The following is a 288,358-nucleotide window of genomic DNA, read 5'->3' as shown; positions in this document are numbered from 1 at the left end:
GAACTAGATTTTCTGATGCCGGAATTTTTTTTACTTCATCTGGTTATTCCAGTGTTGCTCTTGCTCTTCTAGTACTACCAAATAAGAAGTATAAACTTTTGCTGCCGATTTTGATAGAAGATCCTTGCCTCAGAAATATGAAAAGAAATACTCTTAGTGTCCAGTTTCAGAGATGTGCATTACAGTTGCTTGCCTTGTGCCTTGCCCTTGATTCAGCACAGCAACTATAACGTGATTATTAATTAGACAGTAAGCCATGACTAAAAAAAGTGTCCCTGAAGCAGAGCTTATAGTAAACAACATACTTCTCCATTTCTTATTTACATAATAACAGTGCCTTGAGAGAGCACCAGTACTTTGCAGGCAGCACTTCAGCTTCCATCTGTTATGCAGGTACAACTAGAGTGAGTTTTAATGTTGTGTGGGCAGCCTGCTCCTTGTGGGCCACTGCTGTGGCAAAGTCTTCTCAGCCACCTTTGTCTCCCCATGGAGCTATCCTTGCTCTCCACTTTTGGGCTGGCCTCGCAGGTCTCTGGGATGAATGCTGGCTACAGTGGGGTTTTTGATAAATCAAGTAGATCAGCTGCTAATGACAGGAACTTAGAATCATAGAATGATTTGGGTTGGAAGGGACCTTGAAAGATCATCTTGTCCCACCCCGTGCCATGGGCAGGGACACCAGGATGCACAGCTGAAGTCAAGGTTGAAGCAAATGTCTGGGGACTACACTACTAACCTGCTTAAGTTCATAAATAAAGTGTGACTTTTTATGTCAGTCAGATCTATGGAGGCATTTGAAGGCCCTGGTAGCGTCACTGGGATGTCCTTTCACCATTTGGTTTCTGATATATTGTTTCTATTCCCTATTTGCAGCCCTGCAGCCTGCACTTTGGTTGCAGCTGGAGAATCCCACAAATTGAAATCTGTCTACTACTTCCTCAAACTCTGATGTAGCCACTCCTTCTACTCCTCAAAACACTGGTATATGAAGTGGTTTTTTTTTTCCCAAATGCCACTTTTAGTTTCTTTCCTACTTACTAGTGACTGAAATAGTGGGGAATACAATCATTGTCACCACCATTTTGCTGGGTTCTTATTTTTCTTTCTCTTGCTCATGTCTTTGCTTGTTTGTTTGTTTTTTTGTTTGTCAGACCTGGATGTGGAGGTCTCTTATCTAAAGAGAGAAAGAAATCACACCACAAAGTGATTAGGGCCTCAGATCCCCATGTAAACAACAGCTCATTCTAGTACTGTCTGGGGCCATTTATAACCTGAGGAGGTTTAAGTCTGTAGTTGCTCCTTTGGTGTCCTCCCTATACATTTCTGCAACAATGCTTGATGTTTTATTTTCCAATTTACACTTGAATTTCACTTTTTTATTGGTAATAGTACTTGTTTCAGAGGAAATGAAAATGTGACACTTATGTTTCTATTTTTAATTTACTTATAATGAGTAAATTATCTTAATTATTACTTAAACATAATTTTAATTTAAAATAGCATTTGGATAGAAAATTTGCTGTGTCATTTTCCAGAAATCGTTTAGGTATAGGCGTTTAAAAAAAGATGAATAGCTTTTATTGTGTCCTGGAAAAATAAAAGGAAAGCACAAGTCTTAATGTGTCTGAGTCACTCTGTCTTGTCTATCATATATAGAATATATGATATCATGTAAAAGGAATATCCTTTTAATTGAGAGGGAAAAATCAAATCTGAACTTCTATGAAGCAACTCTTTTTCTTTCAAGCTTCCTGTCTAGACTTGCAGTTGGAAAAAACTCTCCAGGAACCAGCTCTTCCGTTGCTGTCTCTGGCACGGTGCTCCCTTGGGCTGGGTGATAGGCAGCTCCACTCTGTCCATTCAGCAGCATCTCCTGCATCCCCATGAAGACTCCCAAGAAAACAGCACCGTTTGAAATCAGATGTCCACAGGATCCCTTGGGAAAGAGAGAGATGGTTTCCTATCTCTGGAGATGTCATTATAGTGTTTACATGGCTGAAGAAGAAAAGCATGAGACAGAACTTGGGCCTACCCAGGACATTGCAATGGTATGTGGTGTCTGATAGTCCCTAGGTGAAGATTCCCAAAGGGCCTCTCAGTATCTTGTCTGGTGGTTGGGGTTTTTTCATCTTATTTATATGGATTTTTTTTTTTCCTTAAAATATTGAGGGTAAAATCCTGGCATCCTGCTGCATTTGGTGGGAAGCTTGCCAGTGGGTTTAATGGAATTCTGTAAATGTAAAAACGTTTTTTTCTGTTGAATTTTATGTTTGTTTGTAAGAAGCCGTCCTGCTGGCAGAGCTTTGTTTGGAAGCTTGGGGTTTGGGGCTGCCCCTTGGCCGTCGGGGTGGCCCGAGGGGCTTTGCAGCCAGCCTGGTTCCTGAGCTGCTCAGCCCAGGTGGGCTGGGCTGGCTTCTGCACTATCCAGCTCTTGCCAGAGCTGGCAAGAGTTGCCTCATGATGCTTGCTAAAGAAAGCTGGATGGACTCTATGGCATGGTGAGAAGTTTGTAAGCAAACTCAGAGAAGCACTGGCATATGAATGTTGGGGCTGGGAAAGCCAAACAGGGTGTTAACTCCTTTATGGCACTTGCAGGTTGTTGGAATCCCCTCTTATCCAGTAATTGCTGCTTAAGCACTGAGAGTTAGAGCAGCATACTGGCTACACCCATCAAAACAGCAGGCCCTTACCTTGAGGAGAGCTCCTCCATTCATTTTCCATGTGAATTTGCTTTGTGCATGTGCTTTGGGAAATAGCAGCAAGTCCTGCTGTAATTCCCTGCACAGCAGACACCCTTCCTGTGACCTTGTCTAACCCCATGGATTACTTGTTTGAGCTCTGAGGCTGGTCTTCAGCTCCAGACCTAATTAGGAAATCCTGTTCTCTTCCCAGCTTCTGATGGAGGCTGCTCTCAAGGAGGTGTGGATGCTCCTTCAGCTCTCCCCTTGACAGCCTGAAGTGCACTGTTATCCCAAGGAGGGTACATTTGGATTTGCAGGCAACGCTAATGCTTAAGAAAACAGATAACAAGAGTATGAAAGTATTCCATGCCTGAACTTATCATCAAGGCAAACTGGAGAAGATAATTCTTCCAGATGTGTTCTAAATGCAAATTTGTTATTTTCCATAATAATGCTATTATATTGTGATCAGAGAAAATCAAAGCAAAGCTACAGTTCTTGCTAAAAAGGAATTTAAAACAGACTTCTAACAGAGAGAAACCAATTGCGTACACTCTGTAACCTTTGCACTCTGTAACCATTGCTGTTTCTTGCACAAGTCTTGCACACACTTATTTAGTTTTTTACTACTGTTTATTTCCCAAAAAAAATTCCCTTTGGCTCTTTTCACATCAGGCTTAGCTTCTGTCTGAAGGCTCTCACAGATTGTCCTTATAGCCTAATTCCTCTTGTCATCCTCTGTGCTATGGAGAAGTGTTTCTGGGAACTTGGAGAGCTTTTGCCTCCAGCATGCTGCAGGATACAGGGAAAACAAAGTGTTTAATCCACCCTAAAATGGTGGAAGTATATTGGAAACATCAATTTAGCACGCAGCATCCCATTTCACACAAAAATGTTCCTTTTTTTTTTACTCTTCCGAGAAGGAAGCCAGTGGGGTTGTCCCCTGGTGTTCCTGGCAGTGGGCCATATCAGGAGACAGGACTACAGCCAGGAGAGAGGCAGAAGGAGATACCCGCCTCAGATAAGCCTAGGAGACCCATGCAGTTCAATTTTTTAAACTATATATGTCAGAGAGAAGGGTAATAGGAAGGAAACCAGAAGGACTTTATAGGAAAAGGGCTAAATTGTAAACTGTTCCCCTTTTGAAAGTGGAAGGATATTGAGGTTGTGACCTGATACATGATCTCAGAGAAGACTCATCTCCAGATGTTGTTTTTTCCTCCTTAAATGCTTATTATGAAGAGGAAATGTAAATTTCTTCACTAAGAACTCATGCGATGATTCTGGGGCTTCTAAAGAAATTGGTCTAGTTATTACTTTGCGTCCTGTGTAGAGATGTTGTAAGCACTGTGCAGAAAGGATAAGAGCTCTTATAGCTGCAGAAAGGCTGTACATTTTGATCCAGACTGAAGTGGGATGAAGTTTAGCAATTATTTACTGCGTTCTCTTCCCTTCCTGAGTGAGAAGGGGGCTTGGAGTAGTGTCCTGGTTTTGCTGGATGTAGGAAGCCTTGTCTGCCTCCATGGTGGACATGTGGTGGTTTCTGCCCATCTTTCAGCAGTGTCTCTGCCCAAGGAGCAGGGGCATGTTCCCTGGGCATTAATGGTGCACTCGGAAATACTGGCAGTGTGCCTATGGCTGTACCATGCTGATGAGGTTTTGTATGGGGGATGTGATTTACACCCAGACTTCTGGATGAGGGACATTGGGCTGGTGCTGAGTTGCTGCACTGGAGCATGATGCCTGGGGACCCTGGGGAAACTGGTGCCCTGTGTTGCCAGCACAGATTTGCTGGTGAGAGGTGTGTGGTGCTGTGGGTGTTTTGCAGCAGGGTGGATGTGGTCAACACGGTGGTGGCTCCCAGAGGAACAGGCTGCATGGAGCTATTGATATATGGTCTGTGCTGCCCATCTCTGATGCTTCCTCCTTCCAGTCCACGGTATGCAAAATGTATCTGCAGCTGCTGAACGGTGCCCTGGTTGGCCTCAGCTCTGACTTCCTGCTTTTCAGACATGAAATGATGTTTTTCAAATGGTCACAGTATGTTTTGCTGTTTCCTCCCTTGTGCGGCTCCAGCTGCTCTCATGGCCTTCAGTAAAGGTGTGGGTTTCAGGCCACTCAGCAGAGTTCATAATTGCCCTTCTCCTATGGGTTTTCTTTCATTCCAGGCATTTTATCTTATAGGACACTGAAGCAGCATTAGTGCTAACTGAACATTTTCCAAGCTCTCATTTAATGCACCATCCAACTTAGACAGGTAAAGGATGTGCAATGAGGCCTCAATCAGGCCGTCATGAAAGACTGGATAAGTGGACAGTAGCTCAGTATAGTCAAACAGAATCACTTTAGGAACTTAGCAAATGGAAAATGCTGCCTCTCTTTGTGGATATATATCCAGATGATGTTTCAGAATGAGGATTTAATTCTTTAATGTGAGGACCAGGAGAATCCTGAGCTGAAATCTGCTCAAAATCTGTAAAAGTACATGCCTATACATGTTGTGAACTGGTCTCTGCTTTCAGCCTTCCATTCTGTTTATATTTTGTGATGATTTGTGGTCCAGCTGTCACTGTTCTGTATATATAAAAAACTAATGAAAGTTAATGGGCTTTCTCGTCAGAAACCCTTCAGAATGTGTTTTGTTATTCTTGCATGTGCCATCTGTTTTTAACGAGAAGGGCTTGGATTAATCAACTGTAACAACTGGTTTAATGGTTTTATATTTCCTAAATAGATCAGTTTCATAAGTATGATTATATTTGGCATAAAGAGCTGGTAGATCTTATTCCTGTATATGTAGTGCTTTTTTTCTTCAAAAGGAATAAACCCTTTTTTAGTCTGAAAAATGTCACTGTCATTGAAGAAATGTACAAAAGACATGGATTGTGTTTCATCAGGTATCCTGAAATTCTCTGACTCCCTATCAAGGCAATTCCTGAAAGTTTCTAGAGCAGAGATCATTAAAGTCCTTTATCATATAATGAATGTATGGGTAATCAATTATTATTTCCATATATTTAGAGATTATAGTCAGAAATTGCTCTTTTCCAGGATTTTATGTGTTAGGATTGTCCCCCTTAGCTTTCAAAGATGATGTTAATTTATTTATACTCTTCCTAAACTCAGCTTGAGGCAAATGAGACCCATGTGTGAGATAATCATTCTAGATACAAGGATGAGATCTGAACATTTGTTTCTCTTTTTCATTCTTGTACTGGCCTGTATTGAGTGTTTTTGCATAACTTATTGTATCAAATAACATAAACAATCCATTAAGAAGTAGTAAATTTGTGTCCGAGAGTTTGGTTGAACATGGAATAAAAATGATGTACACCTTCAGTGAATAACTTCAGCTGGAAAAACACAGAAACATATTACTGGAAAATTGAAGCTTTTGTCGTCTTAGAAACTAAATGTTTCCTTTGTTGTGTTGTGACAGAGCACTCGATACTGAATAGAAATACAATTTATTTAAAGGAAAGTAAAAAGTAGCCCCATACTTCCTAGAAGAAGGAATGGAAAAGAACGAGTTGAAGAACTTCTTGACTTAATTTATAGTGATATTGATTATGGGCAGTTGTTTCAGGAAGAAAACAGAAATGGCTTCTGTACAAGAAAATTGTATTTTCTTCAATTCTTCAGTTTTTACATTGATCAGAAAAATTAGTTTATAACATGAGCATAGCAGTGCATGTAGTGTCTCAATGCCATAAGATGTCAGAATCATGTTGGTTTTATCATTTTAAGTATATGTGTGTAATAAATAATACATATATAAACAGAAACTGGTAATATGTAGAATCATAGAATGGTTTGAATTGGAAGGGAACTTTAAGATCATCGACTTCCAACTCCTTTCCGTGGGCAGGAACAACTGCCCCTAGACCAAGTGGTTCAGAGCCCCATCCAACCTGGCCTTGAATATTCCAGGGTTGGGGCACCTGCAACCTCTCTGAGCACCCTGTTCCAGTGCCTCACCATCCTCACTCACAGTAAATAATTTCTTCTTTATATCTAGTCTAAATCTACCCTCTTTCAGTTTTAAACCATTACCCTTTCTGCTGTCACAACACGTTCTACAAAAAATGTCTGTATTCTTTCTTGCTCTAAAGTCTCCCTGGAATCTTCTTGAAACTGAACAACTCCAGCTCTCTTAGTCTTGTCCTCACAGTAGAAGTGCTCCAGCCCTCTCATCATGTCTGTGGTCCTCTTCTAGACTTGCTCCAGCAGGTCCCTGTTTTGCTGTGCTGAGGGGCCCAGACCTGGATGCCGAGCTCCAGGTGAGATCTCATAAACTGAGACATTTATGTCATTCTTACTGATAGCTGAAGAGTCTCATCAGATTGTTCTGACTTGATGAACAGCAGTGAAAGTTTAAATATAATATTGTAGCAGATACTGACACAAATTTGGAAACAAATGTGTTTAAGGTTGGATAAATACATCTCTTTAGAAGGATATTTCAATTTGACAGCACTGTGTATTTTTACAGCATTTTATTATTATGGCTTCTTATGGGATCATTTCAGATGTGAATTGTAGCATAAACACATAAGGTAAGTTGTTAATGATCTGGGATTTGAGGTTCTGTTTGGATTTAGTCCAGGTGTAGTAATTTTGCTGTACACATAAAATGAAAAGCACATGGCTTGAAACTTCAGTGCTCTGCATATAAATGGCTTATTGCAATCAGTATGGCTTCATGAACGTGCTATTTGCAGGATACCCTCTGTGCACTGAAATATGGAAGTACTGCGAAAAATGTGTTTACACAGGACAGAAATAGAAAAAGAGTGTATTCATAGCTTGTGCCAGAGAAAAAAACCCCAAACTGTTTATATACTGGTAAAACAATTATATAATATGATTCATATTTTGGAGGGGAACATTCATATAGCAAACAGTTATTTCTATTTTAAACCTCATTGCATTCAAAATGTACCTAGGTTAATTTTCTGTTCATTTCAACATCTAGTTTTAAAATGATAATTTCTTTGAAGCCTGAGAAAATGTGACTCTAATCTTACTATAGCAAATCAACATATCATATATACATATGTGCCCTCCATATACATAAATATATATATATATACATACATACATAGCCATGAAAAATATTGAACATCCTGTTGAAGTTAATGCTGAGTATTGAGGTAGGCTAGAAAAAGTGTTATTCTGATAGTTCATTACTTGAGGAGCTGTGGTCTTGTTCAAAGTCCATCCAGAGACTTGAACTGCATGTGAGAAAGGGAATACACTTCTCACTTTACCACTTCCATGTCACTGAGTACTTTGTTTTTCAACCTTAAATTGTTGACTCACTGTTCTCCCTCTAAAAGTCCAGCAGCAGCTGTGCAGAGTGGGGGACTGAACTGCAGGTCACCAGCCATGCTGCAGCACCACAGAAGCTGAGCTGCTCTCTGAAATGACAAGTTCACATTTAGGACAAGGCAACACAGCTGCTTCTCAGTTTTTTTGCTAGTGAAGGCTCCTCCCCGGGTGATGTGGTGAGCCAGGGCTGTTTCCATCCCAGCCTCAGGGCTGTGTACACCTGGGGCACTATTGCTTTTGGTTGGAAGAAGCAAAGATTTATGATGCTTGTTTCACTCTGGAAATCCTTATACTGTGGTCCCAAGAACTCATCTGGTTTGTCTCACTTCAGGTCCTGAGTGGTTACATGACTTTCAGATGTGTTTAAAGGTGAATCTTTGCTCCTGAACCTTTTGAATTCTTGCTCGTATTTCCTTAGAACCAGCTTTAGGTGAAGCTAATGCCCTTCTGTCCCTCTCAGTGGTGCTTGGGGCAGGGCAGAGTTGAGGTGAGTCCTGCCCTGCAAAGCTTGCAGGTGTGCACCAGGGGCTGCCCCACACAGTCCTCCTCGTGCTGGCCCAGATACAGCCTAGGGGCAGTCTGTGCCATAGGCTGCCTGCAGCTGCGTTTTGACTCCAAGCTTTTTAGAAGTTAAAGCAAGATTTTCTAAAGCCCAGATACTTTGACAATGCTTGTTTCTTGTTGCGTTCAGTTTCTCATCAATAAACAGAGTATAAAGTGAGACCACTTCTGCGTGTACAAGGGGAGGCTGCTGAAGAAACAAAAGTACCAGCTGTGTTTCTCCCGAGGAGCCAGCATGCTGACAGGAAAGGAGCATATATATCATAGTCTGCTTTGCACTCATTCCGTTTATATTCTGAACTCCTACTTTTATTAATTTGCATGTTAATTTTCTACTTTGCCACGGATTATGCTCTATTTTTGTGTCTGTTTCACTTCTTAATGTCAGTTCTTCCCTTAAACATGTTTGACACATGATTATCCCCTTTTAAAGAGAAGACCCTGTTGCTGTCCCGAAAGGAAATGTGTTGGTCATTTAGATCAAGAGGCTTCATGGGTAAATAATTGTGAAGATCAAAGATCCTCACATATCTAGTGATCTTTACAGCAAATTAAGTTTCTTGGAGAAGATGCTATTTTTGCTTAGTGTCAGGCATCAGCCTGTTAATATCATGCTCTATTTACAGTGACTGTGTTCTTTCCTTCTCTGTACAAAAGCAACTTCCTTTATGTCTCATCTGTTTCCACCATTGCTGGCTGCAAGATAGACATAAATTTCAGTGAGACTGAATAAAAAGGAGATGAGTAAGTAAACCACCCAGAGAGCAAACAGGGAGAAGAGTGCAAAGCAGCCTAATCCTTCTGCCCTGGGTGATGGAGGAGAAGGGCTGGGGAGAGGTGACAGCAGAAGCAGCTCTATGATATGCCACTGCTAATGGAGCAGCCCTTTCTGCCTCCACGGGTGCCCAGTTCAGCTGCTAATGGCACAGGGTTCAGTTCTCACTGTGCGGTTTATGGGCTGTAACAGGCAGTAACAGTAGTTAATGTATGGGTAGAGGCACAGTGTCCGTGGCTAGGGGATGTTCATGTGGGCAGCAGGCTCCCTGTACAAATGTAAAACATGACCCCAGGGCTCTCCAGCCCATGGTTAGCACTAGCAGGTCCCTTGTTGTCTTCCAAGGGCTTCCCCTCCCAGTGGGACATCTTTAGAGCAAAACAATGGAAAGATGCCTACTCTTGCACCTTTTGCAGTGAAATAGGTAAATCTCTTAAGTTGGTCTTCACATAAATTACAAAATGTTCAGTTAGAGGCTGTATGAGCTGGTCCTAGAGGCCATCTCATTGATTTATAAATTGCCATTTGAGAAAATGACCTTTTCCTGACCCAAACAGAATTGTCTGTTGCCCAGGAAGAGTGCAGCACAGAGAACACTTGCTCCTCTTCATGTGCCTCTCTCAGTTCTGTCTCGAAGAAGAGCCAGCACAGGCAGGGTCATCCTCTGCAACCTCTAAATGGCAATAATTTGCCCAGAATGAACGAGGCAAAAAATTTTTTTCTGAAAGTTGATAGAAATTTTGGAATCAGTGCTCACACAGGATGAGTTTTAAGTAATTATAGAGGTGGCACATAAAAAGTTTTAAATAGATATCAGTGTAGGTCTTTATGCTGTCATGAGATCTGTGAGCCTGACTTTTGGTCTCCCAGAGGCACAGACTCCCTGCCAGCCTAGGAGCTGTCAGGGAGGTAAGAGGCACTTGGGAAAACTGGATGATTTCTTCTGTAAGGATAGGGGTTTGACAATATCTGGTGAAATGTTTCAGGCTCAAAGGACTGTCATGTTCCAAAGGGAAAGCATTTTGCCCAAGGAGTTTTCAGGAATGATCACAGAGAGGTTTTATGGTTTGGAATTTTTTTGGTACTTTTTTTTTTTCTTCCTGCAAGTGGGTTAACAAAATGTAGGTGAAAAAAATAGCTAGAAATAGAAAGTATAATTGCTTTATTGCAATATTCCTCTTCTTCCTCTTTCTCTGACAGCATTGAAAGACTGTGACATATTTGGGATACAACATTTTAGTTCTTGCCCAGCAAAGTGAAAGAGTTGAATTTAGGACTTGGCTTTGTTTGTGGACTGTGCCAAGTGCCTGGATGCCCTTGTGAATGTGGCTGACAGACTAAAAGCTGCATTCATACCACAGTGACAGATTCACCAGGATAACCTGGGGAGATGTACATGTGTTCCAGCAGCACCTGCCCCTGCAGTGACAGTGTGTGGACACAAGCAGTTTGTTTTCTGGTGTGTTTATCCAGTTGCTTTTTCATCAGCTCAGACTGCTTTAATTTCAGCTTCAAAGTTTTAAAAACCACGATGAAGGTGGCAAGTTCGGAGAACAGAGCTTGATTCAGAGGAAAGGTATTGAACAGTTGATTGATATAATGGAACTGCAGCATTGCTTTTGCTTGCCTCATTGTCCTTTCTTGTCTTCAGATGGTAAGAAATTCGGAGAGATGGCACCATCCAGGCCTCTGTGGTATTTCAGTGTTGCTGTGATCCTGTGGCATTGGGTTATTTTTCAAACTTGTTTCAAGTCCTAGTTTCTATCAGTGTGTCCCTGCACACTCTTAATTTTTCTGCTGTTGTGCATAATGAAGAGTGACCTTCATGCTAAGTCATGCTTCATTTTCGTGAAGCAACAAAATGAAGCCATTTATTTTCACATTCAGGTTTCCTCGAACATGGTGTTTATGAGAGAAATAAGCACCTTTGCAACACATGGAAAAAGAGAATAAATTTTGCACACATTGAGCAAGAAAGTCCAATTATGTATTAACTCTATTTTTGTGGAACTTTTTTGTCTGCTGTCATAAAATTAACATAGTGAATGGCTGAGAAAACAGATCAATCAAAGTATTCTATCAATAAATCAGTCTATATTTATAGTTTCTAGGTTTGGCTGATAAACCTTTCAAATTGTTTGTACATTCTGTCACATAATGTATTGCAAATTACTTCCATGGTATCTATTATCTATCTTTAAATCTGTATATAGCTCATTTTTTCTTTCTTTCTCTTTGTGCAAACTTACAGTTTCTGAACTCATATAAAATCAGTTGCTCCATATGCCTTGGTGTCTTATGTGGGATTTTGCTGCTTATCACTATGCAGTAGAAATCTTTAGGACTTCAATTGATTCATAAATATTTCAAAGGTCTTTGCTCTCCTTGTTACCTGTTTGGTTTACATAGATAAAATGCCTACAATGAAACATATGGCAGCTGTGAGTATAGGGGCTCATTTATAAACTCTCCAGAGAGAGACTGACTTCCCATTGATGTAGAAATTCACTGAGGGCTCCTGCCAGCCGTCACTGCCATGAGCTGTCCAGTTGGGAACAGCTACCATTAAAACTCCTGATGTGCAGTGAAGTGAACACAGCGAAGAGGAAAGGAGGCTTTGGGTTGTCAAACAGTTTTCTCAGCCACAGAGGGGATCAGTTGCTGAGCAAGTGCTGCTTTGTGAGCAGGTATCTAGAAGGGTTTTGATTTGTAGGAAAAATAACACTTTCCAGAGTGGTGGCTTAGAAACTAAAATTGTAGCAGGGCAGTGTCTGCAGATAGGAGACAGGGCTTGGCAACTGGGTGGGGAACTTGTGGCACTGCAGCTGTGGAGGGGTCAGCAGATGCTTTACTTTAGTGACTGAATCCAGCCCACTGCCCTGGGCATCCATCTGTCTCTGGCTCACAGACACACCCTTTTACCACCTCACTTCTGGGGAGAAGGGACATTGCTGGTGCCAGCACCTTTCTCCTTGGGGGTGTATAGATATACCCACACCTGTGTGCTCTTTTAATAGCTGTGATTTTGTTTCTTGGTTAGCTATTCACAGCACGCTGAGCTGTGGGCCCAAAACCTAAAACAGCAGAGCTTTGCTCTATTTTACATCTCTATATAACTTGTATATAACAAAATAACAGGCTGTACCATGAGGGAAAGGACTAACAGAATATGTTCCTTCCTAAGTCTCATCCTTGACCTGGTAGCTGCTTGACTTGCTAGTTGCTGGTAGTCACTGATATTTCTGGTAGTCTTTCTCCCATCTGTGGGAAATAGTAAAGGTGAGAAAATTTTTAGAAACTCTGAAAGCAGGCTTTAGGAACAGACTTAACACAGGAGAAAAATATGCTTAGCAAGACAGTAGAAGGTTTTAAGTTTAATAATGGAGTATTGTGCATTGTTAATAGAAAGCATACAAGCAAGCGTTGTTTGAAGCAGGTGTGTGTGTGCTTTTAGTGATTGGCTAAAACAATTGTCTGTAAGCTTTAGCAGTGTGCTATTGCTGGAAAGTTTTTAAAATGCCCTGTAACAAAGAGATCTTTGGCTGCCTGTGGTAGACGAGAGCATGAACCATCTCCTGTATCTTGCCCTGTAGCTGAGACTGGTGCCTGAATAAAGCTCCTGATGCATCACCCAGTGGTCCCATCCCATTTGTGAAAAGTGCCAACACACTCATCCTTCCCTGTGCCAGTCCTTGGCCAGGGGGTGAACCGTCCCTGTCCCTCCCAGGTCCCTGTTTGGTGGCCTGGCTGGCACATTCAGTGACACAGCCCAGCCCAGCAGCCCAACTGACTTGTGCTGAGTTTGCTTTGTGGCTTTTCCCTCTGGGCTTCTGCTTGTCAACCAGGGATGTTGCAAAGTGTGTGGGGGTGCCACTCATCTCCTGCCAGACTGCTCTGCTCCTGGAGAATGTGGCTTGTGCTGTGCCAAAGTGCTGCTGTAGGAGGACTAACAGAGAGACAGGAAAAAGGGCATTAGCCTTGTAACCTTAGAAAACTGGACTCAAAATGGAAGAATATTTATCAAAATCCCTTTTCCAGTGTGGAGTCTTCCCTAAAAGCTCTTAATGCTTCAGGACCAAGAGCTCTGTTAAAGTGAAAAGCGTAGACGTGTCTGAGGCTTCTATGTTGTCACATCAACAGTGGTAGGGATAGTAACAGATGCATGAACAAGGTTGGCTCTTTGTATGACGATTTTAAAGTCAAATCTATAATAGAAGTATGATATTTTAAAAACTGATGTGATTTTGTTGAATTAAAACATTTAAAGTAGATTCTTTAGGAGGAAAGACCTAGCAGCACACATTGACTCACACAGTTCAGGTCACCACTGCACAGATACTGAGATTTCTTTTGAAGTTTTGTTACAGAATAACCCTGCCACTTTCTTTTTGGAAATCTTTAAAAATAATAGCACACCATGGTGCTTGCAAGTATATTGTTTTGATGAAACTCTACACAGAAAGATTTTTCTTCATTACTTTTAAATTTTTGGCACAGCCTCTGAAGGGGACTTAAAGTAACCATATTTACCTTATTTAGGGAGGGGGCAAAGGTGAAATAGAAAGCTCTGGGTCCTGAGTAGTATGTGTTGCCATGTTACCATTTAGGATTTTCATGCTTGAAAATAAGGCATCCTGTTGTTATTCTAAACATAATGTTTTCAGCATGCCCAGTGGTAGGGACAAAAGGATATATTTATGTCTGTCTATCAAACATGTATTATATGACCTCACTTCAGCAAAATATTTTGCTGCTTCTTTGTGCTGAAAGAAAATGAGATGGTTTGGAACTGAAGCCTAAAAATTGTCAAGTGCTGAAGCTCTGAATGCAATTCTGTGGTTTTGCTCACACAGCTTATTTTTAGATTAGCCTGTCTTCCCCTTGCTGGGGAGATAAATCAGAAATCATTTACAAACAGCAGATAAAGAATTGCAAAACTTCAGGCTGAAAACCCTTAGCACAGGCTGGTGGACTGATCCTCCTGAAAATATTAGATACCTTCCTGATTTTTGCTGAGCAGCGGAGAGTCTGGCTTTGCCTGCAAATGCATTCATCTTGCAATTTGTTGGATTCAGTATCAGATTTTTTCTCTTGCCTTTTCAATTGTTTCTTGAATTATTTTTTCCTCTTTTCAGGGCTCATACTTTCTAAATTCCATGCAGGTGCTTCTCTGAGTTTTTTTTTTGGGTGAAGAGGTTCATAAACCCCAGCCATTCCTACACATTCAGATATGGAGCTTTACAGTGCAGGCGTCCCTTCAGCTGGCTGCATCAGCCTTGTATTGGTGGTGATGGTCTACCACTTCTTCTCCTGTGGCCTTGCCCACACATTCACTCTCTGCCTGAACCTCTGCTGCTCGAAAAGATCCTTCCATGGTGTGATGCCCTCTCATCCACTCCCATTGCTGTCTGTCCTTAAGTCACACGTATGCTTGCCCTGTTCCTTGCATCTGTTAACCTTACACTCAGCGGAGGATGTACACATGTGATGAGTGCAGTTGTCATCCAAAATGAAAAAAATAGCTTGTTTGGACTTGCAGAAAATATCTTGGAAGATAAACACAAATAGAAACTACCCAATAGTAGTTTCAAGTTATTTTTAGGTTGTTTTGCTCTGCGAGTGAGTCTCACAAAACCACACTGTCCCCCATGAATAACTTGGATTTTGTGCAAGAGTTGGGAGACAGGGAAGAGCTTTGCCCAGGTTTATAGAAATCAGGCTCAGGTAGAAGAGTGGTGTGGATGAGCGTTGCCATGAGGGCAGCTCCTGGGGCAGCTTAGCAGGCAGCTGCTATTCCTCATGGACCTCTTCGCTCCACGTCAAGGTTTCAAGGACCTAAGTCACATTTTGGAGTGTGTTGGTTTTTTTGGTTTGGTTTTCTAAATGCAATCTGGTTTCCTGGAAGCGTCCCCAGGTCTGTGTCCCTGCCAGAAGTGCAAGGCATGAGGGATATGAGGGCCTCAGCCCAGCTGAGGGTGCACAAGGAGTGTCTCCCACCAGGCAGATGCTGCTTTTAGCAGCTGGGAGTTTATCAGAGACAGGACCTGACAGTTGTTTCTGCTTGGTCACGTCTCTTCCTGGATCCTGTTTTCAAACGGGTAGGAGTCATTAAATGATCAGTTTAATCTCAAAATTCAGTTATAATTATAGAACGAAAAAGCATTTCCCCTCGCTTCCCCATCTTCCTCCCCCTGCACTGATGGTCCTCATTAAGGGATGTCACTTTCCTGTAAGCCAAGGGACATTGAGGACAATCTCAGAGTGGATCCAGTTACTAAGCAGGCATTTGCCATGGCTGGTTTTTGCATGCTTTGCAAGTTTTACTGAATATATTTAGTAACTGCAATTGTTTCTGGTAGTGCTTTTTTGTTGGGAGTGCTTGTAAGTGTAGCTGCACTGTTTTCACTCCAACTCACACTGGCCATGAAAATCGATATTGCTGGATGTGAGCCTGGGGTGTTACTGGTTTGTCATCATATCCAGAAACACATACATTCCTTTGGGGTCAAGTCCTCAAAACTATTTAAGTAATCCTGGATGATAAATAACAAGCACATTTATTTCAGGCTGAATGAGAAGATCAATTTCAAGGAGTTTGGTGGATTTTTTGCCTTTCAAGTTTTTTTGCTGTTTATGCAAATAAAAATTTGAAACTAAAAGATTGCTTTGAAGAAGCACACCAGATAATTTTGAAAATTTTGGAGCACATCAGTTGTTTTGTAACTGCTTGTGCATTGATGAACTATTTCAGTGGTACAAAAATGGACAGGCAAAAGATTGTGATGCCATGACTGCATGTGTGACGTGCACTGGAAAGTCTTGAGGGAGCACTTTCATCTTGTACCCAAATCTGGCCCCTGTGGTTTGGAAGTCCAGCCTTACAGACCCCTGGGTGAGCAGCTGCTGCCTCTGGGGGTGACCATCACAGAGTGACAGAAGGATAGGTGGGTAGCCTGAACCTAAAAACATTAATGAATCCCTCAGCAGCAGCTGAAGAACAAGGTGGTCAAGCATTAATTCACTCCTGAAGTTGCACCCAGTGTTCCTGGTGCAGAGACCTCAACTAAAAAAGGGTGTTTGGTTGCTTTTGATGGCACAGGGCTGCTTCAGGCTTCCTGCAAGGACATCCCCTTGTGGACAGTGAGATTTCTTCTACCTGTGACTTTGATGAGCAGCAGGGATACCAGAATTAGGGCTAGTTTTTGCCTTTTTGAGAATGGAGTATTAGTCTTGCCTCATGCTGCTCTGTACCTTGTCAAGGATATGTCTATTAAGTGACTACAGTAAAAGATGCATCTGTTTAATGCAAAAGATGTTTACTAAGGGAAATGTCAAATTGTGGCTCCAGGAAATGGTGGCAAGAATTGCAGGATATACTCCACCTGTTAAAAAAGACAGCAGCATCAGCCTCTCCCCAGAATCACAGCATAGCCTGCCCCTCTTCCCCTCCCTCACCACCCAGGGAAGACATAAAACCAGAGGAAGCAAACACTAGTGTGGCAAATCAGTGCTGCACTCTGGAAATACTGACATGGAGAAAAGGTATGGTAGATTTCATCTACATCTTCCCACTTCACTTATTTTAAATTTTTCCTGTTCCTCAAATACTTCCTTTGAGGTATTAAAGCTTTGGAGAAGGCAATTTTGAACATTATTGAAGAAAATATTTTAATCTGACACAGGTCAGGACAGAGTAAATTAAATTTGTTTTAAACTGGCTGTTGGCACTGTTTCGTGTTAGCTTCATTTTATCCCTTGTGACTTACTATGAGAAAATACAGCATAGAATGCCCTTCTTAAAACATTCAATATTGCATTGGCTTTTTGTTAATGATAACATGCAGATCTTTAGCACTGCAGTCCACTTATCGATAAGTTCTACTCTCCACATTTGATTTCTTATTAGTGAGTTATCAGTGAACTGTGCATCACTGAGACTGGTGCACAACTCACACTTAAAATTGTAGTAACAATTGATCCCTGTAGTAACCATGACAGGCTGGTCAGTGCCAGGCACATGGTGTTGGATATGGGAAACTCCATTACAGCTAGGTATCCATAAAACTTAACTTGGATTTTAATTGTTAACAGCAGTATCAGCTTCCAGTCAATGCACTCAGAAGCTCACTCACTGTGGTGGGTACTGCCTTCCAGATGAGGCAGGAGCAACAGAGTCCTAATTTCTGCAAGACCCCTGTCCTTCAGGGTGTCACTGGAGTTTGCTTTTTTTGCCTCCATCTTATTGAATGGCTCCATAATTATTCTTCTTTGTAAACTTTAACTCATAAGGTACTTCTCTACCAGCTGCTGTTTGCTAAAAGGATGCAGGTTTAGACCTACCACAGGTAGATTTCTGTTTTTAAAATGCCCTTTCCAGCTTGGTAGACAAAAATGTGTATTCATCTTCTGAGAATCCAGATTTATTTCTTAGGTGGCCCTGGCACTGAGATGGGTATTTGGGGTTCACAACTGTTTGGAACAGTTGCAGTGACCTTCGCTGTCCCACCTGCTGTGAGTCCAGCAGAGGGCTCTTGTCACTCTGCTTGGTCCCCCAGAAGTCTTGTTTGCCCGGATGTGCATTTGAAGTGGCACTAGATGGCTGTGCTTAGGCCCCAGGGTGCCTCCCAAAAAATATGCCCACAGCTTGATGTCTTTAGTGATTGACACCCTGAGTGTTTTAATGCCTCTGATTCTGAGATCACCCTATTACTGAGGAAGAAGATTAAAATAAAATAGGGTTATTCTAGAAAATTTGGTTTCTTTTGATTACAGAAGCATGCTAACTGTACAGAAGAACATAATTCAGTTCTGGATAATATTTAACTGTAAAGCTCATCAGCTGTTGCTGTGATGCTTAGCTGGTGTAGATCTGGGACTGGCTCATCCCATCTCAGAGAGCTTTGTGAAACTATCATGTCTCTGTTCTTTCAGTACAGATGGAGATCCCAGCTGCTCTCCAGAGACATTGTACTCTCATTTTTATCAAGATGAAAGCTGCTCTCTCTTGCTTCTTATCACTCTGCTTTTCCTGCCTCTTTCCTGTGCTGTTCCCCCTGGATTCACTTCATCTGCTGTTCTGTGTTGCTTGGAGTGACATCTAAAGCCACAAGATAAGGACAGCTTCTAGGGTTTTGGTCTAAACTGAAGATGGCAGAAAAGAGAACACTTACATAAAACTGCCTCTTTTGTGGAGCAATTCTCTGTCTTTCAAGAGTGTCTGATGAAGACTCTACTATTTTGTATCATTCTAAAGCTGTACATTGAGCAGCAAGACACCACCTCTAAGCTGCATGCAGCCAGGAAGTTGTACACTCCCATAGAGAGCTTCATCTTGGCACTTATCACCTACAGGTTAGCAGAACTCTTGAGCCATTTGGTCCAGATTTGCACTGCTGCTGCTCCATGGATGGTTGGTCCAGTGGGCTCTGCATATATCCACCTTATGGCACTGTGTGGAGAGGCTTTTTTAGCACCCAAGATTAAACTGAAGGGTTTTAATACTGGGGATTTTTTAGGCTTGAACACAACAAACCATATGCAGGTCTGAGGCTGTGATTTCTGAGTGAAAAAATTCTTTGAAATTCTTGTATTGATATTACTGATACCAGTGTGTGCAAGGGTAATGAGGGCTTTTGCAGGTTGGGAGCTTCCTCAAAGCAAGAACGCGTGTCCAGGAGTAACCAAGCAACAGCTGTGTGTCCCATTGAGACACGGAGTGGGGAGACCCCACAGAGCCCCACAGGGACATGGGGTGGCACACAGAAAGCACACTGCCAGCTTATGTGCCTGCTTTGGCACAGCTGGGGGGGATGGACCCTCACCTGCCCCAGGAGGGTGAGTGGTGGGTTCTGTGGGGTGGATGAGACAGCTGGACCTCTCCCCATGGTGTGGGGAACTGCTGCCCATCTCCAGCCTGGCCCCCTGCAGCATCCTCCTGCTGGGCATGGGGGTTTTAGCTGCAGAGAGCTTCCTCTGTCTCTTGTGAGGAGCACTTGTAAGAAGGGTGGATCAAAGGACCTCAGTAGCTCCAGATGAATTCCCACACACCTCGTTAATCAGCTAATAAAATGCAATGAATACGCTGCACTTGGAAAGCCAAGTGAGAGGCCCCAAAGTCCCTTACACTGACTTTCCCACGGTGTCCTCATTTAACCTTGCTGTGCAGTGGCTTTCCTATTTTTCTTACATTATTTATAGAGTGAATATTAGTGCAAGCCTTTCTCCTTCAGCAGCTGGTAGCATCTTCAGAAGCAACAATGAAGTGCAAATGAAAAAACAGAGACCCATATATTTTCTGAGTATATTTTACAAACCTATTTGTAATGGCTAGAGAAGAAAACACAGTTAATAAGGAAGCAGGGAGTGGAAGCTGAATTCTTTTATCTGAATATTTGTTTTGGCAGTGATCTGGAGTTCTCTAAAACACTGGCTTAATTGTCTCTTAAGTTTGCCAACTGTAATTTTCCCTCCTATTATTAGAAATAAGGGCATTTTTTTGTTCGCTCAAAGAGATTTATTTTCATAGCAAATGCATTATATGTATCCTGTTAATGTAAAAATACAACTTTTTGTTAACATCTTGCATGAAGCTTATTTTATGGGTCCAAGCTCTGATATTTAACTCTAATGTATCCTGAGTCAGACCATGTGTGAGGAGCTGCTGGCTGCCAGCTGGTCCCCGCTGTACACTTACACACAGCCCCATCAGTGTGTAGGGCTGTAAGGGAAGGAAGCATAGTCAGAACCTTCTGACCCTTCTGAGCATGAGCATTGTCCTCTGGTGAAGCACAGACTATGTCTCCTTCATGGTAACCTCTGTATCCAATTATAAGTTCCTGGCTCAAAGTATGTGAGTGCTTGGGCTCGAGTTCAGAGCAGCCCCATGCACTTTGCAGTTGTTCATTAGACTTTTGAATATGAAATCTAAAAGCAAGGAAGAGCAGCATTTATTTCACTTTTTATATGGAAGCAATATCATTTTTCTTAATATATTTTCTCTGAAGTAGCTGATGGAGAACTTTTTCTGTAATGGAATATTCACATTTTTCTTGATATTAAAAGTACAACCAATTAACATTAAAACAATTGCTGCTTGAACATTGTTAAAATTATGAGAAAAGTATGATGAGTACGAGCCTTTACAAAAACATTTCCTCTGAGTAGTAACTCTGCTGCTTACATTTCATGTAGAATGTGGAATGAGAAATCTGCAATGCCTGCCAGAGGGGACAACTTTGCTGTAGAGTTTGGCCTCGGGGGAAGCTGAAGGAGCCATTATAACCAGCAAACTTGCAAAGTATTTATATCTGTGTACAAATATTCACAAATTAACAGTAACATCCATGTGTGCCATATCCATCCTGTTTTGAGGTCCTTCAAAGGAGAAGGCTTCCTCTGTTCCTCAACACCTGCTGTACTTTTGACTGCCGTGCTGCAGTTTATGTGACGGCTGTTTCTTATAAATGTTCCTTATCCGTCCAAAAAGAAAACACTCAATTTTGCAATGGAGTAGAGCATCCAGTCTTTAAAAAACATCTTTCAATTTATAGTTTTTGTTTTTTCTGGCAATTCCCTGTGACCATTGTGCTTTAATAATTTCAACATGTTCCCTTTTCTTTTTCCTTCCGTCATTTCCTATACTGTTAGAAGCAAAAATTGAACCTTCCTTAGTGGGTTTTTTTCCACATAGAGGTATTTGCAAGACTGAAGTAAGAGTAACTGGTATCTTACTGCACCACCAGTATTCTCCTTAAAAATAGGGTAGAAATAAAACTGTTATTTAGAAGGTTTTGTCAGGAGCTGGTTGGTATAAGTTTCAAGCAGCTCTTCGTAATGAGATTTCCTTCTTTTTAGCTATCTTGCTAATTGGCAATATTCTTATGTGCACTCTGTAACTATATACCTTGTAACATTAAATGCTCTTTCTGAATAGCAAAGGACAAGTTTTCTTAAACTCCAGTGAAATTTGGTAGTATATATTAGTAACGTTGTGAGGGAAGGGAAATGAATTACAGCACCATTATAGCTCTAAAATATTGCATTTGCAGTCTAAAAAAGCAATTAAAACTTAAACTATGACTTTGGGAGCACTCCAATAGATACATTGGGTGTCAGTTGCATAATGACATTGCTGCTGCTTCATAGTGTACTGTATTTTAGTGAAGAAGCTGTTTGTAGTAGTGTGTGCTCATGTTCCTTGCCCATGGCAATAACTAAGTAATGCTATTTAGCTTAGATTGCAGTGAAAGTACCAGAATTTAAGTTGTATTACTTGCATTTATCTAAGTCTAACCACGTGTAAGAAGAGGTAATGGCACAGCAGCTGGCACACAGGAACTTGTTGACTCCAGGGGAGAACCATGTGCTCAAGCCTTTAATTTTGCCTAGGAAGGAAATTTCCACAAAAAAAAGAAAAAACAAAACAAAACAAGCAAAAAACCCCAAACCAAACCAAACCACAACAACAACCCCAAAAAACCAACCAAAAAAACCACCAACCCCCCCCCAAAAAAAAACACCAAACAAACCAAAAAAACCCAAAAAACCCCAAACCAAACCAAAACAAACAAAAAACAAAACAAAAGAAACCCCAAAAAAACCCCAACTTTAACAATGTTTAATGTCTTGGTCATTTTTTTTCATTTTAGAAAGGAGTGGAATACCTTACATTTAACCTGGAAGTGAGGTTTATGGGAATTTTTTTGCAGTAGATCCACATAAACCATAAAAAACGTACTTTTGAGTTGAACATTATTTTTGAAAATAGTTTGCCCCAAAATAGAATGTGATTTCTCTCTGCAACTATTTGGAAATTCAGGATGATTGGCTGAATAGGTTTGGACAAAAAAAATGCTTCAGGCTAAAGTGGTAATTCCTCTTGATTAGGAAGTGATAATGAAGAATGGGTTCAAGACCAAAAGGACTTATCAATCATCTCTTAAGAAATTAATATGATCTCCAAAATAAATTATATTTGAGGGATGTCCTTATATCTTCTTTCAATCCTGTTCCTTTAAAAACAATAAAAGACTGACATATTTGGTGAGCCCTAGGAATTAAGGGTGAGGGTGCCAGTGCTCTGGTGGTTAGCTCATATCCAGACCTGGCCAAGGTGGTTATCTGTGTACTTACAACAGCTTGTAGTTTCCAACAGCTTGCCACCACCACAGCTGCTGTTCTCCCTTCCTTGTGGTGTTAGAAAACACGCCCAGGGAAGAGGCATTTCAGTGCAAATTTAAATATTTCCTTTCGCTTGCAGTTAAACCATGGGCTGCTTTTTAATTTCAATGAGAAAACTTTGAAGTTTTTTGTGGTGTGGTTTTTTTTTTTTTTTTTTTTGTTTGGTTTTTTTTTTTTTTTTTTTAATCAGCCTAGATTTTCTTTTTCTCTTGCTGAATCTGTAAAATAATAAAATAACAAGCAGATACTCAAACAGTTGCAATTCAAATCCATTTTGCCATCAAAACAGGTATCCCCAAATGAGTCCACTTCTCTATATCTTTGACCCAAGCAAGGTCGTCTCTCTCATCTGAAATGTGTGGTGATCCTTGCAAGTCTTGTATGACTCCACTTGCTGCTCACTCTGGACGTGTAACTATCAAAACTGCAACAGATGTTGCAAACCTGGTATTGCAACAGGGTTTGGAAACTTAATCATGAAAGTAAATTCCAGAGAGTTGGAGCAATAGAGGAAAATGTTGGTGGCAATACTGACACTCTGCTCTGTGTCCATTTAAAACCTCTCTCCACAGCACCTCCTTGTTTACTTGGTTACCCTGGCTAGTAAGAGACCATGTAAGTGGTTGGAGAGAAGAGCTCTGATACACCTTGACTTTTAACTTACCTGAAAAAAGAAGTATAATAAATTCACTTACTGGAAGCTGGTAAACCCTAAACAAGAGATAGGGAGCAAATTTGCAGTGAGGATGTACATGATTTTCTGTCCTATGAAGAAATACCGTGGGATGCCTATAACCCTGTTTAAACCAGGGCTTTCCACCTGCCAGAAATTTTTAATGTGCTTTCTGTGGCAATTCTGTCCTTTAATTGGCATGAAAAATTGAAAATTCAAAATTTCAAAACAAAATTTGATTTTAGCTTTGGAGTAGTTTTGGTAGTATTAAAATATTTTTATACAGTCAAATCAACAAATGTTTAGCTTTCACTTAATTACTGTATAGTTTTAGAACATTTTTGTTTTTCAGATAATTTCTTCCTAATAGGCAAATTTTCCAGAGAAAATGCATTATCTGTTAATAAGAACATGCTCCCATAGTACCTGTAGCCTAGAAACAGGGTAGATTAACATTACAAACCTATTAGAATTCAAAACCTCTGATGAAAATTTTTTTTCAAATAATTTACTTTTGCAAAACTAAATTTTCTAAGTATGAATTCCAGAAGGATAAAATGGTTTTCATTGTTCAGTGTTGGTGTATGGCATTAAAAGAATGCATGATATTTTAAAGAGAACAACAGGTTCCTTTTAAAAATAGTCTTTAATTCAGGAATAATGTTACCCAGTGAAAGATCATGAGTGGCAAAGCGTGTATGAATGCTTGCTTGAATTTATAGGCTGTGTATTTTACCCTTCTTCCTAATAAACTTGGACTGAGAAGAAATAATGCTTGTATTTTTTACATTCTTTACTCTGAGATTACAAGCCTCTGTAGAAAATACTGTGTTTTGGCTTTTTCAAAGAATATCCCACTAAAATCGGGGGATATTTGTAGCATAAGGCAAGCTGTCGTAACCCAAATCACTCTCATGAGTGTCAGACAGGCCTTTCTGAATAGCAAAGAGGACTTTAAAAAGAGCTCTTGGAGAAAGCCAGCCTCCTGCTCTCTTTTTAATTTCCCAGTTCTGGGGGGATGGCAAGTCCTGCACCGTTGAGTCAGAGGTGGTCACATCCTGGGAAATAAAAGAGGAATCTGTAAGTGTCTGTCAAAATGAAAACATTTTGGGAAAAAAATTTGAAGTACATGTTTTAAAATACTGTTCGGTTTAGAACCATCACCTTTTTCCTGGTCTCCAGGGTATCTGGACTGCCTTTAGTGTCTTTTGCTGGAGAAAAAAATGACCCTGCTGCTTACCATGGTGTTGTAGATGTGAAAGAGTGTTCTGTGTGGTGGAAGGGAAAAGGTCACCATTCCCAGCCATCCTCATGCTCTGAGATACCTCCCATGGAACGGAGTGTAGTGACATGGACCCTCATTGTTATCAAGAACCTGCTGCCAAATGCTGCAGGCATTGAGAAAATGGAGACATTTTAAAGGAAAAATTATATTTTTCTGACATTTTCCACTTACAAGACCTGTGCTTTTTGGGTTAGTGCAAATTGTATTTGAAAGTTTTGGTTTGGATTGTTTGTTTTTTTTCTATGTGGTGTGAATGCAACTTTGAGAGACCACGCCGCAGTCCCAGTAGAGAGGCCAGGTTCTAGCTTTCCCTCACACCTGGCTGTTTTCAGGTGTTTTTTTTTTTTTTTTTTTTTTTTTTTTTTTTTTTTCCTCTCTCTCTGCAGACTAAGGTATAGAAATGACAGCAGGGACAAGCCCTGGTTAGTTTGAGGCAGATAATTTTGGCAGGCATCGCAGAGGTGCTGTATATTCCAGAGGTGCTGAGTTGCACCGAGGTGCCGTGTGTTCCATCCCGAGTGCCTTGCTGCTGAGGGACATTCAGGTAGATCCTGAGAGGGGAGCAAATTGCTGTATTAATAGTAGAATCCTTACAAAAATCCCTTAGAGGGCATCAGTGACCATATCCAGTGTGATCCTAGAAAGCTAGAAAGCAAGGCAGTGACAAGTGTAAGTGGGATGAAAAACAGAGGCACGGCTCAGTTTTTACTGGGAGAGACAATTGCAGTGTGCTCTTGGGGAAGGTCTCTCCCCTTCTTTGTATTTATAACTTGCATATTTTGTGGCTTGACTCCTGTGAATTGGGCTTGACTCCACTGTGAAAGCCCAATGCTAAGAGCTCATGTGGTTTTAAAGAGGTGTCAGGCTTTGAGATGGCAGTGTGACAGAGAAGGGGACAGTGGACCGTGATGGGGACAGGAGAATCTCCCAGTATATGCTTAGGACCCAAAGAAAAAAGCACAGGGAACACCTCTGGCAGAAGCTGCTGCACCTGTGGTGTCCTTCTGCCCTCAACACTGACCACAAAATCCATCTGTGTGGTGAATGCTGAACCTCCCTCTTGACGATTTCTGTGCACAAGATGCTGCCTCTGTGGCTGTCCCAGGTGCAGACACAGCTTTTGCTGCTGGCAGCAGTGGAGATGCTGTCCCACAGTGAGTGAGCCCTGCCTGTGAGCACTGCTCTGCTGCAGCATCACACGCTGCCAGCCCAGCCTGGCTGCCCTGCAAGGTGCCCCTGCCACCAGCCTGAGGCTTGGAGCACTCACATCATCTTGCTGAGTGTTTAAAGCAGTTTAAAATGAACTTGCTGGGAAAAAAGAAATACACTTACAAAAGACCTCAATTACAAAGACATTCCCACTCCTCTGTGCTCTCCTGTTTAAGTACTGATGGGTTATCTGTTGGGTGGGGGGAGGAAAAAGAGGAGCAAGGGTGAGGAGTGGACAAAGCAAATGACTCCTGAGTTCAAGACTCAGAAAAAATCTAAGCTGCTCATACCATCTTCTTCTTACATTGTCTTTCCTCCCAGAAAAGCAATGTGATTGTGAAAAAAAAGGCGTTGTCAACAAGAGCTATGTTTCGTTAGAGGGACATGGAACAGAGCAACCTGAATTACTCACACTGCCCCTCTTGTAAATGCAGGCCAGCTGTAACAATTTGCTACAATTAAACACAGGTTAGATGTATTATGTCACATTTCTGCACCAATTCTTGATAACACCATACTTCAGCTTCTTATGCCATATGCACTTCCCTTCATTTGTGGCTATGGCAATAACTCCTGTACAGGAAAATAAAGTCGTTTTACTTTTTACTGTTCTGCACATTAAATAGCAGAAGGTACTGTGAAGGCTCAGAACTTGTTTAGCATTAAGCTTCCACCTTTTTCCTCTCCACAAGCTCTTGGTACCCAAGATGAGTCACTGGTTCTCATTTTATTACATTTGTGGGTTTTTTTCTTATATCCCATCTTTGGGTCTAATCAATGCTGATGGTGAACAGGAGGATAAACTGGATTACCATGCTAGAGCTTATAAATTTCAAATTGACTGTTACTATCTTTCTGAAGCAGGAAACAAAATAAAATATTTCTCATGTGTACTGCATTTTAATAACAAGACAGAGGAGCTTGATTTTAGCTGTCATGTATTTCTGAATGCTTTGCTCCAGCTACTTGCAACCACAGGTGGCCCTTCTGTTTCATTTTAAACTAACTGTGAAATGCTATGATTGGTGTGATGGGTTTCCTTCCCCAAAACAGAGGGAGACAGTTTTAGAAGCATTAAGATAATGCCTTTGAGTTTCTGTTTTCATTAGAATGTTGAACAGTCCTAGATTTACATCTCTCTTTGCAGATGGCAATTATCTCTTTCTAATTATTCTTTTGTATTAAAGAAAAATTATTAAAAACTTCCAGTACTGTTAAAATGCTTCTAATCTTCCTTAATTTCTACAGAGGCAGCAGAAATCAATGAAGGGTGAGAGGAAAGAAATAAGGCATCCACATAAGCTTTGCTGGCTAAAGAAATGCATAAACAAGTTTTCACCACCTGGATACAGAAAGGACCAGAGAATATTCATTCTTGGTAATAAGAGTGTAGCACACCAATAGTAGCAAATTTTTGGTCCTCAGAAAGAGCATGACGTCAAAAAGGCTTGCTTGGAAGTGATAGCTATTTAGGATCTGCCACATGAGAAGTGTGTTTTTTTCATTAGAGAGCTGAATTAATTGCTGCAGACAGAAAACCAAACTGTGGCTCACAGAATAGGTATGCCTTCTCACTTGCTATTTGTTTCATGTTGCTCAGGTTTTATTTTATTTATTTTACTAAGCCGTTGAGGGGGGAAGAGATTAGTTTTCTTTGATATTAGAAGTTTTTCCCTCTGGTGCTGCTATCCTGCAGAAGACAGTGTCCACTAAGGACAGGCTGACCATAGTTCCTCCCTGAATTCTTAAGAATCTTTCAGGAGTCCTAAATATTTAAATGCAGACTTTTTCAGTCAGCTTAAAGCCAAATATCACTTACTAAACAGGACAAACTTTCAGGAGAGGGGAGCTAGAAAGGGGAGGTTCGTTACTGCTGCTCAGTGAGATTGACAACAATCCCTTTTGGCATGCAAGTGGAGAACTGGATGGTAATCAGGAGAATATTTAATGGAAATGTTTGCAAGAAAGCAGCATGTCATATTTTGAAGCTGAATTAACTCTGTGCTTTGAACATTCTTAATCAATTCTGCAGAGGATATGCTGAAAATTCCTGTCCCCAACAGCCCAGTTTTATGCCTTGCATCCTCATGATTTCACCCCGTAGTGTTGTGCAGCTTTCTTTCCCATAAGAGCAGCATTTTTTGTTCCCAGCAGCGTTTAAGATCACTCTGTCTCCGGAAATGAATGGTGATTATGTTTTTTATTTCTAAATATAACTGCAAAGCCGCATCACCAGTACAGAGAGGTCCCAGTGCCTGCTGTACTGCTGAGGCAGGGCCAAAGGCAAAGCTGTGTGCCTGTGTCCAAAGTGATGTACGTATCCCTGCTGGGCTCAGCTCTCCTCACTCTTGCCTGCATTGCCATAAGGAGGGTCAAAGTAAGACAGCAGAGAGAGGTTTCATGTGCTTAATGATTTCTGCAGCAGTGGCCTGTCAGGAGGGTCTGCCCATGAGTGTGGCACAGATGATGGAGCTGGTGTGGGTCACTTATTAATGGATTATTTCCTTTGCCGCTTTCAGCAGCAAGGACTCCTCTCTGATGGCTTCCCCAGGGCAGCTCGAGGGATAAGAAAAGTTATCTGCCTTCCAAAATCCCGTATCATAGGTGGAAAGTATTTTGTTTCTTGAGTGTTTTACTTTGAGGTTCAACTCAATTTCACAGGTACTTCTTAATTTTAATTTCATTGGACTCTTTAATCATCTCCCCTGTCTCTGGTTCCCTCCCTTTCAATAAGAAATTCCTAAAAATCATCAAAATATTATTTTTGGGTTCTTCTATGTTAATCATGGTTTTGGCCAAAGATGATAATAAGTAGTCATTTGATTTAACTGAATTGCCTGCCAAAGTTGATAAGAACGATTGTGCTAAATTTTTTTATGTAAAATACACAGCTTGAAATTAGGAGCTAGCAGGAACATGATGCAAAAACTCTGATCCTCCACGAGAGATGCTGATATTGCATTTTATTATTCTGCATTCCTTTTTCTTCCACATCATGTGACAAACCCTGTTTGTTCTGAACTTCAGATCCTTTCTAGACTCCAACAGAAACTTAAAGCAATTGATTTGTTTGGCTTTCTCTTTTTAGAAAAAACAAATATTTGGACCCAGGCAATAAATCTAACACTTTGTTTATGAAACACTGTATTCAGAATTGGGTAACAGGGTAATTCTAAGACCTTCTGTAGGGTGAGGGTGATGTCAGCTTTTTTTTTAAACAGCATCTGCTAATATTCTGCCATAGCTACTTATAATTGTAAAAATGTGTCTTGTGCTTGTTTTAAATTTTGAGTAGTTCTCGTTATTGTCCAGAGAGCTGGGGATGCACTACAGGTTTCTGCATTGCATCAGAAGAGGTACTGGCATTTTCACAACTGAACTGAACTGCCCTGTAATGAGTTGTAGCAGTGTTGAGGAAGAAGGCAGGCTGCAGAGCTTGTCTCATCACCTTTTTTTTTGTGTGTGTGGTGGGGGGGGGGTGGGGTGTGTGTGTATTTTTGTTGTTGTTTTGTTGTGTTTTTCTTTGATTTTGTTTGTTTATTTTTGGTTTTTTGTTAGGTTTTGTTGTTGTTGTTGTTTGTTTTTTGTTTACTTTTTATTATGATTAAATGCCTGTAAAAATAAGCCAGTGATTGAATCCAATCCTTAATTTGAAAGGAATGAAATGGAACTAGCAGTAGGAAATGTCACGCCTCAATCCCTTAATCACTAAAAATCAAAGCTTTCGATGGTGTCCCTAGCTGAACCTTTTCTCCTCACTGGAGGCCTGTGTCTTTAAGATAAAGCTGTAGGGATGTATTTTCAGAGTAACCTGCTTAGAGGCTTGGAGGAAAAAATCTTTTGTTTCCATGGAAGAGGGCAAAGTGTTCTGCCACATGGGAGAGGACAGCCTATACTTGAGAATGAAATGCTGAATTTAGCACTGTCAAGCCAAACCAGTGCTGCTGTGATGCCATAGGCTGGAGGCACCCCTGTGCTGGTGTGTTGGATGCTCTGATTCCAGCTGGATGTACATTGTAGGAACAGCCACACCAACCTGTCCCTCTGAAAACAGCTCATCCCCAGGCTCAAGCTCCCCCTTTCTCATCCCAAGCCCTTCTTTCTTGCCTTCTCCTTGACCTTGGAGGATAGAGGTTTGTCTAGTCTAATTCTAGATGTTCTCAATGTAAATCTCTACATTGGTGTTTCCCCCCCCAGGGTCTCTCTGCAGTCAGTCCTGTGGAGAGAGCAACACCAGCACTTCTGGTACCTGTTAAACAAAAAGATGAATAGTATCCTGGAAGGGCTGCTCTTGCCTGTAAAAAGCCTCTTGAGGAGCAGCTTGGATTTGCAAGCTTGAATCCTATCCTGTCAGGATATGGATGCATGAAATCTGCCAGGAAGATTCCATGTTTTCTGTCACTGCTCAGGAAGGGTGGCCTAGAAACTAGTCTAAGAAAGCATTTGCTTTCAGGGTCTGTATTTAGATGCCTTATAGTCTAGGAAACAATCATAATCATGCTTTCCCTTCAGTCAAACATTATGACTCCTTTTTATTCTTTTACCCAGAAATCCTTTGCACCTTTCGTTTTAAAACTGAGTGCGCATTTCTTAAAATGAGACCTATACTGACACTTGTAGACATGACATTTCCTTGACTATTACAGACGTAATTACAGATCTGTGAGGGCTCTCTTGTTTTGGTTGTCAGCAGCCTGCATTCTTCTGTCACTTGCCACAGTGTCTGTGCTTCTGGCCACAACATGGGTTGTGCTGCTAGTGTGCTTTTCCCATGAAGGAATTTATTCTGTAGTCCTAGGTTTTTATAAAGGGAAATCATGTCATCTTGTATCCTCTGTTTTTCTCTGGAGCTGTGTGTCAGGAAGCTTCAGGACCCCTGGCAGGAGAGGAGTTAATGCACTGGAAAGGGATCACTGCAAACAGTGTAGGTTTGGGTCTTCCCCCTTCTTTGTTTTACAAAGACTGTTTCTCCTAGAATTAGAAACTAAGTTGGACCCCTGGCTTTGGGATGATAAAATAAATTCTACCTGGAGAGTGGCAAAAATAAATAAAGTGTGTCAGTTTCTTTTGAATATGTACAGGACAGTTGCTTTTCTTCAAGAAAATATCAACAAAGCCAGTCCACAGTCTGGCCAGGATTAGTACTAATAATCCATTTCATCTTTGTCAGGGTCAGGTTGTGCTTGGGCCTTTTAATTTCAGCCTGGTGCTTTGAGGCTTTTCTGTGCTGCTCCAGAGAGACACTGGCCTTTCTCCAGAAGGTTGTTGTGTTACATCATTGCTTTTGTGGATTTTTAGGACTTCCACTCTGAGGACAAATCTTACAGGCTGGGTCCCATTGGAAGCTGGTGCAAAGGCAAGGCAACAACATGTTTTGCCTTCTTTGAGAGAAAGATTAAACCCTAAGTCAATCTTGGTGTTTGGCAGTGGTATTCCAGCTCTAGAAACAACACTAAACGTGCACAGAATGAAGAAAGCATTAATGCCAAGATAATACTGTATCTTTGAGGATACAGCTCTGGGGAGCTTTCTTTGCTTTGAATTTTCTTAAGAAATGACTGAAAAAGGGGTATCACATCCTTTCCTTGAAGTTTTAGGAAGCAAAAAGTTGACTGGCTTAAGAACAGCTCTGTGGTACGCTTCAGTTCAGAACATTGTGATATACTTTAGTTCAGTCACTTACGAGAAGAACTTGTGTGTCATTAAAGAGATATTGATGTTAGTGATGGCAGAATGCTGGCAAGAAAATGACCGAATGTTAAATTAATGGTAGCTGGATCCATTAAAGAAGCCTCTTTTAGATTGCTGGTGAATACTTTTACTCATTAGTATAGAAGTAGACCTCCTGTAGGTATGTGTGGGTGTTTTTGTTAAATTGAAACACTGAAAGGATATGGGAGAGACACACTTGGGAATTTTCCAGACTTAGACTCATCCTCTTCTTTTCACAGGGATTACTCATGAGACTTAAAAGCACACATTTATCATGTAATCACAGCAGAAAATAATTGAAGACATTTTGCTATCACCCCTTTTCTTTCCCATGTTATCTCATAGAATTTAATCTGAGGAACCTCTGGGTCTAATTTAAACTCTTGAGTTCTGATGACAAAGCTACTGATAAAACTGTACCATTTGTAGCAGCTTTCTGATCATTCCTCATGTTTGCAGGTGAGCTATTGTGACAATCCTTGAGTTTCTGAATCAGATGAAAACATTTTCTTGTAGACAATTTATCCCATTTTAAAATAGGGCTGCTTTCCACAAAATGGGCTGCCATCAAGAAGAGAGAGTGAGGAAGCTTAAATGTAAACACTCATTTGGTCATGGAAAATACAAAAGCATTTAAGGTCATTTGGGAGAATTATCCACAAAATGTTCCCATATTAGAAGAACTCATCTGTTAAGTTCAAGCTTGGTCTCATGCTGGAAACATTGTGTAAGAAAGAGATGCAGTTTTTTAACAGATTATTTATAATAGTTTCCATAGTACCTATGATTCCATGGGGAATTGTGAACCTAATATCAAAGGATAACTTGCTCTACAAGTTTATTTCCCCAATAAATATTTTATAAACGTGGGATGTGTACCAAGCATCCTCAGCTCTTGAGGTGGTACTCATTTCTTACTGGTGTGAAGGTCCTGGTGTTCTGCTTTGTTGGTGGACTGTGCCTGTAAGGCTCAGCATGTGAGTGGCCTGTTGTGTTGGGAAAACCTTTCTTCAGAGAGCTGACAGGGCAGCTTGTACCCCATCACTGCAAGAATCAGGTGTGTGCTTTGAGGGAGCATGGTGTGTCTGCCAACATCTCATCTTCCCTTTAGCCTAACCACAGGCTGGCTTGTGTGTTGTATTTTCAGAGTATAGATGGGCTTTGCACACGAATGGGGAAGAGTTGAAAGGAGTTTTCTCCTCAACAAACTTTATGGACCAGGTAGCTCCTGGGTAAATCAGCATCAGTGGCATTTACTGCATTTCTTCCTTTCAGGAGGGAAGTGACCACCATGGCTAGTTGTGTTTGGTGGAAGGCACCTGGCCTGCAGTCTACATGAACTCTCAAGGTCTTGTTTTGTGACTTTTGCTGGATGTGAGAACTACTCTTTCAGATCAGCAAAATACTTTGTAAATTATTTTAACTGTGCCCCGATGTAGCTGTAGGAGAATTACTGTCCTAAGAAGGTGTGGTACTGTATTTCCCACCTATTGGAGGCAGTTGGGAACACAAAATATCTGTAATCCACAAGCTTGTATTTGTTCATGCCTCAGTTTCTGGTGTTGATCAGTGAAACATTTCATGGTTTGGTCTGGACTGCCTAGAAGTCCTTTCAGTTATTCACAGCTTCTAAGGGCAGCTGCACAGTAAAACATGAGTGCAGTAAAGCATGAATATGTGTATAGAGATAGTAAATATTAGATATTTAAGAAGAAAACTTACAATGATGCAAGGTCAAAAGGTGCAGTAAGGGAGTGTTCTGTAAATATCCTGCAGATAACATCTAGCAGTATTAGAAAAGCAATAATTTAGGAAAGTGCAGAGAGAAAAATCTTCCTTTGAAGGCCTGCAAAATCCATGTTTATAAAATGATAAGAAGAACTGGCCTCTGAGTAGGAAATGAGCATTTTCTTGAGACAGATACTATATAAGATAAATCCTTCACAAAAGGATCATTTAATATTGAAGGGTCACATCCCTGGGATATTCTTCCATGTTTTGATATCTCTTTCACAAAATGAAAAGATGAAGAGGTTAATATAAAGGCAAGGCAAAAGTCCTTTATTTCTTTATATCACTGATGGATAATTTCTGAAAGTGGTGTTGCAGAATAGTGCAATGGTATTTCAATTCAACAAGAAAGCCTGAGAAAAAAAAGATGATTCTTAACAAAATCAGTTGCAAACTCATCCCCTGTAGTGCTTGATTTCTTGAAAATGTACTTTACTGTAATATAAAAGTGTCCTATAATGTGTGCAAAGGCTGCTGCTGCTGAGGGGCGACTGTCATCATCCTCTGGGTCACTCCTTTGTAAATCAATAATCCCTAGCCTCTGTTTTTTAAATATAATTTTTCTTAGTGTTTAATGTGACTTTCTGTTTGTTTTCTGTCACACAAACTCTTGGTTCCTGTGGAAGCTGTTGGGGGGGAGTCCTTTAGAATGCATTTGATGCAATTTTCTTTTGATAGAGCTGTCTTTCAAAGCCTGTTCTGTGCTGACATCCCTTTTGGTGGAGAACCTGTTTGTATCTGGTAGGACACATCCTTTGGAGAGGTCACACTCTGAGCAGCCCCCAGAAGAGCAAACAGATTGTCCCAAAGCACACTTGGTGAATTTGTGGACAGTCATGTTCTGTTCCCTGCTGGTGTCCTGGCTGTGGGCTGGTGTGGGTGCTGGGTCAAGGTGATGGGAGCTTTTCCTGCAGGCTGGAGATGAAGGGATGGATACAAAGGAATGGTTACAGAAACTGCTTTAGCCTTTGCTTGAGATTCTGCTTCCTGACTTTTTACTTAGAAAATGAAGATGACATTACTAGAAAAGTTAGAGCAGTCAGATGTCTTGAAATAAATATTTCTTCTTTGTATTTTCTTACGGTGTAATTTTTTTGGGGGGAAAAAGACATTATGGGAACAAAAGAAATTATTTCAATACTAATTTCTTCTTTACTTTTGGCATTGGTGGTGGGCTGTTTGACTGTTTAATTAGGGCTAGAGAAAAAAACATTTTGAAGGAAAAATGTCAGTGTATTATCTGAAAGGCAGGGGAAAAGCCAGTAAGTGGCATAGAAAAAAGGACTCTTGGGTTTGCACAGCTTCATGGATACGAGCCCAGAGAAGCTCTTCACTCCCTCAGTCCCTGTGCCAGAAAGTCAGCATTATCAGACTGCTGGCACTTATCATCACAACAGGTGTGGAGGTAGGAACAAGTGATTTTTAGCTATTCCTAGATGTAAAAGGCTCTCGCCAAATAACCAATGAACCTATTAATACTGTTTTATGCGTGGTTTGGTGAACAGTGTTAATATTACAGAGGAACTGGAGGTGGTATTTCAAACTGAGGAGAAATGCCTGCAGAGCAGCCTCCTCAGCCCAGTCAAACAAAGAACTTTTTGAGGTGGTTACAGAAGCAAGTAGTGCATTTTCCACAAAGACTAGAAAAAAGGACAGAAGCCTCAATAAAGAAGTGTCTAAAAGTCAGAAACACAGACACACAATAAAAAAACCATGAATGCTGCTTGATGACCATAAAAGAAATGTGCCAATAGTAAAGTTCTTTTTTAGAAAATAAGGGGTTGCATTTGCTCTGCAGAGATGGCAGAGCAGAGAACCAAAATGATTAAATGAAAAATATGCTCCAGCTGCCAGTGTTCATTGAAAGAAAGAGGACTACTGGAAGTGAAGCTTGGAAGTGGAAAATAGCACAACCAAGAGGACTCAAGTGAGTGAATCAGAGACTGTTACTCTGATTATTGCCAAAATCTTGAAGTGAATGAAATAGTAGATCTGACAAGGATTTTAATGACTATCAAGTCAGCCACATCGGTGACTGTCCTTAAAGAAGCACAGAACATAGTACTCAAACTTAAGGACAGGTAGAAAAATGTGGTCTAGGCAATATGATTTCATTAACTGAGTTTCTCTATGAGCTGAGGGCTTTGAGCATGTGTTGAAGAAAAGACTAATTAAAAAAAAAAAAAAGGAAAATAGCCTAATGTTTTTCTTTAAAAAGAGCTAATTTTCAAGAAAAGAAGATGTACTAGACCTGATTTTTATGTTAATATTGTCTTGAAAATCCCAGGAATTGTGGGAGATTGGTGTTCTGTGTCTCCATAACCACAGTAAACTGTGCAAGTGTAATGGGAATTATATACTGAACAAGAGATCAATCCTGTGTACTGAGCCACACATCTGCCATCATCCAGTATGAATTAACCTTTTTTTATTAATGACTTGGAAAGTGAACTAGAAAGTAAGTTTATTCATTATGTAAGAGAGGAATTGCTCTACAAACAGTGAAGGATGGAATGAAAACTTTCTTGTTTTTGTCAGCTGGGTCTGAAATAAGATACAAGTCAAGTGCAAAATGCTGTGTTTGTTTATGAGCTGTCAAGAGCACATCCCCGTGTTAGGGAATGAATTGTTTGCTAGGCAAAAGGTCTGCAGAGGGAGATGCGGTGATCATTGTTGCCTTGCAATTAATCTGTGGTTCAGAGTGGCACATGTTGAACGCAGAACCATCCAGTGGGCATCAACAGGACTGCTGTACACAAGGCTGTATGCGAAGTTATCTGCCTACTTTACTTAGCTCTGCTGAAGCTTGGCTGAAAAAGTATCATGTCCATTTTTGGGCATCCTTCATCAAGAACTGTGTGGGCCATCTTGAGGTGGTTCTGATCTACCGAAAGTTTATAGACGGTTACATATTTTAAAAGTTTGAAAAGAATGCGTTTGTTTAATTTGCAAAAGAGATGTGGGAAAGACACTCCAAGTTTTTTGAATATAACCACAGGCAAAGAGGAAATATAATTCTCTGCTTCCACAGGAAATAAGATTCTTCAAAGCAGAATGAAAGGGAGACATGTAAACATCAGTATTTCTCTGATGATGAGGATAGTTAAGAATTGAAATAGATTGTCTAGCCTGTTCTTACCTTTTGTGTAGAGTGATTTCATGGCTTTGATAGGTAGCTGTGTCTTGGAGAACTCAGCTGATTGTGGCTGTCAGGATTTTCCAACTGTCTTCAGAGCCTTAATGTTTGTATACAGCTGAGCACAAGGGTTTACACAGTGATAAGAAGCAAGTAGAGAAGGTCACAATGTGTTGTTTTAGAAAGAGGAGATGCATGTAGATCTCCAATGCCTAGAATTTGTTGGTGAATTCTACTGTAAAGTGGGATAGATCTGCTGTATTTTTTAAATCAAAAAATGCATAACAGAATGTGCCATTAAGTGTCATGTAAAGGAATCAAAGACTGCATCAAGTCCTCTGTCAACAGGCTGGTTTTCAAAGAGGATATAGCAATTAATAGCAGTGCACATTCTCTGATGTGTGCGTAGCCTACATACCCAGACACCTGAGAGATCTGTAGGATTATTTGTAAATCCCTCACATGAGGAAAAAGACAACTCAGAACTACTGGCCTGAGTGTATTTTAAACCCAGCCTTTCTGGGATATGGCAAGATATTTCTTGGACACAGCAGTGCAGCTGCAGCTGCATGTGAGTTAGTCAGTCTAGCTGTTGTAGCACGACTTTTTTTCTTGCTAACTCGTACATGATGTGGCATATGGAGCTGAAAATTGCTCATTCTGTATACTCATTAAAATAGAGAGCAACTTCTTTGCAAGGATGGTGGGAACATCACTTGCCTCAGCATGACCAGAAATGCAGTTCTGGCACCCAGGGTATGTGCCAAAATACTGGCTCCATCTACTAAGAGCTCAGCCCCACAGCAGGGCACTAGCCCAAGATTTTGGGAATAAGGAGGAAAAAACCTTCTCTGCCTTTACTATAAAGGTATGGCCAAGTTCTCCAGGTGACTTTGCCTCTTTGGTGTGGTTGATATGGTAAAGGAGCAGGAAGATGTGTTTGTTGGCCAAACCCAAACCAATGCCCCAGTGCATGCATGACTGGAGATGAACTTACAGAACTCACCTTCATAAGGCCTCATTCAAAACTCATGTGAGTAGAAGAGGTTCTTCTCTTGGTGACAGATTTGGCTCATATGGTTGCTATTTTTATTTTCCCACTAGTGCTTTGCTTCCAAATATAAACTTGAAATAAACTTTTTTTTAATGGATGGCAAAAAGTGCATGTGTGTAGGACACCTGGTGTTACTTTATTTCTTTCCTTCTTGGCACTTTTTTTCCGAATTTGGATCATTGTGTTAGGCTAACACTGTACAAATAGTAAAAGTAGCAGAACTGAGATGGTAAATTTAGGCAGGAGGGTTATATGAACTATTGAAAACAGTAGGTAGATGTTGTGGTTTGAAAAACAAACCAAGTGAGAGGCTCTAAGTCAGAAATACAATTTAATGAGAAGAAAAGGAGAAAAATAAAACAAAATAAAATAAAATAAAATAAAAGCAACAATACAAAAAGAAAAAACACTGACAGGGTCAGAATACAACCTGATCAGGGTGATGGAAGCAGTCCAGACGAGGTGGTCTTCCTGAAGCAGTGATCTCGTAGAAAGGTCTGGTAGCTCCAGTCCTCTGGGAATCCAGTAGGTGAAGACTGCTTCTGTTGTCCCCAATCCCAGTTTATATCCAGGTGAGAATGCTTGGCTCCTCCCTGTGGGCAGAGCGTCTCACAATGGGATGATGAATCATCCAGGAGGTCCTTGATGGCCCATTAAAGAGAGATAACTCCCGGAGGGAGTTATCTATGAGTCATGCACAAGGCATTGATGGGCCATTAACTGAAGATGGTGATAGAATACATCCCAAACTACAACCCAGGACAGTCGATAAACTGGATTTAGCAATAATAAAGCATTGTATTCTTCTGGCCACTTTTTGTCATCATAGTAGAGGCGACCAAGGCACACAGAGTGACACAGTAAAATCTTCAGAAGGCTCTCTTAATTATAGTGGCATGCTGTCTTTTATACAGTTTTTACAAACCTCATGGGCAACTTTAATTGGTTAATAGCTTTCTTGTTAATTATTTTATTGGTTAGTAAAAGGTATTCTACTTGTCCATCAAATCTATCTATTCTTGGATTGTTTACATATTTTCTTTACTGATTCTCATGGGACAAATCCCTTGTTATTATAGGTGCATTTGTTTTTCCCCCTCAGAATAGATTGTTGTGTTAAAGGAACTTCTCATTCTCAAAATAGCTTCATATGGGAATTTGCAAATTACTTGTTAGCTGCACTAGAAAGAAATGACAGGCCAGCTATGGCTTTATCCACAACGTTTGAATAACAGTCACATTATAAAAATAACTTTGTCCTCGTGACATAAATAAAATCTCTGACGTGCTTTATTGGAAGGAGCAATAATTATTGAAAAAACTTCATTCGACCTATTTTAGCCTCCTGTGAGAGGAAAAAGGCCACAGTTTATTGAAGTTAGTCCAGAGATGAATAGAAACAAAAATCATGAAGTCTCAGGAAGCAACAAAATTGCATTAAATGTGAATTCTGAAAGGAATTGAAAGGAGGAAAAGAATTCCATCTGTGTTTTTGTGGGGAGGTTTTAAATACAAACCTTTCAGGGAAAGACAAATTTGGCTCTTTAATGAAGTTCTTACCCAAAATCTGCATGCTCTTAGAGAGAATACCAGAGCAAAGGAAGTAGTGGGTAGACCACTTCATATCACAAAGAGGTTTCTATTTTTCTAAATTACATTTACATTAATTCAGCAGGGTAGAAATGAGCTGCACATTGTGTCTTGAGCTTCCCTTTGCACATGCATGGGGATGAGTGTGGGCAGCCCTGTCCATTGTGCATGTAGAGGGATGGAAGGACAGGAATGCACAGCTCCCCTGCACTGTGTGGGAGCCAGCTTGGACATGCTCAGGCCTTTCAGTTTGGACTATAAATCCTTTCAAATGGATTTTTCTGGAATAAATACAAAAGAAGAAAGGTGCTGTGCAATGTAAAGTGCCCTTACCCTGGGAAGGTTTTATTCTCATTACTGAAGAGGGCACTACTGAAGACATGAGACAGTCTTTGGATTTTTTTATTTCGGGAGAGTTCAGGTTGAAATAGGCAGGTTTGGGTTTTGATTTTGTTTCCATAGAAGGGGGAGTCAGGACAGATTCCTCTGTGCTCCTCCTCCCAGCTGTGAAGATGTTCAAGCCTAGGGTTGGAACAAATCAGTAAGATGAGAACAAACCTCCACAATGAGGGAGCCATGATATACCAAAAGTGCTGGGTTCACTGTCCTGTCATAATTGTGTGCAAGACCTTCAAGGATGAAAGCCTGATGTACATTACGTGTGTGCACATGAAGACAGTCTATTTGAGAGGCAAACAGCAGTGTTTGTGGGGGAAAAGCAGTAGATAAAGAGGATAACCAAACAAACAGAACTCAGGGATCATGGTCTAAGACTTAGAGTCAAATCAGATTAAAATTAAATCCTTAACAACATCAGAAAAGCTTTTTAGGCTGTTATTCTGTAATCTAATGCTCTATCTGTTAATATTTATTTGTATGGATTCTTGAGTAACAACTGGATTGATCTTTTTACTACTGACCTCCTACTTCTTAATTTTGCAAAAGGCAGAGGAAAAGAGAGATTGTTGGGAAGTTTTCCTATTCTTCATGTATTTCCTGGTAGTGCTCTGTGGCTGTCTAAATAATGACCCCAGATATTTCCCAACCCAGCATTCGTGTGTACACACCAGTTACCTCCTTCATACCAACTGACACATAACTTGGATTTTAAGCTTCTTTCCTCATTCCCTACACTTCAGTTTTATGGGAAGCAAAATAGGCAGAATGATCATGACACATAGGTGGTGAGATTTATGGGATGCTTTGTAGAGCCCAGGTATCTTGTTCGTGTGCAGCACACAATAGCATCCACTCTCTTGCCTTTTTTTTCTGACACCCTCAGCACACTTCATCAAAGTGTACTTGTAAGCTTGTGGTGCACTTCATTAGGGGTGCTTAACTGCTTGGACACTCATACTTGCTAGAGCTCAAATGGTTTTTCAGACCTAGAAGTTGTGAGTTACTTCATATCCAAGTTTTCTTCTTGTATTTCTGTTTCACATCTAATGACAATGTTTGACTATATTAATCCATTTCTCTGAATTTATTCGTTGTAGAGATGATTCAACATTGGCAAACACAGTATAGTGAATTAAATTAAGCTGAAATGTCTGTTTTTTTTACAGCAATATTCATTCCCAAACTATCAGAAGAGACTATTTGGCTAAGAAGGGGTAGTTTTGCACATCAGCAGACTAGTTTACATGGTTATCTCAGGAAAAGTGTCTCAGGTTGTCTTAGGTGGTTTAATTATATAAATTCAGATCAATAAGGTGTGAGAGACATTTACTTCATTGTAGCAACTTCATGTAGTCCTCAGTTAAATCACTAGGTAGTCCTTTGCTTTACATTACTCTAGGTAGTAATGCCACCCAGTGGAGAAGAGGAATATGGTCTGCTTCTGACCAAAGAAAATGCAAATAAGAATTTCTTATGAGTAAAGATGCAAACCCACTAATTTTGAGAAGCAAGTAAGATTTTCTTTTCCTTTTTCAGATAAATTAATTATCTTGCTATTATCTTACTATGATATCTTAAATTTTTTTTTCCTGCCAATTTTGTTTTCCTCTTGTTAATGTAATCTGTATTTTTAAATTGTGTTGATATGAAGTTTATAGATTATATTAAATTCCATTATTCTATTATTTCAAACCTCTTTTTTTCATTGAATATGATGTTGTCTTATGTTGAAATGTTTTTATATACTTCATAATCCCTTCTATATAAAAGAGAAAATAAAACATGTTGAAAAGTCATAATTTAATTTTGCTGTCCATAATATATTTCTCCAATTCCTGCATCCTTGAACTCAAATCTGATTTTCTGGCAGAAAACTAGAAAAATACATGAGGTTTTTTTCCTTGAGATTCATAAATACTGGTTTTTGGTATCTTGAGATCTTATCAGGAACTAATTTGTTCTCAAATGACTGGTACACTATAATTAGTTACTTGTAGTCAAGTATGTTCCTTTAGGCGTAGTCACATAATGTGCCATCAGTCCGGGAATTCTCCAGAAAATTAGGGGCTGAAGACATTCTCAAAGGACAAAGCTTGGCAAGGTGCAGTTGACAGAAGTGGGAAGCTCTCTGCATGCTGCCTGCAGCTTTCCTTTTCCGAGCTGTGTGTGGTATTCCATGGTTTTCCATTGCTGTGTGTGGGATTCCATGGTTTTCCATCAGAAGGCTGCTGGGGCTCCTGCAGTGTCACTGCGATTGCTTGTGCTGCTTGCTGAAGGCAGCAAAGGCACCAGGGAAGGAGCACAGGCATGATGAAGGTGGCACTCATGTTCAATAACTTTGTTTCTTCCTCCACCACTGCCTTCACCTGGAACGATGGGATTTTAGCTGAACGGTTTGCTGCTGAATCCGCTCAGGCTGTAAGCCCTGGCTGAACCCAACCCACCCTGACATGGATGCTGCCCGTGTCCATTGTCTGCTCTAAGAGTTTGTCCAGGTCTGCTCATGAGCTGCTGCAAAACAAATTAGTTATTCAAGTAATTGATTGCTTGGCAGGTGAAAAGAGATAAAATTATTTTCACTCAATGTTTCTTGGCAATCCGACTGTTTCTGTTGTGTTGCGAGGGAGACACATCCATCGTGGCTCACAGCCGCGCTGTTAGTCATATGCTGGCCGGGATCAGTGCTTCCCAGATTATGGAAAAATGAATCCTCTCAGGGAAAATGCAGCCTTTGCCAACCCAGCAAATTGATGCTCAGGGGCCACTCAACTCTGTGTGTATCTGGCTTGTTTGTAGTTGTAGTTGCAGGCTCATGCAATGCCACCCCATTGTGCATGAACGTCTTGACAGCTTCACTGCATCAGGTTGGATTTTTCTGGTACTGTTTTTCCATGTCCTGGGTTTGATGTCTTCAGCCCCACTGCAACTCTGTGGTTCTTCCTGGTGTGGGCATGGGGACTGCAGGACTGGAATATGGAGTCAGCAGGAGCCAGGCATAGTCATGGCCAAAAGAAAGTAAGTGTGAACCTCAGAGAAACCTTTCATGCTTTGCTGCTAATGTTTCAGTTAGCAAAGTTCCTGAGCAAATTCTTTTACGGTCTTCACCTCAAAAAAAAAAAAAAAATCAGCCATTTTATTTATTTTTTTTTAATTTTTTTTTATTTTTTTTATTTTTCTTTATTTGCTATGGATTTTTTTTACTTATTTTTTTCATATTGCCCATGACATCACAGTCATGCCATAGCCATCAGTTTTGCCCTTAAAGCCGCTTCTGTAAAGGTAGTGGGTGTATGTGAGGCTTTTTAACAGAAAAAAGCTACAATTTGCCATGTGATATTTCTTTATATGTATGGTAATATGGAGACAAATGGTGATTGGGAGTTGGAACATTACACTTCTTTCCTCTGAAGGTTGTCGGTGACTGTTCTTTGTGATAGAATAATGACTAATTTTCCCAAAATGGTTAATTAAAAAGAACTCTGCTGAGCGATTTTCCTTACTTCCTGGGGGCTTGTACATGGCGTTTTGCAGTGACTCTATATGGAACAGCAAGACGTGGTTACAGTGTGTACCAGTGGAGATGTGTTAATGTCAACTGACCAGAAAGCTGAGGCCTGTGCGTCAGGACATGTCTTTTACAGCGTGTTTGCTGCAAACAGAGAGATCCTAGCTTGAAAATGTTTTGCTTAATCATTATTCAAGCTGTAGTTTTCAAGAAGGCTGATGATACAGACATAAACTTCACTGGACCCAGATTAGAGGAGTGTGTGTATGCAGCTTTGTGAAGTAAAAGGAAACGTCATTTCTTTTTTGTTTATGTACAAGCATACACAAGTTTATGCATCTTTAGCTGTCGTAGATACTGCGGGTGCTGCACGGGACATCTGTGATGCAATGAGTGTTCAGTGATTCACTGATACAGAACATGAGGATGCCTGGGATGACTCACTTTTCCCTCTCACGATTTCTTTTCCCATTAAGCAGAAACAAAGCTTAACAACTTTTACCAGAATTTAAGGAAAGGTTCACACAGCCTCTAATAATTTGAGTGTTAGATGTATTTGAATACAAGTTAAGTTTTCCTTGAGAATCCCTTAAGGGAAGAAAGAATCTCTTATTTGTTTAGATAAGGAAAAATGAACTGGACAAAACACTTGAAAAATGTTACAAGTATTAAGCTTGAAGCAATGCCGATTTCTAATACCTAGACTGCAGCAAGATGGGTAGTTCTTGGGAAAAAAAAGGATAAAATTATATGAAGAATGTTCTGTTCTTCCAAGCCCTAGCTTTTGTTCTCATTCACAGAAATAAACAGATGTTTCTGTTTGACCACTTCTAAGTTCTTCCACAACAGTAAATGAAAAAAAAGAATTTTTTTTTGAAGAAAAAAGTAAAAAACTTTGGAAGCCACTCCTGGGGAGGAAAAAGCTGGGCATCTGCTGTGTTGTTCAATGTTATTTGTTTTAGTAAAAGTTTATGACAGGGTAGTCTCTCTTGAAGGGTTTAGATTATTTTGTCATTGCTTTTCAATGCCCCTCGTTTGATGTCAGCGTTTGGTTGAAGACAGAGTTTTGCCTAGCCTGCTATTTGATGGCGATTCTGAGTGAGCTTTTCAGGAAGGAAGAACTCTTATTTCAGAGACCACACGAGGGAGTGTTGTTCTGCCTGTCTGACTGCAAGCAGCTCTCTTGCTAGCAAGGGCGCTTAAGCTCCGTGGTTTTCCACCCTGTTGAATGAAAACATTTTCTTCAGCAGTTCTTTAGTTTTTCCAGGCTGATCGAATGAGCCCAGACTTCTTTTTTCAGTGGACAGCGTTTGGATTTGTTGCTTCATGATGGCACACAATGGCACACCAGCTTCCCAGCCTGTGCACCAGCCGCGCTGGGAGTGTGTGTGTCGTGGGAGGGTGAGTCAGGGCAATGCAGGCAGGGTTTGCTTCGTGTGCTTTCTGCTTCCCTCTGTCCCTGCCTAAAGAAGCACAAATTCAGCTGGAGCTGACCTGCAAACCTTTTACCTCTAGTTCACTGGTTCGTGTTAGCTTCTGCTATATTGGAAATGTTTGGCCAACATAATTTATTTTGCTCTTTAAATTTCAGTATGTAATCTTCTCAAAGCATCAACCTTTCTGTGTCACAGAGCAGGGGTTTACTTTAAAGCTTTCACAGACAAATTCGTTGGTGCTGCGTTGTTGCCTCAAACTGGCATCTTACACAAATTAAATCTAGATGCTTGCTAGCTGCATACTTTTGAGTTGCTTGACTCTTTTTGCTTTGTGGCATGCAGGATGATGTTTTGCATTGAAGAAGCAAGCGATGCAGTCTTAAGCTCTGAGACATGAAGTTAGGACGGAAGCTGATATCCGTGTTTGTATGTCCCACAGGACAAGTGGCTGCTGGGTACTGCCAGGGCTTGTACCTGTTCAGGTGATAAAATGAGGTCTGTATGATAGATGCACCCAGAACAGGACTTTGGGCAATTCATCCAATACCTACCTTGCCATTGAAGAACTGGAACCTGTTTTTTGGACAAAGTTCTACCACACATGAAAGGAGAAACGTGAAAAGCCCTGCAGAGACCACTTGCTAAACAATTTGAAGAGGAACATTATCTGTGAGTTATCCTGATGCCCCAGGAGACTCCTGAGAGGACAGTCCCTTTGAAAACACTGTTTTATGAGTCTCTCCAGATGTGTGATTTCTCCCTGCAGTGTGATTTCAGCAGATGTATTTCAGCTAGTTTTTCTAGCTCCAGATGGCCTAACATTTTGTTGGTTAGAAGTACCTCTCTAATAATGTGTCAGCCTCCTACTGACAGATTCTCCCAAGTGGCCTCTGTTCTGGAGATTGAAATATTTTTTTTATTTCTTACGGCATCTTGTCCATGCATTCCTCTTTCATGAAACTTCAGAGGTCATGTTTCAAAGTAGGGGTGCACAGAGGTCAAAATGCTGATATAATTAAGGCACTGTCACGTGTGGTGGTCATACAGAAAACTGTCAGTTTGGGGATATACTTTAGCTTGGCTTGTGGGAGTATTCTGTTTGACAAGAGTAGTAAATGATCAAGTAATTCTCTCAGGACTCCCTAAATAGCTCCAAATTGTTCCAGGAAACATTTGGTTCATCACAGCGGAGAGATGCAAAATCAGACATGTGGATTTAGCTTCCTGGAGCAGTCTCAGTGGAGCAAATGGTAACACGTGGCTTTGTATACTGGTATGATTAAAACATACAGATGAACACAGATGTAGGCTGCACCTCTTCTTGTGAGCTCAAGTACTCCAGTGCCCTGCAAAATGGAGTAAACACTCCACACTGGAATATCCATTTCAATCAGCCAACTTGCAGATTGTTTCCACCATGCTCAGTCCCACAGGACATAAAATCTTCCTTGGTATGACTTAGTTCTCATCTTCCCAAGTTTAAAAATTTCCAGTTTTTATGGAACAAATGCTTCTGTTTTCTGAAACCAGCAAATACTTTTTTAACAATATGTCAAAAAAACTTTATATAACTCTGGTCAATCTGCAAATTAGAATATGCCAGCTTTCTGCATTCTTTGTGACTAACTTCTCCATTTTTTCTTCTTTCTTTCTTTCTTTTCTTTCTCTCTCTCTCTCTCTCCATAAATTTCTTATCTAGCAGAGCATTTTGTAACACAACTGCCCTTTTGATTGAAGTGGCAACACTAATGTATCTATGACTTATTCAGAGGTGCCCTCTGAAACTGTCCAAAATTTTCAAAAGTCTCTTCAGTTCCTGCTCTTGTATATAATTCAGGATATTGGGCAAACTGCTGCAAGCAGTTCCCCTCTGAGAAACAGAAAGTTGGGAAGCATGGCTATGCCATGTAACTGATGAGCTTTCAAAAGCACACAGTTGCACAACTTCTCTTTATTCAGCCACATCTCTTCTTGTTGTTGGCCAAGCTTTCAGCAAGAGTCCCCATAAGCCAGGAAAGCTAAGTATGTGCTAGGCCTCTTGTTATGAGAAGGATTTAAACCTTCTGCCCAGCTTCTTGGCAAGGTAGAACAAATACTGCCTTGAAACAGGTCAAATGTACCTGACAAAGCAGTGATAATGATAATGAATTTATAGCCCTGTCTATCCCAGCTGCTGGATGCAGGGATAGATCCCTTCCAGCTGAGGCTCACAACATCCTTTTTGCTGAGGGGTGCTCCCAGGTTATATTTCTGCCATGGAACTGGTGTGTTTTGAAAGTCCATGATTGAATTCCTTCAGGGTGTGAGGATGGCCAAGTGCATAGTTAAAATCCAGCATGCTTTGAATATAGCTTGTGGCAGTCTTTATACTTTGCATTGCTAGAGCTGAGGGGGAAGCCAGTCAGTGTAAGGATAACTTCATACATGCCCACTGCTGGTATGCTCTTGTTAAACGTGTAGATCCAGCCAACCTTTGCTCTGATACACCAGACCTCAGAGAGACCCACTCATAGGATAGAAAAGTTGGGGGTTTTTGTGCTGTGGTCTTCTTAAATGATGACCTTTAAGTCTTTAGACTTTCAGGTGTTGGTGTGTTTGCACAGCCTTCTCAATGCCACAGCTGCTCCAAAACCATCCTAGGTAGAAATTGTAGAGATTTATGGGGAGCACTTTGGAGGATTTATTGCTTTACTGTAGTGGAATTTGAAGAACTGGAAAATGGGTTAAAAATAGGAACTACTTTTAAATTTCACATTAAGTGCACAAGTACTTGCCTGTAGTATTTCTCTTCTCAGCATATTTGAGTCTCAGCAGATTGTTGTTTCATATCTCTACCCTTACGAGAAGGTTAGACATCAGTCTGAGCTGCTGGGCAGCTTTTGATACAGCCCAGCTCACAGTTGGCTTTCTGGGCTGCAAGAGCAGGTCATGTTGAGCTTCTTGTCAACCAACACCCCCCATGTCCTCCTCCTCGTGGGTGCTCTCAGTCCACTCTCCTCACAGGCTGTATTTGTAACTGGAGTTGCCTGTACCCAGGTGCAGGAACTTGCACTTGGCCTTGCTGAAAGTCAGGAGGTTCACACAGGCCTTCCTCTCCAGCCTGTCTGTGTCCCTCTGGATGGCATCCCTTCCCTCCAGTGTGCCAACAGCACTGCACAACTGAGTGTCATGGGCTAACTTGCCAGGGGTGCACTGGATCTCACCGTCCATGTCATCAGCAAAGATACTGAACACCACTGGTCCCAGTACCAGCCCCTAGGAGACAGCATTCATGGCATACACGATGATCTTTGTAAAACTACTGATTTGCATGTGTATATATAGTTTTATTTGAAAAAGTGTTACTCCATTGTACAAAGTATGACTAAGACCTCTTGTGCAATTTTGGTCTTTCCTATTGAAGTAAAATGAGCTAGGGCTGGAGTGGATCCACGTAAGTGCTGCTAAAATCAGGGAGGAGAAAGATCAAAAGATTTTAGATTGCTTAGGCTCACAAATGAAGGGCATTGGGAAGGCAATAGGATTATCCTTTCTTAGTAGGGACCAAATACTAGGGATGAAATGGAAGAGCTGTTTAAGCTAAAGATTTAAAGGGCTATAATGTGGCATTGAATAACCTTAAGACAGAAATTAGAAGATGGTTTCCGGCTAGTGAGACTCTGAGACTCTTCAGAATGAAAGTAATGGGAGTAAAGGCAGGTTTAGGAAAAGATCTGTCTCCTCAGGAAGCTGTGATTGTGGCTTGAGGAAATACTGTCATATTTGTCATACCCAGGGCTCTTTTCTCAGAGGTGTCTTCCAGTCCCTGAACTGCAGTTTCTGTAGCTATAGGCCAAGCCTAGTTTACTTCCAGGCGTACCTTCTAAACATACTTTCTATTTTCACATGTTAGCATGAATGGATATCCAGAAAAGCCACCAGGCACAGTCAGCACACATACCAGATGGATTCTTTAAGCAGGCTGTAAGGCTGGCCAAGTCTGTGGCTTGGCTTCAGATGCAGAAGCATTGTGGTAGTGTGCTCTGTAGCAGCATCTCCAGGTGTAAGACCCTGGTTCCTGACTATCTGTGCCAACTCCAGAGTGGACAGGGGCAGTCAGGAGGGAACAGGGGCAGGCAGGTGTGGGATGGACTTAGGGACAGGGTTTGTGAGTCACCAGGTAGGTAGTTACTGAAGCTCTGAACTCTGTTTTAGAATAGTGTTCTTTTGAAATGCTAACAGGGTAAGCATGCTTTGAGAGGCCTATGGAAGAGATGGCTTACCTAAAGGAAGGATTCAGTCTGGGCTGCCATCAGGTAGGAGACAAAAGAGGTCTGTGTCTACCTGGAATGTGTGTAAAAAGTGTAAAAAGTGGTGTAAAATCAACACACGGTGGTTCTGTTGAGTTGTTGAGTTTTCACTCTCCTATTTTTTTTTTAGCACTAATAAAATGTTCCTTTAAATATTCCTATTTCTTTTCTTAAAGCTTCCTCTTTCTGATTCTTGACTTTGGTTCTTGAAAAATATTGGTGTAGGAATTCAGTGGTTTGGTAGAAAGGTAAAGCATTATTGTGACTGATGTGAGCTTGTTTTTGGATAACTAGCTAGCACTGAACAAACAAGAGAGGCAAGTGAACAACAGATCAAATGTAGCCCTAGAGAGCATCAGAGATTGAAAAGAAGCTCTCATAAGCCAGTCTCCATGGTACACAGCATACATTTCCATGGTCTTGTTTATACAAAGAAATATTGAGTAGGCAGTTTAGCTGTTTTTCTTCCTTTCTCCAGGCAGTCTTACATTAGAGGATTTTAATAATGCAATTACCATTGTACTGCTTAGTACACCTACAAATTATCTTGCATTCTCCCACCTCTCCCCCAACACAGAAGCATACCACAGAGTGATGCTGGAGAAGAAGCTTTCAGAGATTTCCTCTCCTCCCTGCTTCTCACACCAGGAATAAGCTTGACTCCATTTTGAGGGAGAGAAGCCACTCAGAGGGCTGGAAAGGGAGTCAGGGGATGACAAAACTCTTTGAAGGATAGGTACAATATCACAGAAGAGACTGGGTGGAAGAGGGATTTGGAGAGAGAAAGCTGATGGCAGGGGAGCAGTAAGGACATCAGCTGTCCCTGGACAGACAGAGCAGGCAGGCAAGTGATGAAGCTGGACTTAGCCATCCTCTGCACAGCCTCATGGTTTTATTGCCTGCTTTAGGTGAACACAGTGCTCTGTGGCAGGCCAGAGAACTGACTGGCACACCACGGTTCAGTGCCTGGAGCCAAGGATCAAGCTGAGAATGTGCCAGATCTTCCCAGCAGGTCTGGGGTGCCCCTGATCCTTCACATGCTGTGATGCCCTGACACAGCAAGAAGCATTATGTACTAGTTAAAACCAAACTTGAATACAGCTTTTAAAATACATTACTGTTTGGGAAAGGGAAGAATTGTCTTAAAGGGCTGCCAAATGTACAAATCAAGTATGTCCCATATACTCAGCAGCAGTTCTGTGACTGGGGTCTCATGGAGCTGGTAGGACCAGGGTCAGATAGATGAGCTCTTTCTTCCCCAGATGTGAGGGAATATGCAACAAAAGGCTGTGCCAGGAATACAGATGCCTAATCTAAAGGCCTTGAAGTGTTTGTGAGAAGGGTCATGTGAATCTGAAAGTTGGTGGCAAGTATCCTGCCCATGGGACTTGCACTTGTTGAGACATGTTTATGTAGATGGAAGTTGTTTGTCCAGATGGCACTCAAATATCTTCACTCTCCATTTCCTTGTAGCAGTAAAAGAATTGCATGTGGATCACGTTCAGGAAGTTGGCCCTCTTTATTTTTCAAAAGCCTAAATATTTATAGTTTTCTTTCTGGGAGAAAGAAAACCAGGTGAAACTGCATAAAAGTCCATCTATCAAGAGGAATTAAATGAGTTGATTCATCCTGTTGACGGAGAGGAGAGTTCTGTGGTTACAACCCAAAGCTGAGGCCAGCGCTGTGCTCCAGACCTTTGCCAAGGCAGCTGGGTCACATATGGGGTGTGAAGCTATGAGAACCTTGATATCTGTGGTTTTTCCTGGCAGGAATGCCTTGTGTGCAGGTAGTCCCTCTGGCAAAGCTGCACACAGCCTGCTGGGTGTTTCTTTTGCGGGCTGGAGGTTTTCTGTACAGCAGAAAGTGGTGCTGCTGAAACAAGGGTATCCCAGCCAGAGGCAGGTTTAACAGATCAGCCTTCCCATGTGAGTAAAATGGTTGGGAGCCTTGGGATAGGGAGATCTAGAAAACTGACTTGGCGGGTTCCCTGTATATTTAACAGTAAGTTGTACTGGGGCACTTGGGGATGGGTAATACCTTTTCATCAGCTTGATCTTACACCTTTGTCCCTCTTGATATTCCATTGCTACATGATAGGGCTGCAGCACTCAAAAACTCAGTTTGTTGGTGAAATGCTGCATTTGTTTCCTGAAGATATTAAAGAATAGTCATGGGTGGTTTTGTTTGCTGAGCTTGAAACATCTTGAAAAAGGCATGGATTGCTGCATGCTTTTCAGAAAACATGGTCTGCATTTAAAATCCTTCCAGTTTTTCAAAAGGGACTAGCAATTTCAGATGTCTAATTTAGGCCAGCAAGCTTAAGATAGAAAGCACTAGGAAAATGCCAACACTTTTAATGTTGTCTGCCACTGGACAGGATACAGTAGGGTTTATATGCTGTGGCAGATGAAGCAGAATTAGCTTTTTATAGTGTTAAACCATGGCTCTTTTCAGTGAGGTTATTCTGTATGTTTCCTTCTTCTTGCCTCCAATAAAAACACTGTAAAGTGTGGGCTGTGAGGGCAGGGAATACTGAGAATGCCATGAATGCTTTTTCTCACTGCATGAAAGAGAATTGGCTGGAAAACTTAAGCCACAGGACGGTTTCTTGCTGAATGCTGGTTAAAGTGATGTAAGTTTAGTATTTGGGGAGCACATCTTTGAAATACTTCTGTGAGGTAAAGGATGATGGCAGAGACCATTGCAAGTTCAAATCCAGAGGGGCTGTGAAAAACAAATTTTGAATCCACAAATTACGTGTAAAGTCAAACATGTGGCAGAGAAATACCATGTATTAATCATGTACTGAAAAATAAGTACTTTCCCTGTGAATTTGAAACATAAGATGACCCTAAATATAAAACAGACTGTTTTAAAATAATTACTAAAATAATATTAGCTCTCCAAAACTAGAGTATTTTTTTCTAACTTCTGCTGTGTTTTGGTCTTATTTTCTAATTCCTCCTGGAAGCAGAGCATTTCATTGGTCTGCTCAACACTTAAGGAAATGCAAGATCTAAGAAACGGTCTTAAAATGGCTCCCCACTAGTCTCCATCCTCAGTTCCTTGCATCCCTTTCCTCACATTGCTTCTATTCCATCTCCTGTTACTGTCTTCACACAGTAGCACGTAGTTTTTGTGTTCCCGTTCCTGACTCCTGTCTCTCCCATCTCGTATTGCTCTGTTGTTGATGCTCCTGCACGGCTCCCTGTTCAGTGGAAATGTGAAGTGAAAGATAAGTCTTTCTTCTTAGAGCAATTTTCAGCTTAATTCACAACACTTTTTTGCTACTCACCTCCACTAGGATGAGAAGCCTATTGTATTTTGCTTCCTCTAGTGGGGAAGCAGAAACCTCCCAGAACATAAAGGTACAGGTGGAAATCAGTCCAGTTCCAGCTGCTCTGGTTCCCAGTAGGTTATTGGGGAATTCTGACTAGATTGAAATAATATATAGTCACAATTTTCTCATGTGGTTAACAGCCATGCACAAAATAATAGGCTTTATATGAATATAGTGAATATTATGTATTTTAATCCTACCATTAGAGCAAAATACCAGTGGCCAGTAAATACTGGGACACCAAATAAATGATATACTTTACATTCTAGTAAAGATCTGAAGTACTGGTAGAAAGGATTTTGAATGAGAAAAATTAAAAGTGTGTGGCAATATGAGTTTTAATTCACTCAGGAAGAATCCATGTTCTTTCAAAATCAGTGGGAGTCCCGTACTTATTTTGCATCTTTTATTATTGCTGTCTTTTATCATAGGTACTGCCTTTTTGGCTAAGGAAAACCATCCTCTAAGATCATGTGTATAACTCTTTCAACACAGGAGTTTTGAGACATATGAGAAAGGGGTAGAAAAAAAAGGAGCTAACGTAGGCAGTCATATGTTTTCAGAAGCAATTTAATTTTATTTTAATTCTATGACAGGCCAGCCTGATATTATGATCTCTCACTGCCCAAGCTCTGGATATTCTTCTATATTTCATTGCTCCATAAGCTTGCGTGGAAGAGTGGCATTAAAAGGTTCCTAGTGGAATTCAGTTTAAAAAAGCATGAATCCGAAGGAATTGGCACTGATATGATCTTTCCTAAGGGAACAAGTCCAGTAGCGAGTTGTGAAGGACAGACTGTTTAACTATAACCTTGTTTGCAGATTTAGAAAGATTAGACTGATTTTTGTTAGTTACTCACAGAGATGAACATCAATACCACTGGAAAGGAGACCCTTAAAACTGATGGTTTCTCCCACTTTAGACTGAACACACAGAGCACTGCCCAGGGACTGCATAGAAACAGTTGTCTGTTTTCACTGCTCTTTCTCTTTAAGGTTTGTATGGAAGTTAGGAATTTGCAATGTTTTATTTATCCACTTGCTCCTCCTCAGTCCCAAGTACTTCCAAAAGAGTTGCAACATGCTAGTTTAGGTCCCCATCTTTCAAATTTTTACATACCCATAAAATTTAGTACATATGGATAACTGCAGTGAGATGAACTAGTTCTGTATGTAGAAATCTGAAAGATGTATATTTCTTGAAGCCTTATGTTGCTAACTTTTCTGAATACAACAGTTATGCATGCCAGAGAGGTTTGTTGGTTTGAGATTTTTAATATATATACATACAATGGAAAGTGACAGATACACTAAAGCCTTCAACTGGGGTTTGTCGTGCTCCAGTAGTTTTGTGGTTGTTTTTCTCACATAGACTTAATGATAGCTTGAAAAGCACATTGCTATAAAAATGTCACTGAATTGTTTGTTCTTATCATAGTTATTTTCTGGAAATAGTTTTTTACAGTTTCTTGCCAAAGATTAGGATCGTAAGAGGAAAGGAGAATTATAACTGTGCTTGTCAAATTTGCACAGAAATGCATTTGCCATGATACAACAGTGAATCACCTTTTAAGCCTGGTGTAAGAGTTAAAACTAAAACTCAAGGAAAGCAGCATCTTAAATTGAGCATGTGTGGGACTGCAAAAATCCTTAACAAAGGACTAATCCTGGCTCACAGGATTCTTAAGTCACCTTATGAGTAGGTCAGACTGAGAGCTCACATCTGCCAGAAGGGACAGACTCACTCTTTCCTCGCTTGATCTTTCCCAATGTGTCTTACCCCTCCCATTAGGTCTTGGCATTATTTACAGTGAACCAGTTTATCTCTCAAAACCAGTCAAGGTTTTACAAAGCTAAGAGAAACAGTTATTTAACCCAAAGTGACTAACCTTAATTTGACTATCAGACTGTTAACTGCTACTGAGCCCTGAGGTATCATTTCAGTCACTTTTTACTCAGAATGATCTGGAAAACTCCAGTCTACCCCTTGGGCATTTAAAAAACTTCTGACTGTGTTTTCAATGCCTAGAAACTTCCAGTATAAGGGACAGGAACCCCTTTGAGAATCTAAATTACTGGAACCAAATTTAATTATCACAGAGAAGTAGGAAATTCAGCCTTCATGTGCCCTTGAGGCCCGGATATGAACCAGTCATATATAAACTTTGTTTTGTTGAGAATATGGGATTATCGTATTAGTCATCAAGGCTAAGATCATGGGGAAAGTGAAGAGCTAAACTGGCTCATTCCCAGTGGAGTTTTTGTGTTGCTTTTTCTCCTTGTGGCAAGGAGGACGCTGTGCTTGGCTAACCGCAGGCTTATGATCCGTGAGTTTTGTGTCCAGGTGGACAGGGGGAGGAGGGAACACTGTGCACAGCAGCGACTCTTCCATGTCCCCCACAGCAGGCTGACAGGTCATCTCTCATAGCCATGAGCTGGCCCACCCAGAGCTGCCATCCCAGTTAAAATGGACCCAGCACAAAACCAGGCTGACATTTTTAATCCAGGTCAGCATGTTAGCCTGCTTCACTACCCATCCTCATTCCTACCTTTACTTAGGAGAGGCTTTTGTGGGACTTTCCCCCAACAGAATGTTCCTGCTTCTTCCCTGGCATCAGTATGATGGTGGAGTGATTCAGATGAGCTCAGAGATTCAGAAAGGAGCTGCCTGCCCTCCGAGGCAGTGTGTGCAACCAGAAATCAAGCTCAGCATCAGGACAGGGGCACTGATAAGCCGTGAGGAATGCCTCCATTTCGTTAGTGAGAGGGACCCCAGAGGGTGCAGGAGGATGTCTATTGGAAGGGGCCAAAGAGTCCTGTGGGTGTGCTGAGGATCCCCATCCAGCTCCTGATGAGCACTCTGGCCAGAAGGAGTTGGCCCCTTTTGTGGGGGCTCTTTTCTGTGGCACATCTCAGCTGATGAACCCTCTCTTGCTAAGGTAACACTGTTTGCTCTTGACATTCCAGTTCAGCATGGAAGCATGAGACAATAGGAAAGACAAAGAAACCACATGCCCCAGTTTTATAGTCTGATAAGGACTGAAGGAGGGAGATTGCTCTCCTAGGCAGGCCTCCCAGTTTGTGTCACCATGTTATCCAGAGGCCAAAGATAAGGTTACTGTCAGCTGTCCTCCTTCCAGCATGGTTAACATCACCCTTGTGACTGCAGTGTGTTTAAAGGAGCCTGGGGAAAACAGGAGATGACATTCAGAGGGATTGTTACAATTAAAATCAGTGAGGAGCTGCACTCACACCTTTTCAATAGGTCCTTGTTACAATCTCATCTTCTAAAACTGAACTCACTGGAGTCCTAACTTGAGCTACTGTTAACCCAAATTATTTGGGTCACATTTTGGGGACCAAAGTGTGCAAAGATCTGGAGAACTGGCATTAACTCCACAGTTCACTGGTACAGGGATTATTTTGCCAGCAGGTGATACTGTGTCAGTGCCATGCCTTGTTGGTGCTTGGTGATATTTTCCTTTTACCACAGGATCTTCAAAAGTGTGAAATGGCTTACCATAAGACATTTCCAGGATGGGAAAAAATATTTTTATTGCAAGTTCTTGCTTTACTTTCCTTTCTTTGTGGTGGCTGCTGGACAGATCCGTGCTCACAAATGGGGTCCTTGCAAACCCCCAGCAGACCACGGCGAGGAGTGTCCAGCTGATGTGGAGCTGCCCCCAGGTGCTGCTGCTTTCCTCTTGAAGAAAGAAGCACCTTGCATTTGGCTTCTTCTGGAGGCAGCTTCTCCTTATCTTTGGCACAAGGCTGGAAACAGGTATGTCTCATAAATCAGTGTTTCTTTGAATTGGTTTCCTGGCAGGTGTTTGTAGCTCTGCTGCTGTTGACCTGTCATTCAATGTTGGCTAAATTAGACAAAAGCAAAATTTAACATCGAGGTGGAATTGTGTGGCTATATTTGATGCCAGAAATTTAAAGTTAGCATTTGTGTCAGCCATGCCCTACAGGATTAGGCATTTAATAAGGTGATAATGAACCTCACAGAAAACTGTTTCTGAATATACAAATCATAAAAACACAAAAGAAAGATGCAGAAGTGTCAGAGCCAACCGTTCTCTGAAATGAAAGTATGACAGTATCTGAGTAATTAATGCAAAATGTCTGCAAGAAGGTCTGGCTTCCTGTCTCCTCGCAGACCATCCCCTTGCTGGTTGTGGAGGGATATTTATATCATGACTTTCTGATAGCCATAACTGCTGCTTGTGCTCTTCTTTGCATAGCACTATTAACATTCTGTGACACAGACACCCCTAATTGTGTCACCCCTTAAGTGTGAGAGCCCTGTTTGCACTGCATCCATCAGACTGCTGAGGGGTGCCTGGGGTCCTGCAGGTGAAGATTTCCCTTTGGCACCACTCTCTTAACTGGACTCATACTCTGAGCTCTAGGGACCCACTTACAGAACTTCGAGCCACTGTTACCGTGTTTTGGTTAGGTTGCTATTTCATTATTTAAGGCAATTGGGTTTTTTTTGCTTCCTGTGTCAGCGCTCAGTAAAGACATGACTGCATAGCAAGTTGTTGGATCAGAGAGCTGGTCCAGCTGAAAACTCACCTTTTGCTGCTTTTTTTTCCCACTGGGTGAATTTATAGCAAGTCATTTCCTTTGTCATGCAGTCACTCAGTTTTTAGCATTGTGATGAGGAGGAGACTGGGAACATGAAGACAGAAATGATGGGAAGGTGTGACCATCACTTTAGGAAGCAGTTACACTAAAATCAGATTAAACAAATCAGGAAGACATCTTAATTTTTAGCTGGCATAAATATTTAGTGTCTCTCAGTGGGACATAGACAAACCTGTGCAAAGAAGTACTCTTTCCCATAGCCAAACAGACATGCAGTATAAACAACCTCTTGTGAAGAGATTAGAATTTAGTAGAGTGATCTCATACTGCTCTGGGAAGATAATTGAGAATTACTGCCTCCAAGTATGTAGCTGGAGAAGTGGAAGAAGAGTGGTCAGAGCACTCTGATATGTTTCTGGTGACTGCTTCTTTAGCAGCATTTGCCTGGTATAAATTTCTGTGCTAGGACTGACACAGGACTGACAGCAACATTTCACTTGTCAGGACAGTTTTGCAAAGGCTTAATCAAGCATCAAGGATTGTGTTTTAGGCAGCTGAGAGTGAAGCCTTTCTCTGCCACATCCCTTATGCCCTTCCTCTTTCCACTCCACCTCCAAGCATCAGTGTTGGCAAGGGAACCTAGGAACCTTTTTAGCAACAGGGAAAGATCTGTGAAGTGCTTAATTTGGAGTAAATTATAGTGCTGCAAACGTGCTTATCATGACCATCATCCTCTTGTACTGAAGAATGATGGAGTTTCACGGTCTCTGCTAGTTCTGCCTCCCTTTCTGCAGATGTCTGAGTTTTCTGTGATCTCTATTTCAGATCCATATTTTGTCATGTGGGATGAGAGGCATTCCTGGATGCTGGCATAAGGCAGGAACACACATGCAAGATGACAAAGCTAAAGTAATGGGGCTGGAAATCACAGGATAGAGGAGGGCAGGGAATCACAGGATCAATTAGGTTAGAAGAGACCTCTGAAATCAGCCAGCTCAGTATATGACTGAACACTCCCCCATCAATTGGACCATGGCACTAGAAAGCCACATCCAGTCTTTTCTTAAACACCCAAAATGATGGTGACTCCATCACCTCCCTGCAAAGACCATTCCAATGTCTAATCACCCTTTCTGAAAAAAAATCCTCCCTGTCCAACCTCCCCTGGCACAGCGTGGGGCTGTGTCCTCTCATCCTGTCACTAGTTTCCTGGGAGAAGAGGCTGACACCCACCTTGCTACAACATTAGTCTTAATTGCCACTGAATTCTTTTTTGTAAACTTTCTGTGATGGAGAAATTACATTAGAGAGGTAGAGCTGCTTAACAAAGAATGTGTGATTCAGGAATGACAGCACCATCTCAGTAGTTTTATGAGGTGGTGCTTTGATGTCTCTTCAGGTGTCAAGGTACTGTGCTGGCCAGCAGTAAGCTTTACTCACCTATGCACAGCTTAATCCCTTCCCTCCTATGATCTGCAGGTGGGCTTTGTCTTTAGAAATCTTTTGAATATTTGGAGACAAGTACATCTGGAGATTTAGGCTGGCAGTAGCCAAGCTGTAAAGGCCTGAAATTCCAGACAATATTCAGAGGCTGAAATGCTTGTGTTTTGTTGGTTTTTCTCTGTGCTTGTTTGTTTCTTTGCTTGTTTGTTTTTAATGAAAAACTTAGAATGAAAATTTCTGCCACTGAATAGGACTTGAAGATCCTACACTCTTTGAAAGTAAGCTGTCAGGAAAGAAAACTTATTTTGGGGTGCCTCGCTGATGAAGAAAGACTGAGAGTGTTGAGGTTGTTCAGCTTGGAGAAGAGAAGGCTCTGGGGAAACCCTACAGCAGCCTTCCAGTACCCAAAGGGGAGCCTACAAGAAAGCTGGACAGGGACTTTTTGCCAGGGCCTGTTGTGACAGGACAGGGGGGAGTGGCTTCAAACTGAAATAGAGTATGTGTAGATTAGGTATTAGGAAGGAATTCCCTACTATGAGGGTGGTGAGACACTGGAACAAATTTCCCACTAAACTTGTGTCTGCCCCATCCCTGGAAGCGTCCAAGGAACGTTGGATGGAGCGCTGAGCAACCTGGTCCAGTGAAAGGTGTCCCTGCCCATGCCAGGGGGCTTGGGTGTACAAGATCTTTAACATCTCTTCTAAGCCAAACCTTCCTGTGGTTCTGTGTTTCTGTGATTTCATTACACCCAAACAGTGTTGAGACACATAGAACCTAAGTAGCAAGCCTTACACAAAAAGGGAAATCTGTGAATCTTGAGTTCTCTTGACATTTTGTAAATGACTTAACTTTGCTTTAATTTCACGTTGTTGGTTTCTTTGCTACTGCTTGTTAGCTAGACTACTAAGCAATAATATTTTCTCTTAGCTTTGTTTATATTCCAGCTGAAGTGGAGTTCTTTTACCCTTTACTGTTATGAAGAAAGTGCTGAAATTTGAAGTTTCAGACTTGTGCTTCATGGTATCTAAAGTTACAAGTACGTCTCCCTACCAGGATATTTTCCAGATGAAGTAATTTTTGGCAAGGCTAAAAGGCCCAGAACATAAAAGATGGTATGTTGTTGTATGTTGTATAAAACAAAACCTGTTTCCATACAGTATCTTTTTTTTTTTTTTTTGAGTAGTCCATAGAACTAATATGAGAAACTTGACTGAGATCAGCTTTTATTTTGAAATCATTTGCCATAGTGAATTATAATATTTATACAGCAAATATTTTTAAAAGTTTAGAATTTGTAATATTTATATTATAAATATAAAGCCAGTGAACAAATAGGAAAAATTAACTTGCAGGAAAAAATAATTATAGCTAATCGAGAAAAATTCAGATATCAACAGATCAGCTTCTTGGGAAATACTTCTAGGTTTTCCACACTGGGATAAAGTTAGTAGAGAGCAAACTAGAAGTGGTATTTCTGAGGATTTCTGAATGTGGGAGGTGGAAACAGAATCCTCACCTTTTACATCGTCTTTTTCCTTCCAACTTTCTGCCCTTTCTAACCAGAGGAGTTCAGGAACAGATTATCTCTGTAAACTGTGCTTATACAGAGCTCTCTGATTAATATGCAAATGTGGGCCTTCCTCTGGCACTGGCCTTCTCTTCCCTACCCCTGTGCTCCAAATTGCCCCACTCTCTGCTCTGCTGGCAGAATGCCCCTGGTCTCAGGGCCACAGCCTGTTGGACAGTGCAATCCCATGGTGGCACTGTGGGCTGTGATGGTGCTCAGCCATGGGCAGAGAAGGGAATGAGACACCAGGGAGCTGAGGATGCCTCATGCCAGTGTTGCTGCCAGAGGATTGGTTTGGTAAAGGTTTGGCTGCACAAGTCTGCAGGTCAATCAATTTGGCAGCAAGTCTACTTTTGTCAGCCTTCCATGTTGCTTTAACTCAAGACAGGAAGAGAGACCTACCTCTGGCCAAGTATATGGGAAGTGGAAGGTGCCCTGTCTTCTGATTTGTATGGTGAGATTGACCTTCCAAAGCACAAGGTTCACACTGTGTGTTGTTGGAGAGAGAAATGCAAAGAGAAATAATAACAAAGTATATGGGATAAAGAGGTGGCTATGTCACAGCTCCACAGGGTATGGTTTTTAGCGTAAAATCAAGAATATATGGTGGATGAGAGCATGGGGGACAGCATGAGAGTGCAAAGCTTGTAGAGATACTGCTCAGGACTATGCTGGGTCCACCATGTGCTACATGTGCCAAATGTAGCAATTTGGTCTAGCAGTTTATATTGATACTTTTAATACTTCGATGAGATTTGGAATTTTAAATTTTCATTTTCATACATAGTTCTAGTTCTACCATGGTTGATAGCTGCTCAGCAAAACAATCCATGTGACTTTCTCTTATTTCAGAGGAACATGATTCATCTCAGATGATGGGATTACACGAGTGGGATTTACAGTATTGCATATTATTTGAAGATGGGTTTGGAAATATTTTAAAAAGAGTTTCCTGATTGTGCTTCAAGAATGTACCTAAGTATATAAACATGGACTTTTCCATCTTCACCCTTCTACATGAAAACAATACAGCCCTTAAACAATGGGAGATTACTGCACTCCTCGGGAAGCTCAAGTCTTTCACTCAGGCATGTAGAATAAGTGATATGGCAAAACTTCCTAATGTTGGTAACAGCACTCACAATTTTGTCAAGAGAAGTCTTTAAAAGGAAGCACATGAATTAAAAATGTTAGCATATCTCATTTGATATGCCATATTCTATGAGAATAACTTACTTTCATCTGCAAATTGACTGCTTAGAGTATTTGTGTGCTTTAAAGTTCTGCTGGGAAATGAGAAACATTTTCTTTCCTAATGTAGATTTTTCATTTTGAGGGTTCAATCTCCCAGACCATTGTAATATTTCTGGTGCAGTATTTGAGACAATTCAAAGCTATATGCTGCAAAAGTTAGCTTTTCGTATAGATTCTTTAGAAGTGGGTGTAAGAGTTAAATGGATGTAAAATTAGCATAGTCTAGGATTGATTTCCACTTATCTTTCTGAAGAAGTAATAGCTACATCTAGAGTTACCACAACCCAGATCTTTCAGTGGACATCCTTGCTGCATTTTGCTGGCATGACTTTAGATGTTCCCTGAAGTAGGGACAACAGACCTGGATGATGATGCTCCCACAGCACATCTGAGCACAGACACATCCATTTTTGTTGTCCTTGTTACAGGCAAAATATAGTCTGGCAAGGGGACAGCTGGGGATGGGAACACCCAACCATGAATCTGGGCTGCTCACAGGCTTCACTGGCACAGAAAAAAGAAAAAGAAAAAGAAAAAGAAAAAGAAAAAGAAAAAGAAAAAGAAAAAGAGAAGAGAAGAGAAGAGAAGAGAAGAGAAGAGAAGAGAAGAGAAGAGAAGAGAAGAGAAGAGAAGAGAAGAGAAGAGATAAAAAATTGCATTCCTTCTATTTAAGTCTGTTTATAAATTGTTTTTGCAGGCAGCACAACTGCCTGATGAGTACACTTATTCCAGTAAAGCTTTACACAGCTTCACTAGTGCTGGCATTGGTGTTTCTGGCAAACTGGTTGAGAGAGAGAGAAATAGCTTTCTAAAAAAAACCCTGAAGTGATAGGTTTTTTGCTGTCTGAATTTCTGGTATCAGCACACTGTAAGGTCAGGCAGGAGCTGGTGCAGCTGTGCTGCACCTTTTGGTGGCACTTCATCATAACCTGCAAGATGGAATTGCACCCCTGATTGGCTTTAATTCACTTCATCTTCTGATTTAGAGAGATTAGTTTAAAATGCTTTTTCTAGTGTGTTCTTGAAAACCCTACTTCAATTGGCTAAGAAGTTATTCCCTCCTTTCTCACTCCACCTTCCAACAGGACACAGGTGCCCTCACAGCAGCTGGGGCACAATGAAACAGGATTAAAGGAAACTGTCAAATCTTGGCATAAAACCACCATCAGGAGCAGCTTAACTGTTCAGCCAACATCCTTCCAAATCAGCTTTGGCACAAGTGCTCCTACAATGGAAATAACCAGAGCTGAGGTTAAAGCCAAGCCACACTCACTTTCTGTGCTAAGACTGGGTGAAGAGAAAGGGAGAAGGGGGCTGAGTACTCCCCACTGGAGGACACACCAGTTAGCAAATGCTTTTACTCTTTTATGGCTCTAGTGGTTCTGGAAGATGATTTCATGAAGTATTTGCTCGAGCTTTTTCCTTAATACGGTGGTTTTTTGATGTATAGTTCTTTAATTGACCAAAATGTTTTTAGTACATGGAGAATCATTATATATGATGAGTCAGATTAGTAGGAGAAAAATCTGAGATGAGTAAGGAATTGGCTAATGGGATATAACAACAATTAGTGCTGGAAGCTGAAATGTTGGAACTTACTAGAGAAATTCCTGTTGGTCTTGGGAGCAATTTAGAACAATAGACCTTTGCTATAAAATAACAGTACTAATGAAATATGCTGATGACTCAAAGCTTGGAGTTGTAATGAAGAGAAAGGAGGATTCACATATCCCCTTTTTAAGGGGAAGGAAGGAGCTGGATCTTACAAATCAGACAGATGAAGTGGTGTGACATGGGGAACAAAGTGACTTTTTTAAGAGATAGAGATGGAGAGTTTGGCTGTTTGAGTTAGAAAAGCAAAACCTTAGAGGATTTGATTGTGGCCTGTTACCTGTCTGGAAGATAAGAATCAGGGACTGCTTATAACTGGTTCAGTTATAGGTCTGTCCTACTGTATAAATAGATGCTCTGAAGAGGGACATGTGTAGGCTAGCATTTAGAAAATATTCTGAACCAGCAGAGGACCAAAATTCTGCAGCAACTTCCCAATGAGAGAAGTGGAGATGCTTACACACTTTTGCCTGAGTGCTTAGGTGATTTACAGAAAGTTTTGTCTGATGTGGATGTTTGTGAGAGGAGAAGATTTGACTTGAGGTGCAGAAATCAGTATTATTTTTCCTGGCTGGGAATATATATGAAAAAAATCCCCCACTGATGTTATTGTAAATTCTGTTTGTAAGCTATTCCAGCTGCTTGCTTTAGAGTGTGATCTTCCCTCTTACTTCTGGTAATTTCATTAGGTTGCTAACAACTCAAAGCTGACGTTGATTTATCACTGGCTTTCAAAATTAACAACCTGTGGCTCTGAACTGAGAAAGGTCACACCTCTCCCAGCTGTTGTTGCAGGCTGTCAGCAGAGCTTGTTCAAACACTGTGCCGCAGGTATGCAGTGAGTCACAGCTTTGTGAGTGCTCTTTGCAGCTCAGAGAGAAGGGGATTTACCCAAATTTCTATCAAGAATCTCATAGTTAGGAGATAAAAGATTGCCATTGCAGGAAAGTGTGCCAAGCATCTGAGTATTGTGAACTAAGCCCGTGTGGCCACCTGGGCTCAGCAGGAGGATGTTGGCACTGTCCTGCTCAAGAAGTGCTGACTTCCTGAAGGGTGGCACATCAAAGGTTTGTGAACTTCATGCAGAGGCTTTGGATGTAGCAAGGTACTGCCAATTGCAATGGTCAAAGAGAATAGCCAGTTAAAATAACACATGGATCAGCAGGTCAGGGAGAATATAGGGCAAACAGCATGTGTGACTGGGTGATTTCTAGGACTGCTCACCTCAGTCCCAAGTTCCTCTGTCTGTCTGCCTGTGAGTGCAATGGCTCAAAGTGGGCATAACAGAGCTTTGCTTATATGGGAGCAAATTCTATTGGTCTTAGCTTTGTTCCTGATTTGAATTTTCTAATTTATTGCCATCATAATCTTTGCCCTTTAGCTGTAGCTTGAACCATGTCTGTGGAAACTTTGGTGAGTACTGGCCCTTACCACACCTCCACTCTATATCTATAGGCCTCTTGTACAGGAAAAAGAAGTCTACAAGTGAGTTTTTTTCCAAGGTTTTTCCAGTCTTTTGAGTAGAAGATGTGCTTGATAGTATTCTCACCCTAAAGTTGATCCCACTGGCATTCCATTTTTATCATCATCTCTCGACACCTCGCACAGACAAACCCTCACAAGGGTTTTGCTTGGTCCAACACCTGTGCACTCTCACCTGGACCAAACAGTATCTGTATGTGAACACGTTGCTGGCCACAGTGTTTAAGAGCACTTTTGTTCAGAGAAGTCTTGTATGTTAGATTCAAAATATCCCTGGTGATGTATGCAATTCTGCTGCAATTCTTGATGGAGGTGAAGCCTGCTTTTTCCTCTTACCCATCCAGTGCAGTAGGTAGGCTATGAACAAGGCAGGCTGCTTGAAATGCTGAGTGACAGCCTTACAGGGAGGTGGTATGACAGCCTGTTATTTCTCAGAAGTATCTATTCAGTAGAATATGTCACATTTTCAGCCTTTCACCCCATTTTAAAACGGAAAAAAGACAGAAGTGCAATTTCTTTTTCATAAAATGGATGCTTATGATTCATGCACACCTTTAATTCATGAATTTTTTTTAAGAACTATACCATGAAAATTAAAGTATTAGAAAATATTTTATTGACTGAAGAAAATAAAACATTGTTAGCACTTAATGAGCCCTGTTACCTGCTACTTACACAGCTCCATATCTATACTCAGATGAATGGTGCTGCTGGAACTATACACAGCAATGGACTTCAACCAACCGTGAAATAAATGAAATACCTTACAAGTAGTTTAAGTAAATGGAAAGCTATTTTTCTTTTGTAATAATTGATTTGGACTCTAAATTAATGAACCATCTGTAAATTACATGTTTCCAGTATAAAATTGCTCATAGAATGAAAAGATGGCCACACTGAGAAATTTGTAAATTTTGTTTAAAACCTGTATTAAGGATTATTTGAGAGGTGAAATGGTGTTTAAAAAACCAATAATTTTCTGTCCAAGCCACCTGACTGAACACTCTGATGGTTCAGTTCTCCACTGGTTTCCTGCAGTACTGGGCAAGGCCTCACTCTGACTTTGCTACTTATGCCCAACATCATTCTGCTTCTGTGTTTCCCTAGGTGTACTGCTTCCTACATGCCTGGTAATTTTGTCAGGGTAGCTGTTGAGGATTTTTCTATGATTCTTTCAAGTGTCTTACATCCTAAACTGAACTGCCATGCATTTATGTAGCACCAGATTCAGGTAAATCCAGTGTTTTATATGAGCCTTGGTCTCAAGTGCCATACTTGTGGGTAACTGCAGATAAACTCTACAGAGTTGCTTGTCTGTCTACTGGTGACTTAATATACTGATGACTTTATTCATATGTTTTAATTTACCACTTCCAATCTTTCTGGGCAGTCCCAAATAGACCCAGTGGACTGCTTTCAGGAAATAATAGATTTATTGCATCTGCTCTAAGCAAGGGACTCTGAACATACACCCAGAAAGACCTGGCTTGTGCAATAAAGTTCTTCATAATTGTTCTCGGTACAAGTGCACTTGTTTGGGGTAAAACTCTGGTTTGCAATGGAATGTTCATGGAAATTATTAGCCTTCTGGGCACACTTCACCTGGTAGTTACTGAACAAGTTACATTATCAAGGTAAAACCAAATGATGTGTCCAGTCTGTTATGACTGCAGTCCTCAGCCAGGCTTCACATGAGCTTCCAGTTGCATAATCACCTTTACTATTGCTTCTTTTCCTGGGCTTTAGAGGAATTGAGGACTCATTGCCTCATCTGACATGTTAAGCAAATGAAACAACATAAAAGTGTTCACAGTGGGAATAACACAGCTTAGAAGACTTTAGCTTCAGCATTTTTGAAGGCATCCCTGACATCACTGCTGCTGTGTTCCTTGTACATGTGCATATATGATGTAGCAATCCTAGTGATTAGTGGGTTATTAGCAAAGAAGAATTTTGGTCCAAATGCTCCCTTGAGCATTGTCTGTTCTAAGGAAAGAAAGGAAAAAAGAGCCTGGTGAGGCAGACTGAGCTTTGCCGTGCAACATGAACTACTGTTTTATAGCCAGCAGTTTAATAAAAAAGTTGTTCTGAATTTTTCTAATTTTTCTCTGTCGCCTTTTTAAGTCTTTCTGATAACTGAAAGTTGGTGATGGCTCCGAATAACCAGTGTGATTTAGCTGTAGAAATACCCTTTATTGTTATGGGAGAGACAGAGATACTCTGTTTCAACAGAACTGGGTAGTGGATCCACAGGTACACCATGGCCTGGGTCCTGTTCAGCAGCATTCAGTGCAGCTGGCATGTGAGTGATGAATTAATGCTTAATAAGAAGCTAGTAAAGACCATGCATGACAAGAAACAACCCTAAAGTTGTCACAGTTTAACAAAGCAACCACAAGTGTGACGTTTATCATGTCACTCTGTGCAGTTTTGTTATTACAAAGCACTTATGTTAAAGGTGCATTAAGGATGAGATAGGACATTACAGTCCTTTTGCTGGGCAGATACAGATGCTGAAATGAAGGATGCAAAATCTTGATGCTGTGTTTTGTGTCAGCACAGTGGTGTGCAACCCTTAGGATACTCTAGCTCAAGATTTGATCGTACATTTCTCCTCAGATTTCTCATTATTCACCTTTCTGAGTGATCAGCATTCATTTCCTTAAAGTTGCTTAAAACACAATTCCAATTTTTCCGGTTTTCTGTATCTAGTGCCATTGTTTAGTTCCCATTAAACCTGCAGAAGTTGCTGTTGTGTTTCTGAAGTACACAGCAGCAGTTGTTCAGAGCACACAGCACTGGCTTTACTTAGGCAGCACAGGGAGCAGCGCATTCTGAGATCCTGTTGCACCTATCCTGTCCAGTGGCTGTTGTGCTATGTGAAATGAAATAGATTGGTTTTCCTCAAAAAAGGATTAAGTTGCCTTATACACAGCATGGCATCTGAAGGGCTTTTTCATAATACACAAAACAAAACTAACTTTGCTCTTACTTATAAAAGAGCCACACATTTACTTCATATTTGTATAACAGCACCTGGATGATGCTCAACAAAATCAAGGCCACAGCTTAGTAAAAGATGCAACCTTGCAGAAACAAAACCTAGCTACTGTAGTCGAGCTGTATGGGAGGGCGAAGTAGTTTCATTTTAAAATAAAATCAATTTCACACACTGTCACCTACTCTGTCATAGCCATGTATGTACACAAAAGCACCAAGACCTTATCTCAAAGTGATCTGTCTGGCATTCAATCACATATGAAAAAAATTGCAAATCTCAAGGGATGGGGGTGAGTAGTAGTAATGCCAGTGTATATCTGGTTACAGTGGGATTAGGAGCAAGACTTGGGAGAGCTGGCAGCATTGGCCAGGCTGTAGCTGTCGATGTTGGGACATGCAGTGGCTCCCAGGTAGTCTTTATTGCTCAGGAAAGAATGAGAAATATTCTTAATTAAAACAAAAGAAAGGGGAAAAAAGTTCCTTTATACACGTTCACTTGCCCTTGTGTTTCCTCAGATTTACTTGTAGAGCCAGGTTAATCAAACCCCAGGGATTGAGTTATCTTGAATCCTTTGGGCATGAGCTGGGAAGTCCTTGGCTAAGAAGGAGAGACTGAAGGGGCTCCACCTCCTGCAGAGGGGCTGTGAAGAATTTGGGAGGTATGAATGTCCTCCAGGGCTGCCCAAGCCACAGAGCCCTCCAGAAATCTGCTCACTGCCTTATCTCATCCCTGCTTGATCTGTGTTGCTAGAGGATCTTGATTTAGGAGGGTTGTTTTGACATATCAGGTGTAAACGCATGAACCTCTAAATTCTAGAAATAGTCATATCCAGCCAGAAACTGGGTGCATAGGTCAGGCCTCAAGCTTATCTTTCCACATCTAATATGAAGCACTTGTATGTCTGTGGACTCTATCAGTATTTTCAGTAAGTTTATTTCCAAGGATGGAGTGCACAGTGTATTTGAGGCAATTATGAGTGCAATATCTCTGTGGAAGTGTCAGAGTGATGCACTAACTGAAACATTTAGAAAGCAAAGGACCATTTTAATTTGCTAGTGATAAAGCTGTCACTTTTCTTGAATAGAATCAAGTCCTCTGTGGAAATGCAGGTGCTGGTTCCTGTGACCCCTTTCTATTGAGCATCCTTATTCCATCCTCTCCTGCCCACATATCCTCTGTCCCTGCACCCTCTGATAAATTCATTAATTGGATCCTGTGAGCAGCAGTTTTCCTTTGGGGCCAGTCGCCTCTGTGAGGCCACAGAAAAGGTTGTCAGGAATCATATTTGGGTTTCTTGGGAAAACAAGTTGCTGAGGCTGCTCCTGGACTAGCTCACAGCTGTATTTACTAGTGTACAATTTCTTTTGTTTGCTTGTTTGTTTTGGAAGTGCAATGTGCAGCAAAAAGCGTGTTTAACCTTAAACTTGCACAATATCTTTTACAACTATTGTTACACTCCCATCTTTTCAGAAATCTATGGTGCATCCTTTTGCTCTGTGCAGGGTCTTTCATTTCCATGCATGGAGCACTGCACAGGGATGTCACTGGGGTCCAATCTGTCCCCACTTTATGCTCTGTGCACCCCTGCTCCTCTAGGTCATAGTTTCTGAGCAGGGAAAAGAGCAGCATTACTTGCAAGGGCTGAAATGTTGTGTTCTCTTTGTTGGACATTGGCAAAGTACACATCAAGGTGGGAGTCCTTTGGAAAGACTGGAAGAATGTGTGTGTCCACTGACTGTTTCTAGTGGGATAAGTTAAATCTTCTTGACTTCTAAATAAGAGTTTCCATGGAAAGTTAAGTGTGATCTGCTTGATAGACTTGGCTTATATAACTTTAGCTTGTTAGCTTACATTTCTGAAACAAACATATATGGTATGTAGAGGCCAAAGTAACTAACACAGGTCTCATCCTGAACAAGCAAGTATATTGCAAATACATTTTGAAAAAAAACATTATGTATTCAGGTTTTCAAGACTGTGCTGTATTAGAAATCCTCTCCTACTTCCATTCCATTTCCATGTGTGTGTAATCTGTGTGAATTTAGAAGCCCTTTCAGGAGAGCTGATGGAAGAAGACACTGCTTGCTTGTGTGTCCAAATTACACTTCTCTGCTTAACTGATCTACTTTCTGTGTTTTGTGCTCACTGCTAATGATTTCATAGTAATTTTTTCTTGCTTACTTCAAGCTGTAAAGTATTTCCTTGCTGCTATTTCATCCACAGACCTAGCACAGTGCCTGGACCATGTGCTGTGCTGTCAGACATGTTCAGCCAGGCTCATTCTGTGAGTTTTATGCAAAGAGACTTTGGAGGATGCTCTCCTTGCAGTGACTATGCATTCCCAGAAGATGGAATGGCAGGAAAACATGACATGAAAAATAAAAAGCCTTTTCAGATCCCATGTTTAATTTGGGAGCTGGCAGTTAGTGAAAGCACCCATTAGCTTGGAAACTGTAAAAACGTGCTATGATAATTAGTAAAAACCAAAGAATATGGGACCCCTGAAAATCATTTTAATTAAAATAATTTTTCAGGGGAGAACAGCATTTTAAACACATACCATCTTAGCAGCCCTGAGAGGAATATTAGTAGCAATATGAACTAGAAACTGATAGTCACCCTTGGAGAAAGAACAGCTCAAATTGGTGGGCACAGTCAGATATGCCCTTTCCAGATCCATGTGGAGCTGTAAAAACTGACTGCCCTACTCCCAGAAGCTACTGATTTCACAGCTGAGTAATTGAAGATGTGAGCACTTACACTTTGCTGTCATAAAACAGGTTTGTTCAAATCCCTCAGCTGAGGGGGTGCTGATTTCTGACGACATGAGGTAGCTAACAGCTGTGGCCAGTAGCTTTTAAACAGCTCTCACTTGATTGCTTATAATTACCTAGTTATAATTTGAATAAATTAAAAAATGCACTTCTACTTAAACTGTCATTAATGCATGTTGGAGCTGGGACTGCTGCTTTTGAGATCAACTTTTCTAAATAACAACAATAAAAAAAATCATATTTCTTTTGCTGTTTCCATAAATTGCAATACGGTGTGTCAAGTCAGAGCAGAAAGAGCTGAAGCCTGGGAAATACTGGCATCCAGAACCAACATCCAAGGGCAGCTCGGATCTTTCATTTATTTCATGAGAAGTTGGCAACTCTGTTAAAAGAAATATTTATCTTTGTTGTTTGTGATTCTAGGGGCCCCCTTGTCTACTCTGGACTTTTTCTTATTTTTCCTGTCAGTCATCAAGGCTGTGGCCTTATGAGCCTTTACTGACTGAGTGGTTGCTGCTGATGCTTTATTCCTGCTTTCCCAGGGCCCCTGGCTCAGGAGCCCCCAGCTCTGAAGTGTCAGTGTTAGCAGGAAATCTAAACTTAAACGTCAGGTTGGTCATGTCCTTGTCCACAGGCAACCTGACAACTCAGGGGCTTCTCTGCTTGTTTCCTGTGTACTGACCTGCCCTAAAACCTAGATATTTGGGTTATATCACCACTGGTAAAATAAATCTATGCCTGTTTATCCAATACAATCTTGTTATACTTTAATAATAATGTCTGCTTTCCCAGTGTCCTCGAGTTTGTTGATACCGTGAAAAGTCACTGATAAAATGTGATGAGGTGGTAAGAATTCCACTGTGAGAAAAACCACATAAACAAATAAATCTGTCAGTTGTATATGAACACACACAGACTTCATATCCATTGACTTTTGTTAGCTGGAGGCTTGGGTTGTGCAGTTGTACTCCTCAAAGAATGTTTGTGTCATTGTTTGAAATACCCTATGAGTATACATATATATCTGTGTGTGTAAACCCACCCTTTTGACCTGGAGCATGCTTTGAGGTGACAACAGCTATGAAAGTTTAAAAACCACATAAGCTGCAGCATTCAGCTCTTTCATAATCATGAATTCAAGTCACATCTCAGAAATGCTGTTAGGTCATGGCTGCTGAGAGGTCTTGGATAAATCACTACTGTCAGCAGCTGAGCAGTCCATGTTGGGGAGGTTTTCTGTTTCTGCTGCCTCTGTGGAGGGAAAAAGAGTGAGAAAAAGCAGCTGTGAACCTCAGTGGCTTTCTCTGGAACTAGACAAAGCCTATGATGGGAGGAGGAGAGATCATACTAAGAAAGACTGGGGGTGTAAGGGGAGCAGTGGTGCCTGGAACACAAGAACTCATTTAGGTCAGTTTCCTGGCTCTCTGATAAAATGAGGAGGGTGGAGGTTGCTCCAGAGCTGGGCAAATCCCCTGAACCAAAGAGATATACATTACTGGACTGCGTCCCACAATGCATATCTTTGAAGCTGTGCATGTCAACCTGCAGTAGTTGAAGGAAAATTGCCATTTCCTGGGGATTTACCAAATGTGACATTTCTTAACATGAAAAGCTGACGCCACAGCAAATACAGATCCATGGAAAACTGAGTGAATCATTGCAGCTGTTAATGGGTTTCTGAGGAATCTCCTCTGTGCCTGGTAAGAACCGTTCTTTTATTAGTTTGAGACCACTAGAACAGTTTATCTGCCCTGTGGGGGTTATTAACATATGCCAAGAATATCAAGATAATCTCAGGAACACAAAATGAGATATAATAATTTAGGAACTGAAATGTAATGGACTTAGGGGAACATGTGGACTAGTGACTGAATAAAATGGGAAACCAAACATTACTGGGGGGTTTCTTTAAACTATGCCACATTTAACTTCCTGTGCATGAGTCTATAATGAAAGTACTCATGTTTACTTGTCTTCAATGTGTGCCAAACCTTTCTCAGTGAAAGGCTCTATGATATGACAGTTTAAAATATTGAAGATGTGCAAGGCTTATCATAGTATCTTAGCCACAAATATCTCCACACACAAAAAGTTAGTGTGGATTCACCCTGTTCCCTCAGTGAAGCAGTCCTTTGTTTTGTTAACATGTTGCCCTTTTTTCAGACAGGCTTTTCCTTACCAAAAGAGTGCTTTTGTGAAATGAATATTTATGAATGAGTGTTTTGAATTGTATTTATTCCATTCCACCAATCTCATAGTAAAATGAAGACCTGGCAAAAACCACGTCCTTATAGCTTTAGTCCATGTCATTCACTACAGGAATTTTGCAACAGGGAGTATCCCTTACTCTGTGCACACCAAATATCTTTCTTGAGCTCTTCCATGTTGCTTTAGTATGTTAACCACGTGGAGGATCAAAATGAAGGGATTACAGGAAAGGACTCATGTATATAAAATCTGCATTATTGCTAGATTATTTGGGCTGTTTTTACAGATAAATTATGTGCTATGTGCAGGCAAGTTTGCTGATAATACTTCTAACAAGAACAAAAAGTGAGTGTGACCACAGTTTTAACTGCAATGCATTCAGACACATTATTTTCTTTTATCATATAGCCAAAAAAATCTGTAGGAGCAGCTAAGAAAACAAAGTAATTTTAATACATGGGTATGAGGGGAAAAAATTATTCTCTTAACATTTGAAAGACATTGTTAAAAGTGACAATGGAAACACTAAGTGAAAGGACATATTATTAGTGACTGAGACAGGCTGGCATGGTTGTAACTAGTGTTTAAAACTTGTTCAGTTTTGCATTAGCTGTGAAAAAAACCAGTGAGGGGAAGCAAATTATGTCTGGACCTTATTCTCTAGGTGGGTGTCTGGATTTTCTTTCCATGCATGAAGCTGTTGAGAAAAGAGATTTCATAATTTCTGTGTCTTCTTATTCAAAGTTTGTTCTATTATAACTCAGTAATTTCACAGAGAACAACAACAAAAAGATATTAAAGATTGCATAAAAGAGTGAATATTCCTTTATTAGTTCAGAAATGCAAGATGTAAACTATATATTTTCCATTGAATTTTGGAAGCCACCACAAAAAAAGAACTAAATATAAATGATGCTATCCTGTGGAATATGTATGATCAAACTCCAACAGCCACCATACTGATGTAAAAAACAACCCAGTGTTTCAATAATAGGCCGTGACAATGTGAAACTGCTGTCATAGAGGCCAGATAGAGTTTTTGAGTAGAATTTAGAAGGCACACTGACTTCACTTGTTTGAAAGCTGAGTATTGATTTGCACTTACTCTGTGTCATAAGAACACATCAGACCTCTTATCTTACTAATCAGCTGAAAAATGAAAACATACCTATTGTCTAGATAAGCCTTTTAAATACCCTTTTCTGTTGTCACCTGACATTATAAGAGTGTTGCTATTTCTATCCTGATTTCTTGGGATGTGCTCTTAATAGCAACATGACAGAGACCAGCTGAGCACCTATGGATGGATACCTGATAGAAGTGAAGAGCTGAAGAATATTTATTTAATAACTATTATCTTTACAATTCTGATTATTTTCTGTGTAAGGGGCATACCGTTAGCCAAATTAAGTAAAATTGGCTGAAGTTAAGATGCCTCCAGGCTTCTTCTCCTGGTTCCTTACAGTGTCCACCTGCTGTTGAAAAGCACGACTTCTAGTTTCTGAGTGATATTTTTGCTCTTCTCTACTGTGGCAGTTTGGAAATATAATTTAAGGTAATGAGTCAGAGGCTCAGTTTCATCACATGAGGATCAGGTGAAAACAGCCATCAGTTATGCCTGGGGATTTTGTCCCACTCATCTCTTCATCTCCTTAGCAGGATAAATCACCTCACACCAGGTATCTGGAAGCAGCATTTGAGCACCACTAATGCCTGGGCTGTCTTCATAATAGGCCTGCTTGGTGCTTACAATTTAAAATACATGTGCAGATTTAGCCTCTGTTGCATCTCTTTGATGATACCTGCAAGGCAAAGGCTTGAGAGCATTCTAGAGCTGCAAACCCCTACAAAGGATCAGCCTCTGCTTTGGTGGAACTACTAATCTCTTGTTGGTAGAGAAGTGTGGTCCTGCTCACTCTCAAAGGGAGGATCATGGTGTTTTATTGCAGGTGGGCCCAGAGGAGAGGGGGGATTGGTGTAGTGTTGGAGTCAGCATGGCCAGAACAGGGAAGCAGGGGCATTACAGAATGCCTGCAGGGACCTGCGGGCATCTTGTTCTCATTGCACATTTCAGAAACACAAACTAATAACTGTTATTTTCTGCAGTGCTTAGAAGAGAAATTACACAACCTTATTGTGGAATTGTACATCTCCAAGTATGGCCTAAGTTATACAAGCTAAATGGCCTCCTTAAGATCTGTGTCCTTGACAGTGTACTTGCAGTGCTTGTTGTTGATTTATGCTCTTGTGTTTGTCCTATTTTGCAAATGCAAATATTTTCTCAGGTATTTAAAAAGCCACATCCCTTTTTTTTCTGTAAAATATAGTCATCCCTCACCCTTCTAGTTATACAGAGCAAAGCTTTTAAAAGAATTCATCTTGAGCAGAACGTCAAATAACAAATAAATCACATATTCAATAATATATCCAACAAAGAGCCTCTTAATTAAATAGATACATCCATAACATTTCTAAGAATCACTGCTGCATCAAACACCTCAAATGCCTCTTCTCTCTCCAGCCTCCCACAAAATTTAGTAAAATATCAATAGCCTTGACCTAAAGATGAGAATTCTTTGTGTTTGGGAAGTGACACTGACAAAATTAATGGACCTGAGAATATAATCATGACTGTATGCCAGTTTGATGTCAAGCCCCAGAACTGTCCTGATTTCTGGAAGCTGTCTAGCATGGGCTGGGTTCCTGAGCAGGGGTATGCCATAGATCTTCCCTGGCAGGCTAAGTGGTTAGTGCCAACAAGTGCTGTGTTGTCTGGATGCAATAATGAAGAAGGTATTCAAGTCACATAACAGATACTGGGGATGCTTTTCAATTGCTGCAATTAAGATGAACAGGCCAAATCAATGTACCATTGTATGGAGATGGCTGGCATGTTGCTCTGAAAATAGTGCCTGTAGCTTTTAAGTATCAATTATTCTGTGATGTGAATTACACATGTCAGGTCTTATTTAAAAGGCACAGCCTGAAAGCATAGCAGCAGGAAAGAAATGAGAATGTCCCCATTCATCTTAGCTTTAATGTCTAAACAGCAATTTAAATACCCATTATTGATTTGCTACAGAAACACAGGAACATCCAGCAAAAGGTTTTATTTCACTTTAGCTGGAAATGCTAATATTTGTTCAATTGCCTGATTGTTCCATGTGTGCATAAGTCCACGATAGTGATATGAATAAGATATAATAACAAAGACATAAAATCAATCTGGGCTGAGCACATTCTCTTTCACTTTCTGAGAATATTTGCAAGGAATTAATGATCTTAGAAACCAATCACTTAATGTTTAAAATTAGCTTTAAAAAAGTGAAAGATATATAATTTTTTCTAGGAAAAGAATTCATGCTTTAGTAATCTTACCCTCTAAAACCCTTGAATGTCAGCGCTGCCTGCACATAGCCTTAGAAAGTGAGATGTAGAGATGCTTCTTCCCGTGTTTCCTCCAGATGCTGCTTGGGTTCAGAACTTTGGGGTAAGATTGGGCCCTTTGGAGGCACAAGTTCAGACTTCCACCCCATGTGCCATTGTATCATACAAATGTCCCTGCTTGGATCTGTGCTGGCTTGGGTGCAAATGCTGCATTGTGTGGCTTTATGTGATGAAGCAAGCATTCTCTCTGTCTTACTCTCCACTCATCTCTTCTTCCCCTGGGGCCAGCCCTGCCACCCTGCAGAGCAGCACAGGTATGGTTGGAGCTTCACAGGGACAGTCCCCATGTTGCCTTCGTCTCCCACCCCTTCCCTGCTCTGCGTGTCCCTTTGAACACTGGACCAGTTGGACGCCTGTTCCCCTGGGTGCCCAGTGTCTGGGGTGAGGCTGGGTGCAGTAGGTGACAGCAGGGGACATTTTCCCTGGCCTTGGCTTTTACGGACTGAGCCTTGCTCCTTGTGCCTGCTGCCATAGGTGATGGAAAAGTGATGGTGGGGAAGAAGCATTTTTCCTCATCTTAACCTTTTTGTTGTGCTGTTTTTGCTTTGTGTAGTGGGAAGGCAGCCTGTGGCGTGCCGGGGGCTGCCAGGACACTTGACCTGCCAGTCTGCCAGTGCAAAACGTCTGCTCTGCTCAGTGCCTTGTCTAACCATGGTGCTTCAGGCCCCTTGTGTGGCAACCTGTTTGGAGAGGCTCTGTCACATTGAGGTATTGGTGTTGATGACACCTCTGGTGTCAGCATGATGCTGACATCCCACTCACTGCCAGGGACTTTCCAGAGGAGATGAAGAGGAGCAGCAGCTTTTGGGGTGGTACAGCCCAGGAGTGCAGCTGGCTCCATCCTCCCTGCACTGCCTGGGCTCTGCCTGCCACCAGCAGAGAGAAATGCCCATGTCTGTGTGCCTGTGTTTCTTTTTTCCCCAGTTTAATGAGGCCATGACCCCTTAATGGAGATGCTGCCCTTGTAAAGGATGCTTTCAGCCACGGTGTGTGTAGCTTTTGGCACCACCTGGCCAAGTAGAGCTGTGCTGATACAGACCATCAGACACATTTACTTTCTCTTGTAGTGCTACATTCAGATTTTAAAAACCCAAGGAGCACTATGGTAATCCTTATATGAAAAGCAGATACTTCAGATGATAGCTCATGATTCTAAATTTACTCTGTGGTCAGAGGGGATAGTTCCAAGAAGGGGTCTCGTGGAGGCAGATAGGGCTGGGTCCCTCGGCAGCTCTGTCAGGGCCTGGCTCTGTGACCCTGTGCCAGCATCAGCTGATAAAACACAGCAGCTTCTGGCAGGGGAGCAGCAGGGGGAACGTTTGAACCACAGATTAGTTCTAGCAAAAATGCATCTTTTCTTACTCCTACTCTTTGTATTCTTTGTACTGTGGTTTTGTCATTATATGGAATGGGATTTTTGACTCATGGAGTGATACACTTGCATGTCTATATTAAGTAAAAAGTGACAAATTAAGTGGCTGTAACCACAGCTTCTGTGCAGCTGAGGCCAACTGCAGCATGGCCATGGCTCTTACGTCCGTGGTGAAAGATTAAATTTAGCAAAACATTTTAAAGCATTAGCACAAATCTGCAGATATAGTAGAGCACTCTGCCAGTCAGACTTTTGAAAAATCAATAGCGAGGTATGCACTCAGTTTTTCTAAGAGAACGTTACGATTTTCTTACAGTGACAAAATTAGTGTTAAGAGCTGGCTTCATGCAGACATTTATATGCTGGCATGAGTCATGAACTTGAAAAGGAGTCTGCCTAGGTAATTAATTTTCTCTGTGTTATTGCAGATCTTGTCTTTGCTCATGGATTTTTTTTTTAAGGCCACATTTAAAAATTATTTTAACCCTAAGATTTTGGACCGAATTTAATTTTAATAGTACTCTTCAGCATGACCCAATACAGGACATGGTGGAAATTCAGTTTTAAATTCATGAGAATCTTGTGTTTTAAGTACTTGCCTGGAATTAAGTGGATCTGCCACAGAAGACCGACCCATGTTTGCAATCTTTTGCAAGTTTTTCCCTGGTTCTGTTGCCAGCTTTAAATTGGGGCTAATTACATTCATTGTAAGGATGTCCCAGGAGTTGAAAGTCTTTGTGAAAAAGCCGGATTTCATGATGGCAGAGATTCCCTGATCTATTGCATGTCACAAAGCTGGGATCTTCCAGGGCCAGTGGAAAGGCCTTAGGTGTGTAGAGAGCTGAGTAATTCACCTCATCCTTCTCAGGCTGTGGCAGAGCAGAAAACAAGCACAGGCTTGTACCAGCACTACTTTTTATAGCATCCATTTTTTTGTTTCAGACTGATATCCCTCTGGAAATCTCATCTAGGAACTCCTAGGTGCCAGGAGATGCCCTAAATCTCAGACAGCACTTTTCTCTCCACCATCATTATTGCTTCTCTTGCCAGTATGTTTCTAGATGAGAAGAAGTTTGAAATACAGGGCAGAATTAATGAGATCTCACAGGCACCATCTCATCAGGGAGCATCCAGCTGATGCTGAAGGTCACATGAATGCTGCTGACGGGCTGATATATAAACATAATCTGTACATATGAAGCAAATGAAAAGTTAGTTTGCATCCCTTAAAACCTCTCTAGATCCTCCTTTAATTGTGCTGGCACAAAGCTTCTGAAGGCTTTCAGTGGCAGATATTATTAAAATTGCAAAACAGCAGCAGATTACATCATCTGTGTTGTTGAGAACATCACTTGATGTCCTTACCATGCTGACCCTCAAAAGTACAATACTGAATTTCTGGCATATAAGAAACACAGCATGAAAGTTTTATGGATTCTCATGCAACTTGCAGCACCAATGGATACAAATAAAAATACATCTACAGCAAATATGCCTACATGAGCAAATACTTCCTTACAAAAATACATGCTTTAGGTCCTAAGAGTTGCTGGCTTGGAAAAGTACTTTCCATTAAATATATTTTTGTAATGTTTGGGTGCATATCTCAATTCCATATTTTGGACAGTAAGGATTTATCTCTGGATGAAAAAGAAGTGGTTTTTTTTAGCTCACTGAACTTTTAAAGTAATCAATTGGTTGCCATCCCCAGGTAAATGAATTCTAAAATTATGATTAATATGGTTTACAAGTGTTACTGTGAGAATCAATTTGAGATAGCTTGAATACCTAATGTGATAAGAAACTGTGGTCATTTGCACGATAATGAAATGTTTTTCTAAAATTTGTGCTGTCTAACTTTTTTTAGAACTTGCTTTCCTCCAGGAAGAAAGGTAGTTTTTGTCTGATACTGCTTTGACAACAAGAACTATTGAAATCCTTTGGATTATCATAGAATCATAGAATAATTGAATTGAAAGAGACATTTAAAGGACATCTAGAGCCAATCTCCTGCAGTGACCAGGACATCTTCAGCTAGATCAGGTTACCAGACTCCCATCCAACCTGACCTTGAATGTTTCCAGGGTTGGGACATATACTAGGTTGCTCCCTGGGCAACCTGTTCCAGTGTTTCACCACCCTCATTGTAAAGTTTCTTCTTTATATGTAATGTAAATTGACCTCCTTTTGTTTTAAAATCATTGCCCCTTGTCCTATTGCAACAGGCCCTTCTAAAAAGCAGATTTCTCCTGGATTTGTTAGTACCAAGCCTTTTTTTAAACATGGAAAGGAAAGTTTTTGTTCTGGGGGAGATTCCTGGAAAAAAAATAAGAGTCACAAGCAGCAAAGTTCAGCACCACTTGTGCTTCCTTGTGGGGTCTGTCTTTGTCCCACCTGCACTGGGTTTGTGGTAGAACAGAGAAGACGCACTCCATTTGATCATGTGCTGTGGACACCAAATGCACAGGAGTTAGCCAGAACCCTGATGTCCCACATGAGCATACCAAGTTATCATAAGCAAATTCACTTTTCAGATTTATTTGCCTTTGAAGGCATTGCTGCTAGAAAAGGCCTCTGGATGCGTGACTTGGGTTGTTAAAAGGACACCATCTTGGGAGCAATATGCTCAGAAAAATGCTTGGGAAGAAACTGTCCCAGCCAGTATATGGCTCAAATGCCAGAGTGTGCAGCAAAACCAAGTTAAATAAAGTGCAAAATCTATTTCTACTGCTGATTGATAACTGCTCACTGGGTCTTATGATTTTGTCCTTTTCCTTGGGTTTACTCTTTTCCATTTTTTTGAGAATCCCTTTTTCAAAATCTCTCTTCACTTTAAACCAAACAAGTATGAGAAGCGTGGTGTCCCTTTTTTCCCTGGGTTTTGAAAAAAGGCCAACTAGAGGAGTCATTCAGTCCATCTTCTTGGGCAAAAGGCAGATTTCTGTCCCTCTCACAGGCTTAGCATAAGAATATGGTCCTTATCTTCTCCATGTTAGCTCAAATACCTCATACGTGATGATCATTCAGGAAAACAGCAGGATGATAGGATGATTAGCTCTTTCCAGTAGTGTATTGTCAACGGGCTGCCTTCTGTGATTTCCACTGCTATTCCACCAGATTATCCATCCAGGAAAATATGCTAGTTTCAGAGGCTTAGTGCTGAACCTGCTTGCAATCTCAAAAGTAACTCAAAAGTCCTCTTTTGTCTTGGAAAATAAACCGATAGCATTTTTTCTAAGCCTGCTTCCTCTTTTTTTAAAAAAAAAAATTTCTCTCCAATGGTGGAGAGAAATAGGTTAGAACCTTTTGCTCCAAAGCCAAGAGTGAAAACAGCCGTGAACTGAAGGTTGAAAAAATTCCCACTGGTTCAAAGAATGCTTAAATGTTCCTTCTGGACAGAAGAAATGAATTGTGTTTTGTTAAAACATATTAAACCTGGTGGGAAATCATTCTGATTCCAGGCAACTGTGCTTCTCTCTCCAGATACCCTTTTGAGAGCTCACCTGTTTTCTGAAATACTTTCTAGATTGGACACTATTTTCTCTGCTGGCTTCTGTTTATCTATCTGTCTCACTTATTTATTTTCCCTTCCTTTGCTCTGAGGAAGGGAGTGTCCATTTCAGGTTCTGGTTGCTTTTGCAGTAAGCTGTGGATTTATGCTGTTTGTGCAGCACCTGGCAGAGAGAGGTCTCTGCTCACGCCCAGGACTCTGCTATCACAGCCCTGCTGAAGGAATCACACTGCTCTGGGAATATCACTGGAGCTGGGGAAGGCTGGTGGCTCCATGCCTCTCTGGCTTCCAGTCAGCATTGGTGAAGTGGTCCTGATTTACAGTTGTTGTCCATTGCAAGAGGGGAGAAAGAGATGCTAAGAGGGTGAGCCCCTCTCTGTGAGGACTGGGAGCAGTGGGAGCAGGCTGTAGGGAAGCACCACACATGGGTGCTGGCTTTGTGGGGGGAAGGCAGCAGCCACACAGACATCTCCCACCCAGTCTGGACCCAAGGGCCCTCCCAAGGTTAAACAAAATCAGTGTTCGGGAATTTGTGCATGTGACTGTAGTGTTGGTCTGCATGGTAAATATTTTTGCATAATTTGGACAAAAGAAGTAGGAAGAGAAGGTTGTTTTTTTTTTGGTTTTTTTTTTTGTTTTTTTTTTTTTTTTTTACTGGATTGTATTTTAAGGAAAGGTAGTTGGGTAGTTGCCAATAAAGAAAATTTTGCTCCCAGCTTTAAGGGAAAATTTGCATTATCCTGCTTCATTCTCTCTCTCTCTCTCTCTCTCTATGTGTGTGTGTATATGTATATATATGGAAAGTGTTTTGGTTTGTAATAAGAGTTTTGTTGTTCAGAACACTTTGATGTTTTACCAATAACTTTTTATTTTAACAATAGAATTCCTCTAAGATATGCTATGAAATTTTGATCATTTTTGATGGCTGCCTTCTTGACTACTGAATGCATTAAGAACCATTAATGACATCAGTCTGGCAAGAAGCAGTCTTTTCTGAGGAGCAGTTTTGAAATCTCTGAGCTTTCTTGTCTCCATGTGCAGCAGTTTAAACTGAAATTCTGCAGCACACCCATCCTGGGTACTAGAGGAGAGAGTGTAAAAATTTCAGTCTAATGCAGTTTTGTGGAGCAACCTTTGATGTATGAGCACACTGAACTGAGAGGACAAAAGCAAAATCTCCTGAATGATACTGAGATTTGGCTAAGATTTGGCTGAGATTTGGCTAAGTGTGAGCTGGATCCGAGGTTGTCTTAGTTCTCAACAGCATACTTCTCTACTTTCCAAGTTCTTTAAAAACTCCTCACCTTTCTGCACTTGCTTTTTCCTCTAAAGGGTATGTGAAGAACTCTCTGTGATGCCAAAAGCAATATTAGTTTTTGGAATCAGCTTTCAGGATGTGCTGAAAGTTGTGTAATCAGCACCTTACCTCTCAGAAAGACTGGGTGCTTTACTCTCCAGCACCTCACAGGCAAGCAGGGCCTGGGAAAGTTGTTTTCAGATACTCAAGAGACCTGAGTAGAGAATTAAATAATCTGGAAGTGTATCAAAAGTTTCTCCACCCTGGGTTCAAAGCTAGGCCCATCTTGACATCAGTCTCTTTCTCCAGGCTACAAAAATATTTGGGGGAAATGAAAAATGAGTCAAAAGAAACTTGAAAAATATCACAGTAACTGGAAGAATACAGTTAAAAATGCTAAATAAAGTTATAATTTTTGCTAAAACCTGAGGGCAAAGCAGTAATAACATTGTGAGAAGCACTGGAAAAGAAAGGAGCACAAGTAGGGGAGCGAGCTGTTGGCAGTACTGCCTAGTCCACAGGTGAGCTATGATCCAGCAGAAGGAATTCCAGGTGATCAGAAGCCATGGCCTGTGCTCTCAGCTTCAAAACCATGTTCCCTCTACAGACTACAGCATTGCTGCCCTAATATGAATGTGCATTCAGAAAGCTACTTAATACAATATAATCATGTTTTTACCTGCATTTGGTGATTTGAAATGGGACTTGGTTACTCTGATACCCTTCCTGAGACCATACAGTGATAGAATTTCAATTTACTTTGAAGTACTGGGCTGTAGGGCTCTAGAAATTGCTTCAGATGTCGTTCAGCATTCCTTGCTGTGGTCACTGCATCTGAGCAGCAAATGGTTGGTGGATGTCAGTACCCCCTTCATCGCCTTGGTGCATGTGAACCAGAGCTCTGACTTGCAGAGAAGAGGGTTGGGTTTTTTTTTAAGATGGTTTAAATAATATTTGGGTTTGGATGATATTTATGCAGCACCTTGAAGTCCACATAAGATAGGCCATTCAGGACTATGCATGTGTAAGCAACTTGTCTCTCCTTTTCAGCAGCTGCCTAAGCAAGCTTTGTGCTGAAACGCTGTGTGTTTTGGACTGTGGTTCCACAGCATGAGTGGTTTGGCAGCAGCACCAGGCGAACAAGTTCCTGCCCCTGGCACTGTGCTTAGGGCAGTGTAACTGGTGTAAAGGGCAGTTTTGCCTTTGATACTGCTGGGAGACAGACAATTCTTGGGCATCGAGGAATTCTGGGTCACCAGGCTTATGAATGGCTGAATTCATTTTACAGTGTGATGCGTAGTAGAATGGTAGAATACTAGTACACAGTAGAATGATTGCTAAGTGGTCAAATGGGGCTGACATGAGCTCACCTGGTTAGAGCATAGTGCTAATAATGCCAAGGTTGTGGACTTGATCCTTGTGGGTCCCTTCCAACTGAGAACATTCTGTGACGTGAAAGTAGACTTTTGTTCAGCGAAGAATGCTTCTCCTATTGCACAGTTGTTCATTCCCCAGGGAATGAGCTGAGGCTTGGTGGGACAAGCAGGAAAGCTGTGCCGGTGCTGAGAGAATCCAGCTGGAACCATACCCTGCTCCTGGCCTCCAGAGCTCACACCAAGCCAGGACTGGTGCACAGGTTCGATGAGGAAAAGCATTGTACTCTTCCTTACTCATAATAACAAACTCCTCAGTCTCAGATAAGTAGAACACTTCAGGATAAGCTAGACCTGGGGATTTGGACCAGGGAGCATCCTGGAGTGAGAAATAGAGCCATTCAGATGATATAATAAGGGGAATTACCAGCACTTACTTCTGCTGAGATCTCCTCTTTGTAAATGGCTAAGTAAACAACCCAGGGAGCTGCTGGCCAGTTTCTCTCACTTCATTATGTAGCATAGCAAAAAGCAAATAGAGAGATTCCTCTGTAAATGGTCAGATGGTAACAGGTTGATATACTGTGGGGAATATAGATGTTTAGAAAACAGAGAAAACTTTGCAATGCTTGTCTATTTTTGAAGGAATCACAAGCTTTTTAACAAGGTAGTTGATATGAAATTTAGAGCTGATATCATCACAGTGAAACTGAGTTTAGGAATTAAGGAACACCTTTAAATAATTTTGCTTTCATGAATGATCTGGAATTCTAAACTAGTTGATTATTGCAGTTCGTAGAAAGTTTTGAAGTATTGAAACTGCCTTGTAGAGTTATAGCAAAACCTGCAACTCTCAAGAGGAAATTCAACATCATAAAGTTATGTCAATGAGAGGAAAAATATCAAGACAAACTTTCATCAATCAAAACCCAGAGAAAAAAGGTTATATAGTAACAGTGAGAAAGAGGGTCTAGGCATTAATATATAACAAATTAAACAGACAACAGGATGCAGAAAGTCCAAATCTGTTCCAGGCAAGGCTCCTAATGTTTCAGGCGCATCTGATGCAGGATTACATTCAGTTCTTCCCTATAGCAAAACTGCACAGTTTAAAGAAGAAATGTGTTAAAGCAATGGCAGATTTTAGTTTCAGATTGTATACAGTGAGGGTTCTCAGTGTGTGTATGCTCTAGACATGTACTATTACAGATCATGGTAATGATTCTGAGTTCTATTTGTCCTTTCTCTTCCCTTTAAGTCCTTGGAGTGATTGTTCACTCTGAACAACACAGGAGACACTGGGAATGATCAGGGAACACTGGGAAGAACAGAAAGCAAATAACAAGTCACTTCAGTGAACAAGGGACACAGATAATTTCAAAAGTTACAAAAAATTAGGCTTAAGGCCACCTTTCATGAGAAGGCAGATAGAGCTGGAAATACACAGTCAAAGAGGAGGGCCATGAGCACTATTAAATTATTTTAAACCAAAATGTTGGTATTTTTAAAAGTATTAACAGAAAGGAAAGAATTACTGCAGGTGACCAAAGAAATGAGCCAGCAAAGAAAAAGTGAATCAAGCAAAACAATGTATTTGGGAAAATATGTAAAACTGGTTAAAAAAAAAAAAAAAGGAAGAATTTGCATCTCCTGTGAAGTTTGATGTGCTGAAAACCAGCTTAGTTCTTAGAGTGATTATAAAGAAACTTTATTTTCTATGGAAAAGCTGGGCTTCAATGTAACACAATATTACCTCAAGAAGTGCTCACCATGCTGAAAAAATAACTTCTTGTCAATAGATTCTCTAAATTAAAATCAAATTACTAAATGTTGAGATTTTCTACTGATAATTTTACTGATAATTTGCTGGAACAGAAGCAAAATTTTTTTGTGAAGGTAAAGTTTCTTCCAATCACCTCCCTGTCTGGCTTTGTTTTCATGAACAAGATGTGGCTGTTTGATGGCACCAAACCTTGGTGAAGTGGAGATCACATTCATGATTGGGCATCCAAGAGGGCAGAATACCTCACCCTCTGAGCTTCCTCTGCTGCAGAGATGCCTGAAGGCAGTGATGTTAAAGCTTCCCAGCACTGGCAGCAAGAGGAAGGAGGCCAACCAGGAGCTCCTTTCTTCCTTGCAGCCCTGAAATGTGTGGTGGGAGAACACATTTCTCCATCCCCTGTGGTTCTTTGAAAGTGTTTTCCTCACAGAAAAGAGAAACTTCTGCAATTTTCTGCCTTCCCTTTGCCTCAGTGCCCTAGGCTTTTGGAGTAGAAAAATGTGTCCGTGGAAAACACAGAGTAAAGCTTTGGTGCACATTGTGCTGCTGTTCTGAATCCTGAGCAAAAATAACTTCAAAGAGCAGCAGACACTCGTGAGTTCAGATCTGTGTCTTCTACAAATTATCTGACTTGCAAACTCTGCAGTGTGGAGGGTTAAGGAAATGTTCTTTGGCTTCTGGACAAGTCCAAATATTTGAAAAGTAGTGTCCAGTTAAAAAATTATCAAGCAATTGGGTTTCTTTCCTAGTCCATGTTCATAAGTGGCAGCAGCCAAGGCATGCATGTGTTTTGCATGTCTGAGCAGCAGTCAATGAGTGGGGCTCTCCAGGAGAGTGACCAGAGCCTTCTGTGACAAACCCGAGCACTTGGGAGGTGAGGGAGCAGAGAGGGTGATGACAGTGGGGGAATGCAGGGACACATGTGGCCTCTGCAGAAGAGCAGGGACAAGGCTGTTATTTTATGTTGATCTTTCAAAGCAGCAAGCATTTCTCAAGAGAGCCTATCTGCTATTTTTTTTCTAAATATAGGCCTGCCTTTCTCCTTCCTGGCCAGTTAGTGTGGTTGGCTGTGGGCACCACAGCTGTCTACAGACTATCCTTTCCCCTCCTGCTGTCCCACTCGTGCCTTCTGTGACTGGCTCTGTGACACAGGTATGAAAGCTTTGCTGCTCCCAATGTACCTGCTGTTCCCAGTGTGGACCTTGTGCTGGGGAAGGAGCAGGGCCCACCTGCCCTGCAGTGCCTTAAGGAGACAGGTGAGTGTCTGGCTGTGCACAGAACTCAGGTGGGATTTGGGGTTCTGGACAGTGTCTGTCAAATTATGCTCTGCTCTACCTAGGTCTCCCCATTGTTGATGAATTCAAAATAAAAGTCAGAAGAGCCATCCCACAGAGGGTCTTGTTCTCTGAATATGAGTCTGTATATCAAAGGACCGTGTTTCAATATCAAGCATTTATGCAGGCATATGTGAGCTGAGTCCACACCAATCCTCTTGCTCCAAGTTCAGGAAAGCATCCTTCTTCAAGAGTACTGTTGAGCAGCTGCTTTCATTTGTAGATCTGTTTTTATGGCATCTTGGTTTCTAGAGTGAAAGGCATGTCCTAATGTCCTGTGAAATGGGGACACCAGTGAACAGCAGTGCTGAATCTCTGAGTACATCCTCTCCAGCCTAGTGAGACCTAAAAGCCTCTTCTGCAGAGAAATTTGATCTGTCTAAACCTGAATCTTCATGCAAAAACTTAAGTTAATGCATCATATATGAAGTTTAAATCAAATATGAAATCTAAAATTAAGAAAGGTTTTCCTCTTAGTATTTGTTCTTATTGATCCATTTATTAAAAAAAAATCATCTTTACTGATATCACTTGGTCCAAAAGCAATTCACTTCGCAGCTATTTTGTTTTCCCTGCTCCATATTTCTTTTTGAAAACATTTGGCTTTATAGTTCTTTCTTTCCTTTTCAGGCTTTATTTTGCAAGCAACTCTTTATAGAGGAGTTCAGCATTTGTAAACTTTTGGTAGTGGCACGTCAAGAATGCTAGTGATAGCGCTGCATTTTCCTCTGAAGGACTCCACAGATGAGGTGCCAAACTCCTGTGAGGTGTTGGTACATTAACATAAGAACTGGAATACTGGTGGAGATGAAGAGAGGATCCCTAACACCCTCATGCTCTTTCCTGTGGGAGGCAGGAATGATGATTAAAGAAAGTGTAGTAGACAGTAGAACAAATATGAAGTGTAAGACGTAAGTTATGTTTTCTCCTTCCTTGTGGTTAGTGATTTAGGGTTTTCTGCACAACAGACAGTACTGTACACAATAATCTGAGTGATGTTGTTTAATAGCCACTGATGTCTGGGAACATCTTTATTCAGTTTTTAAACTCCTTAACCCATTTTTACTCCTGGTTCTCACTGTTGTTACGGTAAATTCCACAATGTAATTATTTCCTAATGCTGATAAAGGCTCTCCTTCTGTAGAAAAATCAACATGTAATGTCGTCTCTTTTTGGAATAATATGCCCTAAATACACAGGGTTTGGAAAAAGAGGATGTACAGTTGCACCAAATGTTTAATTACTCTGGTTTAAGGATTTAATTACTCCAGTTAAAAGCAGCCTGAAATCACCCATTCCTCCCACTTCCCCTGCAACACCTATAGCCAGTTGAGTGACCTCAGGGGGAATTGATGTGACAGACAATTAATCCACCATAAGACTATTAATTTCCCTTCGGAGTGGCAGCCTTGCCACAAACACACTGAACCTGGAGTGGATGGACATGAGAAGAGTATAGGGATGCAGGACCACTCCTCCAGTGGCAATCCAACCCTGGATGGATCAAACCCTTTGTGAGTCCACACAGAATCCCAACATTTGAAAAGTGTAGGGCAGCTGTTTGTTTAACATACTGCATAGATACCACACCTTTCCAGGGCTTTCTCAGTAAGTGAGAAACTTCTCTGGTTTTTTGCAGTCCACTAAGGCAGATTTCACCCTTAGTGGCAGCTGGAACAGAAGGTAGTTCAGTAGCCTCCAGGGGAATGACAGGCTAAAGTCCTGTTGTGCTTGACAAGGAGGAGCCCCATAAATGTAGTTCTCCAGTCTGTTTCCCTGACCTCACTTGGGGAAAAAAATCCTACCAGCTATGATAAAAACTGTAGCTCCAAGTTTTCCTTCTCTCTATTATTGCTCTTCAGATCTTAAATCGAGAGTTTCCATTACTGCACAAGGCACGAATGTACTGCTGTTTTGTGTAATGCACAGTGCTTATCCACACACTGGCAGCACCTTTATGTTCCAGTGCTGGAGGGAAAAAGTAAGAATTTACTTGCAGATAAAGTGACAGACACTGTCAAGTTCACTTACGTATTTGGATTTAACTTCTGAATTTAAATCAAAAGAAGAGTAATTCACCTAATTTCTTTTCATTTGGAGATACCTCATATTGTTCAATTACAATAATATCAATTTTGCCATAATGGGGTTGCTCATTTAATAATATTGAACTGAAAATAAATCTGATAGTTAAACCATTAAAAGATACTGAGTCAGCTAAAAAAAGTAATGAAGTTCAGACTTTAAAGGATTGGCAGATTCTAATAGAGATTTTTTTTTCCTATAACTATTTACAAAATAGAGCCTGATTTTTTAAAACTGAGGGAGGGGAATATCTGAGTCTCCCTTCCCACACTTAAAAAGTCTGCAAAGCTTTGTTAAGAAAATAAACAGAAAAACCTCTGAGAAATACATGAGCTCCAAAGGAATGCTACAGTCCAGCTGCAGCTGAGGCTGAGGCACATCGGTGGCTTCAGTTCACTGCAGACACGGCGAGCTCTCCTCCCTTCTGCTGAGAGCTGCCCTGCATTTGTTTTGGTTGGATTCCCACCAAAAATGGGAGAGTGTAGGTCTGTGTGTCATGCCAGCCCTTGAGCAGCAGAACTGCCACACTCTTTTTGGCCTCCATCAAGGGGCACCATGGTTCATGGGCTGGTACCTCCCACAGCATTTGTTGTGCTGCACCTCTGGCAGGATGACACACTTCAGAGTGCAAAGTGAAACACTCTGCCCCTTGGATGGTATGTTGTAGGTGAACGTGGAGGAACTGATAAAAGGGCATGACACAGAGTGCAATATTGAAACTTTCCTGTGTGGCTTTCTGTCCAGTTGAAGTGTCTGAGAGTTGGCTTCTCCATCTGAGACCCTTATCTGGACCTGAGGTCATCCCAGAGATAGCAGATCAAGCTTTGATATAGCAGATATCACAACCAGAGGTGTGTAGCTTCCTCTGCCTTTGGCTTAGAAAAAATTTTCCATGAGAATCCCATGGTTAAAATTTCCAGGGGTCACTGTGGAATTCACCACACTGCTCTAATGCTTTGTAAACAATCAAAGGCAAAAAAATAACCAAGTGAGATTTAGAATTTTAAAAGTATGAGCAGTCTTTGGGCTACAGACATACCCAAAGCTATGTGAGTTGTTAGCTGCTCCCTTGAAATACAGCCACTGTCAGCAGTCTGTGATTAAATAAAAGAGTAAGAGGGAGATGTGTATGAATGTGAATGTTTCACAATGTTTTTGAAGTGAAGCAACACAATACTGAGAACAGTCATTCACACATCAGCAGGGCAACCACAGTAGTCTAAAAATTATCGCATTTATTGGAATAGTCCAGATGGAGACAGAAATATACAAGCATTGTCTTCTGGGTCCCTCTAGGCCGATGGAACAGAGCACTGCACCCATCTGTTCATCACTGTACTGTGCTGATGGGTCTCAGAGGTACCAACAGACCAGGATGTATGCAAGCTGGATGTTTATGGGTCAAGCAAGAAATCAGTTAAGTCTTCAGTGTGGACCATTTAAGTAAGGCAAGATGCTTTTACTTAAAATTAAAAAAGGAGCAGCATATTTTATTTTCTCTGTGGACCCACGGGATCAGTAACTTCTGTTAGTACAGTGATGATTTACCCAGGATCACAAAAGAACTTCTTGTGCTGGTACAGCTGGGAGCAGACTGTACAGAGAAAGCAGAAGAGTATGTCATGGGTGATTTTCAGACATGGCTTTATTGTCTCATATCTCTTGTTGGAGTGTTCTGTAGAACACCACCAGGCCTGAGCACCATCCTCAGCAAAATACTGCTACCTGCCTTCTCATAAGTACCAACAAGTGACAATCTACCTTTTTTTCATCTCAGACAGTGTGCCTGGGTCTCTGTCATATGAACATTGCTCTTGTTTTGTTTGGAGTCTCTTATGGGTTGTAGCCAGTCTCTCCAGTCCTCACAGGGCATTTCAAGGGCTGTAATTTCATCATAAGGCAGCAGTGGCATTGTGCTGGCACAGTGGCTGATCCATATCCTTGGCTGTGAGTAGAACTAAGTCAACAGTGGTATCTTGGACAACCTTGCTGGGCTGACTGGGTTCCCAGTTTCAGGAATGTGGTGGTGTCTCAGAGAGGAGCAGTGGGAGCTTCTGGCCATCGTGTGTTCTCTGTGAACTGCTCCAGCAGGTCCAGGAGCCTGCTCCAACAGGCCTTCAAGGTTGAGCATTGGTCACATGAAGGTGTCCCTTCTCAGCTAAGGGGCGAGAATTTCGGTCATGCCTGTTCTATTGCCATATCAGTTTCTTCATTCTTTATCTGCTAATGCTACCTTTCCTCATATTATCTGTCATACCAAGATTTAGCATGTTTATTAACATTCCTTTACCTGTATGCCATATCATACTTTAGTTGAAAAAACCAAAACAACAAACTGCATTGATGTGCAAAGTTCAGCTTAGTAGCAATGCTGAATGGAGAGATGTTATAGATGAAACCTGGGGGAGGGATGTTTTCCTGTCTTGCCTGCAGGCCCATGTGATACCTAAAAGGGAAGCTGCAGATCCTTAGATCCTGAAAGTCTGTCTCTGGTGTACTTCTGACTCTAAATCTGGAGTTTATGGGTAAACTTTTACGTGATGCACCATTGGAAGAACAACATTAAACTGAAATCTTAAATAAGAGATACAGCTTTGGCTATGGAGTTTACAAATTGCAACTTACAATTGGTGGAGAATCGTGTTATTACAGAGTGATATTCTAAAGCTCCTTTTAGATGGCTTTAGATTTAGCAATTTTGAATTGCAATGGAAATAAAACATATCCATTTCATCCCTGTAACTGCATCCACATCAAGACTTCAGCTACATGAGTAACAACTTTCACTTCTAAATTGGTTTTGCAATACAGGTCAAACTTTTCTATGAAACGTGAGTTAAAGCAGACATGTAGGAAAGGGAAGGCATGAGAGTTTCTAGGTGCGAAGGAGAAGGAAATACCTGAAAACCCTTTCCTTTTCTCCAGTTGTGCCATCTAGCTGTTTCTAACTCAGAGACCAGAGCAGCAGTCTGAAAGAGAGTGGTAAAAGAAATGAGAGAGTTAAAGTGAGTTGGACAGAAGCAGGGACAGTTCAGATCTGTGGAAGGAAAATACTTCCCAAAATGGGTCAAAAATAACAAATACAAAATGTACTGAATGAACTTTTGTTTTTGCTTAAGATTAACTTAAATTTTTTAGACGAGAAAAAGCCACTTTCTCTAACAACGCGAACCCCGTGTATATTTACCTGAGGCTTATAGAAATAGCTCATATGACAAGTCTGGCTCCATAAACTCCGCCTAAGAAGCCTGGATCAGCAAAATTCAATCTGGAAGCTGTCTATAAATTTATTAAAACTGTCTGAGGTTTCTAAGTTAACTATTGAAGTAATCTTCTGTTTGTAAAAAGATGTAAGTTTTATAAGTTAGTACTGAAGTCCATGGAAATCGACTTTCAGTGCTTTAGTTAACTTTAGATTTAATTCTTCTGATAAAGAAATGCTAACTCAAAACCAGCCACATGAAGGGAGGTCTATTTGCAAACAAATTTAACTAATTTTAATATATTTTTGTCTTTTTTACTCACTGGAGATTTTCAGCAGTTTCATGCTTCAAATAAATCTTCGGGAAGAAGTCAAAGCAAGCAGTCAGCTGCTCTAACACCAATCAAATTGTGCTTTTCTGCATGTTTTACTAAGAGATGAACAGGCAATCCCATTTATAGAGCATACTACATGTTGACAGAGCGCATTACTTCATTTTGCAGTATTGGCAATTTGAGATCTTAGCAAAACAATGCTGAGGTCGCTCTCATTCTGTATTGCCATCCTTGGAATGTGGCTTGGGTTTTCATTAACTCTCTCGCTACAAGGTACTGCAGATGGAGACAGATTTTATAGCGGGGGTTGTAATAAACATCAGAGCAGAAAGTTGTAAACAGCTTAAATTCTTTGTCCTGTGTGGATGAATTCCTTTTCCTTAACACTTTGATGTTCTCAACATATTGTGGACAATTTTCTGATTGGAGGTGAATGGGTGGATAATGCACACGGACTTTGATACCTCCCAGCTGGTGTGTGGGGAGAAGTGGTCTCAAACTCCAGCGCCCAGTGAATATATCCCTCAATATAAACAGTAAAAGTTTGGATATTCAGCCTGGCGCTTGGCTCACAGCATTCTGGCTCTGCTTCGGAGCACAAATCGTGTACAGGATCATTTCCAAGATTTCTCCTCGACTGTTTAATCAAGGGAACAGGACAAAAACGGAGAATAAAGAGCACTGCTCTAGCACAGCTCTCTTTCACTGCTGCATTATTCCTACTTTTCCCTATGCCGGCTTCATTGAAATCACCAGTATTATCAAGTTAGTGTAAAACGGCAGTGAATCTTTCCAAGGCCTTTTCTGTACTTACATTTTTTCGAGCCTTACTAGGACAGTCGAAGCAATACAAGTCACTTGAGAAGAATTTAACTACAAAGGAACTGGGCGTCCTTACTGCAAAAGGAGAGCAGACTCGTGGGGGAATCTTTAGGAGCAGCTTCAGTGCTTTCAATTCATAGCTTACCTTTTTACAAAACAATTGCCTGAGAATAGGCCAACATTTTTATACAATTCAGCTTGTCCAGGGAGTTTTGCCCAGGGGTATCTTCCCCTCCCAGATTAGCATAAATCCTTGCTGAGCAGCACCGTGACTATACCACGTCTACATCCCTAGATCTGGAAGGCTGTGGGTTGTGCTTTGCCTTCACCTTCCTCCAGCCCCTGCAAAGGGAATAGCCACAGTATGGGGTACACTGGAATAATTGCACCCAAGCTATGAGGAATTCAGTATATTTCCATCAAGTAAAGGATCCTGCAGATTCAAACAATACAGCTCTGCAGTCAGAGAAACTGCCTGGATGATGGTGCATGTCTTATATGAATGGTGCTTTCATGTTCCTGTTGCTTTTTAAATCACTTTCTCTACAGTGCTTGCACTCAGAGCTCCAGTTTCCAGGTAACAGGGAGAACCAGACGCCCAGGTGGGTGATTTAACCTTTTTTTCTGAATACAGCTGGGAAGCCGTTTGAGCTCTAACATATTATAGCTCTTCAGTTAAACTCAGCTCTTTTGGCATTTAGACTAATTTGTGAGAGTGAGATGCCACATTTACATGCAGTCACATGTAGTACAACTGTCATGACTGCTGCAGGAATAAGAACAAAAGTACAATAAAGACACCTTTTCCCTTTTGTTTACTGGGCTGTGTTTTCAGCAATGTGTGCTGCTAAGTACTGAGTTAGTCCGTGGGTCGTGTTGGGTAAGGTATTAATCTATTTTGCCTGGACATATAAGACAGGCCTTCGTGCAGATCCCTTCCCCAAGCTCCAACTTGCATTGGTTTAGATTGCAGAAACACATGGCTGTTGAAACAGGCTATCCAGGCAGTTGGACCAAAAGTCTTTAACACAGTCATTCCTACCTTTGGATAGCACAGCTTGTTCTAGGGCTCTGTACATGGATGTGTCTGCAATGGCAGCTTCTCCAGGTGGGCACATACAGTGAGTGCACTCACCTGGGTCTGGAAATGTGTCCAGCAGATCAAACACAGAGTCTGCTTTAGACTGCCGTGTCTCAAACTCTTTCAGCTCTACTGTCTGTCTAGAGTAGGTCTTCAGTGACTAAATGGAGACCAAGATGCATAACTCATGCATAGACACTGATGGGTAACTTATCTGAATCTGAATCCGAGTCACACCTGGAATACTTGGACATGGTTGTTACTGTTTGTTCTTTTCCTAACTTCTTTACAATGCTTTTAGATTTAGGGTAAGAGTCATCCAGTGTGTTTAACATTCTGCAGTTCTCCATCTCCCCTTTGAGTCTGTTCCCTCATATTCTCTCTCACTTGTCATGACAGGTTAGGGAAACTTTTATGCCTGAATCATGAGGTGACTGAAGTTTCTTACTAGAAAACAAATATGTTTTGCAGCCTCAAGGTGAAAACAACAATAAACTTATGGCCAGGGAAAATGATGCTGAAATAAAATTCATTACTGCTTGAAACCCTCAGACTCCACACAGTGAAGTTGTAACCATTTCTGTTCTTCAGAGTAAAACCAGAAGGTGAATGTAAATTGCTAGAGCACACTGTAAAAATGCTCATGGTTAATTCAGTGGACAGTCATAGATACAAGTTCAAAATACCTCATAAGGAACTCAGTGTGTGAGGTTATTGGATATGATTCCTTTTCATAAATACAAAAGAAGAAACATTTCAAAAGCCATTAATCACACTAATGAATAGAAATCTACTATAGTGGAAAAAACTGATTTACTGGCTTTCAAATATTTCATTTGCAACTCCTGGAATTCACTTCTAATCAATCCAGGAAAACTCTCCCTGAGTTACAAGCAGGCTGTGTGGAGACTCTGGGTTTATGACTGAGAAAAAATCCTCCTGGGCTGTCGCACAGCTCAAGGCCTGGGATTGATTCAAGCGTGTCTGTCTGGTTAATGCCATGGAGCGATCCAAGCGCAGGTCCCGCGATGCTGGAAGTTCTCCGTTCCCATCAGCAGCGCTGCCTGGCAGAGCCGCTCTCAGCAGCCTCCCCACTCTAGGACAGGCTGTGTGCCAGCGCTTGGCACCGCCGGGGATGGCACGGCCCTGCAGCTCGTCAGCGCCAGGACCTCAGGGCTTCACAGGACTGTGGCAAATCCTAATTCCATAGTAATTCTCAGGCTGCCTTTCTGGCTTCCCAGGCTCCCTGCCCTGGAGCGGAGATGTGCTGGGATGCGTCCCAGGGACTGTCACTCCAAGGGCAGTTTGCATGAGCGCTCCCCCAGGGCTCCGAGGAAAGAGGAATTTTTGTCAGGCTCATTGCTAACCACCAGACTGCTTCATGATTTGTCTTTATCTGGCTCCAAAAAAAAAAAAAAAAAAAAAAAAAAAAAAGAATTCATAGTTCACAAAAACTTTGAAAATGTTGGCTTTAGACTCAATCAGATGAAAGTCAAATTTTGAAAAGCAAAGTTCCTTCTCATCGGGAGCACTAGCTTTTCAACCAGCCCCAGTGAATACTATGAATAATAATACCCTGACTCTTAATTTACAGTTGAAATCCAGAAGAACACAAGCTCCATCTGCTTACATGATCCCCAAATTATTGACAACTACAAAAACATGATGTTTGTAACCACTTCACATATAGTCTGAAATGTATTAAACAATGACTTCATTTGAAGAGGTTTGTTAACATTACGAATATTATTATTGTGGGTCACAAGAGCCTTGGTCTTGTTCCAGTCTTGAAATAATTAGTTTTACACTGCAAAACTGGTTTATGAATTACAACATTAAATCAAAATGTACAGTAGTCACGTTACTTCTTGGGTGGTTTATTGTGTAGTTATTATTCCGCAGACTAAATGGATTTTAACAATCCCATACTATTCCTGAAACAATTTTGAATAAACTTTTGGTTTGTGAAAAAGCCCTTCCTCCTCCTAAATTCTTGTCAAGTATTCAGATGGTAAATTTAGATAGGAGCCCATGCTTCTGTCTGTTGTTGATAAGCATTCTTCTTTCTAATCAGAGCAACCAGATCATGTATCTGTAAGTGACTTGTTTCAAGTTAGTGGTTTTAAATTTTTTTAATATAGCTGCAATTTCTGTAAAAGTCATATGTAATGAAAGAAAATTGTGTTTTTCTCCCTCTTCAGTTCTTGAAGAGATTTAAGGGAGAAGAATAATTGCTAGTGAGAGCACAGCCCAGTTTTACTTTACAGTGAGGGTGGGTTGCAAGGAGATAAACAAGGAGGGAAATACATGGAGATCTACCCACTCTCAGGAAATAGAAAAATCTTCTAGTGAATTGTTATTTTCCCAGATGTGTATAATTTAGAGATGAGACTTCACTGAGATTTTTGGCTTGCATGCTTAAGTCTCCCTAGCTGTTTTGATACTCTTAACCTGGAAGTTATGCTTACTTCTTTTTTTTTCTCCCTTTATTTCCCCCCTCCCCTCCCCGCCCCCCAACCCCAGCATTCTTCCCATTATTTTTATTTTGGTCTGTATCAGCAAAGAAAAACAAACATTAAAAAAAATAGGCTTGAAACCCTGTCATTTATCTTCACATGAAACAGTGAGTGGTCACATTTATTTAAACTGCAGCCTCTAAGGAGAGAGAAATATGGCAGGATAACCGGTAGTTTCTTCTGCAGCTTTAAAACCCAAATGAATTCTAGTGACCCACGCGGTTAATGCTATTTTTCGTGAAAAAGTATTTTATGCTATGTTTTAGGGTAAGTTTTTTGATCTACAAGCCAGTGGTTTGTAGTTTTAGTTTAAAATATTTCAGTGAATTTTCAGTGATACTCGAAATAGAGACCATTTTGCACATGTAAGGGATACAAAGTAATTTAACCCTTTTTAAAACCAAAAGTATTTTAGATGAAATTTCTTTGCCATGCTGCTGATAACTGATAGTGCAATAATATGCACTATCATATGCAGGACATCACTGACCTGCAGTCAATTATACAGTATGTATGTGTGTATATATATATGTGTATATATATGGACTTATAAATTAAAAAGTGTAGTGATTTCTCCTGTGTGAGGTTCTGGTAGCACACCAGTGCTAACAAACTCCTCGATGCTTGCTCACATCTTTCAAGTTATTGGAAAGGTTTCCCTCGCCATCGCTCTGTAAATTGTCCATTTCTTAAATCAAGTGCTTACCAGAATAGCTGGTTTTGGCTCCGGGGCATGTTGTCTTGATTCTCACCTTTCCCTGCAGCTACTTTTGTTACTGCTGCTCCTTCCCGGCTGATGCCCCATCAGGCAGCAGCAGCTCTGGCAGCCCTGGCGGACTGACCACCGGCAGAGGGCATGGAGAAGAGTCGAGGGTCCTCTAGATATGTACTGATTACATTCTTAAGAAAAGCTGCTCCTCCTGCCCCACTGCAGAGCATGCTTTGTAGCTTTGAATTATAACCTGCCCTCAAGGTCTTCTCAGCGTTGGACAGTGGGGAACATTTCGTGGGTGTGCACAAGATGCAGTTCCTCTCAGCTTGCACCACCTGGTGCAAGCACAAGGTAAATGTTTGCATCGAGGGAACACAGGATGCTTTGTACCTGCCCCCCAGGAATAAGGCACTCACTTCTCCACCAGTATGTGCAACACTTGGGCAGCTCCTTGAGAGCAGTAACAGGGTCACACTCTTCTCATGTATTAGATCTCATATAAAGAGCTTTCAGACATCTAGGAAATTACAGCGATCAAGTTCTTTCCAAATAGGATTTCTTTCTGTCTAAGAAGATTTGCGTCATTATTGTAAAGAAGCATCTCCAGGAGTGAGATGGCACTTCATTCTTCAAGGGCATTAAGTACTATTTCTCTAAGTTCTGTTACAAACTGGTGAGAAATTACCAACACATCAAAATGTAGCAAATAAAAGAAAAAAGTTCTGAACAAAAAATTTTTGTGGTGTCTTATCCCTAAATTTCAATTCCTTAGTTTCCACGTTTTGTTTATAGATTTTTATGCATTTCATATACTTGTCTGTCAACTTTTCTCTCTCTTCTTTTTGGGAAATAGACTTAAACCATTACTTGTATTGACCAAATAAGAAAAGGGCTAATTCCCCAAGGAAGAGGTGTGCTGCCAGTATCACTCTTGGCTCTGGTTCAGCAGCCACAGAGGCAAGTCTTTTCCAGATGTAGAGTTACCTCTGTATGGAAGCTGCATTCATGTACTACTAGAAAGGTCAATCAAAACAAGACCTTTATGCTTGCTTCAAGCTTTTTCACCTGAAGATACTGATTGTGTTTTCACATGATAAGTATGGTAGCCCCTGCTTGTCTGAATGCAAAGAACCAAGGCACTGAGACTGTTAAGAACTTTTCTGAAAGTCAGGTGAGTTTTAATAGCTGGCCTCCCAGCTGGGCTTCTCCTCACTTCACTGCAGATGCCTGAAGGGCAGCTGTCTGGACTAATTGTCACGGACTCTCACTGAAGTAGCACTTTAATTTATGTGCCCTACTTTAGATGTCTACTTGGAGTGACATACACTGTCCACTAGATGTGTGGGTTTCTTCCTGTGTTAGAGGGAAGCCTAGGGTGATAAGCTGAGATGGAGATTGTAGATGTTTACATTGAGGTTAGACAAATCCTTTAAGGACCATGCTGGCTGCCGTCCCAAAACAAGATGCATTTGGAAATTTTTTCCTACCTCATCTGATGAGACATCAGACAGCTTGGGTAACTAGCTCCAGGCAAAGTTCATGGCAGAGAAGTAGAGAAGGCACTTCTCCCCAGTTTCATTATTGTGTGCTGTCTGCAACTGGATAGCTGTTTTCCTTTGTTTATTAGCAGCTACTGTTGAGAAAGCACTCAGTTCCTACAGTAATATTGGAAAAACAAAACCTGGCTTCACTAATGATCAGGTAGGTAAGATTCAATTACTTGTTCATTTCCCAGCTGCTGTGTTATAAGCAACTAAATTTAGCTGAAACATTGTTCATTTTTCTTTTCTGTTGTGAATGACAAATGATAAACAGGAGAGGAGTGACGGCTTTACTAAAATCTATGTCTGCAGGTGTAAAGCCCCCATTACAGCTCCTCAAAGCTGTGTAAGGAACAACCACAGTGGCAATCATGGAAAGCAGGAATTGATTGAGTTGCCCTGGAACGAATATACAGGAAGTTAACTGTGATCCTTTGTATCATCTCTTAAGAGATGAAGGTTTAGACTTCCTAAAGTGAGCTGCATATATTCCTTGGGTACATATTATCAGGTAAATAAAGGAGGAAGGAAATTTGGAAGGAACAGCAGGGAGGAATTATAAATGCATCATAAGTGAGTAAGGATGGAATGTGAAAGGGTGAAAGGGTAAAAGGTAATCAGAATGGCCAGAAAGATCTGTCTGTAAATCCTAGTTGCTAAGAGGCTTAAGAGAGGAGCAGATGATTGCAGGCAACTGAGTAGTCCAGCTCAGTGGGTTCCTGTTCATTGCAGACCAGGGTGGGCTCCAAATCCTGTGCAGACTGAAATCAGAGACTCCTTGGCCACCATAAATACAGTGTAAGGGAGCTTTCTAATCATAGCCACAATAGTGTTCAAAATCCAGAAAGCTTTTGTTGAAGTCTGGCCTTTGAAAACACCTTCTGTAGTCAGCAATTAGTTTTAAATTCTGATACTAGGTACACAAAAATCTTGAACTTTGAAATTTCTGATAGCTGCAACTTAACAAATCATTTAAGATTATATACATGAAGACACAAGACTCTTTTTCTCCCTGTTTTTTATATTATGTGTACAGTATAAAACTGGAGCTAGTAAACCTGTGGGTTTTGGGTTGATACCCCCCAAACGGTAAGGTTTTGCTCATAACTCTTTCCTTGCCATCATAAAAAGTTCAACTGCAGTTTCCTTAACTTGTATTCTTTATTTTTAATCTTAGCTGCACCAATGTAACAACCTGTTATTATTGCAAAACACTTCCATGCATGCTCTTCGTCTGCCCCCAGCATCCTACTCCCAACTAGACAGTCTCCAGATTTCTTTTGTGCCAGCTCTGGCACTCATCTCCTCCCTCGGAGGGCTGATTCAGTCTGCTAAATGGAAAGAAAGGTGTGTGCTTCATTTGCTGTATTGGTTTGTGAGAAGCACGGAGGCAGAGGCAAGGGAGGCGGTGGCAGTGCGTGGCTGGAAGAGGGGGATGAAGGGGGTTAATGGGAGGCAGACTCTTCTTTTCAGTGCCAATGAGTTTCTAGGCCAAACAAGTTTGACCTGCAGCATTTCACCTTTAGTCCTTCCCCACTCTGGCTTCTCCCTCTAGGGCATTCTTGACCTTACTGGCTTTTTGGCTTTTTCTCTCTCCCTGAATTACTCTGTTTTCTCAAAGTTTCACATCTCTCCCTTTGCTGGTTTGCTTCTTCTCTAACTTCTCTACAATTGGGGGTTCTGCTCTCCTCCATACTATTCTTTTCACCTTGGGGTATTTATTAGAAACAACACCCCTCTTTTAATTCTGTTGCTATGTTTAGCATTTCCTTTTGCATTGACTGTGGTTATCAGAAGCTGGTGATGGTACAGAGCTCGAGCATAGAAATTCTGCAAGCCTCTTCCCATCTTGCTCACCTGCTTTCTGTGGTCAAACCTGCAGAGCAAACAAACAAACACTGGGAATCAGAGCATATAATATATGTAGAGTTTTCCAGTTGAAAACACCTCCTTGACATAAAAAAGCAGAAATTTAGAAGAGAAAATCAACCACTCAGGGTTGTTTTTTTTTTTTTACCCTTTTTTTCCCACATGCCTGCCTGGAGATTCTGATGATTTGAAGTTTCATATATAAAGTTTCTTTCTGTTGGGTGCTGCTTTCCAATACATGCTCTGCTACTGCTCAAGTATCTACTTTGCCTTGTTTTCCAGGAAGGGAAGTAGCACAGATTGTTCACCCGAGAGACAAAAATGGACTTTATTGGTAAATGCAGATACTGTGTTCTTTGTTCATGCCAAGTTGACTGTCCATGGGAACACTTAAAGATTATTTCCTCTGCAATAGCGATTAAGATCCATGGAAGATCCATAACTGGAAGCTTGTTGAGTACAGTACATCAGCATCAGAGCACATAAAAACTTTGGCTCAACTGATTTATCTTTCCAGGATGTATTTTGTGTTATTGTACACATTTCTCTTTTTTCTCAAAATACCTTTTCCTTTCTCCCTAAAGTACTGTGCTACCTCTGTTTTGAGATAATGCAATGGGCTAGTAGCATTTGCCTAGACTGTAGGTCAGAAACGGTAAAACTGATTCATTTCATGTACGTCATGCAGCACTAGAATAAGGCCATTTCTTCAGAGAATAAATGAGAGTAACTGGGGGTTGGGGGTTGCTGCCCGTACCAAGATTTGTACAGAGCACTGAGAAATGATTATAAAGGTGAAAGAGGGCTCAGGAAATCATGTAGCCTGGCCTAGGCTCTGCTTAGCTGTGGGAGGTTTATACATTTTTAAACACTTCCATTGATGGAATAATCTCCCCAGGCAAGTCACACAGAAATCACTACTAATTATATAACGCAGCAGAATGCAATTTTCCTTCAGAATTTGTTTGATCTTCTACAGTTTGTGTAAAGACACATTCATAAAATAACGAACAGGCCGTGACATAGCATTTTGCTTTTCAAAGTCTGCGTGTTAAAGACTCACGAGCCAGGCCACCCAAAGCACGCACTGTAAAACCATGAACAGGAAAGCTATTTTTATTTGTCCCTCTCTCCTTCACCCTTAGGTCCTTGCCTGCAGGACCAGGTTGCTCGCCCCCAGGTGCTGCCGGCCCGGTGTTTGCCCCGGGGCTGCGGGACGGGACGGCTGGAGCCAACGCTGCCGGCCGCCGGGGCTCGGGCAGCGCCTCCACGGGGCGCCTCGGCCGGCGGGCCCCAGCCGGCGTCGGGGTCCGCCCGGGACGGCCGGGGCCGGGAACGGAGCCGGGAACGGAGCCGCCCCCCGGGGAAAGCTCGCAGGTGCGCCGGGCTGGGCGCCGCGGGGAGGCAGCGGCGCTGGGCGGGAGAAGCGAAACCGCCGCCCCTCCGGCGGCGCCGGGAGCCGCCTCCCGCCGCTGCCGCCCCGCTCTGCCGAGGGGCTGCCGGCTCCCGCGGCGGGGTGGGGACAGCCGGGGGCGGGCTGCGGGCGGGAGGTACGAGCAGGGGCGCCGCGGGCCGGAGGCTGCCGGGCGGGAGCCCAGCGCTGCGGCGGCCGCCGGACGGCAGGTCGGGGTCAGCGCCCAGCGCCGAGCGGAGGGAGCGGCGCCTCCGGCCGCCCGTTCGCGCCCATGGGGGACTCGGTGTTCGGCGAGAGGCCGGCGCTGCGCTACGCGGTGAGTGCCGGGCCGGGAAGGGGCTGCGCGGCGCCGGGGCGCCCACGTGTGCCGTGGGGCGGTGGGAGCGTCCGTCTGTCCGTCCGCACGGGCGTGGAGCCGCGGGTCAGGGGGAGGTGGCCGCGCTCCTGCCCCGGCGAGGACTCGATGCGCGCAGCCTGCAGGCAGGGCGCCGAGCCGGAGGCTTTCCCCAGCTTTCCTACCTGGAGTGTCGCGCTTTGCTGGAGATGGCATAAAAATAGATATATTTTTAATTACTAAAGGAGAGTGCGATGCGGCTGCCGGCGGCGGGAGCGGTGGCGGTGCAGCCTCTCCCCGGGGTAGCGGGCGCTCCGGCTCAGGCAGTCCCGGGGTAGCGGGAGCCCGTGCCCGGCCCCGCTGGCCCGTGTGCGGGCTGGGCACCGCGGGGCTCCGGGGCCGGTTCCCGCACCGCTCCCGCCGCCGGGCAGATAGTAACACCGTACTTCAGTTCATTTCCTTCACGAGAGCTGGTGCTCTTGAGAAGCCGCTGCACTTCCACCAGCCTTATTAGGAACATTTTCTCGTTTGCTCCGGCAGGGGGGTAAAAAAAAAAAAAAAAAAAAAAAAAAGCCGCGTAAAAACAACCAGCTGCCTCCTCTCCTGAAGTCATAAATAAACTCCAGCACGAGTAATAGCATGCGAGGGCTGGTGCCGCTCTCGTTTGCACCCATGTCAGTGATGAATAATTTTATTGCTGTTGTTAAAGTTGTGTGGGAATTGTCAGTCGGAGCAGTCTTGCTTCACTGGTCCTGGGAGCGCGGGTGCTGGATTGGCGGGATGGGTCGATGGATTTGTAACTGTGTCAATTACGGGATACACTGCGATATGCTTCTTTTTCACTTGCTTCACTTTGATTCCTTCAGTAGGAAGGAATGAAATTAAACTGAAATTAAACTTGAAATTAAACTTCTTTTTATACACCCTTCTTTAAAAAAGAAAAAAAAAACAACTTGTGTAAACAAATTGGAAGAGACTGCTTGGGTTTTTTTGGGCAGCAGGGTTTAATGTCTGTCTGTATACATATTTTTGTACCCACTCAGCTGTAGGTGTTAGTGCATTCAGCTGCTGTATTAATATGAGAGTTTTTAGAGGCAATGGTAAGTCAGCTGAATTAGTTAATGGGAACAAATACTTTTGGTACTGTGTATGAGTAGTGATAGTGATTTCACCAGGAATCTAGTTATCGTACATCAAACAAATTGGAACCACTTCTTTCAATAGGGTAGTAGTGCTGTGAGTACTCCGATGTGGGGAGACCACTGCCAGTCACGTCATGTGCTGGAGCCATGAAACTTTTATTACTTCCTGTGATTGTGCTTGTCAGTCTACCATTAACTACTAGTTGCAAACACATTATTGTCTCTGTCAGTTGAGTATTAGTCCTGTTTCATGCCCAGAGCCAGCAGCAGGTAGTGCATTGAATTCAGGACAGCAGGCATGCAAGGGAAAAAGAATGGCCAGTCATATCAGGTGACCACTGTCCCTTTGGAAAAAGCCCTGCTCTTTGATTGCTATATATTGCAGCAAAAGGAAAACTGCACACCTAAGAGTGAAACTTCCAAGTATTCATTTGCTATTTTAGGATATATTTCAATGATGAAGTAGTGACACGTTACTATGTCTTGGAGATAAGTGACATTTGTAGTTGACAGTACTGATTTGCCTGGGGAATAGGGGTCTGGATGCTGTGCATTATCCATGCATAGACTTAACATGGTTAAGTTAAGTTTCTCATCTGTGAAAACCCTAGATGAGAAGAAAAGCTTGTTGACTTGATGATGAGCTAAAACTGTAGAGCTTTCTTGTATTGAGACCTTAGTAATTACCACTTAAATGTAGCAAAGTACCGTTCTCATTAAGTAATTGAGTGGTGTAAATACAAATCAAGTTCTTGGATTGTTTTGATAACTATGAAATAAAAATTATATGTGTTATACTATTTAATAGCAATTAATTTATTAGCAGAAAAAATTACAGTGATTTCTGTGGTAAGCTTTGCTTCCGATTTTCAGGACTGATAATTAAAGTTTCATGGTTTTCATAAAAGGAAGCATCTGCACCAGCGTCTTTGTTCTAATCAGCAATGTGGTTTTGAAGGAAGGCTCCCAATCTTCCCCAGTTGTGTGCTTTGCTCCATGTCTTGGGGTAGCCAGAGCACGGGAAACAGCATTTGTTCAGGTGGTGCTGAAGTGGGTGGGGAATGTGGTCCTGGAGCTTCCTAGAGTTTAGAGGGCATTTCTACTAGAGCTAGTCAGCTAAACTTGGAAAATTCATGTTGTTTGGACATTTGATCCACTGTCCCATCCCCTGAGCTCTGCTATGTGCTGCAGCCAGTTCAACACAATAATGTAGCCATAAATCAACAGGAATGACACTGCGATTCTGAGGCTTCCTAGTGTGTTTGCAAGTGTTGCTTATGCAAACACAGACTTAGTAGCTTAAGACTGTTATGTCAGTGGGTGTGTTCACATCACCTATAGCACATTGCATCCTCTGTGTGTGTTAAGTAAGAGTGAGATGTCTGATAATTATGTCACAGTTCCATTTTGAACTCAGCATTGGTGTTGATTTATCAAAGAACTCCACTAGCAAAAAGGTAATTATAAGTAAGGTGAGACATTGTTTTCAGTGAAAAGTAAATGAAAAGAACCAGCCAGTTGAGAATGAATAAAAATAAATTATTGAAGGAGTAGGTGTAAAAAATAACCAAGAAAAAGAAACCAAAATGCAGAGTGAGAGACAGTTATTGCATTAGATCACAGGAGCAATTTTTTTTTCCTTCTAACATCTTTTCACTAGTCCAAAGATCTCTTCTCCCTTTCTCATATGTTTATATGGCATTTTTATTAAAACTTGCAGAAAGGTAAAAAATATGTCATTCTTGATATATGTTGCCTGGCCAAACTGTACCGTTCAGTTTTCAGACATGGATTAGTTTTACTTGCCCACTAATCATCTGGATGAATTACTCTGAATTGAAAGCTCTTTTTGGTATCGTAGTGTTTGTAACTGATACTGAAATCTCCAAAATGTTCCAGGAACAATTTTCATATAGTTTCATTAAAAGGGATGGTCACTTTCCTGACTTGGTATTTCTTTCTGTTTGTTGTTAAATTCTTTTTTTTTTTTTTTTTTTTTTTTCTCCCGCCATGATAGTAGCTTTATGGGGAAACTAAAAAGCTGCTTCATGTATTTTGGCTAAAACAGCAGAGAGATCCACGGGTTACTTGAGATGTAGAATTTTTTTATGTAACAAAAAGACTCAAAACAGCCTCAGCCCTTGCCCAATCGACCGGCCCCTCAGTGGTTCAAAGCAGGAAACTTGGAGAATGATCTGGTTTGGATATAGCCATTTTAATCTTAGTGTAATATCTTTAATCTTGTTTTGTCTTGAAACATTTACCAGAAAGGATTTCCCTCAAGGGAAAGGACATTTTACCCTGATGAGGAAACTCTGGCTGTCCTTCACCAGGGAATATGAGAAAATGGGGAGGAGCTGGGATTTGGAAGTGGCTGCCATGACTTGAGGGGTACCTTGGGGAATTCATCTGAGAAGAAGATACGAGACTTTCTTGGGGCCAAAAATTGACTGTTCTGGCATCCACAGTGGAAGGGATGTGTGGGTCCCTGGACAGTACAACTTGGAGTTGGTTTAAGCTTCTGAATCTGTTGCTGATAATGAGGTCACCTCAAATTCTGACATTGGAGAGGATTTTGAGAAAAGTTTTTTTTCCCAGCCTCCAGCAGTGTTTGGGGCATTGTATTGTGTTTGCTCAGCCCGTGGCCAGCTGACCCCTTGCTGGGGTGATAGGCAGACTTGCTGCTCACTCTTTAGTGTCTTAAATCCATGGGTCTGCATGGCAAAGACAAAAGAAGCAGTTTGCACAGGAAACTATGACACTAGCAAACCTGCGACTTTCTGGAGCACAGAGGGAGTAAAAAGAGAATAATAGATATTTTCCTTTAATATTCCAGTTGTTGTAATGCTAAGTGCACCTCCTGAGAATTAAATATTAGAATAATTCAAGGTGGAGTAGCGAGATCGGTGGTGACACTGTAAAACTGTAAACTGGAATTGTAAAAATCTCCTTGTGAGGAGGACCCAAGCACTGACATCCTCCTGTGGGATTGCTTGTGTTTTGCAAGAATCCACTTTTAAGGACAGTTGCTTGAGTTTCTGTTTTCAGAACATGTTGCCCCATGACTTGAGCCTTCAGCCACTCATGGATTTTAGCAACAAACTTACATGCTGCAAGCAGACCGCATTTGTTACCATAATTGTAGGAAGTCCTACAAGTCATTTATCTTACTGGACTAATAAGAGTGCTGCCTTCACCTAGACCATTTCACTGGTTTCTCTCTCTTCCTGACAGGCTTGCCAGCAAGCCCCAGGCTGGGCCAGTGTGTATCCAGATCAATCATAATGTATTTTTGTACTTAGGTTTGGTGAAGTTAAGGGCAGGCTTAAGGGCTGGAGAGTAGGTTCCTGCCCACCAAAAATCTTAATCATCTCTACTCCACAAGAGGTAGATGCTTATTTTGTCCTATCTTGAATATTCACAAGCAGACTTAACTTGTTCAGGAAGTTTAATTGCTCTCTAGGTGTTGTTTTCAAATTAGGGAATTTTGAAGAAAACTATCAAATTCACTGAATAAGCAGGCTACAAAAGAGGCAATTAGCAGTGGAGGAATGGTTAAATATCAGATTTCTGGCATCTGATTCTTGGATTTCATTTGTCGAGGGCTTATGCTCACCATTCATGTTGGATTTTTTGGAAGGAGGAATATGATTTCTGATGAATGTTGAGCCTAGTGCTTCATTCTTCATTTGGGTGAAATTCCCAGTGACAGTGGTTGACTCATGCTTGCACTTCTGCAACATTTGAAAGTACTTTTATTGCTAATCTCTAAAGAGCATATATAAATGTAGGAAGCGAGCACTCTTTGTCTCTCAATAAGAACACTGAGGCCAAGCTTTGATTGGGATTGATGGAATCTGAAGTGAGTCAGCTGGTTTTTATCTGCTCTGCAAAGTAGCCACGAGTTACCACCGAAGAATTGGAATCCAGAGCTGACAAGAAACAGGGGGCTCATGTGTGTCACAGGATTTTAAAAAAATACAGGGAGTATATTTCCATTCTGATCAGATTCTATTTTGTTACAGCTCTTGAACACGTCATGTATTCTGGGAGCTCTTCACTGACATGTGGATATCCAGGTTCTTCCTTGCATGTGCAAGAGAAAGATGAGGGGGGGCAGATGCAGGTTGAGTTGGGCAGGACTTGCTAGGTTAGGTGCAGAGCCACACTGATGTGGTTTTATTAGTCTGCTCCCAGATACTGTGCAGGAATAGAAGTGGCCAAAAGCATGGAGAAAGTGGCCACCCTGTGCATAGACAGCAGAACGTAAACCTTCCCTTTATTCAGTTTGTCTGTCTCTAACATAAGCTGTTCCTGCAGAGCAATTGCAGTTCTTGTAATAGTACTTACAAAGATGCTGTATAATAAAACTCCCACGTGAGTGGGTCTTCAGGGTTTCTCTTCAGGAGGGCACACAGTCATTAGGCTCAGATGTGGCGCTGTGCTTCCCCAGGAAGGTTTATGCTGATATTGCTTCTCCAGGAGAAGATTGAATCACTAGTCCTTTACACTAGTCCTTTGCACTAGTCCTTTGCAAAGCTTCAGGATGAGATTTTCGGCTCAGGTCTGCCTGAGCAGCAAGGTCATGTGTGGCTAAAATCAGCAACCTGTGCCTGGAATGAAGGCTAGCTGTGTAGATGAAGTTCAAGATGAGGATTTCAGTCTCTGTTATGTCCTTTTTTGGTGATTTTTGAGCAAGGCTTTTCTCTGGTCCTTTTAAATTATTTTCTTCCCCTGTGGAAATACTTCTCCTCCTAAAAGAACCTGTGTGTGGAAGCACATACTAGCCTTTAGAGATTGTTCAGGTGTCATGGGGGTGTGAATACAGAACTACCCTAAAGTAAAAATGTTTAGCTCCACCTAGCCGATATTCCCCAGACAAGCTGATGGTTTGTATTTCAGTTCTGTTTTTCAGAAGCTTTTTGAAATTTGCAGATGTGTCTTCACGCTTTTTTCAGCCTGAAGAGTGAAATAAATGGAAGATGATTGAGGTCACAGATATATTTAGATAGTTGGTTCTACTTTTATTTATCTTCAGTTGCAAATTGGTTACCTTTTATGCGCAGATGTCTGTGTAGAAACGTGAGGAAGGAGATTTACTTACTCAAGAGATTTGTTTCTGTAGAGTTATATATAGTAAAGTAGTTTTTGCTGGCTGCAGCTCTTCAAAATTTCATATATATTTAGAAATTAAATCTCAAATGAAAATGACACCTACAGGATACTCTGGTTCAAGTGTCATCAGGTAACCAGGGATTTTTGAACTTCTTTCATTTGTCTAAGTACATCTGTTGTTCACCAAGTAATATTTCTGTTCAAGGCGTGTTTGCTGCTCTCATTCTTTACCTGCGGCAGAAACACATCTGAACTCTTAGTGAATTGGAAAAGATGTACTCAGAGTTCAAATTCCACTTTATTGCTGCCTTTCTATGACATTTGAGAATATAGAAAGACATTTCACTCCATGTCTTTCACTTCCATGGAGTGAAATCGCTTTTTCTTGCCTAGGGAATAAAGGAGGTCTGCATGCATTTGTATTGCTACAAAAAGAATCTGACAGCCTTTCTGTAGCATGCCTTGGCTGACAAGTCCACATGGTTCACATTAAGTTTCTCTAAAGGGGTGTCAAATCTTAGTGCTCCCTTGGGACATACCTGGATCTTATCAGGCATGGCTGACTCAAAAAGAAAAGTAAGGAATGTTTTTTCTTTCTAAAGCTTACTGTCTAAGTGGTGTTGATAGTTCATGTTTAAAAGGATTTTCTGAATATATCACCTACTAAAGCAAAAAAATGTCGTGAATTGCTGATGGAAAATTGAATATTACAGCAGTACTTAAATAGACTGTATTTAGTGTTCAGTTGCTAAGGGCAACCTAAGTAAAGTTTGAGTGTTTCAGGCTGTGGTGCCCTCAGGTATGCAGGAAGAGTAAGTGCTGATCTTAACTACCTGCAGGATAGTCTGCTGTTATTTCGTACTTGGATGCTTTACATTTTTGAAGCAAGTGATTGAAGCTGTGGAAATTATACTGGAGGCTGTTGATATTTCATCATCCAATTAAATTGTTTACTTCAAAATAATATCTCATACGGTTGTGTGTTTTTTTATATGAATCTGATTATTGGTCACTTTTGCTGTGCTGCCGTGAAGATAGATGATCCTATGATTTTATAACTACTACAATTCTATGTAATTATAGTAAATTAGAGCCAGTCTTCACTGGTTTTGTTTACTGTAGATTATCAATGTCTTAGTCATAAAAGATACTTGATTTCAAAGTATACCTATAGCACCCAAACTTTGGCATGAGTGTCTTATCTCCTGCAACTTGCTTTTGATGTTGATGAAGGTATAATATTTGCAAAGTTTTAAGTATTTACAAAGTCAGTTGTGTTGTTTGGGGTGTCAAGTTTGATATAGAGACTTAAATTACATGGTGTTTAATAATGACTATTTTTCCCTTTTTCCTGTTAGTTTGCAAAAGGTCCTTTTACACTCATGTATACGTGACTTGGCATATGGATTCAGTATCCTTGCTGGCTGAAATTCTCATTTGTGTGATTACTGTATTTTTTCCAGTCTGGCCCTATTAATAAATATCCCAAGGCTTGCAAAGCACTTTGTTTAAACACAAACTGTGGAAAAGAATCTGAAGATCATTGTTTAATTAAGCTCGCTTAAAAACTTGGAAATGTATTTCTGCTTTCCAGGTGGGGGTTTTGAACGAGCACAGTGTGTAGAGTTATCTGTATGGAAACCAAAGCAAACCCATAAACAAATTGTGATGGAAGAAAACCATAGGTACTTGCAGCCTGGTCCTGTTTCTTGCTGAAATATGTCCCAGCTCTTGAAACAGATGTGGAGTCCAGCTTTGTGCAGAGGCCACACCCTCCGTTTCCCTTGGCAAATTATCTCACATTCCAGCGACCCTCTGGATAAAACATTCTTTAATTGGTACTGTGGCCTTAAGTGTTTATTTTTTTCTTCTGTGGTGAATTGTTCTTGTCTTGTATCCTTGCAGGCTGTCATTAATATTTGCATACTGTTATTATATATCCCTTTAAATGTCAGCTTTTGTAGCTGCACATATTGAAAGTTGGAAATATTCCCAATTTCTATAAAAGTTATCTTAAATAAAAAAGAGTGATTTATTTCACTGCAGAGTATGGCACTGAGGGACTTGCGGTAGAACGCCAGAGAGGTTTTCTTGTTTGCAAGCAGAGATCTCTGTGAGTAATTGAGGAACCCCCTGGTTAGTTGGTTGCTCCCTCTCCCAGAAGTTTGTTTCTGTGGTCTCCTTTATGAGAGCTTTGGTTGCCAAGTTCACAGCCCGTTCTGGCCTCTGAGCACATCTGGACAAATGGTAGGAACAGGTGGCAGGAGAAGTAGTTCATGGCTTGGCTTTTAACTGGAGGATGCGTGTCTTTGAGAGTTTTAGCTGCTGAATCTCCCCCTTCTTGTGGTGTCTGCAGTGCCTTGCACCTGTAGAGGTAACAGCAATGACCAGGGGGTTTTGTTTCAACCCACGAGGAGCACACGTGAGCCTCCCGGGCTGTCCCTGCAGCGGGGGACGCAGCATGTTCTGGTCTTGAGATCAGGTTCATCTCTCAGTGGTGGGTTTTCACTGGAGAGATGCACGTGCCTGACTCCCAGCATTATTTGGGTGACAGGCAGCACCTTCTAACACCTCTGTTCAGCTCAGGAGCAGGGGAGCTGCTGACCCGTGTCCCTGTAACCTCAAAAGCTGAATCACCTGAGCTGAGTGTTGCAGGAGCACAGGAGGTGACTGCCAGCTGTGAGCACCTGAGGATTGCACCCCTCACTTCCAGTTGTACATGATGAACACAAGCTTAAGTTTTCCAGGAGTAAAAACCTCAACGTCTCACTCAAGTGTGTGAGTCAATCCGGCTCTCAGCATGACCTGGTGGTTTTGGCTTTAAGGCCACTGGGCTTTCCAGAGGCAGTTCACAGTCCTCCTTCAGCAGAAAGTGAACTCTGCTCAGTTGTGATTCAGGGCACACAGATTTATCTTTTGGCAAGGATCTCGCTGGTGCATCATTCTGGGCAGCTTTGTTTTCTTGTGGCTGAGTCAGCCCACGGTTGGATGCTGTGGTTGGAAGAAATGAAGTTGCTTGTGATGAGCTTTGTTTTCAGAGTTACTGAGGACTGAAAATATGAATTTATCTATAAATATTTGTGGGTTTTTTTTTTAAAATTTTTGTGTGTCTTACCCTGAAGTGTATTCACAAGATCTGGTTTAGATTGATGTAAATCTGAAATTCAGTCTAAGGCCACAGGAGAATGGACTAATTAAATGCAAATTTTTGAGCTTTATTGCCCCCTTACCTGTCTTCTTCCAGAATGCATCTGCATTTTAGTCAGGATTTTCCCTGCATGAATACACAGCCCATGTGAAGCATTGTCAAATTCTGTATTTTAGGAATTTTAAGATGATAAAATGTTTAAAGAGGGCAGAATTAACCTCTGTCAGAAATACAGAGGAAAAAAAGGGTAAAAAGAGCAAACTGTGCAGTTCTCTGTACATTGTACATTACACTGTCAAATGTTTTTGTTACTTTATTTGAACAAGTAGAGTTGCTTACATTTATTTATGGTAGAAATGCTCTTGTCCTTTTTGGATGCTGATCAGCTGATGACTTCCCTTTTGGCTAACTCTATTTTTTTGGAGAGACATTCTCCCTGCTGTGAGCTCTCTAATGAACAATAGCTGTCTCACTACAGGTGATTCATGGCTTTGGAAGTGATCCTTGCAAGTCTTTATTTTCTGATAGCATTGTAATCTTGAAAACATTCCTTTATATGAGAAATTTGTGAGTCTCCAGTAACTGAGTCTTTCTGCATGATTTTGGGTAGTTTGTTGTCAGTGATGCTGAATTATGTATTTTACTTCCAGAGAGTATACATAATGGCTGGAGAATATTTAAATCCTTCAGTGCTAGAATAGCATTTCTGGCCATAAGTTAAAATTGCCGTAGTGTCTACTAGTCTCTAAATTAGGCTGAACTCAAGACTGAAAAAGGTGATGGGGACATTGTTTCTGTCCTTCCTTAACTAAAATACACACAGGGAGAAAATCTGATTAGTAGCAAGCTGCTGGGTTGTTTTTATTTTCCTCTCTCGAGCATAACCTCAGAGCGTTTGACAAGAAATATTATTACCAGAAAGTCCTTACAATTATTATCTATGCCTGCAAATAGAGTTCCTGTTCCTTTAGCTACCATGTAATACTAAGCACAGTTTACTTATATCTTTGTACTATATTTTGTACTAGTTGTTTAAATCACTTGCCATTTATGTAGAATTCATGCTTGAAATTCCAGCTGAGGAAGTATAATTGAATTCCTTTCCTTTACTATCATGTTTCTGATGATGTTTTTTATCTATTGCTTATTTTAAAGTTCTCTTAAATTCTTTCTCTTGCAGGAAAGTGAGAAAATGATCACACACAAAAAATTTTAATAAAAATGCTGTGCAGAGCACATTTATCAGCCTAACTTATTCTGTGTGATTTCTGGTGGAATATTTACACTTTTTAATCAACTTTTTACATATTTTAAAATAAATACCATGCATTGGCTGTTAATAACTATTTATTTAAATGTGTGAAGCCTTGCAGATTAGAGTGTCTCTTTCATCAAAATTCACAAGAAATAACAAGGTTGTTAATTTCTCCCAAGTTATTTGTGTAATTTGGTAACAGACATTCTCCCAAGGCAGGGTTGTTAGAGCTCAGATCTTCATGCTGTTGTCATTTGTTACTTATATTTCCTTTAATTTTGCTGGTGTCATTTTGAAGGTGGGACTTTGGTTTGAATCATTCAAATGAAGACCTTCAGCTGCAAAGATGTAGAAGATTCATGTTAAAATGACTCTCCTCATTTTTCCCCTTGTCTTCTATAGATTGTCATTGCATTGTGTGTTAGTCTTGTGTGCTTGAGACACTTGTAGGTTTGATCTTGTCCAACACTGTTCTTCTCCTGAGGGTGCAAGGCCAGGCTTAATCAAGATTTCATTTTACATGGACAAATGTTTTCTTTATAGAATGAATTACTGAAGTTTTCTGAAATGGTGCAGCTCTGCTCCCAGGGTCTGGTGTAAAACAAACGTCAAAACTGAAAGCAGATTTCAGTCATTGCTTCTGAAAGCAATCACATGGCTGCTTGACAAGGGGTGAGGATGGTTTCAGTGTTTATGAAGCCAGATTTATAAACTGACAAGAGCAGAGTTTGTACATGGCTTGTTCTGTAAAGTGCTTAATGCATTTTGGTGCATTAAGAAGTAATAATGTGTAATAGAGTCTGTACGTATGTCCTTGGTTTTCACAAATAACCTTGTTATATTCCTGGTGATTCATCTCGCTGTTTTCTCCTATGAAGCTTTTTTTTTTCCCCACTAATGGCAATACTACTGAGTTTTCTGTTAACTCAGTAGAATTTCTGTTTATCTATTAAGAATGCAGAATCAAGGGGGAAAAGGGGAGGTCCCATTTATTCTGGGATGAGTTACCATGAGGAATTAACGTCTCGCTGTTTTGCCTAAACTGGCCTCTGGCTATCTTTGTGGATCCCTTTTAAAGCAAGCTTGAATGCAGCTTTTAACTGGGTGATGGGAGCAAGGCAGCAATAAATACTCTGACTCATAACAGTGCATATTCAGGTATTTAGACATAGATTTAACTCTAAGTGCAATTTCTCAATCTGGCACCAAATAAGCAGACACAGAAACAGACATTGTGATTCCATTCATCAGGCAAATAAGGTTGCTTTTATGTGAGCTTTCTTCAAATCTCCTCAAGGCTTCCCTGTTTGAAGCAGAAGTGGGTAAATGAATGGCTCTGTATTCGCTGTCACTCATTATAATTATGTCTTGTGACACAAATTCTTTGCATTTTGGAATCCTTCTTGTCCATGTTGAGCCACACGCAGTTCAAATGATCCCAGGTGCTTTCAGCCTCAATGATGGTTATAAATAAGCAAGTACAGTGAAGACTGAAGGTCAGGACAATCCTGACGTGCTCAAAACTAAAGGAGTGGTCACATTTGTTTCAAACAAGAGAAGCATTGTGGTGTTTGGGTGGGCATTGCAGATACAGTCCTACTGATGGTGCATCCGGCTGTCTCCCTGAGCTCCACTCCTGCTGGCAGCAGGTGGTTGCTGTAAGATCACTGCCCCTTTGGCCAGTGTGCGCCCGTGGCTGGTGCAGGCTCTGTCTCAGTAAAGCTCTAAAAGAATTGAAACTGTGTTGGCACTCAGAAAAGGGCTGAAGAACACCTTGTCCTCCAGTGTTCAGTGCATCCTGAGTCTGGTCAACTACTTTCCAGTGTCTTGGTTTTCATTAGTCTTGGCTCCTCCAGACTTCAGCTGCAGCTTTTGTTTGCTCACTGAGGCATCAGCATCACTATCATTGAAGAGCATGACTTTGGGCTGAATTACACATTCATATAAGCAGCCTTGCTGACATACCCATGAAAGTGAAGGCCAAACCATCATGTTAGCAAGGAGCAATGCTCAAAAGATGTTTCTTTAGGGGGAAAAAAAATCCTTGTAATCACAAGCTTGTCTGCTTTCTATCATTCTCTTTTGTATATTACAATGTAATTAGTTGCATATGTATTTTTTATAATGTTCTTGTAGTCTGTGCTGGAAGTATTCACTTCAGATTATCCACAAGATTACCCAATCACCACATCACAGTTGGTTTTTAACAAAAGCTATTGGTATCAATGGCCACCACATGGGAGGAGCGAGCAAGGCTTGCTGCTTGGCCTCCTGAGGTTGCAACAAAGCTTGTTCACACTTACTAGAAGATGCTTAAGTTACCTTGCCAAAACTAAGTTCAGCTATCCATTTAAAAATGTTTTCTTTATGAGTACAGTCATTTCTTGATTTCTTGTATCTTGTAAAACAGAGAGCAGCATGCCATGTTCTGATGCAAGCTTGGATTTGCTGTTCTAATGCCCAGTTGTGAGTATATCTCTGTTGGTATTATTGAAAACTCACTTCTGAATTTTTGCACAATTACTTCTCAGAATACCTTTTCCTCTAAAATCTTCTCTTTCCAGTGATAACTTTCATCAGATAAAAAGAAAGAAGAAAAAAGTTGCAGTTTTGACAGCAGCAGAAGTATGTTAGTTATGGAATTGACCAATATACCAACTTGGAGAAAAAGAGAAGGGCCCAGATCTGTGTTTTAGTAAAGCAGAATTGAACATGCAGTAATTACACTGATGAATTTTTACTTGTAGCTGTGCTTGCAGGAGGGGGCCTCTTCTACATAGGCTGGAACTGAGGCATAAAAATAATTCATCGAGAAGTTTCTGAGGTCCTTTATTAGTTTTGATAGTCTGCTTTCTCGTGCCTTCTTTTGATGCTCATGTGTGTTTTCTCTGCTTCAGGACCAAAACTGTGTCTGCCATTTAGCCTTATTCTGGTGGGGGGCAGTGTGCAATGATCCTGCCTCTTAGTCAGGGATTTCTTATATTTGTGTCAGGAGTGTTTGGGAGTCTCCCTGCTCACTTACAGTTTCCATAGGTTTACATGTATGTAATCTTAAATGTATTTAAATTACTTCCCAAGTGACCTCTGAAACGTGTACTTTTAGTCTTAGTAAATCTCTGTAGGTTTGAGCATCAAGGAAAACAGGGAAAAAACCCCAAGGAAATAGCAGCTTTTGTAGAGCTCTCTTAAATGTGTGCATGCTCATTGCTTTGGTACACATCTTCCTCCCATTTGTAGTAGGTTTAGATTGTTTTTATATTGTCCACTTTACTCTATTTCCTGGAGACTCAAGCAATTTAGCACTGCAGAGGGACTGGAGGAAATGATCTCTAGACTGACTCTATTAATTATTGTTCTCCTGAGAATCTACTACTTCTTCAAAGAGAATGGCAATAGCAAAGATAAAAAGCACTCTGGAAACATGCTAGTGCAATTATTACTTACACTTCTGGCAAATTTGGGACTGCTTTTTCTCCTGAAGATTTCGAAGAAGCATATTTGTTCTGCTATATTGTTGCTTTTTATAAGCAAATCAGTCTTTGAGCTGTAACTCTATATAATTGCTTGAAACTGGGAAGTGATTTCTTGGGAAGGAAAGTACTTGAAAAGTTAGGAGAATTTGCAATATTGCAGAATGTAAGGCATGGGAACCTGCTGGGCTGTGGATCCCTGGATCCCTGCCCCTTACTGTTGCAGAAAGCTGTGTGTGATCTCTTAGATAAACACATCAGGGTCTGTGTCTCAGAAATTGGATGGTTTTTTCAGTTCACTCCTTCAGCTGAAGGGCTCTTCCAGGGCCCTGTGACCAACTTTTCATATTGACTTAAATTTTTTCTTGGGGTAACGTGAATATATGAGCTTTTAGTTGAAACTGCACTTTTGCTGGCCTGTTATTTATCCAAGATTTCTTCCTTCGTTTTGTTTTGCCTGCGGAAGGGATGCTGGCTCTGCTGTGAGGGACACCTTTATTCTGTGTCTCTGCCTAGAAGCTGTCCTCTGCGATTGTTGCCTTCTTCAGGGATGAACTTCACACACAGTGGGGAAAACATGTGAGAGCAGAGTGACAGAAGCTCATTTCATGGCCTGAAGTCAAAGGGAAAATGTCCTCTGTCGTGATCCCTTCCTCACACCAGCTGTAAATGGAGCCCAAGCTTAGCAGCTAACAGCAACCTGGCAGTATTCTTCATTTAGATGAATACTCCCATTGGTACCCTTTTCAGCTCGTGGCTTTACTTTTTTCTTTTTATTTCCCATCTTTTAAATAGTTGCCTTAATCAGCTTTGTTCTGCACTTGCTTAGTTAGGAAGGCTCATCCTCCCAGGGACTGCAATCTGCTGCCTCTGCAGACAGAGGAGAAGAGGGAAGCCGAGGGCACTCCTCATCCTTCTCATTCTGCTGGAGTTTCTCTTGAAATGTGTTTGGTAGTGGTGCTTGGGTTTGGGCACAGAAAAGGGAGAATGGAGTTGGGAGATAGTAAACTGAAGATAACGGGGGATGAAAAGGAGGAGGAATTGCAAAGTATTGATGAGAGGGAGAAAGGCGTAGATGGGGTGACCCTGCTGCTGTTGAGTCTGGCAACCAGCCCAAGCACTGATCCCTTACAGCTGCTGCGGCCCCCTGGCTTCTGACAGGGTCTGTGCCATGGCCCAGGGGGTGTAAAAGCTCCTGGCACTTGGAGTAGCAACTGTGGAAGAAGCTCCTAGGTGTGTCCCTGCCACATTAAACCACAGTAGGTGAAGCAAACATTCATTACAGTGGGCAAACTCTCTGCTCATACCAACTGATTCCTTTTATTTGCACCACTACTCCTGTGACAGTAGCTCATTTTTGTAGGATAATTGCTTAATTTGGAGGAAACGTCCAACTTCCACGTTTCACTATCAGTGGTTACAGATACGTTGTCAATGGGAAAAGCGCACATCTGCCTGGAACTTATGTAGGTGTTTGATAAAGATGACCACCAGCCTAAAAGAAATAATGTGAACTTTTTCAGTCCTCTTCCTAACTAACTCACTTCAATGGTGCTATTCTTTCTGTTTTGCCAAACTTTTGAAAACTGAAAATGTAAGACTAAAAAGTCAGAACAGTATGTTTTCTTTAAAGAGAATCTACTATGAACCTATTTATTTTTAAGATTAAATAAATGTAGTTTTAAATTCATATTTGTTTTTTTCTCTTACGTGGCTACCCTTAGGATTTAAGATCATTATCTTCTGCTAAGCAGTGGCCCTTTGTGGAGGGATATATTGCATTTTGTTTACCAGGGATATATTGCATTTTCTGGGGGAAATGTAATCCATACTTGTAAAATTTTATGGATGATGTTACATTAAGTAAAGGTGTTTTTTTGCTTGTTGTGAATCTGAATGGGGTAAAGGATGAACAGATCTATGTATGCCTCATTGTTTAAAGTATAAGTGTGCCAGCTCTCTCCTACATAATTTTTCCCCAAGGGCTGTAAAGTTTTAGTAGCACTTAGCAAAATGTTAAAAGGAAATATACGCCAGTATGATTTTTAAGGACAGCATAAGGCATTTGGAAGTGGTGACTCATGCAAAGTGTTAATAAATACAACTGCACTCAAGTACTTAAAGCTGCCTCTGTTATACTACAAAGGTGAGAGGTGCTTCTGAAATGCCAAATTAAGAATAAATTGTCTTCAAACTTGTCTGTCTGTAAACATATGTCTAATAATGATAAAAATCTTTTGTTAGGTCAGATTGGCTAATTCTCTCACATTTTTTGATAGAAGAGATCCATGAACTTAAGAATTTTTAAGAACCATGGCAAAGTTTATGATTTTTTTAAATTTTCCTGTCATTCAGATTACTTTAGAGATGGATTCTGGGGGAATTTTTTATGAAATACACAGCAATGTTAGTTGTGCTTCCCAGCCTGTTCACACAATGCCAGAATGGCCCGGGGGTGGTGATGTTTCAGTGAGAAGGTTATCCCAGTTGCTGGCTGCCTGGGAGGCCTCCTGGTTGATAGGCTGGACAAGTGCACAGGTTTCTGCTCCTTGTCCTGCTCTACCTTATCTGGGCAGGTTTGAGATGTGAGGTGCAGTGAGATGGTATTAGGAGTCTGCTGTAGATGCCAAGTTCAGCTTTTGTGTAGAAGTCAACGTTGCTAGAGAAGGAAATACTACTGGGAGATCCATATCTATGGGAAACTTTTAGTCCTTGGAGAAGATGCTATTAATAATGATAGGAAGGATATTTCTGGATGTAGTAGTCAACATATTTCTTCTCCTAATAGTTACTGAATGAAAAGATCACTCCATTTCAGGCTTGGCTTTGGTATGTAAGAATGACCTTACGGAAGAGCTGACTATGAAAACAGCTCTGGAACAAATGCTGACAGCTTAACCAATTTCCAGTGGAATTTGAAAAAATACAGGGAATAAAGTTAAGGGGATTAATCAACTAAGCTGAAGAGATCAGGGGACAGTTGATTTTTTGTTTCCTCCATAAACCCAAGTTCCCAAACTGTCAGAATCACACATAAAGTATTCTATTAGAAGTGCTAACGTACAATTAACTGCCTCAGAATAAAGGGTAAGCAGAGATCCTGCAAACAAAGAAGGCAAAGGCTTCTGTGGAAATTGTAAAACGTCAAGCTGAGCATTTTATAGAGGAAGCTGATGCAAATAAAATACATCTTTCAGGACAGAATCAGTGACTGAAATGAAGCCATGATGCATTGAATAAGTAGTATATCTTAAAAATAATAACGAAGTTATATCAAATGGAGGTATTTTCTACTTCCACTCTCAATAAAATGGTTATGTTGGAGATGCTGTATTAAAGCCTGGAAAGTCAAATCTCTGTTGTAAGAAAAAAACTGGAGTATCTGATCTTCCTGGATCCTGGAACCATATGATATCCATCCCTAGATTACAGTAATAATGGCACTAGGTCCTCTCCTTAGCTGTATTCATTGTTCTGTTAGAGTATGTTACTTTCTCTGCAAGGTTTGTGTTGGCTGTGTCATCAGCTCAAAATATTGTAGGGGCTGGCACATAAGCCTTAAAATCTGATCTCAAGCATTTTTTATAGCTCAGTCCTTCCAGACTGCTCACATATGACTAGAGAACAAATAGATTTTTTTTCCTGTTAAAAAGAAGCAAAAGTCTGACTTGAGTACCAACAGATTGATTATTCTGACATTTATTGTGAGAAAGAGTTTAGAACAAGGAAGTCATTAAAAACAAGGAATAATGATGAATGGGAGAGGAAAATGAAGCATAATTTTACCATAGCCATATTGTGCAGAATAATTTGATGGTTCTCTTTCATAGTTGTTGCATTTCTGAAAAGTATGGTGGGGTTTTTTTCTTTTATTTTCTAACCAGAAGCCTTGTATTGGGTATTAGATTTCTGGTAGAGAAAGAAGAGTGTTTATAGCACTGCAAAGAGCACTGATACAGTTTCACTGGGTGTATGAGTACATTTCCAGTGCCCTGTGTTCAAGAAGGATGAACTAATGTCTGGAGAAATTGTGTGAAAACAATTAAGGAAGTAGAAGTATTCTCATCTTGAGGACTGAAGGAGAGTAATATTGCTTAGCATAGTGAAAGGAAAGATGAGAAGAGTGCAATAATTGTCAATGATGCATCGAGGGAATAAACAGAAAAGAAAGAATTCTTTCTATTAAAGCACAGCTATGAATCATAAACTAGGCATAAATAAACTCAGGTTGGCAATTAGGAGTTTATTCCTTATAAGCAGGGTGTTTCTTGAGTAGCCTCTCAGTCAGCTGCTGCTCACCTTTCTCTTGTCACATCCTCTCATAAAAAATGTTGACTTGAAATAGGAAATACTTCTTCCGCCCAGGACTCGTGAGGTCCTCAAGAAATATTGGTTTTCACAGAACAAGTATTTTATATTAAAAAAATTTGCATTGAGGAATTTCTGGTGGTTTTTGTGTGTAAGGAGTATTAGTGTTGTATGTATCTGTTCAAAGGCTCATATTCCACATGGAGTAAATGAAAAGTAGAGCTTTGAGTATCCATGGAGACAAAACGTGCTGGAAGACATGAAAACTGAAAAAGTTAGAAGATATTTTCATCTCTCGAATTTTTTATTATGGAATGTATTTATGATGGGGACAGATCGTACGTACTAATCAGTGTTCTGGGCTTTAAAGTACATTAATATTGCAAAGGCATGAAATGCAGAACTGAAGCCAACGGAGATCGATAATCAAGAAGAAGATGAAGATTGCACTTTAGTTTCACTGGGACAGGGAAAAAAAAAGTGTAGTTTCAGTTATTTAATCCGATTCCATTTTCCCCAATTTTTTTTTTTTTCATTTGTAGTGTAACTTTAAATTATTCTTATATTTTATAATTTATTCTAAGGTTTCTGCCAAGTGGCAGAAATGTCACTCGGCCATCCCTTCCCTGCTGGTGAGGAATGAGATGGTGGGTTTGTCCCCATGTGTCTGGGGACAGGCCATGGTTTGATTCTCATAAAGGGATGGAGAAGAGCCCTGGGAAGCGCTAGCAACCCAGTCCAGCAAATATGTGAGAGTTGGGTTGTTTTTTTTTTTTGGGGGGTGGTTTTTTTTTTTTTTTTTTTTTGGGAGACAGAAGCTATGCAGCCTTAAAAGGACTTGTTTAAATTTTTGTGTGTGTGTGCTGAGTATGTCAAGTTTGTAAGGAGCCAGCGATTCTTGCATCCTTTTAAAGTGAAAATTATAGAATGCTTCACATTCTGTTTGTCACCAAAATGCAGATTTCTATCTCTCACTATGAGTAGAATCATAAAAGTGATTTTACTGAGAAACAGCATGAGGACTGTTTTGATACTTTGCTATTTAAAAATGGGTCAGGAGGCCAGGATTTGCTGGCTTCCAACAACCTTGACATAGTTCAGTCAGAAGAAACCCCCTTTCCTCCCCTCCCCCTCCCCCTGCAAATCTAAACAAGTCCTTTTAAGGCTGTATGGGAAGGATGGCTGATAGCTGTGGATATAGGTGCTATATAAATCATTAAACAATAGAAGGAGTACTGGAATAAAATGGAAACCAGAAACAGCAGCAGAAATGCCAAGCTCTGTAACAAAGTTAGCTAGAGGTTTGATGTGCTTCTGGGCTTCTTTACCTTCAGATTGTTTCAAGTGGTTGGGGAGTGTGTGGTTTGTGTCTGTTGTACAAACCTAGCTGAGCCAGGGTATCAGAGAAGCATCTGAAGAGTGTTCACAAGCACTCAATTATTGGCTTCCATGAATTACGAAAGATTGCAGTGAAGGAGGCTTTTTGGATTTCATCATATATGGTTTGCTAATGGGAGCTGAGTGGTGGAATACTCATTTGCCTGTGGTTTTTTCAGTGTGCTTCCTTAGGTTACAGTTATTATGAAGAAGGTAAATCCTGTGAGCCTTTGAACAAAACAAGAAATGGGATTGCTGCTTTGGGACAACTCCATTCTTTCCTATGTGCCTTACATTTCTGTCTTTTCCCACATGGAGCTGTTGTAATTAAATTGGGCACACCAGCTAATTTTCCTCCCACCAGGCGCTATGCTTCACTACACTTACAATAACACATTTAACATTTAATGCCCTCTCCAGTGTGTGGTTTTATTATAAAATGTATATTGGGTTGATGGTCAGGAGGTGCTTGGCTTTACAAGCTGATAGAGCAATCTTTCCTTTTTCCTATTCTAAACTGTATTAATTTGGGTATTAGAATGGGTTTAATGCACTATCACTTAGATTAGCAAAATGTTAAAATAATTCCTGTAAATCAAATCCCTTAATGCATCTTCTGATCTGTGAAACCTCTCTGAAATAGCCTTGGCTTAGCCAAACTGCTCTCTAGTATGGGCAACAGGCTGGGAGTGTGATCTGGTTAGAAATAAATGTAGTGCAGTAAAGTCTGTCCTGAAAAAATTCTTGGCATTGCTTGTATTATATGTAGATCTTCTAAAACATATTTGATTTCTGTGTGGCTTGTGGAGTACCTCTATCTGCAAGACTCTGATCCTAATCCCTTCAACATGAATGAGAGTTGTTTCTTCTCTCTCAGTTTCTTCCCCCACAGATATTGCTGGTATGTCAGACACTCCAGTACAGCTTAAGCATTCCTAAGTGTCTGTCCATTTTACCTCTGGAAATGGTTTTATTGCCAGACTTTGAACACTGTCTCTTTAACTGGGCATTGTCTCCATTTGTCATCATCGTGACGCAGAGGGCAGAACAACCTTTCCTGCTTTATAGTACTCCTCAGTATTTTTATTGACAATAAATATTAGCATGCCTCAGCAGTACAGGATGCAGCTAAATCCAGCTGTGGATAAATGCTTGCTAACCTGACAAGTTCATTTACCTCTGTTAGTAAGGAACACTTGGCATAAGGACTTGTGCTATCCTTTCAGATTGTCCTCTTAACATTGAGTCAACTTCTACAGCTGATAACTGTTGTGACATCAGTGAAAGTCACATGTCCCATTTGTCATGGAGTGTGCAATTGGCTAGTTCTGCACACTGGAGTCCCTTTCTGTGGGAAAATGTGCGCAGGAGATGCTGAGCTGGGACAGAGCTTTTGTGAAAAAGCATCCTGGCAAGAGGGCAAGAGACTTGATTGAGGCAGCACTGTTCCTCACTGAGTGTCAGCATCAGGGGGATCCAGGATTTGTGGGTCATGAATGGAGCTGCCCATCAACAGCCTTGTGTTAAAATGGAAGATGCCACTCCCCCGTGGAGGAATTTCAAGGCAGTGAGATGAACAAAAACTCCTTAAAGCAAGAAATGGTCTGACTTCATTTCTTTGTGACTTCAGAAAATGTCAGTTTTTATTTTGAGAATTGCTTTCTTTGGTTTGCAGTTACAGATGAGACTGTTTCCTTGGATTTCTTCCCTAGACACAGTCTTGGGCAACTTCACATTCACATTTGAATGTAAATTATTGGAGTCAGTCTCATCATTGGCATGAAATAGTAAAATAAGATCTAAGTGAGATGATTTCTTTGAAATGAAAAAGGTTATTAGCTTATTAATTTCATGTAATTTGGTAATGAGTTACTCAGACAAATGTTTTAATTATGTTCTTTTTAAATTTTTTTCATTTGTTCTTTGAAGGAGAACTCCTGCTTTTGGCAATGATTTTCACTGGCCGCATGCAGATGAAATATCAATGGGCAGCCAGCATGTTTTCATGTGCTGCCTAATGAAAAAATGTGTGCTATCATTTTGAATTATGAAGAAATCTGTTTTCATAAACTTTTCAATATTCTCTGGTGTGTAATTATTTACAATAGATATTTTAGGTAAAATACAATAAGTATTTTTTTATTTCAATATATTAATTAGCACGTTAATAACTTTAAAAATTCAAGACTGTCAGTGAAGGCTTGGGGAAAATACCATAATGTACTAATTTGGGTTTTTTAGGTATTATTTTGCCACTTACTCTCTCAGATGGCTCAGATGGCTGGTTAGCTACTGTTAATAAAAGTTTCTGTTATCTGACAGAAGAAATTTTATGGAGTTTAAACAGTTTTTCCTTCTTCTGTGAAAGAAGAATGAAGGTAATGACTCTCTTGAGTCGCCTGATAAAACTTCAGTGACTGACACTGTCAGCGTAAGAACCCCATATTTCTTTATATGCATTCTTACTAGTTTCACAAGTGCTAATATGATTTATCTTTTCTCTTTATTTTTTACAGAATTAGAGAATAGTTAAGATTGAAAGAGTTCCTCTGGAGATCATCTAGTCCAATGCTTTGTTCAGATCAGGGTCGGCAACAGCAGCTTGCTCAGCCTCTGTTCAGTTTTGGGGATATTGAGAGGCAGAGACTACACAGTCTGTGTGGGTGGCCATCCTTGCCAATGTTTGACCACCCTCGCTGTAGAAGTCTCTTCTTATGCTTACAGTGGAATTTCAGCCTCTGTGCCCACTGTCTCTTTGTCCTGTGACTGGCCACCACAGAGAAGAATCAGTGCTTCCTCCTTCAGGTATTTCTACAGATTGATAAGAACATTTTAATGTATCTCTTCTCCAGCTCTCTCAGCCCTGCCTTGATGAGAGATGACCCATCTTTGTGGCCCTTTGCTGGAGCACTTGCTCCAGTAAGTCAGTCCTTGTCTCGCTGGTATTGGGGAGCTCAGAACTGGGCTCCACATTCCGAGTGTGTCTCAGCCATGCTGAGCAGAGGGAAAGATCCTTTCCCTTGACCTGCTGGTGACACTTTGTCTAATGCAGCTTATGCAGCACAGGAAGCTTATGGCCTTCTTTGTGGTGAGGGCACATTGCTGAGTCAAGTTCAGAACCAGAGCCTCTTCCAAAAAGTTGTTTTCCAGCTGTATTTGGCCCATATGCTGAGCAGTTCTTCTTTGTACCCATGTTTCCCTAGAGGTCTGGCATGTCAGCTGTGATGTGGGCCTGAGAGGTGACTTTGTCATTAGGTTTGTGTGTCTTTGTGCAGAGCGCCTGCCTGGTCCTGCAGGCAGCAGAGGCAGTCTATATGCCCAACTCAAGCAGGATTTGACATCTGCAGCTGGAAATGGCTGCAGTGACCTGCTAGGGAGCATGGTCCCAGGCCTGGAATCAGTACCAATGCTCTGTTTGTTCACACAGTGGGGACAAGAATACAGGAACTTGGTTCTGCATTGAGCTTTCTCTGTTGCAGGTAGCTTCGTGTCTCATCTTACACAAAAATGTGAGCTAGTGTCTGAAAGATTTTAACACAGACAGAAATGGCCTTGTCCTCTGAAGCCAGTGTACTTCTCTGGTTTTTACATACCCACGTTCCTGGAGTGGTTTGTAGATGCAAGCCGCCTTTCTTTGTTGTGTGAATCTTTCACTGACATTAAGGAAAAAGATTGTAAACCAGCAAAACTTTGTAATATTCAGCAGACACAGTACCTGCTACTACTCATAGCTTCCTATTTGAGTTATACTGGATTGCAGCTGACCCCTCCTCTTGTTTTCATGTGTATGAAGTTAAGAAAGCTGCAAATTTTATGCATGGTTCAGGGCCAAGAAATCCAGCATGTGGGCTTAAAGACATCTTGCAAAATCTTAATCAAACAGGAATAACATTTTGAAACAAAAGCAAGAAAATCAAAGACCTCTACTAACATGGTAACGTGCTTTTATAAAGGCATTGAATATTTTTACCACATGCAATGGTAAAAAAAAAAATAATGCAGTTCTATCTTTCTGGATGTGGAAGACTGTCCAAATGATAATCTGGGTTTCCAGTTAGCACTTTCCTTCCTTTAAGTAAGGAAAGCTTAATGTCTGTTTAATGCCAGTACATGAAAGAATTTATTGCTTTATTAGGTGAACATTGAAAATTACTGACGCCTTGAAGCCCATCTTAAAAAGGAAGTATGATGTAAAAAAAACAGTGTTTTTTTTTAATTGTATAACCTTGTATCAGTGTTGAAAGTACCTGATTCTACCTCTGTATTTGAAGCCAAAATGCTTAAATGAGTATGAAAATCCTATTTAAAACATCCTTCCCCTCCCCTGGACTTGCTGCCAATGCATATTTTATATCTCAAAGAGTGTACAGTATTTAATAGTGTTTATTATTTTTAGGCTCATAGTGATGTCATCCTGAAAAATTCATGTTGCCCTGAATTAGGAGGATGTAAACTGAAAAGCAGTTACTTGGCTTGCTCCAAATGTTCACCAGAATAATCAAGACTTAAGCTTGCCTTGGGCTATTCTTCAGTAGGCAGTCTTACATAGAAGCAAATAGGTAAGAAATAGAGAAGATAAATATCTGAGTCTATATACAAGCAATTATTAATACTCAATAACTTCTGGAAAAATAGCAGTTTAGTTGAAAACCAGATGCACTTTGGAATGAGAGTAAAAAAAGTATTTACATTGAGAGTAAGGTCCGCTGGAAGACTGGTAATGTCTTTTAGGAACATGCTGTTGTGATGAGCCATGTGTACCCGTAGTGAAGAACAGCACAAGTGTTACGAGTCACTGAGATAAAAACAACTGGAGCACCCATCTTCACTTAGTGAAAGGAAAGGGGGAAGAAGGAGCAGAGTGCTGAGCTTTGTAGCAGAAAAGAAAGAAAAACATTTTTGTTGTTTTGGATGCTCCTCAGTACCAGTCAGTTAGCCAAATATTTTTGTTTCATTGTGTGAGGTGAATTGTCGTCTCTTCATAGCCTTCCTCTGGACTGTCAATGTATGCTCTCTGAGGTGCACCAGAGCAAGGAATGTGCCAGGACTATATATGCTGATGTAGAAATGATTAATGATTTAAGAGACTCCTTTTCTAGCAGTGGCTATTTCTACTCAAGCTGAGCAGTACTCATCTTATGTGATGTGCAGAAAGTTTTGGACTGAACTGCTAATACTTCTCAGTACTCCACAGACGAATCCCTACAAGATCTGGACTGAAATAAGAAGCTGCGTACGAATCCTGATAGTAAGTATGTGGATATGGGAAGTGAGTTAAGGATGTGTTGGAGTAGAATAGTTCATTCCTGCTCCCTTTTAAAGGTTTCTGTCTCACTGAATGGTTTTCCCTATTGCTGTCCTTTATGCAAAGGGCAGATGTTTCCGACAAGCAAGCTTCCAATTTCTCCATAGTGTTAAAATACAATGTTTTGGGACACCTCACTTTCCACTTGTCTTTTACAGCACTCTGGCACCTTAGCTCCATGGAGCTCATTGCAGCTCTTGCCATTTCTGGTTGCGTGCATGAACCCTCAGTGTAGAGATTGTCTTCATGCTGAGGCAGAAGCCTTAATAGCTCAAGTACTCACTTCAGCTCACTTCTATTGCTTAGTGTTCATTGAACTGCAGAAAGTCTTTCAAGAAGCTGTCTTCAGTTCATGAGGGAGAACTTTGCACATTAACCTGATTTCTTCTTTAATTCTTAGCAGCTAGGACTTAATCATAAGTCTAGCTGTGAATGAGTGATTTTCTGTTTGACTACCAGTGTCACACTGTTAATGTTTGGGAGACATTAATGTGTTGTTATATTTTTAAACACAAATATCCCACTGGAATTTTGGAAGCATACAGAGGTTGATTTGTTGCAGTACCAGTGTTCTCGTGGAATTTAAAATGAGAAAGCTGCTAGATCTGTTCTTTTTGGAAAGCTGCTGTCTGAAGCCAACGGCTGAGTTCCCCAGTTCATCAGAGAAACTCTTTATCAGTGGAATGAAATGAATAATAGAAATTACACGATACTCTATCTTTACAAAAGACTATCTTCTATTTTTTTTCCCGAGTGTTTCACCTGGGGTGACCAAGGCTGATTGCCATGTACACAGAATCCTCTTATCCCTGGCAGTGTATATGATTATTCTTATACTGGATGTATTTATAACAGGACCAGGCTCAGTGTATCACACTACATGAAAGAAAGACATTCTAACATATACAAGTTAAATCATCCACATAGTAGAAGCTGCTTCTTTCAGATTTTTATCAGATTTTGCTTTAGTATTTACCTCTGCAGGTAAAACTGAGAAGGCATGGGGGCCTTTGAGGGGCAACTGCCAGCTTTATGTGTGGTAAACAGCCAGGTATGTGCCATTGTACTTCCATATCACCTGTCCTGGTACACATGAGAGGAGTAGCTTCTTGCTGAGACATTTCTCAGGTGAGATCTTAGCATAGCAGAAGCTCCTTGTTGAGTGTCTTGTTGATGGCACTATACATTTTTGTTAGTGTAACTAACTGAGAGGTTTGAGATGAGATGCTGAAAAGGGAAAATGCTTTTTGCTTGTGCCGTTTCACCTTGGGTGAAGTCCAACATCTGTTGTCATGTATGATGATCACTATTTGTCCTTCAGGCTCTATGATATTTGTTGTCAATTGGTATTTTTGTATCTGCTTTTAACTCTTACTTAAAATATTCCTAGCTTCAAAACAACTCTCTTCATGCTTCTATATTTTCTTTGGTAAAGGTGTTGGAACCCAGCCCTTTGTCATCTTCACATTATGCTTTGAGAAGATGTCACTGGTGACCGTCAGGGTAGAGAACGAGAAGATTTGGTCATTTACAAAAGTTATCTAAGGATTCCTGTCACATTAGATTTTGCAAGGACTGTCTCTTTATACTGTCTTGACCGAGTCCCGTGGTGGTGTCCAGCGAGGATCTGCCTGTGGTGGCCTGCCCAGCTGTGGGTGCCCTCCCTGCTAAGATGAAGGGTTGGTGCAAGTCACACAGAGGAGGTGCTCATGGAGGAAACGTGTGCGTGCTGTCCCACAAGGCCTTGGGCTGCTGATGTGATTTGTTTATGCTGAGAGAAAACCTCTTATTACAGTCTAGTAGGGTGGCAAACCACAATCAAAACAGTTACATTTGTACAGCATGTGAAGAAGCTTATTTAATCCTCAGGCAAGTTTCAGAGGTCCTTTCATCCCCTTGGCTCGTCTTGGCAGAGGCTCAGTGCTGAGGAAGAGTCCTGTCCTCGCCCTGTGATTCCTCCTCAGCCAGAGGAGACTGTCTTCCTTGGCTGCGTTATCTCCCTGGACCTGGTGCATGCATGCACAGAGCAGCTCTGCTGGCAGTTTTATTGCTTAATCATCTTCTACAACAGTTCTCAGTGGTTGCCTTCAGGCCCCTGATCTCAACCTCCTCTCCTTGCCCAAGCTGTAGAAATGGACGTGTGTAGGGGGCCAGGGGCAGTGAGTTTCCCCATGGGTACCACTGTGGGATGTCACCATGTATGAGTGGAGCTGAAAGGGCTGAGGTACGGATGCATGGATTTAAGATTGAAAGAACAGACAGAAAGTCAAGGAAAATGACAGACAATGGTGTGTAAAAGCAAATGTCAGAAGTGCTTGTAAATATTTTTTTTTTCTGCCTGATTTTTAGGATGCGCGTGGTGCTCTGTAACTTGAAAAATGGGAGAAAACCTGTGAAAACTTGGCTATACTCTAGCCCAGGATTGTTCATAAGCTGGGAAGCAGAAAGCGTTGGCTCTTAAAAACCTGCGTCTTCTCAGAGTAACTCCCACCCCAGTGGTGCACTTGGTTTGCCCAGTTATGTTCCTTGTGAGTGTGGCATTCAAAATATTTACAAGAGCCTCTGCCTTGGAATGCCCCAGTTAGCTTTGGGGTTTGGGGATGAGCAGCTGCGGTGGCCTCTGCTGTCCTGCTGCCAGGTGGGGTGCCTGCAGGGAGTCTTCATCTCATCCTCAGCCTTGCTTTCCAAAGAGTTTATTTAACACTTATCAGTTATTTATGATGTTAAAGCTGACTTCTATGGGAAAGTCACATTAATTCACGCAAAGTAAGCTGTAGTTGTATGTGGCTAAAATGTTACCGAGAACTCTGTGGTTCAAAAAGGTAAAGATTTATTCAAAGACAGGACACTGCTCACATATCCCAGAAAACACATCATGAAGGAGGTAGATTTATGTTAAATGGGTTGGCACCAAGAAATAAAATGCTCTTTTAGGCTTGGTCTCAAGAGATTTGGAAAGTTCTTGTTAAGCATTAAGCATCTGGGGAACCTCTCACCTTTCAGGTACTCAGACCTTTACAGGGTTGAAGACCTTGGAGACCTTTTTAAAGTTTGTTTTATTGATGTATATTTGCCAAGCTGTCTAGTACTTTCTTAAAGGAAAGAGACAGGAACTAGGTAGCACATATGAAGAGATGTGTTAGAAAAATAAAATATAGTTTTGTGGTTAAATGGTCTTTTAGGTTCTGTAGCTTATTTATTTATTTATCTATTTATTTATTTAAGAAAATTGTTTAATGTGTGGCAGTGGCAGATTTCTTTGCTTCTTTCAGGATATTCCCATCAGTGCATTATTTTTGCTGACAGCTGTACAACTTCTGATATGTCAAGTTAGGGGAGAATCCTAGGAAAAAAGTGATTAAACATTCTTAGTTCTCTGAAGTATGCCTACAATGAGGTTCTATTGCATTATTTATTATATAAGAATATTTAATTTTTAGTCTTATTCATTAAAACAACCCACAACATCTGTTCAAGATTAAAATAAATTAATTAATAAATAAAGCGTTTTAGAGGGGTTTGGTGGATTGTGTCTCAGATTTTTTTTTCGCATGAGTATGTTCTGATGTATTTTCCCTTACATGTAACATAAAAGGGTCAATTGTTAATTGCAGTAACATTCCTTTGCATTTCTCTGACTATGTTAAGCAGCTATAAGTGGAAGAATATGTATACTCTAAGGTACCTTATGTGACAGCAAGACTTGAAACAGCCCTCCTGAATGATTTACGTTTTGGAAATGTCAGGAAGTTACATCAGGATAAACGTTAATTTGTTGCATATCTGTATTAAGAAATTCCTGTCCATTACAAATGTATCACTCAGAGATGCAGGAGAAGTGGCTTGTTCCTTTGTCACTGAAGGGTGAGGTAGCTCACAGTCAATGTGGAGTTGTGTGAGCAGAGTCCTCTCCTGTGATCTGAGCACAGAGTTCACCCAGTGGCAGTGCTCAGGCAGCTGCATCATCTGCCTGTGTTCCATGCTGAGAAGTCAGACAGCTGCTAATGAGTTCTGTTTGAGTAAGAGTAGAAGCAGGGGAAGCAGTGTAGCAATGGGATTCGTACTGTTTTCAAATTGTCCTTTTCTGTTAATGCATTTCTAGGATATAGTATGGATGTAAAAAGAACTGATGAGGAAGACACATTGAAGAGAGTCAAGAGCTCTTAAGAGGAGGAAGTGGGGAAAGGAGAACGCAGAGCTCATCCAGGCAGATGAGATGGATTAGAAGACAAATAGGGTCAATATCAGTGAGGGGCAGGTCAAATGACTCCTAAGAAAGATCTCTAATAATAATAATACTCAGTGGAGCAAATAGATCATGTTTTGATAGGTGACCAGGAAATTTTGGAGATCAAGAAGTCCATCTTTATTGAATGAAAGAAGTGAGTAATTGCTGACTTCAGTGCTAAAGGAAGTGGGTTATATTTTTAATCTTTATTTACCATGAAAGCCGTCTCCTGGGCAGATACGGAGCATCAGCATTAAAGAGAAAATCCTGAGTGGCTGAATTCAGGGTGTGTAGACCCACTGATTTCAGCAGATTACTCTTAAGTTTTCAGTATATTACTAACCAAACTGACAGCTTGAAATATTCCTGAAGAGCTCTTTTTAAAAGTTTTCATTTTGAGATATGGACCTATATAAAGATTGTTTCTTTAACATGTACAATTCTAAGCTTTCTACTTCATTATGTAAAATCCGGGTCAAAGAAATTTCAGAACTTTTTTTTTAATCGAGAATAATGGCATTATAGCAAATCTTAAATTTTAGTTGTCCCAACTTGGTATGTTTGACTTCTTTGAGGTGGAATCTCCCACCCTGGGGCCAATCTAACATGTCAGTAGAATTGAGTATCCTTTTCTTTTACTCACTTTTTTGTGGGATGTTATTTCATTTCTCAGTGGTTTAAATTTCCCCGTCTTTTTATTGATTCTGAGAACATCTGTCTGATAACTGTACTTATTTCATTTATTAGGGATTGACAGCTGGCTTTATTCCTGTTTTTGTACATGCTGCCTGTGAGAGATGCGTTTATAATACAATTGAGATGCTCTGAAGCATTAGAACAGCAGTCACTCCAAATGAAACAAAAATCTCCAGTTTCTGCCCTGCTGGGTTAACTAGGTTTAATATCTAGTGCTGGCTTATACTTTTCCAGTGAAGTCTTTCAGTAAAGCTGTCAGACATTGATGGAATTAGTAGATTTCTTTATGAAGTTTTTTTATTATCCTTCCCCAAGTTCATGTCAGTGTCTGTATATGTATGAAAGTTGCTTATAACAAGTCAGTAAATATGAATGTTAGCATGCATGCAGATTATAATATTTGGTGGGCTATGAATGGATGAAAAAATAAGTGTATGTGTAAGTCTACTTGATGCTCCTTTTTGGTGAAATTATTAAGAACCATGTGACAGGAGGGGAAAGAAGTTGTTGAATTTCATTCAGTTTTTTGTAAGAGTATAAGTATGACCTTTCTGTGTTGTATTCTTTCTTGAAATAACTGCCGTAGTCTTGTTTTCACATATGTAATACAAAGTCTGCAATATACACATGTTGTGAAAGTGTTAATTTTTAAAATGTCAAATGTAGTTGGTATATAGTAATAATAATATATAATAATTTGGTGCTATCTTACTTTCATCTTCTTTTCTTTGTAACCTGTTGACAGATTAAAATGAATACCTAGCTAGTAATAAGCTTTTATTTTACTTTTTTGTGTAGAATTTTTTAATAGGTTATGGCTTGGCGATACTTTCTTTGTGTGTGCCAAACTCCACAGCAACCAAAAAGAAAACCTCTCTAAGAACAGAAAACTAAGGATATTGTAAACCACACTGAGATACAGAAGAAAAATGGAAAAATCTGTTAATAACTTTCATTCAATCCCTTTTGTCTTACATCACTTACCATTGTGTGACCAGTGGAAAAACTCCTTGAGTTTCTTTGAAAGAGAAAAGAATTGCATATTTTATGGTGGCATTTTTCAAATGTATTTTACCTCTTTGTTTTATTACAAATTTTCAGCTGAGCTGTGAAGAGAAGCAACCTCTGATATGACCTAACATGCAAGATATATATATAGAGAGGGGAATCATTTAAATCATATTTTGTGTCTTTCTACAACATTTCTGTCCAGTAGAATATAATAAAGTAACAGGAAGTTGGAAATAGAATTCCTAATAGGAGGACTTGGCTTTACAACTTGAAATGTTTGTCCTTAATAATTTGCCTTTCTTCCTTGCCAGTACAATTATTTTCAGTTATCTCAGTTCTTTTTCAAATATTGTATTGTGAAAAGGCAGTTACTAAAGGACCTAAGCTGATAGAGAAAAGCTATTCAGTCCAAATTGATAATTTTCTTTCAGGGACACAGTAAATTGTTTTTGAATTGTGAATGGTTCCTACATGTATAAATAACAATAGACAAAAATGGTTCAAAATTTTACTTTAATGTCAAACTAATAAAGAGCAAATCAGAAACTCAGCTGAGTAGTTGTTTGGGAAATAATTTTAAGATTAATAAGTACCAATCTGTGTAGTTTAATTAAAAAATTAATAAAAAACAATCTATGTAGTTTTATTGATTCCTTCTTGTTTTGCAAGTGGCTGAGCTTTGGTGGTTTTTACCTGGCTCTACAGGAGGCTTTGCCGTTTTTGAGTCTCCTACCTGGCTGTCCCGTATGTTTTATGAAGACAGTAAATTCATTTTCAGTGCTCAGCTGTATCCTGCCCATTCTTCCTTCAAATCCACCAGAGTGTGCCTTGAGTCCTGCAGGATGTAGGTGTGAGGGTTCTCCTGTTCCTTCTTGGACCTGGCTGCACTTTCTGAGTGGGTTCTTGTGTCCTGAGGAGGGTGAGCAGCCCAGTTTGCTCACTGCTGCTCAGAGGTGACGGTAGCTGGGACACATCTGCACACCTGCTGCTCCACATCTGCACAGCTGCTGCTCCACATCTGTACAACTGCTGCTGCACACCTGCTGCTCCACATCTGCACAGCTGCTGCTCCACACCTGCGCACCTGCTGCACACCTGCTGCCCCGCAGGGCTGGGCTGCAGGAGCCGCTGGCTGCGGAAGCGCCCAGCTGTAACTCCCCTTTGTCTTGTCCTGCCCAGCAGGAGCCTCTGCCCTGCCAGCACAGAGGGTTTAACAGTGAAACATCAGAGTTGACTGTTCTTTTTGCATACGTGTCGTTTTCCCTGTTGGTAACAGTGTTGGCTTTTACGGAGGCAGTGAGAACTGTGTGGTGTCAGGGCTTCCAACAGAGCTGGGATTTTGCTTTTAAAAAGAGGCAGTTGGCTCAGACATTAGAAATGGTGGAGGTTCAGGTGCTACTGGTATCTGCCTTTCTGACCTTTCTCACTCTTCCAGGTCACCAAGGATGTTTCTTACTCTTCATTGCTTATTGGGTGCTCTTTTATACTTGTCACCATGTAAAGTATGTATTTATGACTCTTAAGTGTGTAAACAGTGCCACAGAGTTTATTAGCCTATCTTCTGTTTTGCTGCTGATGTGGTTCTAAGATACTTTTTCCAAGGACTATTATAATAAATGATAAATAGTTAAATAATTGTTTAGAGATGCTCTGACTCAAGCTTATTCTACACATGAGAACTAATTCAGTTTTTTTTTTTGTAAATGGCAGATATTTTCCTTAACAATTTGAAACTCTGAACGGCAGAAGGGTATGCAATCAAATTAATCAGGGTGAAGGTAGTAAAACCAGCCCTGCTCAGGCTTTTTTCCTCTCTTCTGTGTGGGAAACATGACATTTTCCCCCGATAGTGGGAATGTTTTCTTCTGCAGGCCTGAGTCACTTGTGAGGAATGCTAAGATTAATGCACAAGATTAATTTTCTCACTGCTGCCTTCTCCACTGCAAAAATGGAATTTTGCTTTCCTTTGAACTTTTCTTTCATTTCCAGCAAAATTCCAGGTACTCTTAATGTGGGTTTTTTCCTACACATTCAAATTGAATTTTGTTCGGTAAAATCTGTAAAAATTTTTCTTTGTCTTTTAGTGACCATGAGCACAGAAGTCCATGCATGCTCTCTTTCCGACTTAAAGATTAATCACTACACTCTAAAATGAGCTGTTTGCTCTGCATTTTATTCACTTCTGCAATATACAGGAAACCCTCTGTTCTCACAGAGCTGTGAACAGGGGTTTGGCATTATCAGGATTCCCTAAATGTACAGTATTAGTTTAATTCAGGTTTTTTCCATTTTCAACGTAATATTAATTCTACCTAATCTATAGTAACAGATGTTCTGAAATGGGATTTATATTTATATTGGATTCTTTAAGAGAGATTAGTCCTGCTGTCATCTTTCTTAATTAAGCATTAACAATTATTGAAAGAATTAGTCTTAAATACTAAAATTAAAATAAGAGATAAAGGATGTCTTCCCAGGTGGCTCCAGAGTAAGCACTACTGTCTATACATTGAATCTCATCAAAGGCCAGATTTTAATGCACATTATTTCATTTTGACATGCATTGCATAAGTGTTCCCATTGAATTTGATTAAAAAGACTTAAAGCTCTGTCTTAAGGGAATAAACTGCCTGTTAAAGTAATTTTAGGAAAAGCAGTAGTACAAAAATGAGTACGTGTTCCATGGTCAGTGCACCTTCATTTATATAATTTTAAGATTTAACGCATGTAGTTGAAAGTCATCATAAGTGAAAGGAGTGCAATTGACCTTTCCTCAGCAGTTTGTAAATAGCATGTTCTGTGTACTGTCCCTAAAGAATAGCAATAAATCCCTAAAGCGTAATAAAGGATCCCTCCAGGTATCTTTCTTTGCACCTTGGGCCAGGCATTAGCTCCAGCACTAACTGTGACAGCTCTGTCCTGCACGAAGGGCTGCAATTCCCTTCCAGACTGCAGGGGAAATGCCTGAATCTGCTCCCTGCCCTCCTGTGCCCCAGTGCTGCTACCCACTGAGGAGACATAGGAGGTCACCTGGAGGGGGCTTTAACACTGGCTTTGGACTCGACAGTATCTTTCTGTCTCTTATTTGACAAAAAGGAAGTCAGTCTGGAGAACAGTTAGGAAGAAATGAAGATGATTCAGATGAGTACATGTGTAACTTGGTGTGGTCACGTGCAGACACCACTGCTGTGCATCCTGTGTTCCTGCTGATGCTCCTCGGCTGTGTTCTCTTTGGTCTACATAAGGTTGGAGAGCTAATTATTCCAATTAAGGCTAAAAAAAAAAAAAAAAAGAAGCGTAATTTCCATATTAGATTGTGATGATAAACCTAAGACATAAAATCCTGTTCCACTGAGGTAACTGAAATTTATACCTTGTTCTTCATTTAGGATAGACCTTTGCTCAGGGTTTCTTGTAGTGTTAAGGGACAGAGATTATCTTGTAGCAGGTGCCCTGTTCTTGTTCCAGAAGGGATTTGGTTCTCCAGTGTGATGAGGAGATCATAGAAATGGAAAAAAAGGTAACATTAAAACTCTTGAAATTCTGTCTTCTCAGTCAGTCAATTAAAAGACATAATTGAAAACGTAATTAAAGTTTGACAGCCTGCCAAAATCTGTATATCACATAATTTTTTAATAGTGCCTTATTTTTTTAAATTATTTATGACTCTTTTGACCTTTTTTCTTTCTCACCTTCCTGCATCCAGATGGATTTCAATTCAACTGAAATTAATTTCAATTCTTCTCATTTTCTAAAGCCCTGAATTTTTCTTTCCTTGTTGCCAACATCCTATTTCATTCTGTGTTCTCCTTGTTTGCATTTGCTGCTTTTCTTCCATAGGTTTCTGACACTGTTGATTTCATGCTCAGTCCCATGTTGGCTACTCATTAACTTCCTGTGAATTGTTCCCTTTGGGTATTTAATATTTGCTTCTACAATTTTTCCTGATTCTTTTTTTGTTCCTTTCTTGTTATACCACCATCAGGAGTGGTCATTATTCCTATTCAGTAACATAATTTTCCGGGACTCTCATATCATTAAGTAGAAACAAAGGCAAGTGTGTATTTGGATGTACTTAACAGGGTTAGAAATTAATTAGAAATGTGGAAGAGAAAACCTTCCTCTTGCCTCAGAGACTCAAATTTCATGAGAGTTTTCTATTTAGCTAGCCTTGCAATTTCTGATTTTCCATATTCAGATCAGTCTTTTTCTGTTTTCTCCATATCAATGGAGAATTTAGTTTAGAGCTTGTTCAGTGAAAAAATTCAGATAACATGGATGAAAACTCACATTTAGTCTAAATGGGAGGAAAATTTATCTCAGTAAAACTTAGTGAAAATATCTGAAGCATCACACCGATTAATATCAAGCTAACATGTCAGGTTAAACTGGAGAAGGAAACAGATTGAATCACAAACTGCAGAAGACTTTCTGAGCACCTTGCTGAGGCCTTTTCCAAAGACATTTGCTTTTTTTTTTTTTATGGTGTATGTTATTTCAAAATGTTTCTAAACAGACAAGAAAGAAGAATCGGAGTCATAAGAGCAGAGAAATGTACTTGAAATTTATCACTCTTCACAGTGCGTTCCAGCCTGTCTGAGAACAGTTGCTGTAAAGCATCTGGAGAGGAGAAGGGATTAAGCCCTGGATCCTGAAGGATGTGCTCATACTTGGGCAGTGAGCAGCAGGGTGTGGTCCTCATCTGACACTGCTGGTGGACTTCTGTTCCTGCCTCTACAAATGGTTTCCTGCTGACCTGAAACATTTGCTTGGGGCTAAATTAAATTAGGGAGGGGAGTGTCAAACTGCGAAGTTGGAAGAGGCTTTTGAAATGCTTGGCTTTTTGTGGGGGGAAACTGCAGCCTTGAGTGGGTGGCTAAGGTCCCTGTGCAGGGGAAAGGACGAAGCAGGTGCCACACACAGACCTGCCAGTGTGCCAGACAGAGCTGCACAGCACCCAGAAAACTGGGTTTGCTGTTCTCCAGCGTGGTCTGGAGGGAGGTTCCTACACCAGGCTCTTGGAAGAGCTACAAGCCAGGCTAGAGAATAGCCTGAAATCAGGAATCTCTGTTTATGTTGCTCTGGTTGGTTATGTTGGTTTGTTTGTTTTTTTTCACTGGTGGTCACATCTGATTTTTGGGTTTGATTTGAGGATTTTTTTCTTTCCCTTCACCCTTTTCTTTGTTATTGTTTTCTGGTTTGTTTCAGAAATACATTCCCATATCTGCATAGTGTTCTGGCCATGAGGCTCTTTTTTTACAGAATAGCCTATTTCCTATTTGAATGAAAACTGGTCATCACTTCATCCTGTAAGCATGCGGCCTTTCACATGTACTTCTGGGAGACCACCTCTTGTACTTTCTGCCTTTTCAGTCCCTGCTGTGTGGACCTCAGTGTGGTGTGGTGGGGCTGAGGTATGGAGACCTGACTGACATTTTACTGATCATGCCAGAAGGGCTGGTCTAAAGTTAAATACCTATGTATAGTCCCTGTTAGACATGTGGCACCAACCTTTTCCTTTGGTTCTCTCACATGTAAATTGGAGTGATTGTTGAGAGCTGGGTTCTTCACAGAAATATGGATTGGTCCCCTCTGCTGCCCTGGATTCAATAAGCTGTATATGTTGTTATAAATGTAGATTGCAAGCTGGTCATGGTTGATTTGTTCTTACTAGTCACAGCTCTCAAATGTTGTGAGGTATTATTCCCACTTTTTTCTAACACTGAACAAAAGAGAGAAAAGATGCTAATTTTTAAAGTAAAATCAAGCAGTCTTTTTTTTTTATGTTCTCAAAACCTACCAAAAAACAAACTCTTGCCACCTTCTGATTTTTTCTTCCTAGGATCTTATGTAACAACCAAAGTGATAGTCCTTAGACTCAACTTCTGTATATTATTAATATGACTTTTCAAGATCTTGCCTGCGTTTGCACATCAGACTACAATAGCATGGCATTGGGACTATTAGTAGCAATTTGGATCACTTTATCACCAGTCTTTTTTTTTTTTCCTTACTACATAAAATCTTTACCCAGATGATGTGCAGTTATTCTTCAGGGACATTTGCATCTTAGGATGTCTCTAATCCTTTCTACAGAGTGCATTTTTTTCAAACATCTCAAAGTAATGTGAAAAAGCCTAGTCACCAAAAATTAGAACATCTCTATCTTTCTTGCTTTATAAAGTAGTGACTGAATCTGTAAGATGAAAACTTCAGGAACCTCATGAGGAGTTGTGAACCTTAGCCCAGCTCTGTTTTAAAAAAGGCTTTCCTTGTGTCCAGCATTTTTGCCAGTTAAGACATTAAAAAGACTTCCATAAACAAGGTGTGAAAGCAGAACAAATGAGTGTGGTCCTGCTCCAGCTGACATTTACTGAAAGATTGATATAAGCTTCCTTTAGGGCAAAGTTGTCTTCCTGTGCATTCATAACAGAGAGAGAGATGGCATTGGGTCTGTACTGGGGTTCTGTAGCTATTCCACCCTGCCAGGTCCCATTTAACTCTTTTCTCACTTACTAACTTAGTTTACTGACATTGCTAGGGACCCCTTTATATGTGGCATCATGGAAAGTTTAGGATTCTACTTCCTAGATTTTCGTTTTTTTGAATGATGCGCAAGCAGACCCAAGTGTCTCAGAAGTGAGTAGTGTTTTGGGGTACCTCAGATTTCAGATGACAAAGTCAAGTCAGTGATTTTTTTTCAAAGGATGAGGACGCAGCATCAATCTGCCTCAAAGAGCTGCTCAAAGTGACTTAAGTCTGAAGCTGCATGTTTATACAAAAAGCCATACTCCCATGTCACAGAGAGTGAGATTATCACTGTGCTCATCCTGGGGGTCTTGCTCCCTGTCAAGATTTGGGAGAGAGAATACCAGAATCAAGATGTGGTCTGTCCAAAGCAGCAAGGTCTTCTGTTGTGTGAGAAACTAGAACAGACTGAAGCTCTGAAGTCATGCAAGCATTTTCTCTAGGGAAGTGTAAATGTCTGAAGCATATCAGAACCTGGTTTTTAACCAAGACTCTTTTAAATACATCTACTCAGAAGAAAATCTTACCATTTTGTTCTTAAGTTTGCAAGACATAGGCAGGATTTACATAAGTATTGTTGTTATTTACAGTTACAGTTATAATGTTTGAGTTAAATATCCTCTAGCAATCAGCGAGGAGCTACGTTTACATCCTTGCTTGGTTTTGTGTTTGCTTCATATTAAACCTATTTGTCAGGTAAGTGTTGATCTGAGCAGAACAAGTCTCTTGCTCAGAGCAGCCCTGCTCGTGCTAGAGCTGTGCCTTAGCTTCCAGAAATGCAATGTAATTGAATGCCAGTAGAAATTGTTAACTTGGCAGTAGCTCAAGCACTATATTGCATTGAGGCTTTGATTTCTTTTATGCCAAGGTAATGTTAGAGCAGCCCTTGATTTGAATTTACAGGACTGTGGCAGAGTATAATCTAGTTCTGGGCATTGGAATACTTCCCTGAAAAGTAGGAGGAGCATGGTTTACTTTTTGTAATCATGCTGTTGTTTTTTTATGGCTAATAGAATATTGTTTGTATGTAATTCTAGGTATAGTGTTGTGAGAACTGGATAGTTAGTGTTATATAGAGTTGAGAAAACTAGAAAGGCAAAAAGCCTGAGTCCAGTTTATGAAGGATGCAGAGCAGTATGGCAAACATAGAGTAATGGGAAAATTCCCTACTTTGTAGATTCAAGTAGCATGGATATATTTCCAAACATGGCTTCGTTGTGGTTTTTTTAAAATAAGAAAATACATCCTCTCATTCTCAAATTTTCTTTTGGAGACAGTAGGACTTTTCTTACTATTTTAATCTTTTTCTTCAAACCTACTTGTTGGAATTTTGGAATCCCCAATATTTAGCTGTAGTCTTGAATCTAAACAGTACATTATGGATTTTTTTTTTTTACTTGGATTTTGTGTTGGTGAATAAAAGCTCACAGTACTCCCTGTGAGAAGCAAGCAGAAGATTAAATATCTCGACCTGCAGTGTAATTTGATTATTTAAGATTCTGATCATCTGCTTGGTTCAGCTGTAAGGATATTCCTTTTAATGCACAGACCAGGTGGTGTAAGTCACGTGAATGTGAATGTTTTACGTGTGAAAATCTTTACACTGGTGCTTATTCATTTCAAGACACAGGAAGTTCCACACTGCTCAGCTGCTTCTCTTCCAAAAGGTTCAGCAGCCCTTCTCTGTAAAAGTCCAGTGCTAGAAACAATAAATTTATATTCATCAACTTCATTGTGCAAAATGCTATAGATACAGCAGTTAAAAGAATATCATAGTGCAGAGCAATTTGCTTCTCATTTGCTTAACTGAGGCTGGGATTCAGACTTCATGTTCTGAGTGCCTTTCAATCTGGTGTATATATGATTAATGTTGGTGAGTCACTTCTGATGGGAATTTTCGCTTTTTCTCACATTGCAGGATAGGGAGACTTTCTGCTCCTCCCACCAGCAGCTCAAAAGCACTGTAGAAGACAGAAAGGAGGAGATAATTTTTCATATTTTCAGATTTGTACTCTGTTAAAGGAACTGAGGAGATAGCCAGTCCCTTTGGCATTTGCTGCACAGGTGTCTGCAAACCGAATAGGACAGCTGGGTTTGGAATAAAGGTGTAAGTAGATTGTTATGCACTTGAGAAACGTTCTTACTGCTTACTTAAATTCAGAATTTAGGTGGGTAGACGAGACTAGAAAAAATGGGAAGGAGGATTTGGGAAGGAAGTTACTCTGTAGGTGTAGGAAGGCAGATTAATGACCTGAATCCTTTAAGGGTTCATGGTAGGAATTGTTGGAGCTCTGGAGATCTGCTTATTCCTCTCAGAAGTAAATAAATAAATTCTCCTGGGGAGAATGTAATGCTTCATTAACAAAGCTTTGCTCAAAAGCTCTCTGTAACTGACTGTAAAATAATGTACAGAACTTTCCTTGTGATTTTAGAAAATGCTTTTCTTAGGTTTCTGTGTGTGTGCCTTTGCATAAAGCATGCAATGCATAGGTTGATTGTGAGATTCAGTACCACAAATTCATCAAATAGGACAGAATGGCTTCCACACTGAGGTATTTTAAAAGGCTCCACCTGTATCTAGAGACCCAATATTTGGAAATGCCTAGGTGCATAAATGTACTGGAAGTCTTCAGTGATATTTTACAGTGTTTAAACCAAGTTAATAGCTGCTGATTGCAGTAGGGCTTAGGCAGCTGACTTGCTTTTGGTTTGGCTTTTTGCTTTTAAAATTACACACAAAACCTCTGTGTGTAATTTTAGACCTCTAAGTCATGTCAATATATGGTCTGATACTTCTGTGAGTATGCTTCAGCTAAAATTTGAAGTCTACCTGGCCTCACTTCAGACACTGAGGACAGACCTTTTGAGCTTGTGTCTTGTGGATTTTGTGTCCAAATTGTGTTTTGTGGAGCTGCAGCTCTAGGACAGTACAGGGCGAGATCACTTGAAGCAAACCACTGCTACTGTAGACAACTGTACCAGATAATTCTTCTTGTTATGGTTGTGATGGTCACTACAAATAACATTGCTGACTATTTGGTGACCTCTAGGAATTTATTCTTCTATCTACTACCTTTTGGACTTTGGTCAGTACCAAACTGACTCAGCAGAAAGCATATGGCTACAGTGAATATTAGTGCCAATTATCATGACACTTGTAATAGTGCTATTAGTTTGGATTCACATTATTGTTGGATATACAAGTTTAATTTGTTCTGTTATGGATTCTGCATTCTGCTGTAACATTTGATTTGTATTGTTGCAGGTTGGAAAAGAAATTCTTATTGCTTGCTTAAATTCAGAATTTAGGTGGGACATGCGCTTCAGAAAGTGACTTTCATTAATAAAAAAAATAAAAATATTTGAGTAATTAATTGTATCAGAGATTGATACTTTCCCTTCTTTCCCCTCTGTTCCTCACAGCCTTTGGAGTTCTGCTTGCTTTCCAGAAGTATAATGACATGCTCTGGGTGACTTAAAAGGCTTATTTCTGCCTGAGGCTTAGAGCAGAAGAGATGAATGCTTTGGTAGTGCAATGCTGGTCTGAACACTCAGAGAGAAAACAGAGCTTTTTGAAGATAGAAAATGAAAAGATTTTATAATGTCTTCATTACTTCTAACATTTGTTTTCAGTATTTTTTTTCTTTTCTAAAGAAATCTATAGCTTCCATGCAAGTTCCTTTGCCCTGTTGGTTTTTGTGACGCGTTATTCATTAAAGATCTATTCCTACCAACAGAAGATGCTCAGGTCAAGCTCCTGGCTGCTATAAAATGCACACTAAATACTCAGCATGAATTCTGGTGGGCATTTGCACTTACCCAGCAAGTGAGGATACTCTTGGGAGCCCTGCAGAGAATTGTTCAATATTCTGTAAGACTGCAGTCTCCAAATTCAGACAGTATGTACAGGATGGCTCTCTAAAAAGATTTTTAAAAAGTTAAGACTGGAGAAATGCTAGGAGTGGGTTAAGAAAGCTGAGCTGTGTATGTGTGGGTGAGGAGGAGAGTGTTTCTCCTGTACTCTGACCTTATTTTTCCCCTTCTCTGAATGGTTTATTCCCCATTTCCCATGCATCTCTTTCATGCACGGTTTCAAGGTACTGTCTGTTGTACTCTGGAATAGTTTGTGGCTCAGGAGGAGACAGATTCCAGTGGCCGTACCAGGAATCAGGCAGCATAGGGCCTCCTCTGCACCGTGGGCTGCCATCCTTGAATTTACAAATCTTGCTGGGAGCCTGATGAAGGTGGTCCAGCTGACTGTTGCCTGGTGTTGTTGTACGCTCAAGTTCCCCACAGTACATGCAAAAATGCACCTCTTTGATCAGACACTGTGACTGTAACACCTACTGACTACTGTGACAGGAACTTTCTAAGTGCCCTGTATAAAACATGTGTTTATTATTCTGAAGAGGGTTCAGAAAAATGACTTGGTACATTGCCATCTCTGAATCTCCCTTTCTCCAGGCAGTTTGAACCTGTGTACACACAACATTATTTTCAAAGTTTACCTTTTCAAATTTGCTTGTCATCTGAATTGACAAAAGAAATGCATCTTTCTGCCTTTTTTTCCATCACTCTACAATATCATAGATACTATACAAGGAACACTGAGAAAGAAATTATAAAAGGAAGATTGAATAGCAGATCTAGTTTTGTAGTCCCTTTGAAATCTTAGAGCCACTTCTGTTTTCATCGTGGCTGTTATTTCCTGGATTATCATAATCAAAAATGGATTATTATACACAGTAAATGGTCAGTGTGCAACAGTTAAAAATAACTAAGTGATGCCATCTGCTGTCTTAAAATCTTATTTAGTATTACATCTGACTGAATTGTTATCCCAGAAGTGGAAACTGCCTACACTGAGTATAATGTCAGAGCCATGACATGTTACCTTGATGCGTGTCTAAGTTAGGCAATATAAATATTGATTGTGATTAAATATAGTAGACTATAGAATGTCAGAAGGAAATGTGATACTAGTGTCAATCCAGAACAATTCCTTGGTGAACTTATTTTGCAAATAATTTGAGGGTTTTTTTCCCAGACTCTTTTGTTTTTGGTATTTCTGTGCAGAAGAAGTAGAATCTTGTGGAATAGAGAGAAGATTGGGAGAAGGTGACACACCAACCCATTAAGGTGTATGTTTATTAAAAGATATGTTTTATGTGGTGAAATTCTTCAATTTACTTCTGTATTTAGTACAAGTTATCTACAATGACTTTTAGGTACTTTATCTACAGCCTTTTTAGGTGCCTTTTTTAAGGAGAGAGTTAACCTGACCATGGTCTTCAAAGAAGGTGAGAACTACATTTCTGTAAGACATGTTGCTCCAAGAGAAGTCACTCTTTGTCTCAGATCATAACATTTAACACTTGAATATACATTCAGTTAATCTGAATTTGAAGTGAAGTTGACTATGGACCACGGTGGTCAGCACTGAAAGGGTATCTCATTCAGAGAATATTGAATAGTTAATTATTTCACAGATGTGTGTGTGTTTGGTTGCTTGGGGGTTTGACAGCAAGAGTTAAGGATATACTTTGTTCACATGCAGTTGTGCTAGATTGCCATTTAATGAAATGCTGGAACATGGTAGGGTGATCTGAAATGCAGTCAGCAGTGCATAGCAGGTATAAAGGGTTGCAGAACCAGAGAGATGAGATTTGACTCTTTCTGCTTTTCTTCTTTGTTGCTTTTTGTAATGGTCTGTAAAGGACTGCCATAGTCCCAGTTTCCTGTACTTTTTTTTTCACCATAGTGAAAATAATCTGAATTCTGTGAAGGTAACTATCACTATTGCACTGTTGTAATTTCATATCCTGAATGGATGTGCCTTATTTTAGTAAGGTGTGAGTAAGGATATGTTTGGACATAGACTTATGCACAACCACAGTCTGATAATGAAGTGTGTAATTTCTTGTGGATGTTCAGGCTTTTTAAATTTATTATCAGTCCTGCAGTGATGTGTATTTCTGCTTGATTTTTAAAATATATGCAATCTGTGCTTAGCATTTTACATAGTTTAATTTTCATAGAAAACTTACTCAGTAAATAACTATTCATTTCCAGATGTAGCGCACTAGGACTGCTCTCCTATTAGAGCATTATAAATAACAGAAGTTCTTAATTTGATTCCTCTCTCTACTATGGGAGCATTTCTGTAAAATTCACAAATGACCAAACCAACAGCAAATTAATTCTACAGTTAATCCCTCAAAGGGTTTTGCTTTCCATCTGCCTTTTTATTAAGGAGATCTGCAAATCATGCTTTGACAGAGAAAAAGCTGTGCGTGTGTTTGCATCTTTCTCATAGCTTGCCATGCCTCTTTCAAACTTCTGTAGAATTCCTTTGCAGCCAAACTGTCCAGCCTAGAGCATTAACGAATCATGAGATGGTTTGAAAAATATAGAGATATATTTTAAAAAATATGTGCTTGGCAACCCTTTTGATTTTTGTTTTCTAAACATTCAGATTTCCAGATTTCTCTGCACAACTCTCAGGGCTCAAACCTTGCTTTAAGAGGCAGAATAAAACGTGAAATTCAGATTTTTATGTAATAATAAGCTGGGTTTAAAAGCACAGAGTCTTCACTGCACTTCACAGAGTTTACTATAAATTTCCAAGTGTCCATCAACCAAAAACTGTGACAGCATAGAATTATGATGCATTTATTTACATGCAGATTTGGTGTTGTTTATGTAGTCTCCTAAGCATGAACTGTAAACTGTGTGTTAGGCTTTATTTGGGATAGTTTCCAAATGATTGGGAAGGAAAATAGTACTTAGTTTAGATAATATAATCCATTAGTTCCTATTATATTTCCAGGACAAATGCTGGTCATAATTAGACCATCAGTAACAATGTAAGGAAATGTTATGGTCTTGGCTGTATGAAAAAGCTCCCTGAAAGCAAGAGGAAATTTAAAGGTCTTGTTGAAAAAAAAGGAGGAAGAGATTTTAATTCCTCATGAAAATTCAAGGAGCTCCTGAGATGATGTTTTAAAGAAGTTGCAAAAATGTACTCATTTTCTAATTAGCTCATCTTTCTCAGGGAATGATGACTGGCTGTTAGCAAAGGTTTTTTCTGGAAATGTCTAGGCTTTTGGGTAACACATGTCTTCCACCATGCCAGTCTGGCTGTGTGGAAGTTTGAACTGTTCTCTAGCTACAGGATAATGCAGTATCAGGGTGCCCAGAGTGCTTGTGATTCTGTAAGCTGATGTGGACAGTAGAGTATGGATTAAAGGTGTGGACAATGGGAAGGAATGACTGAGATGTAGGGAAGATAGAAACATAGAATTAAAGGAAAACCAGGCTGTCAAAATCATCTTGTCTTCAGTCTGCCCCCCAAGATTTTATGCTATGTAAATTTTTCACTATAGCAAAGTGCTTCATAAATTTAAAATGTAAACGCAGAAGATTTCTTTCTCTTATTCCCTGGTGTAATTTTTACTTTTATAACTCATGTTCTTTTCCAGCTGAGTGCTATTTCCAGGGAAGCCAATTCATGCATTTTAGAAGTGAGCAGTGTTTTGGGAAGTCTCCAATCTGACTGAAAAAAATACAAGACCCTTAGTGAAGTACCAACATGAAGACCTAGACATGCAAGGAGCCATGCACATGATCACTGTTTATCTTCATTCCTGCCCTTGCTGCTACAGAAACAGAAACACTTCAATGACTCATCTTTTTTTTTTTTTGTTTTGATGCTGAATTACCAGAGATGTCTGATTCTGAGTGTAAACTCCACACTTTGAGAGGCCTGTCCTAGGCTTCGAAGTGCCCTCTATCATGGGAGGAGGCTTGCTGTGCATCACCTCAGGTCTGCCTGAAAGACATCACCATGTCTGCCTTGCCGCAGTCTGACACACCTGTTGGTAGGATGGAGAACACTCATCACAGAATTTTCATCTTTGAAACAGAAAAGGTCATTTGTTACAGACTATGAACTAGGTGACAAAATGCAATTTCCCTGGTAACTCGGAGCAAAAGTGTAGCAATAGTGTTGGGTGTGCTAACCTGATGTGCTTGGCTGAGTAAATAACTGATCAGGATAGTGATGCATATGGCTGGGTCGAATTTGTTTTTCTTTTGTTGTTTTATTTTGATGCCATATATACAATTCTTCTTCTGCAGCCTAAGATTTGAATTATGGATATCAGCTTTTAAAGCAAGTTTGGTGCATGTGGGATAGGTTGGAAGTTTGGTGTAGGATTTTACTGATTGGGAAACATTTGCTTTAGTTCCTTCAGCATTACTCTTGTTTTGTCACCTCAGGTTATTTCAATAGCCTCCTCTGTGAAAAATGGGTTGTACTGAGTCTCCCGGTATGATGTAGGAATTCAAATAAATATGGTGGTGTGATACCTTAAATCAAAGTTAGGATTCAGTCTATACTTTAAAAGATTTGTGGTTAAAAACATGAAGTTACGTTCATAATGACTTATCAGTTCAGAAAATAATTACTTCCACTCGCTAGGGCAAGCAAGTATGAACTTTTTGTGCTTATTAGAGCGAAACTCAGGCAGCTGTAATTTTTAAGTAAAGTTAGATAGTCTACTGAGGAACAAGAATTCTTTTTCCAGGTAAGTAATTTTTTGTTGTTTCATTTTCTTTTGCTTCTTGCTTGAATTACTCACAGAGTAAAAGTTCAGCATTTTTGCATTAAAAAAATATATCTAGTCACTCTTATTTCCTTACTCTCTTGAAATGGATGTTGCAGAAGGAGTAAGATTTTCTCAGTGTTCTGGTTTTCTTCCAAGCAGTGTTGCAAAATGCATCATCAGTTCAGCAGTGTAAGCATGGTTGCTTCTGAGGGCTGGGAGGAATCACCTTTGGCTGCAGCATTTAATTTGTCTGATTTGTGTGTGCTGTGCTTTGTGAGAACCATTAATAGTAACTCTTTGGAGAGTGTAAATACAAGAAACAGGGTATTTATAAAACTTGAGAAAATGCCCCTTGAAATGTGTGCATTGTGAGGTATTTCTTAATGTGGTTAGGGCAGCTTCTGTCATTTGTTAAATTGCTGAGCCTTTAATTCATCAGATCTGGACTCCATCCAGCAGTGATGTTTCCCACTTGTAATACTTACTGGTTTAGGGACTTGCATGTGTTCTGTGGGAAATTAGGGCTAGAGATTGACAGTGACTTCGGTGGTGTTTCATGGGAAACAAGTCAGAGCTGATATATACTGTAGAGTTAAGGCAGGAGAAAAGTAGGCACAACACAAAATCTGTTAAATTTAGGCTCACTTTCTCTTTTTCTGGTTGCATTGGTGTTTTCAAGGCCAATCTCTTTTGTCTGTGTATATTGTGTTGTGTTGAGTAGCTATGGGACAAATTTACAACATGCTGGAAGAGTGGGAAAGGAGCAGTTAAAGAACATGCTGGCTCTGGCAGGAGAGGTATGGAGCAGATCCAGGTTACAGTAACTCAGTCTTTAGCTGCTCCCTAACTTCATCAGTTTTGACCTGCAGAACTGTCTTCATATTGACAGTATCAGAGCTTTGTGAGGAGACAGTAAAAAGCAATTAAACTTTAGTCTCTCCACAGTACTTAATTTCTAATGGCAAATTTGTAGCAGCTAGTAAGAGCAGAGTGGAGTTAGTGTTTACAGACTTGAAGTTCGGTGGTGCTAAACATAGTCATTTATAATTCAGTACTGTCAATTCAAATTGGTCAATCTGTGATACGATGTGATGGTTGCAGCATTACTTTATTATATTGATACAGTGTGTATGTGGAGCATTAATCATCTGCTTAGAAATCAGAGTCTTTAACATCCCAGACCATTGCGTGATAAACCTTCCTGCAGCAGCTTTTGCTGTCCCTGGGCTCTCTATTTTCAGTCACTTCAAGTTTGTGAAGGCTCACTTGCAGAGTGGAGTTTTACAGATTTCTACTCACCCAGGGTCTTGAGGGAAATGTAGAATCCCCAAATGTGGGAACAGAACCTGCAAGAATCTATAAACTTGGCCACGGAGAGAAAAATGACCACATTCACTAAAACATGAAATATCATCTCCCACACACAGAAAGAAAACAAAAAACAACATGCAGAATCAGACTCTGAGAAAGGATTATCAAGTAAGTTTAAAACAGTACTGTATGTGTTTCTATTTTAAGATTATTTAACATAAATTGATATGATCTGACTCCGCATGTCTCCAGTGAGGGAATGTCATCCTGAGTGCACAGAACATGCACATTGACTTGGAGGAATAAACAACTCTTCTTTGCTGGTTTTTTTTGAAGTGCAAAGACAGGAAAGGGGGAATGTGGTTTCCCTTGGTACCTTTAACTCTTTCCCCAGGCCAAAGCATGTGTTATAAGCTAGCAAGCAAGCAAAGAAAGGTTTATTAGAACAAATAGGGAAAGGATCAGCTAAAGCTCTGAAGACATCTCATCTTCTGAAACCTCTTGGCACTTTGCATCATCGATACCTCCTAATGTTCAGGATTTTGCACTATATGAAGGTCTGGAAACCTGATGGTTCTTCTCAGTTAAGCCTTGGGATGAAGAGTCCTCTGGGAACTGAATGGGTGTGAATCTTCATGCGGAAATCCAGAAGGTTGAGGGTGGATGGAAAACAGTCAAAACAACACTTTGGTTTTAGTAAGCACAATGGTTCCTACTTTTCCAGTTTTCTGTGTACGTAGGAAGGGCACAGAGGCTATTTTTGATCTGTCTAGACTATTCTTCTAAAAGGGGTCTCTTCTTTTTCCTCTTCTGGTTATTGGTCATCAGGAAGAATGGAGTTAGCACGTCTATTTGTGAATTTGCCCACACAATGATCCTACATAAACATTTTACAAAGCATATTTATAGAATTGTTGTAAGAGCATGTATCCTCAAGAGCTATGAATTTATGAAAATTGGCTTGCATGTAGTTTTATCAGTGCAGAATCATTGCTATTAACAAAAATTTTTGCATGACATTTTCTACTTAATGTAAAATCCACTACCTCCCCCTACTTCCCCCAGTTTAGCTTAAAAAAAGTTTATACATGGACACAAAGACAAAATGTGAATGTGCAGCCCAGTCATTTAAAGTTTATGCGTCTCGTAATAGTTTATTTGGATTATTGATTATTCCAAAGATGGAATATATTTCAGCACATTTGAAAAGTCTTGACAATCAGGTATAGTCCCCAGTGACTAGAAAAAAGGAAACATCACTCCTATCTTTAGAAACAGGAGAGAAAGGAAGACCTAGGGAACTGCAGACTGATGAGCCTCCTGCTACTGGGAAGATGATGGAGCAGATCCTCATGGAAGCATTGTTAAGGTACATACAAGACAAGGAGATGATCTGAGACAGCCAGCACAGCTTCATTAAGTGCATGTCATGCCTGACCAGTCTGGTGGCCTTCTGTGAAGAAATGACTGCAGTGGTCAACAAGGGAATACTGACCAATGTCATCTACTTAGATTTCCATAAGGGCTTTAACATGGTCCTGCACAACATCCTCATCTCCAGTTTGGAGACATGGATTTGGAGAGTGGACTAATACTCAATAAGAAGTTGGCTGGATGGATACAGACAGAGAGTCGTGGTCAATAGCTCTAGGTCCAAGTGGAGGCCAGTGACAAATTGTGTCCCTCAGGACTTTCATGGGACTGGAACCCTTTAATATCTTTATCAGTGACATGGGCAGTAGGATTGGTGCACCCTCAGCAAGTTTGCAGATGGAACACAGACACAGCAGCAGGACAGGATGCCATCCAGGTGATCCTGGACAAACTTGAGCAGTGGGCCCATGAGCAGCTCATGAGGTTCAACAAGTCCAAGGGCAAGGTGCTGCCCCTGAGTCAGGGCAATCCCAGACATGAGCACAGACTGGGAGAAGAAGTCATTGAGAGCAGCCCTGCAGAGAAGGACTTGGGGGTTCCTGTGGATGAAAAGCTGCACAGGAGCCAGCAGTGTGCACTTGCAGCCCAGAAGGTCAGTGGCACTCTCGGCTGCATCCAAACAAGAGTGGCCAGTGGGTCAAGGGAGATGATTCACCCCCTCTGCTCTGCCCTTGTGACACCCCACCAGGAGTGCTGCATCCAGCTCTGGGGTCCTCAGCATAAGAAAGACATGGATGAGTTAGAGCAGGTCCAGAGGAGGGTATGAAGATGATTAGGGGGCTGGAGCACTTCTATGAAGACAGGCTGAGAGAGCTGGAGTCATTCAGTCATTCAGCTTGGAGATGAGATGGTTCTGAGGAGGCCTTATTACAGCCTTCCAGAACCTGTTACTGCTTCTCTTTCTTTTGATGATGTTCTTCCGCACTGTTAATTTTCAAATTGTTTTTAATCTCCCTTCTCTCCACAGAAAAGTAATTAGGAGGATTCCAGGTTTCTTATGTTAGTGTATGTATGTGTTCATGCTTTCATTGCTGTGAAAGATCGGTTATGAAATGCAGTAGAGTCTCAGGTCATCTGCTGAAGCTAGAGAGAGAACCTTTCTCAGAAATGTAATTCTTGTAATCTGAAACTGTAATAGCTTTTCATTAAATGGGGTTGCTTCATCAAAGCTCAATGGTGTTGGAAGTTGCTGTGGATTGCTGCTTCCTGGGTACTTAGAAACCACTTGGAGCTGATTTTGTGCTAGCATGGAAAAATGCAACTGAAATGACAGTAATCATCCAGTTTTGAACAAAGCAGGCAAGAACTGGTTGATAATGTTGGCTGGGGACATGATAAGCAAAACTCTTTCCTTCTCCCTGCCCCCTCCCAGTTTTGCCTCACTCTTAGCTCAGTCAGCTGTGCTGCCCAGTGCAGCCTCACACTTCCTTGGCACACCCGTCTGCCCAGCTGTGTCCAGCTGCTGGTGCTTCTCTTGTTCCTGCTCTGGTGGGGTGTTTACAGAGACACCAGGCTCTGCTCCACTGTCTCTGCTGGTATCTCTGTCTGACAGAACTTGTGGTGTTTAGACAGGAAATGGAGCTCAAATAAGATGCTGGGCTGCTGTGACTCTGAACAAGCCTGCTTCATGGCTTCCAAGATTGGTGTGTTTTGCAAAGAAACTCATGAGTTGTCATGCAAAAAATGCTATAAAATGTTATTCCTTGCAGCAGAGCCTATAAATAGAAGTTTATATTACTTCTGTTATTATTGTTAATCATTTGGGTGACCCACTTGTATTAACCTGATCCATGACAGTAATTCAGATGGTAACTACAACTTTAACAATGACTGAAATATGAAAGAGCAGGACATGCCAACAGCAGCTAAGAGTCCAATGGGGGAAGGGTATGTCCAAAAAAATATTGCCCCTTTATACATTCACAGATGTATTTTATATATATGTAGCATGTTAATGAAAGTATATATATATATGCATAGTTTAACAAAACCATGCTTTCTGTAAAAATCATGTGACATGTGAGTCAGGCTTCGGGGTGGCACACACAATTGAAATAGCAGGTGTGCTGAAGTTTTAAATGTGATATTATTTCTGGGATAAGCTCCTCATTTCTCACAAGCAGCTGCTTTTCTGATGCTCTGGTGCTTATCTGTGTGGGCGTAGGGGCGGGATAGATCAATATTAGATGCATCTGACTGGTAAGGTTCTGTTGAATTTTGTTTGCAAGATATTCCTTCTGACATTCCTTTTAAAAAACCCATAGACCTTGTATTTAATACCTAGTCTCACAGTGACTTTAATACTGCTGGAATCATGATGGGTAAGGGCATTTGTAAAGTAATTTTCTCTCTGAACTCTGCAAGATTTGCAGGACAGAACTCAGAATGTTTCACATTCTTTGAGTGCATGTGTAAATAGGAGGCCATGTCTTGACATTGCAAGTGACATCACAGTTTGATGTAAATTGTATGTCAATATAATCATGGTGTTGTTTCATCTTCCTTTCTCCTTTTCACATTTAACAAATGCTAATAATATTTGAATATCTCAGGTTTGCTTGTAGTCATTGATTTCTGAGTGCCTACGTGGCTCACCTGGTTGTTTTCTGCATAGATCAAATTCTGGGCTCAGATAACCAGACAGCAGTGTTAATTTGTGAGTAACATTTTGATAGCTAAATTCTGTAGAAAATAGTGAGGGATTTTCCTTTTTTTAAGCTGTGTTTTCATTTTAGTAAAGCCCAACAGCTTTTGTTTTATGAGCCAGGGCTGCACTTAACTGAACAGATTTGCAATGTGGACTTGATGGGGAGGGAGTTGGCACTTTGTCGTGGAAGAGGATTTATTCCAGGTGTGTGCCTGGGAGAGGAGTATGGAGCTTCCAGAAGATGGAGCAGAAGAAAACAAAAGGACAAGTAATCCAAACAAAACTTTTGGACAGGCCAGACCTGACCTGTCGTGTAGCCTGAGTTTCTCTGCTCTTACATGCAGTTAGAAATGTGGCCAAATCCATACACAAGAAGTCATGGTACATCCGCAAGCTATAGTCAGCCTTCTGTCTTCTCACAGCAGCAAAATGAATTTGACTGGGAAAATTCTCTGTTGATTGAAACTGATATTTTAGGAACTAATATTGTAGTTGTGTCCTGACCATAGGTCAGAGCTGGATTCTGTCCTCTAAAAAGAAAGTATTGACTTATTTCACCATTGCTCTTCTGTGGTTCATTAGTAAATATTCAAGATCTTGCAGACTTGTGGTGGTTTACTACATCATAATGTTGACTTTATTATTAGAATGTGATTATACTGCACTTTGTTGAAATACAGGATTTTATTTTATTTTATTTTATTTTATTTTATTTTATTTGTGATACCTAAATATGCTAATGGTACTTGATATCTGCAGAACTACTTTCTTTGCTCTGAAAATGTTGCTGAGGGAAGTGGGGGCTTTGTGGTTTGGGGTTTTTTTTGGGGGGGGCGGGGTTTACAAACTGCCTCTAGGGGAGAGGAAGCTATTTGTGCAATTGCAGTGCATCTCCTTTAAGGAACAGTAGCTCCTCCTATGAATGAAGAGAAAGAAAATCCAAAGAATCAAAGGAAAAAAAAATCCTTTCTCAAGAGATTGATTTTCTTTGCTTTTCTGGTACTGTTGCAGGTGGTTATGTGGGAAAATCTCTCCTAGTCTAAGCTTTCTTACGTTTCCTTGCCCTATCCTGGAGCTGTTTACTCCTCTGTATTGCTGTCAAACATTTTGTTTAGAAACTTGAAACCAAGAATGCAACCCCTCCCCTCCCCCCGAAGAAACCAGAAAACCCAAACAAAAACCCCAAGGGTTTGTGCTATAGTGTGTGACTCATCATGCTTTTTTTGGAAGGAGGAACTTGCTGTATCCTGGTACATGTTCAGAAGTAGCCAAGCTACTAGGCTCAGACGTTTGAGGGGCTTTTTTCCCCTCTTTCTATCAGGCCATATGTGCTCAAACTTCCTGTCTTGGGAAATGAGAGTAAGTTTCTTTCTCTCTCCTTAGGTCCTGGGGGTTTTTGTTGGGGTTTGGTTGGGGTTTTTTATTTTTTTATCCAAAGGGAACTCTCATCACCTCCAGGAGTGGGATGTGTGGAGTAAGAGGTCCATTTTGCTTTGTAGGTTGAGCAGAACTCAAAATAAAACATTATTAAATATTTGCCTGCTCTAAAAGGCAGATTCACTTCGTTATTTATGGGCAGACAGAGATAATGTTTTACAGTTAAAAATCTGAAGTTATAAAAAAAAGGAAGTATTTTGAAATCTGTCTCTGTAACAAAGTTAGACACATACTGTTCCACATTTTGTAATTTCAGCTTTTAAAGTATCACATTGTTTATATATGAGTAAAACTTGGCTTGAAGATCTGTCCCTTTACAATAGCTTTTAGTAAAATAATGAGGAAGCAGTGCTACTTGTACATTATCATGTACAACCAAATGAATTCTGATTAAGTAGGTGGGGTACTGAAAGTGAGATCAACTTTGCAACTACTGGAGCAGCAAAAGTGGATAGTAGAGCTCATAATGCAACATGTAACATAAAGCTCTAAATAATTGAGGAAGTATTTAAGGAAGTATTGTAAATACTTGCCTCTTGCTCAATGGCTGGCTCTGTCAGCTGGCTGTCACATTTAAAATGCTCTATTTGAAGAAATTTGTGTAATCAGGACAATTCTGTATAGGGATAGTAGAAAAAAAAAATAAAGCTGATGATGCACCAGATGAGAAGTGGTGATGAATTTCTATGGTCGGTAACTTTTCAGTCCAATCTGCTCACATCTGGGAAAGTCTTCTGGTGTATGGCTTTGGAACTGCATGGATATTTTTTATGTTTAGGATGAAGATCCCTCGCTGGTTCCAGACTGATCCTAGTGGGTGAAATAATGAGATGGAGTTCTTGCTTTGCTTTATATTTAAGCACACTGTAATTAATTAGGCTCTATTCCATCACACCTTTTTTGGATGTAAATCTCAGTCGAGGTTTGGGAACTTCAGTGCAAATGGCAGCAGCCCTCATTTATTGCTCTGGTGTTCTCTGTTGTTGCTTGAAACCTGACAGTCAAAATGTCATAAGGTGTCCTTTCAGCTGCTGGCTTCACTGATTCTTCATTCTGTGCAAGATGTACAGATGCTAAGTGGTAATAAAAAGGAAATGGTATCGTACACTTCCTTCAGGGTTGTTTCTTTAGCATAGCAGCCTGAGCCCTTGTCATGTAAGTGCATAAGCCTGGATAAATTATGGGGTACCATAAAAATTGGGGACATGGTGAAAGAGGGGCAGCCCCACTAGAATGGAAGGATGAGCGAGCACAGGAAAACAAACCTCCTTAGAGGGTCTGCTCGGACACAAGATACAAAAGAGAGACTAGAAGAACAGAGGTATGGGAACAGTCCCTCAATCTCATAAGTGCAGAAGAAATACATGGGCTGGTTTGTGAATTTTTGATAGGAAGAGAAGCCACCAATACCTATTTGGTGGCTGCCCTTGGTGGGCAGAGCTGGGAGCGAGTACAAACACCCCTCAGTGCTCCTCCCTTAACTGCAGAGAGTGATTCTGCTCCCTGGGAACAGGCTGGTTTGTGGTCCAAACCGGTGGTGGTGTGTCAGTGCTCCCAGGAGTCGAGTGACCTTGTTTATAAAGTGTAGCTGGGCCAGTATGCAGCTGTTTCCACTGTAAACTCACAGAAAGCTGGGTTCAGGGTATGCTTGTGCATATTGCTTTGCAATTAACTTTGTATGGACACACACACACTTCTCCCATAGCTGCCTCAGTGCTTTTTGCTCCTGGAGCAGCACAAGTGCATTGTGTATTTTTGGTTCATTTTTGCCCCATCAGAGAAACAAGTGTGTGGGTAGAAAAGAATGAAAGTGATGCTTATGGAAGAAATGAACTACAGGGTGAAGTGGCTGGGTAGTTCAGATCTTGCTAGAGGAACCAAAAATAATTTTGTGTGGAACCATGAATCCTCCATTCTACAACACACTTCAGAAGAATCATTATAAAACTGGAAAAGGTAAGTATATCCATGACAGAAGTTCTTATGGAAGAGCAGAATTTGTATGTGTTTTTGAAGATAATCTGTGCAATACTATGATGCTTTCTTTTCAGAATGGCAATTAAAAATAATCATCCCATTGTCTATAACAGATTCATTTGCTTTAAAGTATTTCTAGAACAAGAAGCATTTAGGCATGAACATTTCTTTAAGCATCACATTCTAGTTAGAAATAGGATGGAGCTGCTAAGGATTGAAGGAGGTAAGAAGGTGGGTAAAGCCTCCCTTTGTTGTGCAAGCATCCTGCCCTGGGTAGTGTCCTTGAACATGTAAGAACTTCCAGGGACCTTTGCTTATCATTAATATTGGCATGCTGCACAAAGGGGAGGAATATGTTTTCACTTCCTCATTAAATTTTCTTCAGTAGTTTGTGACTTTGTCCTGTTTCTGACAGAGCTTTCTCTTCATGCTAATGGTTTCTTCTCTGCTCTCTAATTTTTTTGAGGTTGATCTTTTCTCTAGCCTGTTCAAATCTCTGTCCCGTGGAGTAGAATTTCAGCCAGTGAGAAAAGACTTGTCCTCCCTGGTGACAGAGGAGGGATCCCCCAGGAATGATTGAGGAGCTGTGGTTGTGGAGAAGGGTTTTCTCTTCAGGTGTTGGGTAGGAACCTGTCTCTGCCATTGTATTTCTTGACCTAGAGGTGTTGCAATGTGTGTAATGTGACATAGTCCCATTGCATGTGCCTTTCCCACGATGGAAGGAGTGAGAGGGGAGGGGACATCTGACACATCTGTAGGCATTTTGTTTAATGCTGTAAGATGTAGTGGTGAATTAAGCTGAATGGAGCAACATTCTGTATAATGCAGAGAAAGAAGGGGAAAAAGGAAGAGGAGAAAAAAAAAAGGGTAGATGTATGGGGGAAACCCAGGAATTTTAAGGTTTCCTTAAGGATTTCAATTCTGCAGGATTTCTACTCTTTGGAGTCAAAGGCCTGCAAGGCATTTGTCAGCTCCTTGGAGAGCCTCTTTTTAAACAGTGCAAAAGTGCCAGAAACCTGTCCTTTGGATGGAGGAGAGCTGTGTTGTGTGTGAGTGTTTTGGAGAAGTTCTGTATCTTGGAGGAAGAAGAACCAGAGTGTGGTTTGACAGTTGCTACAGCAACTAACACTTTTTTAATGGAAGGCAAGGATAAGTGATGTTATAAAGTCTTGTGTAACTGACGTACCTTCCCCCGCTTCCTGCCGATTTTCCAGTATATTAAAACAATAAGTAATTTATGACTCTAGCTGAGAAATGGCTCTGTGTTTGCCCAGCTCAGCCTTGTTTGCAAGACTGCATGGTCTTTACAGAGACAACAGAAAAGAGATTATTTACATAACAGAAAGCAGGGATTCAAGCATCTCCGAAAAGCATGTTTTTCAAGGGACAAATGCATCCCTTGTTCTGCCTGAAGAAACTTTGTTTGATGTGGATGTCAGTGGGACAAGTTTTTTTCTCTCGTAGCTTCCTTTGTTCTCATCCTCTCTCTCCCTTCCTCCTGACCAGGATTTTTTTTTTTTTTTTGCAAAGTTTTTAAAACTTTTTGGTTACTATGGAGTTTTTTGTGGTTTTTTTTGGTTTATTTTTTGTTTGGTTGGTTTTTTTTTGTTTTTTTTGTTTGTTTTGGTTTTTTTTTTTTTTGTTTTGTTTTTTTTTTTTTTTTTTTTTTTTGTTTTAATGTAGGAATTATGATGTATTATAGAGTAAATGAAAGATGATACAGACCTGTGGTAGGAGGGGAATTCTGCTGGCTGTCTCTGCAGCAGTGTTACGGAAGCAGCCCTGGCACAGACGTGCTCCAGTAATTGCTGTCCAGGGAGAGACTTTAGCCCTCATAATTTTTTGGGACTCAGCTGCCTACTGTTATCCAGGAGAAATGATACATGAGTGGAAACCACACATCACATCCCAGAGTACAGAAACACTCACTTTAGGATTCAAAAAAGTACCTAAACTGACTGTCTGTTCACTAGTTTAAAATTACATATTTTTATTTGGTGGTGGTTTTGGTTTTATTTCTGAAATTTAGAGGCATTTGACAGCTGAATTTCAGGGGAAGAGAGTTTGGCTAATGCTCTTGTTCTTTTAAATGTGCTGGAAGTCTTAGGCTGCAAAGGGGCACTTTGCCTCTCCCTTAGGTTCTTTATGCAAGATCAGAAGTAATTCTGAGTTAAGGCTGCTGATTTTAATTGAAGAGTATGTACTAAGCCATTAATCATATTTGTAAATGAAACACAAATATACACAGTTACAGAATCTTAAATACATGTTTTTTCAGTTCTTACTATTAAAGCCCTGTTTGCATGAACCAAACATGTTTACCTAGCTCTTCAGAACTAAGATTTATTTTACAGATGTCCTTACTAATATTTTGAGCATTAACAAGTCATAACCAGAGCTCCCAGATTTGTCGGTTTGTTTCCTGTGTTTCATTTTGCACTTTAAAAGAAAAAAGTTCTTTTCAATACAATTAGTGACAATTTTACACAGTGCATTTTCAAAAAATTATGACTGAACTAAGAGCCAGTTTTCGAGTGAATGACACTGAGGTATTTAACTGGAATAAGTTCACTGCTCTCGAGTTGCTGAGAAGTAGTGCATGAAGCATGCACATTTTTTTTCACGGATGAAAAAGTAATAAACCTTTGCTACCAATTTTATGCATTTTAAAACTCAGTAGAGGATAATTACTGCCTTCTTGCATTCATTATGGCATTTTGTGGATTCACGTGAGCTGAGAGAAATAACTGAAATATTCGAGCTAAAGGGAAGACTGACAAAAAGATCTCCTTTTAGATATTCATGTGTTAGTGACTAGTACTTATTAGAAAAGAAATTCGCAAAGTTTGAGTTCTACAACATGATTGTGTTCCTCCCATAGCATCCTGTGTGCCGTTTTCTTCCTCCTACAACCCTCTCCTCTTCCGTCCTTACCCAGACTTTGAGATAGCTTATGCTTTTTCTTTCACTGACTCATTCACTTGCCCTGGTGACACAACCCCATCTCCAAATCTCTTTTACTCTCACTCCTTCAGGCTCCCTCAGGGTCAGCCTGCTGCCAGATTCTCCTTTATTTCTCACCATCTTTCCCTCAGTGGGACAAATCTGATTTCATCTCCCTCATCTTAAGCAGCCTGAGCTATTGCAACTGCTGCCCATCTCCTTTCTTGCTTTTTTTATCAAATAGATTGATTCAATTCCTCAAAGTAATTTTTTTTCATTTCCATCTGACCTTCTAGGCTGGCTCTCATCCACTCCATGGCACCTGACTGCCCTTTCCAGTATGACTTCCAAAAAGCACTGTGTTATTAGAGAGACACCAGCAGAACTTGCACTTGGTCAATGCATTCTTTCTGCTCTTTAGGTCACACAAAGTGGAAGTCTTTGAGCTCCACTGAATTGTTAGTGAATGTAGAGTGATTTCATAGAAATCATGTAACAGGACACCTGTGACATGAAAACTATATCTAACTGAAAATGCTAATATTTTAGTTCTTCTTTTATAAAAGGTAAGAAATTGTTGAGAAAATGTGCAATTACACAATAATTGCAAATCTCCCATACTTTTTAAGTTAAGGGTTTCTCCTCTCAGCTGTATTTAACTGTGTTTCAGGTAAGTCTTCTACTTAAATACTGTGGATTATGCTCTGGCATGAGAGAACATGCAGGGATGTATTAGATTTTTCTTTTTTCCAAAACTGGGTATGAGGTTTCTTTTTCATACAATTACTGAGTCTCTGATTCATGGGCACTCATCTGGAGTGTGCCAGTGCTGCTGACAGCTGTAGGCAGCACACTTTTGTAAATTATCTGAACAGCTAAACTTTGAGATTTGCTGGGTGATATGAATATTTTAGTGTCTCATTTAGCCAACCACTTCAGACTTTTCTTTAGATGAACTGGAGTTTCTCACCTGAAGAAATGGTATAATCTGAAATCAAAAGCAGGTTACTTGCAGTTTGTAAGACTAATCAGTAATCACTGTCATCAGTAAAAAACTTAGGAAGGTGAAGGCAGAAATATATGAAGATATTCAGAAGAATCTTACCCAGTTTAATTTAATAACCTAGGCTAGTGTTATTTCAAAGCCTTTTGGGCATGGATATTATGCATGCAATTTTTTCCTACAAAACTTGAAAGAAAAGTAGTAGTCTCTTTTTAGTTTTTTTTTTTTTCACAGATTAAAAATGACAGGAGGTTATTTGCAGTTGTCTTGAAAGTGAATTCTTGCTAAATGGTTAGAAATAGCTACTCTAAAGTATTTTCAAAGTAGCACTAAACCAAAGATTTTTCTGACATTGCAGACCAAAGGAGTTGAACTGAAGCCCAGGTTATGAAACTGTTGATAGTATTTTATTGTCAGAAAGCAGCACTCCTGTCTTTATTTTCAGCATTTTTTAAAGACAGAAAACTGTAATTTAGGAAATTGAACAGAACAATTCCGTGTTTTCCAGCAAATTGTTCTTTAATGAAAGCAGGTGGTCAGCTGTTAATAAATATTGAGAGGCTCCATATGCAAAATTGTCCACAAACATTAAATTTAGCAAGCAAAATTCTGTGTCTTTGGAAGGAAAGCTGAACTGGCTAGGGTTCACACTGTTATGATAGAATATTTTTTTTCAATGTGTTTATCTTTCTGTAAGGTAGATGCTGCGCAAGTTCACCCGAGGCACCACTGCATTTTATAGGGTAGAAAGAAAATCTGATTTGTTTCTACTGATTTCACTCAGTTAACAAGGTCATATGTAAAACTGTAGGAATGTCTGCCTTTCCATTCTGTAGTTTAATAGTATTGCACCACTAAAGGCACTGATCGAAATTGAATGATAGAAGGTTGTTATATTCAACACAAACCAAAAAAAAACAAACCAAAGCTGAGGGAGGAAGATTGGGTCTTACAGACAGCACAACTTCACAGCTGTGAACATAAGAACGTGATCTAGAGGAGATGTCTCCTGCCTCTCTTGTGCTGCCTGCCCTGCCCAAGTCAGCCTGACATCAAAGAGAGTTGTAAATCCTCTGCAGCAGGAGGAGGAGCTGAGTCAGTGGCTGGGGAGATGATGCTCAAGGTGTCAGTGCAAATGCTGGGAAGGCTCAGAGACACAGAGGGAATGTTCTGCACACCTCAGGGGGGACTTCTCTCCGTGAGGAGCAGTCGCTGGTGAGTGCAGCCCCTTCCTAGTGCAGCTCCCTTACCCAAGGAGTGGGGCTTTGTGCAGTGGGCTCCTTACCTTGTGGCTCACAGAGGGGTCTCACTGTGGGGCTGTGGTGAGAGGATGTGCCTTCTCTGAGGACTGCCCTGAGCATCCCTTGATCACATCCTGTGAGGAAACATCCCCTTGGCAAATGGGTGTTGCACTGTGGCCACCCTGCTGTGTGGGGGTTCCTGGCAGAGATGTCCAGGCAGTGCCTGGGAGCATGGGAATTCAGCATGGAATACTGGAGCATGGTGCTGTATAGCTGGAGCCTCTGGAAAAAGCTCTTCCCTAGAGTGTGAAACCTGGCGAGTCCCTGTGAAAGCTGTGGCCTAAGAGTGCAGTGAAAGAGTTAGCTGTAGATCAGGGGTTACTGAGATGTGCTGACTTCTGTAATCAAATAATTGATGCTCTGCTCGAAGGAGTTGGATTTAAATTTGTTGCATCAGCTGTGGTCATAGCCTGAGAGCGAAACTTTCGACAGTTCCAGCTCTGTTTGGACCAGTTGCACTAAGTCTTTTTATCCAGGACCTGGTCCACTCTATGGAGAGTTATGGAGTGTTATCTCTGTTGCCTAATGTCTGCATTTGATAAGTTTGGTTACAGGAGACTGCCAAAAAAAGGAGGAAAGAAGTTCTGGTAGCTTTCTAAGAAAGGCACTCAGCTCTTTGACAGAGGAAGCTCTCTTTGATATATGATATCCTAGAGTGTTAAATGTGAGCCCAACCTTGCAGCACAAAGGCTGAAGTATTTTTTAACCCAAAGACATTTGGAGAGTTTTCAGTGAGGCCTGGCCTTTGTTTTTAAGTATTTATATAATCTGCTTTGCCAGGAATATTGATAGTTGCATGTAGTTTTACAAAGAGGCATGTTTAACGTCTAATACAGCAGCAGTGCTTGTGTAGGGCTGTCATTTCTTTACAGCCATGCTTATTTACATTCACAGCTCTGATAAGTCTTTCATCCTGGTTTGTATTTGTGCTGTTTCCCATGCATTGTGGCCAAGCAGTGGGTTTGTCACTGCCACCTTGCCTGTGGATTGGTGGTGAGATGTCTGAACTGTGCGCACATCAGGTCTCTAACTGAAAGAATTTCCACAGCTCTCCATGTATTTATGGGTATGGAAATAATGTCTGTTAGCTAGATCTCTGTTGGGAGAAGCTGGTGTTGACACTCATTCATGGGGAATTCTATAGGCAAAACTGATAATGAAAACTGGGCAAAGTAAGTAGAAGAGCATCAAAAACTGTACTTATAGTGCTCACTGATGAAAAAATGCAGCTTCTGCCACCTAAGTTTATCAGTGCAAACTCCTGACACAAGTTAGGGAAGAATAGCAGTCATTTATTTGTCCCTTCCTAGATCTGTTGGCCATGGAGCATCTGTGTTAGCAAAGCCAAATTCTGGCACATTGTCAGAACAATAATTTTTCTCAAAAATAACAGTTACCTTATCACACTTCTCACTCTTGTGAAGTCATTATTGATTTGGGTGGTAACTTTTTCAGGGGTGTAAATGAAGCCAGGCTGTAAGGGTGTAGTGGCTGTCAGCTTTTGGGAGCCTCCATATTGCCAGGGTGTTGCTTTTTCTGCAGAAGGAAAAGCAGCTGTGGAAGAGCCTCTGCTACATGCAATGAGTTTTCTCTTCTCAGGAGTGTGGGTCAAGGCTGCCTCCTTTCTCATGCAGGAAATTTGTGCTTTTCAGAGTGTAGGTTCTCTTGGCAAGCGGCTGGGAGATAAAATGGTCCAAGACTGGCCCTCTCTTCCCCAGCATGTGCAACACAGAGCATCTCAGCCTGGAAATGAAAACAGAATGGGGAAATGGTGCCATTTCCCAGGTGCCTGGGTCTCTCTAGTTGCCATTGGCAACTTGTAATATAGTAGTCTATACTAGTAGTATATACTAGAAATCATAGTAGCATGGCCTTCATGATGATAGTCATCCCACCTAACTTGTTTAGCTTATCTCTCAGTCAAATTAAACTGTACCACTTGTTGATTGCTAAACGCTGCTAACAGGTATGTTACATAAGAGATAACAATTGAGAACAGAAGCTGGAGGTTTTTTTCTGGTAGTTAAATGTGCAGGAGCTTTCACCAATTAAGATTTTTCATCTAGATAATAATCCTGAGCAGTAGGTTACCTCGCTGTTACAGAACAGCTGCTTGTCAGTGGAGTGGCCTGTTGTCTGAGACTGGACCTCAGAAATGGGTAGGCAAACTGTGGCTCAAAGAGGAGATGGCAGTGGCAGGTTGGGAAAAGTTAACTGGAGAGCTCTCAGTTAATGGGATTACAAAGAAAAATCTTGATTTGCTGTGCATGTAGTCAATCTAGATATTTATTATCATGGTCTCATTGTGGTTTAAGACTGGTCACCCATGGATCGTCCCCCTCAGGCTGTAGATGTGCTCACAGGAATGTAATCACAGGAGCTGTTTACCCGCAGAGAGATAGTGCTACCCTGCCTGCATGTCTTAACTTTTGGGATCTTATCAGACAAACTACCAGGTTCTCAAAATGATAATAAATCAGGTACTTTGGCTGAGGTGATGCCAGGTTTCTTTGGCCCTGACAACCTGAACATATGGGGTGATGGAGGACTTGAGAAAGAAACACTTGGGTGCTCTCCTGCCCATGCCCACCCTTCCTCTGGGTGCTTGCTGGGTGCTGCATCACGGAGTTGCTTCAGACCTGCTTTGTGTCCCAAGGTTTACTTTTCCAGTTTAGTTTGCTATTGTTTGAAATGTCATCCACCTCCGGCCTTACCCCGCCTAAGTTGTAAAGTTTTCTCTCCCTCTCTTCACTTGGCTCAGGAGGTGGGGAGGTTTTGGGACCATTCCAGGGCTTTTCTGAAGCTGCTTTTTCCACTGTCAGGCGGGGTCTGGCACCGAGTCAGCCACTGCTTCCTGGTTCTCACCCTTCCCTTGCAGGCAGACAGATGACCTGCCTTAAGGGAGTGACCTTTCTTGGAAGGTGAAATCGAGCACATAAATTAAATGCTGGCCATAAACATTAGGCACATACATACCTACAAACACATTAATCCTGTGTTAACAGTCCCCAGTGCCGTGTTCACTGATCAGCTGGGTATTGTTTGTGCAGTGCTTGGAAGATGACAGCAATATGCACATTTCTGTAATCATTACAGATTACATGTTACACCAAGGCAGAAACTTTACTGAGATAATATATCCATATTCTGATGAAAGAGGTGTATGTTTATTAGGAGAGCTCTGTGAGGCACAGAACATATCTGTTACTGTTTTGAAGAGGAAAAATTTGATAACTGAGCAACAATCTTATTAGCCACATCTTGCCTTGTGCTGAGGAGGAATGAAGGTATCAATTTACCTACCTTCCTCTGTTTGTGGGTTGTAATGTGAACTGGCTTTTCCTCCTGCCCTGGTTCTTCTCTGGAAAGCTCCTCTCTCATTTTATGAATGCTTGATTGCCACCAGTTTTATCTTGCCCAAGCATCTGTGGAGGAGGATGAAGGAAGACACTATTTAAGCATCTGGATGCATCCTGGGCTGCTCAGGAAAGAAATAAATACCTTACCTGTCTCTACAAAGTGTGATTAAGGGGAGTTTGAGCCACACCTCTTGGCATTCACCCTCGCTGAAGGAATTCCACCTTGAGATGTGAATTTCCTGCCTTAACCTTGCTCTTCCTATTTCTGTCCCCTCCATTTAGTCTTTACTGTTAAAACTGCTTTCCCTGGTGCCATGCTTAACTTGATATGAGTTCATATCAAGAGAGAAAATATGATCTGACAATAATAGCATATGTGCTTTTTGAAGTTACTGATGTGTGTGTAACCATTAACTTAAGGAGAAGCTCACTTGGGTCTAAAATAACACTCCTTGCACAGACACAAAATTTAAAGACTAAGTCATGTGAAAGAAGAGCCTGTGTCTAGAAATAGCCATGCTCCTGATCTTACCAGTGGTTATCTTCACAGAGATATTGCCCTTGGATGGACAGTTGCTGTCTTCTGGGCTGCCCACCTGGTTGGGAAGGGATGGGAGGAACCACGAGGGTGCCTCACCTGACAGTCAGGGTCTCTATTTAAATTGCCTCTTTCAAAGCACTATGTTCCAGCTGGCCTCTTTGGTGTTTGCTCTAACTGGGGGCTGCTCTCCTCAGCTGCAGGGGAGTGATTTCTACCTTAGAGGCTTTCAAAATCATCCCTTTCTCTTCATTAATCAGATTACAGGGATCTAAATGGACTTCAAGCACTAAGTTTTTAAGTTCTGTGGAAATTTTCCACTCTTTAACGTATGATAACATGCAGACTAATTTAAGTTAATGACATAATACTTCTTTTAGGAGATAATTTCCTAATTGATCTTATTGCTGGTAACATTATCTGTGGACAGTTGGTATCTGATGGGATCCCTTTGCTCCTGCTCAGTGAGGAGATGAAGCCTCCCAGGGCAGCTGCATTCCACAAACAGCTGAGTTTGCTGGGAATCCCTGTGGGGCCCACAAAATTCTTGACTCTCTTGGTTTTAAAAGAATGTTTTTCAGTCATTTTACATGGCTTTGATGGTAGAATGTAAGTGATGGAAAAAAATACCTGAGTCACTTCATGCTGTTGTTTTTCGTCATGTTAGGATATTTGAAACTTTGCAATTTGTTTGATTTTCGCTTTCAAGAAGATAAATTTCCCATGGATGCTTTAGACTTGAAAATACTTGTACTTTGCTGAAATTTTTAAGGAACAATAATAAATAGTCTTTGCATGTGAACTTGTATCAAGAGGAACAGATATTAATCTCTTGGGGCAATAATAAATGTTTTGCTTTCCATATGAATTTCAATTAACTTCATGTGGTCTCACATGGATTTTCATCTTCTTTTTGTAAGTTCTCCGTCTCTTTTTTATTCTTTGCTTTACACCAGTGTGCCTTTGCATTCCCCAGAGTTTCATTAACTTTTTCCACTTGTTTCTAGTGGGATATTCAGTATATCTCACACTCTCAGCCCAACTTGCTAATGTTATGTCTGTCCCTTTCGATCTGCTGGAGGTTTCCACTGTTTTCTTGTCATTTTTCCCCTCTTGGTTTTCTTCCTGTGTTCCTTTCAGTGTCTTACAGGATTTTGTCCCATTAATTATCTTGCAATTGGCTGAGGCTAAAAAAAAATGAAGTTTTTTTCAGGTTTTGTTTATCTCTACCTTGAGTTCCTTCCAGCAGTGCCCTGGCCAAATATTATGTCCATTTATAGAGGTTACCTTTTTCCCCGCAGTAAGTCAGTAGCTGTGGAAAGAAAAAGGAGCTTAGCAAGGTGTAGGTGATTTTCCTCAAGTTGTCTGCTCCATGCAAGTGTTTTATGCCTGTATGCTTTCTTCTGATATGAAAGGCTGTATAGCAAAGGTACAGGTGAAGGAATAGGACTTAAATCCAGGTGTGTGACCTTTTTCCTGAGAGAGGAATGTGAAGGAAGGTCAGTATGTTGCTTCATGGTGAGTTGAGCTTACCTTTTGTTCTTCGTTGCTTAATATGTGAGGAAATAAGGGAATAATTCTTTGTCAGGAAGGAGTTAGCAAACTGGGTAATGCTGTTTTCAAAATTTAGAAGTGGTAAATACATAGGGAAGGGATTCTGGAACAAGTGACACTGAAGTAGTGAGCATTCTGTAGAAGTGAAACATGTGAAAGAAAGATGGTTTGCACTTATTGTCTTGTCACTTCATGTCTTTTGTCAGGGTAATCATGAAAATGGATCTTTCTGAAATTATAAATGACAGTTATAAGTCATTGCAAGGTGGTAATACATGGACATCTAATTGAGAGCTGACTTCCTCTTGCAAAATTTCTGTCTTAGGAGACAGGTTTTCAGAAGCATGGATTCAGATATGCATTTCTTGTGTTTGCAGATGCTTAATGTGCCAGTGTGTTCTTCCCAGTAGGTTGTGGATCTGAGTTGTTATTTGTGACCTTTAAAGTCTGCTCATAGTAAGCCAATGGTAAGAAGATGCAGAGATCTCTCAAAATGTCAATATGCAAGATTTTGGTTGCAGATCTAACTGGCCTGCATGCAGAAGGCTGTAGTTAGTACCCTCTGGTCTTTCCAGTCGCATTCAAATGAATTCATTTTGTATCTTCCTTTTTTTATACCAGTTCCTGATTCTCATTTCTCTAAAAGTCTCACTTTAGTTCTCAGAAACAAATATAGGCAATCAGTTCAGTCTTAACTTGCAAATTAGCTCTACGGACAAACTAAGCTGAACATCTTCCACTTGAATTCAGTGTTCTTTCTTCTACTTCTGCTATAAGGTTAGTAAATTTTTAATCAGTATTAAAGTTTTATCAGTCCAGTACTGCTTATTGTTACCATTGCCCCACCAATACGATTCTCTTCTTTTTTAAATTGTTTTTCTCTATGTTTACCTTCTTTTTTATCTCTTTTAGAAAGGAGATTTTTCTTTCCCCATTGCTGCTGCATTTCTCTTCTTGTGAACTGCACTTCCTGTGCTTTGTGTGTAAACATTCATTGCTGTAAGCTGCTCTTTGAGATCCAGAGGCAGATACAGGACCAATTCAAGGGAAGCAAGTAGGGGTTTAAACGCTTCTCTTTGTGTTGTGTTACATGGTGGGACAATCCCACGTGGTGGGGTTAGAGAAGAATTGAAGTGTGTGATCCCCAGTGCTGCAATAGCTCCTTTCCAGCTGTCTGTATTTCTTCTCTGCAGGACTTTTGTGTGTAGCTTCCTAAGGCTGGAATGGGCCCTGAGGAATTATCTAATATAATGGGGTTATGCAAGATGTCCAGCGTAGTGTATAAAATACTTTCTTTTTGAATAACACCACTTGCCATACAGTTATTTTGAAATGTTTGATACCATTTACACTTTCTTAGAGCAAGCATCCATGCAGGGGGACACTGCCAATATGCAGAATAAAAGTCACTGTGTATGGGCAGCACAATGTAAAGGTTAGTTTTCACTTTGATTAGAAAAGCAAATGGTTGGTTTGGAGTCAAGTGAAGCTTTTTCCTCTCCTGCTCTCTCCAGGTGATTGCTGGTATTCTTACATTTCTTTAGTTTTCTAAAACAGAGAAAAAAGGATTTTTTTTTCTGATTTGCCATGCATTCTAAAAATACAGACTATTTTGGATGAAAAGTGGATTTGGTAGTAGAAATCTGACTTTCTTTTGGCTTCAGGAGGTGCTGCCCTGACAATTAAGTTAATAAGAACTAATCTTCAGCAGGTCTAGCATCATGCATCAAGGAGATGAGAGCAGAAAAGATTCTGCCTTGCAGAGCAGTTTTGTCAGTGGTGCTGAAGAGGGTCAGGGTTTGGTGCCTGAACCTAAATCAAGGCAGTGTATGCTGTTGATGCTGCTGCCAGCAGCACAAGTTTGATGTGGAGGCAGCTGCTACAGGTGAAGCCTGTCACTTCTGAGTGGTTTTGTTCTGTTGAATAAAGCAGAACAGAGGTGTAGAGGTGTTTAAGGGACGGAGGTTCCATCTCTGCAGGGCTCACCTGTGGGGTGTGGGTGTGCAGTGAGCAGCAGAGCAAAGCTGTGCCAGGATGTACCTCCTGCAGGCTCAGCCTGTGCCTGCTGCTGGGACACATTTGGGGGATTTCTTAGCAGCCAGTGCTCACCACTGGTGGCTGAATCTCTGCTTCCCCATCGCCAGCTCTTCTGCCTTTCTCCAGGAGAGCTCTGGCAGCACTTCTGCTGTCAAAGCAGGCCGATAGCATGGCACCGGCTTCCACAAGATATTTTTTATGGAAAAGGTTGGAGCCCCTTTCATTGCTTTCATGGCTCTTTGGGAATTCTGACAAGTGTGACATAAATCTGCTCCCAGCATGCCAGCTCAGTGATAGCCCTAACTGCATTGGCAGCAAATACCTCTCTCCTGCCTTTCCCTTCGATGTGTCTGTTGAGGATGCTGATACAGCTTGTGAACTGGCACTGTGACTTGAATGGTACTGACTTTTGTGATATAAGCCTTTCAAATTTAATTTAAGGATATTATAATTCATAACTCCCTGTGTGAGTGTGCCCATTTACAGAAGTATAAATGGTTAAGGCTCTCTTGTGACATGGAGCTAGTGAAGCTGGTGATTTTTATTAAGTTCAGTTCTCTCAGATAAAAAAAGGTTTTATTCTTTCGTCCTTAGTAAGAGAATGAGTATGGCCTTCTGTTCTTGTATAATTTGCAAAAACAAAGCTAGAAACAGTCTATGGAGATTTAATTCTCTGCTTTTATTAGAAGTGCAGTGTACTTTGTGGCAGTGTCGTTTTCTCACTGGCTAAAGTCAAGTTCGATCTCAAATGCATACATGGTGTGGATTATGTATGTATTTTAAGTAATATATCTGTATTTTAAATATTTTCTTCAGATTAAAGTTATCGGATAATCTTTATAATTCAGTATATTGTAGCTTTTCAAAGCCCAGTGAGACCATTTTTCAGGATAATGTGTTTATTCTGTTCAGTCACTGTGCTGGTTTTGGTACAACATGTACCAAACCTCATCTTTTAAATCCATTGAGAGAATTGTTGGTTGGTGTGTTTTTTTGGTTTCAGGTTTGTTTTTTTTTTTGTTGTTGGTTTTTTTTTTTGTTTTTTTTTTTTTTAGTTAGAGTGCTCCCTGAGGAGGAGGGTTAATGGAGGTATGCACTGCTGACTACAGGAGATGGATTGATTTCTGAAAGCAAGTGAAAATGCCTGAAATGCTTCAGCTTTTTTTTTTTTTTTTTCCTGCTTTCCTGATCTTTTTTAATCCTGAAGGAGAAGGAAAAAATGAAATTAAAACCAGTCTTACAGAGAGCTCTCGTGCAATGGTTGATGGGGTTTGTGTTTTGTCTCTTTTCTAGTGGTGATAAGAAATCAGTTCAAAGATACTGAAAGAATGAAATTCTTTGGCTTTTGCATGAGCAAAAGCATTAGCGAGCTTAAAGTATGAAACAGGGAGAAAAGCAGTGAGCTAAAAATTGTGTAAGCTCTTTGCACTGTTAAAAGAACCTCCTATAATCTTCATGCCTTCTGAATCACGTACTGAGCATGTGTTATATTGCATGCTTGGTTTCTTTTAAACATAACAGGACATGTTATTAACTCTATCTGTTGCAAAGGCCGTGGTGTTTATGTTGATATTTTCGTGTAGGATGCAAGGTCCTGCAGAGTGTAGTCTTGCCTTTGTACAGCATTGCACGGTTTGTTAACACACATCTCTTCCTCTGAAATTCCACGGAACTTAAGGAACTTTGACAGGACAGACTCAAGGCTGTATTGATATCACAGCTCCAAAGAGAGAGATGACTGTCAGATCAGATATCTGGATTAACTACAAATTGGTTTAAAATCTTCTCTTTTGTTCCAATCTGGCAGAAGCTAAACTGATATAAGCCCATCCCAACCTGACAAGAGTGTGACTGGCAGAGATTGATGCAGTGATTTAACTGACACACACTCTGGCTCATGGGAGGCGGGTATGAGGGAGAAGTTGCTTTTTTGCTGCTTCCTGCTTTTTTCTTTTTGGTGGACTACTGTGGCTCCAGATGTCGAGAAGCAGACAAGAGGGTGAGTTTGTGGGATACCTGGGATTCCCCTGCAAGTTGGGGCCACCTGGGCTGGCTGGGATTTATAGGATGCTGAGGCTGCTCGGGTGGTTTGGTTGTTCACCCACATGCAGTTGTGCAGATTGAACTGGGTTGGCAGGCTGGGCTGCTGCTGTGCTGCTGGGGAAATGATACAGCCTGAGATGTACCTCAGCAGCTGCTGGAGGGCCATGATGAGGCTGTGCTGGAGAGGTGGTAGGCTCTGCATCTGTGGGTGTTGGTTGGCAGTGCAGCAGCAGCTGTTGAGTCGTAGCCATTGGATGAACACAGAGCTGGAGGAAGACACAGATTGCGCTGTGTTCTTGCTGTAAATTTAGCATGTATACTCTGGTGGCAGGTACCAACTCTTGATAGTGCCTGTTATGCTGTCTGGACTATATAGTAAAAGTCTTGGACCACATTTTGTCTTCCCTGTGATGTGGTGGTCTGCATGTTTTCAAACTGCAAAAGAACAGTATTATGTTCTCCAAAATGGGGTTGTTACTATTTTACTGATGTAGTCTTTTTCTCAATTGCCAGGATGATATAATAGAAGCATAATAGTGACAGAACAAAGGGTAATGGCTTTAAACTGAAAGAGAGTAGGTTTAAATCAGATATTGGGAAGAAATCCTTTAAGGGTGGCGAGGCTGTGAAACACTTGCTCGGAGGAGCTGGCTTGGAGAAGTTGTGTGACAGGTTGAGTGTGACAGTCTGGTCTAGTGGAAAGTATTCCTGCCCATGGGTTGGAAATAGATGATCTTTAAGGTTCCTTCCAACCCAAACCAGTTTATGATTCTATGATAACAGAAGAAGCATGCCGGATGCTTATTCTTGTGAGGTGTTTCAGGGGAAAGTGTCTGAACTCCACAGTACAGTGTCATATCTGTCCATGTAGCGTATGGCTTCATACATTGTCTTCCCTTGTGTTTGGATTCAAGCTATGGAACTTGCAGGAAAGAAGTTTCTTCTGCTTTCTCCTAACTTATGTACCTGTGAGGGTAGTTAAGTGTTTCATTTTTCAGGTGTCTTAACGCAGCAGTTTTATATGTTTGGCTTTTGGATTTTTGAGTAACAAATGTAAGCATTAGTGCAGGAGCAATCTGCCTCTGTATTCAGATTCAGCGGCAGTCATTCTGCTGTGATGTCATTCTGCCTGTGATGGAGATTTAGTGTTTACAGATAAAATCAGAAGAAATTGAAATGTCACCTCAGGTCTCACCAGGCTCTGCTAGCATTTCAAAAGTGTTACTACCTTCCAAAGAAGTTATTCCTTCATCCATTGAAGAAAAGGGTTCAATGATAATCCGTAGATATGTTAGCTTAGCATTTTTCCTTGCCTGAGAACAGATGGCAAAGCCAAGCATTGTGTTGCTCGTTCTGCTACGCTCTTGTCAGTTGTAACACCTAGGATGGCAAAGTTTTCTAGAGGTTTTCCTTTTGCGTGCTGAACAGCACTCTAAGAAGACAGAACAATTTTAAGTAAAATAATTCCATTAAAAAAATCTAGGACTTGATGTGACAAAACTTTAAAAGTTTGATTATTTTCTGCCAGTTCAAAAATGCAGATCTTAAATTGAGAAGGTCTACTAGAATGTCTTTTCAGGTGAGTTTGGAAGCCAGAAATTTCCTGTTTAGAGTTGCCTACATGGAGACATTGGGCCAACGTCATGACATTTGAGAAACCCTGAATTTGCCAGGTGGAAAGGCAAATGACACATGGTGGTAAACTTTTTTTTTTGTCTTTTTCCCAAAGAGAGCCTTTTATTTTAACACATTTTGGATGTTTTGTTATGGGTCTCATGAACTGAAACTAGATTTTTGAACTGTTACCATTTAATGAGAATGAAAAAGCTGTGTTTCCAGTTCTGTTTCAACTTTGCCTCTGCCGTCCACAAGGCTAAAACTTAAAGCCATCTGGTCTTAGAGGAACGGGAAAGATTTTTATACTAGCTAAAACACTAATGCAGGGAAAAAACCCCAGATATCATAGTTTCCAAAATCTGCAGTTTTCTTTTCCTAATGTAATAATCAAGTTTTCTCTTACGCAGATAACCTTTTCCAAATGCTCAACACTTCTGAACTTTCTGATTACAGAGGCAGAAAAAAGGTCCCTGAAACTGGACAAGATTTTTGGTTTTTTTTCCCTTTAATTTAAAGGATGTAATAGACTTCTATGAATATGGAGTTGCCTGAATACAAATGTATGCATATCTCCCATTTTTTAGGCAAATTCCTTTCATAAAATACAACAAACCCAGAATTTAATTTACTGTGTAAACTTCCATGTTCAAAACAATTTCTGGACTGATAAACCAGGACTGACACTTGATGATATTTCTTATAGTTGGTGTGTTTTCATCTTCCAAACTCATTTTTAAAATGGATTATCTCTATCTGAAGATCCAGTGAGTTTGGTTCACTTTGCTGTGCTCTGGTTTTTTATTGCTGGAAGCTGTTTGACACTGATGTAACACAATTAATCACTGTCTTCCTGCTGACAGCTATTTTAAAGTGGATGAGTGTGTCAGAAGGATTAAAATATTTTACATTTTAGCTGAAATTGATAAAACCAGGTTGTGTTGGTTGGTGGTAGCTGGGAAAATAAACTGTAAGATGCATTTTTCTTTGCCTTGGTGTTACGAAGTAAAATTACTCTGAAGTATCATAGCTCTTGGCCTGGGGTATGCTGGCAGTCTTTAAGTTCATATAATGAATGTGGCTGTGATGAATTTGTCTCACTGAGTTACTGGTCTGCCACTAAGGGTAGGATTTTTCAAGCATGAGCTCTCTCATCTGCCAGTTAAACATATAAGGCAATTGTCCTGTACCTCGCTGTAGTCAACACAGTGAGCACCTCTTTAGGTCAAAGGATGGCAGGATAAGTGAGATGATTTGCAAAATAGCTCAGCCATACAAAACCCAGCCTGCATCTGTGATCCAAGAGAGTAATTGCCTACAGTAGATAGCAAAACTTCTCAAAATGAGCATGTACTTGAATGTTTTGCTGACCGGCAAATTTGCCTTCGCTCTGAAGTCATTAGGAGCTTATTTTTACATAAAGCATTTGCAGTCAAAACAGTGTTGCTATCTGCATCATTTCTATGGAAAGATTAAAGAGATTGCAGGAGTTTGGGGAAGAAATCTTGCCCTTTGGCCTGGAATGGCTGCCAATTCTGTTACATCATGGCATTCCAGGTTTCAGGAGATCGAGTTTGCTTTTGCAGGACTAATCTTTACCACGTGCAGTTAATGGAAAGTTTGGGAGTCTTCTGAAAGCAGTGATGGCACAGGGCTGGTAAATGCCATGAGACCAAGGTGGGTGTCTCTTTGTTAACACTCCCCTGCACCTCCAGGGCACGTGTGTGTGTGGTGCTGTGCTGTGGTTCTCCATCTCCCTGACCACTGGCTGAACCAGCCACCTGCACTCACTGCCCTGAGGAGCCCTGGGCCTTTAGAGGGCTCCTTGCTCTGAAGGGCTCCTTCCCTGCACCAGGACAGCTCCCAGCACCACGGCTTCCACCTTCCCCAGCCAGTGGCACTCATTGATCAGACAAGGCTTTCATTCCCAAGAGGTCAGCTAAAGTGTGGTCAGAGTGCTTGGTCTACACACCTCCAGACCAGCTTTATTCTTTCATTTGGAATTTTTGCTTTATAGTTTTGTATAGGTATGGTTGATGTTGCATCAGCAAGTAGGAAGAGTATTTGCTGTGAAGCTCAATAACACTGAATTGCTGTTGTAGTCACAATGTGGCTATTACCCACTGGGGTAATGAATGTTGCACCAAGCAGGCAAGTGGTCAACATCCATCCCTTTGTCTTTCTCGAATTTTAGTATTTGGAGCAAGAGGGGGGAAAATACCTATTTGCTTATCATTATCAGAAGAAAACAATGGTCATATATTAACATCTGAATTAAAATAAACAATCTGTAGATACCAATGACAGATTTTCTGCTGTCAATTTTAAAACTCTGTTTATTTATTATTAAGTATTTAGTGAGAACAGCAAACTGGTGATAAAATTGGACTTTGGAATTTATCTTAAGACAGAATGCAAATGTTTGAACTTTTTTTGGTTTTAGTCTCCATTGTATTTGCAATCTCTGAGGGCAGTTCCCTTTAATTCTGAAGCCCTGTTCATGAGTACCAAGAGCAAAAGGACTAAATGTCATTTAAAAGTAATGTAGCAATACTTGCCAACAGCACAGCTTTAGTAGATTCTGAGACAGGAATGTGGGAGCAGTCATAGCCTTAAAAAAACAATAATAAGCTTTAGCAAATGGAGAATCTGCAAAAATATTTGAGAGTTGTGCATGATCTCTTCTTGCTGTGTTGAATTTTTGCTCTCAAGATTTTTTGGGGGGTTGGGTTTAGGATTTTTTTCTTTAGAAACCTCACAGAAGACTAAAAAAAATTGATAAAAATATTTACCCAAGAGCTGCCTTGAAGTCTACTCCCTTGCTAGAGTTAATTTTTTTTTCTCCTTTTCCTGGCTGTTTTATCTATCTTAATGGAACTTAGTTCACAGACCGTAGCATTTTGTGCCAAATTCTCATAACGTTTATTATTATAATGGTGTGGTGCATTTGTCTTGCTAAAAGTATTAGCTGACATGACCTCTGCTCAGAAGTGTGCATCAAAGTTAAGGAGGTCACGCCTTCAATGTGCTGCTATGAGCAGAGCTAAGAATCTGGGTGGAGTGGATATTTCCACAGCAGGATTTGTCCCATTCTCAGAGTTTTAAGAAATAATAGGTTTCCAGCAGAAAGATTTCACAGCTTCAGGATTCAGCATTGGAGGAGTAAGAGGATTAGTATCTATTTGCACATAGTCTTAAGTGATCACAGAACTGTCACCCATGCCTTACCCAGAGAGTGAACACCCAGATCTCCCTATGGGGAGCATCCTTGGTCTCCCCAGTGAGGAGGAGAAGAGTGGATGGGTGAATTCCTGCATTTGGATGACATTCTGAAGAGCTTTCCATTTCCCAGCACTTAATGACTTCATGCCTTTACAAATAAGACTTTGAGGTCATCCATCATTCACATTGTCACAGCTGGGAGTTGAAGAGAAATAAAGTATTTTGCTTTTCTTACAATAAGCCAATTTAGGTCATGTTCTGTGCTAGGAGTGCTATATCAGGTCATGAAAATAAGCTTAACTGTGGTTTGGTAATATTTAGAAATAATTTCAGGAAACAAAATTTCAATTTTGATGTATAAAGCTCGTGGCTTCTCAGGTATTTAGGTATGTATTTTGTGGACCAGGCATGGTGTTTCTGCTGTCCTCGTGTGAAGTTTCAGGACAAAAATATTTGGGTTTTTCATGGTGATGAAAGTTAGGCTAATACACTAAATTTTTAATTAAATTTTAGAATTTTATTATCTTATTCAAATTTTCAGTGTTGTAGTATTATTATTAAATTCTCAGTAAGGAAGAACATTGCAGAAATGCTGAGTAAGGTGCAGTAGATTACAGATGTCTTTTCACACAATGGAAAATTAAATGCAATAGTAGTGGAAAACAGCCCAAATAATTTCTATGGCATAAAATTTCCATATCCTGTGAGAATTCTTTAATTAGAAGCTAATGCTAATGTTTGGCATTAAGTAGGAGGAGTTGAACAGTGGTTTGATTGGATAGTCATTAGCTCAGGTAAAATGCTCAGCCTTAACTGAACAGAAAATGACAAGTGCCTTTTCTTCTGGCAAAAGCAACATCTATTGAAAATCCTTATGCAGGATGAACTTCCTGCTCTGCACAACTTGCACAGAATCTGTTAGTGTTTTATTGTGGAGATGAGAATATTCCTTCTGCTATTGCTTTTCAAGGAGTAATGGGATCCCCTTCTGCCAAAGAATGAGGGGAATAGCTCCTTTCCTTTGGAAAGATCATATTCTCTGGGCTAAAGGAAAAAGATTAAATAAGCTGCAGCAGCTCTTTCTTAGCCTTCTCAAGGTAGGAAAATAAATCTGGTAGATTATAGGCCTCGTTTTTTTCATTCGCCTTTCCAAAGTTGAGGAAAATGTCAAACTTTTCTCTTGTCCCAGAAGAACCAGGAGGGAGGGGCTTGGAAACAGTGGAATCTCCTCTTGGTAACTGGGATACTGCAGCCATCAGGGAGCCTATTGTGTCAGAACAAGTCCTTCATGGGGTTTTTGGTTTGTTTTTGTTCTGGAATCAGGAGAATTGTGCACGAGCAAAAAACAGAAAAATACACTGAGCTGACAAATCTGGTTTAAAATGTGCATTGAAGACAGTGCTGTTACCGTGCTCTTGCAGAGCTAAGGACTGCCAACACCAAGTCAAGTACCACAGAGTGGCCAAAGGAGAAATATCCTTTGTATTTTTAGAGATTTACTGATTTGGCTGTCATAGAAAAGAACAAGTCATCGTGTGCGTAAGTGCTTGGACACGCGATTCCACTGACTGGTGTGTGCTGGCGAGTAGGTAAAGGAAGTACTTGCTACTGCCTGAAAATAGTACTGGTGGCTTCAGCTTTGCTAGCTGAAGTCTACAACTTCCGATGTAATTTAAGAGAAGCAGTCCCAGTGTCTGCTTTGTAAGAAAACAGCATTGAATGGTAATGCTTGTATAAATCAACCTGATTTGGGATACCTTGAGTCTTCTAGCAATTTGACCTTAATCTAGCTGAAGGTTGGCTGAAGCCTGGAGCCAGTTTAGGAGTAGTGTGGCCTTATCAGCAGGACTGAGAGTACCTTGGAGAGACTGTCCTAATGTGGGTAAAATGTTTATTACTGTATAGCACCAATATTACCGAGAAATGTAGGTTATTTTTTGTTGTGAGTTAAAACTGTAGAGTATACACACATGAATACTTCTTACAGGAGTATTTCACAAAGCTTGGGCAGCAAAAATAAACCATGAAATGTAGTATTACCTTTTTTGTGCAGGTGTGAAGAATTGACCTGCTCAATCACAGACCAGAACCTCTTTCTCTTTTTCATGTGTGTGCTGAAGGTGAGCCAATAGGCAGCACAGCACTATTGCAAACATGAAAGCAGAACTAAGCCAAGAAGACGTTTCTCTCTATGCCACCTTGCTTTATTCCTGACAGTGCTGCTTCTTGTCTTCTCATTTGACTGCAGAGCATGAGTAACTTTCTTAGAGGTACCTCAATGCCATATCTGCCTTTCTGCCTTCTGCTCTGCTCTCTTGGGCCATGGCTGCACAGAGATTGAACCACGTCAGAGAACTTCCTCTGGTGCTGGGGCTTGGTCATCTGTGCCATCGGTGTATAGAGTGAGCATAGGCCAGGAGTTAGTTTTGACAGACCCTTTGGACGTGGCCACTCTGCAGGGGAAGGCAGTTTGATAGTGTGAATTCAGGCTGTTCCCTGCCAGCTGGGTCACTGCCTGAGCCCAGACATGTGTAGTTTGTGAATATACGTTTCACTCTTTGGTTATGGGTTTGTGGTTTTTCCCAGCACAGCACAGCACTTCAGCCCTGAGCGAGAGAACCTTTGGTCAGCTGTCCATATCAGCAGTGATAAGGCATAGAATTGGGAACATCACAGGGCTGCTGAAGCTTAGCAGATGGTAGAGCTAAGGCAGCCAACCTCACATGTGCTCTCTGACTGGCAAAACACTTTTCAAATGCATTCATTTTAATCCTGTTCAGGGGCTAGCAGATAGTGTTTTTCCATAGCTGCAAGTTAACAGTGCTGACACAGGTAATAATTGCACTGTGCTGTGTTCCCCTGAGTGTGGGGACATTCCTGAGGGTCACACACTTTCTGATGGACATTTATATGTAAGCTTCTGTCATTGATGTACATGAAGCTTGCTCTCCAGTCAGGGTTGGCACAGCAGTGACAGCCCCATTACCAAAGCCAACTTCTCTGGGCCTCTACAACCCCCTTTGGGTAGATCTGTCTCTCCAAAACCTTCAGAGCATGATGCCATACAAACAGAATAGGCAGAAATATTCACTATCACAGTAGAATAAAGGAGGTGAGGCAGCTCTTAACCCACTGGAAAACACTCCACCTTATAAAGGACCACGTAACCTGTCTCCTGCATGCCTCTCTTTATGCCAGGCCCTGTTGGTACCTTTGTATGGAAACTTGTTAAATATACAGCAAATTAAAACAGGCAATAACTCATTGCAGCATGTTACAAGTTTCAGTAGGTGAGGTTTTTGTTGCTGTTTCAGGTATTTGCTAGTTACTAGTGCATCAGAAAAGCATAGTAAGATTTTTGTAGGCTGCCCAAGCACACCTAGAGGCATACAGTAACTCAGCCTGGGTGGGAAATTGGGGATGCAGGAGAAAGCTATAAGGTCTTCCTCTTTGAAATCTCCTGTTTTTTCTGCTTCTTAACCTGGAACAACTGAATGTTCTCATTTTGTTATTACCATTTTGTCAATGAATTGTTCTAAATGTAAGGTATTTTTCTGTTCAACTGGTGATGCATGCATACCCATATCTATAATGCAGACACACACATATACCTGCTTCCACATTTTATGTTGGATCCTTACAGCTTCTGCAGGATTCCAGCTGTATCTGTGTTTTGCACTGGTTTCCCTGGGGCTGTTTAAATGCTGAGGCAGAGTCCAAAATTTAGAAAACAGGTCTAGGTCCAGCACAGCACAAAACCCACATGATGGGTTAGATGAATGTTTCTTGGCTTGTGGAGTTTTAAAATCCATGGTGGCTGTCAGCAGAGCCAATAAATTCTCCCTCCTTGGCATTGATAGCAACACAGTACTATTGGCAAGGTTAATGTCTGCAGTTTGGAGTTTATCATCTCTCCAGAAGGTATGTCTTTATACAGAATATGCCTTTTATATAAAGAAAAGTCTGTGAGGAAGTGCATAATGTGACCAAGAGTGAAGCAGCAGATTGTGACTGTGTTTACATGAGGACAAGTGTGAAGTGATTTAGTAGCCTTATTAATTCAAACTAGAATGAGCAAATGTGGTGGTAAGGTCAGTGGGGAACAAACACTCAGTATAATTTTTTTACATTCAAAATGTGGATCCTAAATTATGAAACAAGATACTCAAGTAAAAAACATGAGGTAACATCCTGATTAATAATGTTTTCTTCAACAGCAGTGTACTACAAAGTGACCTTTCAAGAATTTTGTTAAGAAAAAAACCCTGTATTTATTTCAAGCATTTGCTGGTTTTATGCCAGCATGAGATAAATCTAAGCAGCTGTAGGTACACAGAGCATTAGACTATTGAATGCTTTTTGTGCATCATGTTTTAATAAGGGCAGATTTTTTTTAATATACTTTAAAAAACAAAACTTTAGGCATTGCAAAGACAGTCTCTGGTGTTCTCTAGAATGAGTCTGTATGGCCAGCCCAGGGCTCCATTATATGGCAAAATAGTTGTCTGCTGAGAGAGGCTGTGCTATTTGATGACAGAAGTGTTAGGGAGCAGGACAGAATCATCCCTTGGGGCACAGCCTGGCCAGTGGGATGCAACTTGGACTGCCATGCTCTAGAGTTGCCTCAAATGATTCATCACAGGTGGGTAAAAACAGAATACAGTTTACAAGGGGTAATTACCTTTAAAACCTTACTGCTTCTGAAATACTGTATGTGCTGTAATACAGGAGAGGTATTAAGCAGAAGATAAATGACAGTCCTTTTCCCTCCTCATCCCTGTGATTTATTGCTGTATTCTTTTGTGATGTTAAGAGCTGCTTACTTTGTCCTTTGCCTCTGTATTGTAGAGCAGTTGTTTGCCTTTTGTGGTAGTCCTGCAGGGCTGGAGGGAGTAGTTACCGCAGGGCAGTAGGACTAGAGAAAAACACTGAAGAAAAGTGGGCTAACATTAGGTTAGAAACCTCAAGCGGTGCCAGCTGGGGTTGCCTGTGTGCCGTGAGCACCTTCCCCTCAGCTCCCCAGCGGTGGAGGTGGGCGCTTTCCAGGGCAGGACAGACACTGAGCGTTTAGGAGAGAGGACGGCTGTGGCTGCAGCCCACTCAGTCAGCCCTGGCCCTGGGCAGCAGCCTCTTGTCTCACGCAGGGACAGCAGCGAGGTGGAGGGCTGGCTGCCGGGCTCACTGCTGAGCTCAGGGCACTGCCGTGGATCAGCTCCGATTGCAAAAGGCAGGGCAGACTCGGATCAGTTGTGTGAGGCGCTGTGATTGAAATGATCGCCTCTTCTGGAATGCATCGCTGCTCTCTTCTCCAGTGAGATAAACGAGCTGGGGCAGTGCCTCTTCCCTCTTCATTCTACCGTCTCCTGCCCGCTTTCGTAATTTTCTGAGAGTTTTTGTCTGGGTAATCTAAGGTTTAAAAAGACAGTCCATCTTGCACATCTGAAATGATTCTTATCCTCTCACACATGGTACAGTGAAAAAACAAGTAGGCACATTTTGTAAAGCCATCTTCATCAGGATGATGGATGATTCTTAGAATTACTTCTGTAATTACCAGAAGAATTGAAAAGAAATGAGCACCTGAGATGTGCAGTCATGCTTTAGTAGTTGGCAACTTAATCTTTTACCTTAGAGCTTAAGGTTTAGATGAAGGAGTTCGCTCCTCTTTTTTATGCACCTATTTTTATAAAAAAAACTAACCCAAATAGAACTTGTTGATTGTGTTCAGGTGCAATGGTAAGAAACTATTTTAAAAAACAACCTGATACTTTTTAGGCTGGTAGAAAATCTTTAATGATTTGGAATACTGTATAATAAACTCACAGCCAGACATTTCAGATATCAGAAATTAATATTTCAGTGTGCTTTCAAAGGCTGTATATTGTTTAATTGTGTTTTCTGCGCATCCATAAAATACTATGGGAAGGAAAGAGTGAAATTAGTTTCCAGAGAGAAATGTTTTAGAATACTGGGCATTTTTCCACTAAACGTCTCTGTGGAAATCTGGAAAAAAATGTTATTTCAGTTCTCTACAAGAAAACAATGTTCTAACTGCAGTGCTCTTTCCCATCATCAGTGAATTTGAGAAAATTCTTTTGTAATTATTAACTAGCAGAAAAGTTGAGCTTTTTTTGGAAAGCAATTTAGGAGATTATTTGCTTTCATACAGTCTTCTTGGAAGTGTCAACTATGGATGGTATTTGTGCTATTGTTTTCTGATTTGATTTCAGATAGAGGGCAGTTTTAGCCCTTTGGAAAAGATGAGGGAGGAGAACAGTATTAAAACTGTAATTGCAACATGTGGATCCTCTGCTCTTTGCACTTCACTCTGCTACTCTCTGCAGCCCATTGTAGCTTCAATGCCTCCTGTACAGGACAGACTAGCAATAGCAAGTCTCTCATGGACTTGAAAGACTTTACTCTTTTACTCTTGAAGGCTATGGGTGGCTTTTTGAGTGAAGACAGTAAAAGGCAAAGAGCTTAAAGCAGCATTGATTTATATTGGTTTTTAGTACTTGCTGTTAGTTACATAGCCACAATGCATCAGAACTCGTGATAAGTATATTATTGCTTCATCTGGTATTTTATTCTCTGTATTGCTGCTCATTTTTGTGGAAGTTGACATCCTTAGTAACAGAACTCATTGGAGCAATTTTCAGGGTGAATTTTTGTGCTGCTGGAAACCATTCTTTTAGAGGTTGGCACCAAATTAGTTGAAAGCCATTAGTAATTATAATTGAAAACTGTGACCGACTGTTTGTTTTGTAATAGCAGAGCATATGCCCTGCTCCTAGGAGAAAAGACTCCTGCAGCAGCTGAAGAATGCTGCTGTGATCTCCCTCTTCCCAGGGATGCTCCACCCAGCCCCATCACTATAAATGGCAATTGAACTTCAGGGAATTACAGCAGACAACGAGCTAAGCAGTGGCAGGTTCATCTGCAGCTGGCATTTTCACTGTTGGGCATGAACTTCATGAACTGTAGCCGTGAGCTGTTCAGTCAAAGTCTGCAGCTTTGTGTGAAGTGTGGTTTGGGCTCTGTTGGGATGGGTCAGCGCAACTGAGAGTGGTGGCAGTCTGATCTGCCCAAGCCACTTCTTTAGAGGACTGTGGGACTGGGGCCGAACAAATGCTCAGCCTTGGGAAATTTGTTAGCAAGTTTGCCCCAAAACCGCATGTTTTATCAAGGTGCTGTGGAGTTGGCCACTGAGAAACCACTTCGTGTATCTGCAGCCTTACTAGCACAGGTCAGAGTTCAGAGGAGACTTAGTGGTGCTCAGCAGCCAGAGAAAATGGTACATAATGGAGGAATTCGGCTCATTCACTACATGTTTGCTGTTTAGCCACAGTGTGGCTACACCTCTCTGCAGGCCACCTTGCACTCCTTCCCTGCAAGGGAGGAAATGAGGACAAAAAGCATTTCTGGAGTTTTGCCCTTATCTCTGTGAGCCAAATGAAATTAATTGCTTCCCCAAAAGTTCCTGTTTCTCACTGCTGGTTGGAAGTGGTGCTGAGAAAGTCTAGTTAGAAATAGTGGTATTTTGAATGCAATCCCACTGCAGGTCTGGTCTGCTCCACAGCTGATGTGTCAGCATTTGAAACATCCATAATTAGCCTGCACTTTTGTTATTATTGGCTTTTATTTCTCTGTCAAATGGAAAGGGTGAAATTTCACAAAGTCTAAGGGATTCCTGAAGGATAATCCAGTTCACTCTGTAATGAATTATTTATGGTAATAATGATGATAAGATTAATAACACCGGTAACATACGCTTTCATTAATTCTGTGCTGTGTGAAAAGTCAGAGGGGAAAAGCATGCTCAATGTTTATTCAGTGGAGGACTTGAACAGAGAAGTGTAAGGGAAGTAGCCTTCTGTGGAATAATAAACACAAAGTTATACATTGAACAAATGCTTCATTTTTATTATTCCCTCAGTTTCCGGCTGGAAGCATTATTGACTAGCTGTATCCATCTTTACCAAAACTTCTCTTGTATGCAGTGTTCTCAGGCTGTCACTTTCCAAAAGCACAGAGAGCACACCTGCAGGCTTCTCTCTGCAACAACTGGAGTTTTATGTTTTCCTTACGTAAATACATACAATGAGATGTGCCTAGATTTTCACATACCTCCTGGAGATAAAGCTTTAAAGCAAATGCCAGATACCACAAAGATATTTTAGCTCATAAAAATGCCATGAAATGTGCAAGTGTTGCAAATGCCTTTACAATCAATGTCTTCTTTTAGAAATGTACCCAGTTTTCAGCACGGCCCCTGGAAAGTCATTCTTGTAGCTGAGGATATTTATTCTGTTCCATTTTTTGAATGGGATGCAGCTGTTGAATTCTTCAGACCTGAGTAAAGGCTCTCAAAGTGTTTTATTTATATCCGTTTTTTTCTGTCATCCTCTGTTTCTGAACAAATAGCAACAACTTCAGCTATTGAAAATTGTCATTCTGCAGGGTGACTTCTCTGAAGAACTGGACATTTATGTGAGTATATATGTGTAATTATATTAAAATGTGTGTAACTTCTGAAGGAGGTTGGCATGAGGTACACTCTTCCCCCTGGTGCCCTAGGAGTTGAACTACGAAATCCCTGAGGATCTGGAGAGCAAAGAGCATGTCTAAGGCAATCAACTAAAACTCATCCACAACTTGTTAGAAGTGTATTGCAATTGATACTTAAGTGTGTAATCCCTCTTATTTCAAAATACAGGCTTTTGATTGAGTTTCCCTTGAGTATTCTTTGTGATTATTAATGAGTTGTATCAAATAATCTTATTTAGCTCATTAAAGGGCATAATACAGATACCAACTCTTTAGACCCCATAAACCTCAAAATTAATCTGCTCTCTAGACCTATATGTTACTGGAAATCCTTGCTAGCAAGCTGAAGTGCTGTGATATTTTGATGTGAGTAGAGTTTGGTAAAAGTTCAAAAGCAATATGTGGTGCTGTTACGTGTCTGTGGGACGGGGAGTTCTTTGTACAGCAACAGTGCAGGAACAAGCAGGAGGCTCAGCCTGGCAGGCAGTTGTTGGTTTTACAAGGATACTGCAGTGAAAGCTCTTTGACTTCCTGTGTCTGCGTGCCTTCTTTCTGCAAGAGCTTCATACCGGCTCTGAAACTCTTGGTTCCTCCTCCTTTCACTAAACACTTTGCTCAATCAAAAGGTAAAATTCAAAGAGGCTTATATGGATCTTTGAGCTGACTAATGTATATTTTAATTGTAGTAATAATGATGTCAATAAGAGGAGCTGTTGTGACTGCTTAACACAGACATTAAAATAATTGGATTGGGGATGCTTGCCTAGATTGCCATTAAGAATTTTAAATAGGAACAGAGAGCATTGACAGTCAACAGCCAAGGCATGCAGGGAATAAGGGGAGGGGAAGACAAGAAATAGAAGAGGGGGTAAGGAGAGGACACTGGAAAGCTTTCATGCTCTTCATTTGTCTAAAAATAGGTTTTCAGTCGACCTTCGAGTTTGTTTGTGTTTGTCTTTCTTTTGGAGACTGTGGATGGAGACGTGTCTTTTCAAACGCTTTGGGAGTAGGGCCTGTGCTCTCTAAGCTTGGTTTCTGTAACAGGACTTGGACCTGTGGTTGCACATTTGGGGAACTGCTGTGAGCTTCTCTCTGGCCACGCAGCTCCCTCTGAGGCCTTCCTGCAAGACTCTTCCTGCACCCTCTTTTTTAAAATCTAGTGCAGCATTTTCCAAAATATCAGTGAAGTCCATGGTTCTCTCTATGCTCTGCTTTCTGCAGGTCAGATATCTAAACACTTCCAAAGGTGGGAGTTTGCCCTTGCAGTTCAAGAACTGAGATGTTCTTGAACTATGTTCAAGAGAGATGTACCTAATGCTGCTTGTCAAACCTGGATTTTGGAGCTACACTAAAAGTAAAATCTGCTCTGTAGTTTTATAAAAACAAAGCTGTAAACTGGCGTTTTCAAGATATTGCATGACTAGGAATATGTTTGACTGCTTTTAAAAGTCTTTGTGAAAATACAGAGCATACTCCTCTTGGGGATTGCAGCAACAGCAGCAGCATGTCAGAGCAAACCTAGCTTTGGTTCCTCCAGGATGGCCTTTCTATTCTACATCAGTGTTTCAGTCTCTGCAGCTCCTTATGATGTTTTCCTTGTCTGGAAAGAGGAATGATTGCTGCCTGTTCTCTCTTCGTCTGTCTCAATGTATGGGCTTTTATTAGAGTCTAATATAACTTGTCACAGCACTTACATCATCTCTTTTGGAGTCATCAGTTTCTGGTGATGGATAACACTTAGAATCAAGAGATAAAAAAAACAAACCCAAGTTAAATATATTTAATGGGTTTTTATTTGCTTTCTGCTTTTTAGAGATTGTGAGGCACAGACAGAGAGTGTCTGGAGCAGATGGGTGATTTGTGGTTACTGGACCAGACGGCTGAGATGTAATTAAAGTGCCTTCTTTGCATATGCAACTTGCAACCACTTCTCTGTTTTCACAGGTCTTAGGATCGTATGAAGTGTAAATTTAATAGAGGTTGTTGTACTTCTCTTATTTATTTCTGCTTTTGAGTGAGCTGTTTCAGCTGAACCTAGTGCATATAACCTTGCATGGCTGTGGATGCTCAGTCTGTCTCTCAGGCTCCACGGTAGGGTTCAAAAAGAAATACAGGAAAGCCTAAACTAGTCAGTGTTTTTTGGTTACTTTTCATGGAAGTGCAAAGTTCCAATATGTTTTTATTCACAATAGCTCTGCTGTGTCTTCTAGAAGCTATTTCTGCAGGGGGTTTTATACCCCAGGTTCTTTCTGATGAGCCTGGAGGGGGTTTTGGTGGTGCGATGCCATCCATCCCTGGAAGTGGAGGAAGGAACCTGCCACAGGAACTCCTGCTTGCACGGGGAAAGATATATAGTTATACATACAGAATTCTTGAATGGTAGCCCCCAGGAGGCACAGCAGCATATTTTGGGCCAAAACCATCATTCTTGGCTACAAACATTTTTTAGATTTTCACCAAGCCATCATTAGTGTCCACAGAAAACATCTTTCATGAGTGTTCTTTTAAGACAGAATCCTATATGTTTTTCCACTGAAAAAACCCGGAGATTTTAGGTAAATTCTGTTTCTGAAGCTATTTTTGACAGTCCCATGAGGCATTTATGTCTAGAATTGGTCATTGGTGTAACAAGAGATCAGCCAGAGGAATTCTCAATGCCTGCTAATTTGGTTCTGTTAATCCTGCACCTCTCCAGAGTGTGAGTGAGTCCTTGGAATTTTGCATAATTAAGAAACAAACTGAAAGTCCCACACTCTTTGTCTGTGAATGACAAAGTTACAACTCAGAAGTGTATAATTTTTCTATAAGAGTTCAGGCCAAGCTCAATTCAAAATTTTAAGATGAATATTTTTTGAGTGCTCTGGGAAGAATTTAAACCAAAAAACAAAGCAGATGTTAATTTTCTTCCTTTTTGTTGCTGATAGGGTATATTTTATAGAACCTCTCCATAAGCTGTGAATGTTTTCTGTTATAACATTTAATTGTGATAGCCTCTTTTTAAATATAAAGCTGTGCAATACTGAAAAAAAAAGTAGTTTGAAATGGGAGAAATAACTCCCTGCGTGTGCTGGTAGCTAATTCAAATCATATACAAATAAGTTCAATTAGACAGTGTGCCCCAAAGAACCCTGTTTTTTGGGGTTTTTTTGCAGAAAACACTTCTAGTGTATAATGAATAACCTGAAGAATCCAGGTTCTATGCAGAATTCAATTTCTGAGAAGGAAACTCTGTCAACTTGTATTTCCAATCAATATGAATTTGTGCCTGTAGTTCCAATGTTGTTGCGCTTTTTTTCAATCTAAGATAAGGGGAAAAGCCCCATCTCTGGAGCTCAGAAATAAAAGGGAGACAGGCGATCTCACTGCTTCACAGACATTAAATTTTATCTTTATGCAGGCCACCAAGAAAAGCTGGTGATTTTTAGATACTTATTTTGCAGGGCAGCTGCGGTGCAGAGCTGGAAATGGCGGTTCCTTCATCACATGGTTTGAGTGAGCCAGGCTCAAGAAGGAGCACAACCCCATTTCCAGTTACATAACAGCAGAGTTTTGCTCATTAAGGAAACTCAAAGAATATTGGCACAAGGGATATGTGGGCTAAAGAAACTTATTTTTGAAGAAAGATTGCAAGGACCACAGATGTACAGCGTATTTACAAGAGGACTAGCAGGACGCTGCTCTTTGGCTGCAGCATCTCGACAGTCAGGGGCAGTACTTTGCTGAGGTTATTCAGATGTCTCTGCAGATAAGTCAGCTGTTTTGCCTTGGAAATCATGTATGGTTTGATGCCTAATGTGCAGCACACCAGCTGGTCTTGGCACCTCTCAGCCCTGGGCAGCGGTGTGGAAAGAGGCTGGAAATGGAGGTGAGGAGCTGCATAATTTGAGGATTTGATGTTGGATCTAAGAGGCACTGGAAATGCTGAGGCCTCTGCATTGATTTCCCTGGGCTTTCATAAGATTCCAGAATTAGGGACATCTGATGTCCACGTTTGGTGCTACTGGGAACCAGGCTAATGGCCAAAATGTCAACCCAGGAGGGACTGTGAATTTCTCAGCTGGGGTTCACATATCCTGGCTGGTGGGCAGCTCTTCAGCCGGCTGATTTAGAGGTGGACAAAGCATCTGGGTAGTTATTTGGAGGGGAGAAAAAAATCCAAAAAGTTACACTACATAATCTCCCTTTCCACTGTGGTGAACTCTTGCCCGTGGTTCTGTGTGCAATCTGATGAAGTTCTGGGTCATGCCAGTTGACAAACAAACTTGTCATGCTGAAGAATGGCTTGGTGAAAAGCCACACAGGGCAGAGCTGCCATCAGAATAATTGGTGATTCACTGTTTGTTTCTCACAGATTTCCTACGCTCTCTGCCCAGGCACTATAGATGACAGCATTCTGTATGGGGACTGTGAACATGACAGACATTATTTATGAAGCAGTGCCTTTATCGAGGATTTTTTTCCCCTAGCGTACTGTGTAAAATGCTCAGTCTCCGTGTTGCTGTTGTCAAAATTATGTTATAAATAAATATAGCTGGCCTGCCTGAGTAAGTTTTCAAAGGTGTTTTAAAAAGCTCTGTGCAGGAAGGTCAAGCAGAAGCTGCTGAGAGCTCTGCTGTGTTCTAAGGTGCCATGGTAGCTGCGTCTAGCACTCTTGGCTGCTCCTGAGAGAGTCAGAGTTGGGACAGTTGCAGCTGGTTCTGAGCTTGCACATCCCCAGATTGAAGGATTTTTGGGGGAAGATCTGCCCCTTCCCCACAGCTCCTTGCACTATCTCAGCACATCTCTGGAGTAAGAAGCTGGGAACCCAGTCACAACTTGCCTGTGTGACTGAGCTTTTCCTTGGGCCAGGCTCTCAGCTTGCTTCAAAGCGGAGAAAGGAAAAGATAATTTTTCCTCTTTAAGATTCATGACGTCTGGCAGCAAAAGGTGTCCTGGGAGTCACAGCTGCTCCAGCTGGGCTCACTCTCAGCCGCTTATTACACAGCGGCAGGTCAACAACAGTTATTTTTAATTTGTTTTATGATACAGCGTATCTGGATCTGAGTCCTTAATTCAAGCCTGGTTTGATCAAATACTAAAGAACAGTGAAGACAAAAGAGAGCTCAGTTAATGGGTAAGGAAACCGAATAATCTTGTGTGTCATAGGATAGAGGTAAGTGTGATGGAGAACATAGTCTAAATGTGGTGTTCGTGGTGACATCAGGTTTAATGTTTTTGGGCTTTAGATGTGTTTAAAGAGAACTGAACATCTTTAATTCAATAGGGGAAAAAGCTGGCACTACCAAGCACTTACTAGGCTCTGGAAATCCATCAGCAAACTGAGAGCCCTCAAATACTATTTGTTTTCAGATCAGTTTCATGACCGTGCCTGCTTTCATAAAGAGTAAGAGTAATGAAACTATGGAATGAGAAGTGACATTAACGTTTGGAAACCAAAGTGTGTAATTAGACTAATTTGTATTTGAGTGGCTTTGTCAGGTGGTTTGCTTTGGAGTCTGTGGTGACATGTTTATTGTTTGTGGTATGGTCTGTGCACGAAGGGCATGTAACCCAGGCAGTTGTGAGCAAAAAATGCTGAGGATGAAGGGGGTTTGGAAGCTGATGGCATGACAGCTGCCGCTGCATAGGTTCATTGTGGCAAATAACAGTTTCTGTAAGCATCAGGTTTTATGGCCACGGCTGTGTTACTGTTGCATTTTTAAATTCCAGTTAACTGCATACAAGAAAGTAGAGACCCAGAGCTGTTCATCATCTGGCTCAGTCTGTGAGGAGCTTGTAACTCTAGCAATTGTTTCTGTTTTTCATAACAGTGAAAAACTTTATGACTGTTTTTCCCCTTTTCTGTCCAAGTAAATGTGCTGTTTAAAGACAAAGAAAGAAGTGGCAGAATATCTGGTGGACACAGTTTAGACTCGGGATCCTTCAGGTTGGAGGGGCAGTTTAGAAAATACACCCTTTTCCTGAAAATTGATATTGCAGCACAGTGTTTTTATTTGTGTGGATCCATTTTACATTTCTTACTTTAGAAGTCACATTTTTAACAAGCCTTCATGTGAATAGACAGTGGTCAACTTCAAGGTGTCCTTTAGTGATCTTTCCAGGTACATACAAAGATCCATCAGTCTGATCTATAGCTATATATCTATTCAAAACTATTTGTATAGTTCTAGTATAGTTGAAGTGGTTTCCTAAAAAATATTTAAACTCTGTTTGGTATTGAACTTAACAGCATATCAGCAGTCATGTGTGCAGACAGTAATTTTTTGTAAGAAATGCCGAAATACTGCTTTGCATTAAGCTAATGTAATGTACTGTGCTGTGTTTTGCAAAAAGGGTCACATTGTGCTTCATTGCATAGAAAGAGGAGGAAAAGTAATTGCATGGATGAAAAGTGTTCCTAATACTAAGGAGTGCAAAGCCACCTCTTTGTATTCACAATATTTTCCCTTGTTATTAGACTTCATGTATTTTCTGAACTTTTCCATAGAGAATTTTCTTTGCGGGGTCTTCAGGAAAGAGGCAGAATCAGCAAAACAGCTGCTGGTGTGGGTGGAATTTGATATCCTAGATCTTATGAAAACCCCAACAAACAAAGCAAGAAAAGCAGTCCCAATAAACTGGAGTAGGTTGGCAGAGCTCTATAACTTACTCAGTGGTACAGACTTGTCCCAGGCTGCATGACATCTGTGTGCAGCACAGGGTAATGTTTGCACACATGAACATAGTGTGAGAGTGATAAAACCAAAGTGTAGAGTGATTATGTAGCAGAAGAAGAACAGAAGAGAACAGAAAACTCCTGTTCTCTAAAAGCTATTGCTTCCTTGTTGCATGCTTGAAATGTGCTTGTCCTTGCCTTCTAGAACTCTTGTGTCATTTACACTGCAGCGCTGCTGTCTGGTGATATAAACTCATGACTCAATGAAAACTTCCTTAAATAAGAAAATGGCTCCTACAACCTTTATTCAGCCTTAATCTCAGCCAGTTTATGAAAAAGATAACATGCATGATGAAGCACACATGGTCATGATACAGAGTTGATGGGTGATCACTGTTAGAGGCATCCAGATCAGCTCTGAGAGTAGCCATTCATGTAATGGTTTAACAGATGGCTCTGGAGGGGGCTGGCAATCTCTGCTGAGGTTCAGCGTAGTAGGGGGGAGATATTTGAGTAGACAATGGCCTCCTGAATAGGTCAGTTGTCTGGGATGGGGCCTATAACCCTATGGGCCAAGCCCAGCAGCATAAGTTCCAGTAAGACCAAGTGCTGGGTCCTGCACTTTGGCCACAACAACCCGATGCATCTCTCCACCCTGGAGGAAGATTGGGAAGAGTGGCTGGGAAGTGGCTCAGTGGAGAAGCACCTGAGGGTTGACAGTGGCTGAACATGAGCCAGCAGTGCTCAGGGCACCCAGAACAGCAATGGTGTCCTGGCCTGTTCTAGAAATAGTGTGGGCATAGGTCAAGGGAAGTGATGCTTCAGCTGTCCTGGGCACTGGTGAGGTCACACCCCGAGTTCTCTGTCCAGTTCTGGATCCTTCACCACAGGAAAGACTCTGAGATGCTGGAGTGTGTCCAGAGGAGAGCAGTGGAGCTGAGGAAGGGCTGGAGCACAGGTCCTCTGAGGAGTGGCTGACAGAGGCGGTGTTCTTTAGCCTAGAGAAAGATGAAGGTCAAGGGGGATCTTACTGCTCTCTGCAGCCAGCAATCAGAGAGGACATACCCTCAAGTTGCACCTTGGCAGGTTTGGGTTGGATGGACATTCTGAGTAATTTCTTCACTGAAAGGGTTGTTAAGCACTGAAATGTGCTGCACAGGGAGGTGGTGGAGTCACTGTCCCTGGAGTTGGTGAAGAAATGATGGCGAGGCACACAGTGCTTGTGGTTTAGTTTACATGGCGGTGTCCAGTAAAAGGCTGGACATGATGATCTCAGAGGTATTTTCTAACCTAAATGATTCTGTGATTGTGTGAAAGCCTGGTTCAAACTCTTGCTCCAGGTCAGGTAATGCAGACATCTTCCCAAGTCCTTTGTGTTTTAGCTGAGTAACTGAGAGCTGTCACTTTATTCTCCAAATGTAAATATTTAGAGATGTCTTATATTTTGTACCTATGAAGTAAATCAGCCTCACTCTCCCCACCAAAGAAGAAAATAACACCCTAGAATTGTTTTCCAGACAGATCTGGTATGTAGATAGTCAGATGACTGTTTTCCTGTGTGCAACAGACCTCATTTTTATTTCTGTCAGTTGTACAAGTTCATAGAAAAGACTGGTATGACCACTTGAAACAATAAGAATAGGGTTTTGTATTGAACTAAAGACTCTACTGTTAGTCAGATCTTAGTTCTTGGAGTTACAGAATTATTTGATTTTAACTTCATTATGAGATTCTGACAGTATCCTTGTCAGAACATGTAATCTGTGTGAGTCTTAAAAGCTCAAAATCCAGGAAGTAAACTAAAGTACTCAAATACGTATTTTTAGCTTTGTGTACAATACTTAAGCAGATAAAATTTTTGCAGGCTTGGAAATTACAATGTGTACTCTTTCACATGCATTCTCTCTTTTAAATAGTAGGTAATTTCCTTCCTTCTAAAATGTTGTGATTTTTTCTTTTATATGGAACATAATACAAATAGATGCCACTCCTAACTGTTCAAAGCATTGGCTGTAGTCACACTGATACTTCTAATTGGATGCAGAAATGGTTAACTTGTGTGCTGTGCAAGCAGAGATCCTCATGATTTCACCAGGATATTTTGTACTACTTCAGGATTATATATCCAGATAGAGCATATAATTATATAATTTTTTCATTCAGATTGTTTAAATTCAGTTCATATATAGTTTCAGCCTTACTATTTTGTTTGCTTGACATTAATCTCATTAGGCTTAGGAGAAAGGGCACTGTTTCAATAACCAGAATCTCCTTGGAAGCTGTACATTCTGTAAGGACATAGTTTGAATAGATGGCACTCAGGGAATGAATGAATGAATTACTGTAACCTGCAGTATTGAGCAAGAGATGTCCTCAGAACAGAGTCCCCTTTTCCATAACCTGTGGCACAGGAAAACTCAAAGAGTACGTGCCAGTCTTCAATGTATCGTGGGCTGTGGTTCTTCATTCACTTCCACAGGCAGCTGAACCACCCGAGGAGTTGTTCCCTGTTGGGAGCACATTTGTGTTGGTCATAGGAACTGGAGTGGGGTCTCTTTAAGGCAGCTTTTCCACTAAAAATACTTGTGCAGCTATTGTACTAGATTTTGGTTCAGCTGCCATTAGCTTGCAGAGTTCATGTTATTCCCAGTGAAGCAGGAGCAAGTTTTAACATTTGAAAAAACATAGCGCCAGTCTCTCGAATGGTACAGTAAATGAACCAAGAGAAGGGAAAATAATATTCCTTTTAATGAAGCCAGGCTAGCCCAGATCTTTTATGTTGAAATTGATAAAATTTCTGTAGCTCTTTACTGTGCTCTCACATGGTTTAATTGCTAGTTTTTCAGCTTGTTACTTCGTGCAGTCATAGTTGTGACAGCACTGCTTGTACCCTTAACCTCTAGCAAAATTCAGAATATTGCAATATGGCTTAATTCTCTCATGTGAAAACACTCAAAAATCTGTTTATGTGAACACCAACAAAATTTCACCTGTAATTCTGAAGTTGGATCTGAGCTTCTGAAGGTGCTCTGTATCTCTTTTGACACCTCCAAAAATGTATTTGGTGCCTTCTAATTTAACTGCAGTTCTTCCTGATAAATCCCTTAAGAAATATTGGCATCTGCTAAAGTAAGAAATAAAAAAAAATCTGACCATATATTTTGATGTATTTTAGGGGAGTTTTCTAACTTCTGGAGGTTGGTTTTGTGGATCTGTAGAAAAAGTTCAGTACAGAGTCCATATGTTAGGGATGAATATTTTGCTGGGCAATACCTTTGTACATCATTCAGGTTTATTAATGTCAGAAAAGGAATTAAATACATCTCCATAAAACGTCAGGTTTTTGTAAGAGAATGCTTTTTAAATACTGCAAACATGAAATAATATCCTGTGGCATTTAGAAAACTTGGAAAGGTTGGTCCGGAAATATTTTCCCCTTTATTTTAACAGTTTTAATAGTTCTGTGAAAGTATGCTCCTTGTTCTGCTCTCTGTTTATCCTTAGACTAAAGTTAGTTTTTACTCTGACAAATGGAAATCACCACTGTAATTGTCTGAAATATGTATCTTTACCTGGGCATGGGCTCATGCCTTCTTGCTAATGAAGTATTTCTGTTGTGGGTGTGAATTCTGTCTCCCCTGAGTGGAATATCAGCTTTCCAGTGTTCCCACAGGGGTTGCCTTGGAGTATTCATCCTGAGTACATGGATTTCGAGCCTTGAGAATGAGACAGGATGTGAGGAAGTGTCTGTCTTTGGTAATGCAGTGGTTATATTCATTGCCATTAAGTAGTCTTGATATCTCAACCAGTGTTTTGTTAAATGTGATCTTTCTGACAAAACTACACTTAAATACAATATAGCATGAGATAAGGCAACTTTAGTGCAAGGCTTCAAACTAACAGAATCATCTGGACTGTACGTACTCTCTTCCTAGTAGAGACATTATATTAATAATTTTGCCCCTGACGTCAAGGGGAACAGGATGTCACCCTAGATAACAACTTTAGTGAAGTCAGTCTTTCTTAATGAAGATTAATTGTTGGGGCCCCGTGCTTTGTACATCCATGTTAAGATATCTTCCTCTGAATGCTTTCATGTCACACAGCGAATCTTGTGCCTCTTTTTGTAGTGTTGAGGTGGCATTTCATTCATCTGGAAGAATTCTTTTGCAGTAGTAGCAGACCCTTAGGAGCTGCTGTGTGATCCTAGAGCATCCGAGGTTGCAGTAGTTTGTAATGCCTGCTGGAAATCAGTGTGCTGCCTGGAATGCACTGAGCTGGCTGTGGAAGAGCATCTGAAATGAGGGTGGCAGAGAGAGTCAGCCTAGAGCACACTTGTACCATCTACTGCTTTCTAACCCTTCATTAATTTGCAGGTGGTTATCTAGGATGGCACTAGCAAAGGAGTTTACACGCAGTCCTTAACTGCATGTGATACTTAAAAGGCTGCTTAAATTAGTTTTTCCCCATCTGCTTCATTTTCATCCTGTCCAGTAAGAGTATTCTGTAGGTTGATTCAGTAGGACAGAGTATGTAGCTGTACTGAAGTGACTGACTTCACAACTGATTTTGGTTCTTACTAACAGCAACACCAGGGAAATGAAGAAGAGAGGGATTGCCTGTACCAACAGCCAAATTGTGAGCGTTTATGCCTGAGGAGTCTGGAAATAATTGCAGAGAGAGTTGAAATAAATGACACGCGGAAGCAAAAGGTTGTTAAGTGGCAGTGATACATGGTTTCATGAAGTTTAAAAAAATAATTAAAAAATCAGAATTAGGACACTCTAAAACTGTATTTGCCATGTTATTTGCAATATAATCTTTTTGAGTAAAACCACCAAGTTCTTTTGAATACCCGAAGAGTTCTTTAGTGGGCACCCATCTAAATACAAGCACATAGCTAAAAGTTGCTAGGATAGAAAAAAAAAAGACATAATTGGTTTTGATCTTAGTGGTTTCAAATGGATTTGAGCAAAAGACTAATGAAGAGCCGACAACTAATCTGATAATGGTGTTTACCTAAATGAGTACAGACCAAAGTCATTAACAATAGCAATAAGGCATAAGATAAAAATTGCATTATTTATCTTGCATTAAGTTCTTTTTTATAAAACTGTGATGTGTGAGGATTCTTATTTCCCAACCTGTGCACTATCCACATAACTCGCTAAGGCTTGAAACTCCACAGAAATCACGGTTGATCACTGCCTATAGACTTGCATCTACATTCAGCATTCCATGCAGTTGCCAGCTGGTTTCTGTATTGCATGAAAGACAGAAGAACGAGGCTTTTCTAAAAGGCATCTGCAAGATTTTCTGTTGGAGGCTTGAGGGAAAGAGGTCAGGCACACAAGAATAGCTTAGACATGCTTAAGAGTAATTTAAGTGCAGAGTGTTACTTAAGTCAGGATGTACCACTTAATGTTTATTTTGGAGCTACCAAACATCCAATCTATTAGAAAAATGCTTGAAAGAATATCAGAAAAGCTGCAGTCTGCATCTTATTAAAAATGTGCTTATGGCTGTGGGCAAGAAGTACGGGGGAAATGGACACATTCAGTTTCTTCAGAGGAAAAGGTGCAATTTTCCAGTCACCTTCTTTGCTGAGTCACCCTGCTCTGGTATCTTAGGTAGTTACTTGGTAAGTGAACTGCTCGGTTGAGTGGAGGAAAGATGTTAGATGTTAATTGGAGTGCCAGAGAGAAAATGCAGCTGAAGTTGCAGACTTGAGAGGAAAAATACATGACTGGTTGGTGGAAGAAACCAGAGAGGGCTTTTAGTCCAGTTTATGATTTCATAAAATTCTTTGATGAAAGCAGCTGTGCAGTTAGCAGTTTAAAGTGTCAGGCTGATCACTTTAACCCAGAACAGTATTTCTATTTACACTCCTCTGTTTATGTGTTGCCTTTTTTTTTCTTCTTGGTGATGGAGTCAATTGCAGAGCATATTCAGACCTACAGTCCTGTAATCTAAATAATAGAGAGCAACCTGTGTACTCTGTCTGAACACATACAAGCTTGAATTTAAAAACAACACCATGTCATTCTGACTTGTTACTTAAGGATCTTCTGCTCCTTTTAAGCTTCCAGCTAGGTCAGGCTGATGTTGAATTGGGCCAGTGAAGTGTTGCCTCTCATATGGAGAGAGAAACAGAAAATATTCTTCATGTCTGTGCTGCCCTTTCCTCCTTTGGTTGCCCCACAGAGTGCAGAATAGCTTTAGGCATATGTAATTACACCAGCGCCAATTCTTCAAGAGAGCTTGACTCTTCTGGACCTCTTCCAAGCCCGGATGATTTTCCACTAATTTACAGGCTGTTTGTATAACTGTGCAGTGCTTTGGGAGGAAGATGAAGCCTTTACCTTGTGTTTTGTAAAGCACAGGAGTATTTGAATAGATTAAATTCTCAAATACTGTGTTTTGACTCATAGAAGACAGTGATATGTATTTGCAAAACGAAACAGAATTTTTCAAGGAAATGTTTCTTGAGCCTTTAAAGATTAGGAGATTAGGAAATTTCATTTGCGCTACCTACCACATGATTTTCCAAAAATATGTTAGTTTATTAGTCATGTGTTCCATTAGCATAATAAAAGCCTATGTTAATGTGACCTAGCAGAGATTTTATCAAACCCATCAAGTGTTGAAAATGAATGTCTTCTTTAGTGCACAGCAATTGGGCAGAGTGATTGCACACTCTTTAATCTCAGCAACCTGTTGTGGCATTGCAAGATGAGATGTTGCAGACGACTGTTTTAGCTAGACAGTGAGCACCAGGAGCATATGGGGGCCTTGCAAACTGGCAGAATAAAAACCTGTTGCTGGTTGAAAGCAATAGGCCTCATAGTCTTGTTTGGTGCTTTTAGCTTTGTGTTGGTTTCAAATCCTTGAATTCCTACAAGAATAACAAAAAAACCATAGCATCACTTAGGTGGGAAAGATTAAGAACATGAAGTCCAATACCCAGCACTGCCAAGTCCACCACTAAACCATATCCCTAAGAGCCACCTCTGCACATCTTTTAAATACTTCCAGGGATTGTGATCCTGCCATTTGCGCGGGTGTAAGGATATTCCATGCCTGGGTAGTGCTGAGTTGGGTGCTCTGAGCATGTAAAGCAGACCAGCTCTGTGCAGAGGTTTGATGGAGACCCCAAAGCAGAACCTCAGTGCAGGGCTGGACCACAGCTTGCAAACCCCGTCTCCGAGGTCACCTGCTTTAGCAGGGCTGGTGCTGGAGCTGGGCTTTGCAGTGCAGCAGCTCACTGCTTCCAGGTACAGAGACGCCTCAGAGTGGCTGAGGATGAGGGGTTACCTCCAGAGTTAAAAGTTGCCAAGGGAAGATCTGTCTGAAAAAGAGGTGTTCATGTGTTCATGCAGAATTCAGTTAAGGAACTTTGCCTAATTTGTGATAATTCCTAAGTTGCATGCTGCCCTTGGTTTTTGTGGTCTGCAGGAAACAGGACATGTATTCTGTTACCTTAACATTTTTTAAGGGGTGTAATTTTTGCTTCCCATTCCTGTTTTAATATTAAGAGTTAGGATTTAAAATTTTTATGGTAGACATACCAGTGATATTTTTGTTTATGAAAATGCTCGTAATAGAGAAATAACTAAGATAAAATATCTCTAAACTCCACCATAAAAATCTTTGTTTTCTTATTTCTTTGTCTGTACCATTTTGACTGTAGAATGCTTTATATATTATATGCTCACAAGGACTGAATGGCATACTTCTGTGCTTGTAAAGTTTCTTTTGCATTATCAAGGTTGGAAAGCAATTAGTTTTGTTGTATACATTGTCTGGTCGTGGATGCTGTTCTCGATCACTTTTATCTCTAAATGACAACAACTTTGTAAAAAATGTAAATGTTTACTTGCAGTTTTGCAAATAAAGTTTATGTGACTGGTTTGGTTTTGCTTGAGTTAAGCTACACAGCTTGACAGTGTGCAAACCTTTAGTTCAAGATTACTAAATCTGGTTAGTCAACAGTGAGGCACAAGAAGAGGTGAAGAGGCAAAAAAATGAAGTAACAAATTGCAGTAGTCAAATACTGGGGTAACACAGAAGTTTTGCATATGTGGCCCATGTGCATATAAATACTATAGAGACATTGATTGCAGTAATGCATTAAGTATATAGAGGTCCAGTTGTTGACATTGAGGTAATGTCTTGATCTATTATGATTGCCTAATGACTTACAAAAACTACACTGGCAGAAAAAAAAAATAAAATTCCTTGCTGAACTCAAACATATTTCATGAATCACAAGAAAGGGTGTTAATTGTGTAATTCCTTTAATCCATATTGCTAAATGGTGCTGCACATTTGTTAATGGTTTTTGTCTCATACCTCTGTGTGAATACACTCACAGTCATAGGTGTGTGTATATAGTTTAAATACAAATGTATGTACAGATTGTATGTGTGTATATAAATATACATGCACATATACAGGCAAAATATATGGAAATGTGCTTAAAGATGTTTACATACAACAAGATGCATAACTGCTCAGTAAAGTCAATTTTTACTGATATTTATATTAAGGAGCTTTAGCCAATAATTTTTGAAGTCAGTGGCTATCCTTTGACTGCAGGTGGATGTGTGCAACAGATGAATCGTAAGTGTACAGTGAAAAAAAATAGTATGCAGTGAAGGTACAGATGTTGAAATTTAAACTGAAAATGAGAGTGAAGTTTATTAATTGTAAAGCTGCCATGCTATGATAACAGGCAGGTTGGCGGGTTTCTTACAGCCCAGCTGATGTGCCTGAGAGTTTTTTTCCTTATTAGCAGCTGCATTAGGTTATACTTACTGACAAGATTGATGTTTATTTTTTAACATGGTTAGAATGAAAAACAAATTCTTCTTTCGCTCCCTGTACTAATCTGTGCTCTTTGATGATGCTTTGATGAATTCTGAAAGTCTTGCTTTAAGTTAATTGTCAGGCTTTAAGCTTGTCTTTGTACTCTCTTCTCTTTGAGTGATGATTACTTCTCTGGCCAAGCTGAATACTAGGAGAACAGTTTTTTGTATAGGTTCTCACAGGTGGGATATACAACAGCTAAAGCTTTTGGTTTGCTTTCTGAGCATAATTGGTACCTTACAGAGATGCAGCGTATCTCATGCTGTTTTCCTCTCTAAATATTAACAAATAGGTTGTTATTGCAGCTCTTCAAAAACATGGAATATCTCGTCCTTTAGTCGATCGTATTCTAAACACAGCCTCATCATAAGGAAGAGACGAGATGTGTTGGAAAAGGGGCTTTGCCAATGCACTATGCTGGAGTCAGATTAGCAAGATGTGAGAGATAAGGTGCATGTTGTCCGTGGATGTCTGCTGCTCTGACCAATGATGTGGGAAAAGAATTAAGTGACAATCTCTGTACAGAGAAAGCAAACTGGGAAAAGCAGACAAGGGCCTTTTTTTTTCTCTCCTCTTCCCTGCTTTGTGCTTTTTGTTACTGGAATACTAATGTTTTTGCAACAATACTTGATTAAATGGCTTCAGACAGAATTGACTTCTTGTTTTGCATGTACATATCCCTGCTAAGGAATGCTCCTCTAAGAAAAATAACGATATTTGAAAGGTTAGAGATGTCCAAGAAAATGGCCATTTGGTGAGAAGTACCTATGTTGTTTTTTCTAGCAGTAAAAGAGACAGTTTGTTTATTAAACCGTGCATACCATATGATGCTTCATATTTTCCCATTTGATTTCCTGTAGGGTGATTTCACTTGGAACAGCATGTCAGGGCGCAGCGTTCGGCTGAAGTCAGTTCCCGTTCAAAGCCTCTCGGAGCTGGAGCGTGCTCGGCTGCAGGAAGTGGCTTTTTATCAGTTGCAGCAGGACTGTGACCTGGGCTGTCAGATTACTATCCCCAAAGGTAAAGGCTTGATAAGCTGTCTCTGTTTAGATTGTTAAACCACTGATTTCATATCACAGCAGTAAACACTGGATTTTTTTATTCCGCAGATACTGTCTTCTATTTCAGTTTTGCTTAACCACAGTCATTATGTAAAAACGTTGAGTAAAGTTGTTTGTCTGCTGTGTCCAATTTTGACCACCTGGGGGTGGGATCATCTGATCAAGGGCAGATGTCTACAGGGTAGATAATCTAAATCAGACCCATTCATGCCAGGATATCTTGATACTCAGTTGAGAGAAAAGTGCTTTTCTTACATTTCCTGATATCCAGAATTGAATGTCTATGTAGGTCAAGTAGATCTTACCACAGAAGTGGTTTTTTTTCACTCTCTATAACATTTTCTGTGAAGGAAGCCAGCTGTCACTAGTTCAGATAGTGAAAACGTTTATGTGAAGTAATGAGTCCTACCCAAGTTCTTCTAAAGACAGTGTTGCTTATTTCCTAGAAAACAAGTTAATTTTCAGACTAAAACATTGAACTCCTGGGAAACAAGAGATTAAATGAAAAGGAGAAGCTAAGCTATCAGAATCCTGATGTAGGATAAGTGTATATGGTAGACATGTTCTTAGGTTACTGTGTAAGAGATCTAAACCTCACTGATGAGAAAGTTTCTGTTGTTTCCTGTAGGCTGTGGATCAAGCATAGCAGAGATAGCTGTTGTGCAATCATCTGCAAATCTGGCTTTCCTGTTGTTTCTTTGCAGTTATATACTTACATAAGGAATAACAAGGGATCACTGAATTCTCACCTTGGACTCTGACCAGAGGTGCTGTGTGGTACCATGTACACAGTGATGCCACAGGAGCAATTTTTAAATGAGTCTGTGTTAAGTAGAAAATAAAATTGTCCAGCCTATGAAAATAATGACACAAAAGAGAACAAATGTGAAAGAGACAGGCTTTTGTATTCATCAGCTTTTTAGGATGTGTAGAAAACTCCTGCCAAAACCAACTAAGTCCAACTTCACATATTTAGCAAGGCATCAATTTGTAGTGAGATGGATTTAATCAACTTCTTCAAACCTCACCAGCTCCCCTGGTCCCTCAAAAAAAATTTCGATCAACAGGAAAACAATTTTATAGGATATTCATAGGAGGAACTGGAACTCTAAGGGCATTGCAGTAATTTCTGACAGTCTGAACTGCCAATGGCTGTTCCTGAGGAGGTGAAGATACACACATGGACGCCCTACCATAAGCATGTATGGTAATACCATCCAAGACAGTCGAGTGTACACATCCATAGAATAGCCTCGTTTGGAAGGGACCTTAAAGGTCATCTGGTCCAAGCCCCTGCCATAAGCAGGGACATCTTCGACTAGATGAGACTGCTCAGAATCCCATCCATCCTGGCTGGCCTTGAATGTTTTCAGGGATCGGGCATCTACCACCTATCTGGGCAACCTGTTCCAGTGTCTCATCACCTTCACTATAGAATATCTTTTTTACACCTACTCTAAATATACCCTCTGTTGTTCTAAAACCATTACCCCTTTCCCTGTTGCAACAGGCCCCACTAAACAATCTGTCCTAATCTTTCTTTTAATCCCCCCTTCATTACTAAAAGGCTATGCTAAGATTTCTCCAGAGTCTCTTTCTCTGAACTGAACAACTCCAACTCTGTCCGTCTGTCTTTGTAGGAGAGGTGCTTCAGCCCTCTGATGATTTTTGTGGCCCTCCTCTAGACCTGCTCCAGCAGGTCCATGTCCTTCCTGTGCTGAGGACCCCAAAACTGTATGCAGCACTCCAGGTGGGGTCTCACTAGAGCAGAGCAGAGGGGCAGAATCCCCTCCATCACCCTGCTGCCCACACTGCTTTGGATGCAGCCGAGGACATGTTTCTGGCTGCAAGTGCACATTGCTGGCTCATGTCCAGCCTCTCACCCACAGGCACCCCCAATGCCTTCTCGGCAGGGCTGCTCTGAATCGGCCCATCTCCAGCCTTTATGGATGCCAGGAGCTGTCCAGGTGCAGGTCCTCATGAGGTTTGTATGGGCCTGGTTCTCAGGCTTGTCCAGGTCCCTCTGGATGCGACCCATCCCTCAGGTGTGCCAACCACACCACTCAGTTGGCTGTCGTGGGTAGATTTTCTGAGGACTTATCAATATCACTGTCCATGTCATTGATGGAGATATCACACAGTGGTGGTGCCAGTATGGACCCTGAGGAACACCATGTGTCCCCAGTCTCCATCTGGACACTGAGCTGTGTTCAGAACCTGAGCTTTGAAGAGTGAGTACTGCTTTTGTGTTCCGGTTGCTGTTTCCTGCTGGGACTGCCATGAAAGGCCAACTATTTGGGGAATCTTTCAGGTTTGAATCACAAACAAGAACTATTTTTATTTTCACAGCATATATGTACATGGGTAAATATATATATACAGATATATATATGTGCGTATATATGTGTGTGTATATATATATATATACATGGGTAAATATAAAACATGGGACTAGTTTTAGATATTTTGAGTCAGAAAAATGTAATTGTAAGCATAGAAACTAAATAAAAATACAATTTTTTGGTTGAATATTTAAAATTAAAAGGCATTTCAAAAAGTGAGGAACTCCAGGCCACTGTTCTAGCTCTACTGCTGGCCCCATCAGTTCATGTAAATCTTGGCTCAGTTTGAATGAGAAATAAATTGACTTCTCAGTTCTGCTCTCCAGTTTGGATGTAGAAGTTAGATTATTAATAAGAGGCAAATAATTTCATATCTGGATTCTTGCTTTGAATGACCAGATAATGAAAAATTCTATGTTTTAATATATGTATGATGAAGGAATAGCCAGTACAATTGAATTTTAATATAATACCATCTATTTAAAAAGTGAAAGTAATAGCTAGATTTAAGGTATATTTAGTATTTATCTGTTCGTCCTGTTTCAAAGCTTGGCACCAGTTTTGACAACAGAAATAAATAATACTTTGAAGAGGGTATATATAATAATCACTACCAATCCATGATGCTACATTTGTGCTGGTACTTTGGTAGGAGAATAATTCTCTACCATATTCTGAAATTATTACAGAATGGTTTAGGCCCTTTGCAGAGGCACTCTGAAGCCCACCTCATGTTCCTATCATTATTAAATGTGTGGAATGAAAATTTATGACAAGAGTTTACAGGCAGCTATCCAGTTAATCATCACAGTTGAACATCATATGTAAACTGGGAATTTCAAGTTTTAGCCATGTGAAACTGGCTTGGGCACTTCAGGCATGCGAGAATGCAAATAAAATAAAATTCCATCGCAGCTATCAAGTTAAAAACAGACTGTTAAACATTTTCTGTTTAAAAAACCCAAACCCACAATAGTGAGATGTAGAACTAGTACTCTCTGAGAGAGCTAGACGACCACTGTAGGTCTGGAGAGATCAGAAAAATGAAAGAGGTACTCTACAACTCTCTTCTACTTCAGGGAACGCCATATGAAAATATTCCTAAGTAGAGGCAAGTGGAACTATTTATGTATTAGAAAATATAGAAAGTTGTGTATAGAGCTGGACTTCTTTGTGGTTTTGGCTGCTCTTCAAAACTTGCTAGAGAATTACATTTAGAACATGCATGTGCCTGCTGGGCATTTGCTTCCTGCAGACATTTGAATAATTACATTTATTGGCATAGGTATGGTGAAAGGTAAAAATTAATTGTTCTTGGCTAACAAGTGTTTGTGCCAAACGTGCTTGCGTGGAGGTTAAACCAGAGTGCAGATGCCTCTGCCTTATCTTTACAACCTTGGACATGCTGTTACTGGCTGCTTCTTCATAATGCTTCAGTCCTCCCATGCTCAGAAGATCCCTTTGTCACATCCAGTGCAGTTTTCCTCTTCTAGGTTCATCTATTCCCACACTTGTGTAGGAATGCATAGAATGTAATCCCTCTCCTTCACTGTATTGTAGCCATTACCATTAATGAAGAACATTACTCACATCTCCTAGTAAAATCATCTTCCTGTCGTCACAGAGAAGGGATCACCTCCCACAGGAACTTCTTTAACCAGGATGCCATTTAAAATATGCTACAATTACACTGAAGTAGGTAATTAGAATGAATTCAAGTTGATCAAGAGGTACTATTTTTACAAATATGATGAGATATTCCACATTTCTTTCTTGTTGTCTTGCTTTTCTGCCTTTTATCTTTCAAATTCTGTAATCAACTTTTTTTTTTTTTTTTTTTTTTTTTTGCTCCCATGTCACTCCCGCCTTTGCCACCAGAAACTAGCAAGAATCACTTATCTTGTGTCGGTTAATGTAATTTCCAGGCAAAGCATTACACAGTTTCTTTACCAACGCAATTACTCTGTGGAAGATTTTTTAATTTCCTGACATCCTGATGTCACAACAGTACCATTCTGGTGATGCTTCTTTGCAGTTCATGTTTACAATATAGTGTGGTTTTTCTCATTTCAAGGAAGTCAGTCTTCTCTTTAAAATAGGAGGAAAAAATGGTGATGAAACTCACTTCAGGTGTGCTTACTTTCTGGTGACATTAGGATTCTGTGTATGTCTTTACTACAAGTAGTGAAAAAAATGAAGCTTTTACAGAAGGTTTTCAGAAGCAAACACTAACTCAAGTTAGGTGGCTTCTGCAGAGTAAAACTGGGATCAGAGCAGCACAGGGAGCTCATTTTCTTCTGTTCATTGGCTCCAGGTATCTCTTGGGCTGAGAGGTTGTTGCATGAGGCTTGGTTGGATCAGTTTCCTAAATACCTTATGTTGATACTGACTCTCTTCACAGTCCTGTCCTGCTTCCCTGAGCCTGTGTTTGGAAACAGTGATAGGAACTACTAGGGCATTATGAGTAGGCAAATGGGGAGTTAGGGCTTCAACCCTAATTCAACTCCTAGAGCACCTGCCTGGGTTTTAAAGGTATGATGGGAACCTATTGGTGAAGGACTTGAATAGGATTTGGGACTCAGGGGGCACATTTGGGTCTTCTCTTTATTCAAGAAGAGAGAATGACTACTTGTATTCTTGCCAGTTCCCAACAGGATGTTGTCTTCACAGCTTTGGAGTGGGGCTGGAGGATTTGTGGAGAGAATAAATGAGGAGAGCATTTGGGGTTACATGTGGTTTAGTGGTGATTATGCCGGTGCTGGGTTGATAGTTGGGCTGATGATCTCTAATGTCTCTTCAAACCTTGATGTTTCTTTGATTCTGTGCTGGTGTATGTTTTTGCATGCAAGCTTTGTGACATGTGACACCATGCATCTGCTCACATGAAGTGAGCACTGGTCTCCTGTGCAACTTGTTTTATTAGGGTGAGTTTGAAGAAAAAGGGCTGTGATTACAGACTGTGAGCTGAGACAACCCTGTCTCTGAAATGAAAGAAAACATGGCTAGGCTTTCTGAATTTTTACCATTCATTTGGGTACTTTGCCCCCAGTACATTCCAGTTAAGCTCTGAATAGAAATGGGAATTAAGAGTTACACAATTCTCTGCTTCTTGTTTATTTTGGCAGGATGTACTTCTTTCTTGATTTTTGCTTATATTACTCACCATTGTATTTCATTATTCATTTTCCTTAACACTGAGAGCAACTACGATTTTTATCTGGGCTTGCGTTTTTGTGAGAGCTCCAAACTGCTTATTGTTTTTAATCACTGACCATGTTATATACTTTATAGCTGTTGTGGCAGTGGAAAACATCTGAGTAAACTGTAGCATGTTCATGGTGGAGTTACAGGCTTAGGGACCGGGTGCTTTTGAACTGGCGTCAGTGCATCTTCTAAGTGAGGAGGCTTATTTCCACCCCTCTTAATGCCAACCTCTGCTGATTCTTCTCATATAAATACTGTCTCTGGCATGGGCTTGTGAGTCCATGGACTCTTTCCATGTAGTAGAGTTCATGAAGATTATATTTAAGACAAGTTAGGCAGAGATAAATTCTCCTCCTTTATGCTACATTAGTAAATCTTGGATATGCTGTATCAGACTGGTCAGAGATAAAAACTGTTTAACTTGCTGATTTTCAGACTGAAACTTCCCACCTGTGCCATCCAATTCAAATATTTCATGGAAAAATGTATTTTTCTAAGGATTCTTTTTTTCATCCTAAGAAAACAAAATCAATTATCTCTCAGTCTGGGGAAAAAATAAAAGACGAAATAAAATTGAATTAATGTTTTAAGCTAGAAGTCCCAGCTGCTGCGGGGTAGAGGTTGTGAGACACAACCTTCAAGTGTGCTACACAGGCATTTATCAAAGTGAAGGTGACAGGAGTTTTTCCAGGCAGAGAGATAAGAAAACAAGAAAAAAAACTTTATCATTTTTTTTTCTCCCAGTAAGTAAATTTGCAGAATTTTTTGTTGGGATTTTTTCTTTCAAATTCACTTTTTTTTGCCACTGTTGAGAAAAGAACAAAATGAAAATACATCAAGCTTGCAAGAATATAATTTTTCTAACATTGCAACAGGGGAAATAATTTATTATCTTCAAAACTTAAGAAAGTTTTTAGAGACATGTTCCTTTTTATAATTTTTGCTGCAAGGCATTTTTTCTATAAAAGACTATGCTGTGCTCAGCAAATTGATTTCCGAGATTTTCTTGTATCACATAGCAGGTTTTACATGTCTGTTTACATCAATGACACTGATAATGTAAACATGACAAAATGAGTTTATACCTTAGCACATTTAAAATAAAGATTCGTGTAACTTCAGAGAACCTACCAGTTGTGTGGGTGTATTTTGTGGAGAAAGGAAAGGGATGAGGACAAGGATGGGCATTGAAGGAATACTTAGCTGTGGAGCTCATTGGGCAGGAGCACTGACAGGCAGGGGTCTTTCAGTTCCTTTCACAGTGAAGGAAAGAAATCTTGCTTAAATTCCTAAGATAAATAAGAAAATACTGCAATCCACATTTCCATATGCAAATATCATGAAAAGTTAGAGAAGATGGAATAATGACTGAGTTTTTCATTACTAGGGCAGCTGTTTATTTAGAGACTGTCTATTGTAGATTTAGGGTACTGCTCTTGAAAAGTCAGATCCAGAGACTGCTGCGACATGTATTTGATGTTACATGTACAATATATATTTGATGTTATGTCCCATATAATTTAAAAATTACTTCTGAGACAAAAAAAATCCTATCTAATGTAGTTTCTTTAGGAGTACACTTGAAATAGCTATTGACTTGAAGTACAAATAAACATATGTGGTATTTTTTCTGTATTGGTGTCAGTCATGAGAATCTGAGCTTTTGTTTTAAAACATTGATTGTGACCATTGGCCATATTTAAAAGTTGAGACATGTGGTAGAGGGAATCAGTGTTGGGAAGCAGAATACACATACAGAGGCTCTAAAACAGCTTTGCAAAATTAGGTGTATTTATTGGGGTTTTTTTTTCTAAATCTTTGAGAGAACATTCACATAGCAGAGACACTCTTGGTTGTGTTTTGCCAGATCTGTCTGTAACATTTCATGTAGTAGTACCTAGCCTTTGATTCTGAATGCCCATCTAGGCTCTGTACTTGCCAATAATCAACATATATGTCCAGTGATTCTACAGTGACTTAGGAATTTGTGCTTTATTGTGGCTGAAAGCCAAAGAATAAATATCAATAAAATATATGCCAAGGAAAAAGTTTTTTAACCTTTATTAAGAATACTGAGATTGCAGCCTACTAGTTTTCATGCTCGGCTTGCCTTTGGCAGAGCTTTGCCAACATGGAACACCAGTACAACATGTATTCTTCTGGTGTAATTCTTCAAAAATGTCAGCTGAAAATCAGACTTATTTCTATTATCTTGTGTGTGTTCCTCCTTTTAGAAGTGCATTCCTGATGGAATGGAGGGAAGTATTCCTGATGATTTTTTTCTTGCCTTAGGTAGAAAAATTTCCTCTAGTTTTTCCACAGGCATGATTTACGTGGAGATGTGGCTGGTGCTGGAAACATAATGTCTCTAGATACTGATTAGGAAAGATAAAGTGACTCCAGATAGATATATTTTGTCGAAGCTGTGGTACTATATATATCTTTGTATTAGACTTTTATACTGAAAAGGCAGCCTTGAGATTTAATGGAGACGTAATCTCCTGCTGAAGGTTTTTAAGAATAGATTAGACAGATGTCCATGTGACTCTATTTCTGTGCAGGAAGTCAATGCAAGTGTTCTCTGCAGAGCTCTTCGTGTCTTTTTTCTGTATGGTTTATATTTTCAACACCTGTTTCTGTTACGATTGATGATACAAAGGACAGGTAATTACTACAAAGAGACATTGTTAGAAGTAAGATCCGTTGGTCATTTTTCAGAGGGATAACAGCTCAGTTATTTGAGCCGCCAAACTGTCCAGCGAGAGACCTACGGCACCATGATTTCACTTCCACACACCCAGAGCTCCTCTCTCATTTCATTTCTTCATCACAGCTCTGAGCAGGATTACTGTGGACTAGTTTAATTAGTCCCAAAGAGAGAGTAAGTTATGAAAGCTGTTTTATTTTCTTGTGTGGCTTCATCTTTAAGGTGAGAGTCCAAGGACAGACTTAGACAAAGGAGTCATAGCAACAAAGCAGTGCTCAGGAGAGAGTGGAGAGAGACCTGGGTGCCCTGAACCATCTCTGTGATACTGGCTGGTCTCCTAAATTCCAGGGGCTTAGAGGAATTTCCTCTTTGAAGAGCTGAACTCGTGCTCAATGTGGAGCTATGTGGGAGGAAAGATCTGACTGAGATGTAAAGAAACTTGGTTTCTATTTCACTTGCCAGTACAGGTGTGCAAGTGCGTTTATTGATAACAATAAATCAAGGCCAGCTACATGCTGGTGGGTTGTATCTGTTCTGCCCCTGCAGTGTACGGATTGGAGGTAACTCTCCTTATCAAATCGAGTAATTCTGACTAGCAGTAGCACCAAAGTACTCTCTCCCCTGCACGTTAATAAATGGCTTTTTATTTAAGTAGTTGAAGCCAGGAGACAGTCAGTTTCTTCCCCTGCCCCCCATCCCAGCTCTGCTTCCCCTGTGAACTGAAAGCAGTTTTAGAGCTCTTGTATTTTTTTATCTCGAACTGTAGCATTAAATCTCCTGTTTGGTTTTCATTTGATGTTATGAATTTTTTTCAGTACAGCTGAAATACTTTCATTCGCTGTAGTTGTTTCATTTATTAGTGTAGATAATTTTGAGGGTTTTTTTTTTTTTTTAGACCTGATTTAAAGTTGACAGTTTTTCTGAGTTATGAAAACACTCCAAGAGGGAGTGTTGTTCAGCCTTTCTCAAAGCTTTCAAACCCCTGCCTATCATCGTGGTTTCTGAGTGTCTTCCACTTAGAGAGAAGGGCAGCAGCAAGGTCCCTGATGTATCACAGGCTATTTAAGTCAGGAGCTTTCCTATCTTTGGCGATTAGGGAAACTCCTGTCACACTGTGGATACTGCTATGATGTGAAAAAGTAGTGTCTATATTTTGTCTTGCACCTGCTACTTGCCATTACTGTTTCATGAATCCTGTCATCAGTGTCAATGTAGCAAATACTCCCTGAAGCCCAGAAGGAGCGGTTCCTTCTAATTTCCCTATGCCTAAACACATTTTACTTCCATTGTTAGCACAAGGCATGTGTTCCATCAAAAGACCAGGACCACGCTCTCGCTTTTTTTAAAGGGTTTTGTTGGGGAGTGGGAGTTGGGGTTTTAATATTATTTTCTTAGATTACTATGACTTGGTATTTCTTATGACACAGGAAATCCTGTGCTAATGTAGGTGCTGAAGCGGGCAGAGCTCTGTTTGAATTGAAAATCTGAATTTGTTTATGCACAGAGAAGTCAGACCTGGCATTGTGCATCTGTTATCCCTTTCTAGGAATTTGCCCGCTTTTTGCTGCTCTCCACTAACAGCTACATACAAGGGCATTTGACCTTTCCTTCATAATTCTCTAAAACCTGCCAGGTAACTTTGCATGGGTTTTTTGAGTTACTTTCATCACCCCTTCTATGTATGGCAGCTGCAGAATTTTCCTCATTCTGGCATAGAAAAGTACTTGAGCAGCTGTTTATTTTTATGTCAAAATGAGTTTTTTCCTTATGTCCAGCTAATGATTTAAAAATCAGCTCCTAAACAATTAAGTGTTTGGATTCTAAAACTCACTCCATATCTTGTTCCCCAGAGCTCGTGTAATGTAACCGTCTTAAATGCATTATTAGTTAAAAAGAAAAAAAAGCAAAAAAGCTATATATGTTTTCATTACAGTAATGGCAAAATAGCTGAAGAGGGTTTTTTCCTGACTTCTCTAACAGAGTTATTTCTAGTCAATAGTACAAATGCAAAAAAAAAATTGAAGAATACCTTAAAAAAAAAAAAAAAAAAGGAAAGACAGGAAACTTTATTCTTGGTTTTGTTGCAGTGGCTCAAAAAATTCGGCAACTATTAAAAATTCTGTTATTTTAAGGATATTTATACGCAGCTTGCACAAACAAGGCAGGCATCCACTTTGTACTTGCTGAAGTGTTTCTTTTGATGCAGCTGTGCTGTGTTCATCTCTAAGACCTGCTGCTTCCTGCACAGCAGGAGTGCAGTGGCCTGGGCAGGCCTGGGAAGCTGCTCCCTGCCAGCTCTTTTCCTGGCCTGGGTGGGCTCTGATATCACCCTGTGGCTTCAGGAGCCCTGATCCCGCTCCAGAGCTCAAATCGCATATTCTCCATCAATTAGGTTTGGTTCTCACCCGTAGAATACCCTTCACCTGCATTTGTCCACCAGTTAATGGAAGTCTCTTCATGACGGAGAATCAGGGAAGAACATATTTGAAAATACAAAAGGAGTTATTTCTTTAAAACATATATACTTGGGGACTAGTTAAGTCCTTAAATGCACGAGGGAACACATAGGCAAATGGATTGGAATTGACATGTTTTCTTATGATTCTTCTAGCCACAGGAGTTGAGTAGCATTTGCCATCTGATTTAGAGCAGTGATCAAAGTAAGTTGTTTTGTTGGTGGTGGTGCTTGTCTTGGGTTTTTGTTCTTGTTTGTTTGTTTGTTTGTTGGAGGTTTTTCTGTGAAGAGGAGTTAATACCTATCTCACTGCAGTTATAGTCTGTATTTTCCAACAGCATTTTTTGTTCAGCAGTTTGGGTCATGGCTCTTTCTGATAGAAATAGACCTTGCAAGTAGGTTTCAATAGAAATAGTGCATTTTTCTAGATTTGAGTCTAGTTTGGAACTACACTTTTCAGATTTGTTTTCTTAAAAGACAAGGCAGCCTACTAGTAATACTCTCAGCTAGTGTAAATTGATGTATCACCTTTGCCTTCAGAATAGCTATGCAGTATCAACAGATGTGTATAAAAATTTCTATTAGTACCTGGAAAGCAAATTATGTAAGGTTGGTTTATTTGGTCGGGTTTTTTTTTGGGTTTTTTTTTTTTGTGTGTGTGTGTTTTTGGGTTTTTTTGTTTTTTTTTTTTTAATTTGTATCAGAACTACATGAGATTATTGTGAACTGTTATTTGATTAATAAAACTGTAGTCCCTGTAGGGATGCAACTTTCTTTAGAAGTAGGTGAGATTTCCATCAGTTTTGCCTTCTTATATGAGGTCCCCAGAAACTTACGAATACTTCCTAGATAAATAATTTCATTTGTCTACCAGTATGATCAAATTCTTGCTGTTCAGCAGTAAAGAAACTGTGTATAGTGCAGCTTTTAAACTTGCAGCAGCTGAACCACTTAAACCTGCATGGCTGGACTTTTTAATTTGTCTGTGTTTCATTTTAACAATTAGCATTGCCTTAGTCCAGAGGGTCTGAAGGCTAGGTCTGATGAAGATGCACTAACCAGGTTACTGAAGAGTCTGCTGGGATGTGGAAGAGGTGAATTAAAAGCACACTTTTGTCTGATGGTTGTGGGTTTTCCCAAGTAGTTGTATTGTATGCACTGTGTGTTGCTGAGAACGTTGTTGCCTGTGCACTCATTGTTTCCCCACGGCTCTCCTGATTTCTCACTGTTGCCCTGAGAAGGGTTTGCTCAGGTGGTGCCTCTGCCCAGAGACCTGCAGAGCTCCAGACCCGTCCCTCTGCACTGCCCAACAGGAGAGATGTCCTTTCTCCTGACAAACTGGCTTTGACTTCAGCTCTGCCCTTTGCATGTTGTTTCCTCTGCCATAAGCATGTTCTTTGGGAACTATTCAGAGGGGAATGCTGAAGCTTGTTTGCTGCATCAGAGGAAGCAGCATGTAAGAGGAAAGCTGCCTTCATTGTGTGTGTGTGTGGTGCCTTTGGTGAGCAGCCTGAACCTGGTGCTGTGGGCTGAGGTGAGCATCCATGAGCCAGATGTCACCTGGAAGGTCATGACTGCAGCTGTGGGATATTCTTGAATGATTATGGCTTTTCTTCCATCAGCTGCCAGCTGACAAGCACAAAGAAATGCTGATTTAAGTCAAAGTGAAATAAAGTGTGGAACACTTAGGCCATAAGAAAAATGGGACAATAGTCCATAGTTTCTGAATAAATACAGTAATCTACACCACTGATGGAGGTCTTGTGTGTGTATGGCTGAGGGAGAGGGTGAGAGGGATAAGAAATACCTGAACGCTCAGCTTTCTCCTTTTCATATTGCTTAATGTGCCAAAATCCTGTTTCTCTGGTTGAATTTTTTTATCTTCCATCTGTGTTGCAGCTTTGAAAGTTACTGCATGGGGACAGAGCATTTCAACAAGTTTTTAAAAATAAATATTTCAAGATGGACAGTTATAGTCACAGAAATGGCTAAGTAAAACCAGCACTCTCTTCTTCAGCAGAGCAGCCCCAAGTGCATATTCAGAAGTAAATTTGCTTTGTATAGTGACCCAAAGAAGTGGCTGCAACCACAAACACTGTGCAACTGTCAGTGAATGAAGTGCAGTCTCACCATTATTGTGCTCTGTCAACAGAATTTAGCAGTGTTTTCTGGTTGGCACTCTCAATTACTTGCAGTATTGCACAGGCCAGAGAGACTGCAGCTTGATGTTTAGCACACAGGCTGGCTGTGGGGAGGCTGGCACTTGGGAAATGAGTTTCTCTGGATGAGTGAGTGAACCAACGAGTGCTCAATAGAGGTCTGACTTTGGGCTTTGTGCTGACACTGGTAGTAATTTTCAAGACAGAATTGATTGCAATCTTAGAAGATACAAATTTTTTTCTTTAAGTGCTGTTAGATCCAGTTACTAGTGGTTATTAAGAAAAATGCCATGAGTAGAATTAGATTGCTATGAAGAAGTAGTTCAGAAATCTCACAATATCAACCTTTTTATCCATTTCTGTTTTGATAATTGAGCAATGGGTCTGATAATAATCACCTACATAGGCCCTCTTTTTATACTGTGTGAAAATAACCCTTAATTGTGAAACTTGACAAACATTCTTCCTTAAATGGACCAGAAATTAATTTCTCTTAAGCAAAGGAACTTGCCAATAAATGGGAAGTTCTCTTTGTTCTATAACCCTGTCAGCAGCACATAATCTCTTATGTAAAAAGCCCACTGAGTTAGATTAGTTTAAAGGATTAGTATGAATTTATGAATTATGTTTTTGAGTAATAAAAAGTGTCCTTGCATGTAAGTAACATTAAAGGAATATAATTTTTATAGGTAATCCATCAGCCCATGTGTAAGGAAAGTGCTGAAGAATCCTATTTTCATTACAGATTAACTTCAAGCATATTTTAGAGGGTATTTTTTTCGTTATCTGAAGCATAATACTGTAATAGTGTCCCAGAAATTATGTACAAAGCTTGGATGCTTTCTTTTTGTTGTACTTTTTTACTGCATAATTTAGTAGTTATTAAAAACATATTGGATTAGGGTTTCACAGGATATTGACTATTAAGTGATATAATCTGAAACTGTTGCCCAAGACTTCCTGAGCCTTTGTGTGCCACTAACTGTATAATTCTGAGCTAATTCCCTAAACCTAATTTGTGGTGCTTTATCTTATGCTGAGCAACACTGCTATGTACCAAACAGACTTGTTCATTTCCATAAATATAAATTGAATAAAGAAGTACTGGAAGTAAATAGTAACAGGATTTAGCCTGCACTCCCTCTCTTTCAGTCATAGAAGGTGTTGGTAGGTGGTCTTGTGCAAAGCAACAGAACAATAATTTAAAAAACTTACAAAGTTTTCTTTCTTTCATGTTCTAACTGTTAAAGCTGAATTTTATATATTCTCAATGTGAAAATGGCTTCTTATTACCTAGTTTGTAGAACCATGGTCTCACTTAGAAAGAAATCTAAGCCTTCAAATGGTCTGTAGAAAATCTGGGATTTGATACTATAAATGCTAAAAAAATGGTGTTAGTGATGACACTGCAGGTGAATTTCAACACAGACCCAAAATATTTAAGTTTTAATAATCTTAGAAGTCAAATTGTTCAATTCTTGTCAAAAGTCAGTAGATCAATAGAAATACTTTTGTATTCTGTAGGCTGTATGGTTCACTGGCAGAGTCCTAAAGACATGACCTAATTTTTCAAACAGAAAAGTCTTTTTGGCATTAACTGAACCTGGAAATGCTCACCACTTTGGAAAAAGAGGTCACATAGCAATTTAATGTGCACTCAGGAGTTTGATTCTAGACTCTTGGTCTTTTAAATATTCATTGTGCTAGCCTTAATACATAGATGCCTAGGGAGTGATGTATGCATTGCAGTGAAAAATGCAGCAAACATATAAATTAGTAAGTAGTGAACAGATCAAGTCCATTTCTGAAAAACAAACTGATCTGCACAGCTGCCTGCACAGGTGTCCTTCAGGAAAACCAGAATGGGTTAGCAAAGGAAAACAAAAGGGAGCTTCCTTCACTGTGACAGTTGTCGTTTGAGTGCTTCTCTAGTCTTGCTAATGTTCTTGAGTGGAATCTGTTGAAGGAGACAGCAACATCTATTGTTGATCTACAGAAAGAAGACATAAATTGACAATTATATGCACAAAAGGCTGGATAACAGCCCAACATCTTTTATTGCAACGTGGTTTAAACTTTTCCAAAGTGGAAATTAAAATTAGCAATCCATCCCTACCTAGTAGTTCTTTGGACTGATACAATACTATCTTGCATAAGTATTTGCTAATTAATTAAAAAACATACAGTAGGTATTAAGCATGGGTAATAGTGCTTTGCCTGTTTCTCAGGAATGTTTTTTAGACTGAACACTGCAGCTAATAATTAGTAAGCATTATTATTGTGAATTGGGTTAATTTACTATGTAAAACTGCTGGAGTTGCATAAGTCTTTAAACACATCATGAATATTTCAGCAATGTTCATGCCTGATGTGCCCTGTATTAACAGTCATTTAAAAACATTTTTATATGTACAGTATATACACTAATTTATTGTCTCTTTTGCTGGGGAGGAGAAATTCAACTGACCTCAGACCTCTTGGCAGATCTGAGCTTTAGCTTTTTTACTGAGATTCTTCTCAGCCTTATTTTCATATGCAATTCTTATTCTTTTGCCATGGGATAAATTGTAAGTGTAAATGATCATAGCAAAACACTGCATTTTACATCAAATTTTGATTATTTTCTCTCATTTTTTTATGTCTCAGTAGACTTCAGTGGGATGTCAGAATGTCAGTAAATGGGGTTTTGGAGAATAAGGCTCTGTGACTCCAAAGAAATATTAGTCATCTATCAAAAAGAGTCTGTGAAGCAGTAATTTGAATTCATAATATGGAAAATAATTGTAAAATTATTTTATAGATATAAAGCCAGAACACAGTGGTAGCAGGGAATCTTATAAAAACAAGCTGTACTGTCAGGTGTATGTAAGCAGGCTACCAACTATTCATATTGCCAAGGGGTGAAAGAATTTCTCTTAAAAACTCAATCTTAGCAACAGGAAATGTCAGAAGGTGTGAAAAGTCTGGGCTTTTCATCAATCAGAATATGACTTTGAGTTATAGCCTTGTCATGTGGCTAAGAAAAAAGGAAAACCTAATCACAGACCGCATCAGGCAATGAATTACCACCATTATATTGCTGAACTCTCCGCAATCTAGTCAGCCTTATTTCAGAGAGATGAATTCTCACCGGAGCAGGTGTGGGAAAAGGGGATTTATATAACCAACCATTTATATAACATAGCAATTGTAGCTCAAGACAGGAACCAAATATCCGAGTTGTGAGTGCTGGGAGCCCTTCCATCTGGGAGCCCTTCCATCTGGGACCACTGCTGGTATCCTGCAGTGATCAGGAAGAGCTTTGCCAGCAGGTCAAGGGAGGTGATCCCACCTGTCTTCTCACCCTCAGTGAGGCCACATCCAGAGTGCTGTGTCCAGTTGTGGGCTCCTCAGTACAAGAGAGACAGGCAGCTACTGGTGAGGGTCCAGCAAATGGCTACAAAGATGATGAGAGAGCATCTCTCTTTTGAGGAGAGACTAAGGGAGCTGGGCCTGTTTAGACTTGAGAAGAATGAGAGGAGATCTCATCAGTCCATGTAAATATCCCAAAGGTGGGTGCCAAGGGGACAGTGCCAGACTCTTTACTGTGGTGCCCAGCAACAGGACAAGGAACAATGGCCATAAACTAGAATACAAGAATTTTCACCTCAACATGACAAAGAACTTCTTTACATTGAGGAAATCAGAGCACTGGAACAGGTTGCCCAGGGAGGTTGTGGAGTCTCCCTCTCTGGAGACATTCCAAACTCACCTGGACAAATTCCTGGGTCACCTGCTCCAGGTGACCCTGCCTGGGGTTGGTTGGACTAGGTGATCTCCTAGGAAGGGACTAGAGGTCCCTTGCAACCCTAACCATTCTGTGATTCTGTGGTATCCTGGAAATAACTGCAGAGTGCAAGTGTGCACATGGAGTCAGTCCAACCACTATTACAAAAAGTAAAAAGAAATGTTACTTTGAAATTAAAAGGATATTAATTGGCTATTAAAAAGTCAGAGTTTGTTGAGCAGTCTATTGGGTAATGTTCTGGACTTTGTTTTCAGTAGGATTTGAGGGAAAAGTGTGGAGAAATAGCTTGTGTTCTCTCATGACCCCTAATTGCAAGGACAAGAGCTCGTTAACAAAGATCCATTTCACTCCTTTGTGGTATGTTCCTTGCTATAAAAGACCACTTAAGACACTGGCTTACAAAACTAGAAAAATGTGTTGAGACAGATTACTTGGTGACTCTCTTGCCTTAAAAGTGAAATGGATATGGTGTGCTCATTTTTGAGTTTTTGCCATATTACAAAACCAGTAAGGGAAAAGGTACATGTTCATTAAACTTTATCTAGAGCAGTGTCTTTGTTAGCATAGCAGTCCCTGTGGTAGACCCTTTATATTGCCTTGGAACTTAAAAAATTCCAAAGGTGCGAGTTAAAGCAGGCCCCTGACTTAAACCCTGGTGATTGTTGAGACCTAATAAATAAAATTCTGTTTTGTTGACTTTTCATTATAAAAGATGCTGCTGAAGGAAATAATGATAGCCAGCCTTTTGATATCATTGTTTCAAGAACCAACTTGCCTCTGATATTGCTTAAAACCTTTGGTCCTTAATACCTTAGTGAAAACTTGCACGATATATTGATTGTCAGAACAGAAATCTCTCTGAGGCTCTAATCCATCTGGACCAATCTGGACATGCTGTACCCTACTGCCAGCTCCCAGCATGAGTTCAGATCAGATGGGTCATGTGAAGGTGGTCAGCTATCAACCAATTGGTATGGCTGGTATGCAGAACTTTATCCTGGATGTTAGTAATCCTCCCTTTCCAAATGCTACCTTTATTTCCACACCTGAATCACAGGCTTGTGACCATGGATGAAGGCTATCCAGTACCTTTGAGGTTTATGGCTCTTTGCTATCAGGAGCATCCAGCCAAAACCCCCCATTGTTAACTCTTCAGTGAGCACACGTGTAAATGTGCCCAGCAGCATGCAGGGGATACATTTGTGCTCCCCAGTACAGCCTCAGCATTTGGGTGGGCAAAGCCACATTCCTTTGGGCCAGAGGACTGTGACAGTCCCCAGCCTTTGTGAAGTGTGCCTCACACCCTTCCTGATCCCCAGTGCTCTGACCTTCTCACTCCGTGTTCTTACAGCTTGTGCAGCAGTTTGTTCAGGGTTACTTCTCTTCACTTACTTCCTTTTTTTTATTTTCTTTTTTTTTTTTTTTTTTTTTGCCTCTTACAGATGGACAAAAGAGGAAGAAGTCATTAAGAAAGAAACTGGACTCTTTAGGAAAGGAGAAGAACAGAGACAAAGGTAAATGAGTACATATTTAGGGATCAGGTCTTAGTTTTGCATATGAGATTTCTTTAGTCTGGTGCATACTTTTTGAAGTAGGATGTTGTTGAACTGATACACTGTCTAGGTGTTTATCTTCAAGCTAAAAATAATGTTTTATCTTTTCTGTTTGACTTAAGTATAACTCAGATCTCGTCAACTAACAGGTTCTGTTTTGGTTTTTTTTTCCTGAGAAAAACCAGGAAGACTTAAAGGACTTCACCAATGTTCTTTCTCCCCATTTTCACCATCTAGTGCAGAATGTGCTCTGTATAACACGATCCAGTTCTTTACCTGCATTTGTACTCTCAATTTACAAAGCACATAAAACCAGCACTGCCCAAGCAAGTCAGTTGTGTGCTTTTCTTTCTTTAACCTTAGGAAAATAGTCACTGTTTAAAAAATATAAATGCTTCAGTGCTACTGATCAGTTGGATTTTAACGAACTCCACGTGACATGGATTTACAGATATGGTTGCACTCTTTTTGTTTGGACACTAATCAGCTTTATGGGCTGAGTCCTGATCCAAGGCCTGAAGTTGACCTGTAATTCGGAGCCGTTTGAACTAAATCTAAATACTGAGTCACTGGAAAGTGTCTGTGAAATTGCATGTAGGTAATTGTGCATCTAAACTTTTGTCCACTTCTGGAAAAGAAGTTCTGGAAAAATGGTTGTAAAATTCAGTATCGATATCCCAGTTTCACAAACATGCACACAAAAGCAGGAATTTGTGACAGAAGAATTGACCTGGTTCCTCTGATGCCCTCACTTTTAGTCCAGTTTAGCAGAAGAATGGAACTTTGAAATTCCACTGAAAAAATTAACATCGCCATTTCCAAGTGAGTTTAGATAGCTGCCAAGAAGAAAATATTTTTCTTTTCATTTATATTTGTTTGATGACTTATAATACATTAATATTATTTTCTTGATTTAAAATTGGTTATGGAAAATATTTGTAGTAGTCTTTCTAAAACTGAATGTGCCCTGAGACATTGGTTTGATATATCCAGTGGCTTCCTATATTATTACATTACAAGTACCAAGCTTTTAATTTGTTACAAGAATTACTTGATATGTGACTGAGCCACATGCAGGAGGAGTCATTAAGGAAGAGATTTAATGATTTTATAGCCACCTTTGGGAGGAAAATATTTTTTGCATTGTCCTGTTAATGCATTACATTTAGTTACATTGTAATTAGTCAGTCATTGCATTGCTGTGTTTTTTCTGTAGTTATTTGTGCAGATAAGAGTGCAAAATAATGTAGCTCTTTGCAAAACCTGCTGTGCTTTTCAGTGTGTTTGCCAGATATTGGTCTTCATAGAAGAGCCTGTGAGGTGCTCTTCTGCATCAGAAAGCATTAACCACATCCTTTTTAAAATGTTTTGTCTTTCACAAATTTTTGGTGTACTGAGAGCTTTCATCTTTCCTCCCTTAGGCGTACCACGACTTTGGTAGTCTCTGTTGAAAGTTTCTCTTTAAAAGTTCTTTCAAAAGTTGAAATATATTTTGAGGTTTTTTTCCTCACATTTTTTCATTACTTCAACAGATTTTAACAGTGATAAATTGCTTTGATAATTCACCGAAGCCAGAATTTTGCTGTGTCACCCAAACTTGGTAGATCTTTGCAGCTGCACTTTCAGAGCTCCACCAATGCTCTTTGGTGCAGTGCCTTGAGAAGTGTCCTTTTGGTGATGGATAGAAATCCTTAACCCAAAGTTGATTTTTTTTCCACTAAATTTTCTGTTGCCAAAGATCTTTCAAACAATATTTTTTCTTATGTTGCCTTGCATTCTTTTGTATTTCCTTACAGCTGTGTTTTCTTTCATCTGACCTTTGTTTCTAATAGTTACACTGCTGCACTGGTTGAGCACTTCAAGATATTATTTTCTGCTATTACACTTCTGTTCAGGGATTTTCTTGTGTGTCTACCTTGCATGATAGCATTTATACTCAATTCAGTTAGTAGGTTTGAGGATATGATTTCTATTCTGAAGGGCTTTCTGAGTGCACTTAGCCTTTTAGGGCTCACCACAGCAAAGGTCAGCACTTTGTACTTACTCATTATTGTTTGAATTTATCTACTTCCTGGTTTTCAGCCTTGCTCATACTCTCTGGTTAACTATACCAAGCATTTTTAGAAATTACTTTGCTGATTCTCCTGATTTTAATTCCTTTCTCCTTATTATTATTTAAAATTCAGATGTTTCAAACATACACCCATCAGCTTTTATCCTTTTCCTGCCATCTCTCACTGTCTTATTCTGAGTTATAGAGATGCACTCTCCACTTATAAAATATTATAGGAGCACCCTCTTAGAGGAAAATACACCAACACTTCTCGAACAATAGAATCTGTATTTCTCTCCTTCCTTTAGGAAAAACTTGGGTTAGTCAGTAAGGGTCCAGGAAATTGGAAGGAGTCACGTTCTGAACAGGTTGTGTTAGCAGTGTGAAAAGAAAGGCATATCTGCTCTTACTAATTGCCAACAGCAAATGTTAGGCAAAAACACCCTAAATAGGAGCAAGTGGCATCTTACTTGTCAGGTTTTCTGGCCATGGTTGGTTCTGATGTACTTTTCTCTGCCCTTCTGAGTTATTAAAGATCATCTGGCACTCAGGTACTTGCTGAGCAGACTCTTAATGCATGACAGCAGAGGAAATGACCAACCAGGACTGCTGGTTTGTGCACTGGGGGCCATCAGTCTGGTACAATGGTTGAAAGGTGGCTGTTTTCCTGTGGGAAGCAGCACCACCAGCATCTCCTCCAGAGTTAGAGGGGACAGTATTGCCCAGCTTTCAGCTGACAAGTTAGCTCTGGAAAGAAAAATGTGAGCCCTTGTGCTGCTGGTCTCCATAAGGATGGACCTGCTGTGCTCACATCAGAATTGGGCCTCCACCACCTTCCCTGAACAGTGGCCTCCATGTCACCTGAAGTCAAAGTTAACCTCCCTCGACATGCCTTTACAGCAACCCTGTTCTGTAAAGAGAGCATCTTCCATTTCTGGGCAGCTGGTCTGAGACATGTGTTCCTCACTGGGAACATGGGTGTGCCACACAGAAGGCTGGGAGCATGCACCCACCCAGGCCAGTCCCTAGTCCTCATGCTGAAAGGAATGCCTTCTGTCTGTTTTGGGGGGCTTGGGGTCGGTTTTTATAGTAGCTAGTCCAGCTGCACTGTTGTGAGAAGAAAACAAGAAGACCATAGGACGTCGGAGGGGAAGCAGATTACCAGACACTTCATACAGAGGAGATGCAGCTGCCTTAATGCAGATTTCATTTCCATCCCTTCATCATCACTTCTGTGAACACAGTTGCAGTTGGGAGAGTAATTAACTCTAAACATTTTGCGTTTTCTCTATCCCAGCCTGGGAGCTGCCACATACCCAGACAAGTAACAGCTGAGGGGACCATGTTGTTGGTCCTGCCCAAAGCATGTGCTACCTGAAAATCTCCTTTTGTGAAGACAGACTCCTGAAGGTTAATCCTGACAATCATGCAGCACCATGGGATGATGTGTGGGTTGCAGTCAAAGATAACAGGGATGTGCCTGGCACAGGAGGCTACAGAGGTGGAAAGCAAAGACCACCATGCTAATCACCAGGAATGCACAGTAAAGGCCTCTCTGCAGCTCTGGCCTGAGAAACCCTCTCCTTTAGCACTGAACTGCCCCACAGTGCAGGTGCCACCTCTCTCCAGTTTGTGCCCCCAAGACTGTTCTTCACCCACTCCACCAGGCATCTATACTTCAAAGCATAACCAAAGGAACAGTACTTATTTTTTCTACGAGATTTAATAACTTGTATTTTAGGACTCAGTCCAATCTATGGAGTTTTTACTGTCTAAACTTCACATTTTATTTAGATGGATCAGTCAGCGTGTCTGTTAAGTGGGAGTTTCAGCAGCCTGTCAGACTTCTGAAGGCCAGTAAAGACACTACAGTAGAATTTAATGCACTTTAAATGAGTTTCATATCTCTTTGTCCTTTTTTATATCCGTCAATTTCTCATTAAAAGGGGAGAAATTGTAAAAGAAGTGTGTTTTCAATTGCTATTACATCTCTGAGTAATTCACCAAAGCAGGATATAGTGAAACTTGCTGGATGTAAACAGACTAAAGAGGAGAAGAGCACTCCACCCAGACATTTAAGCAATATTTTCAGCTTCCATCATTCAAGTGTTTTTGCTTTACCCAGCCTCCTTGTTATTAATGGCCGTCATGGCCCTTGAACCTACTGCCTACAAGTGTCTCCAAACATTGGCTTTTGCTGCAGACAAACAGTACTCAGGCTGAAGGAGCAGTAGCATGCCCGTGCTGCTTGGAATAAGACATTCTCAGGATGCTGTGCATGCTGGCAGCTGGATATTGTTCCCTTCTGAATTCAGTGTTAATTTTTACGGCAGCAGAAGCAGAGTCTTTCGCTGTCCCTTGCCAGTGATATGGGTGCCAGCGTAAGCAGGCCTACTTGTAAAGTACACACAGGCATTCCTGAGAGATATGCCTCCCAGAAATTACTTGTCCTAGAAGATTTTATCAGTAAACCAAGTTCATTTTGCCTTGGTTCCAGAAAACCCTACAGGTTAACAAAGAAACCTTCTCAGAAGTAATAATCACTTGTTATGTGATTCCTTGAGTAACTGAGAATCATCCCTTTTGCTGACGTTTCTGTGTGGAATGTAAATACTTGGCAGGTTCATCTGTGAGACCTTAGCAGAGCTGCTGTGTATGCAGGACTTCCTGAGAAAAGGTCTTCCTGGTCACTCTGGGGCATATGCAAATCCAGCAAATGTTCAATATTTCTTTTGTTCAGAATTCCTGAAAATGTCTTTTATGTCTACTTCCTATTCATGCTCAATAAATTAACTTGTATTAATTAATGTTTGCATTTGTTCTCAGTATTTCAGCCTGTCGTGGTGTCCATGTACCTTGGCACAGCCTAAGGAGGAAGCTGAATAAATGAAGTTTCTTTTTTATTGCAGTTTATCAGAATTTTTTTAAAAGCCTTTCCACTGCCCTACCATGTGCTTATAAAAAACTTAGAATATGTTTCTCATGCTTTCTAAGCATAAAAAAGGGTTTTTTTAATCAACATGGTGTTATATTTTATACTAAAGTCAAGTAAAGTGTCCAAATAATCTCTTTAGTTTTTTGTAAAAAAACCCCATACCTGCTTCCAGAAAAAAAAAAAGCTTAAGTAATTGGGAAGGCCTTATATCACTCCTTGAAGGTCAGTGAGCTCCAAGTAGCTGGAGAAGGGATTTTCAGCCACAGAACCGATGCTAAGAACATTGTCTTATCTCAAATCTCCTGGAGTCACTGCAGGTTTTGAGGAACCTTAAGATGGAGGGAGATTTGCAGTTCTCATTTATGGACTGAAGGTTCTGTTTTCCTTTTCTGCTTCCATCACTGTCTCTACAGATCTGAAATAATTGATTTCAGTTAGCAGAACAGTTACCCTGTCTGCCTAGCTGGGGAATTTGACTTAAAGGCCCCATTTAAATATCCGTTTAAAAGCATGTTATTCTCTGATAACTGTTCGTGTCATTTAAATAGATGTGGTACAAGCCCCTTAGTAAATCTTGGTCACAGGATTTTAGCAACCCAAAACCAGCATTTATGACGTACTTAAGAAGAAACTCTGAATGCTGAGGACACTTTACTTTTCATTTTATTAGTATTGAAAGACTCATTAGAATCTAGAATATAGACCTCACTGGTTCTTAATACACTGTTATGTTCTGTGGGATGGAAAGCAGTTTTCACCAGCTGAAACTTCAGAGAAGTCTTCTAAACTGTATTTGGACAGGGTCATATGAGGTCAAATAAGCTATAACCATGTGGGTCAACATCCTGAATAGTATCATTTGATTAGCAAGAGGGAGGATTTGGGATCACTGAAACTCTTATTTGATCTGGCTAGGAATTTTTCTGTGATATGCTGCTTTTTATTAGAAAATGATGATTTACCGCCAGAGAAAGATTTCCTAGGAACATATCAGTTTTCAGTCAAAATTTTGTTAAGAAACTTGTCTCAGCTGCAAGATTGACTTTCTGGTAAGAGAAGTTATGCACTTCTCCAAAATAGTAGATTGTCTCCTTTGCCAGTAAACACTGAAAACTGGAGTGTATTAACAGTGGTGCTGGCTAAGGATACCAGTCTGTTTCCAAGCTGATTGCCCAATCTGCCAGTTTGTTTCACATTTTTACATGATACTTTTTGTAAAACAGCTTTTGAAGCTGCCCAGTCTCCTCATTGAGTAAGTGATCAATTTTTTTCTTGAGTTTACAGAGAATAACTAGCTTAGTAGCTTTGGCACTCAGTATGTATACAACAGACCAAGGTTCGAGCCACTGCTTTAAGGTACATTACTTCATGCAAAAGAAACCTCTCTAACAGAGGGGGTCCCCAGCCTACAGCTGTAAAAAGGCAATTGGTCCTTTCCTGTGAGACCAAAGTCTCAAACCTACACATCTTGTGACCTGAGTTAGTGCCCTTTCTCTGCCATCCATGGGTTACTAATTACTTCACATGAGTACAACTTTTTTTTTTTTTTTTTTTTTTTTTTTTTTTTTTTTTTTAATGAATCTGAAATGTCGGAAGGGCTGACATTCCCTCTCATTACCTGTGCAGCAAGGATGTTGTTGGGATTGGATGCTTCTGCAGAGTGGTGGGTAGAACATGCTCCCTGCCACCACAGCCCATGGTGCAAGAACACACACACATTTTGGTGGGAACTTGAGGCTGTAGGCAGTCTGCTGAGGGGGCAACTGATTCTCTTAATTTCAACAAACGAGCAAAACATTACTGGGTTTGCCAACTCTTTAATGTAATCACCAATGCCAGCCAGCACCACTACCATCTGTATTTAGTCTGAAATTCAGCCAGTTGGTTTTCATCCAGTTCCACGTCTTTGCCAGACACTGAGAAATCAAGGAAGTGGTCCATGTCCTCTGAGAAGGCCTACAACAGAGCAGCCTGGCATAGACAGAGGCTCATTGTCCTTTCTCTGGCCCACATTGAGCAAGAACAAAAAAACCCCTGGAATCCCACACCTGCGAGTTTCCAAGGAGGAGCAACACCTACCTCAAAACGTCAGCCTTCACATACTGCAGTCGGGGAGAGGGTCATTTTAATGAATCTTGCTAAATGAAGCGGTGCTGGGATCTCGTCTCCTGCTGATCTTGCCCCAGCTGATGTAGGATCAATGGCACCAGCATGCTGTTGGTTATCACATGAGCTAAATACTGCTGTCCTCTCCTAATCTGAAGCACAGCTCTGATCCAAACCAGAGAAATACACAGTGTTGGGTTTTCTTGGGAAATGTTGTAGAAGGACAAGGGTGCTTGGAGTATAACAAAGCACCTGGTTACACAGCCAGAAGGGGACACATGTTGCATATGTGCATTTCAAATTTGTCATCTTAAATGTTCATTAAGAAGATAATTCAGAACAGCCAAAAAATTAACATTAATACTGTCATAATTTTGTGGACACACTCTGCTGAGTATAGGAGGGAAAGGTCTAACTGAACTCCTGGAACTGACAATCCCTGCATTGCTTCATATCTGTGTGATGATGTTCTTTCTTGTCCTATATTAAATGCAGGTGGCTTTAGGTGTCATTCTACTCCTAGGGCACCTCCAGAGTAATTTAATATATGAGGTTCTGCTTCCTGATTCAGTTTTGTCTGGCCACCAAAGTTAATTCATGTCTTAACATTTCATTCATCTAAAGAGCAGGAATGTTCCTATCAAATCAGAACAACAGGCTGTTATTTCTTTAGTCTGATAGACCAGTAGTGTCCTCATTCAAGATTCTTAAAATATCCTCTTCTTTTCAATGCCTTACTTTAATCCAAATCCAGATACAATTTGGAAGTGTGATCAAAGACCTAGTCAGACTTAAAATCCCAGGAGGAATTTTGGCCTCTAATTATTTACACCATTGTGGCAAAAGAGAAGCATAGTATATAAGAGTTTTTCTGTGTGCTTCTTTTTTTTATAATTCCTTTTTTGATGCTTAAAGAAATTTGGTTTTAATCTCTGATGTTTATTTACTCCTGATATGAGGAGGTCTGAAGCTGGAACCTAGCAGAAGTTGCTCTCATTTTCACCAGGATGAATAGCATCAATAGCTGTTTCTTTCATTTCTTTTGAGCACAAAATAGTTCTAGGTGAAAATCCATCTCAGTGGTTTTGCTTCTGCTAATCTCAGATAGGTCTGATTTGAAAATTATTGATGAGAATGTCATTGCTGCTGACTGATTCAGTGTAAAACATTCCATTTTGTAAAACATTTAAACCTTTTACTTCAGGACCTGAGATAAATGCTGATTTTGTTCATTACAATTATATTGATGTGAGATAGCATTATGTTATTTTTCTTAATTGAGACAAACGTGTTATCCTGTATTTCCTTGTGTCCATGCTTTTTGACCATTGTAAAGGAACTTTATACTGATATACCACTATTAAACAGGTTTAATCTTACCAGTATTTTAAACAGTAGAGTTTTTGTATAAATTTAAAACTATGTCCTTGAAGGCTTAGTCTGAGTAGTGAATGTAATTTGAAGCTCTCTGCACAGGTAGATTCATACTCTTCTGGACTGTAGTGAAACCCATGCACATGCCAGGACCCCTTGACTCTGGTGCCCTACAGCATTTATCAGAAAAGTAGCATGGTGAAGGGATCTGAAACATGAGAGAGAGCTTTGGCACAGTACAATGAGGCTCCCCAGTCTCAGGATGGTTACCAGAGTTTCTGATGCCCCTCTGCACCATCTACATGTAACCAGAAGTGCCCAACTTCAGTGACTTTTGGTGGAAGCTAACATCTTGATTAGTGATCAAGTGATTTTTCAAGATTCTTTGCAGTGTATCTTGCATTATGGGACTAGAAATATGATTCAGAACCGTGGGCTACAATTACCTGGCACTGTTGTTATTATTGAGTCCAATACTTCATTGGAATTACAATGTATTTAAAGGGACTTCAGATTGTTTTTCTTAACAACATCAGACTTAATTATTTTTGTACTAAATAAATATCAGATGTTTGGTAACTATTAAGGGTTTGTTGTCGTTGCAGAATTTATTCCCCAGGCTTTTGGAATGCCTTTGTCTCAAGTGATTGCTAATGACCGGGCCTACAAGCTCAAGCAAGACTCTCAGAGAGAAGAGCAAAAAGATGTTTCAGATTTTGTGGCCTTTCTCTTGCCATTTGGAACTAAAAGACAGAACAAAGAACTTTCAAGCAGTAACTCATCTCTCAGCTCAACCTCAGAAACACCGAATGAATCCACTTCTCCCAACACACCTGAGCCAGCGCCACGAGCAAGGAGGCGTGTAAGTAGACACATCACAATGGGGTGTGTGACTGTAGGTCCAGGGTGTCTAGCTGGACCAGGAAAAACCTGCTGTGTATGTGGACTGTGGAATACTTTTTGTTCCAATAGTGGGTTTTTTTCAGGTGGAAGTCAGCCTCATCAACATCAGTAAACTCTTAACTGTAGTGGGAATCTTCTTCTGCTGCTGATCAAAAGATCATATAGACTCTGTGAGTCTGTAACAGATTGCAAAGAGGTGCAGAGATTATCTGGAAGTCTTCCTGTTTGCTCCCTTTATCTACCTCCTTCTAACTCTTTTAGATTTAACAAATTCCATCTGTCTTCAACCAGGTTTTTTCAGCATGGAAAGTTAAATCTATGTGTTTGATATTCGTAGCTATACCTATCTTAATCTATCTCTAACCTGATAATAAGTCTGACTATTAATCCCTACCCTTTTATTAATAAAAATCCTCATGGTCTAACCTGTATCACATCCTCTGTGGTAAGTAAGGAGTTGTCAGACTAGATTCATACCAGGGTCTTTGAAGGATGTTTCTGCATGAAGGCTATGAAGATGCCTTTGACAGCAAAACACAGACTGGTGGGTTTGGGTTGAATATAAATCCACATGTAAATTTGAATATTTCTTAGCATAAATCTGTTCCTTGTAAGTAAACTTTATGCTCTGAATTTTCCAGTTCTACAGTTTAAACTTTGAATAAAACCCCTTTTAAGAAATCTGAGGTACAAGAACAGACTCTGGAAAAAAAAGTATTTTCTTAAGAATCTCACCTTTCATCGTTAGGAAAAAACCTCCTTCATAGAGATTTTCTGTTGGGCTCTTCAAACCAGGGTTTAAGAGGGGTAGAACTGGAGTAAGTTGCAAATTGAGAGAAGGCAGAAGGCAAGTCATGGGGCTCTTTGTTCGTCTAGCTATCAGCTGAAGCTTGAAATGTCTATATTCTATCTGCAAAACTGAAAGCATGATGTTTTCAGTCTTGTATGTGCATTAATGCACATCCATTGGTCTGTGCAAACCATATGAACGGGCATTTGTGCTCACACAAAAGTGCAAATCAACTTTTCGAAGTGTAAAGGGAAACACATTAACAAAAATTCATTGTGTGTACTCATTGGCTTCAGAACCGTTTTTTCATAGGAGAGAAAGATAACTTGTGTGTCCAGAGGTGAGTCATCTGCTGTTCCTTTCATGAAGCATGATAAGATTTCTGACATGCATTTGACCAGTGAGCAAGCAGAAGAATATGGATCTTTTGGTACATCCATAGAGATCCATCAGGACCAAGTTCCTAGAAGCTGAGGGAGAGTTTTGCTTGTTTCGTTTGGATAGTTGGTTGGTTTTAGGTTGGGGTTTTTTCGTGTGTTTTGTTTGTGGGGTTGGTTTTTGTTGGGGTTTTTTTTGTTGTGTTTTTTGGGGTTTTTTTTTGTGGTTTTTTTTTGTGTTTTTTTTTTTTTTGTTTTTTTTTGTGTTTTTCTTGGTTTTTTTTTTTTGTTTTTTTTATTTTTCAGTACTGACATTGCAGCTTTCAGAGTGCAGAATTAGAGCCTTTAGTCCATAGCCATGAGGATGCAGAAGGACATGGTTCACCTACAGAGAGATAAGAGTAGACTAAGGCAGGCAGTATGACATGAGGGAGCTGGCATTTTCTCTAGGGAATAAACTTAGTTAATGAATTTAATGAATTGACAATTATTTAACATTAATATCAACTCATGTCCCGTATCTTGTCTGTCTTTATCATTCTGTTTATCAGTGCTTTTACTCCTCTGCCCTGAGCTTGTTTAGGGAATGGTAAGGAAGCCTGCGCTCACCTTTTATCTCTTGAGCACTGTTGCACTGTTTGTTTTCAACTGACAAATGCTTACAAAAAAAATTAAAAATTCTTTGTTAATGCATGCATGCAACTGATACATCAATTTATCACAAAAATGCTGCAGAGATACCTGGAGTGAGTCCCCTTAAACTTAAACTGGAGGGATTGTTTATCCTTGCATCATTCACTTCTTATCAAGTGTGTCATTCACTTCTGTGTATTTCAGTGAGTCTTCAAACACTCAGCTGAGACTTTCAGTAAGAGGTAGAAGGTAATGCTGGCTGCAGAGTCATAGTGTGAGGGCTGTCATTCTCTCTCCTCTAACAGCTTGACAAAAATCACTGTTGCTGCATTTTTTTGTGTAAAATTTTTGCCCACAGTTGGAAGTTGAGACTTTAAATTCCACTTTTCTTTGTGTTTCTGTCTGGTTGACTTAAGACTTCCCCAGTGTATTCAGATTTTGAACTCGTCACAGCGGAGCAGGCACTGGTATCCATTCTGTGCAAAGGCAATGCCTGGTAGATGGAACTTGATTTTCTTTATTTGCTGGCACTGCAGTTCAAGTTTCTCACTGTGTGTGTTACTAGACCTGGAGCAGTGGGCTGTGGTGTGCATAGTCTCCTCCTGCACTGCTCCTCAGCAGTCAGGTAGGTCTGTCTGAGCCCAGACTAATAGGTCTGGCTGAGCTTGAGCTGGATCCTTGGAGCGTGTTGGTAATGTTTTCCTGTGCACTTTGTAAAATCAGAGCTGGCCTGGACTTGGTATTGCCAAGGCAGTGACTTCAGTTGCTGAACTCAAGGTCACTCTTCCTAAAGCCAGCTCAGTGTGCCAGCTAATCCACAACTTTGATAAAATGCCCAAGGACCACGGTGAACTGACAGTATTTGTATCTATTTTAGGGATCTGAATCCAATTTGAGTGACTCTGATAATGATTCATGAGGTGAGGATGCTTTGCAGACAGGAAAGGACCAGTAAAGGCAGGGTATAAAAGCAGACACCTATCACACAGGCGCTGCAGTGGTGAGGGTGAGGTTAGGATTTTCAGTGTCAATTGATTAATTTGATGTTTAGAATTCCAAACTCTTAAATAAAATCAGAATATCATTCAGCTGGAATTTTACACACATGGATCATAGCCAGAGGTTCTTGTTTGGTTTGGATGGATTTTTTTGTTTGTGTTTTTGTTTCCTGCTGGCTGGAAATGGTAGAAGGAATCAAGCAGATGTACTTTTGAGAGACATTAGAAATAAAGGTCAAAAGTTGCATTCTAAAGGGTCTAGTAATTGTTTATAGTAATGTGGGTAAAAAAAATCTAAAAACTTCACTGTACTTCATTTATACATTTACTATGAGTTACAAGAAACAGAGCTATACCTGATAAATTACATTGGGAGGGGGTGGGTTTAGGGTATTATAAACTAGAAATTTATCAATGAGTTTGAAATCTCAGTGGACTTTTTGTGAGTTTTGCCTATGAGTTGAAAATCTTCATACAGTTCAGTTGGCTAGGCTGATGGAACAAAATACTTCTAGAGCTTGAAATTCCCTTGTAAGCAATTGTACAGTTCTCATTTAATAGACGTAGAGTTCTGACTAGCAGTCTATAAATTACCTGCCAGCAGAACAGTCTGCTTTTAACAAACTACAGTTGTCAGAAAAGTTTAGAGTAGGAATTTACATTTACTTTATTATTTCTTACATGCTGCATCCCTGAACAGTGCATTTTAAGTTATGGTAAAATTTATGCTTTGTTTCAGAAAGAAAATAATTTACGACATATTTTTATTAGAATTAAAACCTGAATTTTTTCTTTGTGTTTTATTATTACTATTATAAGACTACATGTAACCTAGAACGGTTTTGGCTCATAAGTTTAATAAGAATTGAGAGAGATGGTAATTTTGAAGTGGCAGTAATCTTGTGCTTTGAAAAAGAAGGCTTGTTTTTCAAGTGTGAGAATTGAAACATGCCATAAACCTCATGCTGCTTGTGCTGCTTTATCCTTTACAGACTGTTTGAACTTCCACAGCTTGCTGTAATCCAAACCTGGCTTTCAAAGCTTTCATTGGAATTTTGATGATTTTAAAATATTAAGAAGTGTGAAGTAGAATTATTTAAAAAATACTACTCCTAAACTTCTCTGGTGTATCTTTATTCTGTGGTAGAGTGGGATTATTTCAAACTCCACAGCTCTATGTATTTGTGATATTAACTGTTAACTATATATGGTTGTAAATAATTTTGCATAAGTTTCACTGATGCAAAACTGATGTTTACAATGTCTACAATGATCCAAGCTACAGAAGAAGTAGGCTGTAAGATTTAAAAATATCTCTATGTCTCCATGCACATGGATATAGTACTGTTGAGGTGCACCCACAGATCATGATTCATCCTTGCCCTGCAGTATGTGCAGGCTTACAACAATAAAAAGATGGAGTGAATGAGTGGAAAGCATTTTGGTTTTTCAGTATTTTAATTTTTATTCCTTGTAATAGGATAAGAATAACATTGGTACCATAGCAATTTTTTGTATCCATTACAGTGGTATTATAACTTTGTTAATTTATAAAAATGTTGTAGCTAATTGCATTTTTATATTGGTTTGTTTAAAATGCAGGTAGGCAAAAGTCTTTGTTTGATATCCTGTGATTCTGAGTCTGCCCCAGCCCTACTGATTATTCATGTTGTGTGTATTTTACAGGGCGCGATGTCTGTGGACTCTATTACAGATCTTGATGACAATCACTCAAGATTGTTGGAGGCTCTCCAGCTCTCTTTGCCAGCAGAAGCCCAGAGCAAGAAAGAAAAGGCAAGAGATAAGAAACTAAGCCTGAACCCTATTTACAGGCAGGTTCCCCGGCTTGTAGATAGCTGCTGCCAGCACTTGGAAAAGCACGGTAAGAATATTTTGTTTTCCCAGGAGTGGCTGATGTATTTTTACTATAATATAAATAAATTCCTATTTTGAGAAGTATATGCTTCCATTTGTAAGGACATCTTTGAAAGCTAGACATTTTCCCTCCTGTTTTGATTCTTGCTAAAAATACTGTCTCACAAGTAATTCGTACATGATAATGTACATGAAAACCTCCCAAACTGAAGATCTATGCCACAGGCTTGTAAACTGCCCATAGAGCACAGGGATAGAGGCTTTTCTTGGAGGTCACTCCTCTTGTATGGGGGTGCTCAGCTCTGCAGAAACACCTCTTCACACCTCACAGGTTTACCTGTACTTTCAAAATAAAAAGTCTGAAATGTGCCAGTCAGTCTGGAGTCATTCTTGACAACCAGTGGATCTTAAGGTGTGAGATGAACTGTTTATCCTGTAGTGCAACACTTTTTATATTTGACGACAGGGGCTCAGAATAAGAAAGAATTCCATACTAAATATATATTAAGCTCCAAGAAGCCTGTTGACTGCAAGGCTTGGAGGCTGAATACTCAGTTTGTCTCCGGCTTGATTCCTCCTGACCAGCCTCAGGCTCAGGCCTGCTCTCTCCAAAGGAAATTAAAGATTACTGCCAGTATTCTTCTTATGTGCTCATGATTGTTCAGACACAAGCCTCCCACCTCTTTACATAATACAGAAACAATAGTCAATCTAGGTATCTGCTCACCATCTCTGCCAATGTATCTTAACCTTGTAAAGTTTTTTAATGGAAATTGAATAACTTGGCCTCAGTGAGATGGAGTTATCACATGGCCAGATAATCAACAAACCATAAAATAATGGTGATTGTAACAGCAAATGATGTATTTGATGCTAATTTAACCAGCAAGGAATCATTTACTAACTCTGAAGGAAAAGGTTTTGTAGATGAGGGACTGCAATTTAAACAATGCTGAGCTTTCACAATTTATAACTGAAAACTATCTTCCTTACAGATATATCAAGGAACACTGTTAGTCTTTTACAGAGATTAGATATCATGGCTGACAAGTATACATGGGATGATTAAATTTGAGGTTAATGACTTCCATCACTTTAAGCAAAGGTGGCTGAGTTTGGAGAACATAAAAGTATAAGTCAGCCAAAAAAGCCATCCAGCTGAGTGTCATTTGGATAGTGTGATTTTATGTCACCTGATCATCTGTGGAAATTTTTTTATTTCACTTAACATACTGTCATAACAAAGTTTTTTTCTATGTGATGCTTTTTACAAAAATATTTGCTTTATATTGAAGTCTCCTCTTAAAGGTAATTTATGATGGTTTATTGTGCATTGTTTAAGAGTAAACTATAATATACCACAATGCAATAATCTGATTTAATCTGCTGTCCACAAGACAGTTATTGGAACTGAGAGAAATTTAAAGATTCTAGAAGGTAGACACTGTAGCAACATCATTCCAGGCTATATGATGGACCAAGTTGCTGATTCTGAAGATACTTACCTGTATGCATAAGTCCTTTTTCAGCAACAAATCATCAGCAGTTTCTGATTAATGCTTTAAAGGATAATTTTGAGCATTATATGACAAACATTGGTTATGTTCTTAGACATGAAAGCCCCTGTCCTTGTTCACCTTTCCCGTTTTTCCTGGGATCATGTCCCAGAGGTATAAAGGCCTGGCTTTGTTTAGACCTACAGTGTAGAACAAGCACTGTATGTCTTTTTAGGAGTGGGTAACCAGCCTGCAGGTTTTGCCTACTGTGTGTATCTTCATCTCAGATGATTCCCTGCCAGTGTTCCTGAGTTTACTAAATGATAGTCCATCAATGTAATTTCCTGTTAACCAAAGAGTGAAGATGTAAAAAGAGGTATTACGTTGAGACTAAAATCTAAAAATCAGAATCCTGTCTGAATTTCTCTGATGAAGATCTTCAGCTCCAAATAATGCTCAAGGTGACACATCTCCAGCAAGCATGTGTAGCCTAATGGCTGTCAAAAGGCATTTGTTTCACAAGGTGATTAAACATCTCCTATACGTCAGTAGAGATTAGAGCTGCAGAGTAGCCCTTGTTAGACCATAAACTTCCAAGCTTATAGATTATTTCATCCCTTTTAAAGAAGTGTATAACCATGTAAAATTACACTATGTACACAGGCCCTTAAGGCTCTAAAATTTCCACTGACATTGTTATTGCTGAAGACCATGTCACCTCTCAAATTTTTCTGGTCCTGTTAGTCTGCAAGATCGGTCCATTCAAGAACCGTATCATCATTTGTTGTATTTGTAGTGGCTTTCTACAGGGCTAGAAGAATATTTGAACTGTGATCTTGTAAAACACCAATTGTGGGCAACACCAATTTATTGATCACTTTAAGTCTAAATGACTAAATGACACTTCTGCACTTGGCCTAAAAGTGCAACAACAATGCTTCTTTATAGCTTTCCCTCTGTATAATAGCTATTCCTACCTTACAGACTGCACACAACTCCCAGTTGAAGTTCTTCCCTTTCATAGTCTGCCTGAGTGTGTACCTTTGAAGGAGACTCCCAGCTTTGTCTTGACAGGCACTTTATAGACAGTGAGTTACCCCCAAATACCAACTTCATCCTGTACTCCAAGACACAGCCAACGCCCACATATATAGTTGGTTTACTGCCTATTTCCTTTGATGTCAGTCCTGGAAGTTACACCTGCAAACCCTGAGCAGTGCCTCAGTCTCTGCATACCTTTGTTCCTCATAGCAGTGGCACTACCAAAGTGGCATCACAAGAAATGTCACAGAGATGCCACTTTGCAGATTAAGTGTGATCCTTAAAAACCACAGTGGATGGCTTCTTAATCACAAACTAATCTTGCATCAACATGGTAAGTACAAGTTTGTGGAGAAATAAGTTGCTTTTTTAAAAAAAAATCCTTTTAAGAACACACGTAGGTCAGAATGCTTTGGTTCGATACAATTTTCAGGAAAAATTGGACAATAAAATAGTACTATGATGTGTTACACTTGCAGGTCTCCAGACAGTAGGAATATTCAGAGTTGGAAGCTCAAAAAAGAGAGTAAGACAGGTGAGTGGATATGGATATGGTTTTCTTTCATCAGCTGTGATACAAACAAATCTTACTCCTTTTGTTGTGATTTCTTCCCCATCTGTGGTATGGTGATATTTAGGCTTTCTGGGTCAGTGACTTCACTGGTTTTTTTGATGGCTCATAAAAGGCTGTTTCCAGTATATTTTAGATGTGGTGAAATCCTTGTCAGGTTCTCAGCAAGTTAACAGTCTCTGTATGTTTTGCTCTGCAAAAGTAGCACAGGGTTGGAGATCCAAATAAACTACGGTGAAGAAATTTTCCAAAGGTCACACTGCAGGGAAAAAAAAATCTTGGCTGTTCGTTTCATCTCAGAAACAGCTGAAGCTCCCAAAGTAAACTCAAACTGTAAATCTTTTTTGGAAAACTCATGGTATGAGAAAACATGCAAGTACAGAACAATCTCTTTGACCCTAAGATCTCTGCTCCTAAATATCACATTTCTTTTACCCCTGCTAGACTTCAAGGTCAGAGCAGACCCTTCCAAGTCTTAGTCTCAGCCAAATGATGAAAAAGCAAACATAGTGTACAATTAGGTTCCAGATAAAAAGTCAAATGTGGGTGTTAGCTCCTAGGTATACCCTTTATTCCCAGAATAATACCAGATATTGCCCTTTTATTCCCAGAAGCTGGGAATGCATGCTGAATTAGAGCAATGGAGGATAGTGGTTTGTGTTTGCATGATGCATAAGGAGGGGATAAAAAGTTACAAGAAAATACTCCTCTCAGGAAGTTAAGACCAAAAACATCAAACAGAAAAATAAGGAAAAGAAAACTCAACTGCATCTGATCCCAGAAGTTACAGTTTTTTTGCAAAAAGTTGCAAAAACTTGACAGTGTAATGTTTTATCATTCTGGAAAGGTACCTTGAATAGCTAAACTGAATTAATTTTGGCAGGTAGGACAGTATAACCTACTGAATTGTAGCTCATTCTCCAGTAGTTTCTATTCCTGAGTAGCTGGTGTAACACCAAGCTTAAAAAATATCTACAGAGACAGTTTTTAGATCAACACTGAACTAGATAAAGTATTGAAGTTGCATCATATGTCTGAGGAAAAAGCAGAGAGCTTCTGTCATTCACTTGTAAACCAAGCCTTACTTTGAACATCAATCTCTTTCACCATTTTTTCTGTTACTCTGTTTTCAAAAGGTGAGGAAATCAAGAGGTTTGAGTATCTGGTTTTTATTACATGGACTAATTTATTGAACTAGGTAAACTTGTGTATTTCCCTAAACAACGAGGAAGTATCAGCTTGGCCCTTGTAGTTACAGTAATAAATACTGTCAACATGAACACATGGGAAAGTCTGTATTCAATTAAAATTCCACTCATTTTCTGAACCATAGAAAGCCAAACCCAGCACTTCAGATTTTGGTGTGCTTTTGCAGCTGTTCATTAGTTTTTCTTGTGTAGAAAGTAAGCATATTTTGTTTTCCTTCCTTCCCCAGTTGAAAATGTTCTGTTTCCACTGTAGTTTTTTGCAATAAATGCATAAGTAAGTAGATACATTTGCCAGCAGGGTTTTTGATTGGTGAGCAGGAAGGAAAAATTTAGAATATGTGTATCTCTTGCAAACCTCTTCCTTCATGTCTAGTAGGGTGTCATACAGAGGTTCCCAAGCTCATGTTGAGTCGAGGTGGTAGATCTGGTGCATCAGGATGCCAGGTAGCATCTTCTGTCCAGAACAGATGCTTCTGCAGAGCATTGTTGCCAAGGTTGGGGTGAGCAACCCTTGATGCTGGGCCTGGTGACATTGTGGAAACTTCATCTTCATTGAGGATGAAGAGTGAAATAGCAGGAGCTCTGCTCTCCTGTGCCCTGTTCCAGCACAGAGATCCCTATCTCTCCTATCATAAGATTCAGTAGATGCTGTAGTTCACCACCTGTACCTGCCAAAAGTCTGAAAGCATTCCATGTGAATGGAGTCTAAAAGACTTAAAGTTGAGGTGTACAGTTTTAACAGCCGTGATACCTGGGCCTGAAATGTGGCCACATCTCACCAAAGCCTCTGTGCTATTTTGCTGCTTAAGACATCTCTGTAGGTCTCACAGGATATCAGATCACAAGTGCCATATTCAAGACTGTAACAGCAGTTTATGATTTAGCCAGCCGTTTGGGAAGCCTGAATTCCTGATGCAGTGCTAATCTGTTTCCTCAGCTGCTTTTGGGCACTGAAGTGCAGAAACAATCTTCTAGATTGAGGTAATTTATGGTGCTCCACAGGGATGTTCTGCATTTGTCACCAGTCTGGAGAGCAGAATTAAGCTGGCAGTGAAGTCCCCAAGCTAGCACTGAAAATCTTTGACCATAAATCAAAGAATAATATTAGGTAAAGAACATATTCTGGTCTTCACAGCATGGTTATTCATTATTAGTTATGACTTATATTAATAATGTTAAAAGTAATTCCAATAAATTAGAATGGAGGTTGTGTTTTTTAATGAATACCTGTCACACCCATTATGAAAGCACAATCTCAGCTGAAAACAAAGGATTTTCACACTGAACACACTCAAGATAGATTTGCTACAAGTTGTCACTGGCATATATTTTGCTTGTGACTTAGCTTCTTTCCTCACTTTGGTATGTTTGTAATATTCCTGGTGAAGAAACCTGATACCTCAGATTTAATTGCTTATAAGATTCAGCTGTAATCACTCTCTGAGAAGAGAGGTGTGACATTGTGATACCTCATAATTTTAGCAAAAGTACAAATTGTTGCTAGGAAATAGTTTTAAAGCCTCTTGACTGTTTTCAAACTGCAAAAAAGATTAAAAGGTGAAGCTGTCAGCCTGAGGAGAGTATTCTGCTTGTGGTGCTGGAAAATCCCCCCAGAAGGAAAGGAATTTACCTTTTCATAAGGTATCCCTGATTTGGGAGAGGGTTTTTTTTCTGCCTTTGGGAAGTGTGATGGCTTTGAATTATACAGAATTTGTCTGATGACCAAAGCAGGGAAGAAAAAATAGCAGCACCTTGTAATGTTAGCTTGCTGTATGTGAACTCTGTAATGATGTTAACTTAATGAGTATAACTAAATTAGGAAGGCAGAACGAGGTGTGTGTGAAGGAATGTTGTGAAGTCTTGTGAAACTGTCTGCTTGCTACCTATCTTTACATGCAGTCTTAAATGACAAGAGAAATGTAAATTTGGTGGATATTAACATGATCTTACATGATTTTCCTACAAAATCATAAATGTTATGAAATGCAATTTTAGTCTTTCTGATTCCAGGGATAATGCAGTAAGGTGATATAAGAGCCTGTCTTGTAATTTTCCTTATTCTCTTGGGTTTCTGCCTTTGCTATGAATCTTGTATTTCTGAAAAAATTATACTTGCATACATGTTTTCATACAGGAATGTCATATATTAGCTGGAAAAAAAAAAAGGTCTTTTATTACAAGCTGGTACAAATCTTAAGTTATGTATTATGGAATAAGCAGCAGTTAGATATTGTCTTGGTTTGGAAAGACAGATGTCCGCCAGGGAAAGCTGGAGCTTCCCTTGGAATGGAGAATATAAAGCCCCTCCCTCCAAATTATTATAATTTTGCACTTAGGGACTTCCAGGCAAAGAGATGGGAATAGGAATAACAGTTCTTTACTAAGAATATTAAAAATACAAATGTATTAGTACAAAACAACAAACAAACAAACAAAATCCTAGAAACACTGAAAGAGTAAGAATACAACCTGACACCCTGTTGGTCCAGGTGTTGGTAGCAGTCCAAATAAATCCTCCTGGAGTTACAGATGTGGTTTTGTTGGGGCAGAGATGATTCTGTAGAAGGGTTCAGTGGTGGCAAGAAAGGTCCAGTCTTCCTCTGGGAAATCCAGTGAAAAAAAAAGGCTGTCTTGGTTCTTCTGGTTCTCAGTTTTTATCCAGGTAGGAATGCTTGGCTCCTCCCACTGGGTGGAGTATCTCACAATGGGATGATGTGATGTTGTCAGACATGTAGTGAGCCTTAATGGTCCATTAACAGAAGATAATCCATCTGGAGGGAGGATGGGTTGTGGAAGAGGTAAGAACTCTGCCCCACCTGGTTTAACAGCTGGCTTATTAACAGAAGGCACCTGCCCCCTATCCCCTGGAGTTATGAATGATGGGTTATACAGGAGATAAACACCTCCCCAACCATTTTCAACAGATGGAAAATGGAATACACATTTTTAGTTACATGTTGCAACCCAAGACAGATGTGAATTGTATCTTTGCCCTTACCAAAGACCAGTTGTGCTCAATCTTGAAAGTGAAAATGGGTAAATCTGCTTTTTAAAAGATTTTTTGTGTTGGGATATATTAATTGGGACAATAAGTGACTATGGTTTTGTCTCATAATTTTTTTCAGTTACGTGAAGAGTTTGACCGAGGTGTAGATGTTGTATTGGATGAAGAGCACAGCATTCATGATGTGGCTGCCTTGTTAAAGGAATTTCTGCGTGACATGCCCGACCCACTTCTTACCAGAGAACTTTATACACCTTTCATCAACACTCTCTGTGAGCTCTACAGCATCTTGATTCATAAACTTTCAAAAACTAATTTGTTTAAATTGTTTGATTTCTATTAATAGCCTTCTTTTATTCTGTTCCTTTGATGCTCTGACCTTGATTTGGTCCAAATAGTTGTATAATTCATTATAATTATATAATATATTCTATATATACATAGAGTGTATTCTAATATATGATGGTAAATATGATATGATATAGAATAGAATAGAATACAATATAGTATATTCTTAATATAAATTAACTGAGGTATCTTCTTGGTTTTTATACTGCATAAGTATAATCCAGAAAACTAGAACAAGAAGGATTTCACTAACTATACATATTTTTGCATTTGTAAGGGTGGAATTCATGTTGTCTATAAAAACTTGACCCTGTCATTGATCCAGCAGTGCCAGCCCACAGACTTCCATTTGAATCCTCGTATCTTAAAATTTTTAGATCTGTCCACTGACCAAAGGTCCACCTTGGTTTCCAAAGTTCAAGTTTCTTCATAGTTAATGGTCCTCAAAGCCATCATATTGACTACTCCCAATTGTGTTGCCTAAGACTCAAGTGCAGACTCTCAGGGATTTAGGAAAAAGTAAAGTTGGGCATTTCAAGCTTAAGCATCTGTCTGGTATGTGTTCTTCAGATGCTTTCTAGCCCTCACGTCTGAGATCCTGCCTCTGTCCCACCTTTGTCACTGGCTACCATTTTGATGGTAGATGGTTCAACTGGTGGTGATAGCAGAACATCCTTTATTTCTCTGGTTGCTTTTCCAATCTCCTGGTACTTCTGCAAGATGAAAAACTGATTAAAACTGGCTGAAGCATAAACCTGACTGGAATGCTTGACAGTTACAGGTATATACCAGTAGCTATACCTCAATGCATGGAGTAAGTAGAAAAGTAAGCAGAATATTTGAGTCTAGTTACAGTGATGGAGTGTAAAGCATGAATTTTTGCTCTCCTATAGGAGAAGAATCCTATGAGCTTGTGAGCAAAATGTTGACCAACTAAGGCAAAAATCCCATAGCAGTAGTTCTTACAGTTTTGATGTTTCCTCAGAGTTTCCCCTTTTCCTTCTGATGCTGTAAGGAAAATGATTCTTAAACAAAGCTATCCCTATACCTTTCTTTGGGTTGGGAACAGTATATTTGTTCTGCGTTTAGGTTAGTTGGAGTGATTTTCTTAGAACATATTTTTTCCCTCTTAGTATTAGAGCCAGATGAGCAGCTCAGCACCTTACAGCTTCTCATTTATCTTCTACCTCCTTGTAACTGCGATACCCTTCACCGGCTGCTGCAGTTCCTCTCCACAGTGGCTGGCCATGCAGAAGACACTAGAGACAAGGATGGCCAAGAGGTAAGTCCTGGTCACTTGTGTCCTTTGACTATGCCTAATTCATGGTCTGAAAAGAGACCTTTGAAGCCTTGTAACATATACAGTGGTGGCATATCCATGAAAGATGGGAGAGACTTGCTAATCTCTTTGCCTGCACTTCTTTACTTTCATTTGTTGACTATATTCTTAGGGCTGTGAAGGTTTAATTTTTGTATGACTTAATCAGTAAAGCATCTACCACTTCCTTTGGGAGATTCAGTGTACCAACCTTGCTGTCAAGAATATCCAATATCATCTATCCTTCTCCCTTGTTTTATCCCATTGTATTCAATGGAAAAAATACTCAGAAAAGGTCAAGCATGCAAGGATATGCTCTTTCATTTTTTTTCCATTCTCTGTTGTTGCTTTTTTATATGACTTTTGGGCATAGCAGTTCACTTCTTGGTTCTCTTCGCTTCCTTGTGTGCCCTGGGTAGTGAAAAATAAAAAAAAGAGAGGGCAGTAACTCCAGCTGTATCCTTGCAACTACCAGACCTCATCACTAACTGGAGTTGGGGTTCATCTTTGCCTGTTTTCTTTCTGACCTCCTTAACTGTTGCAGTCTGGACCAAATTCAGTGGAGAGTTTGATGTACACTCACCCCACGGAGACAAGAATGGGGCTGAGCTCTAGCCCTGAGCATTCTCACATCTGCAACTGTGCCCATTCACAGCAGAGAAGACCTGAAAATCCAGGCTTTCTGTTTCCTGCCAGGGAAGTGCTTGAACTGCTGTACAAAAGGAAGCAACTCTGTTAACTGAATAAAATGGTTATAGTCTGTCAGGGTTTGACAAAAATATATTGGTTTATCTGTGGAAGGACTTCTCAGTCCTCTGAACTGCAGCAGAGACTACTTCTGAGACTCTTCGGAAACTCATCGAGAATTTTGTCCTCCAGATGGAAAATCCTGCTGGTTTTGTCAAATTTGGGTGCCTTTTGTAGTTGTCCAATTTTAACAACTTCGCACTTGGAGACTTATTTTTGCCAAATTTCTGCCTCAAATCCTAACTCCCAGCTAATTCCTTCTTTACAATTCTCAACTTCCAGTGATGTATGTGACTTCAAGGCCTATTTAATTTTTAAATCCACTATAAATGCTCTTATTTGTGTTCTCAGCAAGGAGTTGATAAAAGCCTGTATCAGTGTGATGGAAAGCATTTAGAAAGAGCAGCCTGTAACAGTTGTACTATGCTTAAAAACATGTATAAGCCAGCTGAGGTCATGGTCCCCCTGGTCCTGCAAAGAGTTCTCTGTTGGTTCAGGAATGTACCCAAGAGGATCTTATTTCAGGGCTAGGGGATGCTGCCTAACAGAGTTGATTTGGCTCAACTGTTGTACATCAGCTTTGCCACAGGTATTTTGGCAAGGCAAATTTATGTAAACTATCTTGACACTATTGTAAGCATCAGAAATATTATGTGCAACTGGATACCTTTTATAGATAATACAGTATTCTGGTTACAATTATTTAAGCTATTTATGAAGAATGAGATGAATAAAGGCATACAGTGCAAGAGAAAGTGTTTTATCAGACTGTTTGCTATCACTGGAAGGAAAACAGCCAAGCTTTGGCACACAGGCCCTCTTCTTGATTTCTTTCAACAACCCTTCTCTTGCGAAGATGAAGATGGATGACTAACTTTATTAAATTTACTCATTCAGTTAATTTCAGTGGAAATGTTTACAGCATTTTTTAAGGATGCCCTGAGGCTGCCCTTAAGGAAAGGCTTCCTCCTGTTTGTACAAACAGCCTGCACATGCAGATCTGGCACAGCCAGAGGCTGCCCTGGCACACTTGAGGCACTGTGTGTCTATGCATCCGTGGTGGCTCAAAACTCAGAGTTTAAAAAGCAGGTTACCTGAGAACCAGCTTGGTGCTTGGTGGTGTGCAGATAAGGGTGTGCTGTTCTCACAGTCATGCTGGGCTGTGCCCCTAAACAAAGAGCCAACGTTTGCTATGACTGCCCATGCACCTACTTGGTACAGATGTCCTTCCAATGTCACACACTGCTCCTACCAATAAAAAGACAAGCTTTTTACTGCCATTTCTGTGCTGTCTAGTTGAGTTATTAAAAAAAATTAAAAAAAACCCCAAACCCCCCCCCCCCCAAACACCAATAGATGTAGTTAGTGCAGTTTTAACTATAGTATTTGGTGAATGGTCAGCTACGAAAAAAAAATATTAAAATGCTGCTTTGAAATCATCTGATTTGTACAACTCACTTCTTGAAATTCTATTTTTATGGCCTCTTTTTGATGTCTCTTTATATCCTTTATAAAAATTATTAGTTCTAATAACCTTTACTTTTTGCTTTGCTGAAAGAATAGAAGGGGAAAATAGTAGTCTAATCAACAAAATGACAACAAAATTTTTGATGTAATGATGTATATGACATATTTTTCAGATAATTCCTGTCTAGTCTAGTATGTATTTGTAGCCTTTTACTTTCTTAAAATTCAAGTTACTGTTGCTTCCTTGAGCATAGTTTTATAAAAGTAGGAAAAAAAGGTAAAACCCCCACGAAACTAAAAAAAGACACCTAAAATGTAAACATTTGGCATGTTCTAGAAATACATGAAAATACTTACAAAAACAATGAGTCTGCTCCTTAATTATCTCAGCAGTTATAACATGGAAAAGTATCACTGTGTATGTTCCAAACCATGAATAGCATTTGAGAAAGGCAGGAGCTTTCAGTATTTGGTCCTAAGAGACAGTAATGTGCTGAGATGCTGAAGTAGGAGGCAGGTTGTTGAGGTTGTTGCCACTGTTGAGTTCCCAGGGAATTAAGAGCAGAAAACACTTCTACCTTCTACTCCTCTAATCCACTTGAAAATATATCCAGAAAATCTACAGTGCTTGTTGCAGAGATGTTCAAAACAAGGTGTTTCTAAAAGCTGTTCATTTTTTATTGACAAGCAGCAGGTTTTGATTTTGATGAATGAAACATCTACTAAATCAGGGAGGAGAGTGTATGTGTGTCTGTGCATGTGTAAGGATGTGAGTGTGTAATGATGTGTCTATATACATATCTGTATACATTAGGCCCTGTGAGACCCCACCTCATTTTTATTCTCTTTTCTAGATTACTGGGAACAAAATGACATCACTTAACCTGGCCACCATCTTTGGCCCTAACTTGTTGCACAAGCAGAAATCTACAGACAAAGAATTCTCAGTTCAGAGCTCAGCTCGAGCTGAAGAGAGTACTGCTATCATAGCTGTTGTGCAAAAGATGATTGAAAACTATGAAACCCTTTTTATGGTGGGTGGAATTTTTTTTGCTATTACTCATATGCATTTGTAAGATAAATGAGAAAATACCTTATTGATATTAAAGTAGATGGGGATGAAATAAATTGCATTAAATTAGGATCAATTATTATTGGTAAAAAAGTAGTCTTCTAGCAGGGAGAGTGATTTGCAGTAAGTAAAAATATTAAAAATGTGTACTTGTATCTTACTTAGAATGGTTTCTGTGTAGATAAAAGTGTATTGTTTAAAAGATTGTCTGTGAAAATAATGGGGTTGGCCATTCGGTTGTATACTGAGCGATGCATGGACAAGACTGAAAATGATCTTTCACATCTCAGTTTTGGTAGTCAGGAAGTTTTGTTAGTCAGGGATTAAGAGATTCTTGATTAATTCAAGGAATTGCCTTCCCTACCCAAAACTTTTTCATTGGATGAATGGAGAGGAAGGACAAAGCTTTCTTTGTTAGTTGATTACTTGGGTAAAAGAAATAAAAACATAAATCTCTGTAGTTCCTGAGTTCCCTTCAATTCTCTTGCTGAAGCAAGACAGTTCTTCATGAGAAGGCTGATGGCCTTGGACATGTTGTTGACTTAAAACAAAACTTGGTTAGATCACATTTCTCATGCCTAGCAGTTACCTGAGCAGTTCTGTGGCTCATCTCATGCTCTTTTTGTGTACAAAACTGTAGGTCAGCTCAGCATGACTTGTGTCTGAGGGAGCCCTGCTCTGGGGTAGCAGAGGCCAGTCAAGACCTAGTGGTGATCTTCGTTATTCTGTCTTAATTTTCATAAAAATACGCTTTGTAACAAAACCAGTAATCTTGAAAAAAGTGGAAAAAACTTTGGTTGTCGTGTCCTGAGACTAAGCAGCACTGTATGTTACACTGAGGAGAGAAGTTCCCAAAGCAGAAAGAACACTCTGGAAACCTTCAGTGCTTCAGCAAAGCCGAGTGCTGGAGACCTTGTTGGAAGAAGATGAACAACCCTGAACTGTGGGCTGATGGCCACACAGTACTGTAAATGGAAGATGTCTATCAGTTTTCAACAGGGTCTAGATCACGAGAAAGCAATCATGAGCCCTGCCTCAGATGTCTTATCCTCAGATGAACTTATTTGTGGTTTTCCTGCCTTTTTTTCTTTTTTTTTTTTTTTTTAACTCTTTTACCAGTGAGACACTTACACTTGCAATTGTTTAATAGGTGTGATTTTTTTGTTGTTTGTTTTTGGTTGGGTTTTTTTGTTTTTTTTTTGTTTTTTTGGGTTTTGGGGGTTTTTTTTTTTTGGGGTTTTTTTTTTTTTTTTTTTTTTTATGCTTTTCAGAGCTGGGGAAAAATGCTAGGTGCTATTTTTCCTTCCACATCAGGAAAAGAAAGTGACAGAACTGCACTCTTGGGTGAAGGTCTGCTGCCCCAGAGTGTGGATGGCACTATCAAGTTTAAGATAATACTTAAATAAGAATACTCACAATACTTGAGTGTTCTTTTTGTTGTTTCTGTTTAAGAACTTCTTACAGCACAGATACATCTCAGTACATAATACTTTAAGCACGCATTCTGACTTCCAATGTGGAAAGGGTGGGGCTAAGGTTAGACTACCTGGATCTGGGCTCTTTTAATTCTGATGGATTTATTCCTTCATCTCTTCAGTGCTTCAGCTTTCATCTGGAAGTTAAATGAAGTGTGGGAAAAAGAATTTCTTTTGTTTTCCAGAGTTGTTTTTACTGTTTATACTTGACATTTATGCTACATTTAAAAAAAGAACATCTGGATTTAAGCATTTAGCTACAGCTACAACATGGTGTATTAATGCTCAGATGCTTTTGTGTTTGGCTTTTTTTCTTTCTGTTACTTTTATGTCTGGGGAGGTTATAAAACTGTGATTGGTTTCAGTATTAAAACTGGAATAACATTTGTTGGGACCAGACCACAATATCAGAAAGATTCTGACATATTGGTGGCCCAGAGAGATCCTGTCTGTTGGAACAATCCAGGATATTGAGCATCATTTTTATTAAGTAACTACTGTTAACATCAGTAACATGCAAAAATGGATTTCTTATAGAAGGTGGAACCTAACCATGCTTCATTGATATCAGTGATGATAATCACTTTCATGTGCAAATCTTGCCTGTTTCAGTGAGTCTTGGGGATGTATTAGAATGTTTCATGGGGATGTATAAAGGACTGTTCTTTGCCAGTCTCTGAACTACATCCAGCAGCTGAATGAAAGGAGGCACAATTCAACCACCCTTCATTTTCAACTTGGCCTTGACTTGGCATGAAGGATGGAGAACAGCAGCTTGTTCATGTATTTCATCTCCTACTGCCCAAATCCAGCCCTGCTGCAAAGAAGTTGTTCAGAATGTATGAAATTTCATATTTTTACAGTTAGAGGCTACTGTGGCCTTCCCACTGCAGAGGCAGCCATACACTGCCATTCTGTGTCTCAACAGCTGTGACAATTATGTAGCATCCAACCCCAGAATCTCAGAATATCTGGTACTCTGCTGAAATACTAACAACCCTTCTATCAGCCTTCTGATACATCCCTGTATGTCCTCCAGAGCTGTTATTTCAGCAGTGCCTTGGCTTCCCTTCTGCCCCAAATTTCAAATTCTCATCCATCTACTTGGGTGCAATTACCAGTGAAGCAATTAATTCAGTAATAGTTATGGTGACAACTTCCTGAGATACTGATATTGTAGTTCTCTATAAGTGTAATTTTACAATTATGTTTCTACACTTGCCAAGTTACTGAACTAAACTGTAGAAAATAGCTGCACAGGAGGAAACCCCAAACCCAGTAGGTAGCTAGCAAGGAGACCATCAATACAAAACTATTTAGAGATTCATTCTGGTAAAAGTCCTATGAATCAGTAGAACTGTTAAGTGTGGGTTTCATAGAAGCTTTCTGTTGGAACTGAACTTCTGGTGGAACTTTTTCAGACTTGTTTTGATGGAATGAAAGACTGATTTATCTTTTTTATATATATATGGCAATAATTGTTTTTATTTTTCTGACAAAGTTCTCTCAGTTGTTTCTTAGAAGTGGACTTGATTAAACCTGAGTACTAAGTTACACACTAAAATCTGTGGATTCTGTTTTACCATGGAATTTTATCAACTTTATCTGGAGTTTCTTCTAATGTATAGAAAGGCTGTCTAAATGGAGAAGTTACAGTACACCAGGTTTCCAAAAATTGTATTCCTAAAAAAAAATTGTTTAAAGTCTAGTGCATCAGTGACCATCAGTAAGATATTTTTCCAGTTCAGAGACTGAATAGAATTTTCAAAAAATGAGTATGTGGTTACACAAGTTATTAATAGATACTTTGGATGAGTTTGAATTAAATTATTCAAATCTTCATTTATTTTCTAATTATTTCCTTATTTTAACTTTTATGTAACTAGATTCCCTAAATGCCTCCTAAAATAAGATATTCCTCTGGGGAATATGTTAGTAATTCTATTCCTATTTCCCAGGAAATACCAGAGGGAACAAATGGTCCATGAAGTGTGACTTGAAGGTCAAGAGATTCAAAAGAAGGTCAGAGATTCAATCTCTGGCAGATTGCATTCAGAAACATATATTGCCCAGCTGATGACCCCTTGCTGAGATTTTCTTACACCAAGTTCTATCTGTCCTGAGTGAACCTGGGCTGTTAAAGTTTCTTGGATGGTTTCATCTGTTTCAGTGTTTTGAAGTTGTAATGTGGACAAAGCAGACAAACTCACTTGAGGACTGATAAGATTCATGTATAATGCAGTTGGAAGCACGGAGTTTACTTGTGCAGGTTTTGGGGTGCCATTTCTGCTACCTGCTACAAGAGATGTAGCAGGTAGCAGAATCTACCCTGCAGCATCTAAAACTGTCAAGGGTTTTGAAGGTTCATACCCATACAAAGTGCAAAGAGAAAGTTAACAAATCAGAAGGCCAAACTCCAAAGAAGGTGACACAAATTCTGACTGAGCCTGTTGGTTAGAGGGGCTGGAGAGGCAGAGATGGAGATTTGTAAATGTCCTCAGATCTTTGAAGGGTGGTGTAAAGTGAGGACCTTAAACTGGAGCTTTTGAGACTGTGATACATAAGTAATCCCACTGTTATTTCCAGATACAATAACCAGCTGGATACCAGTTATTCAACAGTAGTCAGCATTGAACATTGTAAAAAATTATCTACAGTCCTACTTCATCTGTTGTTACATGAAATTCCTCTTCTAAGTGAAAGCTTCTGAATATTTTATATGTTCTTTGTAAATGTACTTGTACTTGGTTGTTTAGATAAAGCCTAGCACCAAAATTAATGTGTGTGAAAGGATATTAACCTGCAACTAAGTATTTCTTAATGTCTTCATAGGTTTCTCCTGATTTACAGAATGAAGTGCTTATTAGCTTATTAGAGACTGACCCAGATGTTGTAGACTATTTGCTGAGGAGGAAAGCTTCCCAGTCATCGTGAGTAATCTGTTTTTTCATCATCCCTTTTTCTGCTGGGAATTTCTATCTCCCACTGGAAGTGTCCAAAAGGTTCTAGTTTTCCACAGCTCTTCTGCACTGTCTACAGTGGAATAGAAATATCCTCCCTATTACATAGACTCTGCCAAAGAAATTATGACTCTTGTACAGCATTTTCTAAAGACAAAACTTGTTTCCCTGATTCAGAGGAAAGATTGTGTTCTGCTGCAGAGAACAGAATGACATGTACATAAAAATATTCAGTGCACTATTATCTGACAGGATGTATTTTAGTCATCTGCTGGTTCATGTCTTGGGTTCATTGTAGTCTTCAGTAACAGGAAGCATGTGTTCCACTGTTCTTGAAGCACACCCTAGAGTGCCTTAACACCGTCACAGCGAGCCACTTGACCACTCTGTCATTTATTTTCCTATCCTATACACATAGGACATTGTGAACAAGCCAACTGCCACAACAGCAGCCCTGTGGAGACATTGGATATTATTTAATTGTATGCTTTGTGAAAGATCTGAAGAGGAAAAAAAATCGCACTGGTCACTATAACAGTTATGACACATAACATAATCTGACCTTGTGTATGGTGTATATATGCCTGCACCTTTGTGCCTTAATGCTGTGAGTCTGTATATTCAGATTAACAGGATTCCTGGCTTTCTCATGGGACCACACAGTCATTGTCTTTATTCTAGTAAATCCCAATATGGCAGACCCAAAAATCACAAAAATTGACAGACTTGCTTTAAGTAATTTTTAAGAAGGTTTCTGGACTCTAGACTCTCTGGGACATATTGGACTTTGTCTTCCTGTGTTTGTGGAAAGTGCCTAGTGCATTCAGAATATAATCAAAATTGAATTTGTACAGTCAGTCAGCTATGATTTTTTTTCTCTCCCTCTTAACATTGTATAGTTGGAGGTAATGTAATAGTGTGCCTGGCTTACAAGGAAAAGATATATAAGAAGGTGTCACTAACACCTTCAGGAAAAAGCTTTCTTTAACTACAGAATTTAGAAACAAAAATTTGTGCAGAATAAATTGAGTTGTAAAGGATTTTGTTAGTTTGCTAACTTAACCACATCAAATTATCACAGATAGCTGATTTGGGGTAATTTGTGTGAAATAATTTAATCTAGTTTGTCTGACTGACAAGTCACCATGCATATATTTAGATCACAGTAAGTGCAGGATAGTTTGAGGTACATGAGTTGTCTTTTAGACTTGTTTCACATTTGCCAGAAGCTAAGACTACAATTAGGGCAGACACTACAAATCATATGACATAAGATAGTGTGTAGAGACTTCTTCCTTTCAGCCCTTAGTTTGGAATGATTACTGTATTTTTAACTCCAGCTAATAAAAACTTCATGCTGGATTTCACCATCTGTATGATAAAATGACAGCAAATTGTATCTCACATGTGACTACACATACCAGTTGTGCATAAGTTAGTCACAAATCATTTTGGATGTAACAGGTAATTATTAGAACCTATTTCCTTAATTGACTTTTCTTTGAACTTCCTTACTTTTAGCCAGCATGCACACCTACAAGAGAAAATGCATCTTTTCTGGAAAGCTGGTCACAACTGACAAAAGGCTTTTGTAAGGAATTGTTCTGAGGCCAAACAGGAGCATATAGCTACAGTAGTACCAATTTATTGTGTTGTCAGTAACAGGCAGATGAAATGTCACTGAGATAGGAAAAAATCACTGTCATTTTTTTTTCTACTCTGCTGTCGTGTAAGCATTTTACATTTAATGTTAATACGGTTTCACTGTAGTTGCAATTTCTTGGTTAAGATATTCCAAGCAATTAGAATGTTGCTTAGTGTTATTGCTAGGAGTGTGATGCTCTTAAGAGATTAATGTATTTCACAACATAATTTCGAGGCTAAAAATGTGTTGCTTATTTTTCCTGTAAGAAATGTGAGACAGCAGACAACAAGGAGATGTTTGTCTTTATTTCCTAAAAATGAGCCTCCAAAATACATCCTTATTGCTCTTGGAAATCGCTTGGTCACATACTCAAAATACAAATGTGGATCTGTGGAACAAAAAAACTTTATATATTCTTGAGACAGTCTTCATCAGAAGAGCTAGTTGACTGTACAGAGTATAGAATCAACTTGAAGACTTTAATGTCACATTAATTGCTTTGAAGGTCCTGTTCTGCAATTGCACTCACATTTCTGCTCTTCCTGTCATTATAAATGCTTTCTTGGCTCTGGTCTAACAGAGAAAACACAATCTATTTTCCTCTCTGGAGGAGGACAAATCAGATGTTCCTCATCTTTCAGTTCCCTTAAGAGCTGAGCATTGTGAACAGTGTGTCAGGGAATTTATGGAAGTTGTTCATGGTAAAGTGCTAATTTCAAATGGGCAGCAATTGTGAAGTGTGCTTTTGTTGGTGACTTCCCAATTTTTTATATGTTGGCTTGATAACAATGGAATTTGGGTTTACAGCTGTAAGATGAAGCATCTTTAACAAAAAATAAAATCTATTTCTTATGGTTATTTATTGCTTATCATGGTTAGTAGTCCTTTCAGAGTAAATTAGTTTCAAAGTTACAGCGTTTTTGGATTAAGATAATGAGTTTTAATCCATCCTGATCTATGACACAAAGAAGCTGTACAACAGGTTATACAGTATGTGTAAATGCAGTTTTTAAAGCTGCAGAGGCTCCTTGAAATGTTGAGTCCTCTACCCTGTTACAGTAGCAACCACATCATAATGCCACAGTAATCTGCCTTGTTGGTAGCACCTGTGTTACACAAATCTATGTAGAAATTAGTACTGTGTGCTGCCAAGCCATCACACTCTATATTATTTGCCTCTTGAAGGAGTAATTGTTTTCTGACTTAGAGCTTTAAGTTAAAACAGAAAAGGGTTTCTGCCAGAAACAGAAAGGGATTTCCTGTTTTGAAAACCTTGATGCTAGTAGAAAAGTAAGAATATCCTCAGTAGAAGCAATTATTGTGATTAACACATTTCCAGTTCTCCCATGCAAATGGCCTCTGGTGAACTGCATCAATTCATAGAAAGTTGGCTGTTGTTTTTGAATCTGAAATTTTTTATTAAGTTCATGTGCCACAGGTTCCTTCTGCTGCCTTCAAATATTTCCATTGGTACTTAGCCACTTTCAAAATCTTTTCCTTAACATAGTTCATAACCCCTGGAAAATACTTTACTTGCCTTCCCATTCTTCACATTTGATTGCACATAATCATCTATTATTCTTTGTGGGCACAGTCTGCCCTTCCTCATACATTACACACAGAGGAGTGGGTGTCTTGCACAGTATTTGTTTGTCTTCCAATTTAGTTTCTGCCCTGTGAATAGGTACAAAATCTCGCTATACACAGGAAGAAGAATTTTGAATTGTAGTAAACATCTGTTGCTAATGAACTCAAACAGTAAAGCAAACAGATGCAAACCCTGCATTTTAAGGGATTTGTGAGAATTTCTTCTTTATTTGTAAAGAAGCAAACCAAAGTCTTCTTGCAAGTTGTTTTATTTTTGTTTGTGAAGTAAAGCTGCAAATGTATGAGTTCAGTTTCCTGCTTTTAAGTGTTTAATCCATTGTGATGGTTTCTTGTAGTAAGATTGACTGAGTCCACAGCAGTTCCTTTGATTATTAAAGCTATTTTGCCTAAACAACTTTGAAAGTGGTATTATACATGTATATAAAAAATAGTATGGACTTACCAGCCAAAACTGTAAATCAGTTTAGAAACTTGAATGTTTGAATATGTTGAAAGATTTGAAAGTTTCCACTCAAGTAAATTTTTAGCAGCAACTCTGTCTTGAGAAGAGGTAGACTATAACAGATCATTCAAGGTAAGACATGAAATCAGTGTTTCACAAAGCTCAAGTTTATGTTTTCACATTCTTCCATTTCCATTATTCCTTGTGTTACCTTGCCTTGGCTGAGTGCTGGTTTATATCTCTCTTTGCCCTGTGCAGCACAGTTGCTGCAAAGATCAAAATGACGTGCAATAAACCTTCCTGTTTAGATGACATTCTTGGAAAGAAGGGCATTTGGTCATAGCAAAGCTACAGATACCAACATTGTTCCCCTTTCCTAAGAGGTCCTTCTAGTTCTTCTGAAAATCCCAAGACATTGCTTAAACCTCATATCACTGTACAAGGGTTTTTAGGACTTAGGAGGACAGAAAGAAAGGCCTTTTTTTTCTTTTTTCTTTTTTTTTTTTTTTTTTTTAATTACTCCCTGGCATTACCATGATGCTCTGGCACACTTGTGACAGAGCAGCTTTGCCAAATGGGAGCTCTGGTTTTTGAGTTTGCCTCAGTTTAACTCCAGCAATGGTTTTGTCACTGAGAGTTACTGATAAGTAATTATTTAATTAATTCCAAACACTTTATAATTGCTTTCATACTGAAAAAAATAGGAATATTGGGTAACATAATAATCATGCTGTTGATTATATATATTTTATTTTTGGGACGTACGCTATGTAAATCATCTGGTGAAAAAAACAACAGCTTGAAAGTGGTGTTAAGTTTTATTATTTCTGTATTAATATTTACTGTACTGTGACTAGCTGTATGTTTTCTCTATTTTCTTTCTTCAGTTTTATTTTATTTGTCTGGAAAGAAGGTTACTGTTCCATAGTGAGAAATGAGTTTTGGCTGCTCACTATGTCCAAGCTGTCTTTGGATTTCACTATGAAAAGACCTGGCCATTTTCAGACATTTACAGGAATGAACCTCTGTTGTATCATATTTAATTAGAACAGATATGAACAAGAGGTCCCTGAAAGAAGTGTTTGACTCAAAAGAAGCAAAAGATAAGGATCTGTGAAACAAAGGTGCAGAGAAATGAAAAATGAGTAATAGAAATATAAGTTAGTGAGGAACAACAGGAAAAAAAAAAAGTTGTTTATTTACAGAGTAGTTCTACATGTTCTTTGTGATATTCAGTGACTCACAGCCTGCCTCCCACCTGCATGGCAAAGAGTGACAGTTCAAGAAATTTCCATCAATGTTCCCAGCACATTTCAAAAACTAATTGTCTCTCTTTGGCTCTTGGGCTACCTTTGTCTGTACTTAGGTGGGAGTTGTGTTTGCCTTTTCTTTGCAAAATTAAAGGCAGTTCATGTTGTTGATGGTGAAAAGATAAAATAAGTTGTAGAAGGCATCAGCAGAACCAGTTGTTTGATACCCAGATCAGTACAGTAAATACATCTGTTTGTCCCCTGTAAAATATTTACTTAACATCTCTAGAAGAAGATCATTCTCATAGTGTGAAAGGCAAACTGAGTGCTTGATTTCTTTATGTAAAACTTCAGAATAGAAGAATTTATTTTAGCATACTGCTTAGCATCAAACTAATCTTCCCCTATCATGCCTTCAGTTTTATTGTTGCCACAAGCTACATTGTCAAGGTAACATAAGGAATTGATTCACTGCTTAGTTTCCTGTGGTTTACTGTATAGTTGTGTGGGGGTTTTGTTGTTTTCTCTCTTGACAGCAACATCTTTTGATTTTGAGTGGCCTCTGCTGGCCACTTCATGACAAAAGTTTTACTCATGGAAAATCCACCTCAGTAACTATTTCTGAAGTGTTTTCATTTCAGCAGCTGTGACCATTCTCATGTTATTGATTTTATTTGTGTGATTGTAGAATCATAGAATGGTTGGGTTGGAAGGGACATTAAAAGTAATCTAGTTCCAATCCCCTGCCATGGGCAGGAACACCTGTCACTAGACCAGATTGTTCAGAGCCCCATCCAACCCAGCCTCGATGTCAAACTGCACCTGTAACTATGACCACAAAGCATTTTTTTTTTTTTATTAACAGTAGTTTGTTTATCAAAATTTCTCAGGAGCCCTGAGATGCTGCGGTCAGAAGGTTCCTACTCCACAGGAGAAAGACATTCTTCCACAGACTCCAACAAAGCTTCCAGTGGGGATGTCTCCCCTTATGACAACAACTCCCCGGTGCTGTCCGAGCGCTCGCTGGTGGCAATGCAGGAGGAAGTTGCCAGCAGCCCAGATAAGCTGTACAAGGTACCTGAGCAGTACACGCTGGTTGGACACTTGCAAACTAAGCCAAAGGAGAATTCTTCTGCATCACAGTCTGGAAAAGGTATGGTGCATCCTGCTTGTGCTCCTACTCCTCAGACACTGATGGAGATTCTTGAAGTAATTGAATAGTGCTGGATTTCTATTGTCTGCTACCAGGATTTGAGGAGCAATAATGTAAATAACCTTATTAAAAAATGACAGACCAATACTATTTTTTTTTGTATTGAGCCCAGAAGGATCTGTGCTGAGTCCTTCTCATTAGCTCAGCCAACTGTCAAGGATGATCCTGGTATTGCACTTCTCAAAACTTAGAAATATTATTTAGGAAACTAGAACTATGTATGTCTAATTTTTCCGCCTATCTGTGACAGCATAGCAAAGTCTTGTCCAGAAACATGAGACTGTAATACCTACAAGGTTATGGTACAGGCTTTGGAAAAAGCTGAGATTTTAAGATTTCAGGCACAAACTTTCTCCAGTTGTAAAGAATGACATCAACGCCCTCTCACTGGAAAATGCAGCTGAGCTGCACAGCTTTACATCTGCAGGCAATTACACACCTAGCAATACTACTGCAGGGATCCATCATTTCCCCAGTAGCTACCTGGGGAGTGCATACCTGAATGATTTCTTTGGTAAAGATCTGTGGTGTTTTAAAACTAATAGCTCACCAGAACTTCAAGATGCTTTTCCAATAAATATATATACATATAAATAATTATTCTATACGAATATAAATATATAAAAATAGGAAAAATTTGTCATTTATGAAATTTATACTTACTGAGCCAAACTTTAGGAACTTTTAGTGCTTAGGGATGCACATCACTGTTTGGTGGTATTTTTAAAACTACTTAATTTGAAATGTACTGCCCAGGCATTTAATTCCCTTTGGAATTAATGGGATTTAGACTAATATCTCAATTATATGCTTTCTAAATGTCAATTGGAATTTATCTTCTGTATTCAACATCTAAATCTCTGAACAAATTTAAGAATTTGGTCAGATTTCTATTAAGTTATGAACAGGAAATTACATGAAGTTTTATCGTATTAACCATCTTTCGGACTTTAATATGCATCACAGAGATACTGGACCATGACAAATTTGGAAATTCCTCTACTGACTAGTGGAATCAGAAAAAAGCATTATGCTATTTATAGCCCAGCGTTTCATTAAATCTTTGTGCTGTGGCTGCACTTCTGGGTAAATGGGCAGCATCCTTGGGTTGATAGAGCACTCCTGAGGCTGGGGCTGCCTAAGAGCATTGCCAGGAACTTACCTTTTGTGGACCAAATCCTCCCCAGAGAATTGTGCAAATTCTCTGACACTGACTCTGCCTTCAGGAAGGCAGAGGACTTAAGGACTCATCAAACTCAGGCACCCTGCCCCAACAGAGCTCACTGAATCCATTGCAGAATCTGATCTTGAAACAAGTAGCTGTGAGCAAATACATAGAATCATAGAATGTCAAGGGTTGGAATGGACCCTAAAGATCCATCAGTCCCGACCCCCCAGCCATGAGCTGGGACACCTCCCATTAGATCAGATTGCTCAAGGCCTATCCAGTCTGCCTTTCACGCTGCCAGGCTTGGGGCACCCAAAGCCTTCCTGGGCAACCTGTTCCAGTGCCTCACCACCCTCACAGCAAAAAATTCTTCCTAATACCTAACCTGAATTTCCTCGCTTTCAATTTGCATCCATTACTCCTTGTCTTATCTCTACAGTTTGAGAGTCCCTTGTTGGCTTCACTGTTGGCCCCCTCCAGTTACTGGAAGGCTGTTACAAGGTCTCCATACAACTTTCTCTTCTCCAGGCTGAACAGCCCCAATTTTCTCAGCCTGTGTTTGTAGACAAGGTGCTCCAGTCCTCTTACCAGCTTCATATCTCTCCTCTGGATGTTTTTCCTACATTTCCATGTCTTTATGTTGGGGTCGCCAGAACTGTACACAGTATTCCAGGTGGGGTCTGACATATGAGATGCTCATGTTAGGTATACAATGAAGGTGCCACTGGATGTTAATTACTCTGATACATAAAGTTTTACCTTTCTATTTGTATATTTCTAAAAACATGTCTTTAAGAGGATTGATTAATCATTTTTTTTCCTGCTCTTACTGCTGTTTAGATATTTCCGAAGATCATTTTGATATCTGGGGTACTTGGCATTCGACACTGAAAAGTGGCTGCAAAGATCCAGTAATCACAGGTCAGTGTTTTTCAATTTTAAAGCCAAACTCTAGCAAAGAAAAAAACAATTCCTTGTTTTCAAGAAACCACAGTGAAGCCAGTAGGAGAATTCACATTGTCCAGAGCTGGACTTTTAAAATGTGACTCTTAAGTAGAATACAGGGGAGCACAGTGGTTATACTTTTCTGTATTCAGTGGAATACAGAAAACAGCAACATTTCAAACTATCAAATATAATTTAAAAATTAATTTTAAAATTCAAGAAATAGTTTTAAATTCTTCTAGAATTCATAGAATCATAGAACCATAGAGTGATAAGGATTGGAAGGGACCTTAAAGATCATCTAATCCTTCCCCCCCCTCCCTTGGGCAGGGACGCTTCCAACTAAACTGGATTGCTTGAACACTGCCAGGGTTGGGGCATCCCAGCCTCTCTGAGCAACCTGTTCCAGTGTTTAACTACCTTCACAGTAAAAATGTCTTCCTCATATCTAACCTGAATTTCCCCTCTTTCAGTCTGTACCCATTAACTCTTTGTGCTATCACTACAGTTCCCGATGAAGAGTCCCTCTTTGATTTCCTGTCAGCCCCCTTCAGATACTGAAAGGTGCTAGGAGGTTTCCATGCAATCTTCTCTTCTCCAAGCTGAAGAGCCCAAATTTTCTCAGCCTGTCTCAGCCCCCATCCCTCATTTACAGTGTGAAACAAGGGAAAAGCAGTAGCTTGTTGGTTCTGCAGGCTCACGTCGTGTTTCTGACTCTACCCCCAGGTTCTCACGGGAACATTTACGAAAGCAGCTCGCTGCGGCCCGGACAGTGCTCCCTTTCCCAGGGGAACCTGGCCATGCATTCCCCTCGATGGCAGGGCAGCTCCTCGGAACTGGACAGTGGCAGGCAGGGCATGCGGAGGAGCCAGACGACAGCTGCCATTCCCGAGTGTCAGCTGCAGCCCGCGGCGTCCCGGCTGTGCAGTAACCCTCACGGGGGAGCCGGCTGCAGGAGTTCAGCCCTGCCTCACTCCCGGTCGGAGCAGCACTTGACTTTAAGCAGTGCGGAGGACCTCAGCGAGCACGACTCCAGCGCGGGCTGTTGGCAAAGCACAGCCAAGGCCTCCTACAGGAAGGAGCGGCCGCCGCCGCCTTACCCCGGCCCGGCAAAGGCCAGCTCTGCGCTGCCGCAGCGGTCGGCTGTGTCCTCCACGCTGCACTCCCTGTGGAGACTCCCGCGCCCCGAGAAGGGCTCGGGGGCCGCCGGAGCGGCAGCAGGCAGAGCCCCTGAGCAGGCCACCTCCAGGCGGGAGCAGCCCGCGGGGCACAGCTATTCCACGGCGCCTCATGGCCGGAACAGGAGAAGCGTTTCAGAGGCGGACTGGAATGAGTGGCAAAGGGAGAGGTGGCAGATTTGGGAGCTGTTATCAGCTGATAACCCCGATGCCCTCCCGGAAACCCTTGTATGATCGGACTCCGTGGAACTGCCGCTCGCACCCCTGCCTCCGTCTCATGGGAAAACAACGGGGACATTGGAAAACAGGGAGGGCTTGTTTGTTTTGTACCAACTGAATTGCATATACTTTTTTAAAACTTTGTTCACTTTAATTTCTCAACAGCACTGTCAAGCGGTAAATTTACAAATACAGTACGTTCCTGTTTTTCAGCAAGCTTTTGGGAAAAAAACAAGGTGAAAACTTCAGTTTAATAACTCTGTATGCTTATGCTGTGTATAAGATAAAACTGTTGCTTTGATGTTGCTAAAAATGTATTTATATATCTGCAGTTTTGATGATTGTATATTCTGTAATGGGTATTGTATGATAATCATGTTATGTTTTCATATACAGATGTCAATCAGTCATGACTGCTTTTTTTAAAAAAATCACTGCACTTACATTACCATGATATGCATTGGAATTCTATAGAAAGTGCACAAGCTGGTTTCTGTGCTTAAATATATATATATTAAAAAAAAAAAAAAAGCTGTTAAAGGAGAAAGTTGTACTTCTTTTCACTGCCTTTTGAAAAACACTAAAATAAAGTGGAACATGAAAAGCCATATATTTTTAAGGGTAGTATTGAGCTTAGAGGGGGAAATGCAAAATATTTTTTTCTTATACATATGTTTGCAAAATACCTTAAAATTTGACACAAGATTGTAAAAGTATTTTTTTAGATTCTGGTAGGAAGCAGCTCAGAGAATCTAAGAACAACGTTGTGCCTAAACCAACAGAGTATGTAGTGCAAAGTCTGCCCTCCCATTCTAAAGGAAAACCAATGTTATATATGCAGGATATAATATATATATTTATAAATGTGTGATTTTATGTATTGTTTTAAAACAATAAACTGGAATCCAAATTTCAGAAAACCAAACCTAATAAATTGAGATGCGTAACACTGAGAAAGAATATGGCTTTTCCTTTGAAATAACAAAGCTCCAGCATTAAGAAAGTTAAGAGAAAGGAGAAAAATGCAGACAGACACATGAAAGGGAGTCAAGTAGAGTTTCAGAAATGAACATGACATTTGAAGGAGCTCACAACTGTGTTTCTATAAATATTGTGCCAAAGTCTGGGTCAGTCACACTTCCTGGGTAGCTGTATGTTGTGCTGTGTTCAATGTTGCTGTTTTGTACACGTTGTTTTTCAGCTGCAGAGCCGATTGTGGGCAGCGGGTGGCAATGTACTGCAGCGTTCCAGAGGAATTCCTGCTTAGCACTCCATAAGGGAAAGTGTACCATATCAGAAGAATTTTATAAAACATATTAGTCTTAATTTTAATGAAGTTGAAGACTTATTCAGTGATGTTGTCTTTAAGTTCTGTCTTGTGCCATAATGATGGAATAAAAAGCTAAGTAAAACAATGAGCATATTTTTTGCTCCTTTTGTTTTTGTGTTGTTGGGGTTTTTTTGTTGTTGTTGTTGTTTTGGTTTTTTTAGTAAGGTTTACTGGATATTGATGTGGTTTTATTACATTCTTGAGTGTCTCTATCAAAAACATCTAAAAGGCAGAGGAGCTTAAGGGCCACCTTCAAATGCAACTTAAATACACCAGATTCAAGATTTTACTTTAGTGTGAGGCTTAAAATCCATCATATAAAGAGTCCTTCCCTTCATATATCCATTTGTCATCATGTCTCCATTTTCCACGTAAAATTATAAGATAAAAGCATCAAGCCAAGTAGAAAGGGGCAGGATTTGGCCTTTGATTGTTGTAGCTCTTTTTATGCGGAATAAATATCATTCTTTTCTGGTAGTTGCAAAGCTTTTCAAAGTATTATCATGGTATGAGACTTGATAGGAAAAGGTTCTTGTGTGTCCCTTATTGCAGCAGCTCTGTGTCGGTGCCAATTTATTAAAAAAAAAAAAAAAGGTAGTCCACCCTAAATTAAAATTATTGTGGAATATAAGGAAAGACAAAAATGAGCTCTTAGAATCTTCACTATTTGATCTTGTTTCAATATTATTCCAGGTTTGATACAGATTTGCTATAGGGAATTAGCTCTCAAGTAGTCCTCAAAACCAGTCATAGTGTAAACCTTGCTGCAGAAGGTACTGTGTTCACTAGATGTCCATCTCTTAATGTTAAATCCTTCTAAATACAGGAGCACTGCACCCTTTTTAGTGAAAGATGTCTGAGCCTCAGCCTCACAAAGAGATTGCCTTTTGCCACTCCTTCTCCCTGTATGTATTTATCTATCTATCTATCTATCTATCTATCTATCTATCTATCTATCTATCTGTGTATTACCATATCTGGAGAGTTTATGCAACAAAAGATGAAAACAAAAGGCAAGACAAAAGAGAAGACCACTGCTGGAGGACAGCCTTGTGTGTACATATTTCAGTAGATTGTCATGTAGAGGAGAAGGACTACAAAATAAATTCCAATAAATTAAAGTACCACTTGGCAAGACTACATAATTTCTGTCATTTTCATTTGAACAGGGCAGAGCAGAATTATCATGAGCAGGTTAAGAATGTAATTTTTAGTTGTAAAAATTTAGTCGTTTAATCTTTCCAGGAAAAGCTGAAATCAATGACGTAAATTTTTATGCTTGTTTATTTGTTTGTTTTTATGTTTCACAAGAAAGCCATGAAAGCTTGTTTCTAGTTCTATGTTGGGTGATAGATCTGTGTGAGATACCTCATTTTAGATCTCTAAATGACCCTATGACACATGCTGTTGAATAGCCATCAAACTCGTTTTACAGGGTGTCCCTAGTGTGAGGGTATCAAAGCCTTTCTTCTGACTCCCTCCCTTGGGAGGAAGATTCCTGTCTTAGCAAAGGGGCCTGTGCTTTAATAAAGAGTGATAGAGAAGGTTCCTCTGGAGGTCCTAAGGCCTGTAGGCAAACGCAGTTTCCCTCCCATCACTTATCCCATCCCGCTGGTTCACACCTAGCATTGTCAACAAACCACTTTCCCCTCCTGGGCTGAATTTCCTCTCAGGAGGTGTCTCCCAGTTGGGAGGAGGGGTGTGCTGCCCTCACAGGTGAGGCTAGCAGAGGTGAGGTGTGGGTGCTCCAAGGACAGGGTGCCTGTGAGTCGCCCATGGGCAGCTCTGTCAGGTGCTTGAGGAACCTCGAGCCTTGCTGCTTCAACCCGCAGGCAGGAGCCCAGCCAAGCACTTGAGAGTGGCTCTGAGGTACAAACATGAGCCAACCCAGCTGCTGCCTTGGGTACATGAAATCTCAAGCACTCTGCTGTCTACACTGGGAGCCCAGGCTGCCACCATGGCGGATTAGTAGATATATAATATAGATTAATGCCGCTCAGAACTTCTCTGCTGTTGAAATGATGAGGTTCAGTGGACTGGAATTTGTGGTTGTGTGGGGAGGAGGTGTTACCTGGCTTTTCACTGGTTTTGTTGTTTCACAGGCACTGGTCAAGGTCAGAAATCTCAATTCCAGCCTTTCTGGAGCACCAGCTTCCCCTGCATTGCTGGTCTGGCAGAGGATCAAGGACTTCTTTCTCCTCTGGAAAACACACAGGATGTCTGAGCTTCATCTTGCTCCTTTTCTCTGTCTCTCTTTCCCCTCCCTTCTTTTTGCATTAATTAAAAAAGAAAACACTAATTCCATTATGCAATATTTAACCTCACAGAGCTGCAAAGCAGTGGAAATGGTTCTTGGTTGCACTATGGACTATTTTGACATCAGTAAGTCCTTTTGCATCACTGGGAACTGCAAAGCACTGCTGTGCTACAGTTGCTGTAGGGGAAAGTATCTGCAGCCATACAGTGCTGCAGAGACCACAGAGCTATTCCAGGCGTGTATACACTCAGGCTGTTGGGTCATAAAATACACTGTCTCTGTATTAATTTAATTTTTTTCTGAAGTGCAAAGCATCTCAAAAGGTGGTATCTGCATCTGGAAAAGTTACTCCCAGGCTCCCTTTTTATTCAGTGGAAAGAGGTGGGTATTTCTGTGCCACCTTGATACAGCCTACATGTGTCTTTCTTTGAAGGACACTCTCTTTTGAGATGCTGGTTACTAGAATGGCCTATTTTTTCCTTCCCCTGCCATATAAAGGGAGCCTAAATAAGTCACCCAAATATGGTAGCCCTCCAAGTTTGTTGGAATGAATCCTGCCCTGAGGGTCTAGTAAAACAGAAAAATGATGGTGAATGTTCCAACACAGGTTTCCAGCTTCTAGGGAAAGTGAAATTTACCCAGAGGCTTCAGCATTGGGGTGAACCTGGGACTACTGAGGTTGGCAGAGTCGGTATTGCTCCTGAGGGCCTGGGGAGATGGCACAGTGAGCTCTGTGAGAAATACAGGCTTTTTGCAAAGTGAGGGAGAGATGCTGCCTGTTCTGGAACTTCACCTTTTTTTTTTTTTTTTTTTTTTTAATTGTGCGACTAGTTGGTTGGTTTTTATGTTGGATTTCTTTATTCACTGAAAACTCCGTTTCCAGATGAAGTGGAAATGTTCATGAATAGCCTGTGATTTAATTAATTTGTTCAGTGACTTAAATGAATAGATGATTTCTGGAAACAACCTAATTTGGGCATTTTATATGTATAGCAGAGAGGTGGCTTGTATTGATACCCAAGCGGCACTGTCAAATAGAGACATGCAGATAAAATCTTCCTTTTCATAGATGGGTGTTAATTCTCTTTCTTCTGCTTCCGAGAAAGTAAATGTCTTTGCCACTGGAGTTTTAGGGTCAAAGAGATAAGAGAGTAGGAAGGAGGGAGGAGGAAAGAGGACCCACTTCTCTCTTCAGTTGTAGTTGGGAGGGACGAAAGCATGTGCAGTATCTCCAGCTGGGTGGTTGTCACACTCTCTGGATGAGGACTTCAGCCCCAGACTCTGTGAGCTCTTCTAATGGTTATTCAAACTTTTAAATAGAAGAGAGTAACTTTTAGCAGTGTCTCTTTTGAACAAAGGGGACATGAATAGACACTTCAATCACCATTTCCTTTTGCTGGGTTTGCTCTATTCCATTTCCCTTTGTCTACTTCCAACCATGGCTATGAGCTATAATTTAAAAAAATAAAATTAAACGGGCCTGAGAATAAAAGATTTTTTTCTGCATCATAATAATAGGAATCCAAATTTTGTCTGCTTTGAAAAAGGATTGTTGACCAACCAAGTCATCCTTTAGAGTACAGAAACTCTTTAATCCCTATGAGGAAAGACACCCTGATGACTGTCTTTAACTTCACAGAGGTGAATTAGGGAGGGAGGGAAGGAAGGAAGGAAGGAAGGAGTTCATACTGAAAAGCACTTTATCATGCAGAAAATAACAAATGCACACGGTAACCTGCCAAGCAGGGTTACTGAAGTAAAAACCCACTGTTCACTCAAGGACAGGAATCATATGATCACTTTGGGGAGACAGAGTGTTGAATATGGAAGAAGCATCTGGCTTTTCTCCTAAAAAAAGGTTTAAAAGGGTGAAATGCTGAACAAACTCTTCCTTTCACCCACAGGCTATTTCTGTAGCTCTGAACAGCAGCTAAAGGTTACCAGCTGTGCTTTTGCCCAGGGTGCTATTGACAATATGTAGTTGTGGCCTTATTTCTGATTGCAGGGAGAGCTGGAGACTTGAAAGAGCTCAGTGTTGCAAGAAGGCTCTTCTGAAATATTCCTAAAACACAAAAAGCTCTGGCTCCAGTATTATGAGCCACTTCTCAGTCTGTGAGAAAAGGAGTAAAATTGAAAGAAAAGAGAGCTTTGGAGTAGCAGCCTCATCACACTGGGGCTTTCAGTGGGTGATTGTTGTTTCTTTGACAGGGCAGTCTCCCAGCTCCCTGGGTCCTACCACTTGCTTACCGCTGTCAGAGTTACAAGCAACAGGTTCCTCCAAAATAACAAAGATAATTTAAAAAATAGGGAAAGAAAGAGGGAGAGAGAGAAAGTTTGTAATGCAAAGTGAATGCTGTTTTCCCATGTCTGCCAGTAACAGACAAGGTTCTGAATCTTCAGGTGTTCCCATCCTTGAAGAGTCAAGATTTGTAGTTGGAAACATTGAGACTTGACTATCTTGCATGTCTTGTCTTCCATGGCACTGTAAATGATTCTGTCTGACCCTGGTGCTAGTGAGAAGATGAGTGTGAGAATATGTGCTAATTTTGAGCCTTGCTGCAAGGGCATTGCTACGCAAATGCAGGGACAGAGTCACATTGCCTTTTGTTCTGCTTTCCTTCTGGTTTTACAGCTCCTTTATTCTGCCTTGTGCACTAGCCAAAAATGAAGAAGTAATCTTCAATATGTCCCTCCTATCATCTGGTGATTTGAACAATGCTCCTGGGATATATCAGTCATATTTAAGCTCTGAGTATCTATCATCTTGTTCTCCCATCCCACTGGTAAGTGGGCACAGTCCAGCAGCTGCACACCACTCATCAATGGACCACACACAACTTTTAGGTCCCACCTTCCTCAAGCCTCTCCCACTGGACTGAATTCTGTACGGCAGGGAAGTGTGTGTGTGTGCATGTGTCTCCTACAGCCCATGTTGGTAGAGCTTAGCTGAGAAGCTGATGCCTTTCCCCAAAGACAGGGAAGCACACCTGAAGATGGTGCTGCCTGGTACTTGCTGTCTATGTGGAAGTTTCTGTGCCCTGGGACCCTTGGACAGTTGCTCAGCACTGAAGACTAAATTGCCTGAGCTGTTTTGGCTTGTGTTGCACTGAGACTCCAATGTCTCAAGGGCTGGAGCATGTGGGTATGGCCCATGGTGTTTGAAGACACAGGGAGTTTGGGAATGATTAATGTGCCCTGTGCCAGCACCACATCTTGTGCTGGGAGTAAATAGAAAGCCTCATACTCTGAGGGAGCCCTTTGGACACCTTCAGACCCCCGTTCAGACACCAAAGGAGAGTCTTCCCTGAGAGCCAGACAAGCTGATCCAGGAGTCTTGGGAAAGCAGCAGTGTTAGTGCTGCAAAACGAGCCCTTGCTAGCTGGTACCAGAAATTTCTGTTTCAGTCCTCTTGCAGAATAATGGGGAAGTGCTAAGGGGAGGGGCTGAAAAGAAATTAAGGATTCCAGAGAAACCTCTCTTTTGGTGGAGGAAATTCATCGTTCCTGCCTCTGCCCACAAGGAGACATCCAATTGTCACTGCAGGTAAGCCCTGAGAAATGGAGGTTCTCTCACATCCTCGTGGGACAGAGCAGGGCAGTGTTCAGCTCTCTGCTACAAGAGCTATGCCTGTGTCCTGTTTGTGGTTGTTGTGGGGGTCTTTGTTTTATTTGGTATTTCTCTGCTCTGCTCCTTTGTCTAACTGATCTTGATCTTCACATGCACAGGGAATGTAGGATCTGCCTTGTGTACGAAAGAGGGAGCAGAAACCTGTACTCCCCTGTGGGGAGCTGTTCAGAAGATTTTTGTGTTAATATTTATACTTGCCTCAGGCAATTTTCTACTCTGTGTTTTAAGGGAGTGGGCAGGCAGAGCATGTAGTTGTTTCCTCTGGTATCAAGGGATTAGCTTAAGGCCATGGATAAGGAGCATCAGGGATGCAGATGGCAGTGGAAGAACAAAAGTAACCATGGGAGACTTGGAAGACAGAAAGCCTGACCATCCCTTTTCATTGAAAAGATTTTTTAAAAAATCTTCCATGACCATTTTTCCTTCAAGCAAGAAATACCCCATGTCAATTCTCATCAGCCCCACCCAGTGCATTGAGACAGAACTAAATGCAGTATAAGGCAAGGAAATAAATTTGGGCACCAAATACAATAAAACCATGCTATTAAGGTTTGTATGCCATGTTCTGCTATACTGAAGCTCTTATCAATCATAATAGTAAAATGTGGATAACTTCGGCCTAATTCTGGACATTTGTCACAACATACAAAGTGAACCACTGTATACCCCTGAAAACTAAAAGGAGTAGGATAAGATCCGAGTTTCCAGGTCATGATTTGTATTTACAGATAAGTAACAAGTACTATCCTCTCTCTTTTTTTTTTTCCGTTTTTTTTAAAAATACGTAGTGTTTCTATAAACTTGTCTAGGCACATCAAGAAGGGCATTTCTCTGCAGTGCTGCATATCAGAAAAGGGCAGCAAACATTCCACATGTCCATTGTAGGGCTAGGTTTGGACTTAATACTGAAAGCAAAAAGCTGCCTTATGCTGACCCTCCAGTTTGCATTTACCTCTGAAAAAAAAAACCTTAAAATGTTTCTTAGATGGGAGGGAGAGAGAAAAAGAAAACATGAACCACAGTCATGACGCTTTTGCCACTTGGTGCATGTCCACTTCATGTCTTTGTAGGCTGTTTGGTGGATTTGCCAGTCTCCTTGAGTGCTGTGGAGACAGTCCTTGCAGCAAGCACTCCTCCACTCTCACTACTACTGTGAGGAGCACACTGAGCCTCCACCTTCAGTGTGAGCTGTGCACAGCCCTGTGTGGCTGCAGCAGGAGTGATGCTGACTCTTCCACAGGGCCCTGGGACTTGTTGCTATCTCTACACCCTGGAGACCCTCCACACCCATCTCTCCATGGCTCTGATCCTCTCCATAGCACATCCCTCCTTGCCTGGAATTTTTGTGCAGGACAAGACTCTGTTCCAGGGGGTAGGTGGGCAGGCCATGAGCCCCAGGGTTTTTGCATCCCCAGCTCAGCTGTAGGCAGGATCTCAGAGCAGCCACACATCCAGCTGTCACTGGCCAGCCCTCAGGCTTTGCTGTGTGACCTATCAGATCCAGCAATGGATCAGCCTTTGTAGCAGGGATGAGATTATACCATAAGGATTAGCATCTCAGACTCAGGACTTCTTACACTTGTTTCCAATCACCCAGCAGGGAATGTTGTTTATTTGGCAAGCCAATGCAAACACACTACCAGGGCAACTGGAACAGACCTTTCTGCTTAGAAAGTTTATGCTCACTGCACAATTGTGTTAGTGTAAACCCATTACATTGGCATCAACAAGAACTGTGCTGAATACCTTAATTCTTCCACCCAGCAAACAGGCAGCTGGGCTGAGTTCCTCATGGCTGCAGCCAAGACCCTGCCAACCTTGTCCCCTGTGAACTAGATGTTCAGTTAGGAGGGAGACAGGAAAAAATAGACTTCTCTTATAATACATCCATATAGGCCTTTCCTTCCAGCTTCATAGTTTTATTCAGTAAACTAAGATAGAAGTCACATAGCAAGATCAGCAGAAAACTCAAATATCTGCTGCATGTCAGAGCCTGTGGACCTTTTCTGTAAAGCAGGAGTTTTGGATCATGTTCCCACAAAGGGATTAACAGAGGATCTTAAAGGAAAAGCCTCACTGCCCAGCTCCCTCTGCCAGTCTGGGGGCTAAACTACCTTGCATGTTTCTTGAACATTATACTCTTGTAGATACAGTAGAATAAACAAAATTAGCTTTGTTTGTGGGATCTTTTCTAAGGGCATTAAGTTCTGTTTCAGTATTTCCACTTGTTGTTATCACAAGTTAAACACCAGGGCCACTCTGGAGTGAATAATGAATGGTTGGGCTGCCAAAGAAAGTCTGTTTGGGGATTCATGTTAACAGGATGGCACTGCAAACCAGAACAGACTCATGTAATACTGACCATTTCACCTGACTGAAGGCAAGAAGCTATCATTTGGAGAACTGAGATTTCAGCTGTCAGAAGAATAAGTATGAAGCAAGTGTGTGTGATGTGACAGAAACAGAAACAGTAGCAAGACCTTTGTGTGCTCTTCAGGCAGTGTCTGAAGCTTGATGGAATTATAAGTGCAGTGTTCCAAGAAATGTCCTCATGCCTCACATCAGAGGTAATCTGTGCCCATTAGAATGAGTTTCCTTGATTTTAGACATCTGTTCTTGTGTATTGAAGGGGGCATATAAGGACATTGCCCATTTTATCACAAGAGAAATCCCAGGTGTGGCTGGGGTGCTTCGCCAATGTTTTGGAAGAGCACCTGGGGGAAAGCAATACTGATGCCCTCCTTTCAGCTCTTCGTCATCCCAGGCATGAAGTGGGCCACATCCTAATGCCTGTTCTCGTAGGCAGGAGCAATCCTAAAATGTTTCTTAGTGTTTAACTCCATACTTCATGACAGATGCTCAGCAAAGTGAATGAGGTGGGCTCAGATGAACATCCTGTGATGTGATGTGGTAGTTTAGAAAGGACTTCTTATACCATAAACTTCCAAGCAGCATGAAATAAAAGGTCAGAAAGTCCCATTCAGAATTTTTAAACGACATTGCTGCCCTAGCTACCCAAAATATTTGGCATTTGCCTTATTTTTCTCTCAAGACAAACTTTTTCATAAGCAAAGGTCCCACTTTTGGTAGCATCCCAGCTGTGCTGCTCTCCCTAATTGTGCTGTGGTGTGGTGGGCATCACTGGGATAGCTGAATTACATGCCAGCAACTTGTTCTCTCAAGATCTGGGAAGGCCAGACCACTGGGGTGTATCCTGACCACTGGGATGATGGAAGCATCCACACAGTTTGCCAAATCTCTCCTTTTGGAAGCTCTATCTGGAAAAGCAGATGGGGCTGCTATTCTTCGTTAGTGGTTCCTGTGGCTTCTGTTATCATGGAAGACAAGAGCATATATGTGAGCACAAGAGCACGTGCTAGAGCAGGAAGTTCAGCTTCAACCTCACTGCTCCCAACACTTTCTGTCTTAGCCAAATAGGGAGTTACCCTGCATGTTTTGCAATGTAAAATGTCCGGATGAGTATCCCAAAGCAGCTCATCACTATGTCAGGAAGCTCTGGATTTTGAAGAGGATGATGAGCTATGGCTTTCAGTCAGGCTGTTAAAATCGACTGTGTTCACACACTGGGATGGGATAACAATACCCTACTAGTTCAACAGCCAGCTACAGCAGTTTGGAGATTTTTGTATACTTACACTTAACCTACTCAGACAAATTAGCATTTAAATTTTTTTCAGAGCCTATCCCTATCAAAGGAATCCGTGCTTGCCCTCTTTCATCCCATGAACATTTTCTTTCCACAAAATCTCTGGGACTAGCTCCCAGCAACGGGGTATCAGTGCTTAAGATCCTGCAGCAACTGAAGGCCTTCTGTACTGTGTTTTCTGGCTTAATCTGTCTCAGCTGAAGGATAATCCAGTGACCTTTTGCTGCCCTGACTGACAGTGGCACATGTGCTCATTACAGTGCCGCAGCACCCCTCACTGATGTAGCCAGAGACAGGAATGGTAACAAATGCTTTGTTGATGAAGTCCAGTCCTTCCAGAATATCCCACATTTTAGTACTGAGTTGCAGAGAAAGCTGCTGGGCAAGTGGTTAAGTCCTTTGCTCTACCAAGTTTGTGTAAACCCCCTCCTCTTGGGACTAGTATTACAGGAATTGCCTTCCTCCATACAACTCATCCCATTGTACCAAGGACAGTTTCTGCAGCCTTTGTTCAGTGTTTCCATCCATCTGTTCTTCTCACAAAACTGTTTATGAAAAAATCCTTGTTTTCTCTGTGTTGTGTGTGTCTTTGTTTCTCTCTTCCGTCCTTTTGTATACTTCATACTTCCCATGCCTCTACATTTCTCAGCCATGAACCCAGAAACTTTCACACTGCTCAGGGTGGAGTTATCTGTAGGGGCCATCCTGTGCTCAGGACACTGAAATAAGGATGGGGAGTTGGTTTTATCTGCATCAGGATCTACAGTACATACATGTGTCATGGCTGTGAGGGACAGGAATGGAATATGAATATTTTTTCTACTCAGGGGCCAGAGTGGAGAAGGGGTGTTTTCCCTGCTATACATCTGCCCCTAGAACTGCTCTCTTCTGAGCCCACTTTAAGAAATCCCACCCAGAGGGTCTATATTATATTTCTTACTTTCTAAAACAATGTACTAGATTGACTTGGCAAGATCAGTAACACTCTCAGACTCAGGATATTAGTTGCAGGTTTATTTTCTGAAACTGTATAAAAAGTTCTTTTTAAAGATATTAACTATGAATTGTTCTTTATTAGGACCAAAAAATATTTTATTTACTAGATGGATAAACTATTCTGACTGAAGAGATAAATGCTCTTATGGAGTGCTGCTTTTGTATAGGCAAGCCTGGAGGGATGGGCTGACAGATTCTTTTTAATCCCCTTGGAAACAGGGCTGGGGAGAGGGATTATTTTCTTCGAGGAAAAATGCAGATTTGGCACCCTAAAGCTATGTGTCTGAACTTGCTGGGTTTGTGCATTCTGTTGTTTTATGCTAGATGAATAGAAGGGAGTCAGGTATCTCTGTAATTTGCTCAATAGCCAGTCCAGCAGGAATGTGGAAGACCAAGTTTTGACAACTTTCTCTTCCTGAGCAGGAGTTTCAACTCCTTCCCCTCCTCCTCCCATCCCAGTTTTTTGAGGACAGGTTATGGAATGCAAGGCTAAAGGGTATTTGCAGACAGATCTTCCTCAGGGTGACCTGGTAGTGTTATGCCATCCATTATTAATGTGCAGATATCAGAAAAAAATAGGCAAGAGTTCTGAGAGGTGAGACATGCTGGGACTGTGAGACATGATGCAGCTCCACCTCCAGGCAGTAGCCCACTATTTTCTACAATGCTCTGTGGTGTGATCAGCACTGAGGGAACTGTGCTCAGACAACCCTTACTGCTTGAAGAAAAAGGCATGTAGGAGGTGGATGATAAAAATTGAATAACCTTACAGAGAGAATGAGATTTAAACTAAATTTTACATGCCTCAGGTAAAAGTCCTGACCGTTTGACTGAAGGAGTGTGTATTTGGGGGGGGGACCAGTGCTGACTTAAATTTTTGGTTTAGGTTCTGACAAGTGTTTGCTTGATTTGAAATGAAATTTGGGATTATTTCCAAGAAGATAAACCAAATATTTTCAGTGACATGCTTTTTATTTTGGCCTTGAACTGGAAATTTCCATTCCAGAGCACATGATGGTGCCTGGTAGCAAAGTGCTCATTCGAATGCAAGATGAATAAAAGCAATAGTGTGGTTCTTCAGGCTGCTGTGCCAGGGTTGCCCAGGTGTCTTCAGGAGGACAGAGATGCTGGTTATGGCTTTCATGAGAAATAAGGTCTTGCAAGTAAAGAAAAAAATATCTTCTCTCTCTTTCTTTTCCTTATCTCAGATATTTTGGACCATGCTGAGATTTTGGTCCTAGAGGCAGAATTCAGTGAATTCTGAGTTGGTTCCTTGCTAGATAATCTGAAAGAACACAAGAAAGCAGAAAAGCATGACCATAGGTGAAGTAAGTGCTTGTATTCCTCTTGTTATTCTCATGGTCACTTAGAGCACACAACAATTCAAAATATACATCATTTACTTTGTATGCACTGCAGTTACTTTGGTATCTGAAATTTTATACATAATATGTAAGAAATCTCAGAGGGAAAATGAAATGTTTTTCTTCTTTGAAGTGGAAACAACAGAACTCCCTCTAGGATTTTTGGAACAAGACCACATGGAGTACTAGGCTATTATTTGCAAAGTTGGCCATGTAAATTTTTGCTGAAAACTGAGACTTTATTCCAGGTGTGTCTTTAACCTAGTTTTCTATTGTAACATTAAAATATGGCCCTCACAAGCAGCAGAGTGGTGGTTAAGAAATCTGTATTTACTAAAAACGTACAAGACGCTGAATATGTTCAGATCTTGCAGTGAACTTGTCTGCCTTAAGAATTGACTGTGAGCACTAGTGTGAATGCAGATGAGAGCACTTGCAGGTATAAGAAAATCATATTAAAATTGTTAGTGGTCCTTGAAAATAGATGCTTTATACAATGAAACTTTATCAGAAAAAAAATCTAGTCTATCAAAAGGAGGAAACAACTGGTATTTGCAAGAGAAAAGTTTCCAAATTTGACTAATGCAGTTGTAGTCTATAACACATGTCTGTAGGTAAGTAAAGATTGGGGTGGGAATGAGAGAAGAACCAAAGTGTCAGCTCTTTAATCTAAAGAGATTTTACCTTATCATATAGCTTTTCCAGCTGATTTAAATATTACTGTGTCAGTTTTAAAGCCCTTGGAGACAGGTGTGTGTGCATTTCTGGAAGCCCAACTTAAAACCTTCTGCATTGTCAAGGATGAAAGTTCTATTTAAACGACCACCTCAGACCCTATCTGCAGCAAATGAATGTTAAAAATCTCAAAATACCTCTTTTAAGACTGGGAGCTTTGCCTTGGTAGTCAGTCTGAGTGTCTGCTCTTTCCTTATCTCCATGCAGCACATTCACCACTCAACCCTCTTCTTGCCACAAGAGCAAAGCTTCAGGTGCATTCGAAACCTGCCTGCACACATGCACATTTCCCCTTTTCCCACAGTTCATGCTCAAGGTACAGCTATCGAGACTGAACACTCTCTGTTTTGCCTTATGAGACACATGACCCTTAACCAGCTCATTTGTATTTTACACTGCATTTCACATAATATATGTATATTTTTTATGATTCAGTTATGCTTTCCAGTGAATATATAGGTACAATACAAAATGTATAGAATGACTTTAAAGGGATGCATTATTTTCTCTCTTATACTGTCAGAATAGTCTCAAAATCAGGGTTAGAAACGTTCTTCCACAAAAACTTCAACCCTTCATAAAGTTCTGTTTGTTTTTCCCCTCTTAGATTGTTAAGTATAGTCTGCAAGAGTTTGTTCGTCTGGAAGATAAGCACAGGAATAATCCAACTTTCCTCCTTTAGTAATTGACTGGATTTCTAAACTTAAGTGACTGAAAATGTCCTAGCAAATAAGGATTTGTTCAGTGAACTGGGAAAACACTTTGAACTTCAGGAATACATGCATTTAGTGAAGGCTTGATTAATTTACTTCATTCTCTCCTGTCATCAGGACTTAAGGAAAATAGGCAGATTTTTTTTTGCTGGAAGTTCTTAGCACAGCTCCCAGAGTTGACCTCTCCAATACCTGCTCTCACTGGGTTACTACTGCCCTTACTTCGTGTGCACAAAACTTGTATTCTCCTGTATCCTCACCTTTTTGCTGCGTGACTCCTCTCCAGCCTGAATCCCTCCCTGCAGCCATGGATGCTCAGCACCCTCTGTCCCAGGTCTGACTGTCTCCTTGGGAAGCAAACCAGATGCCTCCAGGCCCTGCTACATCTTACAGCTGTTGGCAACAGGTTTGTGACCCTGTGGGACGGCCACACCTGAAACCCATGCATTGCTTTAGTCTATTAGGAGTTGATGTTTGCAAGTGTTTTCTGTAGAGGAGGGCTGATGTCCAGGGATAATTTAGGGAAATACAGAGCTGTGCCTATCTTTTCCTATGTACTGCTCAGTATTGTGGGGCTGGGACACTGATTGCCCTCTGGTAACCCTGCCTTGCTGCCCTTTTATCTTGCATCCCTTTTCAGAGAGTTTTCATAGGCAAATAAGAAACACTAGGTCCTTGGACACAGCTGAAGTTCTCAGAGAAAAGACACCCTGAAGGTGTGCTTGACCACTGCAATTTTTTTTTTTTTTTTTTTTTTTTTAATGAGGACTGAAAATAAGGAGGGCTATAGGGGTAGGAAAAGAAAGGGGAGAAACAAAAAACAGCTGCCTACCTCTGTGTTTCAATGAAGTGGAAGACAAGTTCCACCATATACCTCTGAAGCCATTTCATGAAATACTGTCTGTTTTCTTGCTTTGTGCAAGAATCGTATTAAGTATGAGCTTTAAAGTTAACAAGAAAAGAAGTTTCTGTTGTTTTGCATAATAATAGTAAGAAGAATAGTTAAAAACATTAATTGAAAACAAAGTTTTTGAGATGTCTTGTCAGGGTTTTTTCCCCTATGAAGCAATCTGTGCTTCAATAATTGATTTCAAGGAAAAAACCAAAATCACTCTCAGAAGGGGAAATACTGGTGCAAATACCTGTTTGTTATGGTGCTCATACATTTTTTTTGTCTGTGCTCCCAGACCTTTTGTATTTCCTGACTGTTTGACAGCTTAGTGATAGGGGAATTCTTCAGCTGTACATTTAGGCTTTTTTGGGGTGTTTTTTCCTCCCCTATAAGCATTCTTGTATGGGTTCATTCCTTTTCCTGGGTCCAGATCAGTGTGAGGGTGGACTGGGGTGTGGGGAGCAGCAGGTAGGGAGAGGCTGGGGGGGATTTAGAGAGAACTGTGAATACATTCACTCCAGTAGAGGTAATGTAGGGGATCTGGCAGCCAGTGGAGCGGGACTGACCTAACATTTTTGGTAGATTTCTATAAAAATGGGGGGCAGTTTGCAGCCTGCTCTGGGAGGTTCTTCCTTCACTGCCCCATTGCAGAGGCTGTTAATCCAGACAATAATATACACATGCTCCTCTGAAAAGAGAGCAGTTAAGCCAGACAGTAATATAAACACACTCCCCTGGAGATAGACAGCAGCCCTTAGGCTTGAGCTTGTTGCAGTCCCCCTAAGAGAGAAACCCTGGCAGATAGCTCTCTTTGTCATAGTGAGAAAGTGTGTTATCCCCAACAGGCTTTGTGGGGGTAAAAGATGTGAATCTTTGTACCCAGTTGACCCTTCCCCATTGCTCCTCCCCTGAGCCCTCAGATGATTGGCCCTGATGTTCTACCCCGCCCCCTACCTTTCCCATATAAGCTCCTGTTCCAGCTGGCTCTTTGTCACTGGACCCCTCGGAAGAGGAAGCTGAATAAAACCTCCTGCAGAACTTCATACGACGGCTCTGTCTTTTCCTTCAACGTCCCCCTGAAGAGCTGATTTCACCAAAGAGCTTGAAATCACTCAGTAGGCAGCAGACATGCCTGTGCCTCTGGGACATCCTTCTAAGTATGCTTCTCCAGGAAGGTCATGGCACTCTGACCACCACTGCCTGCCTTGTCACCCCATGGCCCTCCCAGGTATCTGTGCAGGGGCCATTGCACTCCATGGTGCTCCATAGGCACCTTCTCTAGAGATGTCTCTGGACCATAGTCATGTACATCCATGTATAAAAAAAAATTGCACATCCCCATCCCTCCCTACAAACCTTGTGGGTCTTTATCAAGATGAAGGAACAGGACATTCTGGTAAAAACCCACCTGGAGTACTGTGTCCAGCCCTGAGACCCTGACATAAGAAGGATTTGGACTAATTGGATCAATTCCAGACATGGGCCATGAAGATGTTAAGAGAGCTGGACCACCTTCCCTGTGAGGACAGGCTGAGTTCTAACCCTGGTTCTGCCTGGAGGGGTCTCTGGGATGACACTGTATCACCTCCCAGTAACTGAAGGGGGCCTACAAGAAGCTGGATGTGGACTTTTGACAAGGGCAGGTAGAGGTTGGACAAGAGAACAGAAAGGTTTAAAGTGAAAGAGAGTTGGTTTAGACTAGATGTGAGGAAGAATTTGTTTACAATGAAGGTGGTGAGACAATGGAACAGATTGCCCAGAAAAGCTGTCGATTCCCCATCCCTGTGAGCATTCAAGGCCATACTGAATGAGACTTTGAGCAACCTGTTTTAGTGGAAGGTGTCCGTGCTCATGACAAGGGTGCTGGACTAGTTGACCTTTAAAGGTCCCTTCCCAACAAACTCTTCCACGATTCTTTGCTCCTGTTCTATGGCAAAGCTCCGTGCTGGCTTACATGGTGCTCAGAGACTTTGTAGTTAATATGCTTTCACCTGATGAAAGAGACTGCTACAGAGACTGACTGACACTCAGTATTATTGTATTCTAAACTTTAGAATTTTGGGGTCAAAATACTTGAACAGAAGCTGTAAAAAGAGAAAAAATAAACGACATGACTTGGTTTCTGCCTGAGGATTTTTTGTCACAAGCCTCCAGAGACTGACGCAGGCTGAGGGAGCAGTTACAATCAGTGTCCATCAGGATTTTCAAAGAGGCATCTCTGGTTCTTATAGAAATCAAAAATTAAATAATTTCAGAGAAGTGTGATCCCACTTATTCCCATTTTTTTCCCTTTATTTGACCTCTAACACTTTAGGCTTCTGAGGGTTTTTAATTAAATATTTTCTAAGCAGTCAGAACGTCTCTCCTTCATGCTGTACACTTGGCTTGGAGATAATATCTAGCTTTTCTTCCATCTTTTAGTATCTTAAATACATGCTCAGCATTATGACATTTACCCTCACTGCTGATAATTACAGATACATAAGGAGTAAACAACTTTATCCTATGTCACAGTAGGAGCGTTTCTGTAGAGCATAGGACCAAGGAAAACTTAAGGCTCAGTGTTGAGATAAGTGAATGAACCCTGAATATAATCCTATTAAGAAATTGATTAGAAAAATCTGAAATGAAATTGCAAACAAGGCTCTCTGAATGATATATCTCGACCCATCCAGATTAAGAACCAGCTGAATCCTGCAACCTTTAGAGAAAAGCAATTGAAAAGCCCTTCAGAAGATAACTGCATATCCCATTTGCAGTTTAAATTGAAGACAGAGACCTAGTCAAGCAGACAGGCAAATTCTTGGAGCTGATATGAGTTACTCTGTTGAATTACTTTAACCAGAGTATTATATAGATTATTTATTCTATGGATTTTTACATTCGTTTGGCTCTACTACAATAACAAAGTCTTGACTGTTTAATTTTCATTCAATTATCTGTATTTCATTTGTTAAGCAAACATAGCATAGCTTCTGCATTGTAACCCTATGTGGTTTTATATTTCTTTATACACACACAGAGCTGAAAACTTACCTTTGGCATTTATATGTGAGGGAGCTGCAGTATATTATGCACTAAATGTGAGTCCATTGAAGTTTTATTTTTCCTGTAGATCATTTGCAAACAGTCATTGGGGTAAATCCTTCCTCTCCAAATCATACTCTTGAACACTCAATGCAGCTGAACTTTTGGATCCCATGAAATGAGGATGTAAATGGTCTGTGTGAGCCTAATCTCCATGCCGGGGGTTTAGAGGGAGAGGGGTGATAGGAAAAACACCTAAATAAGCCTTGAAGAGGTTTTATTTATATGGTGTGCAAATTTTGTATACAATGGTATTCGTTCCCAACTATCTTGGAGTTTCTAAAACTTATTTCTACTTCATTCCGTAGGGTCCAGTCAGAGTACAAATGCCTAATTGTTCTGGCACATCTGTTTAGGTCTATAATCACTTTCCTAATTAGATTGTCTTTGGGGTTCATTCAGTTGTCCACCTTGGATATCTGAGGGGTTCAGAGCATGGAGAACAAGGTCCACTTTGGAGCCTTCACAGACATAAGCTGCTGCTTCTTCCTTCCTGCAGGGAAGCTGAACTTGCATTGAAACATCTGGGAATTATGTGTAGAGGTAAGAGACAGAATGGCTTTTCTCTAAAATCTTCTTATTGTTTCCAGTTTGCCTGCTCGAAGAGGTGAAGACAGGGAAGGCCTACACTAGTAACTTTCAAGGAACATGTTGAAGAGCCAAAGACCTGTTCCTTAGTGCTACAAAGTCTCACTAATCCCTTTGTCTTGAGGGGCATTATTGCCCCTCACAGCAGAGAAGCAATATTATGCTAATCAAAACCACTAACAGGCAAATGTTTCCTTTTCCTAAATAAGACAAGAAAATGAGACCTTTTTTTTTAATTTATTTTTTATTTTTTATTGTTTTTATCTTTTAGCATCCTGGCAGTTGTAACCTTCCTAAGAAAAACCAATACAAACTCCTGGGACTGATTCTGTCAGAGTCACCAATTTTCCAAACAACCTCAACCTCAGAATAGAATTAAAGTAATGCTTAGAATGATTGGTCATCTCTCACTTTCTGTAGCATCCTTGCTTTGTATGCTACAGTGTGCAATCGAAGCTTTGCTCTAAGTACTATGGAAATGAAAGATAGATAGATAGACAGACAGACAGACAGACAGACAGAAAGTCTGTCTTTGCTCAATACAGCTTATGTAAGCATGGTCTGCATTATAATTGGATTATTTTTATTTATAGAAGCCAAGAGGGAGGGAAAAAGACCACAAAGATGGTCATACAAAGATTTTAAATAATCTGGACAGACCCTTTACATCAATCAAATTTTCAAATTTCTACCTTTGAAAAGTCTCATGTCTGTAATTTTTAACTTGGGAAAAATTTTCAGAGAAAGTTTTAGAAGGAAAAGTTTTAGAATGGAATTTTAGAACAGCTGGCAAAGCAAAATCATTTGCACTTAACTTTGTTGTTAAAGTGCTTTTACTTTTGGATTTCTGTTGTGATTTTATTCCTGGGTAGTAGCAGATTCTTCAGATTTCTGTAAAATTGAGTTAGTCTCAACTCTATGAGTCTTCAGTGCTTTCATTCTTTGAAAAGAGAAATTCAGCATTTGCTAACCTCTTCAGGGTGGTTTTTCTTCAAATGGGATGTATTCACTGATGATAGCAGTGCAAGTAGTACAAAAAATACCTGCAATCTTTGCATGGTATCCAAACTTCTGAAATGCCAAAGTTCATATCTCTGCCACAGGTGAATGGGTTTGGTAAAAAGAAAATGGCCTCAGGGTTTGCAACAAAGTAAAGGATCAACTACAAAATGTTAATGATTAAAAAACCAAAACCAACCCCACTCCCCCTCAACATTTGCAATTTAATTCCTCTCTGACAGAAAGACCACTAAAAATCTCTGGAGATTCTGCTTTTGTTAAAGCTTTAGGCCCTGTAGCAGACTGGTCTTTATTTCAGATGGGGATACAGATTTCTCAAATTGACCCAACATTTTTGGGATTAAACAGACCTCAGAAACCTCTGACATGCTTGAGCTTTGCCCATGAGCCAGCTGCCTCTCTTTGCCATTGACTGGGGCAGGGAGAAGACAGACACAAGGACATCTGTCTTACAGTGGGGAGGTCCTGGGGAGAAGCGTGCCCCACTGCCCACACCTGAAGGGCCAGGAGAAAACCTGTGGGGCCTTGACAGCCTAATGTTGTGTGATTTCATCACACAGCGTAGATGAACACTGTCCTCATTCATGCAAGTTCAAGGAACTGCAAAATTAGTGTATACAGCTACTGTCACCTATGTGGGGTAGCCACCCTGTTACAGCATACTAGCCTTTGAAATGAGTGCTGAAAACAATAGCCAAACCTAATGCCAAAAATGCTTATGATAGAAAGTGCTTTTTTAAAGTGTTGAGCTGACTTGGAAGCTTGTAGATTGATTTTTTAAAAAGACTGTTCTTCTAGAAATAGCGCTTGAGGAAAAAATGCCTTTACTAAGCTACTCTCTCCTTAGAGCTGGAAGTGAGTTCAGTTCTTTTATTTAATATATGATGCTTTTAATCACACTTTTTTTGTCAACCCTCTTGGAAGAGGAGAGGGAAATAAAGGGGATCATTGTTTGTTTCTGAACCCCAGTGTCTGCTAGAAATTATTACTGTTTGTTTCACAACAGGGTGTGAATTACTTGGTTGCAGTCAACCATTGTTTGGAAATATATTTTGGAATGTTTCCTTTATGAAAGATTTTTATTTGCTTAGGATTCATGATTCTGTATTTCTTTCAGCTGTTCACATATTCTGTTGCTACAGAAATGCTCACTTTTATAATAATGGGTTCAACTAATAACTAGACTCTTGTTCCAAACTATATATTGAAGCATGGTGTAAAATCTAACTCCTGAAAGCTGCATTAAACCAGGATCTCCTACATTGTGCACTCTGCAAACAGTGATCCTGAGATGTAACTTTTGATAGAAATCTTCCATTATTTCCTGGAAAAAATTAAATAGAAGGTGGTCCTAAATTTTTGCAAGTGTGATGAACGTATTTTCATATGTGATGATTTGGATCTTTGTAATATGTTGGAAGACAACAGTTGTTTTTCCCATTTTGTCGACCATACGTGAATTAGCTACATAAAATGCATCTGAGTTCATTAGTGCTGGATGAGACTGGGGAGACTAAGGCCTAATTTTGGCAGTGGGAGAGAAATTGAGGTTTTCTTTTAAGTGTTGATTAGAACTGGATCACTTCCAGATTAATGAGTTTAATCCAAATATTATCCATTGCCCCTCCTCTCCCTTCCATTTGTCAGAGGGAGGAATGTGCCTGTGGAAGGACAGACATGTGGCTGTGCCGGTAAAGGCAGGAGAGTTGGAATGCCTTTCTCACAGAGTGACAGGGTTTGAGGGACCAAGCTGAACACCAAAATTCAGACTCCAGCTTCTGGCTCAAAGTTGCCATGCTGGGTACGCAGAGTGTGCTGCTCATGGGGCTGGGTCTGTTGCTTGGTAAGCACTTTCAAAGACAAATTTTGGCTTTGAGACTTAATGAATGTTGGCATTCTGGAAACAAGGGATGAAAATTAAACCTTGCTAACCACATAACTACTTTTGATCAAAATTTTGAACTTTCAACTCTTTATCATTCTCTTGCTGGTTTTTAGGAGCTATCTTATTTTATTTTGATTCTACTTTACTTACCTAGATGAAAGTGAGCAGGTTACCTCAGCAGAAGATCTTTGAAGTGGTGATGTGTGGTCTTTGTGTCACAGTTGCCATCTTTCACTGTTTTCATTATGTGCAGACATACAGATATGAACAGGAAAGGACCTCAATCACCTTGTCCAGCCCACTACTAACTTAGACAGCCATATGATATCAACACCTGAGAAATTAATCTTTATAGATTTAAATTCTAGTGCCACTACTCTTTTTGAAGGGCTGCTACACAACTTTGCTTTGTAGATGATTAGAGGCCATTCTCCAATGACATGTGAACATTCTCAGTCAGAATTGTCCTTAGAGCTGGTTTGCAACATCTCTAGCTTCTTCCCCCTAGGCAGAAAAGGCTATTTTTCTCATCTGAAAACTCTTTATACCCTTTATCTTCAGTATAAATGCCGGGTCCAGACATTTGTGGCTGCAAAATGGCATCTAGATTTTCCTCCTTCTTTCCCCATTTTCCAGGCTGCTGCTATGTTCTTCCTATAAAAAAAAAAAGAAAGGAATTAGAGTTGAAGTTTGTCAGGATGATATTTGCATAGAAGGATTTGAGGTTTTCCCCATGATGTTTCTTATTTGCAAATGATTTATCTTAAGTTTATTTTTAGTTTTTCTTTTGCTCATCTGTTGCGTTTGGTTTGGGTATTGAAAAGTAGGTGTAGACATTAGTGTCTGCAGCCTCAGTTAAGATGACAGTACACTGCTGTGCAAACTGGGAATCTTGTCCTTCTTCCTCACGCCTCTCCACACTCTCGGGCAGAGGAGGTAGATCAGGGACTAAGAGGGGTTACTGCATTTCTCTGATTTTCTTGATATTTTAATTAAACTGAATGATTCTTTTAACAAATACCATCTTGTTTTTTGCTGAAAGTCATTCTGTTAAACATTTCATATTAAATTCAGTGTAAAAGACAAACCCTGGGCAGTCCTGAAATCCTATACAACCCCAGGCTGATCATCTGCCAGGGCTCCAGCATGTACTGCAGTGCCATAGTTCCCTTTCCTGTTGGCTGTTTGCTTGTATGGGTTGGCCCCAGGTGCTTCTTTCCTCTCCAAAGGAATTTGCCTTTATATTATTTTGCATCTACTGTACAAGATTTTATTTTCTCATTTTGCTTCATGCTCTGTCTTCTGATGCATATGGGCCATTCCAACATCCAACAGAAATGTTGTGTGTCCCTTTTCCTGCCTCCTGTGATTATCATCTCTAGCAAAGATAATTTTAGTAGGTGTCACTGAAACACTGCAGGGACAATGGTTTCCTATAGAGATGAGATTGGATTCAGAGTTTATAGTTGCACTTCCAGTTTCTCGTTTGTAGGAAAAAGCCATTTTTAGTAATACTTTGCTTTCTGATCATGGCACACTTTGCACTGCATGCAATTTGGTACTGTTTACATATACGTAAGATTGCCAGGTCTCAATTGAAATTAGTATTTTAGAAGCCTGGAGAGAACTGGCAGGCAGGAGGTGCCACAAATTTTACATATAAGGCATTTCTTAGTTTTTTCATTGGAGACTGAGCCAAATGTTGCTTTGCTGCCTGGTGATACTGCAGTTTTAAACCAATAACCTCTGTGAAATAAATACATTTAGGCTTATGCCTGTGGGTTTTAGTGAATATATATATACTTTATAGGTTATTTTCTGAAAGACCTGATTCTGTTGCTTTTGAAGTCAGCAGGAAATTCACAACTTTTGTGCCTCAAACATACAGCATACTTACCTAGCCAGTGAATGAGTTACTCTGCTCAACTAAGGCACAGATTGGATTTAATTTTTTTCCTTGGTTGGACATTAGCTATTCTAGTTTTGTCTGGTTTTGGAACATAAACTGATTCTGTTTGCATTTGAGTTTCTCTGGGTGATCTTTAAAATGAAATCAGAAATTGATGATAAGAAAAGCAGAGCTAATAAACACTATGCACACCTGCTACTGAGCTTATATTCTTGCCACATTTGGGGAGGCCTTGGGGTGTATTGGATTGGAGCTTACCTTATTTTTTTTTCCCTAGTTTATCATCATTTAGCACAGTAATTCTTATCAGTCACCGAGAGCACTGGGCAAAGGAAGCATCAGCTGACGATGGTCTCATGGTTTTGTTTAGTCAGTACACATGGCAGCATTCCTAAGGCTGAATTAATTGGGATAATTTCCTGCCACTGTCCATGGGGGCAAGTGGAGCTGGGTGTGCTCTGAAACAATTCCCTTCCCAGATCCACTCACTGCCAGCAATGATTGGGAGGAAAAGAATTTGGTAGGCAATGGAGCTATTTCCCATTAGGGGGTAAACTTAAACAGCAAGATTTTGGAATGAAACATGTTATTTGAACTGCTCAAGGTTGTTAAACAGGGGAGAAAAACAGCCAGTTGTGAGTCCTCCATTTTTTATATGATGGGATCAGTTTTCAGAAAGGAGAATGATTATTGATGCCCTACAGTGTAATTGCTGTCAGGACCTCCAAAACTTCAGTCTCTGGATGCTCAGAGTTACAGGTGAGAAGAGAAGGCACATCTCAACAAACAGGCTCACTGTGCCCTAGTTTTCATAGTGTCTTTTACATAAAGACAAAATTCAGCTATATTCAGTTTGCAAATTAGGACACCTACATTTAGATGTCTCTGTGTAGGTGTCACTATGTGGTTAAAGTGAGCTCAGCAGAAATTAGACAGCTGTCCAGGAGATCACTTACAGCTCCATTTTTAGATGAGGCAATTTGAACGTGGTGGGACCTGAAGCCCCAAGCTGACATGGGGTCACATACATATGACTGCATGTCAGTGGTTTTCACTGAATCCTACCCTTTATGTCTATTGTCTGCTTTGCTATTTTGGTTTTTTGCTTTTCATGTAGGGCAGAAATAATTACATTCTCTCATCAGAAGTTGAAGGGGACTCCAACTAAAATCACTAAATCCTTGTACCAGCCCATGTAAAGACAGACTTTTCACATTCCTTGAAGAACCTGGCTTTGAGGTGTAAACTGGTGGGGTGGTGGGAAGAAGAGCAAAGGCATCAGCAGCTTTTGACTAAAGCCTAGCACAAGGAAAGCAGAAGGATATCGAGGCCATGTCTCCAAATATCTTGGGATCCACCCACCTTTATGAAGATAAGCTGCTTCCTGTGTTTCTAATTATTCAGAAGTAATTACTTTCAGTAGTATTATTTCTCCAGCAAGATTTTACTTTGAAAAATGTCCTGTCGCTTGTACAGCTGATGCTAATGAACATGAAAGTTTTGGCTCAGGGTTGGTGTTGACCAAGTGAGATGAACTGAGTCAATATCTGTACCAGTGAAATTAATCCAGTAACATCTAGATCAGATGTTTTCCCCCTCACTCCCCTTTGCATCCAATCCGTGTTTCACTAGTGTACTGTAGTGGCACCTGAATAAACACTTGCAAATATTTATAATTCCCCACCTTCTCATAGGGGGCGTTCTGAGATCTTTCCCACAACTCTCCCATATAAACCAGTTGAATCCCTCTTCTTTCTTAATATAAACATGAAGGTAATGTGCCCCTTGTCACAGCAGACATCTGTTATGTGTATAGTAGTTATTCTGTAGCTCACAGATTAATCATTGTACTCCGTCTCATTTTGCACTGCAATCTGCAAATTACAATGATTCCTTGAAGAGACGGAAATCAGGTTTGTTTGTTGTATTATTAATAAACTTTAAATCACTTCCATATTCATAACTGGGTATTTGAGATTTGTTCCAGTCTCCAGATGACAAATACTGGCTGCTAAAGACACTTTACTACAATTGGCTTTGCTAATTGCCATGAATGAATTGAATTGAACATTAATTAACTATTTCTGTAAAGGGCTCATCACAGGAAAGCCTTCTGGACTTGTGTAAATTTATATTTAACATCCCATGACAAATGCACGCCTTTCAACAATTAGTTTGCAACTCCTGACAAATGTTTTTATTTCATTTTATGAGTTATGAGTTCAGTCGCTGCATCAAAAATAGCCACGGCTTAGATTTGCATTAAGACAAATTACTCTTGAAATGCATTTCCAGTCTTTTGAGAATCAGCATGCTTTCTATAAAATGAGGATCTTCCTCTCATTTTTCCTGGATGTTTATGTTTTATATAAAAAGAAAATTAAAAATATCCATGAGGGCACTGCAATAATTCATATGTTGGGCATGATGCAGTACAGGAATTTGTTCCAAACCAGATCTATGCTTTTTTTGGATTAGGCTTAACGTTTCCATCACTGGAAAATAATTATATATTAATAGAAATACTAGTTATACTTGGGATCCCTTCTCATATTGCCACCCTCCAAAGAAGGGCTTGGAGGAATGCTGGGTCAGCCCTTTTGTGACCATCTTCATCAACGATTTTATACTTTAGGACAGAAATTTGGTGATCCCAATATATTCCTGAATGGTTTATTTTGCTATTACAGCAGCAATGGCAAACCTTGAATTGTGCAATGAAAACTTCTTTGCTATGGCTGAGCAACTGAGCATATTGTACAGTCTCCTACTATGTGTTAGGATTTTATTTTCCATACAACCAAGTGGTTCCTGCTGCAAATATTTGAAAGCTAAGCAGAAAGATGTGGTGAAAACTCGACCCAATTGTTGATATGCAGCTAAATGATATTTTAAGGTATTTTGATGTTGAATAAATGAGAAAAGGACAATGCACCCATCTAGCAGGAGTGCCAAAGGCCTGAAAATGACATTAACAACTGCCAATAATGTCAAATATTATGGGTGAGTTCTTTGAGCTTTTTTCACAGCATAGCTTTTTCATTTAGCATATTCATTTAAATATACATACGTGTGTGTGTGTGCGCGTGCGTGTGTGTGTAAACGTGTGTATGTTTATTTATTGTTTTCTAAGCCTTTTTCCACATAATTTCCCTTTGCATTTGGTTTGCTTTACAGCATGGGCTAATGCAATTGCTCTTGGAGAAGACTTGTACAAATATACATCAATTTAATCTATTTGTGCTAATAGAAAGGATTCTCTGTGATTTTCTTGGCTCTGTTGAGTTTATGCCACATACATCCACTTTACAGTATTGTCCGTGGTTTATCTTCATTAGTCTCAGGTTTTATAATTCTTTGTCCTTCATATGGCTTGAATTTTGTGCAGACCCTGGGACTGCATAAGCTGGGAACTGGCCTGGAATTCAGGAAAAGCAGGGGTTTTTTTTCTTCTCCATGATATTGGGCCTCTTTGACTCCAGGCAAGTCCTTTGTGCCCCTGACTCATCCTGCATTTCTGTCTGGTCAGAATCTGAGACTCAGCTCTTCAGCAACTCGTACCCACATGGTGACTTGAGAAATCTGTGGATGTCTAGATGTCACTATGGCTCCCAAAAAGTGTTTGCTTTAGGAAAAAAAAAAAATCTGAAATAAAATATATTTTCAGTGCTTTCTCATGACCTGCTAAGCCCATCTATAGGCTTGTTGTATGGCCACAAATGTTTTTGCAGCTACACAGATGGAAATGTGTATCCTTCTTCTTGGAATGAAACCTTACATAGACTCTACTTCTTTGGGGACGTTGGTATGCTCTCTTCCCTTCAGGGCTGTGTCATATATTGTCAGTGCTGTGTGTTTGTTTGCAAACCTGAATCTTGCTGTGTAGATGTAAGGACTCTGACTCCTTGTTATGGGTGGAGGAAACCACTGCCTTGGTGTTCTGCCTTGGGCTCTGCAGAGTGCCCGGTTTGGGACAGTCAGCACTGCCTCCAGTAGCTGGATCATTGGATCTTGCACT

The 288,358-nt window shown here is 40.3% G+C and overlaps 1 protein-coding gene across 3 annotated transcripts; it reads left to right on the top strand.

Annotated features, from left to right (window-relative positions):
- The first annotated feature begins 101,698 nt into the window (after nucleotides 1-101,698).
- ARHGAP6 (Rho GTPase activating protein 6) lies at nucleotides 101,699-261,685 on the top strand. Of its 3 annotated transcripts, none has more exons than XM_066313859.1 (13): nucleotides 101,699-101,883; nucleotides 201,444-201,603; nucleotides 219,741-219,812; nucleotides 228,925-229,181; nucleotides 233,707-233,902; nucleotides 236,912-236,967; nucleotides 241,337-241,487; nucleotides 242,697-242,845; nucleotides 245,950-246,129; nucleotides 250,475-250,572; nucleotides 256,438-256,700; nucleotides 258,769-258,849; nucleotides 259,600-261,685. In XM_066313859.1, the coding sequence occupies exons 1-13, from the start codon at nucleotides 101,839-101,841 to the stop codon at nucleotides 260,283-260,285; spliced, it is 2,394 nt and encodes a 797-aa protein (XP_066169956.1). In that variant the 5' UTR covers nucleotides 101,699-101,838; the 3' UTR covers nucleotides 260,286-261,685. The 3 variants fall into 3 exon arrangements, with proteins under 3 accessions (XP_066169956.1, XP_066169958.1, XP_066169957.1); XM_066313861.1 differs by lacking the exon at nucleotides 101,699-101,883 and adding an exon at nucleotides 152,434-152,725; XM_066313860.1 differs by lacking the exon at nucleotides 101,699-101,883 and adding an exon at nucleotides 154,777-154,844.
- The last annotated feature ends 26,673 nt before the right edge of the window (nucleotides 261,686-288,358 follow it).

This window comes from Sylvia atricapilla, chromosome 2 (assembly GCF_009819655.1).
Source record: "Sylvia atricapilla isolate bSylAtr1 chromosome 2, bSylAtr1.pri, whole genome shotgun sequence".
Taxonomy (NCBI): domain Eukaryota; kingdom Metazoa; phylum Chordata; class Aves; order Passeriformes; family Sylviidae; genus Sylvia; species Sylvia atricapilla.
This window is presented reverse-complemented; position numbering and strand designations above follow the sequence as displayed.

What these genes read in the sequence shown, in the direction of transcription:
- ARHGAP6 (XM_066313859.1), top strand. Translation starts at nt 101,839, where the DNA reads ATGGGGGACTCGGTGTTCGGCGAGAGGCCGGCGCTGCGCTACGCG. An exon ending in CGCCACGAGCAAGGAGGCGT is followed by an intron (nt 229,182 to 233,706) that starts GTAAGTAGACAC and finishes TGTATTTTACAG; the next exon opens with GGCGCGATGTCTGTGGACTC. An exon ending in TGCATCACAGTCTGGAAAAG is followed by an intron (nt 256,701 to 258,768) that starts GTATGGTGCATC and finishes ACTGCTGTTTAG; the next exon opens with ATATTTCCGAAGATCATTTT.